At 63.0% G+C, this 223,333-nt stretch overlaps 6 protein-coding genes and 1 long non-coding RNA gene across 13 annotated transcripts in view; 6 read left to right on the top strand and 1 right to left on the bottom strand.

The window, feature by feature from the left end:
- Positions 1 to 8,108: 8,108 nt before the first annotated feature.
- SEC22B (SEC22 homolog B, vesicle trafficking protein) lies at positions 8,109 to 18,758 on the top strand. The gene is made up of 5 exons (XM_075916315.1): positions 8,109 to 8,280; positions 10,951 to 11,060; positions 15,311 to 15,471; positions 16,336 to 16,482; positions 17,037 to 18,758. The coding sequence occupies exons 1-5, from the start codon at positions 8,206 to 8,208 to the stop codon at positions 17,189 to 17,191; spliced, it is 648 nt and encodes a 215-aa protein (XP_075772430.1). The 5' UTR covers positions 8,109 to 8,205; the 3' UTR covers positions 17,192 to 18,758.
- Positions 18,759 to 38,970: 20,212 nt separating this feature from the next.
- On the top strand, positions 38,971 to 119,734 carry NOTCH2 (notch receptor 2). 5 transcript variants are annotated; one of them, XM_075916322.1, is made up of 33 exons: positions 38,973 to 39,127; positions 57,214 to 57,295; positions 67,273 to 67,532; positions 68,310 to 68,645; positions 71,636 to 71,758; positions 80,772 to 81,005; positions 81,653 to 81,808; positions 82,299 to 82,487; positions 83,869 to 83,982; positions 84,494 to 84,607; positions 87,125 to 87,358; positions 88,476 to 88,586; positions 89,623 to 89,815; positions 91,482 to 91,627; positions 93,435 to 93,554; positions 93,846 to 93,998; positions 94,735 to 94,963; positions 96,248 to 96,449; positions 97,429 to 97,582; positions 98,458 to 98,642; positions 100,122 to 100,254; positions 101,862 to 102,104; positions 103,963 to 104,075; positions 104,646 to 105,175; positions 106,283 to 106,648; positions 106,840 to 106,982; positions 107,814 to 108,024; positions 113,310 to 113,406; positions 113,706 to 113,874; positions 115,288 to 115,589; positions 115,807 to 115,954; positions 116,275 to 116,372; positions 116,582 to 119,734. In XM_075916322.1, the coding sequence occupies exons 1-33, from the start codon at positions 39,070 to 39,072 to the stop codon at positions 117,851 to 117,853; spliced, it is 7,218 nt and encodes a 2,405-aa protein (XP_075772437.1). In that variant the 5' UTR covers positions 38,973 to 39,069; the 3' UTR covers positions 117,854 to 119,734. The 5 variants fall into 5 exon arrangements, 3 of the variants coding, with proteins under 3 accessions (XP_075772438.1, XP_075772439.1, XP_075772437.1); XR_012899299.1 differs by lacking the exons at positions 81,653 to 81,808; positions 82,299 to 82,487; positions 83,869 to 83,982; ... (22 more) ...; positions 116,275 to 116,372; positions 116,582 to 119,734 and adding an exon at positions 77,272 to 77,364 and having other exon boundaries at positions 38,972 to 39,127; positions 80,772 to 80,908; XR_012899298.1 differs by lacking the exons at positions 80,772 to 81,005; positions 81,653 to 81,808; positions 82,299 to 82,487; ... (23 more) ...; positions 116,275 to 116,372; positions 116,582 to 119,734 and adding exons at positions 77,272 to 78,592; positions 78,637 to 80,765 and having other exon boundaries at positions 38,972 to 39,127.
- Positions 119,735 to 128,481: 8,747 nt separating this feature from the next.
- On the top strand, positions 128,482 to 137,062 carry HMGCS2 (3-hydroxy-3-methylglutaryl-CoA synthase 2). The gene is made up of 10 exons (XM_075916317.1): positions 128,482 to 128,642; positions 129,759 to 130,213; positions 131,235 to 131,360; positions 131,573 to 131,737; positions 132,185 to 132,353; positions 132,952 to 133,122; positions 134,205 to 134,311; positions 134,428 to 134,553; positions 135,052 to 135,173; positions 136,481 to 137,062. The coding sequence occupies exons 1-9, from the start codon at positions 128,539 to 128,541 to the stop codon at positions 135,156 to 135,158; spliced, it is 1,530 nt and encodes a 509-aa protein (XP_075772432.1). The 5' UTR covers positions 128,482 to 128,538; the 3' UTR covers positions 135,159 to 135,173; positions 136,481 to 137,062.
- Positions 137,063 to 139,795: 2,733 nt separating this feature from the next.
- PHGDH (phosphoglycerate dehydrogenase) lies at positions 139,796 to 151,576 on the bottom strand. Of its 2 annotated transcripts, XM_075916318.1 has the most exons (12): positions 151,323 to 151,572; positions 150,853 to 151,004; positions 148,772 to 148,837; positions 146,781 to 146,835; positions 146,603 to 146,701; positions 146,110 to 146,242; positions 144,813 to 144,961; positions 144,186 to 144,338; positions 143,968 to 144,100; positions 142,793 to 142,920; positions 142,213 to 142,438; positions 139,796 to 140,027 (listed from the first exon to the last, which is right to left on the bottom strand). In XM_075916318.1, exons 1-12 carry the CDS (start codon positions 151,458 to 151,460, stop codon positions 139,831 to 139,833), a joined length of 1,629 nt encoding a protein of 542 aa, XP_075772433.1. In that variant the 5' UTR covers positions 151,461 to 151,572; the 3' UTR covers positions 139,796 to 139,830. The 2 variants fall into 2 exon arrangements, with proteins under 2 accessions (XP_075772433.1, XP_075772434.1); XM_075916319.1 differs by lacking the exon at positions 144,186 to 144,338 and having other exon boundaries at positions 151,323 to 151,576.
- On the top strand, positions 142,853 to 143,193 carry LOC142824411 (uncharacterized). 2 transcript variants are annotated; one of them, XR_012899297.1, is made up of 2 exons: positions 142,853 to 142,982; positions 143,018 to 143,193. It is a non-coding gene; the product is annotated as an uncharacterized LOC142824411 (long non-coding RNA). The 2 variants fall into 2 exon arrangements; XR_012899296.1 differs by having other exon boundaries at positions 142,858 to 142,982; positions 143,055 to 143,193.
- LOC142824412 (uncharacterized) lies at positions 148,957 to 150,755 on the top strand. Its single transcript, XM_075916321.1, has 2 exons — positions 148,957 to 149,058; positions 149,476 to 150,755. The coding sequence occupies exons 1-2, from the start codon at positions 148,957 to 148,959 to the stop codon at positions 150,694 to 150,696; spliced, it is 1,323 nt and encodes a 440-aa protein (XP_075772436.1). The 3' UTR covers positions 150,697 to 150,755.
- Positions 151,577 to 175,109: 23,533 nt separating the features above from the next.
- The window catches only part of PDE4DIP (phosphodiesterase 4D interacting protein), a 74,822-nt gene continuing 26,598 nt past the window's right edge, over positions 175,110 to 223,333 (top strand). Inside the window, 31 exon segments of the mRNA XM_075916326.1 lie at positions 175,110 to 175,360; positions 178,237 to 178,313; positions 183,998 to 184,121; positions 184,643 to 184,815; positions 185,111 to 185,228; positions 193,973 to 194,077; positions 194,890 to 195,009; positions 195,183 to 195,275; positions 195,426 to 195,638; positions 197,058 to 197,216; positions 197,459 to 197,572; positions 197,795 to 197,932; positions 198,349 to 198,528; positions 198,936 to 199,130; positions 199,979 to 200,092; positions 200,788 to 200,869; positions 201,309 to 201,400; positions 201,671 to 201,787; positions 202,213 to 202,350; positions 202,592 to 202,704; positions 203,362 to 203,489; positions 209,547 to 209,611; positions 210,752 to 210,893; positions 216,521 to 216,637; positions 216,872 to 217,277; positions 217,988 to 218,223; positions 219,818 to 219,869; positions 220,568 to 220,785; positions 221,205 to 221,321; positions 222,615 to 222,675; positions 222,677 to 222,780. Of these exon segments, the coding sequence (XP_075772441.1) occupies positions 175,220 to 175,360; positions 178,237 to 178,313; positions 183,998 to 184,121; positions 184,643 to 184,815; positions 185,111 to 185,228; positions 193,973 to 194,077; positions 194,890 to 195,009; positions 195,183 to 195,275; positions 195,426 to 195,638; positions 197,058 to 197,216; positions 197,459 to 197,572; positions 197,795 to 197,932; positions 198,349 to 198,528; positions 198,936 to 199,130; positions 199,979 to 200,092; positions 200,788 to 200,869; positions 201,309 to 201,400; positions 201,671 to 201,787; positions 202,213 to 202,350; positions 202,592 to 202,704; positions 203,362 to 203,489; positions 209,547 to 209,611; positions 210,752 to 210,893; positions 216,521 to 216,637; positions 216,872 to 217,277; positions 217,988 to 218,223; positions 219,818 to 219,869; positions 220,568 to 220,785; positions 221,205 to 221,321; positions 222,615 to 222,675; positions 222,677 to 222,780 (4,252 nt within the window). The 5' untranslated portion in view covers positions 175,110 to 175,219.

Here is a 223,333-nt window from a genome sequence, read left to right as displayed (position 1 = left end):
GCGCAATGGTCCCGGGGCGCGCGTCGCAGCGCTAGCCCCCGAGCCCCCGCCCCCGCGCAATGGTCCCCGGGGCGCGCGTCCCAGCGCTAGCCCCCGAGCCCCCGTCCCCGCGCAATGGTCCCGGGGCGCGCGTCGCAGCGCTAGCCCCCGAGCCCCCGTCCCCGCGCAATGGTCCCGGGGCGCGCGTCGCAGCGCTAGCCCCCGAGCCCCCGTCCCCGCGCAATGGTCCCGGGGCGCGCGTCGCAGCGCTAGCCCCCGAGCCCCCGTCCCCGCGCAATGGTCCCGGGGCGCGCGTCCCAGCGCTAGCCCCCGAGCCCCCGCCCCCGCGCAATGGTCCCGGGGCGCGCGTCCCAGCGCTAGCCCCCGAGCCCCCGTCCCCGCGCAATGGTCCCGGGGCGCGCGTCCCAGCGCTAGCCCCCGAGCCCCCGCCCCCGCGCAATGGTCCCGGGGCGCGCGTCCCAGCGCTAGCCCCGAGCCCCCGCCCCCGCGCAATGGTCCCGGGGCGCGCGTCCCAGCGCTAGCCCCCGAGCCCCCGTCCCCGCGCAATGGTCCCGGGGCGCGCGTCGCAGCGCTAGCCCCCGAGCCCCCGCCCCCGCGCAATGGTCCCGGGGCGCGCGTCCCAGCGCTAGCCCCCGAGCCCCCGCCCCCGCGCAATGGTCCCGGGGCGCGCGTCCCAGCGCTAGCCCCCGAGCCCCCGTCCCCGCGCAATGGTCCCGGGGCGCGCGTCGCAGCGCTAGCCCCCGAGCCCCCGTCCCCGCGCAATGGTCCCGGGGCGCGCGTCCCAGCGCTAGCCCCCGAGCCCCCGCCCCCGCGCAATTGTCCCGGGGCGCGGCGTCCCAGCGCTAGCCCCGAGCCCCCGTCCCCGCGCAATGGTCCCGGGGCGCGCGTCGCAGCGCTAGCCCCCGAGCCCCCGCCCCCGCGCAATGGTCCCGGGGCGCGCGTCCCAGCGCTAGCCCCCGAGCCCCCGTCCCCGCGCAATGGTCCCGGGGCGCGCGTCGCAGCGCTAGCCCCCGAGCCCCCGTCCCCGCGCAATGGTCCCCGGGGCGCGCGTCGCAGCGCTAGCCCCCGAGCCCCCGTCCCCGCGCAATGGTCCCGGGGCGCGCGTCGCAGCGCTAGCCCCCGAGCCCCCGTCCCCGCGCAATGGTCCCGGGGCGCGCGTCCCAGCGCTAGCCCCCGAGCCCCCGCCCCCGCGCAATGGTCCCGGGGCGCGCGTCGCAGCGCTAGCCCCCCGAGCCCCCGCCCCCGCGCAATGGTCCCGGGTCGCGCGTCCCAGCGCTAGCCCCCGAGCCCCCGTCCCCCGCGCAATGGTCCCGGGGCGCGCGTCCCAGCGCTAGCCCCCCGAGCCCCCGTCCCCCGCGCAATGGTCCCGGGGCGCGCGTCGCAGCGCTAGCCCCCGAGCCCCCGTCCCCGCGCAATGGTCCCCGGGGCGCGCGTCCCAGCGCTAGCCCCCCGAGCCCCCGTCCCCCGCGCAATGGTCCCGGGGCGCGCGTCGCAGCGCTAGCCCCCGAGCCCCCGTCCCCGCGCAATGGTCCCGGGGCGCGCGTCGCAGCGCTAGCCCCCGAGCCCCCGCCCCCGCGCAATGGTCCCGGGGCGCGCGTCGCAGCGCTAGCCCCCGAGCCCCCGTCCCCGCGCAATGGTCCCGGGGCGCGCGTCGCAGCGCTAGCCCCCGAGCCCCCGTCCCCGCGCAATGGTCCCGGGGCGCGCGTCCCAGCGCTAGCCCCCGAGCCCCCGTCCCCGCGCAATGGTCCCGGGGCGCGCGTCCCAGCGCTAGCCCCCGAGCCCCCGTCCCCCGCGCAATGGTCCCGGGGCGCGCGTCCCAGCGCTAGCCCCCGAGCCCCCGCCCCCGCGCAATGGTCCCGGGGCGCGCGTCGCAGCGCTAGCCCCGAGCCCCCGCCCCCGCGCAATGGTCCCGGGGCGCGCGTCGCAGCGCTAGCCCCCGAGCCCCCGTCCCCCGCGCAATGGTCCCGGGGCGCGCGTCCCAGCGCTAGCCCCCGAGCCCCCGTCCCCGCGCAATGGTCCCGGGGCGCGCGTCCCAGCGCTAGCCCCCGAGCCCCCGTCCCCGCGCAATGGTCCCGGGGCGCGCGTCGCAGCGCTAGCCCCCGAGCCCCCGTCCCCGCGCAATGGTCCCGGGGCGCGCGTCCCAGCGCTAGCCCCCGAGCCCCCCGCCCCCCGCGCAATGGTCCCGGGGCGCGCGTCCCAGCGCTAGCCCCCGAGCCCCCGCCCCCGCGCAATGGTCCCGGGGCGCGCGTCGCAGCGCTAGCCCCCGAGCCCCCGCCCCCGCGCAATGGTCCCGGGGCGCGCGTCCCAGCGCTAGCCCCCGAGCCCCCGCCCCCGCGCAATGGTCCCGGGGCGCGCGTCGCAGCGCTAGCCCCCGAGCCCCCGTCCCCAGCGCAATGGTCCCGGGGCGCCGTCGCAGCGCTAGCCCCCGAGCCCCCGCCCCCGCGCAATGGTCCCCGGGGCGCGCGTCCCAGCGCTAGCCCCCGAGCCCCCGTCCCCCGCGCAATGGTCCCGGGGCGCGCGTCCCAGCGCTAGCCCCCGAGCCCCCGCCCCCGCGCAATGGTCCCGGGCGCGCGTCCCAGCGCTAGCCCCCGAGCCCCCCGTCCCCGCGCAATGGTCCCGGGGCGCGCGTCCCAGCGCTAGCCCCCGAGCCCCCGTCCCCGCGCAATGGTCCCGGGGCGCGCGTCCCAGCGCTAGCCCCCGAGCCCCCGTCCCCGCGCAATGGTCCCGGGGCGCGCGTCCCAGCGCTAGCCCCCGAGCCCCCGTCCCCCGCGCAATGGTCCCGGGGCGCGCGTCCCAGCGCTAGCCCCCGAGCCCCCGCCCCCGCGCAATGGTCCCGGGGCGCGCGTCCCAGCGCTAGCCCCCGAGCCCCCGTCCCCGCGCAATGGTCCCGGGGCGCGCGTCCCAGCGCTAGCCCCCGAGCCCCCGTCCCCGCGCAATGGTCCCGGGCGCGCGTCGCAGCGCTAGCCCCCGAGCCCCCGCCCCCGCGCAATGGTCCCCGGGGCGCGCGTCGCAGCGCTAGCCCCCGAGCCCCCGTCCCCGCGCAATGGTCCCGGGGCGCGCGTCGCAGCGCTAGCCCCCGAGCCCCCGTCCCCCGCGCAATGGTCCCGGGGCGCGCGTCCCAGCGCTAGCCCCCGAGCCCCCGCCCCCGCGCAATGGTCCCGGGGCGCGCGTCCCAGCGCTAGCCCCCGAGCCCCCCGCCCCCGCGCAATGGTCCCGGGGCGCGCGTCGCAGCGCTAGCCCCCGAGCCCCCGTCCCCGCGCAATGGTCCCGGGGCGCGCGTCGCAGCGCTAGCCCCCGAGCCCCCGTCCCCGCGCAATGGTCCCGGGGCGCGCGTCCCAGCGCTAGCCCCCGAGCCCCCGCCCCCGCGCAATGGTCCCGGGGCGCGCGTCGCAGCGCTAGCCCCCCGAGCCCCCCGTCCCCGCGCAATGGTCCCGGGGCGCGCGTCCCAGCGCTAGCCCCCGAGCCCCCGTCCCCGCGCAATGGTCCCGGGGCGCGCGTCCCAGCGCTAGCCCCCGAGCCCCCGCCCCGCGCAATGGTCCCGGGGCGCGCGTCCCAGCGCTAGCCCCCGAGCCCCCGTCCCCCGCGCAATGGTCCCGGGGCGCGCGTCGCAGCGCTAGCCCCCGAGCCCCCGTCCCCGCGCAATGGTCCCGGGGCGCGCGTCGCAGCGCTAGCCCCCGAGCCCCCGCCCCCGCGCAATGGTCCCGGGGCGCGCGTCGCAGCGCTAGCCCCCGAGCCCCCGCCCCCGCGCAATGGTCCCGGGGCGCGCGTCGCAGCGCTAGCCCCCGAGCCCCCGCCCCCGCGCAATGGTCCCGGGGCGCGCGTCCCAGCGCTAGCCCCCGAGCCCCCGCCCCGCGCAATGGTCCCGGGGCGCGCGTCCCAGCGCTAGCCCCCGAGCCCCCGTCCCCCGCGCAATGGTCCCGGGGCGCGCGTCCCAGCGCTAGCCCCCGAGCCCCCGCCCCCGCGCAATGGTCCCGGGGCGCGCGTCCCAGCGCTAGCCCCCGAGCCCCCGTCCCCCGCGCAATGGTCCCGGGGCGCGCGTCGCAGCGCTAGCCCCCGAGCCCCCGCCCCCGCGCAATGGTCCCGGGGCGCGCGTCCCAGCGCTAGCCCCCGAGCCCCCGCCCCCGCGCAATGGTCCCGGGGCGCGCGTCGCAGCGCTAGCCCCCGAGCCCCCGTCCCCCGCGCAATGGTCCCGGGGCGCGCGTCCCAGCGCTAGCCCCCGAGCCCCCGTCCCCGCGCAATGGTCCCGGGGCGCGCGTCCCAGCGCTAGCCCCCGAGCCCCCGCCCCCGCGCAATGGTCCCGGGGCGCGCGTCGCAGCGCTAGCCCCCGAGCCCCCGTCCCCGCGCAATGGTCCCGGGGCGCGCGTCCCAGCGCTAGCCCCCGAGCCCCCGCCCCCGCGCAATGGTCCCGGGGCGCGCGTCGCAGCGCTAGCCCCCGAGCCCCCGTCCCCGCGCAATGGTCCCGGGGCGCGCGTCCCAGCGCTAGCCCCCGAGCCCCCGTCCCCCGCGCAATGGTCCCGGGGCGCGCGTCCCAGCGCTAGCCCCCGAGCCCCCGCCCCCGCGCAATGGTCCCGGGGCGCGCGTCGCAGCGCTAGCCCCCGAGCCCCCCGTCCCCGCGCAATGGTCCCGGGGCGCGCGTCGCAGCGCTAGCCCCCGAGCCCCCGTCCCCGCGCAATGGTCCCGGGGCGCGCGTCCAGCGCTAGCCCCCGAGCCCCCGCCCCCCGCGCAATGGTCCCGGGGCGCGCGTCGCAGCGCTAGCCCCCGAGCCCCCCGCCCCCCGCGCAATGGTCCCGGGGCGCGCGTCCCAGCGCTAGCCCCCGAGCCCCCGTCCCGCGCAATGGTCCCGGGGCGCGCGTCCCAGCGCTAGCCCCCGAGCCCCCGCCCCCGCGCAATGGTCCCGGGGCGCGCGTCGCAGCGCTAGCCCCCGAGCCCCCGCCCCCGCGCAATGGTCCCGGGGCGCGCGTCCCAGCGCTAGCCCCCGAGCCCCCGTCCCCGCGCAATGGTCCCGGGGCGCGCGTCGCAGCGCTAGCCCCCGAGCCCCCGTCCCCGCGCAATGGTCCCGGGGCGCGCGTCGCAGCGCTAGCCCCCGAGCCCCCGCCCCCGCGCAATGGTCCCGGGGCGCGCGTCCCAGCGCTAGCCCCCGAGCCCCCGCCCCCGCGCAATGGTCCCGGGGCGCGCGTCCCAGCGCAAGCCCCCGAGCCCCCGTCCCCGCGCAATGGTCCCGGGGCGCGCGTCCCAGCGCTAGCCCCCGAGCCCCCGTCCCCGCGCAATGGTCCCGGGGCGCGCGTCGCAGCGCTAACCCCCGAGCCCCCGTCCCCGCGCAATGGTCCCGGGGCGCGCGTCCCAGCGCTAGCCCCCGAGCCCCCGTCCCCGCGCAATGGTCCCGGGGCGCGCGTCCCAGCGCTAGCCCCCGAGCCCCCGTCCCCGCGCAATGGTCCCGGGGCGCGCGTCCCAGCGCTAGCCCCCGAGCCCCCGTCCCCGCGCAATGGTCCCGGGGCGCGCGTCCCAGCGCTAGCCCCCGAGCCCCCGCCCCCGCGCAATGGTCCCGGGGCGCGCGTCCCAGCGCTAGCCCCCGAGCCCCCGCCCCCGCGCAATGGTCCCGGGGCGCGCGTCGCAGCGCTAGCCCCCGAGCCCCCGTCCCCGCGCAATGGTCCCGGGGCGCGCGTCCCAGCGCTAGCCCCCGAGCCCCCGCCCCCGCGCAATGGTCCCGGGGCGCGCGTCCCAGCGCTAGCCCCCGAGCCCCCGCCCCCGCGCAATGGTCCCGGGGCGCGCGTCCCAGCGCTAGCCCCCGAGCCCCCGTCCCCGCGCAATGGTCCCGGGGCGCGCGTCCCAGCGCTAGCCCCCGAGCCCCCGTCCCCGCGCAATGGTCCCGGGGCGCGCGTCCCAGCGCTAGCCCCCGAGCCCCCGTCCCCGCGCAATGGTCCCGGGGCGCGCGTCCCAGCGCTAGCCCCCGAGCCCCCGCCCCCGCGCAATGGTCCCGGGGCGCGCGTCGCAGCGCTAGCCCCCGAGCCCCCGCCCCCGCGCAATGGTCCCGGGGCGCGCGTCGCAGCGCTAGCCCCCGAGCCCCCGTCCCCGCGCAATGGTCCCGGGGCGCGCGTCCCAGCGCTAGCCCCCGAGCCCCCGCCCCCGCGCAATGGTCCCGGGGCGCGCGTCCCAGCGCTAGCCCCCGAGCCCCCGTCCCCGCGCAATGGTCCCGGGGCGCGCGTCCCAGCGCTAGCCCCCGAGCCCCCGTCCCCGCGCAATGGTCCCGGGGCGCGCGTCCCAGCGCTAGCCCCCGAGCCCCCGTCCCCGGCCAATGGTCCCGGGGCGCACGTCGCAGCGCTAGCCCCCGAGCCCCCGCCCCCGCGCAATGGTCCCGGGGCGCGCGTCCCAGCGCTAGCCCCCGAGCCCCCGCCCCCGCGCAATGGTCCCGGGGCGCGCGTCCCAGCGCTAGCCCCCGAGCCCCCGCCCCCGCGCAATGGTCCCGGGGCGCGCGTCCCAGCGCTAGCCCCCGAGCCCCCGCCCCCGCGCAATGGTCCCGGGGCGCGCGTCCCAGCGCTAGCCCCCGAGCCCCCGCCCCCGCGCAATGGTCCCGGGGCGCGCGTCCCAGCGCTAGCCCCCGAGCCCCCGTCCCCGCGCAATGGTCCCGGGGCGCGCGTCCCAGCGCTAGCCCCCGAGCCCCCGTCCCCGCGCAATGGTCCCGGGGCGCGCGTCCCAGCGCTAGCCCCCGAGCCCCCGCCCCCGCGCAATGGTCCCGGGGCGCGCGTCGCAGCGCTAGCCCCCGAGCCCCCGCCCCCGCGCAATGGTCCCGGGGCGCGCGTCGCAGCGCTAGCCCCCGAGCCCCCGTCCCCGCGCAATGGTCCCGGGGCGCGCGTCCCAGCGCTAGCCCCCGAGCCCCCGCCCCCGCGCAATGGTCCCGGGGCGCGCGTCCCAGCGCTAGCCCCCGAGCCCCCGCCCCCGCGCAATGGTCCCGGGGCGCGCGTCCCAGCGCTAGCCCCCGAGCCCCCGTCCCCGCGCAATGGTCCCGGGGCGCGCGTCCCAGCGCTAGCCCCCGAGCCCCCGTCCCCGCGCAATGGTCCCGGGGCGCGCGTCCCAGCGCTAGCCCCCGAGCCCCCGTCCCCGCGCAATGGTCCCGGGGCGCGCGTCCCAGCGCTAGCCCCCGAGCCCCCGTCCCCGCGCAATGGTCCCGGGGCGCGCGTCCCAGCGCTAGCCCCCGAGCCCCCGTCCCCGCGCAATGGTCCCGGGGCGCGCGTCCCAGCGCTAGCCCCCGAGCCCCCGCCCCCGCGCAATGGTCCCGGGGCGCGCGTCCCAGCGCTAGCCCCCGAGCCCCCGTCCCCGCGCAATGGTCCCGGGGCGCGCGTCCCAGCGCTAGCCCCCGAGCCCCCGCCCCCGCGCAATGGTCCCGGGGCGCGCGTCCCAGCGCTAGCCCCCGAGCCCCCGCCCCCGCGCAATGGTCCCGGGGCGCGCGTCCCAGCGCTAGCCCCCGAGCCCCCGTCCCCGCGCAATGGTCCCGGGGCGCGCGTCCCAGCGCTAGCCCCCGAGCCCCCGCCCCCGCGCAATGGTCCCGGGGCGCGCGTCGCAGCGCTAGCCCCCGAGCCCCCGCCCCCGCGCAATGGTCCCGGGGCGCGCGTCCCAGCGCTAGCCCCCGAGCCCCCGTCCCCGGCCAATGGTCCCGGGGCGCACGTCGCAGCGCTAGCCCCCGAGCCCCCGCCCCCGCGCAATGGTCCCGGGGCGCGCGTCGCAGCGCTAGCCCCCGAGCCCCCGTCCCCGCGCAATGGTCCCGGGGCGCGCGTCGCAGCGCTAGCCCCCGAGCCCCCGCCCCCGCGCAATGGTCCCGGGGCGCACGTCGCAGCGCTAGCCCCCGAGCCCCCGCCCCCGCGCAATGGTCCCGGGTCGGGCTGGACTCCAGGGCCCCTCCTCTGAGCCTCGCGCGCCGCCCTGGGGTCTGCTCGCGGACGCTGCGATCCTGCCACTGGCAGCTCGGCACGAGGGCCCGGCTGCCGGCCGATTGCAGAGCCCCCTTCGCCCCTGGGCAGCCCTACCCCCCGGGCCGCTCCGGCCGGAAGCGAGCGGCGCCGGCCGGGCTGCGTTTGGGGGGGACCGGAAGTAGCCCGGTACTTCCGGCGAGGGCGCCCGGATGCTGAGTTGGCTGTTTCCGGCCACCTCAGTAGTCGAGGCCAGGCTGAGGGTGGCGGGGCCGGGCGGCGCCCGGGGCGGAGCGGCGCGGACATGGTGCTGCTGACAATGATCGCGCGGGTGGCGGACGGGCTCCCTCTGGCCGCCTCCATGCAGGAGGATGAGCAGGTGAGAGCGGGGCCCTCCTCCCGCGCGGCCCGGAGCCCCCCGCCTGCCCAGGGCCCCCCTTCCCGTGCCCCCCCGCCTGCCCAGGGCCCCCCCCGCCTGCCTAGGGCCCCCCTTCCCGGCCCCCCCCGCCTGCCCAGGGCCCCCCTTCCCGTGCCCCCCCGCCTGCCCAGGGCCCCCCCCGCCTGCCCAGGGCCCCCCTTCCCGGCCCCCCCCGCCTGCCCAGGGCCCCCCTTCCCGTGCCCCCCCGCCTGCCCAGGGCCCCCCCCGCCTGCCCAGGGCCCCCCCCCGCCTGCCCAGGGCCCCCCTTCCCGTGCCCCCCCGCCTGCCCAGGGCCCCCCCCGCCTGCCCAGGGCCCCCCTTCCCGGCCCCCCCGCCTGTCCAGGGCCTGCCCAGGGCCCCCCCCCGCCTGCCCAGGGCCCCCCTTCCCGTGCCCCCCCCCGCCTGCCCAGGGCCCCCCTTCCCGGGCACCACCCCGCCGCCCCCCTTCCCGGGCGCCCCCCCGCCTGCCCAGGGCCCCCCTTCCCGTGCCCCCCCGCCTGCCCAGGGCCCCCCTTCCCGTGCCCCCCGCCTGCCCAGGGCCCCCCCCGCCTGCCCAGGGCCCCCCCCGCCTGCCCAGGGCCCCCCCCCGCCTGCCCAGGGCCCCCCCGCCTGCCCAGGGCTCCCCTCCCGTGCCCCCCCCGCCTGCCCAGGGCCCCCCCTGCCATCCCCCACCCGCCCAGGGCCCCCCTGCCACCCCCCGCCTGCCCAGGGACCCCCTTCCTGGGCCCCCTCTGCCACCACCCTGCCTTCCCAGGGCTCCCCTCTTCCTGGGCCTTCTTTGCCGTCCCACGGGCCTTCTCCCTTCCCAGACCCATGTCCCCCATCCCAGGCTCAAGTCTCCTGATGCTCACTGTCTGCTTTCCAGCCCAGAATGCCCCCCTCCAGACCCTCCCTTTCTGGCCCAGAGCGCCCCTCAGATTGAAATCAATCCCTCGGGGAACAGAGGCTGTAAAAGGGTGGTTTGGGTTTGTGCCTTCTCAGAAGATTGAGGTACTGCTTGAGTTTGCTGGCAGGTGTGAGTTTTAGGCAGCTGATGACCTCTGCCACTGTGCTTCTCACCCTGTGACTCCTTGAAGATGAAACTCACCCACCTCCTGGCACTCAAGAGACATAAAATAACATGTTAAGGGGTGATTAGGGCACTGACCACCGAGTCAAGTACAGCCTTATCATTCTGGAATCTAACGGTACCATTTTAATGGTAGTTGGAGCTTTTTTGCAGTTCAGCAAGGCTACTTGTGTTATGAGCCACTATAATATTCATTAATATTAAATCTACCCACCCATAACCAGATTTGTAATTTTGCCACTTTTTTGACTAGTTACATTATATATTATTTAAATTAATACTTGCACCAATGTTCTTTTCAGACTATTAATATAAACATTTTGATGACACATTTTAAAAATGCTTATTAAAAGCCCTGCTAAAACTAGTTATAACCAAAATGGAGCCACAATATAATTTTGGATCATGTCTTTAGTACTGTCAAGGGGCTGGGGGTTGGTTTTTTTTAGCCTTTTTTTTAACACTAACAACTTTAATTTTCTGTATTTCTCCACACTTAAATACAAATTAGGCTTTGGTTAAAGTTAGCTTAACGTATTTTATAGGCTGCAGTGGTCTCACCCTCCATTGCTGAAAGGGTCTTTTGTGTTGTGTAGAACTGCCATCTCTCCAAACTATGCTATTCTTCCATCAACAGCTCACAGCCTTCCCCCCTTCCCGGAATCATGCCCTCCAATTTCTGGAGGGTCTGCTGACACTCACTGTCCATTTTCCAGCCCAGAAAGCCCCCTCTTCAGACCCTCCTTCCTAGCCCAGAGTCCCCCTCAGACTGAGATCAGGGGGACAGAGGCTGCAGTTGCATCGGCAGTGGGGGTTAGTTTAGTACAACATGGCTGTTAGTGAGGTGAGTGGCTTTTTCACTCCATGCCTGATGCAGCTATTTTGATTGAACTTTAAGTGTATCCCAAGCACCCTGGGGAGAGGTGGAAACTAGATTTGGCATCAAGATATAGGCATTCCCTTGTCCCACAGTGTTTGGACTTAGAGAGAGAGAGATTGTGTCCCCCCTAGTAACAATGAAGTTCCCAAAGACTCTTTTTCCACAGAGATCCCAAAGTAGATCAGAACTATATAAGAAGCCAAGACTCACCCCTCAGTGCCACTGAGATTCTCATCCTTGCATACATACATGCATGCTTTTGAGGAAGCAAGCTAATTCTCCTGGCCAGAGAGAGATTGTCATTCCTGCATTGTAAACCCAGGGTTAGTAGAACTCAAGTTCTACTGACACATGTTCTCTGGGCCAAGACCCTCTGCAAGAAATGCTTAAAAAAATCCCCAAACCCCAAAAGCCACAACTTCATAGGGACTTCCAAAAATGGGGACTGATGTATTCATCAGAGGTAGATTCCTGAGATCTACCAGCATGTACTACTTAGTTTGATTGTGCCCATCAACTTCAGATCCAGTTCTGGTAAAACTCTTTGCAGTTAGCTGTGGACATTGTATTAGTGTCCTTCTGGGAAAAGGGCCTGCCTGTGCCTTAAAAGACTGTTGTATTGTTTGCAGTTCACTGTGCCATGTGGTAGAACCTGGCCTAATAGACTTTTTCTGCTTCTCAGTCAGGTCGGGACCTGCAGCAGTACCAGAGCCAAGCTAAACAGCTTTTCCGGAAATTGAATGAACAGTCACCTACCAGATGCACCCTAGAAGCAGGATCAATGGCTTTCCAGTAAGTATAAAGTGCTGTAGAGGTGGAAAGTGTCAGCATCCCAACTTACGTTTTTAGAAAACCAAAAGGTACTTCCAGAAGACATTAGAGGTTCAGTAGAATTTGGGCCATGAGAGATGAGTAAGAGTCAGTAATGTATCCTACCAGCCCATGGGAAACCTGTGCTCAAAGGAGAGTGTGTTATCTCCTTTTATATATTTTTTTTAATTTCTGTTCTTCTCTAGCATTATTAAACTTCACACGTTCCTGTCAAATTCTTGCATTCCCCCATTATTTGTTCTGTAGACTACATGTTTTCGCTTTCCCTTAAGTTTTCTCTACAGGTTGTATCTGCTATTCATTCTGGCACCTAATGTTCTGTAGATTCTCTGAGGCTAAAGTGAGAAGTTGCACCTATACTCTAGGGGTGTGTCTAGACTACGGGTTTTGTCGACAAAAGTGGATTTTTGTCGACAAAACTAAACCTGCGTCTACACTACCACTGAGTTCTGTCGACATAACGTCGACAGAACTCAGCAGTTTTGTCGACGCTGGTAAACCTCATTTTACGAGGAATAACGCCTTTTGTCGACAGAAGGCATTATTGCATCTAAACTGTCCTTTGCGTCTACACTGCCATGTCGACAAAGCAGCTTGCTTTGTCGACAGAACTGAATGTAGTCTAGACGCTCTTTGTCAACAGTATCTGTCGACAAAAGCCTGTAGTCTAGACGTACCCTAGGTTAGCATTACCACACCTGGTTCAGCCTATATAAGACTCTCTTCGCTCTACTAGAGCATTTCCTTTCATGTACCAGCCCTCTACTGCAAACTCATTGAATTGTTGTCTGTTATTTCCCTGAAACTTTTCAGCATTTCTGCTCTCCAGTAGGGTTGTAAAGTCTGGTTTAATCAGTTAACCGGTTAAACATGTCTGCCCAGCCAGAGCAGTCCCTGTCTACCTCAGGCCAAGACAAGCATGCTGCAGGTAGCTGCACTCCAAAGTGGGTGGGCTGAAGCACACCCTCCCCCGCTCCGCCTGCCCCCATTTAAGTGGTTAACCAGTTAAACATAACCAATTAACTATTTACATCCCTACTCTCCAGCAAGCATCGTCCATATTTTTATATCGTCTAGTATTAATATTCCAAAGTATCTTAGTTGTGTTCAGCTCATCTCTTTTGAGTTTGCTGTCTTACTAAAATCTTCTATAATGTTTGCCCTTTGCTTCCCTCGTAGACCCTTCTAAGATAGGACCAACTGTAAAGCTTACTGATGTCTTAGCAGACTTGCTCAGAATAAGCAGCAAGATAGCAAACTCTGCTGGTGGGATATCACATACATTAGGAAAGACCTGAGAGGACTGATGCAGTTTAGAGAGTCCTGACCAAGCTAAGCAGCACAGTGGCAGATGACATGAAATTGTTGACATGTCCAAAGCTATGTGGATTGAAAGGAATAATTTTAACTCCTGCACCACGCAGGTTGTAAACTAAAGATTCAAAACATTATAAGAGGGGACGTGAAATTGATGCAAAGTATAAAGACATGGCTAGTTACTTTCTCGCCTAACACTAAACCAAGGGGATAATTAAATAAAAGGTGCCAAAGTCAAAATTGCTAAAGGAAATTGTTTTCAATGCGGTTAATTTCCATATGATCTCATTGAGGGCAAGATAGTAGCAAGACTAAATCATAGTACAGCTGAAACTATTGAAAACTACTATATGAATAGCCTAAACGAACACTGAAAACTACTATATGAATAATCTGAAAACGTTTGAAAAAATGTGGCTGTTGCTGAGTCTGAAAACCCAGGTTTGAAGAAATTTCTTCAGTCATTTTAAATGTCGATTACAGTGAGCCTTATGAGCAACTCAGTTTGAGCATGTGAGTATGCATGCTGATACATACACAGGCAATAAGTGCCTTCGTAGCCTGCTGTGAAATTAGTCATGAGCTGACCTTTGGCTGATTAGGGTCTTAAATCTTTATGTGCACAGATTACTAGCTTCCTTGAGAACCAACCCTTGGCCTTTGCCAGATGGTGCCTGTTAAAGAAGTGATTTTTTTCTTCTTTCTTAAAGTAAATATAAGGATTTGAATTCCGAAAGCGTGCACATTAACACTGCATAGATAAACGATCAGAAATCTAGAATTCAAAAGGTTGAAGGTAGCCAGCTGTGTCTTTGACCCTTTACATATACTAATAGCAAAGAGACCTAGTTGCATGATTTCTACTGTGTTAAATGTCATGCCAAAAAGTGTTAATGTGTGTTAAAAGATGAAAAAAACAAGTAATTATATAAAAAAATCCTATTCAAGTTAATCTGGGGTTGGCAGTTCTAAATCCATGTGCTGTCTCTGCTGAGATAGAAGACTAGGAATCTAAAACAGCTACTATAAAGGGAGTAAGAACAGATCTGGGAAGAATGGGGACCAAGGCGGGAGAGCTCAGATCAAAACTACATAATGGTGTATCTGTGCACATGGTCGGAGATCGTGCTAAGAGAAGATACTGTGCTCTTCTTATACTTGCCTTTAACTTGCTGTTATGTGTCTCACGTGAGATTTTTCCCTATCTTAAAAAGGTTTGTGTTGAAAGAGGTTTTCTTCTTTTACTCTTTGAACCCTGAAATGTTATAGATTGCCCAAGCGCTTGCTAATGATTGGTGGTATGCTGGAAGGGATCCAGTACATGTATTGGATTACTAGTCAGACCAGAACACTGAAGACAGGGATCAGAAATGATGGTTTGCCTCATACTGTTTGGAACATACTGTAGAAACAGAGTCCTGGGCTGTGAGGTATATGGTAGGGAATTCCTTAGGGAAATCAAGAAGCAAATCTGTGAGTATTTTCTGTTCCTTGGTGGACAGTGGTGACTACACTCTTATTCGAGGTGATGTCCATTGTTGTTGGAGGCTTTTTTCAAAAGCTAGTAAGTGCCAGGTGGAGATTGCATCACAAATGGATAATCCTTGCCTTTGTGTCCAATAACTAATTATTGAATATGGCAAATTTGAACAATTTACACGTCTGGGGCTCTAGAGGCTAAGAGGAGAAAAATGAGATCTGTCTGCTTGGAGCTGCCGTGAGGATGTACATGTGGCTACCACTTTTACTAGGCTATTGTATGATTTCAAACTTTGATTCCACACAGTGGCCTAGTGTTTGAAAAAAGAATTGGTCAGTTATGACAGTGTGCACATTAATGGTGTCCTAAATCTCTACACACAGGTGTTGATAGGAAAAGAAGGGTAATTTACAGGTTACATTTACCATTATATTTATGGTAGTGCAGATGCGTGATGGAAGTTTTGAACCCATAGGAAACCGCGATCTAGGAGAGGTTCTTTCAAAAAGAAAAGCTTTTTTGAAACATCCTGTAAACCTAATTTTTTGAGAGGTACAGGATCTTTCGAAAAAGACTTTTCTTTTCTTAAAAAACCGTGTCTAGACCACGGTTTAACTTTTGAAATAGCGTTTTTTGAAAAAAAACCGCCGTGACGCAATTATGCAAATGAAGCGTGGGAAATTCAAATCCTGACTTCATTTGCAATTTCGATATATCTAATTAGCATCCCTCTTTCGAAAGAAGGATGTAGTCTAGACATAGCTGAAAGAGAAACTAAGGCATTCAGAAGGGTTTGAAATGAAGCCTAATGTTTAGACGTGGAAGTGCAGTCATGAGACTTGCAGTAGCGTAACTGTGTCCTCACATGTGCGCTGAGAACCTGACCCTTACACTCCAGCATCCATCCCAAGCAAACTGTCCCCTTAGCAAGGAATGCTAAATGTAGTCTGTACCCACAAACTGAGGTGAGTTGGACTCGTCACAGAACCAAAGGAAAAAGCTTTACGATGTCCTGGTGAGACGAGCTTGCAGAAAGGAGTCATTCGCCACTCCTCACTGAGGACCCCAATCTGCCAGGCATGGGGCGCTCTCGTCACCTTGCAGGGTTGTGCCCTGGGAGGCTGTTGTACAGCCAGTCATCAAGCAGGTTGTCGCATGTAAAGTCCTCCTAGTTGGGTGGGTAGAATGAGATTATGGGACTTGCACAGGAAGGGAAATGGTTAGTAGAGTGACAACATATCCCAATATTGGAGACGTGTCTGAAACCATCTGTGCTGTGTGATGCCTGATACACTTTTGTGTGGGCTGTAGTAATAAACTGAAAGACGGAGGCACTCCGCCACAGAGAAGGGAAGAGGGAAAAGTGGTGTCCTGCGGGGCAAGGTTAACATGTGTCCTGTTTGATCTCTTCTAGCTACGTTATTGAGAAAGGGGTATGTTACCTGGTGTTGTGCGAAGCCAACTTCCCCAAGAAGCTGGCCTTTGCCTACCTGGAGGATTTGTATTCTGAGTTCGACGAACAGCATGGAAAGAAGGTGCCGACGGTCTCCAGGCCCTATTCCTTCATTGAGTTCGGTGAGGTCCTTCCCCTTGAGACTAATTAATAAGCATCCTGTTTGTTTGGCCACATTAGCCTCTCCCAGCTCAGACCTTGGAACTTACCACTGGCAGTGGAGAAATCTGGTGTTCTCTGTGAGCCAGGACTGCCAGGTATGTGAATGGAGCAATGGCAGGGAAAACGGCAAATTTCCTATAATCCAACTTTCTGCTTTTGAGTGTTGGCTTTTTTCTTGTTAGCATTCGTGTGCTCTTGCTCTCTCTTCCTGCAGTGCTCTGCCACTGAGGTGGCCCGCACACCGGTAGTCGTGCTCTGTGGGCAGCCCTATGATTCCTCTAGGCAGCGGTTCTCCCTTGATTGCATTTTAAAGGGGAGAAGCAAAGCAGCAAACTTCCTCTCACTTGAGGGTCACGCAAAGCATGGCAGAGCTTCCAAACCAGCTCTCTGCTGTACTGTTACAGCAGCATTGGAGAGATGTGGGATGCGAATGTGAAGCCACTCGGGAAGCATCGGGGAAACCTCTGGGCTAATTGGCTTCGGATGTACATGTCGTCTTCTGGGTGGCTTGTTCTTCTAAGCCCAAAGGGCTCCAGTCCTGTCTGCTGCTTTGTCCCTGGTGAAGGCATGCAGGATGCGACCTGCTCTAAAACGTGTCGTCCTTGTGTCCGTCTGGGGAGGACGGGGCTGTCCTGCTCCCCCTGGGATATGCAGTCTGGAGGTTTGGGTGGTTGGGATCTCATCAGAGTAGGGCAGTGAGTGTTGTGGTGAGTGCAGTTGTGGAGGGAAAGTGGGGAAGGCTGACTCAGGGATGTTCTCTGCATGGCCAGCAGGAAGTGCTGGGAGGAAAAGATTTTCATGTTAACAACCACCTTTTGTTCCAGACACTTACATCCAGAAGACCAAAAAGCTCTACATTGACAGCCGGGCAAGAAGGAACCTGGGCTCCATCAATACAGAGTTACAGGATGTGCAGCGAATCATGGTGGCCAACATTGAAGAAGTCTTACAACGCGGAGAGGCGCTCTCAGGTACAGGGAGTTGAGCCTTTGAAATGCCTTCCCCGCGCTGAGGCTGGTGGGCAGGAGGCGCTGAGGGATGGACTCTGAGGCATCGTGGCAAAGGGGGCTTCCTGAGTATTGCTTTGTAGCGTATGTGTCCAGCTGAGTGTGCATTTTAATTTCTGATCTACATCATAAACCACCTGGCCATTTCTAATCTTCCCTGGAGGAGCCAGGGCCCCCCATGGGCGCGGGGCTGTTCTCGCCCCACAGAGATAAATGGTAGCGATGTGACTCCCGGACAGGAGTGAGGTGTTGAGTTGACATGGTGCTGGGGAGCCTCCCGCTGCTGCAGCTACTGTTGTTCCCTTCTGTGTAACGCCCCAGACATAGTCAATGCAGTTAAACCTAGTGAGCTTACCAAAGGAATCCTTTGGAATAGTAGGAGTTTGGGGCTCGGGGGGCGCAGTAAATCAGATACAGCTCCAAGACAGCAGCTGCGGTTATCTACCAACACAACACTGTGGGAGTGTCTTGGTGGTATTAATCATGCAACTAATCTGCTTCCACTTTCTCTTCAACAGCTTTGGACTCCAAGGCCAACAACTTGTCCAGTCTGTCCAAGAAGTACCGTCAGGATGCAAAGTACCTTAACATGCGTTCCACCTATGCCAAACTGGCAGCTGTGGCTGTTTTTTTTATCATGTTAATAGTCTATGTGAGATTCTGGTGGCTGTGAGGTGCTGGCAGTCACCGGAGAGGGAGCACTTGTAGCATGGCAGGGGTATGCGTGTAGCACACTTTGTTCCCAGGGATGTGCATTAGAATCCACCCAGGGCTGTCCCCCGTAAGGGTGTGTCCTGAAAATGACCCTAAGTACCACACCCCTTAGCAAATCTGAATTGTAGGCATAGAGTTTGGGTGGGCACGAGGCTCCTCCTCTAGGCACTGGACTCAGCTCCCACAGTACTAAGCTCATAACGGTGCTGTTGGGTGTCTCCTGGAGCAGTTGATCTGACATTTATCCTAACCAGGGGCTGCTGGCAGCAGTCACCTCTTCCTCCCTTTCAGAGAGTAGCGCTAGTGAGAAATGGAATCTAATGGACATTCCTTGTGTCAGCAATGTTTGCTTTCTCCAATCTGAGTCTGCTTTTGCTTTTTAAAACAAGACTCCCTTGTTTGAAGGCTGATTCTGCCCTGTATATATTGTAATGGCTTTCACCCTTGTCGAACTAGCTGTTGTTGGGTTTACGTTGTCTGACATCTTTGCTTGTTAAATTTTCAGTTGCTTTAGGAATAAATGGATATTAAATTATGCCTTAAAATTACATTATCTTGAGTCTTAGACAGTGAAAGACTACTGTCACGGACTCCTACAAAATTAAACGCCTAGTTTGTAAATCTCACTTTCCTGCCAGTTGTGTGTAAGAGTTTGTTTTAACATGTCTCAGAACAGTCTTTTGGTGTAATTAAAAAGGTATTGGCCCAGGCGTAATGCAAGTAGTTTAATCTGTTTTCCTGACACCAGTCTATTTCCAGAATCGTTGCATTATTTCTTTCCCCTCTGTATTCCTCAAACAAGTGTATCCCTACCACTCGCGTTCCAGCACTTGCTAACTATCCTACAAGAACAGTCCAGCATGTGTGATGGTGCAGAAAATAGAACATTTCTTCAAGAAAACGTTTGTTTCATGTTTCTGTGAAGTTGGTGATAAAGAATAGTATTGAGTTTTAAAAACCAAGCTCTTGTGTCAATGTCGTGTTCTACCTAGTGTCACTGCTCTCCACTTCTTGTGGCAAAGTCAAACTGTAGCTGAAGCGAGATTCATATTGTGGGGCTATAGCGTTTAATTTCCAGTTTCTCACTGGCCAATAGAAACAGCTCCATTGTGATGCAACTTTTGCAGTTGAATTTTTGGTCCAAGTGCTAGAAACTTTCTTTCCTGTTCGGGATCAGTTTTGTAAATCAGATCTCTGTAAAGGCGCCCCCTGCACCTCTCCACAGTAAGGTGTCTGTTTCTGTCCTTACCTAGGAAGTGAACTCTCAGAGAACAGACATAACAGAAGGACAGATTCAAATTCCTCTGCATCTCCAGAGAACACTTAGTCTGCTGCGCCTCTGACAGTGTGAGATGTGGTCACAGAGTGTCTCCGGCAGTAAGGTAGGGGGGCTGGAGTGACAAGCAGCCCGAGCGACTCCCCTCTCTTCCTGTGGGCAGGCAAGTAGGCAGCTACAGTTTGTCTGCTGGTCTACTTGAAACCAGCCCCGGGTCACCGTGAAATAAACACTTGCAAATGGTCATGTCCTTTAGTGTGGAGTTTTCTGTCTGCATGCACGTTATTTTCAGAAGAGACCCTCTCCCGCCTTCTCACAGTCCAGTTTGTCCTGGGGTGGAACTGCGCAGAGGCACCTTCACGAATGCTGTTAAGGAAGTAGGCTTGTGGCTGGGATAGAGCATGCCCTTTATCTAGGGCTGGGCCCCATTTTTCACCTGCAGGAAGGATAGAGTTTGCCAAATGCCATTGTCTTTTTTCTAGCCCCTAGCAGGTGTGTTTCTAATGTTACAGGTGGGCCCCCGAGGCTTGCCTGTGTGATCAGAAACCCACGCGGAGTGTAGCACCCTCAGCGGTTCATGTAGCAGTTTTCAGCTTAGCCAGGTCTCAGCCCAGAAATGTTGTCTTAATTAACACAGCAAGCTGAATCAGTGCCCTGCGCTTTCCATGGCTTTGAATGTGCTGGAGAATGCAGCCTTTGCGATGGAACTGAACTAGGAATTTTTTGTTTTAAAAATATTGTTCTTCGCCCTTTGCAAGGTGCAGAAGACCTTAAAAACAGGATGCAACCAGAGTACCCTTGTGGTGTGACAGTGCCTCGGGCCTGTGTCCTGTCTAGGTGTCATCAGTGCCAGATGTTGAGGAGGAAGTTACAGGAAACCCTAAAGTTGACAGTTGTAGAATAATCTGCAGCCACACTGCGGAGGGTTTCACCTTCCCCCAGCAGTTGTCAGTAAGTTTATGTTGTAAAGCCTCAGTAATTTTGTCCTGTCTAACTTTGTGATCCTGGTTAACTGAACTCTGTTCTCATTAAACATTCCCAGTTTTTTTTAATGCTAAGCTTTTAGACCTCACTATCCAGAGCTATACATTTCAAATTCTAATTGTGCATTGCTTTAAATTGGCTGCCTTTGACTTGATTATATGTCTTGTAAAATGGACTCCAGGTCCAACACTGCCCTGCCTGCAGTCGAAAACAGAGGCATTCTGGGAGTTGTAAGCCTCGCATCAAGGACAATGGGAGGATGAACAGTATGGAAGCAGGTCCCTTATCTCAGGGCAGGAGACAGCAAGGCGGTGGCAAAATCTGAGTCTCTAAGGAGGAAACTAGAAGGCCAGGAGCTTTGGCTCGCTCCAGTCAAAGGCTGGGAAGAGGCCTACACAGCAACCAGTCAGAGAGGGTCACTTGGCATCATTACAGAACCTTCAAGTAACCAGAACCTGGTATCAGGTTTTCCTGACATACCCTGAGGAGAGGGTGTAATCAGGGTACAGATCCAGAGATGGATACATCTCAGGCCTGGTTTGCACTTAAAATTTACTTTAATTTAGCTACAGTGCTCAGGAATCTGAAAATGTTGTGCCCGTTGTGATGTTAGGTCAACCTAACTGCCACTATAGATGCAGCTAAGTTGATGGTAGAATTCTCCCATTGATGTACCTACCCACCCACCCCCACCTCTGGTCAAAGTGGGTGGATTTATTACAGCAATAGACAAGAACAAGTTCTGTTGCTTTAGTATCTGTACTACAGCAGCATAGGTATTCTCATGGATGAAAGGAAAGTTATAGCCTGAGCAGAACAAAGCATGGCCAGATCAGATGCCTGTTTCATTAGCTTGGGCCAAAAGTGGAAGCTTGAGAACCCAGGGAGGGGAGAGAACCTGGAGAATGCTGGCAAGCTTAATCCAGCTTAGCAGTGAGGGAAATAGAAACAACAACCATTGTTCCCCAGGTAAGACATTTGTGTTCTGTGTTATGAGGGTGACTAGAAGACCTTCCCTCACTTTTCTATACCTGTATCCTAGCTCCTCCTCTTAGCTTATTCTCTTAGCTATCTAGCTGTGGTCTTTTTCTGGCATGGTCTGTGTCTCCAGGTATGTCTGCTCTGCAGTTAGACACCCACGGCTGGCCTGACTTCCGTTTGCACAGCTTGGACTAAGGGGCTATTTAATTGCACAGTAAACGGATCCACCCAAGGAATTTGCTCCTTTGGAAATACAGAATTGATAAGTTTTGTTTCGGCCGTATTCTGACCCTTTCTCTCTCCTCAGAGCTGGAGGATGTTCTGCTGTTTAGTGTAAGGAGGGAGGCCATCCTGCTTTGTGGATTTGATAAGAGACTCTAGCTCTTGAATTCCATCACCTCCCATGGACTGCAGTGTCAGCCAGAAGAGGAGACTTTAGCATCTCTCAGTGCAGAAAATACCATCGGTAGCAGGTCACACTTCCCTTGGTCAGTCTTAATGTCCGAAGATGATGTGTCAGTTGGCCACCATGTGTCATGGAGATGTTCTGGCCTGCCAGCTTCCTGTGACCCAAGCACAGTTAATTCAGAACATCAACAGCAGTAGGCTTATCCATTTACTAAAGGCCTGACCATGGTGAAGCCAGATAAAACGAATGAGTCCTTAGGGGAACCTATGACCCACTTCCTGGGACACGCAGAACATTTTGACACGTACATTAGTATCTGGCAAGTCACAGTGCCTCTCTTTACATGTGGCAAGTTTCAGATGCAGTCTTCCAGCCCAAACTGCTTCACTCCTGTCTGCACAGCCGAGCCCAGCTTTCTCTGGCAATGGGCGAGCCAGGTTGGAATTTTCTTTTCTAAACAGTGTTGTCTGATTTGGCTAGCTCAAGGATTGCACAAGGCCCTGCTGTAGCAAAGCCAGAGCGTGAGAGGCACATTTCTCAACGTGGAAGCTGCTGTGCAAGCTAAAGAAGGCCAGAATGAGTTCCTCACATCTCATTGAAAATCCTTTGTTCACCTCTTGCCTGAGGACTGTGCTGTTACAGCTTATTTAATGCCTGTTTTGCGCTGTCTGTTTGCATGATGCACAAAGCTGGGGGGTGGGAGAAATGTCCTGGCTGGATTCCAAGGCCGGAAGGGACCCTTGTGATCATCTCTTGTGTAACACAGGACACAAGACCTCCCCTAAACCTAGAGCGGATCTTTTGGAAAGCATCCAGTCTTGATTTTAAATTTGCCACTGATGGAGAATCCACTGAGACTCTTGGTAGGGATGTTAGCGAGTAGTCGACTACCGGATAAGCATAAGCTCATCAGGTAGCTGACAGGAGTATGGACTCTGCTCCCCTACGCCCCGCTGCCTCTGAGAGACAGCAAGCCAGGGGACAGGAGCTGGTGCTGGCGGGAGCCAGCTTAAAAGCTGGTTCCCCCCAGCACCATCTCCTTGGTGCTTCCCTGCCACCTCTGCTGCCTCTGTCCGAGGCAAGAGGGGGAGGGATTGGGGAGGCTGCTGTGAAACAGCCCCTGTTTGCGGTGGCCCGGGCTGTCCACTACAAACAGGAGCTCCTGGACTCGCCTGGCTAACACTCATCCAGGATGCTGCGCCTCTGCATCTTACAGGTAGTAAGAGCAGTCTTTATTGACTGATCGTGTTCAAATTGTATCGACTACACGAGTAGCCAGATAACCGCAATTTAACATCCTTAACTCTTGGCAAATGTTGAGTTATCCTCACTTGTGAAAAAGGTCTGCTGCATTTCCAGTAGAGGGCAGTGTTGTCACAGCACAGGACACGGACTGCTTTCACTTCACAGAATGGGAAGTCTTCTCCCATTCCTCTCTCTTGAGAAGAAAGTTACTCCTGGCCCGCTGTGTAGGTTGGAGGGGGCACAGTGAAGTAGCTGGTCATGCTTAATAAGGAACTCCTCTACTAGCTGAGAGGCGTCCATCCTTCATTCCATTTGGAAGTTTCATTTACCAGCATCCCGAGCTGTAGTTTCTTCTCCCCGTGTGGGTACTTAGACCATGATCAAATGGCCTCTTGTCTTTGATCTGCTTCTAAGAGGTGGCCGCAGATCTGAGTCTAGAGAGCCTAATGGTCTCACCACTGCCGGATGCAGAAGTGATATTGTGATGTTGCCCTGTTTGTACATCCCAGGATTTATATAACCCTTCTTGCCACAGCATTACCCTGAGGCCCCGATGACCTGTGTGCCCATTGTAACCCCTATATTCTTTTCCAAGTTGCTGCTTTCCAGGATGCAGTCCCTCGCCTCGGATGTGGCTGCTGTGCTCTTTGTTCGTGTGGGTTGGGAGGAGCTTACATGTGGGTGTTAAGATGCTGGTTATTTGACTGTGCCCAGTGTACCAGGTGATCAGCTACTTTCCCCCCTTATTTAGCACTCTACCAGTCTGTCAACACACAGGCTTTATCCACAGGACTCGGTTTTCTTCCAGATCATTGAAAAAAATTAAATATTGGACTAAACTAATTCTGACAGGTCCTCACTAGACGACATCCATATGTTTTCAGATCCGTTGATACGGAGCCTATATTCTTAGGGTCCCCCCCCCCAACACCTTGCAGTTACAGGAAACCCCTAAAATAGAGCTTGGCAGAAAAATAGTCCCTTTAGTGAGTCTCTTCCTGTGTTATCTCAGCATCACCTTTCCTGTCATGTGTTTTTCAGTCTGGTGCTTTTCTAATAGCAATACTGTAGCTATGCAGTGTGTTTGACGTGCATGAGCCTCATTTGCGGCTCCTTTCTCATTCATCAGCAAAAGGTGTTGCTCCCCAGCCATTTTACCAGTCTGGAGAGGGTGGTGTTCCCACTGGATTCTTCCTTGTCCGTTACTGAGATTCTGAACACCGTCTGAGCAGCATCAGTTTTTCTTTGTGCCAAGCCCAGTCAAGCCCCTCTGCCAGTGCCATTCTGTAGATGTGCCAGGCCATCTTGGCTGTGTTGACATTCCAGGAGTCCTGTATGACAGCATGCTCCACGACAGCGGCAGCAGCATTCTCCTGTGAATCCGTTCGCCCTCCTCTGCTGCTCCTAGTGTCCCCAGCCATGGCAGAAGCACCCTATCAGTGATAGCCCCTGCCCATCGCTTCCACTACCACCTCAAGAATCATAGAACCCTAGGGCTGGAAGAGACCTCAGGAGTCATCCAGTCCTGCCTAAAGCAGGACCAACCCTGACTCAATCATCCCAGCCAGGGCTTTGTCAAGCCAGGACTGAAAAACGTCTGGGGATGGAGACTCCACCAACTCCCTAGGGAGCCCATCCCAGCACTTCCCCACCCTCTCAGGGAAATAGTTTTTCCTAATATCCAACCTAGACCTTCCCCACTGCGACATGAGCCCATTGCTCCTTGTTCTGCATCCGTCTCCACTGAGACCGGCCTCTCGCCAGCCTCTTTGGAACCCTCCTTCAGGGAGTTGAAGGCTGCTCTCAAATCCCCCCTCGCTCTGCTCTTCTGCAGACTGAATAAGCCCCCATAAGTTCTGGGACTCCTTAGTCCAGGCCTCCGTTCTTCTCTCAGCCTTTGCCAGCATCCACGTTTTCCTTTCCACTTCCCCACTTGTAAGTTTGGGTCACACTAGCTCCCGCCACAGGCCTTCCATCAAGTTGCCCTCTTGGCTTGAAGCAGAGCCTGGCCTGCACCTTGTCTGCAGCGCTTGACGGGCTGAGCTTTCATTCAGACAGCTGCTCACACTGAAACAGGAAGGAACTGAACCGAAAGCAAGGATGAGGAAGCAGAAGCTCGTGCCAACCGCAGAAGTCACTGCATGCCCTCGCAGCTCTGGGTTGTGTCCCTTTTAGAAGGGGCGATGACAAGCCGTGGTTTAACACCCCAGCCCTCCCGGAGCCGTGTCCTGCAGTTGTAGAGGCCGTGCCTCGCGGGGTTTGCAAACCTCGTCGGCCGCTCAGTTTCCGAGTAAGGAGCATGTCTCCTGGTGCCAGAACGGCCCCTGGACCAGCTGCTGTTCTGGAGCCACAGATCCCCACCTGCTCTTTGCTGGGTGCCAGCTGCCCCCAGCTTCTCCTTCCCCTGCTCCCCAGGCAGCTGTGCATTTCAGAGCCCGCAGTGCGCGCTGGATGCCCAAAGGGGTGGGGGGTAGGGGAAGTCCATTTTGTATCCAGCAGGCAGGGGTTGTGGGGCAGACTCTTCTCAAAAGAGCCCCCATTTGGGAATGGACTTGAAGCTGCTTCTGAGTTTGCATCCAGATTCCCCCCTCCCCAGGTCACCGGGCCTTGTGTCTAAGTGGCAGTGTAGCTGAAGGGTTCTGTGCACTGCTGTGCCTCTGGGCTCTGTCCGAAGGAGGCAATTTGGGAAGTGCTCAGCAGTCACCTCTGGGCACGAGAGAAGAGGTCAGAGCTTTGGGCCAGCAGATCATTTTGTATGACCTGCATCACACGGGCCTGAATTCCACCAGCTACCCCTACCCTGAGCCCAACAACCTCAGCTACAGCAAAGTATTTCAGTCCACAGACTGCACTGCCAAAGACCAGGAGCAGCCAAGGCCTTCCAGTGCCTTCGAGCCACGTATAGCAGGGAGCGGATCAGGTGCACTGCCCAGAGCCTAGCAGCTGAGCCCTGCTGCAGGGGATCCTGCAGAAGATCCGCAACGTGCCTTTCTGACCCCCAGTCTGTCGGCAGAGCAGGGATAATGGCGAAGGTGGCAAATTGTAGAGGGGAAGGGGGATTTAATTTCTAAACTCCCTGGTTTGCAGTCAGGAAAGGCCGGAGCGTCTCCTGGAAGTGCGTGCTGTGTGTTTTTAAGCTGGGTGCAGTAGGCCTGGAGTGGATGGCAGGTATCCTTTCCCAGTGCCCAGCAAGGTTGGCTCATACAGTGGCTGGGGCATCCCAAGGGAAGGATGGCGGTGTTCCTTCTTGTTGCTGGCAGAGTCCCCCAGACGGCAGAAATCAAGCCAGAGCTTGCTGCCCAACTTCCGTCTCTGGCTGCTACCCGGCCAGGGCATGGGGCTAGGGGAGTTTTTCTGGTGGAGGGGGAAGCTTCTGGCAGGAGAGAAGGGTGGGCAGAGGGTAGCGAAGGGCAGAGGCAAGCAGGAGCTGCCTGGTGCTGATCTTTGAAAGCAAAGAGGTGCAGCCGCAGCAGCTTGTGGGCTGCTCACCCCCAGCAGACCAGAGTTAGGCTGGGGCCATTAGGGAGCAGAGAAGAATAGTGGCCAGTCTGGGGCTCAGCTGCTTGATGGCAGCAGGAGATTGTGAGAGTTTGGCCTGGGGTGCTTCGGCAAACTGGGAGCGCCTCCTGCCCTGAGCAGTGTCGGGGCTGGACGTGGCGCTGTGCAGATGTGGGTAGCTGTGGCGGGGGTGAGAGGGCGGGGTGCTGAAGGCAAGACGCAGCTGTGAAGAGAGTGCACAGAACTGCCAGTGAGGTAAGTCCCCGTCTGCATACTTCCCTTCAGAAGTACCATAGTCCTTCCCAAAGGGGCAGTAAGCGCCACCCAGCTCCATCCTCATTCTCTGCGAGCGAGCAAGACGCAGCGGTGGGGCATCTCCAGCAGGGCTTGGTGCACTTCACAGCTTTGTTTGCTTCATCTTGACTTGTCCGAGTGTCCAGCTGTAGGAAAGCTCTGATCTGCATTGTACCAACAGCTAGGCTGTGTCTAGACTGCATCCCTTTTCCGTAAAAGGGATGCAAATTAGACCTATCGCAATTGCAAATGAAGCAGGATTTAATTCCCCCCCGCTTCATTAGCATAAAAATAGCTGCTGCTTTTTTCCGGCTCGGAGCTTTGCTGGAAAAAAGCGCCAGTCTAGACGCGGATCTGTCGGAAAATAAAGCTTTTTCCGAAAGATCCCTTATCCCTCATTTTAAGAGGGATAAGGGATCTTTCGGAAAAAGCTTTATTTTATCCCTCATTTTAAGAGGGATAAGGGATCTTTCGGAAAAGGCTTTATTTTATCCCTCATTTTAAGAGGGATAAGGGATCTTTCGGAAAAGGCTTTATTTTCCGAAAGATCCGTGTCTAGACTGGTGCTTTTTTCCAGCAAAGCTCCGAGCCGGAAAAAAGCGGCAGCCATTTTGATGCTAATGAAGCGGGGGGGAATTAAATCCCTGCTTCATTTGCAATTGCGATAGGTCTAATTTGCATCCCTTTTACGGAAAAGGGATGCAGTCTAGACACAGCCCTAGTGAATTGGCATGTCTACGTGTGTTCGTCTGTTCACCTGCAGAGTGGATGTAAGGACACAGGTCTGCCTGTACCCATGTTTGTCTTGACTTGAATGGGAGCTGGGTCAGGCCCTTACTTTGTCATGCAGGATGTGCCTGCTTGGCCTGAGTTTTTACTTGTTACTTTGTTAAATCAAAACCAGTTTGCTCCAGGCCCAGGTGAGGATGATGACTTCTGTGCCCTCTCGGTGCTTGCAGACTTCAGCCATTTTGCTGTTGCTGTGGGGTTCGAATCACAAAGATTGTCTTCACAACGTAGGCTGCATATATTGCTCCCCATTCAAAAATGGCTGCTCAAACGCTCTAAAAATCCTCCTCCGCTATAAGGAGGGTTTTGCATGGACACTTTCCATCCCAGACTCCCAGCATGCTTTGCAAATATTGAACAAGTAGGGTTTAAAATTGTGGTTCCTGAAGCGTTCTTATTGGAGCTTTGCTTTTGCCCGTTTAGTAAATTAGATTATCAGAGCAACGATGAGCATCAAGGCTGAACCCCTCTAGTCCGGCACCCTCGGGATCTGACCGGTGCAACCAGAGAATTTGCTGGACCACGGGAGGTCAGTATTGTCGAACAGCACTGCCTCTGTTTACTGGGCATGCTCCTTGGTCAATGCAGGAATGAAATTGCTGGGGCGTTCGTCAGTTACTACTTTTCTCAGAAGCCACAGCATATTTCTGAAAACTCAACTTCCCTATTTGGTTGGCTAGCTGGTGCACGTTGCAGCTGCATCTAGCTTGTGGGGTGAGGTGTTGGGATGACTTGCCCTTTACTTCTTCCCCCTGCAGGGCGCAGGGAAGCTGAGCAATGCTGAAATTTGAGCTTGTTTGGAGGGACTTGTTTTGATGTTGAAAGTTTTTTTTTTCCCTTTGGGGCTTTTCACTGTTTACTGTGAACGTTTTTGTTTGAGCACTTGCGTGACCTTTCGGAAATGAGGATGTCTATTTTCTGCAGCCTGAAATACAGACTCTTCAAATGATAGGGCGTTTGATTTCTGTGGCTAGAAGCTGGCAGCAGACAATAGGTAGCTGAATTCAGAAAAACAAAGTCATTACTGCCTTAGCGCTGCTGAAATCCAGCCTCTTGCGCAGCAACACAACAGAGCTGGTGCAGCAGAAATGAAAGCCTGTCCCGAGCAAGCCCCCGGAGGAGTTGTGTTGTGCAGAAGGATGGGAGCCACCCTACGCACTGTATTGTTTTGGAGCTCTGCCAGAATGGAAGAAGGCTCAACATTCATCTCTGCCTTTAGCCCCCTACACTCACTTCTGATGGTCATGCCGGGGGAGGCTCCGGTTCATCGGTGCGCCCTTGAAGTGACGCCTCATGGTACAAGACTCCACGGTCTGTGCCCCTTCGATAGAGAATCCTGAGCAGAGTCGGCTCCTGCTATGCTGCTTTCGTGGCCAGACCTGCTGGGGGGAGGAAGGTTGGTGGTTCTGCTTGCTAAGCAGTTTAACTAGAGACAGACTGCAGGTGATAGTATTTGTAGTTGCATGTGCAGAGAGTGAAGCTAGGTCAGGACATCCCTGCTGTTGCTGAGCCAACCTCTTTCTTTCACCCAGTTCTCCTCCTCATGTCCCCACCAGTCTAGGGCCGCTGTGGGCCAACAGGTGTGATAGCAAAGGCTTGAGAGAAATACTTATCCTGGCAGGCACGCGGCATGAGATTCAGTGATGCAAAGTGCATCCCTAGAGGCAGGGGCGCTTAGGAGTGTCCAGGCTCGCTACATCAGTTTTAAAGCAGCAACTCCTGCTCCCGTTAGCTTCTAGCCCCCTGGTACCCCATGGCTAGAGCTAGCACTCTGAATGACTGCTGGCAGGCACCCAACAAGTTAACACTGGAGGTCTCAGAACACCTGGAAGCAGTGTCACATCTGTGGGGTCACCAGTGAAACACGCTGGGTGTAACCACATGTATCTGTGCTCACTACTGCTCCCTGGCCACTGCCCCTCATTCAAAGGAGGGTTCTTGTTTGCTGGTCCGTAGTCCAGGGCTGGAGGCACTAGACCCAAGCAAGCTCAGTCTCTGATGCAACTGGATTCCACAATTAATCAACAGGTTCCTGTAGGCAGAATTTCTGCTTTCTCAAGGGGGCGCTTCCCATGGAATAGCTTCACAATGTTCTCCAGACACGGCTTCCGAGGCTCTCGATGTAGTCATCATGCTTCGCTGGGAGACTGGAAACCAGAATGGAATCCATGCATGCTCGAGGTAGATGAGTGTGCAGAATCCCAGCCATGTGCTCCAAAGGTTTTGATAGCTTCAGGTGGCATGTAGCTCTTCCTCAGTGGGGAATGGGTACTGGGAGGAAAGATAAAAGCCACAATGTAATTTCTTTTCGCAGAACAAGCTTTCCGCATAGCCAGCTGATGCCAGCCCTTGATCTCTCTCATCCAACAAAGGGGATCAGAAAAAACTTTAAAAACGAGTGGTCCTGCAGCACCTTAGAGACTAACAAAAAATGTCGATGGCATCATGAGCTTTTGTGGGCACAACCCACTTCTTCAGCAGACACTTGGAGAAAGCGACAGGGTCTGTGCTCTATAGGTTCATTTGTACATTCGTTACCAATTAGTACTGTTCTGTCTGAACGTTAGTACTGCGATGGAGGGGACAAATCCCGCAGGAGTCGAGCCACGAAACTAACGTGTGCCAAGGGTGTTGGCGGATACAGCCTTTGACTCAGAGTTGTTCTGAGCTCTCTTTGATGCCAGGCTCTTCGTGCTGGAGAGGACTTACACTCCAGGGCCTGCTGGGAAATGAGGCAACCTCATTTCTGCACTCTGGCCTCAAGTGGGAGGGTTAGAGAAAGGAGAGCTGAGGTGGCTCTGGAAAGGGAGGGACTGAGAGCCAACAAACACAGGAAGCAACACAGACACAGATCAGGGAGCCCAAGATGCAACTGGCTGGTCAGGTCCTTGCTGCAGATGGATTTGAGGGGGGCACTGGTGGGTCAGGGGCAATGGTGGGGGGTTCAGGTTCAAGGCTGGCCTGGGTCCCGTTGGGAAAGTCTGTCAGAACCAGTTCAGCAGGATGACATTCTCCTGCAGGCCTGGCAGGCAGAGACACGTAGCCATTCTCCAAAGTCATCCTGCCCCTGAAGCAAATTCTCACCAGCAACTCTACATCGCACCACAGTAACTAACTCAGGAACCAGTCCCCGCAACAACCCTCAGTGCCAGCTCTGCCCACATATCTACACCAGCGACACCATCACAGGACCTAACCACATCAGCCACATATCACTGGCTCATTCACCTGCACAGCTACCAATGTAATATACGCCGTCATGAGCCAGCAATGCCCCTCGGCCATGTACATTGGCCAAACCGGACAGTCCCTACGTAAGAACATGAGATTATGGCCATGCTGGGTCAGACCTAAGGTCCATCTATCCCAGTGCCCTGTCTGCCCACAGTGGCCAGTGCCAGGTGTCCCAGAGGGAGTGAATCAAACAGGTAGTGATCAAGCCATCTCTCTCCTGCCATCCATCTCCACCCTCTGACAAACAGAGGCTAGGCACACCATTCCTTGCCCATACTGGCTAATAGCCATTGATGGACTTAACCTCCATGAATGTCTCTAGTTCTCTTTTAAACCCTGTTATAGTCCTAGCCTTCACATGCTCCTCAGGCAAGGAGTTCCACAGGTTGACTAAGTGCTGTGTGAAGAAGAGCTTCCTCTTATTTGTTTTAAACCTGCTGCCCATTAATTTCATTTGGTGGCCCCTACTTCTTTTATTATGGGAACAAGTAAATAACTTTTCCTTATTCACTTTCTCCATGATTTTATAGACCTCTGTTATAGCCCCCCCCTTAGTCTCCTCTTTTCTAAACTGAAAAGTCCCAGTCGCTTTAACCTCTCCTCATATGGGACCCGTTCCAAACCCCTAATCATTTTAGTTGCCCTTTTCTGAACCCTTTCCAAGGCCAAAATATCTTTTTAAGATGAGGAGAACACATCTGTACGCAGTATTCAAGATGTGAACCTACCATGGATTTATATAAGGGAAATAAGATATTCTCCGTCTTATTTTCTATCCCTTTTTTAATGATTCCTAACATCCTGTTCGCTTTTTTGACCTCCGCTGCACACTGCGTGGACGTCTTTAGAGAACTATCCACAGTGACTCCAAGATATCTTTCCTGATTAGTTGTAGCTAAATTAGCCTCCATCATATTATATGTATAGTTGGGGTTATTTTTCCCAATGTGCATTACTTTACATTTATCCCCATTAAATTTCATTTGCCATTTTGTTGCCCAGTCACTTAGTTTGGTGAGATCTTTTTGAAGTTCTTCACAGTCTGCTTTGGTCTTAACTACCTTGAGCGGTTTGGTATCATCTACAAACTTTGCCACCTCCCTGTTTCCCTCTTTTTCCAGATCATTTATGAATAAGTTGAATAGGATTGGTTCTAGGACTGATCCTGGGGGAACACCACTAGTTACCCCTCTCCATTCCGAAAATTTACCATTTATTCCTACCCTTTGTTTCCTGTCTTTTAACCAGTTCTCAGTCCATGAAAGGATCTTCCTTCTTATTCCATGACAACTTAATTTATGTAAGAGCCTTTGGTGAGGGACCTTGTCAAAGGCTTTCTGGAAATCTAAGTACACTATATCTACTGGATCCCCCTTATCCACATGGTTGTTGACCCCTTTAAATAACTCTAATAGATTAGTAAGACAGGATTTCCTTTTACAGAAACCATGTTGACTTTTGCCCAACAAATTATGTTCTTATGTGTCTGACAATTTTATTCTTTACTATTGTTTCAACTAATTTGCCCGATACTGACGTTAGACTTACTGGTCTGTAATTGCCGGGATCACCTTTAGAGGCCTTTTTAAATATTGGCATTACATTAGCTATCTTCCAGTCGCTGGGTACCTAAAGGATAGGTTACGAACCAGAGTTAATAGTTCTGCAATTTCCCATTTGAGTTCTTTCAGAACTCTTGGGTGAATGCCATCTGGTCCAGGTGACTTGTTACTTTTAAGTTTATCAATTAATTCCAAAACCTCCTCTAATGACACTTCAATGTGAGACAAGTCCTCAGACTTGTCACCTACAAAGGATGGGTCAGGTTTGGGAATCTCCCTAACATCCTCAGCCGTGAAGACTGAAGCAAAGAATTATTTTAGTTTCTCCGCAATTACTTTATCATCTTTAAGTGCTCCTTTTGTATCTCGTCCACTGGTTGCTTAGCTGCTTCTGAAGTACTTAAAAAAACATTTTATTATCTTTGGAGTGTTTGGCTATTTGTTCTTCAAACTCCTTTTTAGCTTTTCTTATCACATTTTTACACTTAATTTGGCAGTGTTTATGGTCCTTTCTATTTACCTCACTAGGATTTGACTTCCACTTTTTAAAAGATGTCTTTTTATCTCTCACTGCTTCTTTTACATGGTGGTTAAGCCATGGTGGCTCTTTTTTAGTTCTTTTATGTTTTTTAATTTGGGGCGTACATTTAAGTTGGGCCTCTATTATGATGTCTTTGAAAAGTGTCCATGCAGCTTGCAGGGATTTTACTTTAGTCCCTGTACCTTTTAATTTCTGTTTAACTAACCTCATTTTTGCACAGTTCCCCTTTTTGAAATTAAATGGCACAGTGTTGGCCTGCCGAGGTGTTCTTCCCACCACAGGAATGTTAAATGTTATTATACTATGGTCACTATTTCCAAGTGGTCCTGTTATAGTTACCTCTTGGACCAGATCCTGCGCGCCACTCAGGACTAAATTGAGAATTGCCTCTCCCCTTGTGGGTTCCTGTTCCAGCTGTGCCAAGAAGCAGTCGTTTAAGGTATCAAGAAATTTTGTGTCTGCATCTTGTCCTGAGGTGATGTGTTCTCAGTCAATATGGGGATAATTGAAATCCCCCACTATTATTGAGTTCTTTATTTTGATAGCCTCTCTAATTTCCCTTAGCATTTCATAGTTACTATGACTGTCCTGGTCAGGTGGTCGATAATAGATCCCTACTGCTATATTCTTGTTAGAGCAGGGAATTACTATCCATAGCGATTCTACGGAACATGTTGATTCATTTAAGATTTTTACTTCATTTGGTTCTAAATATTCTTTCACATATAGTGCCACTCCCCCATCCGCATGACCAGTTCTGTCCTTCTGATATATTTCCGATATATTTTGTACCCTGGAATGATTGTGTCCCATTGATTGTCCTCACTCCACCTGGTTTCTGTGATCCCTATTGTGTCAATCTCCTCCTTTAACACGAGGCACTCTAGTTCACCCATCTTATTTTTTAGACTTCTAGCATTTGTATACTTTGTGAGCTCCTTATGTGAAAGAAAAATGGACACATCAGATATCAGGAATGGTAATATACAAAAACCTGTAGGAGAACACTTCAATCTCCCTGGACACATAGTAGCAGATTTAAAAGTAGCCATCCTGCAAAAAAAAAAAATTCAAAAAAAGACTTCAAAGAGAAACTGCAGAGCTATAGTTCATTTTCAAATTTGACACTATCAGTTTAGGATTAAACGAAGACTGTGAATGTCTAGTCAACTACAAAAGCAGTTTGTCCTCTCTTGGTGTTCACACCTCCACATCAGCTGCTAGAAGTGGGCCTCATCCTGAATTGACCTTGTTATCTATGGCCTTTCTCTTGATTGGTACTCCTTTATTTTCATGTGCCTGTATATTTATACCTGCCTCTGGAATTTCCACTACATGCACCTGAGGAAGTAGGTCTTTGCCCACGAAAGTTTATGCTCCAATAAATCTGTTAGTCTATAAGGTGCCACCAGACTTCTCGTTGTTCCTGCTCCTGAAGTGGCATTGCCCATCAGTGCTGAGCAAGGACAGTGCGTCTCCTCCCAGCGGACGTGCTGGGAGGGGAAGAAGGTAAGAGGAGCAGGATGCAGAGCATGCTTGCCGGAGTTCCTCTCTCAGGCTATGGCTACACTACGAACTTTTTCTGAATGAGGAAATACAAATGGAGCGCTCATTTGCATATGCTAGTCCGATCCTTCTTGTGGGAGAGGTTTTTGCTCAAAAAATCTGAAAATTCTTTTTTGCGCAAAAACCTCTTCTGCAAAAAGGATCAGAAGAGAATATGCAAATGAGTGCAAGATATGCAAATGAGCACTCCATTTGCATTTCCTCTTCTGGAAAAAGTTTGTAGTGTAGCTGTAGCCTCCGGGAACAGGATTCTCCAGCACAAACTGTCGACTTTGTCTTGAATCAGATCCACTGTGCCAGTCTGCTTTGCCTGCTGTGAGAGGAGGTTCATGGCTCAGATGATGGGCCCTACTTTGAAGCTTCAGAGCCTGGGAGGGAGACTCTGGGAGGTGCTGGCTGGTCCTTTTATTCCTTTCCCCGGGAAGCTTCTCCGCGCAGTGCCTTGCAGGAAGACTTTTTACTGGTGTCTCAATTTTTTTTTTTGGCAAATCTTTTGAAATTCTTACATCTCAGTGCCCTATACTATGCACATTCTCAGCTCTGAAGTAGTGTTCTCTGCCAGTGCTAGTAGTTATGCCAGATCTGCCCAGCGAACTAGGTCAGCAGCATCCTGACCTATGAATCTTGACCTGTTATTTCAAGAAACTAGCTTTGATTGTGAACGGGACAGAGGATATTTGTGGGGCCAAGAGAACTCTGCTTCCCAAGTGTGAACTTAGCAGAGAAAGTGAAGAGCATCTAATTTAATTCATACTAGGGGGGAAAACAGAATGCTAGGCTACACCAATGCAAAGATGTGGGTTGCCTGCAATAAGGGAGGGTGGCAATTGGAACTCAAGCAAAGGTGTGCAGGATGAGAGGTGTGGCATGGTAAATGGATGGGCAGTGATCATTTCTTCTGAATTGTATCCCAAAGCATGTGTTGCCAAGAAATAGAAAAAAGCCATACTGATGAGCGTACAACTGGGAGAGACATGGCAATTTCATGCCTTGGATGGCCATGTTGAGTGGAGTGTAGGTTTCTGTGGAGTGCGTTATTTTAAATGCCCAGTTCACGTACTAGCGGGATTGGGATTCTAAGTAACCTTCCTAGAGGGGGCTGTGAGGCCTGGGCATTCCAAGAACTCTACTGAAATTGTGCCAAGCAAGAATGGACTTTAGGGAGAAATATGTGTCGAGGACTTCCTGGGAAATACCCAAGAAGGTGATCATGCAAATTGCCAGCTGGGATGGGGCGCTGACACATGCACACTCACCAGAATGCATGGGGAAAGGTGGCAGGAGAGGCCAATTGCCTTTAAAGTCGCACATGCTCACAAGCTCAGGGTCAATCAATCAGACTGAGACTGAAGCACAGCTGGGCAGGAACAACTGGGGCTTGTGTAAAACCAAGATGCTGGCTGCAGAGGCAGGGAGGTGGCCTGCAGCTGCACACCCTGGTATGAGAGAGAGCAGGAGCCTGAGGAAAGCAGGGTAGGAAGCTATGGAGGGAAAGAATAGTGATGTCTGGGAGCTAGACCCGAGCCACTAGTCTGAGGATCCCTGGATTGGAACCCAGTGTAGAGGGGGGCTCAGATTCCCTTTCCAGGGGCACACTCAGCACAGAGGAGAGAGACTGCCTGAGACTGAGGCAGGGGAGACTGATAATACTCCAGAGGGGAGGACAAAGGTGACTTGCCTGGAGGACTAAGCCAGCGAAGAGTGGCCAGCAGAAGAGCCTGGTGGCACTACACCTAGGCACAAGTGGGTACTCTAGAGTTGTGTGTGTACCCTGCTACATAATGGTTCCAGAAGTGGGATTGTGCACACTCCTCTCTGAGGAAGCAGGGGAAGAGCCCATCTGCCTTAATGGTGAGGGGTAGGCAGCCAGACTGTGGCTAGCATCTCAACAGGAGCAGACACGTTCTCTTTTGTTACCTCTACTGCAAGAGCAGAGAGATTTCCTGCAGTGCCTAGAAAAATGCAGAAGTGGATTGGGCAAGTTTGTGGGAAATAAAGACTTTGTGTGAGGAGAGGAAAGAAACTGTCCTGACCATAGACCCTGATTGGCTGCCCCAAATGTGACCTGTAAAAGGTCTGAAAGCTTCATGAGAACATTGCAAAGGAGGCCCTGCAAATACATATCCAAGATGGAGAATTCTGGAAAGAACGTCATGAAGATGATGAAAGGTCAGGGAGCAGCTTGGGCTCTGGAAGCCTGGAGTGAGGAAGTCCCAGAGTCTGGACAGCTGCACTCTTGACCCAAGCCTTCTGAGCCTGAATCAGCTGAGGTGAGTCAGCCATGAGTGTGTTATGCAATGCAGATGTATCTGGTGCAGACCCAGACTCAGGGTTGGGTAACAGTATATAATGGGGGCAGCACACTGCTGGGCCAGTGTAGGGTCCTGCAAAGGAAGTCCAGATATTTGGGCATTTGCAGGTAGAAGACGACTTCAGTAGCCTGACAGCAGCATTACTCAGATTTAGATTTGTTCGAGATACCCCGGGAAGGGTTTGAACTAAGGATGTTAAGGACTAGTCGACTAGTTGGCTACGTCTAGACTGGCATGATTTTCCACAAATGCTTTTAACGGAAAAGTTTTTCCATTAAAAGCATTTGCAGAAAAGAGCGTCTAGATTACCACGGATGCTTTTCCACAAAAGCACTTTTTGCGGAAAAGCGTCCGTGCCAATCTAGACGTGGTTTTCCGCAAGAAAGCCCCGATCGCCATTTTTGCCATCGGGGCTTTTTTGCGCAAAACAGTTTTTAGCTGTCTAAACTGGCCCTCTTGCGCAAAAACATTTCCGGAAAAGGGCTTTTGCCCGAACGGGAACGTCAAAGTATTTGCGCAAGAAGCACTGATTTCGGACAGTAGAACATCAGTGCTTTTGCACAAAATCAAGTGGCCAGTGTAGACAGCTGGCAAGTTTTTGTGCAAAAGCAGCCACTTTTGTGGAAAAACTTGCCAGTCTAGATGCAGCCGTTGATTCCCCCTCCTTGCTGCCTCTCTCAGAGGCAGCAAATGGGGGGGAAAGAGGGGGCTCTTCAAAGCGGCAGTGCCGCACAGCTGAGCCTGGGATCAGCTGTGTGGCACTGTTGCATGTGGAGCCTGGGGTTAGCTGGGGACTCCCTAGCTGATCCTGGGCTCTATGTAGTATTTCAGTGGAACCCAGCGTCAGCTGGGGAGCCCCTAGCTCCACGTGGCATTTCAAATCTGCAGTTCCTTGCTAACCCCGGGCTCCATGCTGCGCTGCCACTTTGAAATGCACAAGAGCCCCTGCTGGGACTCATACTTTTCAAAGCTGGTCCCTGCATGCAGCCCAGAGTCAATGGGACTTCCCGCGGGCCCTGGGCTGCACAGGGAGTTCTGCATTCCTCCTTTGAAATGTACAAAAGCCTCAGCAGGGGCTCTTGTACATTTCAAAGGAGGAATGTGGAAGTGGGTATGAACTAGTTGAGTAGTCCATGCAAATTCCATTGACTAGTCAATTAACTGTTACTTAACATCCATAGTTTGAACTTTGTGAGTTGACTGAAGGTTTGAGCCACAAGAGCTGGAGCCAAAAGCAGTTGCCCAGTAGATGCTGGAGCTGAGGATCTTTGGTGACATTGCAGCTGGACAAAAGCGTGAATGTGCCCCTCCACAGTCAGATACGCGGATGTGCCAGAGTGGGGAACAGCCTTGACAATGTACTTCCACAACAGGTGGTATGTGAGGTCTCTACCAAGAGCCAATAGCCCATTCAACAGCATAATCGCTGCAAAATGGATGGATGGATAGTATTTTAGGAGCTGTGTCTAAACAGAAAATGATGTTCTCAGGGAAGTTTAACCAGCAGGTGACATCTCTGCCAGGTCCCTTTAAAGCAAACATTCCTCTCTCTGCCTGGTCAGGTGCTACTGGGCATTGTTTGTTTCTCAGTGTAGGCCTGTTTGCATGATTAAGAACCAGAATGCTAATCGAGGGATTGTGCAATCTTCCAGTGGAAACTTACCAGAAGAAACAAAACAGCAGGAGGGGATCCTGCCTGGGAGTGAAGACAATGGAGTGCTGGGAATTAATCCCAGCTAGGCATGCAGAGGAGGAAAGCAGTCAGTGTGACTAGCCTGGTGGAAAAGGGACAGGGGTGAAAGGATGTCAGGTGAGCATTGCAGGAATGCAGTTAAGTCTGGGGCTCTAGAACATGTTATAAATGGAGCCACGTGTTTCCAGTACCGCTACTGGCTGTCACTTGAATCTGTCTTCATGGTTAAATAAACTTGCTCTTACTCTCACTGTAAACATGTCTAAGTGTGTGTGGTGCAAAGCTGAGGTGGGCTGGGTAAGCTGCAGATACAGGTCTATGGGGAGCGGGGCCTGGCGGAGGCAGGGCCTGGAGCATGCTGGCTGCTCACCTGTAGTGAGGGAGCTGGGATGCTGAGACCTAGAGAGCAGGGCTCCTTGCCATTGGAGATGGTGGGGTGCCTCCGAGCCCAGGCATCGCGCTGCACCCTGCCCTGGTGGAGTTCCCCCTGTAGGACTCCCGAACCCTGGGGAAGGGCCCTTTGGTTCCCCCAGCTCCCTGGGGTAGAGGACTGTCTAACTCCCTTACGCTCTGACCCACTTCACCCCCTCACTGGTCTGCCTACCATGGAGTGTCTGGCTTCCCCTGCTCCCCAAGCTTCCCAGACTGGAAGGGAAGAGAGGCTGTGCCTGCCCCCCGCCCCCGGGCTCCCTGGCTGGACTGGGGAGCTATATCTGGCTCCCCCCTAGGACCCTGTGACGGGGGGGCTGTATCAGCCCCCCCCAGGGATTCCCTGGCTAGCAGGGCAGTATCTGGGCTCCCTGGCGGGGGGGCTGTGGTTGGGGGGTCTGTCTGGGTTCCCTGGCGGGGGGGGGGCGCTGTGTGGCGGGGGGGGGCTGTGTCTGGGTTCCCTGGCGGGGGGGGGGCGCTGTGTGGCGGGGGGGGGCTGTGTCTGGGTTCCCCGGCGGGGGGGGCGCTGTGTGGCGGGGGGGCTGTGTCTGGGTTCCCCGGCGGGGGGGGGGGGCGCTGTGTGGCGGGGGGGGGCTGTGTCTGGGTTCCCCGGCGGGGGGGGGGGGGCGCTGTGTGGCGGGGGGGGGCTGTGTCTGGGTTCCCCGGCGGGGGGGGCGCTGTGTGGCGGGGGGGGGCTGTGTCTGGGTTCCCTGGCGGGGGGGGGCGCTGTGTGGCGGGGGGGCTGTCTGGGTTCCCGGGGGGGGGGGCTGGGGCTGGAGCTGGGTTCCCGGCGAGGGGACGGGGGGGGGGCTGTCGGGTTCCCGGGGGGGGTGCAGCGGCCCCCCCCGGTGCCGGGCTCGCGGCGGGCGCCCCCTACCGGCCGCTGCGGGCGGCGCGCAGGAAGCGGGGGCGGGGCGGGGCGGGGCGGGGCGGGCGGCGCGAGCCCGGATCCCTCCGCTCCCGGCCGCGGCCCCCGATCGCTCCGCGCGGCCCGAGCCGCCGCCTGCTGCCTCCGCTCGGGGCGATGCGGGGGGGCCCGGCGCTCGGGGCGCTGCTGCTGCTGCTGGTCCGCGGGGCGCCGGGTGAGTGCGGGGGGGAGACTGCCCCCCCCCCCGAGAGACCCCCCCCCCGGCTCCTGCCCCCTCCGGCTCCTGCCCCCCCCGAGAGACTGCCCCCTTCCGGCTCCTGCCCCCCCCCGAGAGACCCCCCCCCCGGCTCCTGCCCCCCCGAGAGACCCCCCCCCGGCTCCTGCCCCCCCGAGAGACCCCCCGGCTCCTGCCCCCCCCCCGAGAGACCCCCCCCTCCGGCTCCTGCCCCCCCCGAGAGACCCCCCCTCCGGCTCCTGCCCCCCCCCGGGAGACTGCCCCCCCGAGATACTACCCCCCCCCGGGAGACTGCCCCCCCCGGGAGACTGCCCCCCCCCCGGCTCCTGCCCCCCCCCGAGAGACCCCCCCTCCGGCTCCTGCCCCCCCCGAGAGACCCCCCCCTCCGGCTCCTGCCCCCCCCGAGAGACCCCCCCCTCCGGCTCCTGCCCCCCCCGGCTCCTGCCCCCCCGAGAGACTGCCCCCTTCCGGCTCCTGCCCCCCCGAGAGACTGCCCCCTTCCGGCTCCTGCCCCCCCCGAGAGACTGCCCCCTTCCGGCTCCTGCACCCCCCCCGAGAGACTACCCTCCCTCCGGCTCCTGCCCCCCCCCCGAGAGACCCCTCCCTCCGGCTCCTGCCCCCCCCCCGGAGAGACCCCCCCTCCGGCTCCTGCCCCCCCCGAGAGACTGCCCCCCCCCCGGAGTGACTACCCCCCTCCGGCTCCTGCCCCCCCCGGAGAGACTGCCCCCCCTCCGGCTCCTGCCCCCCCGGAGAGACTACCCCCCCTGCTCCTGCCACCCCCTGGGGAGACTGCCCCCCCGAAGAGACTACCCCCTCTCCGGCTCCTGCCCCCCCCGGAGAGACTGCCCCTGCCCGGCTCCTGCCCCCCTCCCAGGGAGACTGCCTCTGCCCCCCCTGGAGAGACTGCCCCTGCCCCGGTCCTGGCCCCCCCCCCGGGAGACTGCCCCTGCCCGGCTCCTGCCTCCCCCCCGGGGAGACTGCCCCTGCCCCCCCCGGGGAGACTGCCCCTGCCCCCCCTGGGGAGACTGCCCCTGCCCCGCTCCTGCCCCCCCCTCCCGGGGAGATTGCCCCTGCCCCGGTCCTGGGCCCCCCCCGGGGAGACTGCCCCTGCCCTGGCTCCTGGGCCCCCTCGGTGGGGCCCCTTGGTGCGACTGTCCCTGCCCCTGTCCTGGGGCCCCTCCGCACAGGGGACCTTGCCCTGCCCCGTCTCCTTTGGGTCCCGTTGGTGTGGCGGTCTCTAGGGTGTGTGGTCTCCCTGCCATGCAGTACTATTTAGGGGCCTGCTCTGGCCCCGTTGCCCAGGGGGTCTCGTTGGTTTGGGGGTCTCTGGGGAGCTCACTCTTCTCCCATCATCCCAGCTCCCCTTCTTTGTGTCCCTTGGAATCTGACCTCTGCGCCTCCCTGCCTCAGGGCCTGCAACGAGTGTGGTGGGGTGACACCCCCGTAACCTCCCACGCCTGGCCCCACAAGTGTGGGGATGCGCATGGGAAGAGGAGCGTGTCCACTGCCTCTGCCAGCCCCCCAGACAGGGAGATGGAGGGAGACTGCCAGCCTGCCTCAGTACAAATTCAGACGTGTTAATGAAACTCTACAAATCAATAATGGCAACTTGGGGTTGGGGTGCTCTGTTGGGTTCCCTGTTGTGTTTACAAGTTGCTTGTGGCAGTGCATGGGAGCCGGGCAGGATATCGGACTAGAAACCGATGTGGAAAAACATGGGTCTCTTGTTTTGGCTAGGGAAGCACAGAGTGCATAGACAAGCACCCTGCGATATGAAATGTAATTCATTGCTAATGTAAAGTGTTATAGGTAACAATACAGGGAATTAAAGTACTTGTGCTGACTTTACTGTGCCTCTTGGAGCAGAGCAGAGTACCGCTTGAGGGCCCAGATCACCAGTTCTGGAGTTTTCACTGACTTCTGCGTGTTTAGCATGTTGCACTTGTGACACTATTTGGGGGTGAGAGAGGTATCCAGGGCAGATCTCTGTCACCTGCCCGCAGCATGAGACAGCCTCGTCTGTGCCCAAAGGGGAAGATTCCCTCAAATTTGCCAGCCACTGGGAGGACAAGCGCTCTGCTGCAGGGTCCATGGGCCTCACCTTCTGCTTGTACAGGCTGCCCCCCCTTTGATACACTCAGGTGCCGGGTCCCTTCTCTTCCATGTACCCACACAACGTTCACTCTTCTACTGCCTCCCTGGAGCAGTGCCCCAGCTTCACCTCAGTGCCACACTCTCTTTAGTGCATGGCAAGTCCTGTCTATAGTAAACCCAGATAGGAGTTTTTTTAGCAAAGCAAAGATAAAGATCTAAAACAGACACAAGTGAAAAGGCTGGAAACATGAGGTTACAGAGAAAAGAAAAACATTACATGCAAATCTAGTGCCTCTACTTTTTTAAAGAAGTTCTGTACCCATCTAGTAAGATACTTCTTACCCAGTGATCAGTTCTTACAGCATTTGTCCAATCTAGAGAAGTGGTAGCGACTGTTCCTGAAACACTCACGCAGGTGTCACCTTGGTAATGGATAACATCTTTCTTCTTGTCTGAGACAGCACCAGACTTTTGTTCCTTCAGAATCTGGGTGTTTCATTAACTTCAGCTCATCTCTGGGTCTCTTAAGTATTTTCTACACCAGTGGTGTTCACAGTTACTTGGCTTGTGAACCACATGCTCAAGCCGGCATTTGATCCAGCCTGTAAGCACAGGGCTGGGTTAGATCAGGTTGAAAGATGTTGACTGCACTCATTCTTGATTGAATTAGCTGAGACACACACCTCTCCTCAGGTGACATGCCTCACTGCATACAGTTTTCGAACAGAAGTCTGTACATTTTATATCTCTCCAAAATTTCCCCTGCAATTTGCAGTAACTTTAACCATCATCTAGTTCTTAGTTTTTGGCAGAGACCATGTACAACCTCCTACGATGAATTATTGAGAAGATGGTTAGACACAGGTGTAATATACCATCCTGGGCATGTCTCTGTCACAGTAAGGTTGAAACCAAAGTATTTTAGAGTGTTGCTTGGTGTACAATACTGGGAACGTTGAACTGGTCGAAGGAAACTCCGGTGTAATAAGACTAGTAATTTCACTTCAGTAAATGTCTTATACACATAATGAATGAATAATCTGGAAGCCCCTGCTTTTTGACCATAGATTGTTAATGGAGTGACTGAGCATTTGAGCTTTACTTTGGAAGCATTCAAAAATCATTTTAACAAGGTTACATTATTCTCTAAAAATAAGAACCTGACGAGTCAGCAAAATAAAACCAAAACAACTGGCAAGTGCTGTAAATTCCATTGCTTTCTAAAGGAAAAAACCTAGAACGGAAAGATCTATGATTCTATGAGAGCCTAGAATTAGATCTGGAAGGAATCCAAGAGGTCATCAAGTCTGATCCCCTGCACTGATGGAGATTCCACAACCCCTCTTGGCAATTTATTCCAGTTTTTAACCTTCCTGACAGGTAGGAACTTTTTCCTAATGTCCAACCTCAACCTTCCTTGCTGCAGTTTAAGCCCATTGCTTCTTGTTCTATCCTCAGAGGCCAAGGAGAAAATTTTTTCTCCCTCCTCCTTGTAGGTACTTGCCTCCTTGTAACACCCCTATAGGTAGCTGAGAAGCACAGTGCTATATTAAATTAAAGACCTCTACTGAGACAGTAGCTCTGGCTACTCGAAGGAGCCACGCTGTAACACACTCTTTTTAAAATTGCCTTGAATCTTTTAAACTAGGTGTTTGATTACTGGCGGCATAAATATTTACTCGTGAACAGGTCTGCAGAGCTGGAGATCACACTCATTCTCATCATTGTGCCACTACTTGCTTGATACTGTTAGCGGAGGCCAAGTTACGCCTGTGTTCTGGTCAAGGCGGAGAATATAGTTCACATTGTCTCACAAGTGATAGACGCTGTTGGATTTCGTACCTCCTGGGAGAAAGTCTTTTTGGTAGATGGATTTGTGGATGGCTTGCAGCACGCTCAACAGTCTTTTGTTCTTTCCTGTCCGTACAATGACGTCTACATTTCTCATTGGTTTATGCTATCCTCACAGGCCATTTTAGAATCACAGGGCTGGAAGGGTCCTCCAGAGGTCATTCAGTCCAGTCCCCTGCACTCTAAGTATTATCTAAACCAGTGGTATTCACAGCTATGTGCCTTGGGAGCCACATTTGTAACCACCATTAACCAAAGGAGCCACATGCATGCCCTGCACCCGACCCCACCCCACCCCACCAAACATATACATACAATCCTACTAAATGGATCATTAGAGATATAACCTAATATTCTAAAGTTGTCAGTACCAGGAATATAGCTAATTTATTTGTTGCATACATTGAATTGCCTGGCTGTCAGTTTGATGTACGGCTGGCTCTTCCTCAGAGAGACACACTCAGTGAAGTTGGGTTCCCTGCTTGAGTCGGCAATTTGAAGGGACTTGTGTGTGTGTGCTGGCGCGTAAGAAAATTTCTCCTGTTGCGTTGCAGTTGGGGAGAAGGATGCTTCACATTGGTGAGAGGAGGGGGACATTGCAACGTTTTTTTCTAATTTTCCCCAAACACTCTCCTTTCCTTCAGGTCTTCTCCTACTCCCAGACACTCCAATGGGAATCTGTCCTTTTTGCCTTGTCCCCCCCTTTCCCGTCCAGAACAATCTCAACTCTTTTTCTTCTTCCCAAGGGACATCTCTCTTCCCTTTCTTCACATGCCAACAACTCCAGCCCTGTCTCAATTGAAGCCAATGCCAGCTGCCTTTTCTCACAGTCCTCAGGATCAGGCCATGATGCAATAATAACTAGCCCCATTCCTCCAGTCTGCAGATTTGTGGGGCTTAGGGAAGAGCAGGCACTCTTCCTCTCAAGGTGCTGCAAGTCAGCTGTTAGCAGGCTCCAGGAGGGAGCCGTGAAGAGCCGCACACTGCACCTGACGATCCATGTGCGGCTCGTGAGCTACCCACTGGGTATCCCTGGTCTAGACCTTTCCCGACAGGTGTCTGCCTAACCTGCTCTTGACAGTTTCCAATGATGGCAATTGCACAGCCTCTGCAGGCAGTTTAGTCCAGTGCTTAGCCACTCAGACAGTTCAGAAGTTTTTCCTCATGTCCAACCTAACCCTCTCCTGCTGCAATTGAAGCCCATTGCTCTTGCCAAGTGAGCCAGGGCACAGGGTATCAGTGCCAAGTTCCTCTGTTCCCTGGGGGTGCTCTGCTCCAGGCCCTGCTCCACTCCACCATTCCCCTGAGCTCCCACCCCTAGCCTCCCTCTGCCTGTACCGGTCCTGTTCAGTCCCCACCCCTGTTCCTCCCCTTTCCTCCCAGGGCCTCAGTAGCTGAAGGCAGCGGGTGGGAGGGAGAAGGGCTGCTCCATGGGGTGCTCGGTGAGTGCTGAGCATTCCCTGGTTTTCTCCATGGATGTGCCAGCTGTGGCCTCAGTGCCTGTGCTGCAGGGATCAGTTCTGGATCCAGTTCGGCTCAGTATCTGCGTCACAGACCATAGAGAGCACTAGAGGTGTCCGTGGTTAACGTGACATTTAACCGGTTAACTGATTAAAGGGGATTTTACATCCCTGGAGAGTTCGCTTAGGAAGTTAGAGGACAGTACCAAGCTGGGAGGGGTTACACATGCTCTGGAGGATAGGATTAAAATTCAGACTGGTCTGGACAAGGTGGAGAAATGGTCTGATGAAATTCAAGGAGGATAAATGGACAGTGCTCCACTTGGGCAGGTACACTCAGTTTCACACATGCACAGTGGGAAATGGCTGCCGTGGAAGGAGTACTGCAGAAAAGGATTGCAGGCTACATATGAGTCAGCAGTGTGACACTGTTGTGATGAAAGCCGACATCCTTCTGGGATGCATTAGCAGGAGTGTTGCAAGCAGGGCCTTGTTATACTGATGATGTGACAAAAGAAGTGGGTGGAAGAAATTAAGGCTTGGAGGTGGAAACTGTGCTTAGTGTTTGACCATGTATGGCAGGGGGTGTGAGAACTCCAGCAGTGTTAGGCCATGGGTTTGGGAAGCATGAAGGTTTGCATCTTCAAAGCCTTTTGGCCCTGCGTCTTCTGATTAACGTAAACTGTCTTCCCCCAGAAATAGTCAACACTGGCCTGCTAGGAGAAATGTTCCATTTACTTTGGGGGTAGGATTAGTCCATCTTAGGCCTGGATTATCTTCCTCTATGGTGGTAGAGCTGTATTCTGAGGCAAAATTATTTCTAAGTATGTTTTGCCCAGTTTTGCCCAGTAGTGATTTGGAGAGGTCAGATTAGCCTTGAAAGGACCAGTGTTCTTGGTTATGAACATGTGGTGGATTCGTTACTTGCAGAAATGGTTTATGCTTCCTTGTGGGGTTGCAAGATGCTGGCTTTGTTCAACTAATGATTCTTCCACCTTAGTTCAAGAAGTTGTCTCTTGACAGTAAACTTCTCCAACTGCTGTTGTCTCTAGACCTCATTCTCTGGAAAAGGTTTGAAGAAGGCTGACTTTCTAGTTCTCCTAATCAGTTTTAGATCTAGATGTGATATGGAGACCATGTGTGTATTATTGGTCCAAGTTCTTCTGAGCAGTAGATGAAGGTTAGTTGGTGATGCTAATTTTTCAGTGATACCATTGGTCATTAGGTGATATTGACCAGTGTTAAGTAAAAAATAGTTTTCCCAGTGAAGAATTTCTAGGTTAAAAATGTTCCTTACTCAGGCTGAAAAGTCGAAGTTTAAAAAATGTTCACAAACTGAATATTTAAAAAAAGGCTGAGTTCAGGTGGTTTTGATGTCAACAGTTTTCTGTGTTTTATTTTTAATACAATTCATTTAAACTTCAAAATGGAAAGCTATTTTGACCTGAAAAAAAAAAAGAGAATTGCTTTGAAAATGTCAAAGCAAAATGTCTTGAAACATTCAAAATGTATCTTTTTTTAAATTGAGTAAAAAAATTTGTCAGAACTGACACTGACCCTTTCCTGCAAAATGTTTTGATTTTGACAAATCATCTTTTTTGTCAAATTCCCAACCAGCTCGAATGTTGACCGCCAGTGGTCCTTGGGAGTGAAGCTGTGACTGGAATTGTCATGAGGAAAGAATGGAGCTACTCAAGAGTATTTTTAGATGTGTATTTAACTACCCTGAGAGTTCTTGCGCAAGGATCCACAGGGTTCTGATGTCAGACCTCTTGCTTCACGCAGAATGAAATTGATGTTATGCTACAGATGACTCAGCTCTGTCTGCATGCCATGCAGGCGGTGTAGTGACTTGCTTTTTCTGCTTGAATGAGGCTTGGCTGAGCTGAAGTGCGGTCTGTAAGACTGAAGGGATGGTAGGTTCTGGAGATGGAGGTGATGTTGGGTCCATCCGCCCTTGCTAGGGAGAGAACTGATGATCCCAGTCTGGGGCCTCTGATCAACAGCACCACAGAATAGGCAATCACTGGCATTTTCACTTTTCCTGTGTGGGAGATTGTCTCCCCAGCTCTTGGTTGCAGACCCTGCACTGTTCTCAGCATCGTAGTTACTGCTAGATGGAACTGCCGCAGTGCGCTCGCCACAGGGCTGCTCTGAAAACACTTGGGAATTGGCGCTGTTGCGGAAGTTAGTGGCCCACTTCCTTAGGAGCGAGGGGCCTACGTAGCAGCCTTGCACTTTTAGACTCCCTTAGCTGCTGTCAGCTGGGATGCTCTTGCTAACAACCCCAAGACTTGGACTCTTGAGATGCGTTTGGAGGGGGTGTGGGAAGGCCAGAGAGGCAGGCTGTGCTTGTATTCAGGAGATCATCTTTGCCTTTTGAGTCACTTCAGTTGGACAGGGAAGTTCTAGCCAGCGTAATCAGTGTTGTTGTTTGCTCTCTTTAAATCACTGACACTGTAAGTCAACGGGCACTCTTCTGTCCTACACATTGCGTAGGACTGGAATACCCGATTTCCAGAGCCAAGGTTCATGTTGTGAAAGGGAGCAGCACAGTTGTGGTTTGGGAATGGTCTGGCTGAATGTGCTTGTTTAAAAGATGTTGTGCTGTAATCCACGTTGTCATGGTGATATTGATCTTGAGAGAGCTGGAATTTGGATGAACCTTGTTTATCAGGTTCTGAGCAGTGAAAGGACAGCAGTAGAGTTTGGAACACTTGTTTCTTTTGGAGGAGGAAACTTTATCTGCAATAGCCAGTAGACCCCACTTTCAGCTGCATGTAACTTCAATCCCTTGTGTTTCAAGTTTGCCTTGTTGGCGAGGATCCATGGATCTAAGGCAGAGGTGGGAAACCTGTTTGGGGTTAATGCCTCTGACCCATGGAAAAATCAGTCAGGAGCCACATACAAGTGAGAAACAAACCAACCAACCCACTTCAGGAACATGGCCCTCAACTGATAAGCAGTAATAAATAAATAGCGGGAACTCCTCACTCATGCAGCTCGGAGTACCAGTGTTCCCCTTGCACTTCAGCCTCATGGAGGTGCCAAGGCTCAGAGTTTCCCCTCTTCTGGGGGGTCTGGGGCTAGTACATTGTGTGGACCCCCTAAGCTGGGGGGGGAATGAAGGGTTCAGTGTGTTGGAGGGGGCTGCCATGGAGCAGGCTGGAGGTGGGGGTGCTGGGTCTGTGTGGGAGTGGGGTGGGGGCGCGGAGTCTGGGCACAAGGGAGGGTGCAGGAGCAGGCTGGGGGTTCAGGGTCTGGGCACGATGCAGGTGTGGGGGAAATCTGGGTGGAAGGGGTATGGAAGAGGGGGCAGGGAATGGGGATGCCTGGAGTAGCTCCGGGGGGGCTCAGCACTGCTTGGGCTGGCTGGGAGCAATGGGGGTGGAGCCTGCAATCCAGTGTTGGGGACAGAGCTTCCCTGTGCTGCCATTCAGTGCAGAGCCACTTCTTCCCTGCAGCCAGGCTGAGCGTGGCTTGCCGTGATCAGCCCGTGGGGTCTGGGCTCCCCCCGCCGTGGAGAACTGGTGCTCCAGGCACATGGCGTGGGGGGCACTGAACCTTGGCACCTCCTCACATGGCTGAAGCGCCAGCACCTGCTTGCCCTGCTGCAGGGCCGTGGGGGGTGGCAGGCCGGATCAAGACAAGCTGCAGATGGTGGGTTCCCCACCCCGATCTAAGGAATGTGTGGAGTGATGACCATTGACTTTGAGACATTGCATGCTTCGCCTCAGGGCATGTCACTCTGGCTGGAAAACTGGTGCCTACGTTTCCAAGCCTCGATGCTAAAAAGCCCTTTGTAGTGCATAGTCCTCGTTTCTATGAGCTCATGCTGAGGTCTTCTTGCCAACAAAAGTCAAGTCAACATGAGGGCAGCATCTTGTGAAAGCCTCTCTGGAAGGAACAATGGCTGTGTCATGTTTAACATACAGTCCTCCCAGAACTCCAGAAAAAATTAACAGTCAAGCTGGAAAATATTCTGTTTCTAGAGCATACGCCCGCTGAAAGCACACGGATGAAAACGGGACTTTGGATCTCAATAGCACATGGGCTTCTGCTGCTCGGTCCCTGTGGGGCATCGTAGTCCTATTTTAGCAGTATCACTGGTAGTTGCTATGGAAATAATGCTGATGACAAGCAGTGGATTTATGTTTTCTGGAGGGGTAAAAACTTTTATAAATTTGTTTTAACATTAGCATTAAAGAATGACAGAAAACATTATAGAGAACATAACCACATCTATTTCTTCATCAAATGTTTTTCAAAATACAGAGACGTCAGTTTCTTTCTCAATCTTTAATTGTATTAACTCAAATTAGGGTTACTAAAGCGTTTCTGTTTTTACAAATGCATTGTGTTGTAACAAGTATTTATGTAGTGTTTTGGCTTTGGATTGGGTGAACACTTTCAGTCTGAAAAATATGGGAATGCAGGAGGTAAAAGGCGTAAGACTGATACAGCAATAGGTTAGAATCAGTGGATAAAGAAATCATAGTCAATTAACTCAGTTCAGCTTTACCTCCCACCGCTTCCGTGGCTCTACTGTGTGTGATATTGTTCATTGAGCTAGTGGGAGTATGTCTCCGACGAGTATGCTCAGATTGGGTGGGCCTTGGTGCTAATTCCAGCCCACCATGGCTGTGCCCCTGCCTTACTGATCAGTCTCATGGAACGCTGGCGTGGGTGGGGGCGCAGTATTGCCCCCTATAAGGACCCTCCCGATTAATTCTCTGAAGCTTGGTAGCGATCAAGAGGATGAACAGTGCCACGCTGAGATACTGCTCCTGATGTCCTGGGGCAGGGGTTTCGACCTATCCGACAGCACTTAGCTTCGGGGCGTTTTCTTGCTCGCGCCTTGGCAGTGTGGTGCCCGGCAAGCTTTTCTCAGTGCGAGACTCTCACCATCGTTGTTTTCTGTGGAGATGAGGGTGTAGTGCAGGGCTACTCAACACACGGGCCGCATGCGGCCCACAGCCCATTTGTTTGCGGCCCGCGGGTTTACGCGGGGCACAACACACGGCCCGCGGGTAGGATCCTTCGAACATGGCCTCCACTGGGAACACGCTCCATAGCGGTGAGGCATGTCCCTAGCGGGGTGAGCACTGAAAGACGCAAGCGGACGGGCTGGCTGGAACAGACCAGGTACAGGGTATCAGCGTTTCTAGCCTCCAGGGGGAGGTGCTGGGAGCGCCGGGGCATTATGGAAAGTGCTTTGAATTCATGCCTGTCAGTGTCAAAGAAGCTATTTGCATATATTTGCATGCATATGCAACCACACTTAAGTTGCAGCCCTCGGCATGAGCTGTGATTATCTTTGTGGCCCCCGGGGCTTCCAGAGTTGAGTAGCCCCGGTGCAGTGCCTTGCTGCGGAGTTTCAATTTGCCCTTGTATTCAAACCACCGCTAGTGCAGAAAGTTGTTGGGCTTTGATTCCTGGTGTCCTCTTGGCCTGTCTTAGCTAGATATTCAACTTTGGAAGTTGTTGAAGTTTAACACCGTTAAAACCTTACACCGCCCTTGGCATCCTAAGAAGCCAGGAAGGTCAACCCAGTGTCCTATGATCAACAGAGTCCTATTCTGCTAGGTTAAGGGAGATCAAAAGATTTGAAAACTTGTGCTCTTTATTGCTTAGCATATAAAAATACCTGGGATGGCTTTTTAATAAACGTTCTGCTTGTTTTCCCATAGAACTGTCAGGAATGTAAAGTTTGCTGTGCCTGGTTTTGTTGGTGCATTAGTGGGAGGTCTAGGGGGTGTTGTGAGCTTTTACTATCTTCTTTGAAGATGTGGAATTTAACGTTTTGAGTGAATGAATGCATTGTTAGCCACTGACGTTAGATAGATCTCTACAGAAACAAACCAAAGTTTAGCCTGTTTGATTAAAAAAGCCTTTCCCTCTTAATATTGACAGTAAAAAGTTTTTCAAGATACTTGTATGAAAAGTTCATGTATTAACACACCGTATTCATAACCAGTATCTGCTACCTTAAAAGACCTATTTACATTTTGATAGCTCCTTCTCTGTCTTTCTCTTATTTAGAGTCCCAAAATGGTAGCAAGTAGTTATAAAATCCCCTTCATCCTAATACAAGGCTATTCTTTTTTCAATGAAAGGATAATCTGTAATTTATTTCTCCATGCCACTGCAGTTGGAGGGCCTGTCCTTTTCCACAAGTGAGCTATCTCACCCAGGCCCATCCATTGTCAGAGTTGTACCCTTCTTTGTACTGTAATCTGATAGACTTACTAGGGGTTTTGTGGGCTCCCTAACTAGCTAGCTTAAACTCTATTTCTGGCTTTTCTTCTCAATGATGGGCATTCCCACTCTTTATGCACAGTAGGGAGGCGAATGCTTAACCGATTAACCGGTAAGCCTCACCCTTAACAAGTGAGGCTTTCCTGTTCCAAGTGTCAGAGAGGTAGCCGGGTTAGTCTGAATCTGCAAGAACAACGAGGAGTCCTGTGGCACCTTATGGAATAACAGATGTATTGGAGCATGAGCTGTCGTGGGCAAAGGCCCACTTCCTCAGATGCATGGAGTGGAGATTCCAGAGGCAGGTATAAATAGACAGGCCTAAGAAGAGAGTTCCAGTCAAGAGTAAGGCTGGAGCTAACGAGGTCAGTTCAGTCAGGGAGGATGAGGCCCACTTCTAGCAGCGGATGTGGAGGTGTGACCCCCACGAGAGGGGAAACTGCTTTGGTAGTTAACTAGCCAGTCACAGTCTTTGTTTAGTATCAAATCAAAACTAGTAACCTGTTCCAGTTAACCAGTGGAGACTGGAGCGGCTCCCCCCCGCCACACGCAGGGGGCTGCTGCAGCCAGCCACAGTATCCCCAGCCCCACAGCCTGGCGGAGGGAGTGGGGGGACTGCTCCAGCCCAGACCCCTTTAATCGAGTAACCAGTTAAATGGGGTTTTACATCCCTATGCAAATGTCCCAGCACTTGACTCCTTCGGTATATATTTTTTCTTAGCTTAAATGTATTCTGCCTTCAGTACAAAAGGAGGACAGCCTCGTCTGGTTTCTCTTTGTAGGTGGGGTTGTTGGGAGTGCACCCTGTTAACGTCTGGCCTAGTATAGAGGGAGTTATATTTATCCATGTCTTCATATTGCTCTCGACGCTCATCCCTGATAGCAGTGTTTCTAGGAAAGGCAACTCTACTTCCTCAAAGGCCGCCTCAGCATCTAAGGATAACAGCAGGCCTGTGTTTGGATTTGTTCTGCTCTGCCTATCTTGACTGACGCTTAGGACTTGTCTGCTTCACTGAGTTGTATGTTATGGATGAAACCAGTTTGACAAGTGTGTATTAATTGGGGCAGGACCGTTTCTATTCTTCTGGTCGTAGTCTTTGAAAATACTTCCTACTTTAAGAATTAAAAGTGGTTGAAATAAGTTACGTGCAGGACTTTGTGTTTGCGGGTTTGATGTTGTTATGCCATCTTTCATTACAGGGGGAGTCTTCTTACTCTAAGAAATCATTAATATGCTTGGCTTACCATCAGTGATATGTCATCTTCTAAAACTCCTCTGGAAAGCCCTCGTGTGATTTTAATAGCTTCTGGGACCGCCTTCCTTCATTGTTCTTTTTAAGTCTCTCAGCTAGTCCTGTGTTAAGCTTGGCATGATAACCTCAGCGTATGCCAGAATTTCCCCCCAAGGCGCCTTCTAGTTGGAAGGCACAAAGATTTGTGATTTCCTGCGTTCAGCAGTCTGACGGTTTTACATGTTGCTACTCTTTTACATGTGATGTTTGTATTTGACGTGTGCCTTTTACATCTGTACTCAGCCCGTGGCGCTCTTTGCCACAGGACATCGGGAAGGCCAAGACTGTAGCAGGGTTCACAAAAGAACTAGTTGTATTCAGGGAGGATAGGTCCATTGGTGTTCTTAGCCAGGGATGCAGAAACGTGCTCTGGTGTCCCTAGCCTCTGTTTGCCAGAAACTGGGGATGGGTGAGAGGGGATGGGCACGGATCGCTTCGTGATTGCCAGCTCTGGTCAGTCCCTTTGAAGCATCTGGCATTAGCTGCTGTCGGAAGGTACTGGGCTAGGTGGACCATTGGTCTGACCCAGTATGGCTGTTCTTATGAGTTTATTAACCTTATTCCCCTCTCATGAGACCCCTGTTTCAGCCAGCTATGAGGGCCTTCTCAGCTGTCTCCTAACCTTTCTCTTACCGGCTGTCTCTAACACTCTTAGTTCTTGGAACAAAAGTCACTGGTTCCTCAGACTTTCAAGCCTAGAGAGGGCCTCCATGTCTAAGGTTAAAAAAAGCAGAAGCATAAATAAATCACAGCTTTCTGGCTGCTTTTTACATCCTAAAGAATCAAGAAGCAGCGTGAGTTCATTCTGTAAATGTATTTTATTCGTTAAGAGGATCCTTTGCCAATAAAGTTAAATCTGGGATAAGTTATCACATTTGCATTAACACCTTTCTGGCTAGACACTTAAGGTGCTGCAGAGTCAGAGCATCTCCTCCGGTTCCTTGGGAATGTCCGTCAGTGCATTTGATGCCGCCCTGTCTGTGGCTGCCAGCTCTAATATCCCTGGAGAGACTGTCGGATGTACAGACCCACTGGTGGAGGGTTGGCTCTAGTCAGTGTATGTCATCACTGCAGAATCAATGTAGCCTTTTTTGGGGTGCTGCCCGCGGACACGCCTCTCACATGAGTGGTGTTTTCAGCCTGGGCTACTTGGCCCTACTAGGGATAGAGGTTAGAGCCTGAGTGTTGTTCTCTCTGCCTGGTAACCCACCCGTTTGGCAATGAGGACACAGGCTAAGCCACTTGAGTACTGCTAACCCTCCAGTGCCTTCCCACAATTTTCCCCATGTGCCTAGGGCAGACAAGCTGTGCCATAATCCACAGGGAAAGAACCATGGAGCAGCTCATGGGATCACCGGCTGTCCTAGCGACGTATTCGGGTGAACGCAGCACCAGTGAAGACACAGGCATAGCTTTGCACTGTGGCTGCTCACACCTGGCCTAGGCTGGCCAATTGCCAGTCACCTGTGTGGACACTGCAGTGAAGATGAACTCTCAGAAATCCAATTTTCTGACAAAACAGGAGATGAAGTCAGAGGAAACTGCTTGGATTTGTTGCCAGCTCTTTCAGGCTGAATAGGCCAATCAGTTATATGCCGACCTAATGGTTAACGAAGGCAGGAGGGAGTTTGTGAGGCAAGGGGTGTGATTTAAAAACCTTGCTTGATCCACTCGGTCCACGTGCAGCTTTAGAAGAACAGTCTGGCCCGTCTATTTTGTCTCTCCAGATAAAACCCTCTTCCTTCGCATTAAGGAAATTTTCAGTGAACTCAGTGTTAAGCATAATCTTCATAAACTGTTTATTGTGGGTGTGTTAATGATAGTCAAAGCTTTACTTTTATTTTCTGATTCTTGCGCATGGCTTGGTAATGTAGTCTAGGCGTGGTTTTGGATGTACACAAAGTACTGCACATGACTCATTTAAATCAATGTTAATTCTTAATGTAGAAAATATTTTCAAAGACTATGACCAAAGAAGTTACTTCTTTGTGTTCATTATTAAATTGTCTTCCTGCATTTCACGGTAATTGTAACAATGCTGCTTGCACAGAAAAGCAACTAATTTTGCTATGGGAGCTGTAAACTCTAACTTGCTTTGTGCATTTAAAAGGATGATACCAAGTTAAATTATTTTTAGCTTTTTAATGTAGCACCTCTCTCAATAATTTGATATATATTTGTAATGCAATTGGAACAATTTAAATCTTACTTACATTTGATTGCTTTTGTGTAGTCTATTTTAATTATTCAGGCTGAAGGAAGTACACAAAGTAGTTGGTTTCACTTCTGTTTAGTCAGTTTTAGACGATCATGCACAAGGTACAGTTAAATGCTTGAGTTGTACTGTCCAATTTGTACAGCGATTGAAATTGACAACATAACCCTCCTTGGTTTAATGATCTGCTAGGCAACAGTTCAAGGCGACACTGTTTTGTTGGAAACACAGGGAATTAATCATTGCTCTTCTGTGCTAGTATTTGGGCTGATAAACTGGGACAAAGGCTGCAGGCACTTCCTTCTACTGTACGAATCGACTCTTCTTTGCCTGTTCTGCTCTACTGTGCTTTGACTCAGCTGCAGGTTCTGTATTGAAAAGCTGAACGCAGTCACCCTCTTATTTCCTTATTCTTGGCCATGCCAAGATGCTATTGAAAGTGGAGTCTACAGTGGTGGTCACGTGCTAGTTACTCCTCAGGGCAGCTTACAAAAAGTCAAGTCCATTTTCACAGGCATCTGTTTGCAAGTACTAGTGAAGAGGAAATAAACCAGATCATCTGGTTGTCACCCTGTTGGCCATATCAGTGTGGCATTGAACATTCAAGCCCTCTTTGGTAGTGACGTGTGAATACACACCCCTGTCCCCCTGGACCAGTCCATTCAAACTTACTACTGGTCACTTGATTTCTTGTGCTACTTTGAGTATCATGAGGATCCTAGAGAGTGAAGTTGCTAAATCTTAATCTTCCCGTTTGGGTTTGTGACAGACATTTTGTAAGCAGAAGCCATGCTGGCCCCAAAGTAACCTGAGCTACGGGGCCAGGCTGGGTGCTGCACCCGTGGTGTTGGTGATCCAGTTGTGTAGTTACTGTGGGTTCTGTGGCTGTTTGCTATCTAGGCGCTGCAGATGTTGCTGGTAAGTGAAGAGTTGGTCACAGGAGCAAGGTTCAATCAGACTGCACGTTTTTGGCAGCTGCAGGGAAATAATTGTTCTAAAGCTGTGTGGACGCTCTTGTTGCCTAGTAACCCTGACCTAAGAGGTTATGGTAGGGGGCTCGGAGAGGAATTTTGTCCGTTTCCTGACTATGGAGCAGGGGCTGTACTGTCTAAGTGCTCCGTTTTCTGAAATCAAGTTAATAAGGAACAGACTTCCACATTTTTTGAAGAACAGAATTGCTGTAGCTTTGGATATTGGGCTGCAAGTTACAGTGTCGCTAGACATCTCAAGGGGCATATCAGTTACTTACGTGCTCAAGGGTTGTTGAGAAATTACTTTTCAAGCCTCGTTGGAAAAATTCATGGCCAGAATGTAGAGCTTAAACGTTCTGGTTTGACAAGGACTTGCTGCCCTCTACCTCCAATTGCTCCTGGATCTAGGTGTCTGCTGCACTCAAATACACGCAATCGAAATACAGAGACAGAAGTTAAATGCTCAGGGTTTGATACCAATCCACGACAGCAAAGCTGAAATAAGGGGCCGTCTGTCCTGCAGCATGCAGGCACGTGGGTCCGTAGATCAGTAGAGCAACAGTGCAAGTAGTGGCAGGAAGGTACTGAGATCAGTGGTGTTCAGTGTGTTACTAGCACACAGTCCCCTGGAGCTGGCAGTTGAAGCAGACAAGGCAGACGAATTCTCCACTTACAGGTGTGTCTATTCTGTTAGTGACTTATCTGGGGTTGCCAGGTGACCTGTGTTTAACCAGAATGCACAGTGAAAAAGTCACCACCGCGGACTGGGCTCCTAAAGTCCTCTTGGCAGGGGCTGGCAGGCTCCCTGCCTGGGTCCACATGGAGATGTGCCCCTCAGCTCCTAGGTGGAGGGACAGCCAGGGCTCTGTCTGCTGCCCGCACCCCATGCACCAGCTCTGCAGCTCCTATTGGCCGGGAATCTCAGCCAATGGGAGTTGTGGAGACTGCACCTGCAGGTAGAGGCACAGCCTCCTGACATGATGCTGCTTCCAGGAGGCCCCTCAAGGTAAGTCCCACTGGGGCTAACTCCCTGCACCCCGATTCTCTGCCCTAAGTCTGAGCTCCCGCTTGCACACAGACTCCATCCTGGTGTCTGACCTCCTCCCATACCTCTGCCGCACCCCTGGAATCTGCACTCCTAGCCCAGAGCTTGTACACCCTCCCCAGGGCCGTCCCTAGAGGGGTGCAGGGCCCAGGGCACCCCTGTAACCCTCATTGCCCTGCCTTTTCCTGCCCGTGCTCCATCCCGCCCCCCACCCCATCTCTTCTCCCAAGCTCCATCCCTGGTCCACCCTCCCTGCCTTTTCTTACCTTTGCTCCGCCCTCTCCCATCCCAATTGCACCTCATCCCGGATAGGAGATTACCCGGGGGCCTGGTGCGGGGCAGCAGCAGTGGTTGGGCCATCCCATTCCCTGAGCGATGGGGCCCAGCAGCTATCTCCCAGCCGGGCCACAGCAGTGGGCAGTGACACACCTCGCCTGGTCCAGCCGCTCGGCTCCGCTCCCCCGAGCCGCCACCCAGCTGGGAGAAGGGGCGGGACAGGGACAGGGTGCGGGTGGAGAAGGAGCTGGGCAAGGGCTTTTTGGTTCTGTGTGAGGAGAAAGTTGGCAGCCCAGCCATATCCACCAGCCCGTGCCTGGGGCTGTGCTTGAGTCGCTGAGTTCAGCCTGCTACCGGCCTTTCCTCAGGGTTTGGATTCTGGGATGCAAATCTTCTTCTTCTGAGGTTCTGGGGTTTGTTCGGAAAGCCTGCCTGCTGCGAGAAACAGTGCCCGTGTGGCTTTGCTACGCAAACATTGGGGATTTGAGGGTTCCTTTTGCAATCCCTTTGACTGCCTTTGGCACTTGAAATATTACACACCGCAGTGTTTGAGCTGCCATGATGTGTGATGGCTCCTGGCTTAACTCTCCATTGCTCTTCTTCCAGCTCTGCAGTGCCTGGACTCTCTGCGGCCTTGTGTCAACGAGGGAAAATGCGTCTCCTATCGCAACGGCACAGGACACTGCAAGTAAGTCAGCTGGACTGGCATCTGCTTCTCAGTCCAGGCCTCAAGGCAAAGAGCCCAGCGGCTGCGCTCAGGTCAGGCTCCGTGTGAATTCTTGACTGACAGTAAGAGCTTTAAGCCATGGCTTTCTCTGGACTGTAGGCTGCACACTCGTGAGAGAACAGAAAATAGAGATTAGAGGTGGAACGATCTATAATCAAGCTCTTAAAAATGGTTCCCCACATGACTCGGCTTCTCTTTGAGCACGGTGTGAATTAAGGATGTTAAGAACTAGTTAACTATCCGATAAGCATTTGCATATTGGATAGTTGAGTCGACTAGTCGCTCCCCTCCCCCCCCTTTGCTGCTTCTATCAGATAGTGACAGCAAAGGGGAGGGAGGTAGAGGGGATATTTCAAAGTGGCAGCACCGCATGGAGCCCCATGCGGCGCTGCCGCTTTGAAACACCATTGTGGCGTTTCAGAGGGGCAGCGCCACAGGGCTGATCCTGGGCTCTGTGCGGTGCTGCCCCTTTGAAATGCCACAGCAGCATTTCAAAGCAGCAGCGCTGTGTGGAGCCCAGGGTCAGCTGGGGGCTCCCTAGCTGACCCCAGGCTCCATGCGGCCTTTCAGGACTCCAGGCTGGGGAGTCCTGAGCTGACCCTGGTTCCGCATGGCATTTCAAAACAGCAGCGCTGCATGGAGCCTGGGGTCGGTGAGGGATTCTGAGTCCCCTGTTGACCCCAGGCTCCATGTGGGCACTTCCGCTTTGAAATGCACAAGAGCCCCTGCTGGAGACTCTTGCACATTTCAAAGCTGGCACCCGCCTGCAACCCGGAGTCAGCAGGAAGTCCTGCTGACTCCGGGCTCCACGGGGCACTTCCGTTTTGAAATGCACAAGAGCCCTCGGGCTCAGGCTGCACGCGGATTCCAAACGTTGAAATGGCTGGGCCCCCGCTGCAGCTCTTGTGCACTTCAGAGGAGGAACGCGGAAGTGCCTCTTGGCTACTCAGCTGGTCAGTTAACCAATATTTACCGTCCTTAGTCCGAATGCGTCCTCATACGGGATGATGCTTATCTTTAAAGCCACGGTGTGCAAACTTTTCCTGTAGCACCCCCCATTATGGAGTCTGGCCGTGCCCCTCCCCCATTACTGCAGAATGGCTCAGCAGAGGAGGTTGTGCTGGAGGTCGAACTAGAGAGGGGGCAGGAGCTGGGGAGAGGCAGCGTGGGCCTGAGGGCAGAGATGGCCTGGGGGTTGAGCAAGGGGCAGAGAGGAGCTGCAGCTGGGGGCGGAGTTGAGCTGTGACTGGGGGCGGAGCCGGGCTGCTGGCAGTCCCTCCATGCCCCCTGTGCGGGCTAGCCAGGCCCCGCTGTACACCTTCATGAATGTTTTTCCAGTTTGGGGACCTCTGCTCTACTGCACAACGTGGGCCTTCCTGGCTAGCAACTTACCAGGAAATGGGCAGCACTGTCCTGTCCTTGTGAAGCATCAAAGCAGCACAGCCCTACCCGCTGTTTGTTCCTTTCTGAGGGCCACAGGGAGGGAGCAGCAATACTGGCGCTTCTGCCATTTCCCTCCTGTTGGTCTCATTTCGAGAAGTTTCATGCTGCTTTTCTTCTAGGCGGAGCTTTTGTAATTTAACCTGTTCGTTTTGGGGCAGGTACGTCGGTCAGGCCGTCAGTTTGACGTCTGTACAGTGGGATAGGAATAGGGGCTGGGAAAGTGATGACCCTAATGGGCGGGTTTCCCCATCCTGCTCCCAAGCGTCTATACCTTGTAGCAGGTCAGCACTCGCTCTTCTTCCAGAGGCTTGGCTTTATTACCAAGGGATCTCGAATCTCCTCACCGGGGCCAGGTGTAGCTATTTGCAGGGTTCTTCTGACGGCTCCTGCCCCTCCGCAGGTTCTGTCCCTTCTTGGCAGTGTGGGAGGGAAGAAGCCCCGTCAGCCCTGTGCCACCAGACCCATCTAGCCATCTCGTAGAAATAACGTTGCTTTTTGCTGCTGCATGGAAAATCTCTGCCCCACAGCGGGTGCCCTGGGGCAGTCTGTGGTTTCTGGAAAAGGGCATTGTGCGTGTTGGAACACAGCTCTCTTCGGTAGTTACCTTGGCGAGTGCCAGGGCCAGGCACTTCGCGCAAGCTTCAGCTCTGCACAACTTGATGGTGTTGGTCACTCCTGGGAGCCAGCTTCCCGCTTGCCACTGGTGAATGGATTTGTCAGGCCTTCTTGGCATCGTTAGTGCCAGTGGTACCATTTCATAGCCCACTGAAACCCTCGCTGCTCAGTGCCTGCATTCTTGAAATGTTTGTAGATTACATCCCACCTACTTCGGCTGGCTGTTCCTAATTAGCTCTTTTCAGCATTTCCTTCGTGAATCAGCCTCCCTGCCCCTGAATGTTTGTTTCCCTTTCTCTAAAGGTCCCTTCAACTTGTCAGTCAGTATTGTCCTGCTAACAGGGTGCCCCAAATTCGTACGTTGTGACACCTGAGACATGGAGAGGGATGCCTTTCGGTTACAAATCCAGGGTGTTTTTGAAGCCATGGTGCACTGCAAGATGACACTTGCCATTCTGTCACCCTTTGCACCTTCATTGCTTCCCAGGTTGCTCTGTTCCATGCTTTAGATGATTTCCCCCAGATGTACGAGTGGCGCCTTCTCCTCTTTTCTGTTAAATCACTTTCTGTTTCTGTCTTGCGACTGGGGTTACAATTGCTCCCCAGTTGCACCGCTGGTAAACTTATTAACTGGTGTCCAGGTAGGTGTGCAGATCATAATAAAGGGGATCAATGAAATGGATTCCAATACTGGTGCCAGCTGTACTTCATTACAGACTTCTCCATCTTGATAGGGTCCTGTTAATTGTGTGCTTGACTAAATGCGATCTCTTTCAGTTCTCAATACATCTCTTTTAAGATTTGGACACTTTGGTTGTTCAACTAAATCCAGCTATTGATCACTAACTGTGAAGTGCTCTCAAGCATGTCGGTCTCATGGGATGGCCAGGTAATTGAAAGCCATGGTTGCTGGCAATACATGCGCTTGGTGGTGGCATTAACCATTTATTTGACAAAAATGTCTGATTTAGAGGCATTTGTAACTCTGGCTGTTGCCTTCCTCCTTCCTGGTAAAAGTCTACTGCAGGCCCTGATCTTCCCCTACTCCATGTCTCGCCCTCTGCCCTCCTGCAGCGCAAGCTCTGCCTGCCACCTGCCTGACCTGCCACCACATTTCCAGTTCTGGTTTAATGGTTTCTCTTTTGTAGAGAGGAAGGAAATGGAGCAGAAAACTCAAACTTGGTCCTTCAAGGTGGAATTTCCACGTTGGCGGTTGGCATCCTGTTTTCCTGTGCCATGACTGTGGGGAAGTGCCCACCAGCTGGGACCACCTAGCTCCCCTCTGAAATATTTGTGTAGCTGCAGGAGGAGACCCATTGTGCTCAGGAAGCTGTTTTCAGAGAAGGGCAAGTTCCCCAGTTAGCTAAATCCCTGCCCCGCCCACTTGGTTGAGTTAGCTGCAGTACTTCCTCTGTTTGGCAAGAAGGTAATCAGACCTGGGCTCTCTTCCTCTTTCTTCTCTCCGCGGGGTTGCTTGTTCCCGGTGCTGTCAGACTAACTTGGTGAGGCTGGGGGTAGGGGGAGATTTAGGGCCTGCAGTAGAGGTTTCCCAGAAAGGATAAAGTCAGTAGTAAAAGTTATATAGAGCTTTAAATCATACTTTGTTTTTCTTCAAATAAAGCCATCACCTGCCAGACGCACTGCTAACAACTCCAGCTGTAAATCACTGGCCATGAGGAACAAGTAGGCAGATGAAGTAGAAGCCCGGGGCATCACAGGCAGATATACGCTAAATAAGAATTGGGTTAGACAAGAATGTTAATAAGCAAAATAGCTAGTCTGAATGCTTGGCAAAGCAGCAAACACAGAACAGCTTAGTCCCGAAATCACTGTCATCAGAGTGGTACTTCTGTGCTGCTTTAAAAGAGACCTGGATCTAGGCTAGAAAAAGCCAACTTCTGGCTGTTCATTCTTCCCGGATGGGGATGGAGATCTTGAGCCTGCTGATACGCCGTGGTGGATTCTCTATATTCCATTAAAGCACACTGTTCTGGGACTGCTTTCTGTAGCTTTGCGTAGCCTCATCCCCGCGGTGCCGGTTGTCTTGTGGCACTGCTTGACAGCGCTTCTCTCCTCTCCTCTATCCTTCATTTGTAGGTAGGCAAATTCCTCGCTGGTTCTGTCTGTCCTGCGGTCAGAATTAATTTTCTTTCCGAGGTGTCTCCGAGTCTCTTCGGACAGTAGCTACCAAACCACTTTTCTTAATGGATTGTATCGATGCCATTAGAACTCAAAGAGGCTGTAAAAAGTAGTAATGTGCTTGCCTAGACAGCAAAGAGCTCCACTAAACAAGCCTGCAACTTAAACGTGAACAGTATTGTTCACTTTGGCACTGCCCTGCGTCTTCCAAACGGAAGGGTTAGGGTCAGTTAGAAGTGCTGTGGCAGGGGTAGGGTGTATCCTGCTAACTTTGTACAAGGCCTGGTGCATCCTTGCATACTTTGTATGCGCTCAGGATGGAATTTGTAACTCCTTAGGGGAAGGCAGAGTGTTGAGGTGTATATGTTCTGCACTGGAGGATGGACCAAAACCACCTTTTAAAGGCCTTTAGCCAATCTGCCAATTCTGACTTTTGCAAACCCAAGAGATCAAAAATGCAACCAAAGCCCCAGACTTGCCATCACTCTGCGCACCACAGTAACCTCCCCGGCGGCCCCAGACGCCAAGTACCCACTGCCCAGCTGCCAAGGTTTGTGCAGAGCCATGTCCTACTCCTGCCTCCTCTCGGGCTGGATGGCACGCTGACCAGAAGCAGAATTCCATGGCTATCTGCAGATCAAAAACTTGGCTGGAAGCTGCACTGGCTTCTGCCTTCAAGCCTGATGGAAGCCTCCTGGTCCTGTGGAGCCACAGGCTGGTGGTTGGGGGTTCCAGGCCCATCTTCTTCTCCAGGACTTTGGCCAGCTCTTTTTTCCAACAGGCCCTGCTTAACTGGCTCTTCACAGTCACATTCCAGCTGCAGGGATCTCCCAGGTTGAGTGCTAATGCCCCACTCCGCCTGCAGGAGCTGGGAGCGAGATCTCCACAGGACCTGCTGGACCGGGGTTAATCCCAGATCAAGCAGTGGAAAACATCTGCTTGAAACCTACATTCTGAACCAGTGGAGGCTAATGTTCCCTAATGTTCTAACGCTTCCATCCGCGTGTGGAATACATTTTGTTCTGCGCACTGAAGCATGTGCAGATGTGCACCACCAGTAGATATGCCAGCTGCTGGCTGGGGGCGCTCTGCTAATCAGCTGGGTGGCATTTGAATCTCTCTGGGTGGCCGCCCAAGCACTCAGCTTAGAGGGAACGCCGGTGGGGGCCATTCCCTCTCAGGATGAGACTTGTTGATCCGCCCCCATCCCCTCCCCTGTAGGTATTGGAAAGAAATCATATAGGCTGAAGCAGAAGGAAAGGGAGACAGCTGCTCACTCACTCCAGCCAGAATCCATGGGGAGCAGCTGGCACTATATTCCCCCTGGTCCCAACATTCTCTGTGGAAGTTGTGCTGTGGGGACAGAGGTGACCTGGCCTGTGGGGGCAAGAAACGCAAAGTTGAGTCTCTCCCTAGAGATTTCTGGTCCTTTGTTGTTGTTTATTATCACTGTAGTTTGTTGGCATTACCATAGCACCTCGGAGTCCGAGGCAGGCACCAGTCACCGTGCTAGATGAGAGAGACGGTCTCTGCCCCAAAGTGCTTACAAGATGAACATGAGGAGAAATGCAAAAGCTAGACCGAGAATCCTGCTCTTCTTCCTGCGGTCTGCTTTTGGGAGTCCGAAGGAAAAGGCTGATTAAAATCTGACCCGGAGTATTTGCAGACTGTCTCAGCTTCGTCATGGGGCCTGCGCTTTCCCACCAGTGATCCTCCAATCAAAACGAAAGGGGTGTTGAGTGGGTGCAAGCATTCTAGGAAATTCCTCCCTTCACATACCAAACGAGAACGATATGCTTCCTCCGGTCCAGTCCCAGATGATATCCCTGAGCCTGAATTGGAAACTCCCATGAAACCAAACATCTGGAAAGACTGGCTAACGTAATCTGCAGGCAGATACATTTAGTGGGCGAAAGTACGCAAAGTGGATGCTGTTGTGTCTGGGGGAGAACAGCCTTTCCAATGCCCTGGGCTTTTCTCTCCAGGACCCCACAGAAAGGGGGTAAACGCAACACCTTTGGCAGCACAACTGTGCCAGCAGCGTGTGCTCCCTGTTGTGTTTCTTCGGCATTGCTAGTGGCAGCGTTGTGTGCATTCAGCGCTCGGGATGTCCAGCTAGTTTTTTATTTGACTAACTATCTTCAGTGTGCATAGTGAGGGGAACATCCATTGTGAAACTTTGGGAGAGCCTGCACTAAGGCGCTGCGGGCTGCAGCTGTGAGCCGCGAAGGAAAAGAGTGGGTTGGACTAAGTTCTGACTAAAGTATTTGTGCTGGAAAGTAGCCCAGAGGCAGTAAAGGAGAAGCTTTAATTAGAAACAGCTGCAGGGCTGATGCAGCATATAGGACATTTTTCCACTTCAAATTCTTTCTAGTTTTCAAAAATCATCATTGGAAATAGCCTGAGTGTGAAACTTGCCCTTACAGACCTGATTATATTCTTGCTGAAGTAGGCAAGGAAACCTCACGTGCTTCTAGAAAGTGCCAGGACGAGCGTTGGGCTCCATTACTGTTCCTGTGGCAGACTGAGGCGCACAGTGGCTTTTGTTTGGAAAGGGTATTATTTCCTGTGCTGAGCCTGTCGTTTTGGAGCTGACACAAGCGGCTACAATTTTAAGCTGCTCTCCAGACAAGTGGCTTTTTATGTAAAGAACTTGAAAGAGCAAATCTTTCTGTGCCTCATTACTAGGGAAACCGATCCACGCTTATAGCAGTGGTTGGTGGATTAGAAGCATTCAAATCCAGCTTTACTGCGGTCCTCAAAGCTGCCAGGCATACGCTGAACCATGTTTCTAGTGACCTGGTGGGAGTGTGTGCAGGGTCCTGTCTCATCAAGCTTCTGCAGTAAATCAGCGTTGTCTCTGCCTTCCTTACTGTCACACTTATTTACCCCTCCTCTGTTTGCAATCCTGCGTGGAGATACGCGCTGCGTGGCGCTAGCTCAGTGGTGTGAGGACCACGCTAGCACACTCATTGCTGGCTATGGGATGCTGGCTACTGGTGGGCCAGGACGTAGCCCCGCAGGGAGTGCATTCTCACCCATTCTGGTTTTCAGTTCGCTTTTGTGGTCATTCATAGAATCGTAGAACACTAGGACTGGCAGGGACCTCGCGAGGCATCGAGTCCAGCCCCCTACCCTCGCGGCAGGTCCCAGCACCGTCTATATCACCCCTGACAGGTGTCTGTCCATCCTGCTCTTAAATGTCTCCAGGGATGAAGATTCCACAACCTCTCCAGGCAACTTATTCCAGGGTTTCACCCCCTTACAGGAAGTTTATCCCGATAGCCAACCTAAACCTCCCTTGCTGCAGTTTAAGCCCCTTGCTTCTTGTCCTGTCCTCAGAGGCCAAGATGAACACGTTTTCTCCTTCCTCCTTGTAACACTCTTTTAGATACTTGAAAACCGCTCTCATGTCCCCTCTGTCTTCTCTTTTCTAAACTAAACAAGCCCTATTTTTTGAGTCTTCCCTAACAGCTCATGTTCTCTGGACCTTTCCTCATTCTTGCTGCTCTTCTCTGGACCTTCTCGAGTTTCCCCACATCTTTCTTGAAATGGGCCCAGAACTGTACACAATCCTCCAATTGAGGCCTAATCAATGCAGAGTAGAGCGGAAGAAGGACTCGGGTGTTAAATGTCATCTGTGAAATGTACCTGAACGGTTGGGCACGGGATACCGGAGACTGTCTCGTGAATGAGGAGTGGAGTTCTGAAACAGCCTTCCAAGGTCATCATCAGGGCAAAAAGCCAAACTGATTGCAAAGCGGAGTTTATGGAGGGGCATGGGAGTATAATGAGGTTGCCTACAATGGCATATAGCCCATCTGCAGCTATTATTAGCAAACCGCTCCAACAGCTGGTGGGAGTTATTAGAAAGATTTTTTTCCCCAGGTGTCTGGCTGGTGGGTCTCACCCACGAGGTCTGGGTCTAACCAATCGCCATCTTTGGGGTCGAGAATGCATTTTCCACCTTGTCAGGTTGGCAGAGCGTAGACCCTGTGCAGCATGGGGCACAGGTCACTTGCTGCTTTGAACTAGAGTAAACGGTGGATTCCTTGTAACTTGAAGTCTTTACATCAAGATTTGAGGCCGTCGGTGACTTTGCCCGAGGCTATGGCCCTGTTACAGGAGTGTGTGTATGGGGGGGGGGCAGTCTGTGGCCTGCAGTGACTAGATGATCGTGATAGTCCATTCAGACCTTAACGTCTAGGCGTCTGCAGCAGTTGGGTCAGCTGAGTCTCAAGGGTGCACAGTGTTTTCAGAGATTTCAGAATTAGCTTCCCCAGACTTGTTAACCTTGGGTCACTCTGCACATCTCCGTGTGCTCCCAGCCTGTTTCTGGGGTGGATGGGTAGGAGTAGATGAAAAAGGGCTAGGGGCGCATTCTAGTTTTGGGGCGTGGATGAGAGGGCGTTCATCTTACGACATTGTTGCATATTTACAGGCTATGGAATAGTTACTCTTTGTCCATGTATCCAAAGCTTTTTCACAGCTCAGACAAGAAGACGCCGTTGTGGCAATCAAGTCTGACTTCCTGTATAACACAGGATGACCCTGAGTTAATTTCTGTTTGAACTGGACCAGAACTTTTGAAAAATCTGAATTTTAAAAATGTGGCTAATGTAGAATCCACCGCGACACCCCAGAATTGTTCCAGTGGCTCGTTACTCTCATTTTTAAAACTTGTCCTTATTTCTAGTGTAAATTTGTCTAGCGTCCATGTTCAGCCCCTGGGATCTGTGTGGGACCACCCTAGAAACATTCCTGCTCAAAGACGTCTCCCTGGTTACAGTTGCGTTTTGAGAGCAGGCAGTTTTGAATCCATCCGATGAGTGCATTGTAAACAACTCGGTAAACAGCTGAATTCATTTCTGTTGCCACTAGATATATTGCCTTGGACTTCACTAGAGAACTAACCACTCCTCTTGGAGTCAGAATCGCCCTCCTCTGCCCTGGGCTTGATTGGGAATTACTCATATCCTGGAGTTGTGCGCAAAGCATCAGGAGTTCGTCCCTAAAATATCTGTAGAGCGGCTCATGCTGGATGCGCCTCGCTGTCTCCTAGACAAGACGTGTAGAGTTTGATGCTCATCAGAGTACTTAGCCCAGGGACTGGCAAATACAGGTCCACAGGGCAGATCCAGTCGGCCAGGCTTAGCCCCTGGTGGCCCCCTGCTATGTTTGCCTGCACCTCCGCAGGTACAGGGGCTCGCCGCTCCTGGCCAGTGAGAGCTGCCGTCCCCATGCCGGCGGAGGCCCAGGTAAACACAGTGTCAGTGGCCCACAGGGACTAACCCCGGGGAACCGTTGCTGTTTCGTTGCCCACCCCTGATTGAGAGTGTAGAAAAACCTGCGGCCGGAGAGTCGAATTTTCTTTGCATTTTTTATATTTTTGTCTTACTGATGTCCATTTTGCAGGGTTTGAAGGGATGGGGAGACAGAGTCTGTCTGTCTGCCAGGCAAGTGGCCAAAGAGGAAGGAGGGACAGCAGGAAGTTTTTGCCCTTCCTTAACTATACTAGGAAAGTGATTGAGTATGGAGATGAATTAATGTTATGACGTCAAAGCTGCGTACTGCGGCCAGCCATGAATAGCAGGAGGACTTTCCTGGATCTGGCCTGTGCATTAGGGTCTGCAGTGTAGCAGGACACAGTCTGGGGGTTGGGGTGTCAGTGCTGTCCCAGTAGCACTTGCACTGTGAGGGTGAGTGAACACGCTGCTAACCTGACTGTCATTCTCTTGCAGGTGTCCAGAGGGTTTTCTTGGAGACTACTGTCAGTACCGGAACCCTTGTGAGAGCTATACCTGTCAGAATGGAGGGACCTGCGAGAGCTCCTCGGTGATAGGCAAAGCCAGGTGTAGATGTGCAGTAGGGTTCGCGGGCGAGGACTGCAGATTCTCCGAATCACACATCTGCCTGGTGTCTCGCCCCTGCTTAAATGGAGGGACCTGCCAGCTGCTTCTCCAGGACACATACGAGTGTGTCTGTCCACCAGGCTACACAGGTGGGACTTTGTAATCGTGTCCTTAGCCTCCTCCCCCATTTCAAGTACTTTTAGGAGGGATGTACCGTCCTAAAATGCATTAGTGTTAGAGCATCGTAGACGATTAGGGCTGGAAGAGACCTCGGGGGAGGTTGCTCTAATCTGCTATTGAACTAATAGCTTCAGCTTTTTTGAATAAAGCCCTTCACGCTGTATCTCCTCTAGAGCACGAGAATTTATTTTTTTTAAAAAGCCACATTTTTGGCCCCTCATCCTCCAGGAAACACTTAAATCCCAAATGTATTTATTCTCGTAGGCCTTGTCTAGTGGGACCCCGACCCCAGCCATACTGGAGGAGAGCGTCTGCGCTGGGGGTGACGCAGAACAGCTGCTGCACTTGACAGTTCTGCTCCGTCTTAATGCAGAGTCACTGCCCCGTGCGGGCAAGCCCTAGAACATCTCCCGGGGCAGCTCTGGCCAGCAGCCGCGTCCGTAGGGCAGCTTAATGCTGTGTCAAGCAGAAATCCAGAACCCGCTTTTCGGCGGGAAGGGAGTGGGAGAGCGGCCGTATCTGAGCGGTGCAGCAGCAGGTGGCCAGCTCCGGGCTTGTCTCTCGTAACTCACAGACTCGCTCTGTCTTGCAGTCCCACCCACCCAGATTAGACCTGAGTCCGATGGGGGGTTGCCGTGGGCAGGGTTGGTGTGTCAGGTCCCTTGGCGTGTACAGCAGGGAGTCTCGGCTGCGGGAGGGGAGGGCTGGATGCAAACAGTGTCTGACTGAGGTGCCGTGTTCCCCAGGAAAGGACTGCCAGTGGCTCGATGCCTGTGTGTCGCAGCCGTGTGCCAACGGGAGCACATGCGTGACGTCTGCAAGTGGGTTCTCCTGCACCTGCCCAGCAGGCTACACTGGCCCCAAGTGCGAGAGTGACGTGAATGAATGTGCCACCCCAGGACAATGCCAGCACGGTGGAACCTGCCACAATTTGCCCGGGTCCTACCAGTGCCAGTGCAAGCCAGGCTTCACGGGACCCCGCTGTGAGAGCACGTACGTGCCGTGTTCACCTTCGCCGTGTCTGAACGGAGGGACGTGCCATCAAACCAGTGACTTCACCTACGAGTGCAACTGTCTGCCAGGTGAGGCTTGAGTGCTTTCCCCGGTCTGCTGGCATGCAGTGGGAGATCGGCCAGGTGGGGTTGGCTGATGTACGGCCCCCACAGTACTGGAGCGGTGCAGGCCCAGGCGAAGAAGAGCAAAAGTGTGGGCTAGAAGGGAGATGGAGGCTTAGCTGTGGTGGGCGTGTGAAAGGGGAGCAGTGTCCTAGCGACAGGGAGAGAGAAGGGGTTAGGGATGCCAGGAGAGGAAGGGTGGGTTCCGGGCCCAGGGAAAAGGCTAACTAGATGGGTAAACACATGGCTCAAATTCACCCACTTCTCAGATCTCTTGATTTCCCGGTCTCACGTGAACTTGCTGCCTTGAATTCCCCTCTTTTGTAAAAGGGAGACGTGGGTTATGGCTCGCAGGCTCTGCTGCCTCCTTAGCGGCGCTTGAGTTCCTTGGCCTGGAGCTTTGACCCCCGAGGTGCCAGAGGGTTTGTCATGCCTGGAGTGCTGGAGCGGGGGAAGGAGAACAGCAACTTCAGAGCCAGGGAGACAGCTCCCATGCGTGACGTGACCTTTCCTGCGGGATGCAAGAGGGGCCGGGGGCACCATGCACCTTTCCTTGCAGGCTGTGTGTCGGAGCTCCCCGCACTAGGGCGCCCTGCTCCGCCATATCCGGCATTGCTGGGCCACGGAGCTCAGGGAGAGGGAGGTCTGGCAGTGTGGGCGGGGGACAGCAACTCGTCAGGAGCCCCCTGGCCGTAGGGAGGGCTGGGAGGCCAATGACAGGGGACCTCCCGCAGATCCCCTCCCTCAGGACCAGTCGGGCCCTGAGGATGCCAGAGCAGAGCCATCTGGATCTTAAATGAAGCCAGAGCTCCCACAGCATCGCTCCCATCTGCCGTGACTGGGACTCGTTGCGCAAGCGGCCTTGAGACTCTCTCTTGGTGGGCCTGAGCCAGTCCCGGCGCGGTGGCCGGGCTGCTGCAAAGGGCTTCCCAAGCTTCCCGGTTCAAAACCAGAACCAAGGGAAAGAAGGTTGGTGGGTAGGAGCACTGCCCAGGAGAAGGCTCCTCTGACTGCCCAGTGTCGCTGGCAGGGATACTTGCAGCTTTCCAGCTCGTTCGTGTGTGTTTGTCATCCAGATGTTGCACTAAGCTCAGTCACATCGCAGAAATGAGGGGAAATTCCACAGTTCTAGAGGCAAAGTTCCCCAAAGCTATGCCAGCGCCAGCCTCCTTCTGCGGGCACCATTCCATCCGCGCTGGCGCTTGGGCCGGATGCACTCCCTTTCTCCAGGTTTAGGCAAATGGGTACAGGCCCTGTGTGGGCAGGCCCTGACGCCAAACAGATGGGAAGTTTCTCAGCTCAATCAGCTTTAGAAAATGACACTTACGAGGGAGATGTTTAACTTGCAGCATTTTAAACTCCCTTTGAAATGTGGTGAGAATGAGTTGTACAGCTGTAAATATCTGACAAATAAGGAGTTGACTTGGCAACCGAATGTTAAACAAGTCAATAAAGGAAGTTGGTGGCTGGGAAAGTGATTAGTCATTGTTATCCATCACAATAATTGCCCGTTTACTTAGATAAGAACCCGAGGGAATTCTGAGAGCTTGTCCAGGAAGAATCTGTCAGACCGGAGCAGAGTGTGTGAGAACTGGAATACCTTGTGGAAAGAGGAAACAACGTCACGTGTCCACTAGCTTTTAGTGTCATATCATACAACTGTGGCCCAAACTGCTACATCCTCGCAACGCAGAGCCGGTCCCTGGGGCCCCCACTGACATGAATGGGGGCAGGTCGCCCCCTGGTCATCTCAGGCAGGCATCCCTGTGCTGCTTTACACAGTGAGATCTAACGCAGAAAGCTGAGCGGCTCTAGGACAGCCTGCAGCAAGAGGTGAACTCCACTGTCAATCCCGCCACAGTGCTGCAGACTGTACGCGACCTGCAATAGGCATAACTATCACGCCCCAAAGTTTCAACTGTATTTTAGAAGGACAGGAATAAAGCAAATTGGATTAGGGCATTTGGGAGATCAGAAGTGACCAGAAAACATAACTACTTGCATTTGTGAAACTGTAACTCCAAAATGGTGTGGCCCTTGATGCTTCAAATCCCCCCTTGGTAAGATGCATGAGACTTTTGACTGAGCTTGCTGGTCGAGCTGCTCGCTTCTCTTCTACGCCATTTCCATGTACGTTTGGAGTATATCCTTGCTCAAGGCAGCCCTTGTAGAGACGCGCCCTTTCGGGGTGTTTCAGTGCAGCATACGGCTTGTAAAGCCTGTTTCAAGTGAGCACAAGCGTATAAAGTGCACACAGGACTTCTGCTTCCTGCAGAGCTGTTGCATTGATCTAACTGACACACCACTTCCCTAAAGGCTGTGGCCCAGCGTCGGTGGCATTGGCAGATGGATGAAGGGCAGGAAACAATAATGGGTAAATTGTTCTCTTTCCTCTTCCACTGCCTGGCCTTCGTGGTGTTCTGCCAGTGTCGCTTACTTAGACCTCACAAGCCCTCTGCAAGGCAGGCCAATGCGGAGATCGGCATTTTCCTATGGGGAAACTGAAGCCCAGAAGTCTCTTGCAGCATTGCCTTTGGCAGTCCGAACGAGGGGTGCTACTTGTTGCGGTGGTGCCTAGGGATCAGCCAAGGAGCTCTGTTTTACTAGATGCTGTACAGACAGCAGGAGGACACAGTCTGCTCAGAGGACCTACAGTGCATAGGCCAGGTAAAGGGCAACGTACAAGCATAGTGATCAGTGGGAGTGGAGTTGTGCTTGTGCGAGAAGCACTCCCAGCTGGTCCCTCGGGACACCGGGGAGACTCTGGAGAGACCAGAGCAAGATGACTGGGATGTGTTCTGGTTGCTTGGTCTGGCCCTTTCAGGGCAGGACATGGTTACTGACAAGTCTTTGCTGTGCAACTGGACAAGCAGGTTGAGTCTCTCCCCACGGCCCAGCAACCCTCTTTGCTGGACCCCGAACGTCATTTCAGGCTTGTGTCTCTCTCCCTTGGCCAGGCTTTGCAGGAAACACCTGTGAGCAGAATATCGACGACTGCCCCCGACACAGTTGCCAGAATGGCGGGGTGTGCGTGGACGGCGTCAACACCTACAACTGCCACTGCCTCCCACAGTGGACAGGTAGGTCCTGGGGACGCTGTCGCTGCAGGTCTCAGGGCTCACAGGGCTCCCCCGTTTCAGGCTGGCGCCGGGGGCCTGGCATTAGCCGTGCAGTAGCTGTGAGGGCGAGTGTTGGCGACACTCTTAGTGGACGGGGAGCACATCCAAGCCCTCACTGCCACGGAGGAGAAATTCCCACGTAACCTCTGGTGGTGGTCCCCACAGGGCGTGGGGGGAGGGGACTAGATGAAGAGGCGGCCTGTGGCCCCTTACAGACGAACAGAAGTGTTGGGCACAGGGCTTTGTGCTTCCAACCGCTTCAGCAGAAGGCTGATGCCTCAGCACAGCTCTGGGTGCCGCAGGCGACTCGCTGCTTGTGCAGACACCGCCGAACGCAGCTCCGCCGCAGGGCCAGAGTAGGAATCGCACACTGCTCCTGCCGTGCTTTTCCCTCCGGGCCTCGCAGCCAGGCAGACTCTCCCAAGCATTACGTACGTTAAAACATGCCGTCCTCCCGCGGACTGTGCCGTGAGACTCCTGCACAGGCTGCTCCCTTACAGCTGTGGCACGCATCGCGCAGCTGCGTAACTGCCACGGAGCCCAGGGAAATAACGTACGCCACGGAGGGGACACGCCGCGGGGGCACGCTCTTGTTGAACCGCGAGATGGCGCCGGCCCTCCCCCAGAGCAGAACCAAGTAAGCGCGCCAGCATGATTGCGGCATGGCACAGCCACGCCCTCGCTTCGTTTGCAGCTGAACGTCGTTTTGCACCTGCTTCAGAATCCACAAGCAAAGAAACTAGCCACAAAGCTAGTAGATGCCACCGGGAGCCAGTGCAGAATCTGTCCTGCAAATGGCAAGTGCAGTGGGCAAACGGCGCGTGAATGAGCTGGCCTGGCCTGTGCTGAGACGGGGCGCTAGTGGAGGCCATCGTGGCTCCGCAGCTCAGACGGGCGTCGGGTAGGGAATTTGGCTGCTGAAGACTGAAGGTTCCATAGCATCTTTCCAGCCTTTTTCCTGGTAGAGTTAATCAGCCTCATTGCAGACACGCCATAGAGGAAGCGTGTCGGGAAAGTCACTTCCCCCAGGATTGAACTGGGTCAGGCAGTTAGTTTTGAAGGGAAAACACACCAGCAAACAGGGTGTCTGACCGCTTGGCGTGGGCCTTTCTCTGTGTCCGAGCTCGGGGAAGGGGCGAGGGAAAGAGCGGCTGCTTCTCCCCGCCCCCAGCTCTGCTTGCATGCACGCCGGAGCTGTGGAAAGGACCTGCAGGGCGTGGCGCTGGAGGGAGCAGGTGCCTCCACGGCGCGAAGGAGGCACCGGGTGTGAGAACCCCAGGGAACCTGTGGAGCTGTCTTGGGTACTCCACGCTGTGGAGCCTTAGGTTACTGGGTACCCTTTGGACCCCTCTCGTGACCCCGAGGAGGCCACTCTGCCTTATTGGAGCATCACGCGCCTAGCTACGCATACGGGTCGTTGGCAGGGGCTGCCGAGTAGCCCGTCCACGGGGAGGGGGTGGGGAGGGCCATGAGCCCGCTGGGGCTGTGGTTAAATTCTCAAGGCTTCCAAAGGCAAAGCGGGACTTGCCCTCCTGGGCTGCGTGTGGCAAGGCTCCGGAGCTTTTCACAGGCCTTCAAAGGGCAGAAGCATTTCCCAGGGGGAGCCGCCTCCTGTGCCCACCCTGAGGTCCGCAGGAGGGTCCTGCATGTGCAGCGACAAGGCTCCCCTGCAAGAGCCAGGGGAAAGGGAGACTTGCCACTTCCCTGCCCCCGGGCTCTAGAGCCAGGCTACGCGGCTCCCGGAGCTCCCTCCGTCTGCAGGGAAGGCGAAGGCGGCGGGCGCGTCCGCTCCTGCAGGAGCCTGGCTTTTAGGCGCCGCGAGCGCTCAGGGTTGAAGTGGCTCAGGCTGCTTGCTGGGTAACAAGCAGTTTCACTTTCACCTCCCCTCAGCACTTCCACTGCTGCCGCTCTCGGCTGGCGGCTCAGTTCTCTAGGTGGGCCCGGGGCATATGCCGATGAGTTCTCGGCCTCGCAGGACGGCTGCAGCCATGTGCCCCGCTGGTGGACCGGCAGCACTCCCGCTGCGGGCTGGTCCCGGAGCAGCATGTGTACAGGACTCCCCAGCCTAGCGTGCGCCGGCACAGGCTGAGCATGCTTGCGGTGCACTGTGGCAGGCTGGCCCACAGGCGGGTTACAGCTGTGAGTGGCTTTACCATTGAATGTCCACTCCTTCAGCTGTCTGGATTTCTTTCAGGCTAGCCTTGACTCTGAACTGCTGCGTGTCTAGTGTTCATTCGCAGCCATGTGCGCTAGTTCACTGACACGTCCCTGCCTCCTTAACTTCACTTTCACAAAAGCTTGTGTTTGGGAACATGTCTTTACCTGGCATCTCCCTGACTGTGGGAAACCACACGTCAAGTAACAGGAACCTTTACTCTTTATATCCACGTCATTCTCCCATGCCCAGTTAAATGAGCTCGGTGTTGTGCGTTATGTCCAACATGCACTGGGCACTGCAGACAAAAGACATTGTTGCTGCTTTTAGAGATTTGTCTAAGTGATCTAGCACAATTTTCTCACCGGGCTGTATCTTGCTGTCTTGAATCTTTGCGTGGTCATGTGACATGTTGCCAATATTCTGGGGTCATCTTTTATTTCACGTGGCTGCTGCAGCAGCAAATCCAGTGGAGCTATCGCATACACAGCTAGAGGGGAGGCGACTGTTGCTAGTCCCCTGAGGCATCCTGGGCGTTACGTTCTTCCTCAGATCTCGGTGACAGTGTTGGGTAAGTGCAAGGCACCGTGTTGCCATCAGCCCTGCAGGGTTTCTGTGGTTGGGTGGAGCTGCGGAATCTGATCTTTTCGTGCCTTGCGTGAGCGTTTTGGAGAGGCACGGAGCCTCTCTTGTGCCACCGCTTTGGCAGCTGCTTATGGCTGGTCCGGGCTTTGCTCCGGGCTAGCAAGCAAGCACTGTTTCTTGGAGCATCTTTGAAAAGTGGCAGCTCAGACCGCTGGTCGTCTCTGAGCCTGTCAAGCCAGGCCCGGCTTTGGGTGATCTTGAACCGATGCCGTGCTGCTCCACTTACAGCTTTTTGTTTTGGACCAAAGTGGGGTCACCATTTATGCCTGGGCACACAAGCCCGCTCCTCCGCGTGGCCTCTCAGGTGTTACATGAGCTGCTTGGAGGACCTAAGGGCGAAGCCTTCGCCGTGGCCTTCTCCCGCCCCCCCCGGCAGAGCGGTTCTCACACAGCGTCCAGCTGATCCCACTTTCCAGGCTCTCGGTCTGTCCGTGCCGCGTGGTGCTGCCCCTGCCGAGAGCAGCGCGGTGAACGTCCAGCACCGGCTTGCCAAGGGGCTGTCCGCAGGCTCCACGCTCTGCCCTGGCCTGCTTCACGTGGCAGGCATTTCGGAGAGGCTGTCTGGGGCTTTCAGCCGAGTCTTCCCGCCCTGCAGGAAAGCTGTCGCAGGAGACCTCTCACTTGGCTGGTGAAGGCGCCTGGTTGTCCCTCTCCCCCTGGACTCGGTCCTGCTTCCCTTGTGCAGTGTGGGCAGAGACGCTTGCTGTCAGGAGGGATCCGCTGCTCTCACTTCCCAGCAGCTCAGCTCTGGCCTCCCTGGCGCTGCAGGCAGCCCCCGATGCATCTGTCGTTGGCAGCCCTGCCCGGGCGGCCCGTGGTGACGCTCCCCAAGCCATCGCTAGGTCTCTAGCCCGGCGGCCTGGCCTCCCTCAGAGGCAGACCCAGAGGGAGCCGCAAGCCGCCTGCTGGGCAGATCAGGAGGCTCATGCCCCGCGTGGAAGTATAAACGTCCTGCCCAGCAGCTCGCTTGGAAGAGCTGCCAAAGGAGAGAGACTCCTTCCTGATGCCGGAGGGGGATGCCAGGGAGAACTGCTGCTGCCCCCGGGACCAGCACATCTCCTTGGGGGTAGGGAGCCCGGGGGGAAGGTCGGATAACGATCCCGTTTCTCTCTTCTATCCCCTGCCCACACTGGCACAGCGCCCCCCGCAGCGAGTCCTGGAGCCTGCCATTTGCATCCAGCTCCACCCCCTGTGCCAGGGCAGATTCCCGTTGGAGGGTTTAGGCTCCTGCGCTAGCTGCGATTGCACTGAGATGGTTATGAAATGTCGGCCAGACCCTCCGTTTCACTCGGCACTGCTTGCTCATTGCCAGTAACGAGCCTGGAGTGGGAGGTGGGCTTCTGGGAAGCAGCACTGTGCGGGGGGTCAGACTAGATGATCATAACGGTCCCTTCTGACCTTAAAGTCTGAGAGTCTGAGCACAGCTTGGATGTGTTCAGGGGTCTCTGGTCGAAGGACACCTGCCGGTCCAGCACTCCTGCTTCTTGTCCCCCGTGTGCGAGACCTTCCGGCTTTGGGCGCGCCAACAGTCTCGAGGGGCTTGAGTGGCGCTGAAAGACATTTGCATGAGCCTGTCTGCAGCAGAAAGGGGGCTGGGCTGCCTGATGCTGAGCCTGGGCCGTTAACAGCTAGCACCGTTGCTCTAACTCCTGCTGACCTCATCTTGGGCCGCTGTCTCCTGCCGAGGCCTGGTCCACACTGCTAGGTTTGGCTGGCATAGCCGTGTTGATCCAGGGTGTGACTCCTCATTCTCCTCCCCTCCCCCTCGGATGTCGCTGTGCAGAAACTCTGCATGGGCTGTTACGTTTGCAGAAATGCTTCGTTGGTATAATAGGGGCCCTACAAATTCACAGCCATGCAAAACGCATCCTGGACTGTGGAATGTGAAGCCTGGCCCTGTGTGTGCTGGCCAGATTTCATGGGGAGACCAGACTTTCTCCAGTTGGGGGTCCTGGCCCAGAAGGGGGTTGCAGGAGATCCCAAGGTTATTTTAGGAGGGTTCCGTAGGGCTGCACTGCCTTCGGAGCCGGGCAGCTGGAGAGCAGTGGCTGGAATGTTGGCCAGGTGCCCAGCTCCGAAGGCAGCGCCCTGCTGGCAGCAATGCAGATGTAAGGGTGGCACGACCATGCCCATGTCACCCTTGCTCAGTGCTGCTGCTGTCAGAGTGTGGCAGCTGTGACCAGTGTCCAGGCAGTGCAGAAACAAGGGTTGCAACACCAGGCCAGGTCATCCTCCCTTCTGTGCTGCTGCTGGGGCGCTGCCTTCAGAGCTGGGCTCCCCACCAGCAGCCACCGCTCCCAGCTGTGGGCCGCAGTGCCCCTACAGTAACCTCGTGACCCTCACACCGGACCAGACCCTTACAGGTACAGCACAGCCACACGGCAGATTTCAGTCGCTGAAACCCTAAATGTATCGTTTTTACAATTCTATGACCATGACGTTGACCCAAATGGACCATGAATTTGGGAGGCCCCTAAGTATAATGCCGTCTGTTCGGGGAACTGGTCCGGGGCTGCTTGCTGAGAAGCGATACCAGCGTATCCCTTCAAGCTAAGAGCAGACCCTGGAGGGAGGAGAGTCGTGACTGTAGCTGCTAATGGCGTTGCTGTATTGGCAGGAGAACGCGGCGCACTTCTGTGGCTCTGAGCGGTAACTGTTCTATTTTGTCTTCCAGATTTCTCCACTTGCTAGGTCTTTCCCCAAAGTACTGTGTTTTCTAGAGGAGGTGAAGAGAGGGGATGGCCAAGATGAAGAGTGGTTTAATGTGGTGAAGTATCTCCTTTCCACCACTTCTCATCACCATCCCATCCCACCACACCTGTCAGCTCACCCCTTCATCCCATGCCACCAGTGACTCCCCTCACTCATGTGTCTCATCTCTACTGGTGCCCCACCCCCGTGGGGTCTGTGTGCGCGATGTCTCACTCGTGGGACTGGCTTGGGGCAGTAGTTGGCGGGTGGGTGTGACTGACTCACTGGAGCCCAACAGTTTGTCAGAAGGCTTCAGATCCCCTCTGACCGTCCCTTGGGGCCAGTGTCTGCCTCCGGGAGCAGTCATGGAATTGCCTTGTCCACCAGGGCTTAGCGACCCAAGTGAAATCTGATCTCCTCGTAAGTCCGGCTCCGGTTTTACATTGGGCAGTAGATACAGGCTGTCTTGGGTTGCCTCCTGCTTTACCCAGCTGGCAGATCCTCCATAAACATTGTGCTTAGGAGCCTTTCTAAGTCACTGTGAGGGGGAGGATTCTGTCTAGATCCTCGGGCTCAGCAGCTAGTGACCAGCAGCTCCATGTCCAGTTGGTAGCTGGTAACAAGCAGGGTGCCCGGGGTCAGTCCTGGGGCTAGGTTTCTTCAGCATCTTGATTGCTGACCTGGAGGCGGGGATGGATTCACCCGCTGCAGGTTTGCGGATGACGCTAAATTGTGGGGAGAGGTAGATTCAGTGGAGGGCAGGGAGAGGGTCCAGAGGGACCTGGACACATTGAGGGATTGGGCCACAAGAAATCTGATGAGGTTCAACAAGGACAAGTGCAGAGTCCTGCCCGTGGGACGGAAGAATCCCCAAGCATTGTTACAGGCTGGGGACCCACTGGCTAAGCAGCAGTTCTGCAGAAAAGGCCCTGGGGGTTCCAGTGGATGCAAAGCTGGAGTGAACAGGGCGCCCTTGTAGCCAAGAAGGCCAATGGCATATTAGGGGCATTAGGAGGAGCATGGCCAGCAGATCCAGAGAAGTGATTATTCCCCTTTATTCGGCACTAGTCAGTCCACATCTGGAGTATTGTGTCCAGTTCTGGGCCCCCACTACACAAAGGCTGTGGACGCACTGGAGAGGGTCCAGCGGAGGGTAATCACAATGATTCGGGGGCTGGAGCTGAGGGATTTGGGTCTGTTCAGTCTGCAGAAGAGCAGAGTGAGGGGGGATTTGAGAGCAGCCTGCAACTTCCTGGAGGGAGGTTCCAAAGAGGCTGGCAAGAGGCTGTTCGCAGTGGGGGCAGGTGGCAGAGCGAGGAGCAGTGGGCTCCAGTTGCAGTGGGGGCAGGGGGCAGAGCGAGGAGCAGTGGGCTCCAGTTGCAGTGGGGGAGGTCTACGCTGGATATCAGGAAGAGTGATTTCCCGAGGAGGGCGGGGAAGCCCTGGGCTGGGTCCCTGGAAGGCGTGGGGTCTCCGTCCTTGGAGGTGTTTAAGGCCCTGGCTGGGGTGAGTTAGTTGGGTGCTTACTGCCCTTGTCCACATGCCGGTTGTCGGTGGGTTGGACGCGATGGCCTCCAGAGGCCTCTTGCAGCCCTACTTCTCTGTAATTCTAAGTGGGTGCAGGAGGGAAAGGGAATTGGCGGGGGGGGGGGGAGGGGAATGTGTTACATAGGAGGGCAAGAAACACGGGTTTATACTCTAGAGCAGGGATTCTCAAATTTCATTGCACCAGGAGCCCGTTCTGAGAACAAACCCACTGCCCGACCCCCAAGGGGGAGGCCCGAAGCCTGAGCACACCCGAGCCCCTCCACCCCAGGCAAGGGGCCAAAGTCCAAGGACTTCAGAACCAGGCAGAAGACCTTTAATCTGAGCCCTGCCACCCAACAGTGTGGTGGGCCCAGGCTGGCCTGGACGCCCCCACCCGCCCTCATTCGCCTGGTTAACGGATTACATGGGACTTTACATCCCTAGAAGAGACCTCAGGAGCTGCTGCTTCAGCCCCGTGCGGTGGGGTCGGGCGTTAGCCCAGCCCAGCCGACCCCCTTACGATGGAGTCACGCCCCCTTGGGGTCCTGGCCCACCCTTTGAGAACCGCTGCTGGGGCCGTGCATGTGTCTGGTGCCGCAGAGCAGCTGTGCACAGCCTACTGGCAGGTGCCTCGTGGTGCTCCGAATCGGGGTGAGGCGGCCCGCGTCAGAGCAGAAAGCCACGGCGTGCTAGCGCTCTGCCCTGCGGCGCAGCAGCATGGACGGGTGGCAGTGGGGAAGCAGACAGCAGTATCCTGTCCGCACGCTGGTGGGCTGCAGTTGCCCCAGGGAGCACTACGGCAGCCAGGTTAAATGCGAGTCCGGCCTGGTAGTCTGGAAATGCCCAGTCCGTCCCCGGGCTGCCTTCGCTTGGCGGTGGAGCGTGCGTGCTCTCCGCACAGGCTTTCCTGCTGGGTTTAATCTCGCTCCGGAGCAGAGTCAGCAACGTACCTTTGTTCTGACGGTTGTGCCCCGCACGGTGTCACTACAGGCGTGACACACCTGCACCGATGCTAGACCCATCGGATTAAAAATCCATCCGCCCTTTTGGTGCTTTCGCTGCAGTTTCGGAAACATTCCCAAAGACATTTAACCAGGGGCCATGTCCTTGGGAGTTTGCTGAGGGAGGCTGTGGAAGCTCCATCACTGGGGGCATTTAGAGCAGGTTAGACCCCTGGCAGGGATGGTCTAGACAGTGCTGGGTCCTGCCGTGAGGGCCCGGGACTGGACTCGGTCTCTCGAGGTCCCTGCCAGTTCTAGGGTTCTGGGAGTCTGTTCTTTGTCAGTCCAGTGGACTTGAAGGAGAAAATCGTCAGTGGATCTTTGAGCAGGTGTGAGCGAGTCCTCGGGAGGCAGGAGAACTGCAGCGTCTTTAGTCCCAGGAGCATCCGGTTTGGACTTTAGAAAAGCTGGTCCCAATGTTTCCTGTGCAGAGATACTTTGAGTCTGCTCAGGGTTTTAGCAACATCTGCTTTCTACTCTGGGCCTGTGACGCGAATACTGCAAGGATAGGGACCTGCAAAGCGTCCTCCTCTCCCATGCTGTGTTCCTCCACGGCAGGGCGCCTCCCCCAGGGCTGGGGCCCGGGGGAATTCAGCGTCACCGGGGGCCTTTCTACTGGGGCAGCAAACACGGACGCCCGTGGTGTTCCTGGCCGCGGAGGGCTGGCCTGCGACCTGGCTGCTCAGACGGGGCACCGCTGTCGGCTAGCCTGGCGCGTTGGTTGCAGGCAAGGCTGCCGCCTGCCGATGCGCGGGTCGTCTCCATGCAGAGATGAAAACCAAGGGGTCCCTTCAGCCAGTTGGTTTTCCTTAGTCCTCTTCCATTCCGCAATCGACGCAGCCTGGCTCCTGCGACGCGCCCGCGGGCTCGGGGCTGCTGGCTCCCCTCCGTTAGCGGGAAGGCGTCCGGGTCCAGGCGTCCCTCCGCCTCTGACGTGTCCCTCTTGGCTCGCCAGGCCAGTTCTGTACCGAGGACGTGGATGAGTGCCAGCTCCAGCCCAACGCTTGCCTGAACGGCGGGACCTGCACCAACCACAACGGGGGCCACAGCTGCGTCTGTGTCAACGGCTGGAGCGGGGAGGACTGCAGCAAGAACATCGACGACTGCTCCAACACGCCCTGCACTGCCGGGTCGACCTGCATCGACCGCGTGGCCTCCTTCACCTGCGTCTGCCCGGAAGGGAAGGCCGGTAAGGGCGGGGAATGCGCCGCGCTGGGGGGGCGCCATTTCTACAGGACGCCAGCATCTGCCTTTGTCCAGTCCCAGCGGGCGCTGCCAAGCTCCGAGCAGTCCTGTGGCCCCCGAGGGACTGAGCCGGAGAGGGTGCCACGGGAAAAGTGTCCCCGTCCCGTGGGAGGTGCCGCATGCCCCTGGGTGGGAGGCCTGTGTGGCTGAGGCAGTGCAGCCCAAGAGCCAGGGAGAGGGCGCCTGGAATTGCTGGGCCTCGGGGGTAGCACACCCCTGCAGCTCAAGTGGGAGCCTGGGGCATGGCTGCTTTCAGGCCGCCTTGCCTGGCAGGGTGGGGGGTGAGGGAGCGAGAGCGTGGGTGCTCCCAGGGGCCCAGCTAAGGGAGACACGCCATGCTAGGGGCGCGCCAGCGAGGGTGAGTTGCTCCGAGCTGGCGCTTTCAACGAGGAGCGCTGACAGATGCTCTGCAGCCGCAACAGTGCGACTTCCCGGTGTGTTGTGTCGCACGGTGGTGTCAGCGTCCCGTGGCGAATGTTCGCAGGAGACCTCTGCTGCCATGGGAGCCAGGCCTGGCGTCCCAGCACAGGAGGCCAACGCTACATGTGTGGTGCCACCGACAGAACAGCTTTTATTCTCCTGCCTCTGTAGGTCTCCTGTGCCACTTGGACGATGCGTGTGTGAGCAACCCGTGCCTGAAGGGAGCGCTGTGTGATACCAACCCCCTGAATGGACACTACATCTGCACCTGCCCCCAGGGCTACAAGGGAGCAGACTGCATGGGCGATGTGGATGAATGTGCCATGGGTGAGGCCCGTCGGTAACCGAGGTCTCTGGGGACACAACGGAGCAGCTGCCTGGAGGCAGGGCTGCCACAGCTCAAGGCTGGGCTCCTCCGCTGCACGGCACCAGAGCCGTCCCAGCACTCCTGAGCTAGTCATGTGACTGGCGAACGTTTCCTCTGAGCCGTTGTGTAGATGCCACCTTCGCGCGTCAGCGAGTGACCTTGGTTTGTGTCACGAGTCGGGGCTGAATCCCAGTGCACCGTCTCCGTGTCGTGGGTAGAGGTGTGTGGCCATTCTGTAGCCTTTCCTCCCAGGCCACGGTTCCTTCCTTCGCACACGGAATTCTTGTCCATGTGAGACCCCTCCAGTCCTTTCCGAAGTAGGGTCAGTAATCCGGCCTGGTGCTCCGGGGGGCGGCCCTTGAGTTCTGTACTGGTCTCATTTCCCAGAAGGGGGCAGACTGCCATGCCCAGAAGAGCAGCTTGAGACCCATAACTGTCTGTCTGTTGCAGCAAGCAGCAACCCGTGTGAGCACGATGGGAAATGTGTGAACACAGAAGGCTCCTTCCACTGCGAATGTCTGAAGGGCTACACGGGGCCGCGCTGCGAGCTGGACATCAACGAGTGTCTCTCCGAGCCCTGTCAGAATGACGCCACTTGCCTGGATAAGATCGGAGGGTTCACGTGCCTGTGCATGCCAGGTAGGGTGCCTGCCCAGCGGGACGGGCTGCCGGCAGAGACGGAGAGGCTCAGAAGTGGGAGGGAGGGTGTGTCCGCTGGGCTGAATGAGCTCAGTGGACGTGGCTTGCTGGCGTGGGAGGGGAGGAGGAAGGAAAGCGAATCTGCACTTTGCTAGTGAGCAAGGCCTCGCTTGGCCATGAAATACAAGCGCACAAGGTGGTTGCTGCGCTAGCCGCCTTTGCAGCTCAACATCTGGGTTTGGGTAATTCCCAGAGCTTGGCCAAGGCGAGGGTTTGCAGATGCTGCTGTTCCCTGGAGCCTGAAGCTGTTCTGTCGATCCAGAGATCTCATCACTGAAACATGGTTTAATGTTTGAAATCTCTTCTCTGTAGCGTTTGACACCAAAGACCCCAGTGGCCTGGCTAGCCTAGCACTGACCAATACCCAGCGCTGCAGGGAAAGGGGGTCCTCGTGCTCTCGGCCGACTGGGCCGTGTTCTACAAGTGCAGGGGAGGAATTCCTTCCTGGCTCCAGCAGACCCCGAGCTGGCACCCTGAGGCGCACAGTGAATTTACCCCAGGCTTAGTGAGTCTAACAACAAAAGAAGGCCTTGCTCCACCCGTTCCAAAATCCACATGCAGTATTGTGTCTGCCCTCGTGGGAGTGCGTTTGAGGGACTGCCTGCTGAGCTCCCTTTTCTTTTGTTCGTGAGGGTCTGGCTGCACGTGCACCCTCTTTCCAGAGAGGGATGCAAATGAAGACATTCGAAATGGCAGATGAAGCCGGGATTTAAATATCCCGCACTTCATTTGCATATTCGCGTTATGGTGCTATTTCGAAATAACAGACGCTGTTAAGACGCGGTTATTTCGAGAGAAAACCCTTCTTTCAAAATAAACCTTATTCGTGCCATAATGCGAATATGCAAATGAAGCACAGGATATTCGAATGTCTCCATTTGCATCCCTCTCTTGAAAGAGGGTGCAAGCGCAGACATACCCTACGTGACTGGCTTTTAATGCCAGTGACTCTCCTTACGTTCTTAGATTGGGGCCTGTGGTCCATGTGGTTAAGCATCTCCCAGATCATTAAAAACATTGTTGTCACTCTCTTTTCAGCATGTGGAAGAAAAGGGTGCACCTCAATTCCGATCTCTGGTTCTAGTGTGATTCTGGGGGCTCATGCATGCAGGTCTGAAAATGTAACGTTACAGTTGAGAGCTCCACTGGAACACTTGTAATTTTGCCTTTAAAATATGGTCTCTGGACATCAAAAGTTGTCAGTGCAACCTGGAATCTCTACTTCTGTGAAATCTGGCTTTGATTTTCCATCCCGGACTAAGGGGCCGCCAACGCCCTGGGCACTTTCCTAAGCCTTTCTGCTGTCCCTTGTCCTTTCCAGGGTTTAAAGGTGTGCACTGTGAGCTGGAGATTAACGAGTGCCAGAGTAATCCCTGTGTGAACAACGGGGAATGTCTGGATAAAGTCAATCGCTTCCAGTGTGTCTGCCCACCTGGTAAGTGTTCCTGCTTCTGCCCGCAGACGGCCCAAGAGACGGGTGGAAGGGAGCGTGTGCAAACCTATTTGGGACGTGCCGTCCCTGCAGAGAGCTCAGGCCCCACTTAGAATCCCTTTAAAGGAGAGCAGGCGTGATTAGCTGGAACACTCGCTCAATACCTTGCAGGAGCAGCTGCACCAATGCAGCGTTAACACTGCATTTAACTGGACGCGCATTGGCGAGACTTAGCACGCTGGCTTGCGCAGTGGCTGGCTTGCTAAGGATGAATTCCAGAGCAATGTCTGTAGAGATTGCGTTCAGACTCTGTTCTAACTCCAGCCAGCTTTCCTCCTCCACATTATGTTTTGGCTTTCTCGAGGTGGTTTTCAGCGGGGGTCTCTTCTCCCAGCGTGGTCCAGTGGCTAGCTCCGTGTCTGTGCTGGCTGGAGAGCTGGGCCTGCTTGAGGGGCGGGGATGGCTCCTACTCTGAGAACAGCTGGCGGGGGCTCACGTTGCGCTTGCCTTTCAGGGTTCACTGGAGCCGTGTGCCAGATCGACATTGACGACTGCTCCAGCACCCCGTGTCTAAATGGAGCCAAGTGCATTGATTACCCAAATGGCTACGAGTGCCAGTGTGCCACAGGTTAGCCTTCCACGCCGTGTCTCGGGCAATGGCTAGAGCCCCTGGGAGAGAAACGAGGGTAGTGGGCAGAGGAGGGCAGCAGGGCTCTGCTGGCTCCAGGAATCTTTGCTGCCTACCTCCCTGCAGCACTGCGAATCCCCCCAGCAGACCTTTTAATCCAGCCCTCCAGTTCCCGCTAGGGCGTGGGGTCAGGAGCCTGCCCCGCTCTGGCGGTCCGGCCGGCCTGCCTGGCTCCGTGTGCGCCATGGCTCCTGGGAGCAGCAGCACGGCCCCCCTTGGTCCCTACCCGTGGGGTCAGCTAGGAAGCGCCGGTCACATGCTGCCACGCCCCAGGCGCCAGCTAGATCTGTGCTTCATCAGCAATAAGCCTGGCTGGGTGCCTCGATCCCGGACCAAATCTTGTGCCATTGGGCAGGTCGCTGGAGGTCTTGCATGTCAGCTGTCTGCACCGGGCTGGGTGGCACAGAGCGAGAACACACACACGGTGCCTCACAGGCTGAACACCCAGCATCAGCAGTGAAAGCCGCTGCTCTGTGGTGGTCGGGGAGAGGCGGGTTCGCCCGTGCCCCAAGCACACGCTCAGGCTGGTCGATTCGGGTGAGGTTTGGCTTCCTGTCAGCAAATCTCTTCAGAGACTCCCATTCTCTTAAAGAAGTGGCCACAGGAAGTTGTGGCCCAGCAGCCCCACCCTCTGCTCTGCCCGGAGTTCACGGGGACGGTCCTGCCCTAAAGGCACCGGAGACCTGAGCCCCTCACTCCAGATCAGACTTAGAGAAACATTCCCTCCGCTGTGTGGCCTGGCTGCATGACGGGCAAGTCCCCTTCCCCAAGGAAGGAAGGGACGTGGCAGAGGGTGCCTGGAGCAGTTCAAGAAAGCCGCTGGGGAGAGTAGCCGCTAAGCTGTTGGGGCAGGAGCCAGGCCCTCCATTGGGTGTTAGCCCCCTCGTGCTGTTAGCGCCACTAGAAACAGCAGAATTCTCCAAAATGGCGTTCACAGCAGCTGCGGCAGAGGAAGATTGTGCAGGAGACATCGCAATAGTCCTCAGAATTACCAAGAGTCGTGGTTCATTTTCCATCATGGGGAGTCCTGTTGAGACTAGCTGCTGTTCTAGAACACGTGCTCTCGTCTGGCCACAAGTTATCGGGCTTGGTGCAGGCATTGCTGGGTGAGATTGCATAGGAATTCATAGCGACTCTTGGCTTGGGAGCTAGGAATCCACCACAAGCCAATGACTGGCTAGGAAGCATCTCTCTTTATTCCCTAGGGCTGTGTCTACACTGCAGGGGCGGTTGGAAAAAGATACACAAATTGCAGTTTGTAATTTGCATATCTTTTTCCATTTGTTTGTTTTTTCAGAAGAGGCTTTTCTGACATTTGGCTCTTCTACATGTGGTCAAATGTCGGATAAACCTCCTCTTTCAGAATGTCCCTTATTCCGCATAAAATGAAGAACATGGGCATGCCGAAAGAACGCATCTGCTTTTTCGGAAGCTGTTCTGAAAAAACGGAAATGTTCTTTGGACGCAGCAGAGCTTTTCCGAGATACCTGCGGTATCCCAGCAAAGCTCGGCAGTGTAGGCATAGCCTAGGAGACACGGTTGTGCAACGTATTCTGGGACAAGTTGTCATCCTGCAGACCATGTCATAATCGTACTCCAAAGCTTGTTCAGACACCGGAATCCCAAAAGAAGACACAGTTGTGTAGAACAGCCGCTAGAATGGGAGGTCCGGAGCTCCTGCTGCCTGGTAGGGAGAAGGAATCCGTTCTGTCTCTCTGAGGAGTTGGAAAGAATCCGCAGGAGGCGTGTCTTCGCTCCCATGCCTGGGAAATGAACCAGGCACACCCACCTGTATCGGGCTCCCAACCACAGGCTGAATCTCTTAGTCCATCTCCTGACTGCGCTAAGCAGTTCTGTGGAAACGCTGGGAGTGGCGTTTATTTTGCGGGTAACCCTCGGCGAGACACTAGTCAGCACATCCTGAGTGGATATGGTAGCAGCTTGTGAAATGCCTGTCTCCGCCATGGCATGCCGTGTGACAGCGTGCAGTTGCGCTTAACGCCAATCCCAGGGGATGCTGGGAGATTCAGGAGCGCAGGTTTCAGAAAGGTTGGACTGGAAGGCTCTCGTCCAGAGGAGGAGCCATTACCACCAAGATTCTCCTTTGACTGCTGATTGTGACCAAATAAATGACCCTAGGGAAAGGCGAAACTCAACCCCTTTTTGGACTTGGAAGCAGCTGTGGAAAGTCTGCGCCTGACGCAAGCCAGGCCGTGCTCCAGCAGATTTCATTCAGTGGGTGGGGAGCCTTCATTATTAATCTTTAGCAGAGCCTGCTGGGAGAGAGGGATTTGCAGCCATATGTAATCCCGGGTCGCCGACCCGCCTCTCCGGAGAGGTGGCAGGAGGAGGGACAGTAGGTACAGAAAAGCCAAACTTGAGTTAAGGCCCCGCGCAAGGCCAGGTAAATGTGCGATCCCTCAGCCTCCGAGTCGCGCCTGCTCCTTTTGCCCGCAGGGTTCTCCGGCACGTTGTGTGAAGAGAACATCGACAACTGTGACCCGGACCCCTGCCACCACGGGCAGTGCCAGGACGGAATTGACTCGTACACCTGCGTCTGCAACCCAGGCTACACGGGGGCCATATGCAGCGAGCAGGTGGACGAATGTCAGAGCAGCCCCTGCCTCAATGAAGGACGCTGCATCGACTTGGTGAACGGCTATCACTGCAACTGCCTGCCGGGCACCTCAGGTACTGCACATCCAGTGGCAGGGCAGTTCGGCTTTGTCTGCATGGAGCTAGCCGGGGGCTCGGCTCCTTTTCCAGCCCCTCACTTCTGAGGGGGCCTTCTGTGCCCTACTTGGGTGATTGCGGGCAGGAAGGGCCGGTGTGAAATAGGAAAGGTCACACCCGAAGTGCAAGGCCAGGGCTCGGGGCGCACAAGCGCAACACGGATAAACAATAGCCCGGGCTGCGTGTTCAGCCAGCACCGCCTGCTGATGGGCGATCTCTCCAAGCCAAGGCAGCTATGAGCCTTGCCCTGCTGCTCTTGAGTGGGCTTGCCCACGCGGGACTGGGGCTGCAGCAGTTCTGAGAAGTTCCCTCCTGGGACTCTGTGGGATTAGGAGCCCAGCCATAATCCACGTTTGAAAAGTGTGACCAGTGTGGAAAAGTTCATCAGCTTTCTTAGCGCACAAAGGGCTAAACTCTTAACGCTGTTTCCAAGTGGCAGCCTTTATGCCACTAAAGCTTTTAATTTCAAAACAAAGGAAGCAAGTTAGTAATATTGTCCTGTTGGCTTTATTAATATCACTGCCTACGTGTCTGCAGGGTCCCTGCCCCAATTCTCAATCTTCTTTTTTCCCAACCAGGATACTCTGCCTAGTGCTTAAATTAAAATATTCATAATTTAGTTGATTAAATTCATATTAATTTTTCATCTCAAGTGGCAACAACAGAACTCTCAAATTAGCTTCACAAAGCGTCGACGTGACTAGAGTGATTTCAATCACTCTGTTTTAAAAGCTGGCTGCAATCACCTCGATATTCTGTTGCTCTCTCTTGGAAAAGGTTCCCCCTAAGAGCCATGCATCAGAGCACTCTGCTGGGAAGGACAAATTATTTATCAGAGCCATTTGGGTTGTGCCAAATAACACTGGCTTCTTTTTCAAATGAATATTGAAGTTAACAGCTCCTCAGACTGGCAGAGGAGAGCGAGGCGCCCCAAGTGCTCGTACGAATCCCTTTGGCACACCAAAGCAGTGTCAGCACTGCAGTTTGAATAGGGCTGTTTTCAGGAGGCTTCTAGCTTCGTTTGTATGTGCGGGTAGGTCGGGGATCTCTTGAATTTCATCCCATTTGGTTGCAGGCGTGAACTGTGAGAACAACGTGGATGACTGTGCGAGTAACCCCTGCATTAACGGCGTCTGCGTCGATGGCATTAATCGCTACGAGTGCGTCTGCAGGCCGGGAGTTACAGGTAAGAGCTACTGTCAGTAATTCGGGCTTGTGCTCAGCTTTGCCTGGCAGCTAATCGTCTGCGCCCTGGGCTGGGCTCTCCTTCGTGTATTGGCAGCACAGGGCCTAGCCAGTGTCTGGATTTCTCCTTTCCCAAGGCTGCTCTGCGTGTGCTAAGGAGCAGCCCTCGCCTGGTGCCACAGGGCGTGGTTCCGTTCGGCTTAGTTAGTCCATTTCACATGACTCAGCCTCATAGGAAATAGCGAGGGAAAGCCCGGCGGGTTAACTCGCAGGAGAGGGAAGTGGAAGCTCCCAGCAAGAGGTCTCACTCGGAACGGCACCTGGGGAATGGCCCAGCTTGCCCCTTCCTTCTGCAAACGCAAAGCCCCCGCGCGAGTGTTACTGCGGGCGCACGGCTCCTAGCACCGGCACCAGCGTCTCCGCCAGCCGCGCTGCTGCTCCTTGGACGGAGTTCACCCCGTGGTGTCAGTTGTCCTGTTGGCACTGCCATCGCAGGGGCTGCGTCTTGCAAACGTGCTAATTGGCCTGCAGGCGAGGCCAGGTGCAATGCGTTCCAGAATGATTCCAATGAGAACTGAGCCAAAATCTCGCCTCCCGTAGCCCTGCCGAGACCTCACTTGGTGCTTTTCTCTTGTCAGATCTTGTTAAGCTTCCACCGTCTGCGCCAGGTACTTTGCAGGCTCCCCGGCAGAACGGCGGCTTGAGCAGAGAGGCATACGGGCAGTGGCTGGGGACAACAAGAAGCCGTGTGCTCTTCCCTGTGTACACATCAGATCTGGATGTGTTCTGGCAGGAAGGAGGGGTTGGGTGCCGAGCCGATAGTCCAGGAAGGCTGCATCAGGCACAGAGCAGTTACCTAGTTGTCAGCCCTTGGAGAGTGTGTAATTGTGTAGTGGCTCTGTCTCGGGCCCAGGCCTGTGAGACATGGCTGCAGACCAGTGGCTTTCTGGGACTTTGTGTTGGGGATGAGTGGTGGAAGCTCGCCCGGTGTCCCTGCGGGCGTGGGAATGCGGGTTAACCAGGCGTGTTCCGTTCAGGTCCGAGGTGCAATGTGGACATTGACGAATGCCTCTCCAGTCCCTGCCGGAATGGTGGAACGTGTGAAAATGAAATGAATGGGTTTCGGTGCCTGTGTCCAGACGGCTTCCATCAACCCGTCTGTCAGTCGCACGCTGACGAGTGTCTAAGGAACCCCTGTGTGCATGGCAACTGCACGCAGGATGGCAGTGGGTGAGTGCCAGCGGCGTGCTCAGTGCCTTGGGACCCTGGGTACCAGTGCTGCATACGTGGGAAGCAGTCAGGAGGCCTGGCCTTTTTGCCAATGAACTCTGTGTTTAGATCCCCAGCGTTTGTATGGAAGAGTCAGATCTGGCCTGGCCGCTGGCGAGTGGTAAGAGCAGGAGGGCCACTGACACATGGGGAGGGTCACTGGGTTAGAGGGGCTTTCTTCCCGGCGCCTGGAGTGCCTTGTGCCACGTGTCATCTGCAGCGGAGAGAGTGGAGCGTTTTGTTCCTGCTTCTCTCTGTGTCCGGCTGCCCGCCGGGCTTATTGCTGGCGAGCAGGCCGAGCCGTTCCAGCTGCCCAGACCCCTTGGAAGGAGTGTCTTTCAGTAAATGCCCTCTGCGGCAAAGATCCCGGCTGGCCCAGGTGACGTCTGCTAAACATGTCGTAGCTTAACCTGGCCACTGGGTGAAGTGGGGGAGTCTCCGTGGGCTAGTTGGAGCGATCTGCGGGCCCCTGCCTGCTTGGACAGCCCTGTGTCTGCGGGGCTATGGTCTCCTGCCATGCGTAGCCTCGGAGTGTCTGAGCACCTCCTACTAGCACCGCATGCGCCAGGCCTCTCCTCTCGCCCAGGAGAGGGGCATGTGTAGTGGGGAGCTTGGCTGTGGTAGGGTCTGTAAAGTCGGCTTGGCCGTGAGTTTCGATTGGAGAAGGCGGGTGGAGTGCTTGGGGGGGGCTTAGTTCCTGGGGGGTGGCTTTCCAGACTCGTGGGCTGGCCCTGGGAACACCCTGCCGGGCGCTCGGGCGAGCTCCGATTCCCACCCTCGGAAGGAGCGTTGCTGTGCCAAGGAGCAGGGCTGCTGAGTCCCGGGTTCCTCCTGGGCCGTTTGGCCATCCCTTCAGCATGCTGGCCTGGCGCATTGTGCCTGGGGAGACAAGGCCAAGAACTGGCCGGTGGGCGTGAGGGGCAGACATCGCATGCGGTGGGGAAAGCATGTAGGACGGGCCAGGTCGTTGTCTCCGAGCTAGCCAGATGCCGACACAGAGCCGGAAGGAGCCCAGGCTCTGGGGAGGGGAAGGACAGACCAAAGGGCTGTGGCTGAGCTCTCCTCGGCGCACCAGCCTCGGCTGCACCCGGCCGGGTGCCTGCCTCGAGCGGGTCTGGTCCAGGCGCGGGGCCATGCGGGAGGCAGCGGCACGTGGAGAAGTATAGCTGGGTTGTCTGCTTATGGCAGGCGCAGGAAACTGTGTCCTCTTGCCTGCCCGGGGGCATGTGGAGAGCAGCTTGCTCTTTGGGACTCTGTAGACGCAGCCATGCACTTTCCTATCACTGCCCCTTGAGTGTGCCCCTCCCGGACAGGCGTCAGCCACCGCAGTGTGCTCCCCTGGGCCCATCCCCTCTCGCTGTGGAGCCCATCCAGCCGTGCTACTGAAAGGCTCCAGGCTGTGCCCGGGCTGGACTACTAGCTTAAGTTAGACGGGCAGGAGTGGGCCTGGGTTGGTTGTATATGAAGGAGATGGTGTAGCTGGTGTGACCATGGTAAACATGATTCATGAACCTTGCTAAGGGCAAATCCTCCCCGTTCCCCTCCCGTGTCAGGCTGTCGACTTGCCTAGTCGCGTGGGTAGCACAGCTGCCCCGGGATCGTGCAGAACCCTGCTATTTTCTTTCAGGTACACGTGTCTCTGCGACCCAGGCTGGGGGGGAGCCGACTGCGAAGTGGAACAGAACGCCTGCCTGTCAGACCCGTGCCAGAACGGCGGCATTTGTGACAGTCTAGCAGCTGGCTACAGATGCAAATGCAGGAAAGGATTCAAAGGTGAACTCGAGGGACGAGCCTTTGTCCTCTTTTGTTTTCCATTGTACTGCCCCGTAGTGCAGCAGACTTCTTGGACCGTCTCAGTGCCGCCCTGCGAGGTACAACGCCAGCATGAGTGAACTGATCACAGCTGGGGGCGCAGCCTGTCCCGGGCTTCCCAGGAGAGTTTGAGAGCATGACGAAGAGCAGGCAGTTTCTCCGCCACTCTCACTATTGTGCACTCCCTCGGAAGGGAAAGTCCGTTCCCCCGCAGAGGTAACAGGTCTGGCCTATGGCCGCCTCAGGCACACAGCGAGCTCTTGAGCAGTGGGGCTCCTAAGAGTGTTCACCACACAACCCCTATGAACGGTCTCTACCTGGGAAAGTCTGGACGAGGCCTAGTGCGCGGGGCTGCTTCTCGCAGCAGAGCACAGGCCGGGGGCGCTAGCAGCATGGAAACGGCCCGTCAGGCCTTGGCTGTGGAAGGTGACCAAAGGCAAACGCTTTAGGCCGATGCACTAGAAACAGTCTGGGCATGCGCAGACGTGTACGGCAGACTCACGCCGTACGCAGGTGGCTCGGTCTCTGCTCTCGGCAGTTTCACTGTGGTTTTCGGGAGCAGCCCAAGGAGGAGAACGATGCAAAACGCAGCCTTGAAGTGACAAGCCATGAGGGGCTTGCGGAGCTGGCAATATTGGGTACAGCCGAGGGCACAGGAAAGCACTTCTGGGCAGCTAGGGTGGCCAGACGCCCCAGTAGTACCAGGAACATCCTGATCTCAGGGCTTGGGCTTGTCTGGGCAGCTGGCACCCCGCCCCTGAAAAGAAAGTGTCCAGCTTTTTCACACTTGCTCTCTGGTCCGCCTGTGACCATGGCTGCTGCCAGGGAGCTGCGGTAGAATCCATCCGGAGTCAGAAGCAACCTCAGTGCAGGAGCTAAAATCGCCGAAGCGAACAGCTCTGCGGTGTCTGGCGAGCGCTAGTCGTCCTTTGCCACCGCGCTCAGGTTTCCCTACCGGCGCTCTGCTGAGCTAACAATACTGCGCTGCCAGAACCGCCTGCTCCTTGCCCAGTCACCCTGGGGCAAATCCCTAGCTCAGGCTGGTGAAACCGGTTAGGATGGACGGCTGCTGGGGAATACAGCATGAATACAGCATGTCAGCTCGGCTCTTCCGAGGTTCACTCCCCTGGATTCCTGCCATCTGGCGGGGTTCAAAAGCAAAGAGGAAGCAGGTGCTTTGGTGGAAGTTGGTGTCCTCTCCCCTCCCAGCTGGCTGCAGGCTGGAGAGGCTTGGGGCCAGGGGGCTTAGCCTGTAGCCACAAGGTTGTCGTAACCAAGCTGGTCTCCCTAGTATTGGCAGGCTGTGCAGATTGCACCGTGGCAGCGCTGTGATGGGACGCAGGGGAGCCTGCTCTCAGTGCTGGGTGCAATCAGCGTGCACCTCGCTTCCCGGGCCCTGGCTGTACGTGGGTGTCCCGTTAGTGGCACCGGTCGGAAAAAACTACCCAGCCAAAAGCCAGCGGGCTCTGGCAACAGCAAACAGAATGTCTCGCAGGCCACATGCTGCCCACCTGCTCCAGACCCGTCCCCTGCGTGACTGGCTGCCGTAGCCATCAGTCCTCTCCTTGGCACCCCCCCAGAGAGTTTGGGTCACAGCGACTTGCCCCCCTCTTCTGCCCAGTACCCGTGTAGGCCTTCCCCTCCCCCAGCGTGGGGTGCGGAGGAGTGGAGTGCCGTCTGCTTCCTTTGGAGAACCCTTTGTGGTCTTTTCATCCGTCATCGGGGCACCCAGCCCACAACAATTTGCCCCTCTGGTGTCCTCTTGTAGGTGTGAACTGCCAGCTCGCGCTGTCTCCCTGTTCCTCTGAGCCATGTGCGAACTCTGGCGTCTGCCGCCCAGCGCCCAACTCGGAGGGCTACGCCTGCCAGTGTGCTGCTGGCTGGGAAGGTAATGGGGGGGACGGGCACTCCGCCGTTCGTGGCTGCGATGGGGGGGGCGGGGCGCTCCGCCGTTCATGGGGGGGACGGGGCGCTCTGCCGTTCGTGGCTGCGATGGGGGGGACGGGGCGCTCCGCCGTTCGTGGGGGGGACGGGGCGCTCCGCCGTTCGTGGCTGCGACGGGGGGGAACAGGGCGCTCTGCCGTTCGTGGCGTGCGACGGGGGGGACGGGGCGCTCCGCCGTTCGTGGCTGCGGTTACCTCCGTGGAGACTTAACCCCTTGGCCTCCTTCTGGTTTCAGGCCAGAGGTGCACCGTGGATGTAGACGAGTGTGTGTCAAAGCCCTGCAAGAATCAGGCGCTGTGCCGTAACACTCAGGGCAGTTACGTGTGCGAATGCCGTCCGGGCTTCACTGGACGAGGCTGCGAGAGCAACGTTGACGACTGCCTCCCAAGTGAGTGCACGGCTATTCTCCGAAAGACGCCGTTTCCTGTTTGCTCGAGGAACAGCTTCCCGATGCCGCTAATGCTGCTCTTGGCGCTGCAGGGACCGCTTCCTGCTGTAGCCCTTTGCTTCAAACATATCAGCTTTGGGAAACTTCATCTTTGGGGCTGGAATGGCCTTTGCTGGCTGTCAGGGGAGCTGGCTGCAGCACGTAAAACAGGAGGAGTCAGGCTCAGGGTTTGAGTTTCAAAGTGTAGAAACGTTAACCCACATTCACCAGGGGCACCCTCAAATTGAGAGTCTGCTCTGCCCTGCTGAAGCAAAAGTACCATCTTAGATTGTCCCGTCACAGTGCTCCCTTCCTGAACCCATCCTTTCTAACCGTCCGAGGGCCAGGAAAACGGGCTGTCTTCCAGGAGGATTGGCGTGCCAAAGTTAGGGTTCTGCAGCGCCGGATCATAAGCTGAATTTTCATAAATTAGTGAATTTGAAAAAAAACCGGACAGTTTCCCTGTAGGAAAGTTGCAACTTTTTGCAGGAGTAGCTCCGACAAGTATCCAAGAGCAAGTCCAAATTTAGACGGTTCAGCTAGATTCTGGGGGGAGCAACTTACTTGTATCACATTGCAGATGTGGCCGTAACAGCCAGCCAGGGTAGCTCGCAGTTGCTCAGATGCTGCTGCAGAGGCAGATGGAGGCCCTGGCAGCCGTATGCCCTTCCTCACGTGGGCCGTGTTGCTGTTGTAGATCCCTGCCAGAATGGAGCTGTGTGTGTGGACGGGGTGAACTCCTTCTCGTGCACCTGCCTGCCTGGCTTCCAGGGGGATAAGTGCCAGGCAGATATCAACGAGTGCCTGAGTGAGCCCTGCAGGAACGGTGGCACCTGCACGGACTACGTCAACAGCTACACCTGCAAGTGCCGGGCAGGATTTGAGGGGACCCACTGCGAGAACAACATTGACGAGTGCACCGAGAGGTGAGTGCCCTTCCACAGGGATGGAACGCTGCAGGCAGCTGTGCACCGGAGCACCGCTGGGCACCCGTCTTCCTGCCTGGCGGCCTTGGGACGCGCTCATCCCTAACCGAGGGGGTCTGCCTCGCTTGTGGCTTGGGAGAATCTTGTGCTGTCCAAGGTACCACGTGTGGCTCTGTGCTCAGGGGGCAAGTCCAGGTGGCAGCTCCCTTAGTTCTGGCCCCCTGTGGTCCATAGGACGTGTGAATTGCCCTCTCCCCTTTTGTGATCACTTTCGCCCTGATGGTGTTCACCAAAAGGGCGCCTGTTGGTCACCCCGTCCCACAGGGACACACGTCTCCGGTGCTGTTGCACTTGCTGATTTGGTCTCTTGTGGTCAGCCAGGCAGCATGCATCCTGCCTGGTGCATCGTGGGAATCGGCTCTGACTTGTTGAGCCACCCAGTCCCGGGGGCTGATGGGAAGGTGCCAGCAATATGGAAAGCAGATGAATTGCCTTTCCGGATGGAGGCTGATGAGGAAGCTTGTCAAACGCGATGGTGGGGGGTGGAGTTACTAAGTCAGTGGGTCGAAGGAATGTCATGGATGTAAAATAAATGGCTTGCCACTGGGTCAGTGTCCCTTGAAAAATTAACTCCGCCTCTCTGGGATAGAAACGCTGCGTATAATCAGAGAGGTGCCAAGGGGACCCTACGGTGGTCTACTGGGACATCCTTTCCAAGCCTTTCGCTTCTTGGCGAATCAGAGACAGCAGAGCCACAACCAGCCGCCATGCTTGATTCGTCGTCTCTCCGGTGTCCCTGAAACGATTCCTGTATATTTGGTGCCCTGTGCCGCCGAACGACCTCCGGAGCTTTGCACAAGGGAAAGCCGGAGCCAGGTGCTGGGAGCAGATGCCAGAGCTAGTCAGACTGAAAATAGGATGCACCTTGTAAAGTAGGGCATGGCCAGGGATGATTGGGAGTCTCCAGCGCTGGGTCTCTCCGTGGGGCCTGGGAGTCTCTGAAGAAATGCCTCTGGCTCGGCCGCAGGCTGCGGGCTCACTTGGTCAGAGGGGCAGAGTGTGGCCCAAAGAGACCAGCACAGACATCCAGGGGGCCTGCTGCGCCCCCAGCCGTGACCCGCGCCCAGGAGCCTGGCTCTCCCAGCGGGCAGTCTGCAGGCCGGCGCACAGAGAGCGGCCTGGCAGCGCCTGCCGCGGGAAGAGCAGATACCCGCAGGGCTCTTCAGCTCTCCCACAGTGACGTGTCCTTGGCGCCGCTGAGTTTTTTTCGTGCTTGTTTTCCAGTTCCTGTTTCAATGGAGCCACTTGTGTGGATGGGATCAACTCCTTCTCCTGCCAGTGCCCGGCGGGCTTCACCGGGGCCTTCTGCCTGATGGAGATCAACGAATGCGATTCCCACCCTTGTCTGAACAAAGGGACTTGTGTGGACAGCCTGGGGGCCTACCGGTGCCTCTGCCCCCTGGGTTACACCGGGAAGGACTGCCAGGTGAGCGGCGCTGAGTGCAGGCTCTACAGCCGTCATCTTGACACGCAGCGTTTTCATTTGGACTGTTCCACAGCAGAAGTGGCGTACAGCCGGTGTAGACATGGCTTGTGGTGTCCAGTCCTTTCTGTAACAGCCTCTGACCCTGCTAAAAACCTTGTTCTTACGGGGCCTCTCATGCTTCCAGCATTGGGTATTCTACACTTGGATCTGTCCACTCTAGCAGCCACACTGTGTTCAACCACAGGGAGTGGGAAGCAGAAAACCACATCTGCCAGCCATGTGGTGCATTCTTGTAGGGAAGACAGCATCAAGACTTTTCTGGGGTCAGGTCTTTACTCCAGGGAAGATCAATGCTATTGCGATCAATCTTTCAGAGTTTGATTTAGCAGGTCTGGTTAAGACCCACTAAATTGAACTCAGAGGGCACTCCCATTAGCAGCTGGTGCTCTTGCTCCTGTGGGAATACAGCCGCGCTGCTGGGAGGAGCTGCCGGCACGGGGCGCTGGCTGCTGGGTTTGGCAGAACCATGCTCCTCTCCATTGGCTGCAGTGTCTCCTGGAGTAGAGCCCTGCAGATCCCAGTGTCTGTCCGCGGGTAGGCATTTGTATCCCTGCTGGGCCCTAGAAATCCATATTCTGCGGTGCCTCTGCCAGGAGTGGGACATGCTGGCACATTGCCGCTAGCCTGCAGGAGAGCAGGCACGCTTGGGACGGGGATGAATTGGCAGGGCGGGCTAAGGAGGCCAGTCATGGCAGCAAGGAGCATTCCACTTCCCGCCCTCTGCGAAGGAGGCCATTGGGAGGGAGATGAGAAAAATGCAGATGTGGAGTTGGTGAGTTCCTGAGACTTGGCGTGTCCAGCTGTGCGCCTGGGAAAGGGCAGGCCAGTCGGAGTGAGCAAACCGGCCGGGGAGCTGCCTTTGCAGTCCCTTTGCCAGCCTGCCGCCTTCCTCCAGCTCAGTGGGCGTCTGGTTTTTCAGACACTGCTGGACCTGTGCGCCAAGGTTCCCTGTAAGAACAAAGGCACGTGCGTCCAGAGGGGAGCCCAGGTTCACTGCATCTGTCCGCCTGGCTGGACCGGCGCCTACTGTGACGTGCCCAACGTCTCCTGTCAGGTTGCTGCTTCGCAGAGGGGTAAGGCGTGCTCTGCAGGGCTCGCAGCGTCACGGACCCTCCTGCAGAGTGTCGGGGTCCAGGAGATGGTGGCCCTGGAGCCAGTGAGGCGCAGTCGGGGAGTTTCACAAGGAGGAGCAGCCTCCAGACATTCAGCTCAAGCTCCCTCGGATTCCTGCCCTTGGCTCACAGAATGCTTTTCTCCCCCGCGATGGACCCGCCCCAAAGCTCACGCTCCCCTGAGTCCACGTTCAGGGTTTGTCATCTGCTCCGCACGGGCTGCCGTTTGGGCTCCTCTGCCTTTTGTGCCCTCGCGGTGACTCGCCGCAGGACCAGGCTGAGACCCTGCCCTCCCAGGGGGTGCAGGAGGGTCTGGTACTGTGGGTCAGGGATACTGGTCCGTAGATGCTTCGTGGCCTACAACTTTAGGGCTCGTGCTCAGTTGCTGAATTCAAATGACGCTGATGGAAAACTCCTGATGCTGCAGGAGAGGGCACCAAAGTCTCCCCGGGTGGTTCCCAGAATGTGGGGGCAGGCCCTGCCCTCTCCGGGAGGTGCTGCGGGCGGGCGGAAGCCAGCCTTTGCACACTGACCTGCACGCTGCAGGTCGTCACCGAGCAGAGGCACAGTGTCTAGTGATCTGCGGGAAGAATCCAAGCAGGCACTGCTGGCCCTCATCTGCCTCCGGCTGCGACCACGTCCCGGCCAAAGGCAGCGCCACTGGTGGGGGAGCAGACTTGTTTCGAAGAGCAGCCCCTGGGATAGAAGGTGTGTCGGTCGGGTTGAGCCGTGCCTGTTCCCAGGGGAGCGCACGCTTGGGAGGGCCCTCGGGAGCTTTTCTCCGAAGTGTTGCCTTGAGGCGGCTGCTGACTTGGCTTAATCAATTCTTGTTCTAGGGGTCCCTGTAGACCAGTTGTGTCAGCATGACGGCATCTGCTTGGATGTGGGCAGCAGCCACCGCTGCCAGTGCCGTCTGGGCTATGCTGGAAGCTACTGTGCAGAGCAGCTGGACGAATGCGCCTCCAACCCGTGCCGGAACGGTGCCACCTGCCGCGACTACCTGGGGGGGTATCAGTGCGAGGTAAAGCTGGGCAGTGCAGAAGAGACACCCGGCAGACGCTTCGCTCTTACTGGCCTGCGTTCTCGTTGCACAGCTCTTCCCTCGCCTTTCGTGTGCTCTGTTCCCTTTAATAGTTCCCAGGCCCTTTGCTAGCCTGTCTGGTCATTTTCCAAACAGCCCTGAGATTTACTCAAGTTGTCGTGGGTCTGCACGTACCCAAGACAGTAACCTGGGCGTAAGCCAAGAGTGACAAGGCAAGAGCAGCCTGGCCCCCAGAAAGGGGAGGGGAAGATGTCGGGTTCTTTCTCCTTCCAGAAGAGAGTCCCTCCACATTAGTGACACTTGCTGGTTATATCGAACAGGAAGAGCTCTGGGTAACAGCTGGTCACAGTACAGAGCTCTAAAGCTCTTAGCAACTTGGGCAAACAGTCAAACAAGATTTGAAGTGGGAAAAACCACAGCTAATATAGCTGAGAATAAGGCCACGTCTTCACTTTCTGAAAGATCGACACTGTGGTGATCGATCTTCCAGAGCTCGATTTAGCGGGTCTAGCAAAGACATGCTAAATCGAACACTGAGAGTGCCTCTGCTGACACTGGTACTCGTCAGATCAGGAGTAGTAAGGGAAGCTGAGGACAGCATTTGCTCCCATTGCCCTCCCGCTGTGGCAATGCTGCCGAAGTTTGAACTGAGGTACGTGGACTCCAGCAAGGCAATTAACAGAGCTAGGGTTGTGTATCTTCACCTGAACTTCCGCGCAAGGCTAGACCTGGCCCGAGTTGAAACTCGGCTACTGGCAGGGAGGGAAGCAGCATTCCTGAAGGGCCTGACAGCTGCGGGTGGACAGTGTTCAGGGTCAGGAGATATGGCAGCTTGTTACTAATATGTTAGAACCCCGCGGGGTGGATTTCGTCACCTCCCCCACCCCTAACTTCTGTGACGACGTGAAAGTAAACGAGAGCATATGGAAAAAATTGCCAGTGCTCATCTTGTGGGGAAGTGGGGCCCAGTGGCTCCCCAGGCTGGAAGGGGCCCCTCTGGCTGCTATACAGGCGTGCTGCTGTTCCAGCTCTCGCTCCCAGGCCGGATTGGGGAGGCACGTTTCAGAGGGGGTTGACTTTACGTGCCACTTAAAATACAGGCCAGCTTCTACAGCAGGGGCGTGCTCAGAGTTCCCTGGGGCCAGCGTGAGGGTCCGTGGACTTGTAACTGTTGGTCCCAGGACGCTAGCGGCGAGGCGGGGGGCGATCTCTGAGGGCCTGCAAGAGCTCTGCTTAGCTCGACAGCCTGTGCACCTCCACCGATTCCCCGGCTCTGTCCGCAGGGCAGGCTCACCCCCTCCAGACACTGTGGGAGCTCCGGCTGCGCTTGGCTGCCTGCGCCGTCCCGCAGAGAGCCCGATGGTGCACAGCCCCGTAGTGTGTCCCAGCTTCCCTGCGGGTGTGCCGCTCCCGGCCGGGGGCAGCTTCTTTACGCTTGTCTGCTTCTCATACCACTAGTGTGTGCCCGGGTACCAAGGCGTCAACTGTGAGTACGAAGTGGATGAGTGCCAGCTCCAGCCCTGCCAGAACGGAGGAACCTGCATTGACCGCGTCAATCATTTCATGTGCTCCTGCCCGCCAGGAACTCGGGGTAGGGAACTCGTAGTGACGCCAGCTGTGCTGGTGAACTGACCGTAATGCCATCCAGGCCCCAGGCCTGAGCCTCCTGCCGTGGGAGAGGGGCTGTCCGGCCAGACGTGCCGAGAGCTGGGAGACACGTCCTCCCTGAGCCCTTTGCAGCAGGAACTGGTGCAGTGTAAGGCCTGGAATGATGTGAGCCAGGATGGGATCAGCTGGGTAGCAGGTGCCTTGGTGCCCTTTGTTCTTAGGGGCTAAGATTTCAGCCTCCACTTAACCTCAGACCCAGGATCCCTTTGCGGGAAGGAAGTCTGAATGAATCTGGTCAAACCTGCTCTGCTGCAGGATTTTCATTACCCCCCAGTCCTCCACCAGCTGGCAGCCTCGTCTGTTCAGTGATGAGGATTCTGGCCCCTCCCAGGCCGTCTTGTTTGAATAAAACCTGGGCTCAGACCTAGCCGCCATTTTCCTTAAGCTGTTGGTTTTGCTGTAGCAGATTTAAAGAAAGGGAGGGTCAAATATTGGCACCAGTCAGCAAATATTTCTCTCCCGTGTCCTTTTCCAAACCAAACAAGCCCAGTTCACTCGGCTTTTCTGCAAGATTTTGTTTCCTGAGCCACTTACAAACATGTTGATCTTTCTCTGAACCCTCCTGTTCTATTTCTGAAACGTGACACCCCTGCTGGAGCACCAGTCCCAGCGAGGGCCAAATCTGTGCCCGGCACAGCTGAACAGGCCGTTTGAAGTGGCTTATACAGCCGCATCCGCCCCTTGCTGTGTGCGGTTAACCTCCTCCTGCTCTCCGATCACACGCTCGTGGGTGTGCCCAGCCAGGGTCCCCAGTCTAGATAATCCCTGTGGGAACCACCTTCTGTTTTATCACATTTCCTGTACCGTTTTCGACCCATTCCTCCAGGTCAAAGAGTGCAGCCGTGGGACCTGCCTCGTAGTTAGCGGTGTAAAATGGTGCGTGTAGGAAGGAAAAGCCAAATTCCCAAAGGGCAGCGGGGATGCGGGCAGGCCTGTGGGCGTTCATAGATGACACGCGAGTCAGCAGCATCAGGGTGTTACAGAACAGCAAGTGTTGTGGGGAGTTACATAAATCGGAGGTGAGGGAAATACGGTAATTCCAGCGACTACTTGACTAGTCAGTTACCGTTACTTAACAACCGTAGTTCCCTGCCCTCTACAAGCTTGTGTTCTACCCGCAGACTCTTCTGTCGGCTTGTCTCATTGGCGATAGTGTGAACCGTCGACCCAGACTCTTGTCGTTAGGCTTCAGGGTTACTCTCGGCAGCCTGTAGCCTTGTGCATCGCAAGGCAGAGCTGTGGGGCGGTGCTCAGCAAACAGTCGCTCCACCCTAGGACAGAATCGAGGGCTCTGAAAGTAGCTGCCTGCCTGCCTGCAGCAAACATTGGAGCCGCTTCAGAAGCGCTGGGCTGACGTGCCTCCATCTACCCCACCTGCTCATGGGGTGGTCTGAGCTGACGGACGTGCATCGGGCAGGGGTCCCGTTAAAGCGGGAGCAGAGCCCGGGGGCTGGGATTTAGTGGAGGGGAGATGTGGAAAGTTGGTGACTGATGAGACCTGAGGCCCTGGCTTCTCGTCTGTTTTCACAGGCCCTCGGTGTGAGGAGAACATTGACGACTGTGCGGCTGGGGGAGAGCCCCACTGCTTTCATGGCGGGCAGTGCGTTGACCAGATTGGGGGCTACAGCTGCCGCTGCCTGCCTGGCTTCGCCGGCGAGCGCTGCGAGGGGGATGTGAACGAGTGCCTCTCCAACCCTTGCAGCCCCCAGGGCAGCCTCGACTGCATCCAGCTGGTGAACGACTTCACGTGTGTCTGTCGCCAGGCCTTCACCGGTGAGCATCTGGGGACGCCACCGGTTCCCCCGCAGCCCTCCAACCTTCCCCTGCCTACCCTGCCCTAGGGCTGCTGGCTTCCCCGGTCCCCGTCCCTCCCCGCCTCGCCTGCCTCCTGCGCGACGGGCGGCACCGGCGACCAGTCCCCTTCCCTCCCGCCTCGCCTGCCTCCTGCGCGACGGGCGGCACCGGCGACCAGTCCCCTTCCCTCCCCGCCCCTCCTGCCTCCTGCGTGACGGGCGGCACCGGCGACCAGTCCCCTTCCCTCCCGCCTCGCCTGCCTCCTGCGCGACGGGCGGCACCGACGACCAGTCCCCTTCCCTCCCCGCCCCGCCTGCGCAACGGGCGGCACCGGCGACCAGTCCCCTTCCCTCCCGCCCCTCCTGCCTCCTGCGCGACGGGCGGCACCGGCGACCAGTCCCCTTCCCTCCCCGCCCCTCCTGCCTTCTGCGCGACGGGCGGCACCGGCGACCAGTCCCCTTCCCTCCCGCCCCTCCTGCGTGACGGGCGGCACCGATGACCAGTCCCCTTCCCTCCCGCCCCTCCTGCGTGACGGGCGGCACCGGCGACCAGTCCCCTTCCCTCCCGCCCCTCCTGCACGACGGGCGGCACCGACGACCAGTCCCCTTCCCTCCCGCCCCTCCTGCCTCCTGCCTCCTGCGTGATGAGCGGCACCGGCGACCAGTCCCCTTCCCTCCCGCCCCTCCTGCCTCCTGCGTGACGGGCGGCACCGGCGACCAGTCCCCTTCCCTCCCGCCCCTCCTGCACGACGGGCGGCACCGACGACCAGTCCCCTTCCCTCCCGCCCCTCCTGCCTCCTGCCTCCTGCCTCCTGCGTGATGAGCGGCACCGGCGACCAGTCCCCTTCCCTCCCGCCCCTCCTGCCTCCTGCGTGACGGGCGGCACCGGCGACCAGTCCCCTTCCCTCCCCGCCCCTCCTGCCTCCTGCGCGACGGGCGGCACCGGCGACCAGTCCCCTTCCCTCCCGCCCCTCCTGCCTCCTGCGCGACGGGCGGCACCGACGACCAGTCCCCTTCCCTCCCGCCTCGCCTGCCTCCTGCGCGACGGGCGGCACCGGCGACCAGTCCCCTTCCCTCCCGCCCCTCCTGCCTCCTGCGTGACGGGCGGCACCGGCGACCAGTCCCCTTCCCTCCCGCCCCTCCTGCCTCCTGCGTGACGGGCGGCACCGACGACCAGTCCCCTTCCCTCCCGCCCCTCCTGCGTGACGGGCGGCACCGACGACCAGTCCCCTTCCCTCCCGCCTCACCTGCCTCCTGCGCGACGGGCGGCACCGACGACCAGTCCCTGTGCCTCCCGCCCCTCCTGCGTGACGGGCGGCACCGACCGTCAATCTGTGCTCACTGGTGCTCCCAGAACCATGCTTCAAGGTGCTCTTCTCCCTGGGGTTCGGCTCCGAGGGGCCTGCTCCCCTTTTCTGGGGACCCTGGCTTGCGGTGCACTCCGTGTTTGCCGGCTCCCCTCCTGTCTGAGCAAGGTGCCGTCTGCGCGGTGCAGCCCCTCTCTCCAGACTGACCTGCCGCCGCATCTTTGCTCCTCCGGGGGCTGGCTGCCGAGGGGCAGTCGGCTTTCCCCCGCCAGACGCGGTGTTGTCAGTGGGCTCGACTCTGCTGCTGCTCTGACTGCAGGGGTGATGCAGCAGCCCCCGACGTAGCTGTAGTCCAGGCGATACCGGGGCCCTACTGTCCGAGGGGCTTTCTGCGGCTCCCTGCCCTCGCCAGGTGCAGGGACACTGGGGACAGAGCGAATGAGGCTCACAGCTGGGGGGGAGCTGTTGTCATGTCGTCTTGGAAAATAGCCTCTTGATGTGAACTTTGTGTGCTCCCCTCCCCCTCCTCAGGGCGTCGCTGTGAGACCGTCATGGACGTGTGCGCCCAGCAGCCTTGTCGCAATGGCGGGGCGTGTGCACTTGCCAGTCATGTCCCTGAGGGGTTCGCCTGCCAGTGCCCTCCAGTAAGTGCCGTGGCCTTGCACTGCACGTGCTCACCCGGCCCTCCCCCCATCTGGCCCCAATGGCCCGAAGCCCTGGCAGCAGGTAGCAAGGCCAGGTCCTCGCAGCCACCGTCAAACGGCTTGGCCTGAGTCCTGGCTGCAGGGCAAGTGTGCGCCCCGGGCTCTGTGCACAGCTGTCGGCTGGGCTGCCCTCCTCTCCCCGTGCTCCAGCCTCCCTTTGGAGCGCCGGGGGGAAGCTTTCTCCATGCCAGCCCTCGCAGTGCCCGTGGGAGAGCTTAGCCTCTCGCCAGGCCTGGCACTGGCTTGAAAATCGTCAGGGCTTTGGCCACTCCACGGAGCGCTCTCCTGCAGTGACCACGCGAGGGGGGCGATTCCTGACAGCTGTCGCCGTGGGAGGAAGCGGGACGAGCACGTTGACTTCCCCGGGCCAGGCCGGGCAGACGCGCGGCGAGGTGCAGGGGCCAGCTCCCTGGTGGGCGTTCTGGTGCCCCCGGCTGTGGGGAACTGACAGACTCGTGCCAGGCCGACCTCTCTTCTCTAATGGCTCTGCCCTGCCCGCTTCTCTCCTAGGGCTACGCTGGGTTCCAGTGCGAGCTGGGCAGCCCCAGCGCCTGCGGGCTGGTGACGTGCAGGCAAGGGGAGCAGTGCGTCCAGTTCCCCTCGGGGCCCCGGTGCTACTGCCCAGCGCTGCCGGCGGGCGAGGCCTGCCAGACGAACACGGGCTGTGCCAGCGCCCCGTGCCAGAACGGCGGCACCTGCCACCCCAGGGCGCAGCCCCCTCACTACTATTGCCGGTGTCCCGGGGGCGCGGAGGGCAGCCAGTGTGAACGCCTCGCGCGCCCCAGCCAGCCGCTGGAGGGATGCCAGAGCCAGCACTGCGCGGAGAGAGCCGGGGACACCTACTGCGACGCCGACTGCAACACGCACGCCTGCCAGTGGGACGGGGGCGACTGCTCCCTGAGCGTGGCCGACCCCTGGGCCAAGTGCCCCGCCTCGCTGCAGTGCTGGCAGCGGCTCAACGGGCAGTGCGACGAGCCCTGCAACACGCCCCAGTGCCTCTTCGACAACTTCGAGTGCCAGCCGCGCGGCCGGCTCTGCAGGTAAGGCCCCCCCGACCCTCCTCCGGCTAGCAGCCCCCACCCCACGCGGCCGGCTCTGCAGGTAAGGCCCCCCCGACCCTCCTCCGGCTAGCAGCCCCCACCCCACGCGGCCGGCTCTGCAGGTAAGGCCTGGGCCGGGCCCCCCTCACCTCCCCCGCTAGCAGCCCCCGCCCCGCGCGGCCGGCTCTGCAGGTAAGGCCTGCGCCGGGCCCCCGTCACCTCCCCCGGCTAGCAGCCCCCGCCCCGCGCGGCCGGCTCTGCAGGTAAGGCCTGGGCCGGGCCCCCCCGACCCTCCTCCGGCTAGCAGCCCCCGCCCCACGCGGCCGGCTCTGCAAGTAAGGCCTGGGCCGGGCCCCCCTGATCCCCCTCCGGCTAGCAGCCCCCGCCCCGCGCGGCCGGCTCTGCAGGTAAGGCCCAGGCCGGGCCCCCCTCACGTCCCCCGGCTAGCAGCCCCCGCCCTGCGCGGCCGGCTCTGCAGGTAAGGCCTGGGCCGGGGACCCCCCCTCTGGCTAGCAGCCCCCACCCCGCGCGGCCGGCTCTGCAAGTAAGGCCTGGGCCGGGCCCCCCTGATCCCCCTCCGGCTAGCAGCCCCCGCCCCGCGCGGCCGGCTCTGCAGGTAAGGCCTGCACCGGGCTGGGCCCCCCTCTCCCCCCAGCTAGCGGGCCCCTCCCGGCTAGCGCCTCCCACGGCTTGAGTGCGTGGCCACGGCCCCCCCGCCCCGCAGCGCCCATGCAGCGTGGCGCGCTCCCTCGCACTGCCCGTCCACAGGCTTTGGAGATGGCTGTGGGACGGGCGCGGCTGGGGGCAGAGCTCAGCGGCACCGCATGCGAGCTGCTTCCAGAACCCACAGCAAAGTCGGCTCCTCTCCTGCTTCCCCGGAAAGCCAAGCCCCCCCCAGCCGGTGCTTCCTGAGGCCCTGGGGAAAGGGCGTGTCTAGGTGTCGCTAGCCCCCCAACCTGCCACCTCCCTGCCCGGCTGTCAGGCTGAGGTCTGCGGCAGAGCCCTTCATCCCTAGCAGTGCCGTGGGGACCAGCCCGGAGCCAGGCGGCCTGCGGGTATTCGTGCCCCAGCCCCCGGCGGGAAGGCCTCAGCTGCTGTAACCCCCAGGTACGACGGGTACTGTGCGGATCACTACGGGGACGGGCACTGCGACCAGGGCTGCAACAGCGAGGAGTGCGGCTGGGACGGGCTGGACTGCGCCGGCGACAAAGCCGAGAAGCTGGCTCAAGGGACCCTGGTCGTGGTGGTGCTGATGGCCCCCGAGGAGCTGCTGCGCGACGCCCGCAGCTTCCTGCGCTCCTTGGGGGCCGTGCTGCACACCAACCTGAGGATCAAGCTGGACTCGCAGGGAGAGCCCATGGTGTTCCCATACTACTGGGAGAGGCCAGCAGCCCGGAGTCGCCGGTCGCTCCCAGTCCAGCGCCGGCCCAGGGAGCTGGAGCTGGAGCAGGAGCAGGAGCAGGAGGTCATTGGGTGAGTGAACTTCTTGGTGCCTCCCCAGACGGGCGCTGGGGCCCAACTTCCCTTCTGCCCAGGGAGGCTCCCGCTCCGCGGCTCGCTCGGGCCAATGCTCGGCTGCAGGACTAGCCTGGGAGAGGGCGTGGTCGGCAGGACGGATCCGCTGTGGCCCTGCTCACGCCTCTGCCCTGTGGCTGTTCCCGCAGCACGAGGGTGTTCCTGGAAATCGACAACCGGCAGTGTGTGGAAGATTCAGACCAGTGCTTGACGAGCACGGAGGACGCTGCCGCTCTGTTGGCAGCTCAGGCTATCAAGGGTCTGCTGCGCTACCCCTTCGTGTCCGTGCGGAGTAAGTAACGCTGGGGCGGGGTCTGGCGCAGTGCTTGGTGCAGCGCACGGAGTGGCGGGTTTAACGCTCCATCGGCCTCGGTCCCCGTCCAACACCGACCCTGTAGCCATGCGCCCGCTGGCATTGCAGGTGTGGGTGGTGCCGTGGGCGTGTGCGGCACGCGTGGCCTAGCGAAGGTGTCACAGTTGGTGGCGTGGAGCGTAACGCGGCTTCTAAAACCCGCACGTGGCAGCCTGTGTTGCAGGGCCATGCGGGAAATTGAACTCCCCTTTACCTGTCCAGCAGGACGCGCCCCGACCTCTACATGTTTAACAGGCGCCTTTAAAAAACCCAGCCAGCCCGAGTTCCCGCCTGTCTGCTGCAAAATGCCCCGCGATTGTGCCCGAACCTGAGCCCTGGCTACGAGATTCGGCCGCGGGCCAGGAACCGCACCTGGCTGTGCCGGGGCTAATTTGGGAAGGAGGTCTTGAGCAAAGAGCGGGGTCTGCGCCAGAGCTGCTGCGCACGTGGCTGAGTACCGTGTGCACGGAGTGTGTGCCACTTGTTCAGGGTCTCGCAGGGGGGTCGTGCCAACAGCTGGGCACTGCTTCCACCCTGGCGGTTGCTGCCCGGCGCCCCTGTGGCCCCTGGACGAGGGGTGGAGGTGTGTGTCCAGTCCCAGGCCCGCTGGCTCACCGGGCATAGCCCGAGCCTGCGCCCCCGCGCCCCAGGAGCCCCTCGTTCCAGCCCCTCAGGCCCTGCCATCCTGAGGAGGAGGCGCCCAGAGCGAAGGAGGCTGGAGGAGCTGTCGGAAGAGCACTGACCTTGCTGTGTTCCCCTTGGGCTTTGTAGGTGAGCCATGGCTGCCCCAGGAGCCCCAGCTGCTGTATCTCCTTGCGGTGGTAGCTGTGATCGTCCTGTTCATCCTGCTGCTGGGGGTGCTGCTGGCAAAGAGGAAGCGCAAGCACGGCTCCCTCTGGCTGCCCGAGGGCTTCGTTCTGCGCCGGGACCCCAGCAACAGCAAGCGCAGAGAGCCCGTTGGGGAAGACGCAGTGGGGCTGAAGTAAGTGTGTGCTGGTCGCGCGGTGCCTTTGTGCTGGCGCGGGCAGGTGTTCGCGAGCCCCCCGGCAGTGCAGCAATCCGACGGGTGTGTGCTGGTCGCGCGGTGCCTTTGTGCTGCGCGGGGAGGTGTTCGCGAGCCCCCCGGCAGTGCAGCAATCCGACGGGTGTGTGCTGGTCGCGCGGTGCCTTTGTGCTGGCGCGGGCAGGTGTTCGCGAGCCCCCCGGCAGTGCAGCAATCCGACGGGTGTGTGCTGGTCGCGCGGTGCCTTTGTGCTGCGCGGGGAGGTGTTCGCGAGCCCCCCGGCAGTGCAGCAATCCGACGGGTGTGTGCTGGTCGCGCGGTGCCTTTGTGCTGCGCGGGGAGGTGTTCGCGAGCCCCCCGGCAGTGCAGCAATCCGACGGGTGTGTGCTGGTCGCGCGGTGCCTTTGTGCTGGCGCGGGCAGGTGTTCGCGAGCCCCCCGGCAGTGCAGCAATCCGACGGGTGTGTGCTGGTCGCGCGGTGCCTTTGTGCTGGCGCGGGGAGGTGTTCGCGAGCCCCCCGGCAGTGCAGCAATCCGACGGGTGTGTGCTGGTCGCGCGGTGCCTTTGTGCTGGCGCGGGGAGGTGTTGGCGAGCCCCCCGGCAGTGCAGCAATCCGATGGGTGTGTGCTGGTCGCGCGGTGCCTTTGTGCTGGCGCGGGGAGGTGTTGGCGAGCCCCCCGGCAGTGCAGCAATCCGACGGGTGTGTGCTGGTCGCGCGGTGCCTTTGTGCTGCGCGGGGAGGTGTTGGCGAGCCCCCCGGCAGTGCAGCAATCCGACGGGTGTGTGCTGGTCGCGCGGTGCCTTTGTGCTGGCGCGGGGAGGTGTTGGCGAGCCCCCCGGCAGTGCAGCAATCCGACGGGTGTGTGCTGGTCGCGCGGTGCCTTTGTGCTGCGCGGGGAGGTGTTGGCGAGCCCCCCGGCAGTGCAGCAATCCGACGGGTGTGTGCTGGTCGCGCGGTGCCTTTGTGCTGCGCGGGAGGTGTTCGCGAGCCCCCCGGCAGTGCAGCAATCCGACGGGTGTGTGCTGGTCGCGCGGTGCCTTTGTGCTGCGCGGGGAGGTGTTCGCGAGCCCCCCGGCAGTGCAGCAATCCGACGGGTGTGTGCTGCTCGCGCGGTGCCTTCGTGCTGGCGCGGGGAGGTGTTCGCGAGCCCCCCGGCAGTGCAGCAATCCGACGGGTGTGTGCTGGTCGCGCGGTGCCTTCGTGCTGGCGCGGGGAGGTGTTCGCGAGCCCCCCGGCAGTGCAGCAATCCGACGGGTGTGTGCTGCTCGCGCGGTGCCTTTGTGCTGGCGCGGGCAGTTGTTCGCGAGCCCCCCGGCAGTACAGCAATCCGACGGGTGTGTGCTGGTCGCGCGGTGCCTTTGTGCTGCGCGGGGAGGTGTTGGCGAGCCCCCCGGCAGTGCAGCAATCCGATGGGTGTGTGCTGGTCGCGCGGTGCCTTTGTGCTGCGCGGGGAGGTGTTCGCGAGCCCCCCGGCAGTGCAGCAATCCGACGGGTGTGTGCTGGTCGCGCGGTGCCTTTGTGCTGCGCGGGGAGGTGTTCGCGAGCCCCCCGGCAGTGCAGCAATCCGACGGGTGTGTGCTGCTCGCGCGGTGCCTTCGTGCTGGCGCGGGGAGGTGTTCGCGAGCCCCCCGGCAGTGCAGCAATCCGACGGGTGTGTGCTGGTCGCGCGGTGCCTTTGTGCTGCGCGGGGAGGTGTTCGCGAGCCCCCCGGCAGTGCAGCAATCCGACGGGTGTGTGCTGGTCGCGCGGTGCCTTTGTGCTGCGCGGGGAGGTGTTCGCGAGCCCCCCGGCAGTGCAGCAGTCCGACGGGTGTGTGCTGGTCGCGCGGTGCCTTCGTGCTGGCGCGGGGAGGTGTTCGCGAGCCCCCCGGCAGTGCAGCAATCCGACGGGTGTGTGCTGCTCGCGCGGTGCCTTCGTGCTGGCGCGGGGAGGTGTTCGCGAGCCCCCCGGCAGTGCAGCAATCCGACGGGTGTGTGCTGGTCGCGCGGTGCCTTTGTGCTGGCGCGGGCAGGTGTTCGCGAGCCCCCCGGCAGTGCAGCAATCCGACGGGTGTGTGCTGGTCGGGCGGTGCCTTTGTGCTGCGCGGGGAGGTGTTCGCGAGCCCCCCGGCAGTGCAGCAATCCGACGGGTGTGTGCTGGTTGCGCGGTGCCTTTGTGCTGCGCGGGGAGGTGTTCGCGAGCCCCCCGGCAGTGCAGCAATCCGACGGGTGTGTGCTGGTCGCGCGGTGCCTTCGTGCTGGCGCGGGGAGGTGTTCGCGAGCCCCCCGGCAGTGCAGCAATCCGACGGGTGTGTGCTGGTCGCGTGGTGCCTTCGTGCTGGCGCGGGGAGGTGTTCGCGAGCCCCCCGGCAGTGCAGCAATCCGACGGGTGTGTGCTGGTCGCGCGGTGCCTTCGTGCTGGCGCGGGGAGGTGTTCGCGAGCCCCCCGGCAGTGCAGCAATCCGATGGGTGTGTGCTGGTCGCGCGGTGCCTTCGTGCTGGCGCGGGGAGGTGTTCGCGAGCCCCCCGGCAGTGCAGCAATCCGATGGGTGTGTGCTGGTCGCGTGGTGCCTTCGTGCTGGCGCGGGGAGGTGTTCGCGAGCCCCCCGGCAGTGCAGCAATCCGACGGGTGTGTGCTGGTCGCGTGGTGCCTTCGTGCTGGCGCGGGGAGGTGTTCGCGAGCCCCCCGGCAGTGCAGCAATCCGACGGGTGTGTGCTGGTTGCGCGGTGCCTTTGTGCTGCGCGGGCAGGTGTTCGCGAGCCCCCCGGCAGTGCAGCAATCCGACGGGTGTGTGCTGGTCGCGTGGTGCCTTCGTGCTGGCGCGGGGAGGTGTTCGCGAGCCCCCCGGCAGTGCAGCAATCCGACGGGTGTGTGCTGGTCGCGCGGTGCCTTCGTGCTGGCGCGGGGAGGTGTTCGCGAGCCCCCCGGCAGTGCAGCAATCCGACGGGTGTGTGCTGGTCGCGCGGTGCCTTCGTGCTGGCGCGGGGAGGTGTTCGCGAGCCCCCCGGCAGTGCAGCAATCCGACGGGTGTGTGCTGGTCGCGTGGTGCCTTCGTGCTGGCGCGGGGAGGTGTTCGCGAGCCCCCCGGCAGTGCAGCAATCCGACGGGTGTGTGCTGCTCGCGCGGTGCCTTCGTGCTGCGCGGGGAGGTGTTCGCGAGCCCCCCGGCAGTGCAGCAATCCGACGGGTGTGTGCTGGTCGCGCGGTGCCTTCGTGCTGCGCGGGGAGGTGTTCGCGAGCCCCCCGGCAGTGCAGCAATCCGACGGGTGTGTGCTGGTCGCGCGGTGCCTTTGTGCTGCGCGGGGAGGTGTTCGCGAGCCCCCCGGCAGTGCAGCAGTCCGACGGGTGTGTGCTGGTCGCGCGGTGCCTTCGTGCTGCGCGGGGAGGTGTTCGCGAGCCCCCCGGCAGTGCAGCAATCCGACGGGTGTGTGCTGGTCGCGCGGTGCCTTTGTGCTGCGCGGGGAGGTGTTCGCGAGCCCCCCGGCAGTGCAGCAGTCCGACGGGTGTGTGCTGGTCGCGCGGTGCCTTCGTGCTGCGCGGGGAGGTGTTCGCGAGCCCCCCGGCAGTGCAGCAATCCGACGGGTGTGTGCTGGTCGCGCGGTGCCTTTGTGCTGGCGCGGGCAGGTGTTGGCGAGCCCCCCGGCAGTGCAGCAATCCGACGGGTGTGTGCTGGTCGCGTGGTGCCTTTGTGCTGGCGCGGGGAGGTGTTCGCGAGCCCCCCGGCAGTGCAGCAATCCGACGGGTGTGTGCTGGTCGCGCGGTGCCTTTGTGCTGCGCGGGGAGGTGTTCGCGAGCCCCCCGGCAGTGCAGCAGTCCGACGGGTGTGTGCTGGTCGCGCGGTGCCTTCGTGCTGGCGCGGGGAGGTGTTCGCGAGCCCCCCGGCAGTGCAGCAATCCGACGGGAGAGGAACGTTCACTGCAGGCTGAGCCGCGCGCTTTCTCTGGCCAGACGGCCACTCGGGATGGTCTGTCACGGGACGAACTCCTAGAGGGCTAAAGATGGAAGCCCCTGCCCAAGGGTTCATTTCAAACTGCAGGTGGAACCTCTCTAGCCCAGCACCCCGGGGACCTGGCCGGCGCCAAGCCCCAGGAGGTCGGGACTTCTGCTGCCTGCAGGGCTCCGAGAAGACAAGCAGGGTCGATCAGAGTTAGCAGCACTGGCCACCGAGAGCCAGGGCTGGGGGCTGTAAGCAAACTCGCCGGGCCCACGGGAAGCGTGGCCACACCCGGGCGAAGTGGGCATCCAGCTAGCTCCTATCGCGCCGGATGTTGCTGGACTAGAGGGCTTTGCACGAGCACCGGGAACCCCGCTGTCAGTAACAGTCTTGCACTGGCCCTAGGGCCAGGCGGGGTGAGCGACCAGCATGGGGGGTGGAAATAGGAACGTGTCTGAGCATGGCCTGCCCTTCGGCTCGTCCCTTGACTTGCCACTGAGCTAACCAAGCGCAGAGCTCTGTGCCGCTGGCTTGTGGCAATGAGGGACTAATGGAGCGCAGACTCCCCTCGGCTGCTCGCTTTGGGAACTCGCCCCTGTGCGCGGCGCGGGGTCTCGCCGCTCTGCCGCCCCCTGCACGGCAGTGTCCTCGTCCGGGCACGGCCGGAGCCTGGCACGCCGTTCTCCCCCGTCTGCACCTGCCTCCGTGGCCAGCTGCAGCTTCTGCCTAGAGGGTCTGGCGCTGACCTTTCGCCAGGGCTAGTCTGGGCCCTGCCGGTTCCCTGGGGACGCTGCCTCTTCAGGTGCCCAGGCTCCCCACAGACCCAACCTGTCTGGGGCCCCCCATCACCCTCACCGAGGCCCTGTCCCGCCCTCCTCCGTTGGGCAGGGTCCCTGTGCTCGTAAGGTGCCCCTGTGCCCACGGGCAGAGCAGCCCCGAATGCCTGGCTCACGGTAGGGCCGGGGTGCCCGCCTGGACAGCAGCAGGGACTAGTGAGCCAAGCTACAAGCCTCATCTTTTCCCTCTCCACCCTCAGCACCTCCGTCTCGGTCCAGGTGCTGCCCGCCAGTCCGCTCTCTCCCGCTTGGGTCGGGGGCACTGCATGCCCACGTTCTCCACCACAGTGCCACCGCCTAGGATTCGCTGCGGTGGCGACTCCTGCTGGCCGGTCTGGGAGGTAGCTCAGTTCGGCAGCAGGGCGCCTCTTCTGCCCGTGTCTCGTCCGTTGTTCACTCTCCTGCTGCCACCACCGGGCTCTGGGCCATGTCGCTCCCGGGGACCGCGGCACACGCAGGGCACGTTCCAGGCAGCGCGCTGCCGGCTGAGGACACGTCTTCTCCCGTTGATTTAGGGATCTGTCCGGTCAAGCCGCAGAGGGCAGTTTGGCTGATTGCAGCCCCACCGAGCCCTGGACAGGGAACGGAGGCCCAGCGCCTAAGAGAGCAAAGGTAACTGGTGCTAGGCATTGACCGCTCCCTTCTCACCCCCTGCTGCCGCCTGTGCTCGTGTGACGTGCCCCTGTACCGCACCTCACAGACCCTCCAACGGGGTCCCAGCGTCCGGTCACTGCCACGGTTCGGAGCAGCGCGCTCCGGGCCAGAGCCCTCCCTGGACAGCGCTCATGCCCTGCCGGGGGAGGAGGCGTTTGCAAGCCCTGCTCAGCTATTGCCCAGTGGGAGCTGCAACACCGAGTCATTGCTTCAGCACTGGCTGCTCTGGGACTTTACACGCTCCGTTTCCCTGCCAGGCTGAAGCGCAGGCTCTGCTGTCGGAAGGCGAGGAGCAGGTAGATCAGCGCCAGTGGACACAGCAACACCTGGAGGCAGCTGACATCTGCGGGACTCCGTCCCTGGCCCTTACACCCCCGCAGGAGGCCCTGGAGACGGAGGGGCTGGACGTCAATGTGCGAGGGCCAGGTCAGTCTGCCCTGTGTCTGAGAGAAGCTGTAGCCCTACGGACAGCTCCCAAGGATAGAACAGCCGCACCTAACCTAGTGTGTGCGCTTGTAGCCCTAGGGACAGCTCCTAGGATAGAACAGCCGCACCTAACCTAGTGTGCGCTTGTAGGCCTACGGACAGCTCCTAGGATTAGAACAGCCGCGTCTAACCCAGTATGCGCTTGTAGGCCTAGGGACAGCTCCCAAGGATAGAACAGCTGCACCTAACCCAGTGTGTGCGCTTGTAGGCCTACGGACAGCTCCTAGGATTAGAACAGCCACGCCTAACCCAGTGTGCGCTTGTAGGCCTACAGACAGCTCCTAGAGTTAGAACAGCTGCATCCAACCCAGTGTGTGTGCTTGTAGGCCTACAGACAGCTCCTAGAGTTAGAACAGCTGCATCCAACCCAGTGTGTGCGCTTGTAGGCCTACGGACAGCTCCTAGAGTTAGAACAGCTGCACCTAACCCAGTGTCTGACCAAAAGCTCCAGGGAGACAGAGACACTCCTACTGTGCAGACTAGAATGTCTGTGGAGACAGACCCATGGTCGGTGCTGCTTGGAGTGTAGCGTGAAAGAATTCCCAGGCTCACACAAGGGGGGACTGGGCGCACTGACTAAGGGCCGTCTCGGAGGCCCCTGAAGGCAATAAAACTCCCAAAGGCAGCGGCCTCGGCACGCTTGAGCGGAGGTGAGGGCTGAGTTCCTATGCTGGAAATGACCAATCGCGTCTCTCGACTAGGGGTGGTATTGCTGCACTGGTGTGTGGCCTGCGCGGAGGCGGGAGCGGGAGCTGATCCCGTTGACCACAGGAAGGGAAGCCAGCTACGTAACACGCAGGCGTGGTCGGCTGTGCGCACAAGCGTGGGCTGTGTCCTGGGGCGGAGTGGCAGCAGACAGGGCCGCAGCCCTATGGCCTCGCTTCACGTACCGTGCTCCCTTTGGCCGCCCCTGCGACCTGCCTCTCCTCCGCTGCGGGCGTCCCCGGGGCTCTGCCGGCCGAAGTGCCTAGGTGCATGGTCCTGTGCGGCCGCGCTGAGCCAGGCCGGCTGCCTTTCTCCGGCCAGTGCGGCAGCAAGGGGTGCGCTGGAACGTCTGGGCGTGTCCTGGGGTGCTCTTACTCCGGCCTGGCCCGTGTGACCACTGGGCTCTCTTGCTACTTCCCCTTCTGGCCCTAGTGCGGCTGCTGACTGAGCCAGCTGTGAGCAGGGCCTGGCCACTCAGCTTCTGCAGGCTGGAAGCTCTCAGGTGACCTGTGCTCCTGGCCCGGTGGCTGGCAGGCAGCTCCCCAGTGGGGCCGGCGTCGTGTGGCGCGGCGAGGGAAAAGGCGCTGCTGCGTCGCTGGCCCCCTTCGGGGCACAAACAAGGCCGTTCCGGTTTCTCCTCTGCTGCAGATGGCTGCACCCCCCTCATGTTGGCCTCTCGCTGGGTGGGCAGCTCCGAGGTCAGTGATGAAGACGAAGACACAGAAGATTCTTCAGCAAATATCATCACAGACTTGATTTATCAGGGCGCCAGCGTGCAGGCGCAAACAGACCGCACCGGGGAGATGGCGCTGCACTTGGCAGCCCGCTATTCGAGAGCGGACGCGGCGAAGCGCTTGCTAGACGCGGGTGCCGATGCAAATGCCCGAGACAACATGGGGAGGTCTCCCCTGCATGCGGCCGTGGCAGCTGATGCGCAGGGGGTCTTCCAGGTAAGCCATGGAGGGATTCCCTTGCAGGCCCACCCCGAAGGCTGGAGCTGGGCATGTGCCGCGTAGGGGCTCTCCCGCGCCGGACTGAGCCGTGCCTTGGCCCGAGTGGAAGGGCGAAGGTTCTTTGTGGGTCTGGATTGCGGGGGCGTGCTGCGCGGGGGCGATCGGTCCGTGGCCTCGTCGCACGGAATGGTAAAACTCCCCTTGCCCGCCCCAGATCCTGATCCGGAATCGAGTGACGGACCTGGACGCGCGGATGAACGACGGCACCACCCCGCTGATCCTGGCTGCCCGCCTGGCGGTGGAAGGGATGGTGACCGAGCTGATCAACTGCCAGGCCGACGTCAACGCCGTGGATGACCATGGTACTGCGGGGCCTGGGAAGGAGCAGCTGGCTCTAGGCTGCAGCGTTTCACCGGCACGGCGCTGGCAGGCTCCAGGGCAGCTGGGCTGCGTGGTGCTGAATGTCTGGCCAGGCCCGCGCGGGCTGCCTGGAGAGGCCTGGAAGTGTGGGGGGGCAGGGGGCTGTGCCCTGGGTGCCAGGGAGGGGCCTGCCGAGGCGGCGGCGGCAGGGCTGGCCATGCTGGGAGGAGCTGGAGGTCGCCCGGCTCAGCTGGTCCCCAGGGAGGGTGGGGGAGACGCCGCCCCCTTGGTGCATTGCTGAAGGGCCTGGATTTCCCCACAGGCAAATCGGCTCTGCACTGGGCTGCCGCTGTGAACAACGTGGAGGCAACGCTGGTGCTGCTGAAAAACGGAGCCAACCGAGACATGCAGGACAACAAGGTAGAGCGGGTGTGCTCGGCGCTGCCTCCCGGCGCTCTGCCCCGGGACGGCCAGGCTCCCTTCAGCCTTCCAAAGGGCTGGAGCCAGCAGCTCCCCTTGGCCCCACCCCGCCTCGGTTCCTTCCCCCGCGGGGCGTAAGGGCTCCCCTCGGCGGCGAGCCAGGCCGGCTCCGTGGGGGGGCCCGGCTGCTGAGAGGTCTCTGCTTTCAGGAGGAGACTCCGCTGTTCCTGGCAGCGCGGGAAGGGAGTTTTGAAGCAGCCAAAGTCCTGCTGGACCATTTTGCCAACCGAGACATCACAGACCACATGGATCGCCTGCCGCGGGACGTGGCCCAGGACCGGATGCACCACGACATCGTGCACCTGCTGAGCGAGTACAACCTGAGCCCGAGCCCCGCCGGCCACCCGGGCGCCATGCTCAGCTCCCTCTCGCCGGTGATCTGCGGCCCCCACGGCCCCTTCCTCAGGCTGAAGCAGGCTTCCGGAGGCAAGAAGCCACGAAAGCCCAGTGCCAAGGGCCTGGCCCCCCAGCTCAGCAAGGAGGCGAAGAGGAAGGGCAAGAAGCCGGGGAGTGGCAGCAAGGGCCAGTTCGCGGAGAGCTCCGTGACCCTCTCGCCAGTCGATTCCCTGGAGTCTCCCCACGCGTTCGTGTCCGACCCGACGTCGTCTCCCGTCATGCCCTCCCCGGGGGCTTTCCCCACGTCCCCGCACGCCCGGCTCGCGGCCACCTCGGCACAGGCCATGTCCTTCCCCGGCCTGCACGAGCTGCCGCCCCTGGGCGGGGGCAGCGGCACGGTGCTCCCCTCCGTCAGCCAGCTGCTGGCGCCGCACAGGCTCACCCCTCCGAACTGCGGGCTCCGGCCGGCGCCCGCCTCTGCCGACTGGCTGGGTCGGCTGGAGCTGAGCGAGCCCCCGTACAGCGAGCTCTTCAGCATGGCCCCCCCCTGCCTGCCTCAACCCAACGGGAAGCCCGGGGCAGCCTCCCGGGTCTCCCTGCCGCCCATTATGACTTTCCAGCTGGTTCCCAAAGGCAGCCTGTCCCAGCAGGTGCCAGCCAACTGCGCGCAGAATCTAGCCGGCCCCCTGAGCTCCATGTACCAGGTGCCAGATGTGGCTCCTGGGCCGGGCGCCTCCTTCCCTGCGGCAGTGCTCCCCCCGCAGGACGGCCACGTGGCACAGAGCAACCTGCCAGCCTATCGCCCGTGTCCGAGCTCGGTGGGCAAGTACCCCACCCCGCCCTCGCAGCACAGCTGCGCCTCCGCCGCCACAGAACGGACTCCCAGCCGCCCCCGGCACCTGCCCGGGGAGCACCCCTACCTGACGCCCTCCCCCGAGTCACCTGATCAGTGGTCGAGCTCCTCCCCGCACTCAGCCTCCGACTGGTCGGACGTGGCCACCAGCCCCAGCCTGGGCAGCGGCCAGCGAGGGCCTGCAGCTCCCATGGCCGAGCCGCAGCGCAGCAACATGCAGGTCTACGCCTGACGGTCCTACCGGCGGTCGCCCGGCGCGGCAGTGAAGAGCCACGTCGGAGACGCTGGGGCTGTCGGGCCGCCCCAGCCGCTTCCCCAGGGACGGCGAGATCGCTCCCTACGTACGAGTCTCTGGGCCTCCTCTGCTCCGCTAGTGCTGCTTCCTGGTGCTCAGTCAGAGCACACCGTCCCGTTATCCCCTCGCTCTGCTGCAAGCCCGCCCTAGCGACCCCCGTCCAGTAACCAGCACGCCCCGTGGCAGCACCTCCTCCCCCAGCGCCTCCTGAACTCTCGCCTGCCTCGAGTCTTCCAGCTGCCAGCCCCCCAATCGTCCTGAGCCAAGTCTCCACGGCCTCCCCCCGCCCCACCCCACTTCTACCTCAGGCAGCCGGCCCCTCCTGCACACTACGCGGCGGAGCCCTGGGCTCGGAGCCAGCCGCCAGGCACCGTGTGTCCAAGAGCAGGCTGCTGGAAGTGGAGCAGGGGCACAGGCCAACCCTCCGCTTCAGGAGGCGTCCTTGCCCTGCCCGGGGGCTCCGGGGCCGCTGCAGTCTCCCAGCTGAGCCGAGCGTTGGGCTGCGGCGCCCTGGCCCTGTGGGGTCAGTGCTCTGTCGGCGCAGGTTGGAATCCTGCGCCTGCACCACTCGCCTGTGCTCCTGCGCCCCTCCGCCCTCAGGTGGGGGTGCTGCCCTGCGGAGGCGCTGGAGCAGCCTCCCGCCACACTGTGCGCCCCCAAGGTGGGCTGGCTCGCGCCGCCAGACTGCTCCAGACAGCTGCCCCTCCCCGAGAGCTCAGACGTCCTCGAGGCAGCCAAGCAGACGCGGCCCTTGGCTCTGCAGTCCGCTCCAGCGCAGCTCCGGCCTGCGCGGCTGTGGGGCCGTTGGAGCCCATGGGACCCATGGGAGTTCTGCAGCACGCTGCGCTGCTGGGCTGGGAACCGTTTCTGGGTCAGGGGCTGCTGCCCCACAGGAAAACGTCAGGGGCCACACACGTGAGAAGCCAAAACCCCTCACGGACGCGGCCCCCGACTGACCCTCCCTGCATTCCCCTCGCACGCTCCAGGCCCCTGCCCCCCACTGCAGCGCGGGGGCTGGGTCCAGGCGATCCGGGGCCTTAGGTCCCCACCCCCAGCTCTACGTTACAGAGCCTTCCTTGAGCCGTAACTGGACGGGTGCGCTGCTCCTCCTCCTCCTCGCGGCCGCCCAGCCAGCTCCCTTCCCCGGGCTCTGCACAAGCCGAGGGGAGAAGTTGGTTCCTAGATGTTGCCTTAATTCTACCTCTCCCAGAGACCCCTGCCCGGGCCATTCCACGGAGCTGTGCGCACTCTGCCCTGCCCCCGGGGCCCAGCTGCAGTATTGCGAGCGGCACCCGCGCCGCGGCGGGAGGAGCAGGATGCATTTCCCGATTCGTGACTCAAAGGTACATGAAGGCAGGACCTTGGCGGGATCGTTCGTAGGCCCCGTTCTGGGCGGGCGCTGTCGCCCCTTTGGTGCAATGCTGCTGACGCACACGCACGAGGCGCAGAGAGAGGCAGCTGACTCTGCCTCCGTCCCGGCGGCCTTGGGGCTGAGAGAAGCAAGAGTTGCTTCGTAAGTGCCAAAGGAGGGGCTTCTGCCGTGAGCCCTGCAGCTCCCCGGTGCCTTTCCGGCGTTGGGCCATTGCAAAGCCAGCGTGCGCTCTGGTGCGCCCCAGTGCCGCCCGGCCCGGGGGCGTGGCTGAGATCTGCTGGGGGCAGTATATCCTGGCAGCGGGAGCCGCTCACGGCAGCGTTTGCCTAGGACGTAGCAGGAACATACGTGCTTATTTTTACACTTTTTTAAAAAAAGTCTATTATGAAAATAGTTGCTAAAAATTGTATCAGCATTTTTATCCCCAATAAAGTTCTCACTCGCTGCCTCCGCTTCACGGGGCCTTGCTCGGCCAGTCTGCTGCTCCTCCCTCTTGGGCCAGGGCACGGCGAGCTGTGTTCAGTATCCACACCCCTTCCCCGCCCTGCAGGAAATCACCAAGGGGCCCGTCACTTCCCAGCCTGCTGTGGCAGCGCGTCGTGTTCCCCCCGATCCTGCACCCCCGTAGCAGCAAGAAGAGACTCCACCAGCCGGTAGAACGGGGGTTAGTGCTGCTCCCCGACAGCGCAGCACAGACGGGACGTGGCTCCAGGAGTCAGGGCCAGGCAGCCTCAGGCCCCTGACCCCTCAGCACTCAGCTTAGTCTCTTCTCTTCCCGTTTTCCCAGCCAAGACTGCCCCTTCCCCAAGCCCCACACGTCCTGTGTCCCCGCCCTTCCCTGCACAGGTGAGAACCGGCTGGGCCATGGATTGTGTGACCTGAGGGTGCTCAGGGCCCCCCCCCCCCCCCCCCCCGCTGGGCAGTGCTTACGGACGCAGGCCAGTAGGGGTCACTCAAGCCTAGTGCCCAGAGACTGGCCGAATGGACAGCACCCCCCACTACCTCACACCTGCCCCAGCACTGCTGCAGAATGGGCGGTGGGGCTGGTACCCAAATCCCATAGCCCCCCGGCCATTGGCAGACTAGGCCGGTCCAGTCCCTGCCGCCCTGTCCTCAAGGGGATGTCCTGAGACACTTCTCGAGGGCACCTGGCCCTGGCACAAGGCGTCTTGTCTGCCGGCTGTGGGTCCGCTCCCTGGGCTGCAGCCTGTGGTGCCCCGCTCCAGCCGCAGCCCGTCCTTCCAGCAGCGCCGGTAGCAGGGGGTTGGTCCATGGGCCCAGCAACGCCCGCGTTGGGCTGCCTGGGCACCCCGTGCTGGGTGTTCCTGGGTGCTGACATCGCTCGCCCGGGCTCTGGGCCAAAGCAGCAGCCTTGTGAAACAGCCAGTCCCGTGGCTGTTTCCCTGCCGGTTTCGGCGTACTGTGGGGGGCGGGCGGGGGTCCGGTGTCCCCGATTGCTTCTCAGGTGAATGCAGTCCTGCCGCAGAGCAGGCCTTCCCTTGCCAGCCACGGGCTGACGGCTTGCCAAGGCGGGGCATCGCCCCCAGAGCCTGCCCCATGGCCCACTGTACCCCAGGGGGACGGAAATACGTCTGGTCCCACCTGCTCCCCGGCCGGCGTCTCTTCCCAAGGGCGGTTACCGCCCGACACGCAGGCCCGCGTCCTGCCAAGGGGCAGTGCTGTTCGCTCCCAGCCGGTAACGCTGCTCTCCAGCGGCAGGCGCTCGCCGTGCACACGCGGCTCCTCGTCCCTTTAAACCCGTGTTCCGATCTCCCCAGGACCTGCCTGTCCTCTTCGCACTGCGCCCGTTGGCCTCCCGCGCCTCGTCTGCCTGGGCTGTGCTCTGAGCGCTGTGGGACGCGCCGGCTTGTGCTCCAGACTCGGCCCGTACCCGTGGCGACATGGGGGCTCTGCCGTCGCCTCCTTGCTCAGCCACACGCAGTGTCGGGACAGCTCAGCCGTGCACAAGCCCCAGCGGCTTCGCGGTTGAAGCTGGGGGCCAGCCAGGTTGCGCTGGTTCGAGTTGGGGGTGCAGCCTGCGTGGGCCTGGGCGCGGGTCGTGCACACGGCTTAGCTTACCGCCGTGGCTGCTCGATGTCTCGCTGGAGAGTGGAGACGCCACCGCTCGCGTCCCTGTGACACCGGAGAAGTGCAGCACTTCTGTCCTGCGCCCCCCTTTGTGTACAGGGTGCTGCTCGCCCCAGGCCCCGGGAGAAGGCCAGGTGGCCCCCAGCAGGCTCTGGGCTCCCGCCTCTTCTCAGCTTTGTACGCCCCCGTTTCAGGGCTGGCTGGGGGCCAGGCCGCCACTTCCTACTGGCCAAGTGCCTCTCGTCTCTCAGCTGCTTCCGCCACTGCCCAGCATATGGCCCCCGCGGGTAACACGCGTCTCCCCGGCGCCCTCTTGCCAGGCAAAGTTCTCCCCCGTCTGGTCTGTGCACTTCCCGGGCGCATGAGCCATCTCCGAGGAGACCAGCCCCCCCCGGTCTTCAAAACCCAGTGGCCAAGGCGATGGCTGCCCCGCACGCCCCCCCGAGCAGGCGAGGCCGGAGCTGTGCCCCGCGCGGCGGGGGAAGGGGCTGTACGCAGAGGAGGCAGGGTAGTCCTGGGAGAGGGTAAGGCTGGGGGGAGGGGAGGGGCTGCCTGCAGCCAGAGGGTGGGTTTGGGGATGGGGCAGGGCTGGTCCCTGGCTGGTAAAGACCAGGGCACAGTGCCCCTCCCACTGCCCTGCAGCCGGCAGGAGTACAAGCGGCCCAGGCCACAGCCGTGGCAAGGGACCATGGCTCAGGGCGGGAGTCCTTCCCTTAGCCCCTATTCCATCGGAGGGCAGGATTTGGCCGCCAGTTCCCCTGCATGGCAAAGCTCTGAGTAAGGAACAGAAACATTATTTAAGGTAACATAAGAACTAGGGGTCATCAAAGAGAATGAACAGGCAGTAGGTTTAAAACAAACCAGAGGGAGTATTGCTTCATGCAACACACAGTCTACCTGTGGAACTCCTTGCCGGGGGATGTTGTGCAGACCAGGACTTTTACCGGGATTCAGAAAAGAGCTAGATAGATTCATGGAGGGCAGGTCCGTCACTGGCTGCTAGCCAGGCTGGGCAGGGAGGGTGCCCCTGGCCTCTGTGTGTCAGGGGCTGGGAATGGGCGACGGGAGGGATCGCTTGATGGTTCCCGGTTCTGTTCCCTCCCTCTGGGCGCCTGGCAGTGCCCACTGTGGGCAGACAGGACCCTGGGCTGGCTGGACCGTTGGTCTGACCCCGTCTGGCTGCTCTTCTGAATGGAGGGAGGAAGCGCTCTCTTTGGGGCTCCCTGGAACCCCCCAGACCCAGCTCTTGTCCGTCGCGACACGCTGGCCAGGGCCCCCCCCACAGTGCTCCTCGAGGGGGAGCTGGCAGAGTGACAAGGCCCAGAGTTCCTAGTAAAATCCATGGGGCTCGGCTCCTGCGCTGCCAGTCAGCGAGCGCCCGAGTTCTCGCACAGCCCCTCGCTCCTGGGAAAGGAATCCCGCAGGAGCCGCTGGGTGGCAGAACAGGAGCCGCCTTCCCCCGGGCTAGCGCACGTTCCCGGGGGCCGGGGCTAGCGTGTCCCAGCCGCACGGGACACAAAGCACCAGAGCGCGGCCGTGGGGCACGTTCCCATCCCCACGGCGACGGCCTTTGGACAGAGCTCGGCCCTTGGAGATCAAGGCCCAGTGCTGGGGCCTCCCCTGGGCCTGCCAGGAGCAGTAAACCGGCTGCCTTGTGCGGCCAGGCCCAGGGGCGACCCATGCAGTCAGTTACCATCCCACGCTCCCTAGGCCAGAAGAGCGTCTGAGGAGGGGTCTGGCCTGGGGCCCCAGAACTGGCCCTTTCCCTGTGTGAGATGGGCCCAGGCGTCTGGCTCCCAACACCCGCGGGGCGGGGCTCGTTCTGGGCAGAGCTTGTGCAAAGGCCTGGCACAGCACCTGCCCTCTAAGTCCCTTCAGGCCTCTGCCTCATGCCCACTTTCGGGAGGGCTGGCGCCCGCGGGCGCGAGTCCCCCTGGGGCAGCGCTCTGAGCAGAGCCGTGCAGGCCCTGGACTTGGCCGGGGTGGGTCTGGCTTCGCCGCCGGCTCGTGCGTAGCTCCTGTCCCTAGAGCTCTCCGGCCCATTGTGCCGAGGCCCGGGGGGTGTTGTGGGCCTGGCTCAGGAAGCAGCAGGGCTAATCGCTCCCCCAGCTTTCAGAACGCAAAGCCAGGGCTCCAGACGTGGCTGTTGAACGTCCAGGCTCAGATTCCAGGGCTGGAAGGGGCCACGGGGCGACCTCGGTCTGCCTCCTGCAGGACACCGTGGCCACGGACGATCCCCGGCCACGCCGTGCCACGGGCAGACGCAGGGTGTGACCTCCCCTGCCCCCCCCATCTTGTCCTAGAAGCCACATCCCCTGAAATCTGGCAGGTGGCCACAAGGGGGCAGCAGCTTCCCTTCCACACATGGGCGGGGGCCTGGGCCCAGCAGGGCGGGGGCCTGAGAGTTGGAGCGAACCTGGGCGCGCGGTGCTAGGGCCAGCCCTGCGTGTGCGGCGTCTGGGCGGGATGGGCCTGGACCTGCTGCCGAGGAGACCGGGGGGGTTTCTGGGGTGGGCGGGGAGGGGCTGGCCGGGAGGCAGACTGCTTTGGGACGGGGGGGGGGGCAAAGCGCTTGGGCCCTGCAGCGCTACTCCTGGCGTCCCCGGGGCAGAGGGAGGGGCCTGACAACTCCTGCAGGAGCTACGGGCAGCTTGTGAAAGTCCCATCAGTCCAGCGTGTGGGCGGGGCGCTGGGTGGAAATGGCGCCAGGCTACCATTTCTTATGATTCTAGGTTGTATCAACAGGTGTGTTGTAAGCAAAACTCGTGAAGTCATTCTGCCGCTCTACTCTGCACTAGTTAGGCCTCAGCTGGAGTACTGTGTCCAGTTCTGGGCGCCACATTTCAAGAAAGATGTGGAGAAATTGGAAAGGGTCCAGAGAAGAGCGACAAGAATGATTAAAGGTTTAGAGAACATGACCTATGAAGCCAGGCTTCGTGAACTGGGCTTGTTTAGTTTGGAAAAAAGAAGATTAAGGGGGGACATGATAGCGGTTTTCAAATATCTAAAAGGGTGTCACAAGGAGGAAGGAGAAAATTTGTTCCTCTTGGTTTCTGAGGACAGGACAAGGAGTAATGGGCTTAAAGTGCAGCAGGGGAGGTTTAGATTGGACATGAGGAAAAAATTCCTAACTGTCAGGGTGGTCAAATATTGGAATAAATTGCCAAGGGAGGTGGTGGAATCTCCCTCTCTGGAGATATTTAAGAACAGGTTAGATAGACATCTGTCAGGGATGGTGTAGACGGAGCTTGGTCCTGCCTTGAGGGCGGGGGGCTGGACTTGATGACCTCTTGAGGTCCCTTCCAGTCCTATTATTCTATGATTCTACGTGTCCGTACAGACCTGGCTGACCAGCTGTCTCCAGGGCCGGCCCACAACATTTCAGCACCGGAGGCGGGGAGCTCAAATGACGCCCCCCTGCCCCTCGCTTGGGCCAAAACTTTGGAAGGTCTCAATTCTGCCTCCGTCCTGTTCTACTCTCACAGCACGCCACCATCTCTGTGCCTGAGTTTGCCTCATGGTAGGGCCAGCCCTGGCTGTCCCAACGAGTTACTTCTTCATAGCTTGAGTTCCTGCTTTGTCTCCTCCTGTTTACCAGGAACCGTGGCCTGCTTGAAACTCTACAGTACATAGAGCTTGAGCAGTTGAATAGCCCATGGCTTGTGAGTAGCCATCGACAACCTCGCAGCTGCTAATCCGGCGCTGCAATAAACTGCTGCTGCGATTGGTTGGTGGGGAGCAGTGTGGGAAGCCCCGTGTCCCCAGCTCGGTTCGCCGGAGCGTAACGAGGCGAGGGCATATTTACAGGCAAGCAGCCCGCTCCACACCTCGACGAAATCCCCGAGAACGGAGAGCGTTCTGGGGACGGGCTAAGCCGAAAGGCGAGTACGGGCTTCGGCTACGGGCCGGCCCTCAGGCTGCCCTGGGAATGGCGCATTCAGCGGCAAGGATGGGCAAGTGCTGGGCGTGTAGCGACGCGTCTCGGCTGTGGTGTGTAGGCAGCCGCCCCGAGAACTAGCAACAGCATGTAACAAACGGGCCGGCAAACCCTCCAGCCATGCAACAAGCCTCCATGCTCCGAGCCAAACCCCAACTCCTGCCCCTCCTCCCAGCGGGGGCAGCACCGGGCTCTGCCTACTGGAGCTGGGTGCGGTTCTGTAACACCGCGTCTGCCCAGCCTGCCCGCCTCCCACATCCCCCCCAGCTCCGTCCCAAGCCTGCCAGCCTTGCCCTTTGGCCCACGTCTGTGGCCTCCCCCTGCCACTTGCCCCGGGCTCCTCCTCCCCCTTGCGGCTCGTCACCGCCGGGGAGAAGGCTCTTGACTTCCTCTGGCATCGCAGCCCCCCTCTCGGCCAGCACACCAGGGACTAGACTGGGGGTCTCCAAGCTGGCAGCATCAGCTGCTGTAGCCCGAGCGCCGGAGCCACGGTCCCTAGGTGGGGGCCAGCAATAGACTCGGACCCGCTGCAACCGCGGCTGCCTGTGTCCACGGGGGGCTGCAGCCGCGGCTCCTTTGTGCAGAGGCGGAGGGGGATGCGGATCCTGCAGCCCTGTGTCTGCATGGAGTGTGCCCCTGCCATGCCGGGGAGCCTGGGTCAGGGCCGATGCCCGAGAGCGTCGCCCCAGGTGGAAACGGGGCTGGAGGGCTCACGAGTGGCACTAGCCACCCGGCTTAACCTGAAGAGCTCAGCTGCCTGCAGAAGCCAGACCCAGAGCAGCAGGTGGCGCCAGCGAGCAGGAGCGGACCAGAGGCCAAGGAAGCCAAGTGTGGCTGCTGCACGCCCGGGACAGAGCTGACCTGGGGAGCTGGGCGCATGCAGAAGGCAGCTGACCAGGCCGTTGGGCCGGGCACTTTGGAAAACCTCGTTACCCAGCATTGTCCCAGCACAGCCAGGGAGCTTGAGACTGGCTCCTCCCAGCAGGCCCGAGCCCTGAGGCCCTTCCTCCTAGCACTCGCCACCCCATCATTAGGGGCCAGGGTTAACGTCGCTGAGCTGTGCAAACAGGGCCCCGGCGGGGCTGGGATTGCTGGATAGGTAGGGCTCGAAATGAGCTGAGCCAGCAGCCGCAGGAAGCAAAAGCCCCTTTCCTCACTTCTGGGCAGAGCGGGGGAGGGTGTGTGTGTGTGTGTGTGTGTGCGGGAGCTCAGCAGTGCTCCAGACAAAGGTTCGGGGCCGTGCCAGCCCGGCCTTGGGAGAGAGCCCAGCTGGGTCTCTATGGTGACTTGCTGGCAGGAGAGTGAGTCTTTGTTTCCCAGGCAAGCCTGCAGCTCCCTGGGCAAGCGACCGGCCAGGTGCTGGGCAGCTCAGCCGGAGCAGGAGGGAGGCAGCGGGTGGGTGCCTGGCATGGCAGTGGGTCGGAAGCAGGGACTCCTGCTGGGTCCCCGGTGCACGGGGCAGCCCCCAGGGGCGATGTCAGGGCGGGGAGCTGATTAGCAGGGCGCCCCAGCCAGCAGCAGCTGTTTTGCCAAAGAGAGTGGCACCCGGCCTGGCTCTTGGGGGCGCCTGAGCCCCACCCAAGGGCGCCCGCGAGGCGGGAGGGCTCCACCTGCCCTGCTTTCGCTCAGCCCTGGGGGCAGCCTCTGCTCCCGCCAGCCGTGGGGCTCAGGGAGGGCCTGGGCCTGGGCGCGTCCCGCGGGAGCAGGCTTGCAGGGCTGCCGGTGCCAGTCTGGGAGCGGGGGGAGGGGTGCGCTGCGATGCCGGCGTGTCGGAGCCGCCCCGGGGCCGGGCGGGGGAGCACTCGGTGCACAGGAATGTGGGGCTGCCTGGCGGCTGGGCCTTGCTGCGGCACGAATCAGCCCCGAGCCGAGGGCTGGGAAAAGCTGAACTGCTGCAGCCTCCTGGGCGCCACGCGGACCGGCCCGGGGTCGGCCCGATGGAGCCAGCCGGGAGGTAGCTGCCTGGCCAGCCCCCCGGCCCTGTGCTCTGGGGGGGGCTCTGTCTGCCGGTGGGAGCTGAGAGCCCCTCGTCCCCCTGCCCCCCAGCACTGAGCCCCAGCCGGCGGTTGCATGGGCAGAGCAGGGTTCTGCTGGGCCCAGCGCTCCCCCTCCCGGCGCCCCAGCTGCAAGGCCAGGGAAGGCAGCAGGGAATGAGGGAGCAGCTGGGCAGGGGCCAGGGGCAGGATGCAGGAGCGGGGGGGGGTACAATGGGGAGCCCTGCGAGGGGGTCCTGAGCCGGGCGGGCGACTCGGCCTCAGCCACCGAGGGGCGGTGACCAGCGGGCGCTGCCCAGGGGGAGCGTCGACCCGGGACCATGCGACAGCAGCAGGGGACCTTTGGCCTGAATTCTGCTGTCGACAGCCCCTGGCAGCAAACTGCCCCTGCCCCGCGCTGGCCAGGCTGCAGGGGGGGCTTGCAGGCCTCCCCTGGCCACCCTGCCCTGCCCCCCGTGTGGCCCCTCCTGCATGCCAACCCCCACCGGGGGTGAAGGCGCACGGCCAGGGGCTGGGTTCAGTTCTGCTGGGGACATAGGCCCCGACCCGGGTTCCTCACTCCATGGGACTGAGCCGCAAACAGGAGGCTGAATCCTTCCGTGGGGCGTCCACAGCCAGGCAGCCACGTACGGCCCGGAGGGGGCCAGGCTGCAGCCGTGGCTCGGCGGTGGGGGCCTGGAGCCTGTTTCCGTCAGGCCCCTGCAGGCTGAGGGGACGCGAGAGGCTGGTTCTCAGGGCCGGGGCGGAGAAGTCTGAGCCGCTCTCCCCCCTGGGAACGCGTCCAGCCTTGTCCTTCTCCGCTGCCGGTTCCCCAGCGGCGTCTGAGGTGGGCGCCCCGGGGCAGCAGCTTTCGCGGGTGCGTCCTGCCCTCTGAAGTGCCTGAGCCTCCGCCGGGCGCTGTGGGGAGGTAACGGGCAGGCTGGGGTCTTCAGCAGCCCCCCACTCCTGGGTGTGACAAGGGGGCAGGGGTGAGCTGGAGCAGGCAGCGAGCCGGCAGGGGCCGTGGGGCAGGGAGGGAGGCAGGGCCGGGGCGTGGGGAAAGGGTGCTCCTGCTTTGCCGCGTTGGCCGGTGTGCAGTGACCTTTGGCTGAGCGGCGCGGGAGAAACACAGTTTGTCCCCTGATAAGTGCGGGGAGGGACTTGGCCTGGCCCCGCAGCGGGGGCCCTATATAGGCGCTGGCCAGGCTGGCGAGGGGATCTCGCTGCTGCCGCTTGCCCACCAGCCGGGGAAATGTTCCGCCTCTTCGCTCGCGGCCGGCAGGCGAAGCGCGTGCTGCAGCCCCAGGCGCGGCCCCTGCAGCCAGCGCCCCGCATGGCTGCCCGGCAGCGGGCCAGGTGAGGGGCCGAGCCTCCTCCGCCCTGGCTGCGGGTGTGAGCGGCTCCCCGCCGGCGTGCGGGGGCCTGGCGCGGCGCGGGGCTCCGGGCGGGGGCGGCGGCAGGGCCAGGACAGGGCCTGGGGCACAGGGCCCGCCAGCGCGGAGGAGCACCCCAAAGACAGCTCGCGACACCCCCTTAGCAATCTGATGGGGCTGCCTGGGCAAGGGGAGAGCGCAGCTCCGTCTGAGGGGGCCAGCGGGCGCCTGTCCCGGGCAGCGGGGGAGCAGCGGGGGGGGGCGGCAGGGGAGCAGTGGAGGGGATGGGGCGGCTGGGGAGCAGCGGGGGAGGGGAGTTGGGGAGCAGTGGGGGAGGGACGGCTGGGGAGCAGTGGGGGGGGGCGGCAGGGGAGCAGTGGAGGGGATGGGGCGGCTGGGGAGCAGCGGGGGAGGGGAGTTGGGGAGCAGTGTGGGGGGGCGGCTGGGGAGCAGCGGGGGAGGGGAGTTGGGGAGCAGCGGGGGAGGGGAGTTGGGGAGCACTGGGGAGCAGCGGGGGAGGGGAGTTGGGGAGCAGTGTGGGGGGGGCGGCAGGCTGAGGGGGGAGCCGGCGCAGAGCAGGTCGTGCAGCCTGGCTCCGGGGCACATGGTTTGACAGCAGCACGCAGCCCCCACTGCACCGCGCCCTGTGGGCCTGAGCAGCCCAGCAGCCGGGTGCAGACAGCAGGGCAGGGACGCGGCTGAAGGCAGCTCCAGGAACTCCTGCCTGAGCTCTGGGCCCCGGGGAGCAGAGGGGAGCCCGCCCGGAGAGCCACCTTCACATGCCTGGAAAGGGGACCGTCCCGGGGGCAGCTGCAAAAGCCACCTCTGTGGCACGCGGAGCCCCGGGGGCCGGCCCTGTGGCCCGTGAGCCCTGCCGCGGTTCCCCCAGCCGTGGAGCCGTCTCCGGGCTGGGCAGTGGAGGGAACACGCCGCTGCTGGGCCCGCCCTGAGCCGTGGGCCTGTGCCGGGGGCGGTGGCACCCGGACGTCCCTGCCCACGGGGGTCCTGGCGCCCGGTGCGGCCTCCTGGCTGTGCCCTGGAGCCAGCGATCTCTCGCCCCGCCCCGAGCCGGGGGCTCAGCGCTCTCCCTGCCCTCCAGCTCCTCGGCCGCCTCGGTGGAGCAGCTGTCCCAGCCGGAGCCGTGGCCCAGGGACGTGGGCATCCTGGCGCTGGAGGTCTACTTCCCCTCGCGGTACGTGGAGCAGGCGGAGCTGGAGCGCTACGACGGCGTGGAGGCCGGCAAGTACACGCTGGGCCTGGGCCAGAAGCAGATGGGTTTCTGCGCGGCCCACGAGGACATCAACTCGCTGTGCCTGACCGTGGCGCAGCGCCTGGTGGAGCGCAGCCGCCTGTCCTGGGACGCCATCGGCCGGCTGGAGGTCGGCACCGAGACCATCATCGACAAGTCCAAGGCCGTCAAGACGGTGCTCATGCAGCTCTTCCAGGCCTCGGGGAACACGGATGTCGAGGGCATCGACACCACCAACGCCTGCTACGGTGGCACGGCCTCCCTCTTCAACTCCGCCGCCTGGGTGGAGTCCAGCGCCTGGGACGGTGGGCGAGGGGCCGAGGGGCCGGCTCTCGGGGGGGCCTTGTCGTCGGGGGCCCCGGCGGGGCTGGCTGGGTTCTGCTGGGGGGCAGCTCCTATCACAAGGCCCCTCCCCAGCGCCGGTCGCCCTAATGCAGAGCAGCCGCCATGGCAGGGAGGGGCCGGGCGCCGCTGGGGCTGCTTGGCCGCGCCAGGCGTGATCAGCCCGCGGCCCTCGGCCGTCCCAGAGCTCCCAGCTCTGCCGTCGGTGCGGGGCCGGTGACGCTGGGTCGGTCGGGCAGGCGAGATCGGGAAGCCGGAGGCCAGGCGGCCTGGCCAGGCTCCCGTCCACCACCGTGGGTGCCCGCGTGGCGGATTGAGATGCTAGAGGTGACGTCCAACCCCCCGACTGCCCGCGGGCCCTGCCCTTGGTCTGGTGGGTCCCAGGGTCCGTGCGAGGGCTGGAGTCCTGGTGCCGTCGCACGGGAACGCTGGCCCTCTCAGCAAAGGCTTCCCCCCGCAGCGGGGCTGGCTGGGGCAGCAGACGCTCACAGCCGGCGGGTTTTAGCCTCGGGGCCCAGGCGTGGCTCCCGGGGTTCTAGCCGCACAAGCGCCCTGGCACCCGGGTCCCGAGGAGGAGACAGGCCTGTGAGAATAGCAGCCGCTGGCTCCGGCCCTCGGCGTGCCCGCCCGGCAGCGCGGGGGTGAGTGGGGCCTTTCCCGCCCGGCAGCGCGGGGAGTGAACGGGGCCTTTCCCGCCCGGCAGCGCGGGGGGTGAACGGGGCCTTTCCCGCCCGGCAGCGCGGGGGGTGAACGGGGCCTTTCCCGCCCGGCAGCGCGGGGGGTGAACGGGGCCTTTCCCGCCCGGCAGCGCGGGGGGTGAACGGGGCCTTTCCTGCCCGGCAGCGCGGGGGGTGAACGGGGCCTTTCCCGCCCGGCAGCGCAGGGGTGAGCGGGGCCTTTCCCGCCCGGCAGCGCGGGGGTGAGCGGGGCCTTTCCCGCCCGCCGGCGGGCGCCTCACAGGGTCCGTGCTCTCGTCCCGCGCAGGGCGCTACGCCATGGTGGTCTGTGGCGACATAGCAGTCTATGCCACCGGCAACGCCCGGCCCACGGGAGGGGCAGGCGCGGTCGCCATGCTGGTTGGACCCAACGCCCCCCTGGCACTAGAGAGAGGTTGGTACCACGGAGACGGACCCTGCCTGGGGCGGGGCGGGGCTGGCCTGGCTCTAGCACCAGGCCCGGCCACGCGGGACAAGGGGAAGCGGAAAAGTGGCTCGTGATCTGTAATTTTGGGCTTTTTCCCGGGGGACGTTTCCTTGCCAGGGGCTTGCGGGGCTTGGGAGGGGCTGAGGTTCCCGCCCTGGACACTCTGCTTTCTCCCCGAGGTGTTCGGGGAACCCACATGGAGCACGCCTACGACTTCTACAAGCCGGACCTGGCCTCGGAGTACCCCGTGGTGGACGGGAAGCTCTCCATCCAGTGCTACCTCCGCGCCCTGGACCAGTGCTACGCCGTCTACCGCCGGAAGATCCAGCGCCAGTGGCAGAACGGTGCGGAGCCGGGGATCGGCGCGTGCCAGGCCTGGGCCAACCCGCAGGCAGGGGCTGGCCGAGCCGCGCTCTCCGGGGGCCCTCCAGCGGGACCCTCCTGTGCCCGGGGGGCTGGCTGGTGGCTGTGCGGGCCTGTGCCCAGTGGCCACGGTGCCCGGCCCTGCCCCAGGCTGAGCCCCTCTCTCTGCAGCAGGGCTTGCAGGCTGGGGGGAGCCCTCCCGGTGCCTGCCCCCCGGCGGGGGGGGTGCCAGAGCACGAGGGTCTCTCCTGCCCCGGGCCCTTGCGGGTGACGAGGGCGGCCGGGGGCTGCTGTGCCTCCTGCTGCAGTGTGGGAAGCCGCGGGCTCTTCCCCAGCTCCCTGCCCTGCTGCCCCCCGGTGCGGGGCAGGCGTGTGGGGCTGTGCCCATGGCCAGGCTGACGGGGGCTCCTGTCTCCGGCTCGCCGCAGTGGGGGTGGACAAGCCTTTCACGCTGGACGACTTCCAGTTCCTGGTCTTCCACACGCCCTTCTGCAAACTGGTGCAGAAATCCGTGGGGCGCGTCCTGCTGAACGACTTCCTGGCGGCGCCCAGCCCCGACACGCAGCACGGCCTCTACCAGGGGCTACAGGCCTTCAGGTGGGTGCGCCCCGAGGGGCTGGGCTGCTGTCCCGCCTGCCCACGCGTCCCCGGGATTGCACAGGCTGGCTCAGTGCCTGCCGACAGCCGTGCCCAGCTCTTCATCGGCGGCAGCAGCACTGTGCCCATTTCACAGGTGGGGAAACTGATGTGCAGCATGGGGACGCGCAGGCCAGGGGCAGGGCCAGGAATAGAACCTGGGCCCCTGGTTCCAGGACTGGGCTCCCACCCCCAGGTGACTTAGGAGCGTCCGAGCAGGGGCTGTTTTCCCCTGGGGGCTGCGGGAGAGTGGGGGAGGCAGAGGATCCTGGGCGTCGGGGTACAGGCAGCGGCACCGAGAGAGCCCCGGGGACAGAGCGGGAGCCCAGCGGGCCGGGCACGGTGCTGCCCCAAAGAGCAGCCGGGCAGCGCGGTGGGCAGGGGGCTCGCTCCCCAGTGGCGGCCTGGCTCCTTGGCTTCCCGGCTGGGCCGTGAGCAGGCGAGAGCCGTGGGAAGGGCTTTTCCATTGGCCGGGCTGCTCTAGGAGAGCGCAGGGCGGCTGGTGCCGGGGCTGGCTGGGAGGGCGCTTCAGCCCCCTGACCCCCCTCCCTCCTACCAGGGGGCTGAAGCTGGAAGACACCTACTCGGACAAGGAGGTGGAGAAGGCCTTCCAGAAAGCCAGCCTGGAAATGTTCAACCAGAAAACCAAGCCCTCGCTCCTCCTCGCCGCTCGCAACGGCAACATGTACACCCCCTCCGTGTATGGCTGCCTCGCCTCCCTCCTGGCACAGTGAGTGGGCTCCAGCACCCCCCCCCCTGTGTACGGCTGCCTCGCCTCCCTCCTGGCACAGTGAGTGGGCTCCAGCGCCCCCCCCCCCTGTGTACGGCTGCCTCACCTCCCTCCTGGCACAGTGAGTGCGGCTCCAGCGCCCCCCCCCCCGTGTACGGCTGCCTCGCCTCCCTCCTGGGCACAGTGAGTGCAGCTCCAGCGCCCCCCCCTCCTGGCACAGTGAGTGCGGCTCCAGCGCCCCCCCCCCCCGTGTACGGCTGCCTCGCCTCCCTCCTGGCACAGTGAGTGGGCTCCAGCGCCCCCCCCCCCGTGTACGGCTGCCTCGCCTCCCTCCTGGCACAGTGAGTGGGCTCCAGCGCGCCCCCCCCCCCCCGTGTACGGCTGCCTCACCTCCCTCCTGGCACAGTGAGTGGGCTCCAGCGCCCCCCCCCCCGTGTACGGCTGCCTCGCCTCCCTCCTGGCACAGTGAGTGGGCTCCAGCGCCCCCCCCCCCGTGTACGGCTGCCTCGCCTCCCTCCTGGCACAGTGAGTGGGCTCCAGCGCCCCCCCCCCCGTGTATGGCTGCCTCGCCTCCCTCCTGGCACAGTGAGTGGGCTCCAGCGCCCCCCCCCTCCGTGTACGGCTGCCTCGCCTCCCTCCTGGCACAGTGAGTGGGCTCCAGCACCCCCCCCCCGTGTACGGCTGCCTCGCCTCCCTCCTGGCACAGTGAGTGGGCTCCAGCGCCCCCCCCCCCCGTGTACGGCTGCCTCGCCTCCCTCCTGGCACAGTGAGTGGGCTCCAGCGCCCCTTTCTGCCCCCATGGCCCAGGCCTCAGCCTCCCCAGCAGCGAAAGAGCCCGGGGGCTCTCTGCGGGGCGAAGTGCTTTGCCCTGGTGCTGGGCACACGAGCTCCCGCAGCCGCTGCCCGTCTACCCGCCGGCCGCCCCTGGGCCATGTCTCTGCTTCCCCGCTGGCCCCGGTTCAGAGCAGCCCGCCCCCAGCCCACGCCTTGCCCAGCGGGCGCGGGGGCAGCTCCCAGGACTCGGGGCACCTGGCCCTGAGCGCGCCCACGGGCCGCCGACAGCTCGGCTTGTCTTGCCACAGGCATTCTGCCCAGCAGCTGGCCGGCTCCAGGATCGGGGCCTTCTCCTACGGCTCGGGATTGGCTGCCAGCCTGTTCTCCCTGCGTGTCTCCCAGGACGCCGCCCCCGGTGAGTTGCCTGCTGCTTGCCGGGCTGGCTCTGGGCTGCGCTTGGCCCCTGGCCCTCGCCCGGCGCACTGCTGGGGCAGCGTCCCCCGGCCCCCGTTCACCGGCGCTCTCTGCCAGGCTCCCCCCTGGACACACTGGTCTCCAGCCTCTCCGACCTGCAGACGCGCCTGGACGCCCGGAAGCGGGTCCCCCCGGAGGAGTTTGCCGGGATCATGAAGCAGAGAGAAGAAAGTCACCACCTGGGTGAGGCGGCAGTGGCCAGCGCTCCGGGTCCCCTCCACGTGTGGGCCCCTCTGGCCTGGCCCGATTGCTCCGGCGCCCTGAGCGCCCCGGCTCCTCTCAGAGGTGGGGGAGGCAGGGGTGCAGGATCGGGCCCAGGGCGCTGCCCGTGGCCACGGTGGCTGGGAAGGCGCGAGGGGGGTGACCGAATGGCGTCTGCGTGGAACTGTCCCTGCCGGTCAGCGAGCCGGGCGTCCCTGGCAGACAGCCACGCGTGGCCCCCTGCATGCCTGGCCAGTCGGGCGGGTCCGTGTCCCTGGCACCCCGAAGAACCCTCCCCCGATGCCCTAACGCTGAAGGAGACACTGGCCCCCCAACGGCTGGTACCAGCTGGACCTGATCCCCTCGCTCACTGCCCCCTCCCGGGCCCGCCCTCCCTTCTGCGCCAATCCGCTCCCGTCTGCCCCGGTCCCCTCCGGCCCTGCGGCCCCTCCTGCAGCCCCCCTGCTCCTCTCTCCGCAGTGAACCACACGCCCGCGGGCTCCCGGGAGGACCTGTTCCCCGGCACCTGGTACCTGGAGCAGGTGGACGACAAACACCGGCGGCAGTACGCCCGCAGGCCGCTCTAGGGCCGGCCAGCAAAGGCAGGTGGGGCGGAGGCAGGCGGGACGGGCAGGACTCTGACACGGGAAGGACGGGACCCCGGGGCCCTTCCACGAGGGAGGGCTGGAGCCACCCGGCAGCTGGGCGCTCACGGGGACGCCAGAGCCCGGTGCAGCCCAACGCCTGCCTCGGTGGCTTGGGGGGCCGGGGTACGAACCGCACAGTCACAGGCGCGGGGTGTCCCGGCCTCACTGGGCCTCCAGCAGCTGGAGACTGGCCTCCGCCCCAGGGCAGCAATTGGGTCGTTGCTGCTGCTGTCTGGGCACCCCAGGGTGGGGCGAGGTCCAGGCCCTCTCGGAGCCCTGTGGACACTTGGCGAGACGCACGAAGGGATGGGCCCTGCTGGCGGTTCTTGTGCGTCGCACGTGTGCGTGTGGACACGTCCGTGCGTTCACCTGCACCTGTGCTGCCAGGGCAGCTCCACCGTGCGCCCGACTCGCTGCTCGGGGCCTGCAGCGCTGCTGGCCTAGAGCCCAGTTCCCCACTCCTCGGCCGCCTCGTGCGACGCAGGGACGCCGGCCCGGCCCGGCTCCCGTAAGGCCACGTCCCTGATCTGCACCTTCAGGCGGAGTGCGCTGCCGGCAAGGCCCCAGCCAGGGCGCTCAGAGAGGAGGGGGGCAGATGGGTGGGGTTGGCAGCCCCAGGGGGAGGGGCTTAGCAGATGGGTGGGGTTGGCGGCTTCAGGGGGAGGGGCTTAGCAGATGGGTGGGGTTGGCAGCCCCAGAGGGAGGGGCTTAGCAGATGGGTGGAGTTGATGGCCCCAGGGGGAGGGACTTAGCAGATGGGCGGGGTTGGTGGCCCCAGAGGGAGGGGCTTAGCAGATGGGTGGGGTTAATGGCCCCAGAGGGAGGGGCTTAGCAGATGGGTGGGGTTGGTGGCCCCAGAGGGAGGGGCTTAGCAGATGGGTGGGGTTGATGGCCCCAGAGGGAGGGGCTTAGCAGATGGGTGGGGTTGATGGCCCCAGGGGGAGGGGCTTAGCAGATGGGTGGGGTTGATGGCCCCAGGGGGAGGGGCTTAGCAGATGGGTGGGGTTGGCGGCCCCAGGGGGAGGGGCTTAGTTGGTACTTGGGAGCAGCAAGACTCCAGTTCTCTGGGATCTCCCCCTCCCCCATGGTGCCTGGGAGCGGGGGTGGGGGATCCCAGCTGCAGAGGTCGCTGGAGCCGTTCCTGGTGGGGCCGTAGCGGGAGGGGCAGTGGGGGGCATCCTGGCAAGTGTCCAGACAGGCCCTGTGGAGGGGGCTACCCCCAGGCTGGAGTCTTGACCCCTCCCATTGCTGTGTCCCTGCAGCCCTGCCCAGCCTGTCCGGGCCCATCCCGTGGCACCCGCCAACGCAGACGATGCTCCCGCCGCGCCAGCTGCGAACGGCCTGGGCCCGCTAGCGCCCGCGCAGCCTGACGGACCCATGGGGACAACGCTGAGCCGCCCCCACCGGCCGGGGCGCTGCCAGGCTCCTTCCCCCTCGGCGCCCCTTGGGGCAGCCATCCCCAGGCGGGTGAGAAGGGGCCGTGCATGGCCGGCCCGAGGGGCTCGCTGGGGGTCAGCCCACCTGGGGGCGGCAGAAGAGACATGCCAGCGGGCACCAGGCGGCTGAACTGAGAGCCTGGCGGTAGGGGTGTGAAATCCTCCGCCAGGGGGTGTGAAATTCACTGGCTCCGTTGTCCTCTTCCTGCCTTCGGGGCTTCCCCCCACGGCCCCTCGGGCCCCGCTCCACGGCAGGGCTAGCTGCCCGGCCCAACCTGGCCTCTGGCGACGCGGCCCCGTGCCCATTGCTGGACGTTGTATCCCTCTCTCCTGGCTGGTACCCACAAATAAAGCCAGTGCACAGCCCCTGGCCCCCTGCGAAGGGGAACCCGGGGGCGCTGGTTCACAGCTCTGTTTGCTGCCTGGCTTGGGGCAGGGCGGCAGCGTGGGCTAGTGGTTAGAGGCAGCCTCTGAGGGCTGTTAGTGGGCACCCATCCGTAGGGGCGCTGCTGGCTCGGGCCGTGGCGCATGCAGAGGCAACAGGGCGGAGTGAAGGCTTCTGGGGGCTGCCATGCATGGGAGCTGGCTTTGCCCGGCTGGCAGAAGGGGGAGGAGGCGGCTCCCTGCCCCTCCTGGCTCACGCCCACTCAGCTCCACCCGGTGCAAGGGGCTGGGCCGGGCACACACCTCAGCCCCCCACTGGCACCGCTGGGGTTTCACCGCGGCCTTGCCGGGCCTGCCCAGCCCCTTCCCCCGCCAAAGGCTTTGGGGCCGGCACTGGGGCCTGTGCCGCTGGCTGGGTCCGAGGCGGGCGGCTCGCCAGGCCGGGGGCCCAGGAAAACGAAGCGCCAGTGTGGGGCAAGCGGGACTGAGCACGTGCAAGCGCAGCCCCTCTGCGCACGGGGCTAGCCCGGCCCCTGCCCCCCGCCCCAGGGCTGGCGATGCCCGGGCACGCTGGACCCTAGGCCCCACAGGAGCGGGGGCACCGTAACCCGGTGCTCAAGGGGCCGCCCCGCTCCTGCTCCAGCCCACATGCGGCCATGCCGGGGGAGGGATCTCGGGGGGCACTTCGATGCCGTTCCCGAGGCGGCCAAGGGGGGATGCAGGGCACATGCCAGGGCTGGCTCCCCCTGCTGCAGCGCTCTCTGCGGGGCGGGGGTCCGGGCAGGCCGCCTCTGCGTGTGCTCTGCCATGTGGCGGGCTGGCACTGAGCACGGTGTGGCCGTGGGGGCTGTGCCCAGCTGTGCGGGCTGGGTTGGTGGGCTCCCTGCGGGCAGAGAGGGGGTGCAAGGCCCTGTCACCAGCTTAGCCATGGGCGAGACTTTTTTCCAGTCCCACCGCCTTGAAGCTGACGGGCGCTGTGGGTACGTCTCCTCCCGCGCGCCTGGCCCCGTCTCCTCCCGCGCATCTGCCCCGAGCGCGAGTCCAGCCTGTGGCGGCCCCCAGCCACGCGCTCGGCCCACAGCGCCCTGTGCAAATGGGGTCCCCCCGGGGCCAGCGCTGCCAGGCACGTGCTCCGACCCAGCCCAGCTCGCCAGGCGGCACCGTGGGCCTGTTTCCTCAGGCTCCAGCCCCCGCGGCAGAGCTGGCGCCGCGCTCGGCCTGGAGGCGCCCGACAAGCCAGAGCGCGGTAACCACAGGGGCCAGGTGTGGACCGGCGGGAGCGAGGCCTTGGCAGAGGCCGAGGGGTCGCCTCCCGGGGGCCAGGGCCTGAGGACCTGCCGGAGCCAGCCGCAGAGGAAGCGGCACAGCAGGAGGCAGGCGAGGGACGCCGGGGAGGGGCTGCCGCAGGAGGGTGAGGAGGGGGAAGCGGGAGCCGCTCGCTGAGGGGCGAGGGGGAGTCGATGGACGGGGGAGGTGCTCAGGGCTCCCGGGGGTGCCTTGCCGAGGGTAAAGTCAGGCAGGGCTGCTCTAGGGAACCCCAGACCAGGAGGGGTCGCTTGGGCGGCTGCTGCCTGGGGCTGGAGGGTCCCTGGTACCTCTCCGGTGGCTGTGGGGCCAGGGCAGGGCTGTGGGGGTGCCCGGGACCCTGCCAGGGGAGCAGGAGCGAGCAAAGACCCCTCATGCGGCCACCTCCTGCTGTCCCAGCTCCCCTGGGTCCCCCACACCCGCCCCCGGCCACTGCGGCCAACCCCTGCTCCCTCCCAGCCCCCATGTCTCCCCCCCCCGGCGACTGCGTCTGACTCCTGCTCGGTCCCAGCCCCCATGTCTCCCCCCCCCCCCCCGGGCGACTGCGTCTGACCCCTGCTCCCTCCCAGCCCCCATGTCTCCCCCCCCCCCGGGCGACTGCATCTGACCCCTGCTCCCTCCCAGCCCCCATGTCTCCCCCCCCCCGGGCGACTGCGTCTGACTCCTGCTCGGTCCCAGCCCCCATGTCTCCCCCCCCCCCCCCCGGGCGACTGCGTCTGACTCCTGCTCGGTCCCAGCCCCCATGTCTCCCCCCCCCCCCCCCGGGCGACTGCGTCTGACCCCTGCTCCCTCCCAGCCCCCATGTCTCCCCCCCCCCCGGGCGACTGCATCTGACCCCTGCTCCCTCCCAGCCCCCATGTCTCCCCCCCCCCGGGCGACTGCGTCTGACTCCTGCTCGGTCCCAGCCCCCATGTCTCCCCCCCCCCCAGGCGACTGTGTCTGACTCCTGCTCCATCCCAGCCCCCCTGTGGCGTAGTGGGGGGGGGGGGTCTGCTCTGTGACCTGGTGTCCCACCTGGCTGCGCTGTGAGATCTCCACTGACCCCCCACGTGCATTGGCCCAGTCCCCCAGGCCCAGCCTGTGCAGGGAACAAGGCTCTTCCCGGGGGGAGACAAAGGGAGGGAGGGGGAGACGGCCCCTGGCTGGGGGCAGGGCTGGGAGCTGGGCAGTCGGGGGGGGAGCACGGAGGAAGTAGAGTAAAACCAGTGTAGGGGGTTCAGGGGCCTGGAACCCCTCCCGCCAGGGAACTAGGGCTGCCGGCCTGGCCTACGCCTGCATGGCGCCTGCACCGCGGAGCAGCAGTGACCCGTTTCCTCCACTGGCTGGTGGAGCCTCATCTTGCAGGGTCGGGGTCCCCGACGCGCCGTCACCCTCCCCCCGCCCTGGGCCACTGCGCCCACCTTCTGCCCCGCCAGCCCCCCGCGCCGCGGCGGGACACAACACAGGCCAGGCTCCCGCTCTGCACACAGTGTATTGACCTGCCGGGCTCAGCGCGGGAGAGCAGCCCCCCGGGAAGCGGCGGCGCAGGGCTCCAGCGAGAGCGCGAAGGCCTCGGTCACATGGTGCGCCGCTCCCGCCAGGGCCCCGGCCGGCTCCGAGAGCCCCAGGCAGCTCCACTCCTCTCCCCGCACCGCCCGGGAGCCGTGGTAGGACTGGAGCCGGACCTGCGCCGCGCCCAGCAGCCCTGCGGAGGCAAGAGAGCGCGGTGAGGCCCTGCCCTGCGCCGGAGCACCCGCCGAGCGCCCGCCCGCGGGCCTTCCCTCGCCTGCCGGGGCACCCGCCGAGCGCCCGCCCGCGGGCCTTCCCTCGCCTGCCGGGGCACCCGCCCAGCGCCCGCCCGCGGGCCTTCCCTCGCCTGCCGGGGCACCCGCCGAGCGCCCGCCCGCGGGCCTTCCCTCGCCTGCCGGGGCACCCGCCCAGCGTCCGCCCGCGGGCCTTCCCTCGCCTGCCGGGGCACCCGCCGAGCGCCCGCCCGCGGGCCTTCCCTCGCCTGCCGGGGCACCCGCCGAGCGCCCGCCCGCGGGCCTTCCCTCGCCTGCCGGGGCACCCGCCCAGCGTCCGCCCGCGGGCCTTCCCTCGCCTGCCGGGGCACCCGCCGAGCGCCCGCCCGCGGGCCTTCCCTCGCCTGCCGGGGCACCCGCCGAGCGCCCGCCCGCGGGCCTTCCCTCGCCTGCCGGGGCACCCGCCCAGCGTCCGCCCGCGGGCCTTCCCTCGCCTGCCGGGGCACCCGCCGAGCGCCCGCCCGCGGGCCTTCCCTCGCCTGCCGGGGCACCCGCCGAGCGCCCGCCCGCGGGCCTTCCCTCGCCTGCCGGGGCACCCGCCCAGCGTCCGCCCGCGGGCCTTCCCTCGCCTGCCGGGGCACCCGCCGAGCGCCCGCCCGCGGGCCTTCCCTCGCCTGCCGGGGCACCCGCCGAGCGCCCGCCCGCGGGCCTTCCCTCGCCTGCCGGGGCACCCGCCGAGCGCCCGCCCGCGGGCCTTCCCTCGCCTGCCGGGGCACCCGCCCAGCGTCCGCCCGCGGGCCTTCCCTCGCCTGCCGGGGCACCCGCCGAGCGCCCGCCCGCGGGCCTTCCCTCGCCTGCCGGGGCACCCGCCGAGCGCCCGCCCGCGGGCCTTCCCTCGCCTGCCGGGGCACCCGCCCAGCGTCCGCCCGCGGGCCTTCCCTCGCCTGCCGGGGCACCCGCCGAGCGCCCGCCCGCGGGCCTTCCCTCGCCTGCCAGGGCACCCGCCGAGCGCCCGCCCGCGGGCCTTCCCTCGCCTGCCGGGGCACCCGCCGAGCGCCCGCCCGCGGGCCTTCCCTCGCCTGCCAGGGCACCCGCCGAGCGCCCGCCCGCGGGCCTTCCCTCGCCTGCCGGGGCACCCGCCGAGCGCCCGCCCGCGGGCCTTCCCTCGCCTGCCGGGGCACCCGCCCAGCGTCCGCCCGCGGGCCTTCCCTCGCCTGCCGGGGCACCCGCCGAGCGCCCGCCCGCGGGCCTTCCCTCGCCTGCCGGGGCACCCGCCGAGCGCCCGCCCGCGGGCCTTCCCTCGCCTGCCGGGGCACCCGCCCAGCGCCCGCCCGCGGGCCTTCCCTCGCCTGCCGGGGCACCCGCCCAGCGCCCGCCCGCGGGCCTTCCCTCGCCTGCCGGGGCACCCGCCGAGCGCCCGCCCGCGGGCCTTCCCTCGCCTGCCAGGGCACCCGCCGAGCGCCCGCCCGCGGGCCTTCCCTCGCCTGCCGGGGCACCCGCCGAGCGCCCGCCCGCGGGCCTTCCCTCGCCTGCCAGGGCACCCGCCGAGCGCCCGCCCGCGGGCCTTCCCTCGCCTGCCGGGGCACCCGCCGAGCGCCCGCCCGCGGGCCTTCCCTCGCCTGCCGGGGCACCCGCCGAGCCTTCCCTCGCCTGCCGGGGCACCCGCCCAGCGCCCGCCCGCGGGCCTTCCCTCGCCTGCCGGGGCACCCGCCGAGCGCCCGCCCGCGGGCCTTCCCTCGCCTGCCGGGGCACCCGCCGAGCGCCCGCCCGCGGGCCTTCCCTCGCCTGCCGGGGCACCCGCCCAGCGCCCGCCCGCGGGCCTTCCCTCGCCTGCCGGGGCACCCGCCGAGCGCACCGCCCGCGGGCCTTCCCTCGCCTGCCGGGACACCCGCCCAGCGCCCGCCCGCGGGCCTTCCCTCGCCTGCCGGGGCACCCGCCGAGCGCCCGCCCGCGGGCCTTCCCTCGCCTGCCGGGACACCCGCCGAGCGCCCGCCCGCGGGCCTTCCCTCGCCTGCCGGGGCACCTGCCGAGCACCCACCCGACCCGGGCCCCCCTTCTCAGACTCCCGCTGGGCCGCCCCCCAGGACCTGCCACCTGGGCCCCCAGCCCCTCCGAGCAGCAGCCACAGCGGCCGGGCTTCCTCCTCACCGAGCACCGCGGGCAGGGGGCTGGCACCGGCGGGGGCTCTGTAGAGCAGCAGGTGGCCGGCGAGAGGGACCGGCTGTGGGAAGGCGGCTCCGTTGAGCTCCTGCAGGACGGGGGTGCTGCCCTGGAGCGAGCCCACCAGCTTGAAGGGGGTCCCTGGCAGGGCCAGCTGCAGGGCGCTGTCACCGCCGCCCGGCTCCGGCACCGCCTCGCCCTCCGTGGCCGTGACCTGCGGGGATACCACGGCTCAGCAGCCCCAGGTGCTGGCTACGGCAGTGCCCCCCCCACGTCCAGCTGGGACCCACACGCAGGGAAGCAAAGGGACATGCCCAAGGTCTCCCAGGGAGTCTGTGGCAGCCCCAAGCACTGGGCCATCCTCCCCCTCTGGCTAGTGCTAGCCAGTGGCTAGGGCTCCCCTAGGGCGAGGCCATCCAGCAGATGCCGGCTGCCCCACCTACGTGTGCGGGGCGGGGGCCCTGCTGGGTGGGGTCAGGGCTGGAGAGGCCCAGGGCAGCGTGCCCCTGGCCAGGCGGGCAGGGAGGCGCCTCGGGGTGCGTGACTGGGTCCCTGGCCAGCCGTCTACCTTCACTCCAGCCTCCTGGGCCAGCAGCAGCGCGTTCACCAGGTTCACATGCTTGTGCCCAGCTCCCTCAAGCAGGCCGGTGGCCACGGCTGGGCTCAGGTAGGTCCCAGCCTTCTGCAGGGGCGCGCCTGGGGCAGGGAGCCGGGGTTATACCGATCCAGCAGCGCACAGCCCCCCCCGCAGGCCAGAGGTCACGGACTCGGCCCCCCACCCCCCAGGCCAGAGGTCACGGACTCCGCCCCCCCCCCCCCGCAGGCCAGAGGTCACGGACTCCGCCCCCCACCCGCGGTCCAGCCCGGCTGCATCTCCCGCGGCACTCGGTGCTGGGCCGTGCGACGGGGCTTGAGCCATGCATGGGACGCACACACGGGGCTGCCAGAGGGTTTAACCAAAAATACTGACCCCCCCACCCCCCCCACCTCAAAAAAAAACACCGGGGAAAAATTCTGTTGAGGAAAAAAAAAGGGGAAGACCAAAGTTGTTAAGCAAAAGATGCACCGCGCCCTCCACTTTGGGACCACACCCTGACCCACAATGCACCCACCCCTCCCCCGAGCCAGTCCCCCCAGTCCCCCCATCCCAATGCACTCCCCCGCCTCACACCCAGTCCCCCCTAGTGCCCCCATCCCAATGCACCCACCCCTCCCCCTGAGCCAGGCCTCCCGCAGCATCCCCCATCCCAATGCACTCACCCCTGCCTCACACCATCTCCCCAATGCCCCCCCATCTCCAGCCCCCTCTGCACCATGGGACAGAGACACAGGCCGGCCCTGGCACGGCCCAGCCCCCTCTGCGCCGTGGGGCAGAGAACAGGCCGGCCCTGGCACGGCCCAGCCCCCTCTGCGCCGTGGGGCAGAGAACAGGCCGGCCCTGGCACGGCCCAGCCCCCTCTGCGCCGTGGGGCAGAGAACAGGCCGGCCCTGGCACGGCCCAGCCCCCTCTGCGCCGTGGGGCAGAGAACAGGCCGGCCCTGGCACGGCCCAGCCCCCTCTGCGCCGTGGGGCAGAGAACAGGCCGGCCCTGGCACGGCCCAGCCCCCTCTGCGCCGTGGGGCAGAGAACAGGCCGGCCCTGGCATGGCCCAGACCCCAGCTCCGGTGCGGGGGCAGATGGTTCACCTGGAGGGCACCGGCTGAGCCCGCCCCGGCCCTGCGCCGCCCGGCTCCGCGCACTCACCCAGCGTGCAGACCTGCAGGGCTCCCTGCACCGGGCCGGCCAGTGTCTGCAGCAGCAGCCCCAGGGCTCTCCCCAGGGCGATCCAGGGTCTGGTCTGCGGGTCCAAGGCGCAGCCGAGCGCCTGCCCGTTCACCTGGGGGAGGGAGGGAGAGGCCGGGGGCTAGAGGCACAGCAGGCAGACGGGGTGGGGGCAGCCCCCGCCCTGCCCCCCCACTCACCGCGCCGGCCAGCGCCGTCCCCAGGGCCAGGCCCACGAACTGCTGGGCGATCTCTTTGCCGCAGCGGCGCTGCGCTTCCCGCGTGCTGGCGCCCAGGTGGGGGCAGCAGATCACGTTGGGATGGTTCACCAGGGCGCGGTCCCGGGGCGGCTCCTGCAGACACAGCCTGGCCCGTCAGCCCGCGCCGCCCTCCAGGGGGCCGGTCTCACCTGGCAGGCACCAGCAGCGCCCCCTGCTGCCCCGGCCAGGCCCACGCTGCCCCCCCGCTGGCGGGGGCGGGGGAATCCCCCACCCGGGCGCGGGGCAGAGTTAAGGCTGCGCTGGGAACGTTCAGGACTTTCTGACGGTGCCATTTCCGAGGCCTCCCAGAGCCCAGTAGATGGGCGGGGGGCGCGGCGGCTGGGGGGCAGGGACGTGAGTCTCCCAGCGGGGGGGGGCAGCCGTCAGCCCAGGGTGCAGCCAAGGGGCCAGCTGGTCTCTCTGGGCGGGGCCTAGGCAGGGCTCCTCTGCACCCCCAGGCCCAGCCCCACGTCCTGCAGCTGGCCGGGCTCTGGGCCCCTCTAACAGAGCAGCTGCTCAAGGGGCAGGAACTGGGGGTCCCTCCCCGCCCGGGCCCCCTTCACTCACCTCAGTGAAGACGTCCAGGGCAGCCCCCCCACACTGGCCCGACTGCAGTGCCCGGAGCAGGGCCCCCTCGTCCACGATGCCCCCCCGGGCGCAGTTCACCACCTGCACCCCCCGCCGGCACTTGGCAAAGGTGCTGTCGTTCAGCAGCCCTGGGGGAGGGGCAGGGGTGTCTGCAAATGAGCCAGAGAGGCCCCCCCGGCACTGCCCCCCCCACATGGCTCTGCCCACTGCCCCCCCACTGCCCCCCCAGCACGGCTCTGCACACAGCCCTCCCCCCCACATGGCTCTGCCCACTGCCCCCCCAGCACGGCTCTGCCCACAGCCCTCCCCCCCACCATGGCTCTGCCCACTGCCCCCCCGGCACGGCTCTGCCCACAGCCCTCCCCCCCACATGGCTCTGCCCACTGCCCCCCCAGCACGGCTCTGCCCACAGCCCTCCCCCCCACATGGCTCTGCCCACTGCTCCCCCAGCATGGCTCTGCCCACAGCCCTCCCCCCCACATGGCTCTGCCCACTGCCCCCCCAGCACGGCTCTGCCCACAGCCCTCCCCCCCACATGGCTCTGCCCACTGCCCCCCCAGCACGGCTCTGCCCACTGCCCTCCCGGCACGGCTCTGCCCACAGCCCTCCCCCCCACATGGCTCTGCCCACTGCTCCCCCAGCATGGCTCTGCCCACAGCCCTCCCCCCCACATGGCTCTGCCCACTGCCCCCCCAGCACAGCTCTGCCCACAGCCCTCCCCCCCACATGGCTCTGCCCACTGCCCCCCCAGCACGGCTCTGCCCACTGCCCTCCCGGCACGGCTCTGCCCACAGCCCTCCCTCCCACATGGCTCTGCCCACTGCCCTCCCCCCCACATGGCTCTGCCCACTGCCCCCCCAGCACGGCTCTGCCCACAGCCCTCCCCCGCACATGGCTCTGCCCACAGCCCTCCCCCCCACATGGCTCTGCCCACAGCCCTCCCCCGCACATGGCTCTGCCCACAGCCCTCCCCCCCACATGGCTCTGCCCACTGCTCCCCCAGCACGGCTCTGCCCACAGCCCTCCCCCCCAGCATGGCTCTGCCCACTGCCCCCCCCCCACATGGCTCTGCCCACTGCCCCCCCCCCCCCCCACATGGCTCTGCCCACTGCCCCCCCGGCACGGCTCTGCCACCGCTCTCCCTACGGCTCTGCCAGCGCAGCACTCCTGCCTGCTCCGGCCCCAGCTGGTCTCACCCGGATCGGACTCTCCCTCCAGGCCTGGTTGGCCCCAGCCAGGACAGTCCCGGGGCCGCCGGGGAGGGGCAGGGCCCTACCTGTGGTGGAGGGCAGCAGCGGCGTGTGCACCGTGATGAAGTCGCACAGGGGCCAGATCCGCTCCAAGGGCAGCTGCTGCACGCCGAAGGCCGCCGAGTCCTCGGGCGTGATGACGGGGTCGTAGCCTATGGTCTAAGCAGAGCCACGGCCACTCACCCGCACCGGCCGGGCCCCCCTGCCCGGGGCAGCCGGGAACGGCCCCGACCCGGCTGGCTGGGCTCTGCCCCTGCGTGGGCTGCGTGGTAACTAACGCCCTTTGCCCCGCCAGGGCGCCCAGCCCCGGCAGCACCCACCAGGGGACTCTCGGCCCACGGCCCGGCCTGCTGGGGCATAGGAGGGAGGGGCAGAGTTAAGGGGAACCTGCCCGAGACAGCCATGTCACCAGGGCGGCTTCAGGCGAGGGCAAGAGGGCAGCCTTCCCGGGGCCCCTGGATTAACCCCTCCCCTTCCCTGGGCAGTTTAACCCTTTCCCTCCCCTGCGCCCGCCCTTACCTTCATCCCGAAGGCCTGCATCCTGGTGGCCACCTCTCTCCCGATGCGGCCCAGGCCCAAGATGCCCAGGCTTTTCCCGTGCAGCTCCGTGCCCATGAACTAGGCAGAGAGCAGGCGGGCTGTGACGCCGGCGGCCAGGCACCCCCAGCGCCGCCGGGCAGCAAGCCCCGCCTCTTACCTGCTTGCGCGCCCACTTCCCGTCCTTCATCGAGGCGGCTGCTTGGGGGATCTGCCTGGAACAGCAACGGCCCCGTGGTCAGCAGATGAGCCACCCAGGCAAGCCCTGCCCCAGCGGCTTCCGGCCCGTGGGGAGCGGCGCAGCCTGGCAGGGGCGTGCCATACGTTGTCTCGCAGCATGGGGCGTGCCCATGGGGGGGTCTGTGCCTGTGGTATGGGGCGTGCCCATGGGGAGGTCTGTGCCCATGGTATGGGGCATGCCCACGGGGGGTCTGTGCCCATGGTATGGGGCGTGCCCACGGGGGGGTCTGTGCCCATGGTATGGGGCGTGCCCACGGGGGGTCTGTGCCCATGGTATGGGGCGTGCCCACGGGAGGGTCTGTGCCCATGGTATGGGGCGTGCCCACGGGGGGTCTGTGCCCGTGGTATGGGGCGTGCCCATAGGGGGGGTCTATGCCCGTGGTATGGGGCGTGCCCACGGGGGGTCTGTGCCCGTGGTATGGGGCGTGCCCATGGGGGGGTCTGTGCCCGTGGTATGGGGCGTGCCCATGGGGGGGTCTGTGCCCGTGGTATGGGGTGTGCCCACGGGGGGTCTGTGCCCGTGGTATGGGGTGTGCCCACGGGGGGGAAGGGTCTATGCCCGTGGTATGGGGCGTGCCCACGGGGGGGTCTGTGCCCATGGTATGGGGCGTGCCCATGGGGGGGTCTGTGCCCGTGGTATGGGGCGTGCCCACGGGGGGTCTGTGCCCGTGGCATGGGGCGTGCCCATGGGGGGGTCTGTGCCCGTGGTATGGGGCGTGCCCATGGGGGGGTCTGTGCCCGTGGTATGGGGCGTGCCCACGGAGGGTCTGTGCCCGTGGTATGGGGCGTGCCCATGGGGGGGGTCTGTGCCCGTGGTATGGGGCATGCCCACGGAGGGTCTGTGCCCGTGGTATGGGGCGTGCCCATGGGGGGGGTCTGTGCCCGTGGTATGGGGCGTGCCCATGGGGGGGGTCTGTGCCCGTGGTATGGGGCGTGCCCACGGAGGGTCTGTGCCCGTGGTATGGGGCGTGCCCATGGGGGGGGGTCTGTGCCCGTGGTATGGGGCGTGCCCACGGAGGGTCTAGGCCCGTGGTATGGGGCGTGCCCATGGGGGGGGTCTGTGCGCATGGTATGGGCGTGCCCACGGGGGGGAAGGGTCTATGCCCGTGGTATGGGGCGTGCCCACCGGGGGGGTCTGTGCCTGTGGTATGGGGCGTGCCCACGGGGGGTCTGTGCCCGTGGTATGGGGCGTGCCCACGGGGGGGTCTGTGCCCGTGGTATGGGGTGTGCCCATGGGGGGGGTCTGTACCCGTGGTATGGGGCATGCCCACGGGGGGGGTCTGTGCCCGTGGTATGGGGCGTGCCCACGGGGGGGGTCTGTGCCCGTGGTATGGGGTGTGCCCACGGGGGCTCTGTGCCTGTGATATGGGGCGTGCCCACTGGGGACCTGTGTCCATGGTATGGGGTGTGCCTGCTGGGGGTCTGTGCCCGTGGTATGGGGCATGCCCACGGGGGGGGGGGGTCTGTTTGAGTGGGGGAGGGGCAAGGGCAGCAATGGGGTGCCCTGGGGGGGAGGACAGATGCGGCGCTGGGAGTGGGTGCTGGCAGCTGGCGGCCGTGTGACTGGAGAGGGCAGTGCAGCGGGACTCGAAGGGCAATGTCAGCTGTGGGGCGGGGCCGTGGGGCGGGACTCTCCGCTCCATGCTGGGTGAGCAGCTCGGAGCCAGATGGCTGGGGCAGGGCTGCCGGATGCCTGGAGCTCTGTGCCGGGGCGTGGGTGGGAGGCTGCAGGCTGGCAGGGCGAGCGGGTGTGGGGGGAGCCTGGGCTTGGCTTTATGCCTGGGGCAGGCCAGAGCTGGCGCCGGGCTCCGGGCAGTGGTGGGAGTTGGCTGCTGAGGGCAGGGGGATGGGGCAGCGGGCAGCCCAGCAGGGGAGGGGCTACTCAGCCCCCCGAGCAGCGCTGGGGGTCACCTGGCCAGGCAGAGGATCATCCCGCAGGTGAGCTCGGCGGCGCTCAGGCTGTTCCCGGTGGGCGTGCTGTGGGCAGAGCGCGGGGTTAGCACAGGCATGGGGGGCAGGGGAGCCCCGGGGCACTGGGCAGCCCCCCACTTGGGAACCGGCAGCTCGCCCGGCCCCAGCGACTCTCCTGTCACCCCATGGCGGAGCCTCGGGCCCAGCCGGGCACGGCGCTGGCACTGTCTGCTGCCATCACACCGCCTGCGCTGCCGGCGTACATCCCGCCCCCCGCCCCCCGCCGGGTAGATTCTCCCCCCATAGCCATCTGGCCCCCACCGCCCTGCAGCTCAGTGCCTGGGCTCTGCACCGGGGGTCACTGTCCCTGCCCCGAGCAGCCCCCAGCAAAGGGGGCTGGAGCGTGAGCTGAGTGGACAACGGGGCGGCCGGCTTGACGTGAACAACCCAGAAGGAGCCATTTGGTCTGACTCAAAAGCGAATTCCTCATTTCCATTTCCGGGGGGGGCTCGTTTTGCTTTTGAATCGGGTCTGGCCAAGTTCAGAAACCATGTGGAAGCAGAAAGTGACACGGCGCCACTGGAGAAACGTTTGCAAAGTGTCTCTCTGCTCGGAGCTGAAGCCACGTGGGGAATTTTACCCCAAGTTGCATTTTTTCAGCAAAAGCTGTAAGTACAGAAAAAGTTGTGTGGCTCTCGCTGGAGCATTCTGGAGCGCCATCAACTCCAGAGACGCTGGCTAAATCTGGCCCAGAGCCCCGCGCCCGCCACGAACTTCCCTCCGAACGTGGCCCAGAGCCCCGCGCCCGCCACGAACTTCCCTCCGAACGTGGCCCAGAGCCCCGCGCCCGCCACGAACTTCCCTCCGAACGTGGGCCAGAGCCCCGCGCCCGCCACGAACTTCCCTCCGAACGTGGGCCAGAGCCCCGCGCCCGCCACGAACTTCCCTCCGAACGTGGCCCAGAGCCCCGCGCCCGCCACGAACTTCCCTCCGAACGTGGCCCAGAGCCCCGCGCCCGCCACGAACTTCCCTCCGAACGTGGCCCAGAGCCCCGCGCCCGCCACGAACTTCCCTCCGAACGTGGGCCAGAGCCCCGCGCCCGCCACGAACTTCCCTCCGAACGTGGCCCAGAGCCCCGCGCCCGCCACGAACTTCCCTCCGAACGTGGCCCAGAGCCCCGCGCCCGCCACGAACTTCCCTCCGAACGTGGCCCAGAGCCCCGCGCCCGCCACGAACTTCCCTCCGAACGTGGCCCAGAGCGCCGCGCCCGCCACGAACTTCCCTCCGAACGTGGCCCAGAGCGCCGCGCCCGCCACGAACTTCCCTCCGAACGTGGCCCAGAGCCCCGCGCCCGCCACGAACTTCCCTCCGAACGTGGCCCAGAGCCCCGCGCCCGCCACGAACTTCCCTCCGAACGTGGCCCAGAGCGCCGCGCCCGCCACGAACTTCCCTCCGAACGTGGCCCAGAGCCCCGCGCCCGCCACGAACTTCCCTCCGAACGTGGGCCAGAGCCCCGCGCCCGCCACGAACTTCCCTCCGAACGTGGCCCAGAGCGCCGCGCCCGCCATGAACTTCCCTCCGAACGTGGCCCAGAGCGCCGCGCCCGCCACGAACTTCCCTCCGAACGTGGCCCAGAGCCCCGCGCCCGCCACGAACTTCCCTCCGAACGTGGGCCAGAGCCCCGCGCCCGCCACGAACTTCCCTCCGAACGTGGCCCAGAGCGCCGCGCCCGCCACGAACTTCCCTCCGAACGTGGCCCAGAGCGCCGCGCCCGCCACGAACTTCCCTCCGAACGTGGCCCAGAGCCCCGCGCCCGCCACGAACTTCCCTCCGAACGTGGGCCAGAGCCCCGCGCCCGCCACGAGCCTCCCTCCCACCCCGCATTGTCTGAATCCCTCTGGACCAGCTCCAAGGGTGTGGAATGAGGGCGGGGGGGTACCATGTGCCCATGGAGCTGCACGGGGCGCACCCCCTGCACACACGAGCTGACCTTGGCCCCGCGGGCGCCCGGAGCCCTGCCCGGCTCAGACACGGGCCGCCACGCGGGGAGAGGCGGCTCTGCCCTGGCGCCAGGCCCTTACTTCATCACCAGGATGCCCCTCCGCGTCGCCGCCTCCACGTCCACGTTGTCCACGCCGGTGCCGGCCCGCCCGATCACCTGCAGCTTCTTCCCGGCCTCGATCACCTCGGCCGTCACCTTGGTGGCTGAGCGGACGATGAGCCCATCGCAGTCCTGGGGGCGGGACCCGGTCAGAGCCAGCCTGTCCCCCCCCTTCCGGCCCAGAGCCGGGGGGCACCGAGACCCCAGCCCGGGCCAGCGGCTCCAGCTCCCCAGGGGGCTCTGCCCCCGCCCCCCGCCCTGCACAGACCCCCCCCCCCGCCACGACGTCACGGGAGCTGGGCCGGACCCCCCCGCCCGAGCCAGCGCCGCGCAAGCAGCCGCCCCTCTTGCATCAGGCGCGGCTGGCGGGTGCGGGGGGGCGCGGGCCGGGATTGGCGGGGGAGGGGCCCGGGCCGGTGCCCCCGCAGCAGCCCCCCCGCCCGGCCCCACCTGGATCTCGGCCAGCAGCTGCGGGGGGCTCAGGCCGGGCTGCTCCCGCGCCCGGATGCCGGCGGCCCGCAACAGCTGCGCGCAGCAGGGGTCCAGGGGGTCGCTCAGCAGCACCGAGCCCAGCGCGGCGCGGGCCATGGGGGCGGCGGGGTCTGCGGGGCCCGGGCGGCGCTTCCCTGCGCTTCCCTGCGCTGCGTTCCCCGCTCCGGCGGCTGCGGCTCCGGCTCCGGCTCCTGAGCCCGCCCCGTCTGCAACTCGCCCGCCCCTTCCCCCCCGCCCCCTGCCCCCCCAACTCGCCCGGCCCCCGCCCGCCCCGTCTGCAACTCGCCTGCCCCCTGCCCCCTGCCCCCCCAACTCGCCCGCCCCTTCCCCCCCGCCCCCTGCCCCCCCAACTCACCCGCCCCTGCCCCCCCGCCCCCTGCCCCCCCAACTCGCCCGCCCCTTCCCCCCCGCCCCCTGCCCCCCCAACTCGCCCGCCCCTTCCCCCCCGCCCCCTGCCCCCCCAACTCGCCCGGCCCCCGCCCGCCCCGTCTGCAACTCGCCTGCCCCCTGCCCCCTGCCCCCCCAACTCGCCCGCCCCTTCCCCCCCGCCCCCTGCCCCCCCAACTCACCCGCCCCTGCCCCCCCGCCCCCTGCCCCCCCAACTCGCCCGCCCCTTCCCCCCCGCCCCCTGCCCCCCCAACTCGCCCGCCCCTTCCCCCCCGCCCCCTGTCCCCCCAACTCGCCCGCCCCCCGCCCGCCCCGTCTGCAACTCGCCCGCCCCTTCCCCCCCACCCCCTGCCCCCCCAAGTCGCCCGCCCCCCGTCTGCAACTCGCCCGCCCCTTCCCCCCCCGGCTCCTGCCCCCCCAACTCGCCCGCCCCCCGCCCACCCATTGCCCCCCGTCCCATCTGCAACTCGTCCGCCCCCTGCCTGCCCCCTACCCCTGGTCTGCCCGAGAGGTGCCCTGCCCCTGGCGAGGCTGCATGGAAGGTGGCCCGGCTTCTGGGCCTGCTCCCAGCCTCAGTGTGCCCATCTGCAAAGCGGGGGGAAGCAGCAGGGAGCCAGGACTGGGCTGATGTAATCTCGCTGGGGGGGATCACACTAGCTACCCCCCCCCGCAGTGCAGCACCCCCTGGCCGCCCGGCCTTGCCCAGGGCGCAGGAAAACAGAACACGTCTGCCAATGGTGCCACGTCCTGTCCTAGAGACGCTGGAGTCGATCTGGAGTCGCCCCCCAGCGCCCCAGCGCCCCTCCAGCAGAGCAGGGGTAACTGAGATCAGGACTTGCCGCCCCCGGACACTGTGGCTAGTGGCACAGCTCCCAGGCTCAGTGGGGGCCGAAGCGGATCGTCCTGGCTCCCTTCTCCACTCTCCTGTCTCCAAGAGGGGTCGTTCCTGGCCCCGGCGCAGGACGAGGCCCAGAGCCGGGCACAGTGGGGCTGGTGAGGAGGAATCCCCAGAACAGACCAGTCCAAGGCAGCTCTTGGCTGGGGGAGCTGCACACAGAAAACCCGCTGCCTCCAGATAAGCTGGCCCGCCCCCGGAGCCATGTAAAACCAAGGCCAGTTCCAGCGTCCGCCTCCAGTGGGGCAGGGCAGGCGTGTGGGGCCCAGGGTCTGTGCAGGAGAAAACAAAGCCCCTTTGATAGACGGCCGGGCGCTTCCCTGGCTGGGCGGGGGGAGAGTTTTTAGGCCGGAGCTCAGACTCGTGCGCCCCAAAGGTCCCCTCGGGCTCTCCCGACAGCCAGACCGGAGCCTGGGACCAGCACGAAACGTGCGTCTGCTCCTTTACCCCACGTGCGCCTGGTTACACAGCGTGTTCACGTCAGGCCCAGGCCTGCCCCGCTGCCTGCTGCCGGCGCTCAGATCTGTGAGCTACAGCGCATCCCGCTGTGCCCGGCGCCGTGTCTCAGCCGCCGAGCCGCCTGCCCACGGGACGCCCCAGTCGGTGTCTCCGCCACGGGGTCCCGCGTGGGAATCTGGCTGCAGGGTTCCCAGCATGGCAGGGGCTCGTCTCAGAGCCGCGCCGTGGGGCTTGGCTGGGCTTTCCCCACGCGGCCGCAGGCCCTGCAGGGAGACGCCGGGAGCCGGGCCCAGAGGGCTCGCGTAGACAGAGCCCCAGGCTGACTTTCGGGTCTCGGGAGTTTCTGCCCCAGGCGGGATCCTTTTGAGCCTGGCACGTGGTGATTGAACGTTCGGGGCTGGCAACTCCGCTGCCCGTTTCTCGTCACCTGCTGCCCCCGGGACTGCGCCGCCAGGGAAATCTGGCCTTGTGCGCTTTTACCCAGCAGATCCCACAGAGCCCCGCCCCTCTCAAACCGGGTCTGACCCGCACGTTTGCAGCAGGGGGTCCCAAGGCTGTTTTAGGGGGTTGTGGCGTCGCCACCCTTCACTTCTGTGCTGCCTTAGGCCGGGTGGCCAGAGAGAGGCGACTGGTGGCCAGGTGCCAGCACCAAGGCCGCACGCCCCCAGCAGTGGCACAGCAGTAAGGGAGCCCCACCATGGCAGGCCGCCCTGTGCTGTGCCGCTGCTGGCTCGGTGCTGCCTTCAGAGCTGGGCTCCCCGCTCAGCAGCTGCTGCTCTGGCCGCCCAGCTCTGAAGGCAGCGCAGCAGTAAGGGGAGCAGCGCCGCACCCCCCTCCGATAACCCGGGACTCTCCCGCCGCTCCAGCACCGGCACGTCGGCTCGGAATCGCTGACGGCACCAGGAGTCCAGGCCCAAATGGCCTGTGAACTTGGTAGGGCCCTAGCGCCAGGAGTCCGGTTGTTCCCTCCCCGACCTTGGAGGCTGCCGGGCCCCCGGGCCGATCCTCAGGAGGAAGGAGCAGCCAAACTAAGCTACTTGTGTCGGGCAATGGCCAGAGCTGGGGGAGGGGTCCGTGGCCCAAGCCCCACCTGGTCTGCGTGGCAAGCGGGGTAAGGACGGGCGCCCATCAGGGCCTCTCACCTGCCGTGCCAGGGTGATGGGCGCCGGAATGAGCTCTTCTGCACAGGCAGGGACAGAGAGCCCCCACTGGCCCCCCACAGCCCCGCCATGGCCCGGGCTAGCCCTGAGTCCAGCCCCCGGCTCTCTGGGCTCGGAGTTTGTAAGGGGGATTACAAACGGGGCCGATTTCTGCTGGGGGGGGAGCTGCTCCGAGACGGTTCCCCGAGGAAAGGGAAACAGCCCATCCCCAGGGCCAGGCAGAGCGAGCCGCCTCGGGCCGGTGGCCGCGCTGACGTCTGAGCTGGGGGAAAGTCCAGGGTAGCTGGACCCGGACAGGAAACCAGGTCAAGGGCTCTGTCTTGAGCAACCCTGGACAACAGGTTCCACCTGGCAGCACCTCGCTCCCGTGGGGAGTGCCCTCTGGACTCCGGATCCCTCAGCCTCCTGCCGGCAGCCTGGCCCCGCGCCCACGCTGTCACACCAAGGGACCAGTGTTCCCGGGAGCTGGGCACTGGGGCAGCCACCCAGAGAGATTCAAATCCCACCCAGCTGATTCGCAGAGTGCCCACAGCCAGCAGCAGGTGAATGTATGGGTGGTGCACACCTGCACATGCCTGGGTGCACATAAAATTTATTCCACACACCAATGGAAACCATTGGAAGGGACCTTGACTACCCGCTGCTGCTCCAGGGGGGCCGGAGATCTGTGTGGCCCAGGCCACAATGCGGGGAAGGAGCCAGGCTGGGCCTTGCACGACTAAAATTGCCCTGCCCCCGGCAAGTGAAGTCCAGCAAAGCCCAGCAGAGGGCCGGGCAGGCTGTGAGGGGCAGGACGCCAGGCCCCCTGGACCAGCCCGCAAAGGCCCCTCCCCAGGGCAGCAGCTGCCAGGGAGGACTCCGCGGAGCCTGGGTGCAAAGGGCCCTGCGAGTGCCGGGGGCTGGGGGCTGCCCTCTGGGCCAGTCTGTAGGGCAAGGGGGCACCTCCTCCCGCCCCTCCGCCGGTAGTGCTGTGGCGATGCACTGCCTCGTCGAGCCACTAGAGGGGGCACAGAGTGTGGGTCACAGCTCAGGGCTCAGCCTGGCCAGCTGCCCTGCATCGCTCCCCCGCGCCGCGCTGGGGTGCAGAGGGGAAACCGAGGCACAGGCAGGCTGAGTGACTTGCCTGGGGTCACCCAGGCAGGACTGGACCGTGGCAGAGTGGCAGCGCAGCGTGCCAGGCTCCTGCCTGAGCCAGAGGCCGTGCTTCCCTCTGGCCTGGCCTGGGAAGGAATGTCTCCGCTGCCTGGGGCGCTGATGGGGCTGGGCGACCCCGTCGCTAGGTATCCCCGTCACCGGGCGACCCCATCGCTAGGTATCCCCGTCACCGGGCGACCCCGTCGCTAGGTATCCCCATTGCTGGGCGACCCAGTCGCTAGGTATCCCCGTCGCTGGGTATCCCCGTCACCGGGCGACCCCGTCGCTAGGTATCCCCGTCACCGGGCGACCCCGTCGCTAGGTATCCCCATTGCTGGGCGACCCCATCGCTAGGTATCCCCATCGCTGGGCGACCCAGTCGCTAGGTATCCCCGTCGCTGGGCAACCCCGTCGCTGGGCGACCCCCCTGCGCTGCCCAGGGCGCGTCTGGCACAGAAAGTCTCGCAGGTGGTGTGACGTAGTGGGGGTACCTTGCTGGTTGCTAGGATGGGGCTGTGGGTGACCCCCACTGGCTGCTGTCTGTAGCACGGCCCAGCAGGGCAGGGGTGAGTCACTATGCAAAGTGGGTCTCTCAACCTGTCCGACCAGCTACCCCCAGGGAGAGGGACAAAGGAAGGAGGATGCCGCCCGGGCTGGGGGCAGGGCTGGAAGAGGGTTAGTTTCGGTCTGGGAAGCAGGGGAGAAGGAGCTGGGGAGGGGGCTGGGATTGTAGGGCCCAGCCACCCCCCATCTCAAGGGGGGCTGAGGCCTCTTAGCCCCAGTGCCTGTGACCAGATTCCATCTGTGCTGGGCTGTGTCCTGCAGAGGCAATAAACCCCCCTGTGCTACTGGCTGGGGGAGTCTGTTCGTGCCATTCCGGGGGGCAGGAGACGGGGACCCCGACGCGCCGCCACAGCGGGAAGTGGGGTCAGTCGCTGCCTGGCTGCCGGTTGTGGCCATGACCCCGCGCTCCCGTCACAGGCTCCCGGGGAGTTCTTGTGTTGGCCCCGCACGGCTGCCGACTGCACTCGCTGCTGGCTTGTGGCCTCGCCATCTGTCTGTCTCTCCGTGTGTCCGCCAGGCCCTGCCCATGGCGCTGGAGCCCACCTAGCCTTGCCCAGCAGAAGGCCCGGACTCTCCTGCTCTGCCTGCCCAGCCCGTGGCAGGTCGCTCGGCTGCTCTGGGGCTTTGGTGTGTCTGTGGCAGCACGTGGGAGCGCAGGCTCAGAGCCGGCTGGTGGCTGCGTCCCGCCTTGTGGCCTCTTTCGTCTTGTGGCAGCGAGTTCCCCAGGTCACACCGGATCCTTAGACATCTCTGTGTCCCCCACTGGCCACCACAGTCATTCTCCTGGAAGCGGTGTGGGGGCAGATGCTGGGGGTAGGTGGGGAGGGAATGCAGGGGGGCGGAGGGATGCTGCAGGGGTGATGCAGAGGGAGAGGGGTGTTGCAGGGGGATGCAGGGGGCAGAAGGATGTTGTGCAGGAGGGATGGGGAGAGTGATGCTGGGATGTGGGGGGGGGAGATGCAGGGGGGACGGAAGGATGCCGGGGAGATGCTGTGGGGGAGAGATGCGGGAGCGGGGAGAAGCGGGGGGGGGGGGTGGAGGGATGCGGTGGCGGGGGGAGACGCTGCGGGGGGGACAGAGGGATGCGGAGGTGGGATGCTGGCGGGGAGGGGGGAGGGATGCGGGGGGGAAGATGCTGGCGGGGGGAGGCGGAGGGATGCGGGGGGAGACGCTTGGGGGGGCGGAGGGATGGGGGGATGCTGGCGGGGAGGGGGGAGGGATGCTGCGGGGGCGGGGAGAAGCGGGGGGGTGGAGGGATGCGGGGGCGGGGGGAGACGCTGCGGGGGGGGACGGAGGAATGCGGGGGGATGCTGGCGGGGAGGGGGGAGGGATGCTGCGGGGGCGGGGAGAAGCGGGGGGGGGTGGAGGGATGCGGGGGCGGGGGGAGACGCTGCGGGGGGGGACGGAGGAATGCGGGGGGATGCTGGCGGGGAGGGGGGAGGGATGCTGCGGGGGCGGAGAGAAGCCGGGGGGTGGAGGGATGCGGGGGCGGGGGGTAGACGCTGCGGGGGGGGACGGAGGGATGCGGGGGGATGCTGGCGGGGAGGGGGGAGGGATGCTGCGGGGGCGGGGAGAAGCGGGGGGGTGGAGGGATGCGGGGGCGGGGGGAGACGCTGCGGGGGGGGACGGAGGGATGGGGGATGCCGGCGGGGAGGGGGGAGGGATGCTGCGGGGGCGGGGAGAAGCGGGGGGTGGAGGGATGCGGGGGGGATGCCGGCGGGGAGGGGGGAGGGATGCTGCGGGGGCGGGGAGAAGCGGGGGGTGGAGGGATGCGGGGGGGATGCCGGCGGGGAGGGGGGAGGGATGCTGCGGGGGCGGGGAGAAGCGGGGGGTGGAGGGATGCGGGGAGGATGCTGCGGGGGCGGGGAGAAGCGGGGGGTGGAGGGATGCGGGGGGGTGCCGGCGGGGAGGGGGGAGGGATGCTGCGGGGGCGGGGAGAAGCGGGGGGTGGAGGGATGCGGGAGGGATGCTGCGGGGGCGGGGAGAAGCGGGGGGTGGAGGGATGCGGGAGGGATGCTGCGGGGGCGGGGAGAAGCGGGGGGTGGAGGGATGCGGGAGGGATGCTGCGGGGGCGGGGAGAAGCGGGGGGTGGAGGGATGCGGGGGCGGGGGGAGACGCTGCGGGGGGGGTAGGAGGGATGGGGGATGCTGGCGGGGAGGGGGGAGGGATGCTGCGGGGGCGGGGAGAAGCGGGGGGTGGAGGGATGCGGGAGGGATGCTGCGGGGGCGGGGAGAAGCGGGGGGGTGGAGGGATGCGGGGGCGGGGGGAGACGCTGCGGGGGGGGTCGGAGGGATGGGGGATGCCGGCGGGGAGGGGGGAGGGATGCTGCGGGGGCGGGGAGAAGCGGGGGGTGGAGGGATGCGGGAGGGATGCTGCGGGGGCGGGGAGAAGCGGGGGGGTGGAGGGATGCGGGGGCGGGGGGAGACGCTGCGGGGGGGGTCGGAGGGATGGGGGATGCTGGCGGGGAGGGGGGAGGGATGCTGCGGGGGCGGGGAGAAGCGGGGGGTGGAGGGATGCGAGGGGGATGCTGCGCGGGATGCGGCGCGGGGAGCGGGCCGCAGGACGGCGGCGGACGCGGGGCGGCCCGGGGGATGCGGGGCGCTGCGGATCTGCTTTCCCCGCCGCCGCTCGAGCGGAGCCCGGCTCCGGGAGCGGCCCATGAGAAGCCCCCTCGGCCCCGGCCCCGCCCGGTTTCCCGCCCCGCCCGGCCTCGGCCCCGGCTGCAGCTGCTCCCGGCCGGCGTCTGCGCTGGAGCCGGCGGAGACCCCGGGCTGGAGGTGAGCGTGGGAAGGGACAGAGAGACCTGTGGGGGTCGGTGTGAGAGCGGTGGGGGGCAGGGTGACCTGTGGGGGTCGGTGTGAGAGCGGTGGGGGGCAGGGTGACCTGTGGGGGGTCGGTGTGAGAGTGGAGGGGCGGAGGGGGGCAGGGTGACCTGTGGGGGGTCGGTGTGAGAGTGGAGGGGCGGTGGGGGGCAGGGTGACCTGTGGGGGTCGGTGTGAGAGCGGTGGGGGGCAGGGTGACCTGTGGGGGGTCGGTGTGAGAGTGGAGGGGCGGAGGGGGGCAGGGTGACCTGTGGGGGGTCGGTGTGAGAGTGGAGGGGCGGTGGGGGGCAGGGTGACCTGTGGGGGTCGGTGTGAGAGCGGTGGGGGGCAGGGTGACCTGTGGGGGGTCGGTGTGAGAGTGGAGGGGCGGAGGGGGGCAGGGTGACCTGTGGGGGGTCGGTGTGAGAGTGGAGGGGCGGTGGGGGGCAGGGTGACCTGTGGGGGTCGGTGTGAGAGCGGTGGGGGGCAGGGTGACCTGTGGGGGTCGGTGTGAGAGCGGTGGGGGGCAGGGTGACCTGTGGGGGGTCGGTGTGAGAGTGGAGGGGCGGAGGGGGGCAGGGTGACCTGTGGGGGGTCGGTGTGAGAGTGGAGGGGCGGTGGGGGGCAGGGTGACCTGTGGGGGGTCGGTGTGAGAGTGGAGGGGCGGAGGGGGGCAGGGTGACCTGTGGGGGTCGGTGTGAGAGCGGTGGGGGGCAGGGTGACCTGTGGGGGTCGGTGTGAGAGCGGAGGGGGCGGGGTGACCTGTGGGGGTCGGTGTGAGAGTGGAGGGGCGGTGGGGGGCGGGGTGACCTGTGGGGGGTCGGTGTGAGAGTGGAGGGGCGGAGGGGGGGCAGGGTGACCTGTGGGGGTCGGTGTGAGAGCGGTGGGGGCAGGGTGACCTGTGGGGGTCGGTGTGAGAGCGGAGGGGCGGAGGGGGGGCAGGGTGACCTGTGGGGGTCGGTGTGAGAGCGGTGGGGGGCGGGGTGACCTGTGGGGGTCGGTGTGAGAGTGGAGGGGCGGTGGGGGCAGGGTGACCTGTGGGGGTCGGTGTGAGAGCGGTGGGGGGCAGGGTGACCTGTGGGGGGTCGGTGTGAGAGCGGAGGGGGCGGGGTGACCTGTGGGGGTCGGTGTGAGAGCGGTGGGGGCAGGGTGACCTGTGGGGGGTCGGTGTGAGAGCGGTGGGGGGCAGGGTGACCTGTGGGGGGTCGGTGTGAGAGCGGAGGGGGCGGGGTGACCTGTGGGGGTCGGTGTGAGAGCGGTGGGGGCAGGGTGACCTGTGGGGGTCGGTGTGAGAGCGGAGGGGGCGGGGTGACCTGTGGGGGTCGGTGTGAGAGCGGAGGGGGCGGGGTGACCTGTGGGGGTCGGTGTGAGAGCGGTGGGGGGCAGGGTGACCTGTGGGGGTCGGTGTGAGAGCGGAGGGGCCGGGGTGACCTGTGGGGGTCGGTGTGAGAGCGGTGGGGGCAGGGTGACCTGTGGGGGTCGGTGTGAGAGCGGTGGGGGGCAGGGTGACCTGTGGGGGTCGGTGTGAGAGCGGTGGGGGGCAGGGTGACCTGTGGGGGGTCGGTGTGAGAGCGGAGGGGGCGGGGTGACCTGTGGGGGTCGGTGTGAGAGCGGAGGGGGCGGGGTGACCTGTGGGGGTCGGTGTGAGAGCGGTGGGGGGCAGGGTGACCTGTGGGGGTCGGTGTGAGAGCGGAGGGGGCGGGGTGACCTGTGGGGGGTCGGTGTGAGAGTGGAGGGGCGGTGGGGGCGGGGTGACCTGTGGGGGTCGGTGTGAGAGCGGTGGGGGGCAGGGTGACCTGTGGGGGGTCGGTGTGAGAGTGGAGGGGCGGTGGGGGCGGGGTGACCTGTGGGGGTCGGTGTGAGAGCGGTGGGGGGCAGGGTGACCTGTGGGGGGTCGGTGTGAGAGTGGAGGGGCGGTGGGGGCAGGGTGACCTGTGGGGGTCGGTGTGAGAGCGGTGGGGGGCAGGGTGACCTGTGGGGGGTCGGTGTGAGAGTGGAGGGGCGGTGGGGGCGGGGTGACCTGTGGGGGTCGGTGTGAGAGCGGTGGGGGCAGGGTGACCTGTGGGGGTCGGTGTGAGAGCGGTGGGGGGCAGGGTGACCTGTGGGGGTCGGTGTGAGAGCGGAGGGGCGGTGGGGGGCAGGGAGACCCGGCTGGGCCGAGGGGCATGCAGGGTGCACTCTCAGGACCAGCTCTAGTTTGCAGGCCTGTGCTCCCCGCACTCTGCTCCCTGGTTGCAGCGCCAGGCCGGGGCCCTGCTCTCAGGAGCCAGGGGGCTGGGGGTGCTCAGCAGGGCTGGAAGGGGCCCGGCAGGATAGGGCGAAGCCAGCAGGGTGACCAGATGGTTCAACAAAATCCTGGCTGAGAACGCGCCCCACACTCCTAGCGTCTGGTCTAGGGTCTCCAAGGCTGGACTGTCCTGTCCAAAACCGGACCCTGGCAGCCCCACTGATATTGCAGGTGGGGCAGGCTGGGAGGCGATGGCGATGGGGGCATTTCAGGAGGGCAAAGGAGACCAGCCAAGGAGCCTGGCAGTGATGGGGGCCCAGGTGCAGGTACCAGGCAGGGGCAGCGACGGCAGGCCTGTGTCTCCCGGTGGGGTGTGCCCCAGAGGGGCTGTAATGGGGGTTCCCGGGGGGGGGGTGTGCGCCAGAGGGGCTGTACTGGGGACTCCCTGGGGGGTGCGCCAGAGGGGCTGTACTGGGGACTCCCGGGGGGGGGGTGCGCCAGAGGGGCTGTAATGGGGACTCCCGGGGGGGGGGTACCAGAGGGGCTGTACTGGGGACTCCCGGGGGGGGGTGCGCCAGAGGGGCTGTACTGGGGACTCCCGGGGGGGGGTGCGCCAGAGGGGCTGTAATGGGGACTCCCGGGGTGGGTACCAGAGGGGCTGTACTGGGGACTCCCGGGGGGGGTGCGCCAAAGGGGCTGTACTGGGGACTCCCGGGGGGGGTACCAGAGGGGCTGTATTGCGGACTCCCGGGGGGGTACCAGAGGGGCTGTACTGAGGACTCCCGGGGGGAGGGTGCGCCAGAGGGGCTGTACTGGAGACTCCCGGGGGGGGGTACCAGAGGGGCTGTACTGGGGACTCCCAGGGGGGTGCGCCAGAGGGGCTGTACTGGGGACTCCCGGGGGGGGGTGCGCCAGAGGGGCTGTACTGGGGACTCCCGGGGGGGGTACCAGAGGGGCTGTAATGGGGACTCCGGGGGGGTACCAGAGGGGCTGTACTGGGGACTCCGGGGGGGTACCAGAGGGGCTGTACTGGGGACTCCCGGGGGGGGTACCAGAGGGGCTGTACTGGGGACTCCCGGGGGGGGTACCAGAGGGGCTGTAATAGGGGTTCCAGATGGGGTGTGCCCCAGAGGGGCTGTACTGGGGACTCCCGGGGGGGGGGTACCAGAGGGGCTATACTGGGGACTCCCGGGGGGGGGTATCAGAGGGGCTATACTGGGGACTCCCGGGGGGGGGTATCAGAGGGGCTATACTGGGGACTCCCGGGGGGGGGTATCAGAGGGGCTGTACTGGGGACTCCCGGGGGGGGGTATCAGAGGGGCTATACTGGGGACTCCCGGGGGGGGGTACCAGAGGGGCTGTACTGGGGACTCCCGGGGGGGGTACCAGAGGGGCTGTACTGGGGACTCCCGGGGGGGGGTATCAGAGGGGCTATACTGGGGACTCCCGGGGGGGGGTATCAGAGGGGCTATACTGGGGACTCCCGGGGGGGGGTATCAGAGGGGCTGTACTGGGGACTCCCGGGGGGGGGTATCAGAGGGGCTATACTGGGGACTCCCGGGGGGGGGTATCAGAGGGGCTGTACTGGGGACTCCCGGGGGGGGTACCAGAGGGGCTGTACTGGGGACTCCCGGGGGGGGGTATCAGAGGGGCTGTACTGGGGACTCCCGGGGGGGGGTACCAGAGGGGCTGTACTGGGGACTCCCGGGGGGGGGTATCAGAGGGGCTATACTGGGGACTCCCGGGGGGGGGTATCAGAGGGGCTATACTGGGGACTCCCGGGGGGGGGTATCAGAGGGGCTGTACTGGGGACTCCCGGGGGGGGTATCAGAGGGGCTATACTGGGGACTCCCGGGGGGGGGTACCAGAGGGGCTGTACTGGGGACTCCCGGGGGGGGGTACCAGAGGGGCTGTACTGGGGACTCCCGGGGGGGGGTATCAGAGGGGCTGTACTGGGGACTCCCGGGGGGGGGGTATCAGAGGGGCTATACTGGGGACTCCCGGGGGGGGGTACCAGAGGGGCTGTACTGGGGACTCCCGGGGGGGGTACCAGAGGGGCTGTACTGGGGACTCCCGGGGGGGGGTATCAGAGGGGCTGTACTGGGGACTCCCGGGGGGGGGTATCAGAGGGGCTATACTGGGGACTCCCGGGGGGGGGTACCAGAGGGGCTGTACTGGGGACTCCCGGGGGGGGTACCAGAGGGGCTGTACTGGGGACTCCCGGGGGGGGGTATCAGAGGGGCTGTACTGGGGACTCCCGGGGGGGGGTATCAGAGGGGCTATACTGGGGACTCCCGGGGGGGGGTACCAGAGGGGCTGTACTGGGGACTCCCGGGGGGGGGTACCAGAGGGGCTGTACTGGGGACTCCCGGGGGGGGGTATCAGAGGGGCTACCCAACCCCCTTGACTGCTGGCACCACCGGTTCTTTGTCCTCTCAGCCAGCCAGGGCCGGCCCCGCCTCCCTTGTTGCTGCCCCCCAGGAACGGGCAGCCCCAGGCCCCTGCTCCTGTCTCCCTCCTTGCGGCGAGGGCAGCGCGGGGCCGGGCCGCCCCCCGAAGGGTTTGGCTCAGGCCAGGCTTGGCCAAGGAGGCGCATTGACCACGCTGGCCAGGCGAGGGCGTCTGCCGCTCTCAGACACATTCTGCTAGTGACTGGCCCTGGGGCTGAGCTGTGCGCCCCGGGGCTGGCTGGGCGGGGGGGGTCTGAGCTGTGCGCCCCGGGGCTGGCTGGGCGGGGGGGGTCTGAGCTGTGCGCCCCGGGGCTGGCTGGGGGGGGGGGTCTGAGCTGTGCGCCCCGGCGCTGGCTGGGCGGGGGGGGGGGTCTGAGCTGTGCGCCCCGGGGCTGGCTGGGGGGGGGGTCTGAGCTGTGCTCCCCGGGGCTGGCTGGGCGGGGGGGGTCTGAGCTGTGCTCCCCGGGGCTGGCTGGGCGGGGGGGGGTCTGAGCTGTGCGCCCCGGGGCTGGCTGGGGGGGGGTCTGAGCTGTGCTCCCCGGGGCTGGCTGGGCGGGGGGGGTCTGAGCTGTGCGCCCCGGGGCTGGCTGGGGGGGGGGGTCTGAGCTGTGCGCCCCGGGGCTGGCTGGGGGGGGGGTCTGAGCTGTGCGCCCCGGGGCTGGCTGGGCGGGGGGGGGTGTGAGCTGTGCTCCCCGGGGCTGGCTGGGCGGGGGGGGGGTGTGAGCTGTGCTCCCCGGGGCTGGCTGGGCGGGGGGGGGTGTGAGCTGTGCTCCCCGGGGCTGGCTGGGCGGGGGGGGGGGTGTGAGCTGTGCTCCCCGGGGCTGGCTGGGCGGGGGGGGTGTGAGCTGTGCGCCCCGGGGCTGGCTGGGCGGGGGGGGGTGTGAGCTGTGCTCCCCGGGGCTGGCTGGGCGGGGGGGGGTGTGAGCTGTGCGCCCCGGGGCTGGCTGGGGGGGGGGGGTCTGAGCTGTGCGCCCCGGGGCTGGCTGGGGGGGTCTGAGCTGTGCGCCCCGGGGCTGGCTGGGGGGGTCTGAGCTGTGCTCCCCGGGGCTGGCTGGGGGGGGGGGGTCTGAGCTGTGCACCCCGGGGCTGGCTGGGCGGGGGGGGGGTCTGAGCTGTGCGCCCCGGGGCTGGCTGGGGGGGTCTGAGCTGTGCTCCCCGGGGCTGGCTGGGGGGGGGGGTCTGAGCTGTGCACCCCGGGGCTGGCTGGGCGGGGGGGGTCTGAGCTGTGCGCCCCGGGGCTGGCTGGGGGGGTCTGAGCTGTGCGCCCCGGGGCTGGCTGGGTGGGGGGGTCTGAGCTGTGCGCCCCGGGGCTGGCTGGGCGGGGGGGTCTGAGCTGTGCGCCCCGGGGCTGGCTGGGCGGGGGCTCCGCTGGAGGCTGGTGACCGTGCTGGGCACGCTGGCGTTGGGTTTGCTTCGGGGTGCCACGTGCCGCCGACCCATCCCGCTGGGTCCCAGCCACTGAGCCTGCCTTGCCCCTGGTGAGCGGCCCAGCCAGGCAACACCTTGCCCCTGCCACAGGCGCCCGTCGCACCGGCGTCTCCGGAGCTTGCAGGCGAACGGGGGTCCCCGCTGCGAGCGGCCTGTCTCGCCGGGGCTCTGCCAGCATCGGGTGGTGGCCGGGCAGGGCCGAGTGTCCCCCCCAGGAGTGGCGAGTGGGGGCTCCGGTTCCAGGGCGCGCCGAGTTCCGGCTGCAGGGGCTTCGTGCTCGGTGCCGGTCTCTCTGTTGTTCCACGCTCCCTGAGCACCCTCCTGCCCCGTTTCGCTCCCAGCCAGCGCCTGGCAGTTCCCTGCAGACTCCCAGCCCAGGGCCCCGCCGCCGGTTTGGAGCTGGGGGGGGCACAGAATGCAACTCCCTTGTCTGTTTCAAAAGGGTCTGGCCCCGCCTCGCTGGAAACAGCCCAAGTGGGACACAGAGGTGGGGGGAGCAAGTCAGCTTCCCCATGGGCTGGAGAGCCGGGGGCTGAGCCCCTCCGGGGAGCCGGGTTCCCGTGTGAATGCTGCTGGAAGGGCACGGGGGGGGGGGGGGAGCTCTGCCTAGAGCTGTGGCAGAGCCTGTGGGGAGGCAGGAAAGCTCTCCGGGCCCAGCGGGCAGGGAGGGGCCCTGGCCAAGCGGAGCAGAGGCTGCCGAAGCTCCAGATGGAAAGTCCTGGGCGGAGGAAGAGCAATGGGTTGTGTGGATCTGCGCATGGACTCGGTCTGGGTGTTCGCAGTTTGATTTGTGGTTTTTTGGGAACCCAAAAGCCCAGTTCCCAAGGAGGGGTATTTTCAGACCAGGAAAAAAACTTCCAGTGACGTTTATGTAAACAGTCCCAGAGGGGAAACTGAGGCAGGCTTCCTGTCGCCAGGCTAGGAGGGGCGTGCGGGACGCAGCTGGTGTGGTTAGTGTGAGCGTTATTTACGGAGCCTGCGGTGTCCGGCTTTCGTCGGCAGTGGGTGCGTGTTCCAGAGAGGTGTGTGCTGCCTGCCTGGCCGCGTGTCAGATTCTGACGCTCCTGCTTTCCGAACAACTGAGCCTGTGTCCCTCGCTCTGGACCAGTTTTGGGAAGGGCGCCCTGGCAGCGCGCCAAGCCCACACTGCAGAAAACAGCTTCAAGAGATTCAGGGATGGCGAAATCGACATGTTGCAATGGGGCGGGAGCAAGCAGATAAGAGGAGTCTGGGGGGCGAGACTGGGAGAACTAGGTCTAGTTTGGAAAAGAGAAGACTGAGGGGGGCAGGGGAGCAGCGTTCAGGTACCTAAAGGGGGGCTGCAAGGAGGAGGGAGACAGAGTATTCCCTTTAACCTCTGAGGACAGGACAAGGAGCAAGGGGCTTAAACTGCAGCAAGGGAGGTTTAGGTTGGACATTAGGAAAAAGTTCCGACCTGTCAGGGTGGTTAAACACTGGAATAAATTGCCCAGGGAGGTTGTGGAATCCCCATCGCTGGAGATATTGAAGAGCAGGTTAGAGAAATGTCTATCAGGGATGGTCTAGATGGTGCTTGGTCCTGCCGTGAGGGCAGGGTGTGACGGACGGGCCGGGTCTGGGCACAGCTGAGGGCGTCTGCTCAGGGCAAATTGCTCAAACTAGGGGCTCCTTACAGCCCCAGACTGGCGGCCCTTCCCAAATAGGCCACAAACCAGTCCCACGGAGCGCTTCAGCCGTCACCTGGCCAGCCAGAATCCTCATGAGCAAAACCCCTCTGGCACCCCGACTCTCTCCGTGCCCCGATCGGCCCCGGGCCTCGTACACAGGTGGGGGGGTTTTAGAACCCAATCTCACCTACCCTGAATGGGTTCTGTCCAGTTCCAAGAAACCAGCCACAGATCCCTGGTCAATTTACACTCTAGATCTTACCCACCAATCACGCTGAGCCAATCCTTTAGCATCTACCATCTAATGGTTTATTACCACAAGAAAGAAAAGCCTGAGAGTGAGGTTGTTAAAGTATCATACATTACATGCACCGAATCTCCCAGTTCTCAATGCAGGCTCTAGCAGAGATGTTACAGCTGCTGGCTTAAAAGTCTTTAGTGTACATCCTATGCCAGGATGGGTCCACAGTTTTCCCGGCTCGTGGTTCCTTGCAAAGTTGCCTCTAGGATCAAGAGCTGAGCTGAAGACCCAAATGGAGGATGCCACGTGGCATATTTATATCCCTCCCTGGCTTCTTCCAAGCTGGAGAGAGTCACATGGTCAATGGCCAGGCATCTAGATTCCTTCCCAGGTGGGTCTCTGGTACTTAAGAGATCTATTGTCCCTGGAGCCTTGCTAATTACAGTAGCATGCCCATAGGGTGAGCTTTCCTCATCCATTGCTCAACCACACACAGAGAAACTTCCAGTCTCCATACAGAGCACATATTCCTAACTCCACACCCAGACATTACACAGCTATATGAAGCGCATGTACAGAATCAGTAGAAGGCAAGCTTTTGTTTGACACCTCACGTGGCCCCCTTTGTACAGACTTTTGGTCGCGATCCCACGACCCCACAATAGCCCTGCGATGCCTTTTGGGTCAGGACCTCCCCGCCCCCGTTTGAGCTGCGCCGGCATCAGGGCTCTGCATGTTTGAATGCGTATTCGTGCTTTCTGGCGGCACCGTGCCAGGGCCGGCGTCGCTGCCCGAAGCTGTGCCATTCAAGGTGTTTACAGTACGATGACCGCAAAAGAGCACCAGGTGCCTTTGGCTGGGCCCGACTTACAAGCTGGAGGGGCTGCAAGTGCCCTGGAGAACAGGGGGGAAATGCAGAAGGAGAAATGGTGGAGACAAAGAGGGTGAAATTCAGCCAGGACAGATGCCAGGTGCTCCCCCCCGGCGCGCCCGAAGGAGGAAGTGGCTGCCCGGGAAGGAGCAGTGAGAACGGAATCGGAGGCTCATCGCGGATCACAAGGGAAGTGAGTCGAGCGTGTGACCCGGTGCCGAAAGGCGCAGCCCCCTCGGGTGGATTAGCAGGCGCGCTGTGAGCCAGGCGAGAGCCGTCCTGCCGCTCGGCTCGGGGGTGGGAGCAGCCGTCAGCTCAGCTGGGCTCCTGGTGGCGCTGTCCCCTTGCCCCGAGGTGCTCCGCTGGGGGTCTGAGTGTGTGGGCAGGGCCCTGAGGAAGCCGGCTGGCTCCCGCTCACCCACGTGGCAGCTCCAGAGCACCCAGCCTGCCAGCCCAGCTGTTTGATGACTGTCCCGGGCTCCACCCCCGCAGGGCTGACAGCTCAGCCTGGTCAGCTGGGAGTCAGTCAGCACGAGGCCCCTCTCCCGCCGGGGCAGCCTGTGCCGGGGCTGTGGCTCGGCCGCTGTGCCAAGCCAGGCAGGCAGGAAACCGGCTCCTCTGCGGGGGCCGTGCCCGGGTTCCGGGGCTGCAGGGGGTTGGGGCCGCTCCAAGGAAGGGGTAAGTGCCGGGCCTGGCTTCTCCCTCCTGCCTTCGCGCTGACGGGCTGTGCAAAGCCTGGCAGGGCCTTGCCGGAGCCTGGCCCCCCTGGGCACCGCCTGGGCGGGGAGGGGGGGGGGCCCAGTAACTGCACAGGCCTCCGCCGGCCCGGCTGCTTGGACCCCTGGTGTCGCCCGCCCCGCTCCGCCCCCCTAAGCAGCATGCCCCCCAGGCCAGGCCCCAGACGCGTCCGACCAGGTGGCGCACGGGGTCCTGTCTCCAGGCTTCATCTGGGAGATCTCCCAGCCCCCTGGGCTGCCCGCTGGCGGCCGGCGGAGGGAGGTGCTGGGAGCCCCCGGAGGCCCGGGGCTGGCCGGCTCTGGGGGCTGCATGTCAGGGGGGCTGGTGTGTAAGGGGACGAGCTGGTAAATAACCGAGTCCTCCGATTCCCTGCGTGTCTCCTCGGAGGGACGTGCGGGGCTCCCTGTGCGATGCTCTGGCCCGGCGGGTTCCCCCTCGGGCGTGCGGGGCCGCCTGTGTGATGCTCTGGCCCGGCGGGTTCGCCCTTGGGCGTGCGGGGCCGCCTGTGCGACGCCCTGGCCCGGCGGGTTCCCCTTCGGGCGTGCGGGGCCGCCTGTGCGACGCTCTGGCCCGGCGGGTTCTCCCTCGGGCGTGCGGGGCTCCCTGTGCGACGCCCTGGCCCGGCGGGTTCTCCCTCGGACGTGCGGGGCCGCCTGTGCGACACCCTGGCCTGGCGGGTTCTCCCTCGGGCGTGCGGGGCCGCCTGTGCGACGCTCTGGCCCGGCGGGTTCCCCCTCGGGCGTGCGGGGCCGCCTGTGCGACGCTCTGGCCCGGCGGGTTCTCCCTCGGGCGTGCGGGGCCCCCTGTGCGACGCTCTGGCCCGGCGAGTTCTCCCTCGGGCGTGCGGGGCCGCCTGTGCGACGCTCTGGCCCGGCGGGTTCTCCCTCGGGCGTGCGGGGCCGCCTGTGCGACGCTCTGGCCCGGCGGGTTCTCCCTCGGGCGTGCGGGGCTCCCTGTGCGACGCTCTGGCCCGGCGGGTTCCCCCTCGGGCGTGCGGGGCCGCCTGTGCGACGCTCTGGCCCGGCGGGTTCTCCCTCGGGCGTGCGGGGCTCCCTGTGCGACGCTCTGGCCCGGCGGGTTCTCCCTCGGGCGTGCGGGGCCGCCTGTGCGACGCTCTGGCCCGGCGGGTTCTCCCTCGGGCGTGCGGGGCCGCCTGTGCGACGCTCTGGCCCGGCGGGTTCTCCCTCGGGCGTGCGGGGCCGCCTGTGCGACGCTCTGGCCCGGCGGGTTCTCCCTCGGGCGTGCGGGGCCGCCTGTGCGACGCTCTGGCCCGGCGGGTTCTCCCTCGGCCTCGCGGGGCCGCCTGTGCGACGCTCTGGCCCGGCGGGTTCTCCCTCGGGCGTGCGGGGCCGCCTGTGCGACGCTCTGGCCCGGCGGGTTCCCCCTCGGGCGTGCGGGGCCGCCTGTGCGACGCTCTGGCCCGGCGGGTTCCCCCTCGGGCGTGCGGGGCCGCCTGTGCGACGCCCTGGCCCGGCGGGTTCCCCCTCGGGTGTGCGGGGCCGCCTGTGCGACGCTCTGGCCCGGCGGGTTCCCCCTCGGGTGTGCGGGGCTCCCTGTGCGACGCTCTGGCCCGGCGGGTTCTCCCTCGGGCGTGCGGGGCCGCCTGTGCGACGCTCTGGCCCGGCGGGTTCCCCCTCGGGCGTGCGGGGCCGCCTGTGCGACGCTCTGGCCCGGCGGGTTCCCCCTCGGGTGTGCGGGGCCGCCTGTGCGACGCTCTGGCCCGGCGGGTTCTCCCTCGGGCGTGCGGGGCCGCCTGTGCGACCCTCTGGCCCGGCGGGTTCCCCCTCGGGCGTGCGGGGCCGCCTGTGCGACGCTCTGGCCCGGCGGGTTCCCCCTCGGGCGTGCGGGGCCGCCTGTGCGACGCTCTGGCCCGGCGGGTTCCCCCTCGGGCGTGCGGGGCCGCCTGTGCGACGCTCTGGCCCGGCGGGTTCCCCCTCGTCGCTCGCGGTGAGCATGGACTGAGGCGGGTCCGGCTGCGCGTGCATCTGACGGCGAAGCTGGGTCCTGCGCGAGCTCCGGCCCTGGATCTCCTGGCTCCTGCAGAGGGAGGGGTGCCGGCAGCTCCCAGTCAGCGTTCCCTGTAGGCTGGGGGATGTAGTGGGGGCACTCACTGCCCGCTAGGCTTGGGATGGGGTGACCCCTACTGGCCTGCGTCTGTAAGCACTGCCCGGGCCCTCATGTCCCCTAGACCATGGCCCAAGCGGTTCTCACCTGAGCAGGGAGGGGGCAGTCGGAGCGTGGGGAAGCCTGGAGGGAGCAGACTTACTAGTGTCGGGGGCTCAGGGGCCTGTGACCCCTTCCCCCAAGGGAACGAGGGCTGTCGGCCCGTCCTCTCACGCCTGCATCGGTGCTATGGTGCGCTGTACCTCGGAGCAGCAATAACCCCTCTGTGTCCCACTGGCTGAGGACGGGGTGCAGGGTCGGGGGACCCCGATGCACCGTTACACTGTGTATGGGCGGCCGCCCAGGAGAGATTCAGTTGCCACCCGGCTGATTAGCAGAGCGCCGGCAGCCTGTGTTTCTATGGGTGGTGCTCAGCCACACGTGCCTCGGTGCACAGAACAACATTTATTCTGCAGCTGGATGGAAAACAGGAGTGGGACCGTTGTTCCCCATTGCCCTGCTGTGGCGTCGTGGGGGGGCTGGCCTGGATCCACCCTGGCTGGGCAGTCACTGGTTGCCGTGTTGTGCTGGGTGTGCAGCGACTCTGTGTCTGTGTGCAGGCCCAGGGGGATGGTCCCTGGGGGGACACGTAGGCACGGCCCAGCAGCCTGACCCCCGGGCTAGGCGGAGGAATGTGAACAAAGCCGGGGGTGGAGCCGCCTGGGGGCCCAGGGCCCAGGTGCCAGGAGGGGGTCGGTCTCGGCTGGGGAGGATGAGGAGAGCAGACAGAGCAGGAACGGGGGGTTCAGGGCCCGGGAGCCCCCTGCCCCTCAGAGGAATGGGGCTCCCATCGGCCCTGCGCTGTTGAGGGCCAGTAGCACCTTCCCCTCGGCTGGCCGGCTCAGAGCCCCCAATGGCTGGGGGTGCGGGGCCGTGCTGGCCTGCCTGCACCGTGCAGAGTCGCTCACGGCTGTGCAGAGGGACGCTGAGCCCGGCCGGAGCAGCCGCCTTGGCTCGGGCCCGGGGGAGAGGCTCTGGCGCCGTGGGGCAGTGAGCCCCCCACAGTTGCCTTTCTGCCCCTCGCGGAGGCTGGAGGGCTGCAAGGCCACGGCAGGCGGAGCCGGGGCGGGTGCGTGAAAGGGCTGCTTGTTTCTCACACGGAGCTGGCTCTTTCACAAGGGTCTGGTTCCCGAGGCGCTGCCCCGGCCAGCCGTGCGCACTGGGACCGCGTCCGCCCCACCCGCCCCTCCTGCCACGCGGGCTCTTGCCGCCAGGGCAGCCCCCCCCGCACCTCCGGTGCCCCCTCCCGCACCGCCGATCCGGCCACCGTGTGGCCCCTCGGGAGGGTCTGGCGGGGGCCGGGTCGGCGGTGCGGGGGGGGCACCTTGTGGCCCCTCAGGAGGGTCTGGCGGGGGCTGGATCGGCAGTGCGGGGGGGGCACCGTGTGGCCCCTCAGGAGGGTCTGGCGGGGGCCGGGTCGGCGGTGCGGGGGGGGCACCTTGTGGCCCCTCAGGAGGGTCTGGCGGGGGCTGGATCGGCAGTGCGGGGGGGGCACCGTGTGGCCCCTCGGGAGGGTCTGGCGGGGGCCGGGTCGGCGGTGCGGGGGGGGGGCACCGTGTGGCCCCGCGGGAGAGTCTGGCGGGGGCCGGGTCGGCGGTGCGGGGGGGGCACCGTGTGGCCCCTCAGGAGGGTCTGGCGGGGGCCAGATCGGCGGTGCGGGGGGGGGCACCGTGTGGCCCCTCGGGAGGGTCTGGCGGGGGCCGGGTCGGCGGTGCGGGGGGGGCACCGTGTGGCCCCTCAGGAGGGTCTGGCGGGGGCCGGGTTGGCGGTGCGGGGGGGGCACCGTGTGGCCCCTCGGGAGGGTCTGGCGGGGGCTGGGTTGGCGGTGCGGGGGGGGGCACCGTGTGGCCCCTCGGGAGGGTCTGGCGGGGGCCGGATCGGCGGTGCGGGGGGGGCACCGTGTGGCCCCTCGGGAGGGTCTGGCGGGGGCCGGGTCGGCGGTGCGGGGGGGGCACCGCGTGGCCCCTCGGGAGGGTCTGGCGGGGGCCGGATCGGCGGTGCGGGGGGGGGCACCGCGTGGCCCCTCGGGAGGGTCTGGCGGGGGCTGGGTCGGCGGTGCGGGGGGGGCACCGTGTGGCCCCTCGGGAGGGTCTGGCGGGGGCCGGATCGGCGGTGCGGGGGGGGGCACCGCGTGGCCCCTCGGGAGGGTCTGGCAGGGGCCGGGTCGGCGGTGCGGGGGGGGCACCGTGTGGCCCCTCGGGAGGGTCTGGCGGGGGCTGGGTTGGCGGTGCGGGGGGGGGCACCGTGTGGCCCCTCGGGAGGGTCTGGCGGGGGCCGGATCGGCGGTGCTCTCTGGGTCTGTGGTCTGGCTGGGTGGGGGAGGGGAGGGCCATGGGGCACTGTGTAAAAGGGGGGGGCTCTCCCCTGGCCTGGCCCCTTTGCCTGCCTAGTGACCTCACCCCCGTGTCCTTCTCTGCAGGGCTGACTGCCAGGCCCAGGGGATGGAGCCGGGCCCCGGAGCTGGTCCCCTGACAGGTACAGCGCACACAGGTGGCCCGGGTGCCTCGGATCCGTGCTCTTGCCCCCCCCCCCGGGCGCCCATGCCACCCCCGCCCAGCCCCACAGGCCCCCGGTCAGCTCTCCCCGGCGCCCTGGGGCTGGCTGGATCGGCCTGCCTTTGGGATCATGCGGCTGGCTCCCCCAGGCGGCCCCACCGGGTCCAGCCAATTCCCATTACTCCGGAGCCCTCGCACGCTGCGCCCCGCCCCCCCACAGGGCTGCCCCTGGCTATTTATAGAGCCTGGTGCATTCCTCGCGCCTCCCTCGCCCCCCCCCCGCTGCGTTCAGACCCCTCCTCATGTCTGCACCGGGGGGGGGGGGCTGCTGCTGGCACAGGGCTGGAGAGAGTGGGGCACAATTTTCTGCCCCCCCAGACTTCGGGCGTGACCTGGGGAGGGCTGACAGGGAGGTTCTGGTCTGGTCTCTCTCCGGCTAGGGAGGGAGCAGGCCCAGTGCCACCCCAGCAGCCCCCCGGGAGCGAGGCCAGCCTCTCGACAGCCACATCTGCCCCTTTCCAGCACCAGCGCACTCTGCCTGTAACCACTAGGCCTGCTGACGCGTTGTGGCCACCGATCCATGCGTGAAAGGCCAGGGGAGCTGCAGCCACGTCTGGCACGGCACCCTGCAGCCAGCCCACAGCCCTGAGAACTTCGCTGGGCCCCCCACAACAAGCGGGGGGGCCCCTTCAACCAGCTCTCATGTGGCCCCTCCCAGGCACCCGGTGCTTTGGGGCCTGCTGTCCGTGGCATCGCGCTGCGCAGCGGTGGGCAGGGGCTGCTGTGGCAGTTGAGCGCCGCTGGCCTGTGCGAAAGCCCCAGCCCGGAGCAGGTTCGGGAACAGCCGGCGACCCACGAGACCCTGTTCTGGGTCCGGCCATGGTGCTAGCCTCACCGCACGTGGCTGGAAGAGCGTGGCAGCGGCAGCCCGGGCTCAGGGAAAGCAGGCCTGGAAATGCCCCGGAGGCTGCGAGTGGGGGATCTGCGCGGGGCGCCGGACGGACACGGCGCCCAGGAACCCGGCTCCCCGAGCCCTTCGCCGAGGGGCCAGGGAGCCGGGGCCTTACTGCTGCGTTTCCATAGTTTGCCGTGGCAGCCTCGCGCTGTGGTTGGGCCGTGGCTCTGAGCGTCCCGTGGCCGTGGCGGGGAATGGCGGCAGCCCGCTCAGCAGCGCGCCCCTCCGGCAATGGCCAGTTCGCTGACCCGGCGGCAGGGGCTCCATGGGGATCCGGCGTTGCTGGCCGTGGGCATGCGTGGCTCTGCCGCGCCCCTGAGCCACGTTTCCTCTGCGCTCCCTTTCCAGCTCTCTGCCATGCCCCGCAGCAGGGGGCTGGAGGCGCCTCCCGGGAGGACCCCCGGAGGCAGACGCCGACGCGGGGAGACTTGGAGATGGGCCACCCCCTGGCGCCAGCTGAGAGCCTGCGGGGCCTCGAGCACAGCCCCCCCCTGCCGGCCCTGGAGACGGGCCCTGGGGCGCAGCCCCAAACCCTGCGCGACTTCGAGAGGGTAAGTGCGCCCGGGCCAAGTGCGGCGGGATGTTCGGGGCTGGGCGGGAGAGGGGCCGTCCCGCCCCCCCTGGCCCTAGCGCCGCAGAGGGGTACGTCCCCCCCCCCGGCCCTAGCGCCGCAGAGGGGTACGTCCCCCCCCGGCCCTAGCGCCGCAGAGGGGTACGTCCCCCCCCCCGGCCCTAGCGCCGCAGAGGGGTACGTCCCCCCCCGGCCCTAGCGCCGCAGAGGGGTACGTCCCCCCCCGGCCCTAGCGCTGCAGAGGGGTACGTCTCCCCCCCCCCGGCCCTAGCGCTGCAGAGGGGTACGTCCCCCCCCCCCGGCCCTAGCGCTGCAGAGGGGTACGTCCCCCCCCGGCCCTAGCGATGGGGAGACCCCGGGAGGTCCCGCTGGCGGGTGCTGGCCGGGGGCGGGGAGGAGGGACCCGTGGGGAGCCCTCCCTCCCCTGTTCCCCCTGCCCTCCCCCTCCGGGCGCTGCGTTGGCCAGGCCCAGCCCCCGGCGGCTCGGGTTTCACCACTTGTGTCTGTCCTGCAGGACGGGCCCACAGCTGTCGGGGAGGTAAAAAAGGAACAGGGTGCGGGGCCGGCCCCAGTGGAGCCGCCAGCCGCGCTGCAGCCCCGCCGTGGCTCCGGAGCCGCCAGGCCTGGCTCGCGCGCCCCGGCCCCGCGGGAGGGCGGCGATGCCCCCGCCATGGCTAACGGCTGCCGCACTCTGTCCCAGCACCTCAACGACCTGAAGAAGGAGAACTTCAGCCTCAAGCTGCGCATCTACTTCCTGGAGGAGCGGGTGCAGCAGAAGCACGCGGCCAGCCGGGAGGACGTCCACGCGCGGGTGAGCCGCGGCCGGGGCGTGTCTCGGGGGGCCCAGGCGCCCCCTCCAGGGTCTCTGTCCAGGGCTCTCACCCCACTGATCCTGTCGCCGGCGCTCCCAGGGGCTGGGAAGGGGGCTGCCGCCGGGCTTTGGGGCGCTAAGCGAGCTCCCTGTGGGTCCCAGCCCTCCGGAGCCGGGGCGAGGCCCTCGGGCGCCGCGGCCTGGGCAGGGCTCGGAGGGGCGGCTGTGTCGTCTGTCCCTTTGAACCCACCGGGGCAGGGGCAGAGCCGCCCCCGGGGACGCCACGGGGACCCTCCCGTCGGGGTGCAGTAGCCTGGGGCCGCCTCCCCGCCTCTCCCACAGCCCCGGAGCCGGCGTCCGCTGCAGGACGGGCTCCCTGCGGCGTGGGCAAGGCACCGTTTCCTGCTGGCCGTGGGGGAGCCACTCGGCTTCCCTGGCCCTGGCCTTGCCCCAGGGCTGGCAAACCTCAGCCCAGGGACGGGGGAGTCCCGGGGAGAGGGGAGAGAGCCCAGAGGCTCCCGCGCGGCCAGCACGCTCCGCACTGTGCCCGGCTGCAGTCACTCCGATTTCACACACACGTGCGAGGAGCCGTACACACGTGTGCCTCTCGTGCGGGTGCGTTCGAGTGCGTGCAAAGGCCTACGTGCATTCAGACACACACAGCTGCCTTCGCTCATGCATCCGCACACTCCTGCCTGTTTGCACGCCTGTGCACACAAACCCTGCCTTGCGTCTTTGCACACTTCACTGCCCTCACACCCTTGCACACTTGTTTTCACATGCGTCCCCGCACACGAGCCCAGACGCACTGCGGTGCGAGAGACCCCAGCAAGGTGCTGACAGCTCTGGCTCCCACGTGGGAACGGGCCAGGCGCTGGCAGCCAATGGCCAGGGGCCTCCTGCTGTCCCCCAGTGCTGCTGTTATAAATAGATCAGGGCAGGCGCAGAACTGGGCGGCTGGCGCGGTGCCCAGGGCCGGGCGTGGTGGGAGCTGGGCTGTGCTGTGGGCCCAGGGCCGTCTGGTGTTCGGAGGCCCCCCGGCACCTGGCCAAGCCCAGCGTGCAGGCTCCGGGGCCAGGGGGCCCTTGTGCCGGGGAGTCCTGCCGGGGGGCCCCGGGAGTCGTGGCCGTGCGACACAGTGTTCTGCCGTGCAATACGCGTGGCAATGTGGGGCTTTTCACGCCGCACGGCTCCCCCCCGCGGTGCCTGCCTGTGCCGAGGTGGCCGTGGCCGGGCCCCGCTTGCCTACCTGCGGGAAAGCGGCCATTTGCCAAACCTGACCGGACCGCCGCCCCACGGCCCAGGGCCCCGAGCAGAGACCTGAGGGCAGCTCGCCGCGGCGGCAGGGACTCGGCCGGCCTGGCTTTGCGGCAGGAGGCGCTCGGGGGCCGCTGGACTGTCGGGCGTGGAGCACGGTTCGGTGGGGGCCGGGTAGGCCGGTCGGAGGGAGCCCACACATACTCTGCTAGTGCCCCTTGGGGGGGAAGGGCCCAGGAGTGGGGGCACAAGGGGGTCAGTGGGGAGAGTCTGGACCCCCTGATGCTCCCGTAGCACCCCCATGCCCCTGTGCAGGGCAGCCTGGCCCTGGCACTGCCTGAAGCCGGAGGGCGCGTGTGGGGAGGCTGGGCTGGGTCAGCCCCCCCATTCCTCGCTGGCCCCATGCGCCCCGGGCCAAGTGCAGCAGGGAGGCGTCGGGGGAGGGGGTCAGCGAGTGGCCGGGGGTGAGACTCGGGGGCCGCTGGGGGCGCTTTACACCCTCCCTGGCCCCGCGACTGGGGGGCTGCGGGGCGCTGGCTGGGGATGGTTTGTGCGCGAGTTCGTCTCGCGCTGCCTGGGGCGCCGCCGGGAGTCGCTGGGCTGAGCAGCGCCACTAAATTTAGACCCTGCTGTCAGGGAGCGGCCGGGGGGGGGCCCTCCGCTAAGCCGGCCAATAGCGGCCCAGACGTAGGCCCGCGGCACTGCCAGTGCTGGGGGGCCGGGCTGGGGGCAGGCGCCGCGCTGCTCTGGCTCAGCAGCCACCTACGGGCACGGGGCCGCGCCCTGGCTGACAGCAGCCACGCCCCCCGACAGGCCCCCCGGCCCCCCCGAGCTCCCAACGTGCAGCCAGGCGGCCTGAGCCCTCCGGATCGTCAGCGCCCCTAGCACACGCCCTCCCCCCCATGCCCCGGCACACACCCACCCCTCTGCACCCCATGGCACGTGACACCCCCCCGGCACACACCCACCCCTCTGCCTTGGAGAGTGAGCCAGACCGTTAGGAAAGTCAGCGTTTGGGGATTGCTGCATTTGAACAACCCCCAAAGCAGCCTACATGGGAGCAGCCAGGAAGAGAAGGGTGCTTTGTAACAGGCGCCCAGCGGCTGTGCCGGGCGTTACATGCGCCTAGCGGCTGTGCCGGGCGTTACAGGCGCCTAGCGGCTGTGCCGGGCGTTACAGGCGCCTAGCGGCTGTGCCGGGCGTTACATGCGCCTAGCGGCTGTGCCGGGCGTTACAGGCGCCTAGCGGCTGTGCCGGGCGTTACAGGCGCCTAGCGGCTGTGCCGGGCGTTACAGGCACCCAGCGGCTGTGTCGGGCATTACAGGCACCCAGCAGCTGTGTCGGGCATTACAGGCGCCCAGCGGCTGTGTCGGGCGTTACAGGCGCCCAGTGGCTGTGTCGGGCCGCCGAGAGACTCGCCTCCAGGCACCTGGCTTCTGTGAGCTGGTCACAAAGGCTGAGACACTTCAGAGCCCTGTGCACTGCTGGCGACCCGGCTGTGCGGGGCCGGGGGGTGGAACCATGTGAAGGGCTCAGCCGGCAGGGCTGGGTGCTGGGGCTCGGGGCAGGCCCAAGGGCACCGGGGCGTGGGGGTGACTCCCGTCTGTTCCTCCTGCCAGAACATCGAGCTGAAGGTGACAGTGGAGAGTCTGAAGCGGGAGCTCCAGGAGAAGCAGCAGGCCCTAGATCAGGCGTGGTAAGTGGCGCTGTCCGTGGGCAGCTGGCGCGTCCTTGTGGCCCTGCCGCGAGCCCGTCCACCAGCCGACTCTCCGCCCCGCTTGGCAGCAGCCGGCCCCCCGGCCTGTCCCCAGGCGCCCCCCAGCCTGTCCCCAGGCGCCCCCCAGCCTGTCCCCAGGTGCCCACCGGCCTGGCGAGGACACGGGGTGTGTCTGGGGGGTCGCCCTGCCCTGGGAGGCGGGGCAGTGCCGGGGCCTGGCGGTTGGGAAACCCAGCTACGGCCGTGGTGCAGCCCCCAGCTGTGGGGCAGGGCCTCGTGCTCCCCTCGGCTCGCTCAGCCACCACTGGGCTTGGCCCTGGCCCCCAGGCCCTTCACTGCTGGAGGAGAGGGCCCAGCGGAAGGGATCCGGGTGCCGCTGCTCAGAGCCCTCCCCGTTGTCCTGGGCTTGGCGCTGGCCGAGGGGGCCGGAAGGGCTGTTCCAGGGTGCGAGCCAGTGGGGCCGGCCTCCTGCCGCTCAGAGGGGGTCCCCCTCCGCCCCAGCAGGGAGAGGCGCGGCTGTGGGGCCGGCACACGCACACTCCACTAGCCCGGACCCCCAGGCTCTGTTGTGGGAGGGGGACTTGGGGAGGGGCTTTGCTTGCCGCTCGTGTGCGGCCCCCGGCCGGTTTCCCGTGGGTCGGGGCCCCCCGCCCTACACGCACTAGCTGCCCTGCGGCAGCCAATCTGCCCCCATCGCCAGCTGGTGTTTCTAGCCTCTGCGCTGTCCTTGTCAGTGCCATCTGGCGCCCCCCAGCTCAAAGCAGGTGTCAAATGGCTGATCCCTGGGGCGCCTCCCTAAACACCCCCCCCCCCGCCGCCTCTTTTCACCTTAACCCCTTGTTCGCCACGTGTGGGCCGGCTCTCAGGCTGTGACCCGGAGCAGGGGCTGCTAGCCCACTAGCCCAGGCTGGTAGCAGGTGAAGCTCCCGGCTGCCCTACCCTGGCCGGGGGTGGGCTCTTCCCTTCGCTCCTCGCCCTGGGGGAGAGGGAGGCGGGAGGCCAGCGAGTGACAGACGGGGGGGGAGAAGCTGACGTCCGCGGTGCTTTTCGTCTCCCCCGGCAAGGCCTAAAGCCAGCGCTGGGTCCTGCAGCACGGGGAGAGGCACAGCCCCGCCGGGGTGGCAGGAGCTCTCGTGGGTACGTCTGCAAGGCCGCCTGCTCCCCGCGGGCTGTAGGACTCCGTGCGCTCTGCCGTGCGTCCAGTCGCAGGCGAACCCGGCTCCTGCTGGGCCGCCAGCCGAGGCAAGTCCCAGCCTGCTGCACGAGCGGTCCGGGATGCGGGAGGGGGCAGCCCTCGGCACACAGAGAACAGGTTACGGGCTAGCAAGAAAAGCTGGACAGGCGCCCGTCCCATGCACCCGAGGGTGCGGCGGAGGTGGCTGGGGGGTTCGCAGAGCCGTCGGAGAGCTCGCGGTGCCCGCGGGGGTCCCGGGCGACGGGGAAACGCAGACGTGGTGCCCGGCGTTAGCGGGAGGGGAGAATCCGGGGAACGACAGACCAGTCAGCCTCGCCTCAGCCACGGCGAAATCCTGGCACAGGTGTTCAAGGCCCTGTGTGCTATGCCAGGAGGAGGGGAAGGTGATCGGGAACAGTCAACGTGGCAGGGCAGGCCTGGCCAATCTGACGCCTTCTCTGGCGCGGGGCGTGGCTCTGTGGACGTGGCAAGGCAGGGCAGGCCTGACCAATCTGATGCCTTCTCTGGTGCGGGGCGTGGCTCTGTGGACGTGGCAAGGCAGGGCAGGGCAGGCCTGACCAATCTGACGCCTTCTCTGGTGTGGGGCGTGGCTCTGTGGACGTGGCAAGGCAGGGCAGGCCTGGCCAATCTGACGCCTTCTCTGGTGTGGGCCGTGGCTCTGTGGACGTGGCAAGGCAGGGCAGGCCTGACCAATCTGATGCCTTCTCTGGCGCGGGGCGTGGCTCTGTGGACGTGCCAAGGCAGGGCAGGCCTGACCAATCGGATGCCTTCTCTGGCGCGGGGCATGGCTCTGTGGACGTGGCAAGGCAGGGCAGGCCTGGCCAATCTGACGCCTTCTCTGGCACGGGGCGTGGCTCTGTGGACATGGCAAGGCAGGGCAGGCCTGGCCAATCTGACGCCTTCTCTGGCGCGGGGCGTGGCTCTGTGGACGTGGCAAGGCAGGGCAGGCCTGACCAATCTGATGCCTTCTCTGGCGCGGGGCGTGGCTCTGTGGACATGGCAAGGCAGGGCAGGCCTGACCAATCTGACGCCTTCTCTGGCGCGGGGCGTGGCTCTGTGGACATGGCAAGGCAGGGCAGGTGATCTTGGACTTTAGCAAGGCTTTCGCTCCGGGCTCCCCAGGCATCTGCCACAAGCTACGGGAGGCTGGGCTGGAGAAATGGACTGGGAGGCGGATGGGAAGCTGGCGGGACGGTCGGCCCAGCCGTGATCCACGGCTCCATGTCAGGCTGGCGGACGGTGTCTTGCGGGCTGCCCCCAGGCTCGGTTCTGGGGCCAGTTCTGTTCAACCCTCTGCACCCAGACTCCCTCCCAGAGCCTCACCTCACACCCCCGCCTCAGCCCAGAGCCCCCACCCACACCCTGAACCCCTCCTTTCTCCCCCCACTGGAGCCCGCAACCCAGCCAGAGCCTCTCCCGCATCTCACCCCGCCTGAGCCGAGTAAAAGGGAGCGGGGGGGCGAGCAGTGGGGGCCTCAGGGCAGGGATGGCAAAGGGGCTGGGGCAGGGTTAGGGTTGGAGCTAGTAGCCCCCAGCCCTACTGCAGGAGCTGGGGCTCCGAGCCCCCCGGACTCGCTCCCGAGCCCCCGCGCTGCCAGTGGCGGGCAGGCGGGCGTGTGCCGTGCGGCTCAGGGAGGCGCTGGCCTGGGGGCTGAGCGTGTTTGACACCCGAGCCGCAGGGCCAGAAGCGCAGCTGTTTGTGAACTAAAAATAACCGGGCCCGCCTGCCCGCAGAGGGCAGGGAGAGGCCTCGCCCGCCGCCCAGGGGCCAGAGCAGCGTCTGTTTGCAAACAGGCCGGGATCCCGCGCGTCTCAGCACGTGCCCCCCCGACGCCACCGGCCTTGGCGTTTCCAAGGGAAAGCCAGCGGCACAGAAGCCCTGGAAGCAGGACTAGGGGCGAGGGGCTGCTCGCAGGACCCCTCCACGACCCGCCCCGCCCCGCGCTGCGGCCCCGGAGTCTGTCCGGCTGCCGGCCGGCGGGGGGGGCGGTCAGGGGACAACCAGCCTGTGAGTCCCGAGCCAGGCTGAGAGCGGGACCCCTCGTGTCCCCGCTGAATTCGTATTGCAGCCCCGGCCGCGCACGGTGCTGCACGTACAGACACCGGCCAGCCCCGGAAGAAAGGGGTCTGGGCGGAGCAGGGGAAAGGGGAGGCCGCTGGCTAGTGCGATGGAGGGGGCACCTAGGCTTGGGCTGCCCCCTCCTGGCCCAGCAGGGGGGCCAGACGCTGCCCTGACTGGGGGGAGGGACGGAGCCCGCCAGAGAGACGCGGAGTCCACCAGGCCAAGCGTCTGGGCCCTGGGCCCCCTGGGGTCCTCCCCACTCGCCACAGCCGGGCCTCTCGGCTTCTCTCTCATAGCCCGCTCCTGCTGCCGCTGCGTCTCTCGCTCCCGGCGCCCCTCTGGTTCCTTTAGCCGCAGCTCTGCCGGGCTGGACCCGCCCTGGATGGACCGCGGCTGCCGGGGCTTGGCCTGGTGGCACCGCGTCTCTCTGGGGGCTCCAGCCCCCCTCCGGTCTGAGAGCCTGAGACGCTCCCGGGGGTGTCTGGCTGCTCCCCGCTGGGGCAGGAGCCAGGCCCCCGGATGGGTCACTCGCTTTCCCCACGGGCAGGCCCCTCTCTCTGCACAGCCCCACCAGCTCTGCCCTCGGGAGTCGGGCGCAGGCATCTCCCCGCCGGTCCCCTCGGTGCAGACTCACCGGTCTAGTGCTGCAGCGGCCACGGTTCCCAGGAACCGCTTCGCTCTGCCTCCCGCACGCCTGGCTCTAAGCCCCTTGCTTCCACTGCGCCTCGGCACTCGCTGCTGGCCGCTCCGCCCACGGGGTGCAGGGCATCCCACTCCTGACACCAGTGTGACGGCGCGTCGGGGACCCCGACCCTGCACCCCGGAGCAGCCAGAACAGTCTCCACCCGCCAGCAGAGCAGAGGGGTTTCTTGCGTTTCCAGAACAGCCCAGACAGACGTGCTGTGGCCACAGGAGGGGGCCAGGACGCCCCAGGCCCCGTAAGGCGGGTGCCTGAGCCCCTAGTCTCCAGCCCCCTCCCAAGGCGTCTCCATCATGTTTCCAGCCCCAGACCAACTCTTCCTCCCCCCACGTCCTTCCTTTGTCCCAACCTCCCTCCCCCCAGTCAGGGCAGCGTCTGGCCCCCCTGCTGGGCCGCGCTCACAGACAGGGCCAGGAGGGGGCAGCCCAGGCCTGGCGCCCAGCCAGATGCCCCCCTGCATGGCACTAGCTGCACCGTTTGTGCCCAGGCCGGGCCAGGGCGCTGGCTGGAAGCCCAGGAGCACCCCGAGAGCTCGTGCGGGGCCAGCCAGGATGGCGGGTGGTCCCCGCGCCAGAGGGCTTGCGCGGATTCCCTGGCAGCTGGCCATGCCCCTGGCCGGGGCGGGGAGGCCTCAGCGCTGCACTGGGAAGGGGACCCTCGCTGGAAGGCAGGGAGAGTTGGAGAGCCCGGCAGCCACAGCACCTGGGGGGCTGCCCCCCGACCAGAACCGCCTCTCCCAGGCGCAGCAGCAGCAGAGCCCTGGGGAACGTGCCCCTCCGGTGCGCAGGAGCCTTGGGTCCTGCCCCTGCTCTTCACCCGACAGCTTGCTGGTGCCTCGCTGCCGGGGAGGGTGGCACAGCAGAGCGCTGGTATGCTGCCCGGGGTCTGCCCTGGCTGCCCAGAGCCAGGCCCTAGCTCCCGGCCGCGGGGGGGTGAGATCCAGGCTCTGTCTCTCGCTGTGTGCTGGGGACCGGCCCTAGTGCAGCCTGGGCCACGCTCGCTCTTCCCACATGACTAGCGCTGCCGGGGTTGCTTGGAGCCGTGCGGGGGGAGCTTGAGCCCTTTTTCGGGTCCTGCCCGGCAGCTCTGGGGAGAGCCTGGCCCCCGCCCAACCCCCGCGGCCGTGCAGGGCTGCCCCAGTGCTGACAGGCGGGGGCCGTGTCTGGAGGTGGGTGCAGGGAGAGCCTGGCCCCCGCGGCCGTGCAGGGCTGCCCCGGTGCTGACAGGCGGGGGCCGTGTCTGGAGGTGGGTGCAGGGAGAGCCTGGCCCCCGCGGCCGTGCAGGGCTGCCCCGGTGCTGACAGGCGGGGGCCGTGTCTGGAGGTGGGTGCAGGGAGAGCCTGGCCCCCGCGGCCGTGCATGGCTGCCCCAGTGCTGACAGGCGGGGGCCGTGTCTGGAGGTGGGTGCAGGGAGAGCCTGGCCCCCGCGGCCGTGCAGGGCTGCCCCGGTGCTGACAGGCGGGGGCCGTGTCTGGAGGTGGGTGCAGGGAGAGCCTGGCCCCCGCGGCCGTGCAGGGCTGCTCCGGTGCTGACAGGCGGGGGCCGTGTCTGGAGGTGGGTGCAGGGAGAGCCTGGCCCCCGCGGCCGTGCAGGGCTGCCCTGGTGCTGACAGGCGGGGGCCGTGTCTGGAGGTGGGTGCAGGGAGAGCCTGGCCCCCGCGGCCGTGCAGGGCTCCCCGGTGCTGACAGGCGGCGCCGTGTCCGGCAGGGCGGCGGCCGAGAGCCTGAGCAGCTGCAATGAGGCGGAGCTGCGGCGCCGGATGGAGGAGCGGCAGCAGGAGACGGAGCACGTGGCCGAGCTGCTGGAGAACAAGATCCAGCGCCTGCAGGAGGTGACGGGGCCGGGCTGTGCGTCTCGCCCAGGGTGGGGCCTGGCCCACGCTCTGCCCTACCCACCGCACTCTGGAGTGCTGGTTCCTCCCCCAGACCCAGGGGCTCAGCCATGGGGGTGGCCCCGAGCCCCACGCTGGGAGGGGAGGTTGCATCGACAGGCTCTGTCCTGCCGGAGGGCGGAGCTGCCCTTCTCCTGGGGCTTGGGGACCACGGAGCCCAGGGCCCCACGGAGAGCCCCCCGGAGGCCAGGCTCCCTCACCCATGCGCTGTGGGCTGGAAGGCCCGGAGCTCTGGCTGGGGTAGGTGCGGGGGAGGGTTTCCTCTGGGCTCAGGGGAGTCCGGGGGCCCCAGGGCGCTGTTCCCCACATGCACAGACACGCCCGGTGCAGTGTCCTGGGGGGCCTTGCTGCAGCTCGGGTCGGTAGCCCCAGTCCTGCCTCCTGCACCCAAAGCCTGCAGGCCACGGGGGCACCGGCACTCTGCTTCTCCTGGCCCGGCTCACGGCGCGTCCCGTCCCCAGGAGGCCAGGCTGGCGAAGCGCGAGGCCGAGCAGGCGGCCGCCCTGGCGGAGGCGGAGAGGGGGCGCTGCCGGGAGCTCTCCGAGAAGCTGCAGGGGCTCCCTGGGAGAGAGGAGAAGGGAGGCGCCCAGGCTGCGTGTGGGGATCCGGGCGCTGCGCTGGCCCACAAGGACAAGTGAGTAGCCGGGGCACTCCAGGGACGGCTCAGCTGCTTCCTGGCTGCTGGCCCCTTGCCCAGGGAGCAGCCCAGCTGGGAGGTCAGAGACCCAGCACGGCGCTTGCAGGATGGGGGGTTGGCCTCCCTCAGTCGGGCCGTGGGGGGCAGTGGTCGCAGGTCTCTGGCAGGGGGCAGCCATGTGCGGGGGTGCTGAGTGGACAGCGCGGTGAGTGTGCGCCCCAGCCCGGGGCACAGAGCCCCGAGCAGAGTCTCCTCTTCGTCCCGAGGCAACCGAGCCTCCTTCTCCCTGCAGACGGATTGAAGAGCTGAGCCGGGAGCTGAGCGCCAGAGGGCAGCTCATTGCGCTGCTGGCCGCGGACAAGCAGAACCTGCTGCAGCGGCTGGAGGGGCCCGGGGAAATGGAGGTGCAGGTAAGAGGGGAGCTGGGCAGGGGGCAGTCGGAGGCCCCCCTGCGTGTCCCTGGTCCACGTGGGGCTGGGCCAGTCCCTGGGTTCCAGTGCCAGCACTGGAGCAGCTCTAGGGTGTGTGGGGCAGGGGAGGAGCCAGGGTCTGGGGGTCTTTCTCCCAGGCCCATGCTGATGTTAGCCCTGCCGGGCGAGTGCTGAGAACCAGCTCCGGCTGAGCTGGGCCGTGTCCCTCTGGGAGCTCAGGGGAGCAGCAGCCGCCGGGTTTGCCTGCTCCGGGCGGGCCAGGCAGCGGGGTAGAATTGTTTTCTTGCCCTGGTTTGCCTGCGGGGACGTCATGCCTGGCGCTCACCCGCCTCTTTAGATCTCCAAGCACCTTAGCCAAAGTCTCATGTGCTGTGCAGAGAGCGGGCGATGGGGTCCAGGAAGTGCAGAAAGGCTGGGGGGGGGAAGTCCCCAACCTGCCCTGTTTGCCTGGGGCACCGCCCCTTCCAGTAGAGTGCAGCGCCTGCCCCTCCCCCCTTCTCAGGGACCCAGCCTTTCTGTCCTCAGCTGCGCGTCTTGCTGAAGGGCATGCAGGGAAACCAAGGCAGCAAACTGAACCTACGTGAGGATACGCTGTCTTACAGACTGCACTGTTAACCTGTGCAACTCACTGCCACAGGATCTCTCTGTGACCCAGAGCTGAGTGTGATTAAATACCGGCCACTGGAGCGGTTCCTTTCAGCCTCCAGACCTCTCTTGAAATGCGCTGGGCAAAGGATACAAGCTCTCCTGCTTCAGAACATAACGGCGAGAAACTTCCTGTGCCGAACGAGGCCATCGTGGCCTGCCCGTGGGTCTTTGTACCGTCCGCTGAGGTGGCTGGGCTGGTTACTGGCAGAGCCTCCACTAGACGGAGCCCTGGCTGGCAGTTCCTGCCTCACATTGTGACGGACAAACCCTCAGAGCTGTAACTCTGGGGCCCGGTGGTAGCGAAGGGCACATCCGTGACTCCCGTAGCTGCGCTGCGGCCAGGCCTGGTGCGCGTTCTGAGATGTCCTAGGGGGAAGGCTGGCCCGCTCCAAAAGCCCCTGTGTTCTGGAGGGGGAACCGTTGGCAGGCGTGGTCAGGCAGCAAAGGACTCACCCACCCACACACCCGCCCTGTGGGAACGGACGAGTGGAGGGGAAGACAAGGCAATGCGGCAGATCTGTGTCACCCAGGAAACCCTGGAGTGAAGTGCACGCCCCAGTCTGCCGCTTTAGATCCCCCCAGCTTGGCGTGGATCGGGTCTCACCCCCCGAAGACAGGGCCCGGCACTGCCTCTGCCGCTGGTACCCAAGTCTGACTGCTCCAGGGTAACTGAGGGCAGAATCCAGTCCTGGCAGTGGCGAGTGAGCTGGCCACGGCTGTGCCTTGCCCTGCTCTGCGCGCACGTGTGGCTGGCTGCACTGCAGGGTTGTGCAAGGCCAAGGCAAAAAGAGAACAAGGCCATGGCATGCCGGGAAGTGCAAGGCGGTGCCCGGGCCAGTGCCACTGCAGCTTGCAACAGGGGGGCACTGCAGCCCTGCAGCTAGCGGCACTGCGGCACTCGGGCAGTGCGGTACCGGGGCACTGCGGCCCTGCAGCCAGCGGCACTGCGGCACTCGGGCAGTGCGGTACCGGGGCATTGCGGCCCTGCAGCCAGCGGCACTGGGGCACTCGGGCAGTGCGGTACCGGGGCACTGCGGCCCTGCAGCCAGCGGCACTGGGGCACTCGGGCAGTGCGGTACCGGGGCATTGCGGCCCTGCAGCCAGCGGCACTGCGGCACTCGGGCAGTGCGGTACCGGGACACTGCAGCCCTGCAGCCAGCGGCACTGCGGCACTCGGGCAGTGCGGTACCGGGGCACTGCAGCCCTGCAGCCAGCGGCACTGCGGCACTCGGGCAGTGCGGTACCGGGGCACGGCAGCCCTGCAGCCAGCGGCACTGCGGCACTCGGGCAGTGCGGTACCGGGGCACGGCAGCCCTGCAGCCAGCGGCACTCGGGCAGTGCGGTACCGGGGCACTGCGGCCCTGCAGCCAGCGGCACTGCGGCACTCGGGCAGTGCGGTACCGGGGCACGGCAGCCCTGCAGCCAGCGGCACTCGGGCAGTGCGGTACCGGGGCACTGCAGCCCTGCAGCCAGCGGCACTCGGGCAGTGCGGTACCGGGGCACTGCAGCCCTGCAGCCAGCGGCACTGCGGCACTCGGGCACTGCGGTACCGGGGCACTGCGGCCCTGCAGCCAGCGGCACTGCGGCACTCGGGCACTGCGGTACCGGGGCACTGCGGCCCTGCAGCCAGCGGCACTGCGGCACTCGGGCAGTGCGGTACCGGGGCACTGCAGCCCTGCAGCCAGCGGCACTGCGGCACTCGGGCACTGCGGTACCGGGGCACTGCGGCCCTGCAGCCAGCGGCACTGCGGCACTCGGGCACTGCGGTACCGGGGCACTGCGGCCCTGCAGCCAGCGGCACTGCGGCACTCGGGCAGTGCGGTACTGGGGCACTGCAGCCCTGCAGCCAGCGGCACTGCGGCACTCGGGCAGTGCGGTACCGGGGCACTGCAGCCCTGCAGCCAGCGGCACTGCGGCACTCGGGCACTGCGGTACCGGGGCACTGCGGCCCTGCAGCCAGCGGCACTGCGGCACTCGGGCACTGCGGTACCGGGGCACTGCGGCCCTGCAGCCAGCGGCACTGCGGCACTCGGGCAGTGCGGTACCGGGGCACTGCGGCCCTGCAGCCAGCGGCACTGCGGCACTCGGGCACTGCGGTACCGGGGCACTGCGGCCCTGCAGCCAGCGGCACTGCGGCACTCGGGCACTGCGGTACCGGGGCACTGCGGCCCTGCAGCCAGCGGCACTGCGGCACTCGGGCAGTGCGGTACTGGGGCACTGCAGCCCTGCAGCCAGCGGCACTGCGGCACTCGGGCAGTGCGGTACTGGGGCACTGCGGCCCTGCAGCCAGCGGCACTGCGGCACTCGGGCAGTGCGGTACCGGGACACTGCGGCCCTGCAGCCAGCGGCACTGCGGCACTCGGGCAGTGCGGTACCGGGGCACTGCGGCCCTGCAGCCAGTGGCACTGCGGCACTCGGGCAGTGCGGTACCGGGGCACTGCAGCCCTGCAGCCAGCGGCACTGCGGCACTCGGGCAGTGCGGTACCGGGGCACTGCAGCCCTGCAGCACTCGGGCAGTGCGGCACCGGGGCACTGCAGCCAGCCCAGGCTATTGCCTGGGTCTTGGGCTGAGCCTTCCGTGACAGCTGCAGATGGGTGGAGGGGATGGCTCTGGCCGAGTGCGCATGCGCTGCCAGGCGGTGGCTGGAAACTACCACTCCCAGAATGCTCGGCCGGGCGCGCATGCGCGGCGGAGCCATCTTGCACCCAGCCGTAATCAGAGCGCCTCAGTGTCAGGCGGCGCCTCGCGGGCGGCGGGACGAGTCGTGGCGGGTCCCTGCCTCGCGCGCCTGCCCAGCCCGACGGGGGGGCTGGGGGGGGGTCCCCTAGTGCGGGGGGGCAGCCTGTGGGGCTGGGGGGGTTCCTTAGGGCGGGGGGGCAGCCTGTGGGGCTAGGGGGGCCCCTAGGGCGGAGGGGCAGCCTGTGGGGCTGGGGGGGTCCCCTAGAGCGGGGGGGCAGCCTGTGGGGCTGGGGGGGCCCTTAGGGCGGGGGGGCAGCCTGTGGGGCTAGGGGGGCCCCTAGGGCGGGGGGGCAGCCTGTGGGGCTGGGGGGGTCCCCTAGAGCGGGGGGGCAGCCTGTGGGGCTGGGGGGGCCCTTAGGGCGGGGGGGCAGCCTGTGGGGCTAGGGGGGTCCCCTAGAGCGGGGGGGCAGCCTGTGGGGCTGGGGGGGTCCCCCAGGGCGTGGGGCAGCCTGTGGAGTCAGGGGCTCCCTCGCGGTTGCATGGGTCGGGGTTCCCAGGGAACACCCCCAGGAGATTACTGAGTGAGCGTGAGGAACGTCTCCAAGGACTGCCCCAGCAGACCCAGTGTGGGTCTGGGCGCTGGAGAGGAAGATGAGGGAGATCTGCCGGATTTGTGCCCGGGAGCTCTACGGCAACCAGAGACGCTGGATTTTCCACACGGCCACCAAGCTCAACTTGCAGGTGCTGCTCTCCCACGTCCTGGGCAAGGAGCTCTGCCGAGATGGCAAACCCGAGTTTGCCTGCAGCAAGTGTGCGTTCATGCTGGACCGCATCTACCGCTTCGACACGGTCATCGCGCGCATCGAAGCCCTCTCCATCGAGCGCTTGCAGAAACTGCTGCAGGAGAAAGATCGCCTCAAGTTCTGCATTGCCAGCATGTATCGGAGGAATAATGAGGACTCTGGCCCTGAGGACAGAGTTGGTGGGGATGCCACCGTGGACATATCTGGCCTGCCTGATCTCAGATACACGGCCCTCCTTCAGGAGGACTTTGCCTATTCTGGATTGGAATGCTGGACAGAACATGAGGAGCAGTCCCCCGAACCGCCCAGCTGGCACGCTTCGGAGGGTGCGGGGAGCCGCCCACGGCGGTGCCACGGCTGTGCTGTGCTGCGTGTTGCAGATGCCGACTATGAAGCAATTTGCAAAGTCCCACGAAAGGTGGCCAGGAGTATCTCCTGTGGGCCCTCCACCAGGTGGTCAGCTAGCATATGCAATGAGGACTCCTCCGTCTGTGAACCTGGAGCTGCTGACTTGGCTAGTGCCCAGGTGCCTGTGGAAGAAGAAAGCATGGAGGAGGGGACTCCTGGGTCCTCAGTTGAGTCCTTGGACACGACAGTGGAGGTCAGCCCTCCGCGACAGAAGGATGAGGAAGCCGACCAAGGCGTGAAAGGGGGTGGGAAGTGGGATGTTTGCTCAGATGGCGGCACCACTCCAAACTCCTCCTTGAGTGGGAATAGGCTGGAGCTAGCCCTCCGCCTGATCAAAGCTTTTGACTACAAGCCTGTTCAGAGTCCCAGAGGGAGCAGATTACCTATTCTGGTCAAGTCCATCCTGCCATGCTCCACGCCTAGCCATCACCTGCGGGACGGGAGTGCTCTTCCTGGCTCCGTGAATGTTGGGTCTGGCTTCCTCAGTGCAGCCCCAAAGCCCTTCCCCTTGGAGCTGTCTGACCTGCAGGAGCTGTGGGACGATCTCTGTGAAGATTATTTGCCACTTCGGGTACAGGTTGAGGTCAGTGTGCAACAGTAACAACATACTGGCTCTGAGACCACTGTGGCTTCAGAATATGGGTAGCTTCTGTGTAGAAATAGGTAGCTGTGTCCTCCTTGCAGTCCATTCCTTTCCCATCACCAGGTATCGTCCTCATACTCTGAAAAAGCGAACCCTCTGCAGTTTTGTGCCCCTGTTTCTCTCTCTCCTCCTCCGTCTCTGGGCTCTATACTAGCGTGGGTCTGAGATTTGGTTTGCCTCTTTTCCTACCAAGCAAATACCATTTCTTTATTTTCTCTTGCTGTTGTCTAAGTTGATTTAAATTGAAGAGTTCTACTAAACAGGATCTTCTAAGCTGCCAGCGACCTCTTCTACTATAAGTGCTGTTTGGGCCTTTGTAACTGCTCTGTTCTGCTGTATCAGGGTTTTCCCTCCTCAGAGAGAGTCCTAATCTTCACTCGGGATCAGTCATCAACTGTACGCAGCCCACAGAGGTACCCTGGTATGTTACCTACAGAGATCACAGCTGGAAGATTCTCTGCATCTTGGGGCCTTCAAAGTATTTGAAGGCTTCAATATCTGAGACATAGGTGAGAGGATTATTCTAGGAGGGGTGGGTGAGATTCTGTGGCCTGCACTGTGCAGGGGGTCAGACTAGATGATCAGAATGGTTCCTTCTGACCTTAAAGTCTATGAGATGATGATGGTCCTGTGAGTTGTGGCTTTCAGGGGAATTCCAGGAGTCTTGCCCACTGTGTAGATTTCAGTTCACATATAGCTGTGGATTTTCTCTGCTTTGCCAGGCTTCAAAATCCTGGTTAGTATGTGGCCAGAAGATGACACCTGTGATTACTTTACCTCTTTTGTTAATGAGCAGAAAGCCTCAGTCAACCTCAATTCAGGACTATCCATGTCAGTCTAATTGCATTCGCATTAGCAGTCTTAGTGCTGTCTAATGTGCCAGCTAGCCTCCGGGACTGGAAAGATGCTTGTTTGTTCCTATGGCAACAGTAGCCATTGGATATGTTTCTTATTCCATGAGTACTGCTGAATCTCTTTGTCATCTGGCATTTTCCAGGGGTGTGTACTCTTTCTGGATCTGCTCTGACACGGCTTCATTGATAGGCTAGAAATTATGCTCTGGAGCAATATAAACTGGAAAAAAAGCAACACATTCAGAGCTGAGCCTGCCAATCCACTTGCAGCTTGTTTTTGAAGATTTGCTGGCACCGAGTGATGGTGGGGGGGGGGGGGGGGGGAGCAATGAAAAACTTTCTACTGCTCTGGTCTAGTTTCTGCTCATTTTTCGTTATTGGGGACATTTGTATAGGATCTTTTTCTTTGATGCACATCTTCTAGAGTGGAGCCAACATTAATTTTTAGGCGGATTTAAACCTTTTGATTTTTCTCTCGGGTCTTACCATCTTCTCCAAGTTCCTTAAGGCTTTTTCTAAACTCCGGTCTGTCACATGTCTGCTTCTGCAGTGAATTGAGTTCAGTTTGCAGCCTCCCATTTCTTACCATGGCAACAAAATGTTATCACCGGCACATAGTGATTTCACTGCTGGGTCTGGCAGAAGGGGGAAGCTGTTACTCGCACTCTAAGTCACTTTAATGCTAAAAATGGAAAGCCAGACAGTTGCCAGCAAAGTAAATTGTTTTGTTTACAAATGGTTTTCCCCTTTTTGCCCCAGTATGAAAACAGCTCTTCAGCTGCCAGATACCGTGCATTGTAGCATGGAAATCTGCTGGCCAAGGGTGCTGTGTTGCCGTAAGAGGCTGATTTGCTTCTTGGCTTTAGTTTTTGCCTGGAACCTCAGTTTTTTTAGGTTTGTTCATGACAGTTATGATGCTTCGGAGCATGATGCTCTGAGAGAGAAGACTCCTTAGGCCTGGTTGGTTACTGCCATTTTCTGGAAAACATGAAAACTGTGCAGGTCCAGAGATGACGCCCACGACAGCAGTAGGAATATTAGCACCAGTGACTTCTCCAGTGTTCTGTGTGAACCTGCTCTCCGCAAGATTAGACGACATGGTGGTTATGAAAGGCAGGTGGCCAGTCCACACTTCTGCTGCAGCTGCACTTGGGGTGGGTGGGGGGAGGACTTAAAGTACCAATGTAGAAAAAATTCTGGGAAGCAAACATCCTATTTTTGCTGCTATTGTTGAGGAGGAAAGCGAGTTTATGCTTTTCCTCGTGCCTTGCCAGCTCCCTAACTCTAAAGAGCTACAGTCTGCCTCCTGTAAGGTATGCTTGCAGCTGCCTCTGTCTCTGCTCAAGGCCCTGTGGTCAGGTCAGCTAGAACAGTGCCCAGATAGCATAATGCAAAGAGCTTTATTAAAACCTTTCCAGCTGTCCATGGCACTTGTTCAGAAGTGATTGCTCTCAGCCAAGCAAAGGCCCTTGTCCCTGCTGAGAACTACACCTGGACCAAGTTCCAAAGCTCAGCGCAAACGATCGGTGTTAAACCTTTTACGTTTCTTATGTGGGACAGGATGTTACGCTCTTAAAAACTACGAATGCAGAGGGACTGAAGAACCAGCGCTTATTGGTTTTTCTAACCACTAACTGTGCCTGTGATGCAGCAGCTAGCTGGTATCATCTGGTTGAGATGGGGGTGGTCGATGATTTGGGCCACCTTTGGTCCTTGTTGCTCAGATGCACAGAGCTCCTTGCATTGCTTCCTAGCAGCCTGGCTCTTGCTAACAGCCTCCTCATAGAAGATGGGTCATCTCTGGCTGTCAGAGTTGCCTTAAGAATCCTTCCCCCCTTTCTCTGCTCTTCAGCCCACAGCTCTTGCTGTTCCATCCTTCAGAGGTCGAGCACGCTCATCAGTGGTTCTTGGCTTCTCTCTGCACTTCCCCGGGGAGCCAGGACAGAATGCAGTGCTGCCTCTGCAGCGCTTGCTCTGTGGTTGATTTGCATTGCGTGTATCCGGGTCAGTGCCCCACCCTGCTGCTGGCATACAAGCACACAGGGCCCAGCCTCCCAGCGCTGAGAGGCTGGGCTGAAATTGAACACACTTCAGGAGTTGGGGCGGGAAGGCATACCGCCTCCAGGCAAAGTGCTGGCTGTAGGCTTGTTGGTTCCGTTTCTGTTCCCTGTTAGCTTATTTTAGAGGAATGGAGGGAGAGCAAATGAGAGGAGGGGGTGAGACAGGAGCAGAGAAGTGGCGGAGGAGGATGAAAGGAAGGTCGTTGAGGGGTGGGGGAGTAGGCATCAAGGAAGAGGAGGAGTATTGGATGGGGCTGGGGGTGAGATGGGGGGGGAAAGCAGGAGGAGGCTGGCCACTGGCTCTTGTTTACTCTCTGCTGATTGGTTTTTGGTTCCAAAGGATGAAGAGCAGTGGGCTGCCCCAGGCATTCAGGGCTATTACTGGGGCGTGCCTGCCGCATTGAGGGACCCATTTCCTATGGTCATGGGAGACAGGCCGAGTCAAAGCGAGCTGCCGTTGTCTCCTTGCTCTGGCTCCGGTAGCGAAGTTGGGCAGTGGCTGTGTTTCCTGGATAACCGTTGTCGAGTATTGCTGCTGATCCGCTGGGTATGAAGCCAGCCCTAAAGAGCTTCGGGGCTAGTTAGACACTTCTCAGGCCACCCCTCTCCTCTCTCTCCTCTCTCCAGAATCTGCTTGAAGACCATGAGCAGCCGACTCAGAGTGACCCTGTGGCGAGTGGGCGAGTGTCTGAGCTGCAGGGCAGCATCCAGCAGTACGAGGCCACCACCAAGGTATCTGTTCACTAGCAGTGTGCTCAGCTCCTGGCGGAGGCTCGGTCACGTTAATTAGCAGTGATTGTGCAGTGTCGCTGCAGGTGCCTGGAAGCTGCCCAGACTGCTGTTGGCCTTCAGCCAGGTTAGGAAGAGCTTCCCTACCCGTAGCTATGCTGGGCCGCCTCCTTCCTCTGCCCGCGCTAAAGCCGTGTTGGGCAGGTCTTCCTCTACGTCGGGGGCTCTGTAAGGTCACTGGTGGAGCTGGGCCATGCAGGCTCTTTCCTCCCACTGCCTGCCCTCCCCCTCCGGCTTCTTGGCTTCTCCTAATCCTAGGAGATGATGGGTTGGGAGAGAGCTCAGGGGTAGGGATGTGAAATCCCGCTTAGCTGGTAAACAAGCTACGTGTAAGGTTTAAGTGGCTAACCAGTTAAAGAGGGAGTGGGCCGGCTGGAGCGCGCTCTCCCTGCTGCAGGCGCGGGGGTTCTCCAGCTGGGCTGGAGTGTCCCTGCCCTCTGCAGGCCCTGTGGGGCTGGAACAGTCAGCAGGGCTCTTCTGGGGGAAGCAGAGTGTGGGGATGCCTGGGGTTGAGGCCAGGGTTCCAGCCCCTCGACTTGCTGGATCACTGCGGGTGCTGCCTTGGCCCCGATGTGGGAAGGGAAGGCCTTGCATTGACCTGTAGCTACGCTCAGGAGCCGCAGCGCCAGACTTCGGAGGGCGTCAGTGGGCCTGGTCTGGGGAAGTGCAGAGGAACCTCCAGGCTCAGAGATTCTCCGGGGCAGGTGGCTGAAGTACTGGGCTGGTAAGCTAACCGCGCTGCTCTCTGTGCTCAGTTGCTGCAGGAGAAGCTGGATGAGCTGAATTTTGAATTAAACTCTGTCCAGAAAGCATCGCAGAGACAAGAGCGTACGATCCAGAGCCTGAGCGAGGCCCTGCGGAGCAGAGAGCGTGAGGTCGGTAGCGCTGCGGGGGAGGGCTGTGCCCGGGGATAGAAATGCGGGGCAGGGAAGCATGCTATTCAAGGCGGCAGAATCCCTCGGCCTTCCACCAGCCCTGTGGGCTTTGCTGCTTTCTGCCGTGCCGGGCTTCTGGCAGGGGGCTTGCTGACGGTTGGGTGTCCTTGCAGACAGAGGAGCTGTACCAGGTGATTGACAGGCAGAATGAGGCCATGGCCAAACTACAGGACACGTTACAGAGAAGCCAGCTGGGGCACTTGCAGGTACGTCCCTTTGGGCCCCTCCGTCCTGTGGGAGCGAGGGACCTTTGCCTTGAAAAGAAAACGGGAGAGCCTGGGGTTCCTGCACCCTTCTGAACAGCTCTAGCGAGCTCAGGCTTAGACACTCTCCCATTGCTGCCATTCTCTCATCAGGCCTCGGAGGGTCCACCCCCTTCCCAGCAGCAGCTGGCACTGCTAGATCTGCAGAACACGCTCTTCTGCACCCAGCTGGAGGTGCAGAAGCTGCAGAGGGCTCAGCGGCAGAAGGAACACCAACTGGCTGAAGCCAGGAGAGCTACCCAGCTCCTGGAGGCTGATGTGCAGGAGGAACAGCAGCTGAAAGAGGTGTCCTGGAAACACAACCAGGTACGGCCTGAGGCCACGTGTATATGACAGTGAAAGGTGTGTTTTGCAACGGCTTTCCTCGGTCAGGCTTCTGTTAGCTGAGTATGCCGTGCCGTCTCTGTTTCATGGGTAGTACCTTCCCACGGCCAGCGCAGAGACGGACCACAGGGCATCAGTGTCGTGGTGTCCCTCCCTGGTGTGTTCGAACTGCTGCAGGTGTCCTGTTGCCTTTTGTAACGCCCTGGTGCTGTGTCCGCAGTGCATTAGCAGGGGCAGCCTCGAAACCTTCCCCTCTGGCGAGAATAGGGGCTTTTACAAAGGGTTCCAACATGCACACACAGGACAAAGTGGATCGGTTTTCAAGTTGTGTGGAAACTCAGCTGATTGTCACTGTGTGGAAGTGCAGCTCCCTAATTCCAGCTGCTCATCAGTTTCACTGCCAAGCTTTTGTGATGGACCCGCTCTGATAGTGACTTTCTGGAGTAGCGCTGCTCTTGAGCTGGACTCCACATAGTGCATCGGACTCAGGAAAGAGGCATGTGGCTGGTGTTCAGTGAGAAGTGGGCGCTCTGAGATGGGCCGATTTTGAGTGTAAACATCCCTGTAATTGTCATTGCAATTCCAAAGGTGTAGTACAGGTTGAAACTCTTAACCGAACCACAGTTGTTCCAGGACCAGAGTCCCAGTGGAGGGCTAGCGCCTGGGAGCCTGCAGGCTGGCTGGGGAGCGGTAGCCCCACACGCGGCAGCAGGAGCTCAGTGCGCAGAGGGCAGCAGGGGCTGACAGGGCAGCGGGACTACCAAGAGGGCAGAGCCAGCTGGGAGAGCAGTGGTCAAGCCAGGGCTGGAGGGGGCTAGCGGCAGGGGGTCCAGAAATGACCACCTCTGATCCAGCAAAATCCCTCATCCGGGACAAGGTCAGGGTCAGGTCCCAAGGGTGCCGGACCAGGGATGTCCAACCTGTACTGCGTTTGAACGTTTGCTCTGGTGGCGGTGCATGTTGGGGGGTAACCACATGTGTCTGTGTAGGGCTGTATTCAGCCCCGAAACGATGGCGGGATGGAATAGGGACGTCCCACCTGAGACTGACTCAGCCACCTGTCCACACCAGCCTCGCCGGAGCTCTGTCCATGAGCAGTGGAGCCCTTTCTCCATCCGTCTGCGTGCTGCATGTGCGCTGAGCCTGGCTCCCGTAAGCCGAGCACATGGGCGTGTGCTCTGTGTGCTTGCCAAGGGTTAGCCCACCAACCAGGTCTGGCTCTGGTTTCTGATCGGAATGTCAGCCCGGCCTGCCCGTAACGTGAGCGTCCGGCGGACAGCAGCAGCTTGCAAGGGCGTGTCTGTGTCTGGTGTGCGGGGCTGATGGCCTCCTGTTAGCCTTTTGCCTTCTCAGGGGCAGCGAGGGCCGTCGGGCAAAGAAGTGAGACGTGTTTCCTTGCAGGAGCTGCGCAAGTCTGTGCAGCAGGCACAAGCAGAGCTGCAGGGCCAGGCTCAGCAGCTGCAGGCTCTGGAGGGGGAGAGGTGCCGTGAGATCCGGGCCCAGGAGCAGCGCGTTCAGCATTTGAGCCAGAGGCTGGCTCACAAGGAGCAGCTTCTGCAGGTGAGGAGACACACGATGCCTCTCACCTTGGTATTTGGGTGCCAGCAACCACATGGCCTGCCCGCTGAGAGACTGGAGTCCAAGAGCGAGCCGCAGGCTGCAGCCCCTGGCAGCGATGCCACTACGGCTCAGGCCGAGGCAGCGCCTGGTGAGCCGAGCACAGAGGCTTTCTGGCCTCTGTGCTGCCTGCTGGCTCCGTGAGGCAGGTGCCTGTGCTGACGTGTGCTTCTGGGGCCCTGCAGGAATCCAGGGAACTGCTGCAGCACTGGCAGAGCGCAGAGAAGAGCCCCGCGGGGACCGGTGCGATGCTGGAGAAGCTGCAGCAGCGCATCAGAGACCGAGATGCTGCTCTGGAGGTAAGCGCGGGACATTCCGGCACCGCCTCCCCGTCCTTTCCCCAGGCTCCTTTGAGGTTGGGTCAGCACAGCATCCCTTGTGCTTTGCGCTCCCTTTCCCTTCCCGCCATCCCCGTGGGGGGAGCGGCGGTGCCCCCCAGTGCGCGGGAGGCTGCGTGGCGAGAGGACAGGGTGCTGTCCCTGCGTGAGGTGACCCCTCCGTCACCTCTTCTCTCCCTGGAGCGAGGAATCGATGAGCGGTTCTGTGCCCTGGAGGAGAAGGAGCGAGAGCTGCAGAAGCTGCATCTCTGCGTGAGAGAGCGGGAGCACGACCTGCAGAGGCTGCGCGACGTCCTGTCCAGCAATGAGGCCACCATGCAGGTACGGGCGAGCCTCCCCTGGGCGGTGCACCTGTGGCGAGGGGAGCGCCCGGCTCGCCGTGGGGCAGCAGCGCTGGGCCCAGCCCCACAGGAGTGCCTCAGCTGCCTCCGCAGCCCCCCAGCCAGAGGGCCCACGGCGATCGCCTGGCCTGAGCTCCCGGGCAGCTTTAGACAAGCTCTCGATTGGAAGGGGTCAGGGAAGGCAAATCCACCAGAGCCCTGGGCAGCCGTGCCAGCGGTTAACTGCTAAAGCTCTGCCCCTGTTCCCGTCGGCTGATGGCCTCCTGCCTGGCGGGGAAGGGGTAACTCCATGTGGCCGCTGTGGTGACGCTTTCCTTAAGCGATGGTACTTGAACCCTGGGGACTCTGCAGAACCGCGTGGGGCCTGAGCATGTCCCTGGCTTCCTGTGGCCCTAGAGCATGGAGAGCCTGCTGAAAGCCAAGGCGCTGGAGCTGGAGCAGGCCTCAGCAGCCTGCCAGACCCTCCAGTGGCTGAAAGAGGAGGTGGAGGCGAAGTCCAGCTGCTGGCAGAAGGAGCAGGAGGGGATAATGCAGCAGCTGCAGACCTCGCTGCACGACAGGAACAAGGACGTGGAGGTAAGGCCTGGGCTGGGATCCCCGGGAGCTACTGCCAGGCTTCTGGGCCCCCGTGCCATCCTGCTCCCCTGGGGGCCTCCGACCCATCGCCCTGCAACTCAGCCCTGCTCCCCGGCGTGCCCAGGCTGGGGCACAGCAGAGGCGCTACAGATCGCTCGAGCGGCTGAGCCCTGACTTGGGACGTGCTGCCAGCCGCGGGGAGGCCCAGACTCTCCATGCACCGTGGAAGCACAGAGGCGCCTCGGCCCCTTCCGGAAGCGCTGCAGGACAAGGAGTGAGCCAGGAACGCTGCTCCCCGTGGCAGCGCTGCGTGCGCAGAAGTGTGTGATCAGACGGGTGCTCCCAGGCTGCACCCAAAGGCCAGGGGAGTGGAACATCACAGCCCCGGTCTCCCTCCTTTCCCCCAGGAGCTCACAGCGACCTTGCTCCGCAAGCTGGGCCCCGGGCAGCGGGAGGTTGTGGAGGAGCTGTGCGTGCGCCTGCAGCGGAAGGAGAGGCTGCTGCAGGATCTCCTGAGTGACAGGAGCAGGCAGGCCGGGGAGCATGAGGCTGAACTTGGGGAGCTGTTCCGAGCCATGAGCGCCCAGGAGCAGCGAAGCCGGGTGAGTTGTGGCTGGGCTGGCTTTGTGGAGGCCGGTCTCCAGTGGCTATTGCCATGGGAAGAGCTGCAGGAAGGGTCTCGGCGGGAACACTTGTTAATGCCCAGTCAGTTACAATAGCAGCTCGCCCTGGTGGGCCTGTTGGCCTGTCCGCCTGCCCTGTGGAACCTGGGGGCACTTGCCTGCGTGTTATGGGACCGGGGAGAGGAAGGTGTGCGGCTCTCGGCTGTGCGTGCTCGCTGTGTATTGTCACCATGGGAGGGGGAACCCTGGAGCCCTTCCCCAGCGCAGTGACACCAGGCAGGCAGAGGGAAGTCTGAGCCGGGTGGAGCTGTCTCCCTGCATGGTCAGGAGGGTGGTGGTAGCTGTGTCGTGGTATGGAACAGTCGGACTAGTGCCGAGGACTGTTGCCACAGTCATCTTACCTTCAGCCTGGCCTGTGTTTTGTGTGTTGAAATCCACCCGTTGGGCATTGCATTTCCCATTGGCACAGGGCTGAAAAGCCAAGCTCGCAGCATTCGCCTCCAGGCCCCATCCCCTGTGCTCATCCCCTCTCGTCCCGGCCCTCTGCCCCAGGGCTGTGCGCTGCGGCCGCGTGTCCCCATCCCGGTCGGGTCGGGTGCGCTGCGGAAGGGGCCGAGGTAGCAGAGGGCTGGGTGGCAGTGCTGGCATTGGCTGGCGTGTGTACCGTCGCAGAGGCCCTGCTGTGTGTTGGAAGGAGACCGAGTCTCCTCTCGCAGCGAGTGAGCGGTACAGTTGTCCTTTCCCGGCCAGGCCCTGTGCCAGTAGCCAGTGGCCACCTGGCTCTTTACCGCTGCTTCTGTCCTCTCCCCGGCTTTCCCGCTGCACAGGTGGCTGCTGGGAAGCTGGTGCAGGCTCTGGCAGAGAAGAGCGACGAGGTACAATTCCTGCGCCGGCAGCTGGCAGGGAAGAGCCCCGCGGCTGAGGACAAGCAGCCCTTCCAAGTAGGAGCCGTGCACCGGCTTGTGCTGCCTCCGGCCTGGGGAGAGGCGTGTTTGCGAGCAGCAGGCGGGGAGCGGTGTGGGACGAGAGCAGGCCTGCTGCGGGGGGGAGTGACGGAGCGCTGGGCGTGCCGCGGGGAGGCCCGTGGCTGCTCCTTTACCGCTGTAGTGCCGCGGGGCCCTGTTGTGCTCGCGCAAAGACCCTCCCTGCTAGGGATCAGAACGTGCTCGTCTGAACCCGACAGCCTTGTCTCGCTCCTGGAGCAGCCGAGAGCAGGCCCTGCTTGTGTGGGGGCCCCGGAAAGGACGCTGGGGGGGCGGCGCACCAGCAAGAGTGACCCCTCCCAGGGCTGGCCCTGCCCGCGCGATGAGCCCTGCTCCAGGGGACCCAAGCACCAATCTGAATTCTTAGCAGCGCCAGCCGCGTGCTCTCACGTTTCATCCTCCGCGTGAAGGGGCAGCGCAAGTGCCAGGCCACGCCCCTGCTTCCCGCTCCGGCTCCTCTTCGGGGTCCCTCTCCTGGCGAGCCACGTGTGTGTCACTCGGCCCATCTGGGCTTGTCTCCCTCAGACGAGCAGCCCTGTAACCGCCCCACCGGCAGCGGGCCTGCGCTGGGCTGAGCCCTGGAGGTGGGCAGGCGGTCGGGGCTGTGCAGGGTGGTTTCCAAGGGAAGACCAAAGATGGCTGTGTGTTCTCAGGAACGACTGCCCGGAGGTGGTGGGGACGCCACCGCTACCAGGATCCCCATGGGAGAGGACAGCAAGGACAGGGCGGAGAAAGGTCGGTGCGCTTGCGCTTCTCTCCAGTGTGAGGAGCCCCGGCTTTTGCCTGGGGAGAACGGTCTGTGACAAACGGAGCCCTGCCGACCGGAGTCCTTCCCCCGTGGCTGAGGCTGGGGAGAGGGGCATGGGAAGGCTGCCTGTGCTGGGGGATTGCTGGCTGGCCCGGGAGGAGGAGGCGCTGTGGGCCGGGGTGCCGGTGTTCGCTGGTCACGGGGCCGTGGCGGGGGAGCGTGGTTAAGGGGGTGAAGCTGAGGGGTGACATTTGGGAAGGGGGGTGTGAGGAAAGGGCCTGACAAACCCACTGCAGTGATAGGGCTCAGGCGCCATCGGCTCGAGCAGGTTCGCGCTTTCATTCGGCAAGAGCCTGGCTCCGAGGCCCGCGAAGGCGAAGGAACCTGCCCTGCCTCACTGCGGTTCTTGGCTCCGTCCCTCTCCAGGCCTGGGGGACGTGGCTGCCGAGCTGGAGAAGGAGCTGGCTAGCGCCCGCGAGGACCTGGCGCTAATGGCAAGAAAGGAGAGGGAAAGCAGGGTGAGTCTGGGGAGAGACCCAGAGGCTTGTTTCACTCCAGACCAAATCCAGCCAGACCTGCCTGCGCCCGGCCCGGCCCGGCCGTGATTCCACTTCCGGCAGTTACGGTTGGCCCCCCTGTGGCCGCCTGTGCTCTTGGCTGTCTGTGCCCGAGCCGTTGGCCTCGCGCAGGCATCGTGCGGGGGCTGGGGCTGGGGCTGGGGCCGGTGCGGAGGGCTTGTGGCCCGTCTGTGTGGGGCCTGGCACTGACCTCGTGTGTCTGTGCGGCAGGTGGAGGTCTCTGCCCTTCGCTCTGCGGTGAGCGCGCAGGAGAAGGAGCTGCAGGTGCAGGCCTCGGACATCGAGTCCCTGACCCGGAGCGTCCAGAGCAAAGAGGACCTCATCAAGGTGGGCTCACGGCAGTCCCCCCGACGTACTCTGCCCAGGGAGGCCAGTGCAGGCCCCTCCCCCAGCCAGCGCGCGGCGGTCAGAGCCAGGAAGCCGAGTTTCCATGGTGCCCAGCAGTGGGGTGGGTGCCTGCGGAGCCCCAGAGCTGTAGTCGTGGTCTCACGCATGGCTCTTGTGTCCCCTTGGGGCTGGCTCCCAGGCCTCGTGCCGTGGCACCGTGAAACACGAGGAGCTGGCAACCCAGGGCTCCGTCTGGCATCTGCCCGGAGGCTCCTTTCGGGGGCGGGGGCGGCGCTCCCCTCGCTACAGGCCTGGGCGCTGGCGTCTCCCAGGATCTTTGGGATTCCAGCCCCGCTCCAGGGTGTGGCGTTCAGGGGTCTCCGGCTGCTGAGCTCCAGCCAGCCCTGCCCTCCTTGTCATCTCAGGACCTGCAGATGCAGCTGGTTGACCCCGAAGAAGTCCCTGCCATGGAGCGGCTCACCCAGGAAGTGCTGGTGCTGCGGGAGAAAGTAGCCACGGCAGAGGCCCAGGGGCAGGAGGCTGTGGGGAGCAGAAGGCAGCAGGTAGCGCCCGCCGGGGGATCTTGCACGGGGCGCAGGCTCAGGCCTGGCTCCAGTGCCTGCTCTTCCAGCCCTCGTGCCAGGGCAGCACTGCAGTGCTGCTGCCGGGAGGGAGCTGGGGGATGTGCAGGTGCGAGGATGGCGCACAGAGGTGGTTTGGCCCCTCGGGGCTGGACTCTGCCCCTCGGGCGTTTCTAGCTGGGGGTGGCCTGGCACCGCTTGCTTTGTGCCTTGCTCTCCCCAGCTGATGCTGATGCTGGAGGGGCTGGTGGCGGAGCGGAGCCGTCTGAACGAAGCTCTGCAAGCAGAGAGGCAGCTGTACAGCAGTCTGGTGAAGTCCCACGCGCCCCCGGACAGGTAGGGCTCTGGGGGGCTGTGCTGCCGCCGGAGGAGCTGCACTCGCCCGCGACTTGCTTGGCGGGCAGGGCGTGTCCGGAGCCCCTGTGCCGCGGCAGGGCCGGGGCGGGGGGCAGTTTAAAGGCAGCATCCCTTCTCGTGACAGGTCACGTGAGGCCGGCAGGGCAGCAGGGGTTAATCTCAGCCCAGAGCTGACGCTCCTGAGTCTCTCCCCGGCTTTCTCCCTGCCCCTCGGCCTCCTGACATCTCCCGGGCTGCACATCCCGGGCTTGACCTTGCTCCTGAGACTGGGTGGGTGGGTGTCTTGGCCAGTCATTCCCCTCCGTCCCCGCGTCACTGTGGCTGTTCCTCCGCCCTGTGAACCCTGGGCCCCGAGCAGGGCAGCGGTAATAGCAAGCTGGCCAGGGAGCCGCGGTTCCTGCCCAACGCCCCAGGGCTGAGCCTGGCGCTGCTCCCCGGGGGAACGAGGCTCTGACCAACCCACGTGGGGCGGTGCTGGCCTGGTGCCTGCAGCTGGCGAAGGTCAGGGAAGCAGAGGGGGCGAGTGGCTCTGCCTGTGCAGCACCGATGAGCAGTGCTCAGCCCTGAGCTGACCGGGGGGGTTACCAGTGTGGGCCTTCCACGCAGCCTGTCTAACCCTGTTCCCTCTCTGAGCAGCCCTGAGCAAGGCCAGAGTCTGCGGGTGGAGCTGGAGAGGGCCCAGGCGCTCAGCGCACGGCTGGAAGAGGCTCTTGGCAGGAGCGAGGAGCGTTTGCACAGGCTGGAGACCCTGGGCGCCTTTGGAGGTGGGGAGCAGGAGAGTGTGCGAGTCCTACCCCGGCATGCCTTCTGAGCTGGCCTTCAGCCTGCCCCTGCCCATGGAAACGGCCTCTAACCCTCAGGCCTGGCTGCTCTGCTGGCCGGGAGACTTGTTACTAATGGTGCGTGTAGAGCGGCTGTGGAGCCCCGTGCCTGTCTCTGAGCCTGCCGTGTGGGGCACAAAGTGTCTGCACATTTGAGTCATTCCGCTCCCTGCTCTCCTCTCCCGCCGGCCCAATAAAGACTCCCTCCCCGCCCCTCCCTCGCAAAGCGCTGGTAAAGGTTCTGTGCCATCTCACGTGCATGGGTGTGGATTTTTTTGTCCCCAAATCCTCCCCGGCGGCAGCCCTGTGCCTCACACAATGGCCGCCTCTGCCACCGCATGCCAGAGGGGTCCCCCTTGTGGGCAGGGAGAGGGGGCGCTCTGTGCCCGGCTACCTGGCCAGCCAGGGCCTGGGTTAGGTAGTTTCTTAGGGTCCCACCCGAGGAATGACCCGTTTCGGGCTGCAGCTGCATCCGGCGCCTGCGGACCCTACCCTGAAATCTCCTTGTCTGCGGGGCCAGCGTGGGGTGCACTTGGCGGCAGGCTCCTCTGTGCAGCAAAAGGAGAGCCCAGCCTGTCGAGACAGGCAGAGCAGGGTGGGGTGACCAGTCCAGTCCGACCTGGCGGGGTGTGTTCGTGGCGGGTTGGCTCGGGCCCCGAGTGTTCCCCGCATGCGCATGTCCCGCCAGTCCTTGTAGGGTTGCCAGGTGTCCGGTTTGGAACCGCACCCTCCGCTATTGGAGGATTCTGTTCGGGGAAAAAATTAAGAAAATACCGGACCCAAAATGTCTGTCTTCTCACTAGGTGCGTTTTCTTAGTAGTGGGGTATCAGTGCCCAGGTGAGAGCTGCCTGGCTGGTCGACAGGCTCACGCTGCGTGAGTGCGCCAGGCAGTTCGCAGCTACGCGGGGGGGGGGAACCCCATGGCCGGACTCGCTCGCCAGGACCGTGGGCGGGACGGGCAGCACCCCAGGATCTGCTTGTGCCAGGGTCAGTCCCACTCCCCGCCAGCCAGTTCTCCCCCCTGCCCTCCTCCCGGCCAGTCCCCCGATCTCCCCCAGCCAGCCCCGCTTCCCGCTGATTGGTTCTCCCCTCTCCCCTCCTCCTCCCAATCTACCCCTCCCGGCCAGACCTGCTTCCTGCTGCCCCTGACCCCCCCTCCTCAGCCCTGCTTCCCACCAGCTGGTTCTCCCCCCCACGTCCTCCCGGCCAGCCCCTCTTCCCTCCTGGCTGGTGGGGCCCCCTCCCCATCTGAGATCAAGCGTGTCCAGTGTTTTTTTGGCGCCACCTGGTACCCCTAAGTCCTTGAGGGTAGCCCCTGGTTTCCAGGGCTGCTTTGCACGCGTGAGCCAGGCTGGGCAGCATAGGTGGGTGCACAGGGTTCCTTTCCAAAGGGATTTCCTAGTGCCAGTCATGCTGCCAGCCAGCCTAGCGGGACTTCCTGCAGCAGCGTCTCAGTGGCGCCTACGCTTCTCTGGAGCCAGGGCTTGCTTAGGCCCCGCTCTGGCTCTGGCCCATCCTCGCCAGAGGGCAGAGTGGGGTGGCAGAGCAGCCCGGGCAGCCGAGCTGCGGTTCACTTCAGTGTCCCTGTGCACTGCTTCCTTCCTGGCGAAGGGTGAAGGGTGAGCTGCTCTAACCGGCTGTGGGGACAGACCAAACCGTGCGGGGCCTTAACTCCCCTGCGTGCGGTTCTGGGCAGGGCTGGGCCGGCTCCGGGCACTGCAGGACCGCGGTCCTGGGCCTGGTGGCCATGGCGTGCCAGCCCTTCCATTGCTCCGCTGGGGGCTGCTTCCGCAGCCGCCTCCTTTTGCTCCAGGACGTGTCTCTTGCTGGTTAGTCCAGGTTTTCCCTTCCTCGCTCCTAGTCCTCTCTGCTGCTTGCACCCTGCGAACGTCAGCCTGCGTTCCCTCTTTCTGCTGCTAAGTCACCCCTCCCTGCTAACCTGCCCAGACCGCGCACAGCCCTGCATGGGATTGTGTTGCGCTGCAGCCTTGGGTTTGCTTTGTGGCTTTTGGCACCCTGGCCGCCCATGCACCAGGAGCTGGAGTTTGGCCGGTTTCCCCCGGCTGAGTTCCCTGGGGCCTTCCCAGGTGCTGGGGAAAGCATTTGCATGGCCCTCTTAGCGCAGGGTCGGGGCTCCCCTCTGCGGGGCGGTGAGCCCCGTGCCACAGCTGGGCAAGTGCCAGAGGGGGGTCGGGCAGGAAGCCTGTTGGAAGGGTGGGGACTGGACAAGGGTTTCCTTCCTGTCAGGCTAGTCCCCTGACCCAGCCGCTGAGCCTGGTGCTTCTGCCTGGCCTGTCTGTGCCCACAGGTAGCCCTGGGCCATTAGGCGGCCACGTGCCAGGACTGGCCACAGGTGCCGGGTGAGGGAGCATCACGTCCCTGCAGCCACCCGGCCAGTGAGAAGACGGCTTTGTGCGCCAGCCCTCGCTGCTGCTTCCTGCCCCTCCCCTTTCTGGCTGTGAGGTGCAGGGCGGCTTCCCGGCTCCCTGTCCTACAGGCGGGTCATGCGCCGCGGGGGCAGGCCTCCAGCTCCGTCTAGGGCAGGTGTTATCCCGGGAGCCCTGGCAGAGGCTGGTTCTTTGCTGGCGGAGCTGCGAGGACATGGCCGGTCCCCTGACTAGCTGGCCCCAGCCTGCGGAAGGCCGGCTCCTGGTTACAGGCGCTGGAGGCTGCTTGCATTGCCCGCTCTGTGGCTGCCCGGCCAAAGGGCAGTTGTGCTCCCCTCGAACGGCAGCGTTGGGCTAATGCTGCACCGGTGTAAGGGGGGGGACGCTGGCCCGCAGATGCAGAGCTCCCAAGGCCAGCCGGGACCTGCCTGGCAGAGTGTCTAACCCAGCCCCTGCCTGGGTGCCCGGCTGCGTTCCTCGCCTCCGCTCTCCCCTGCTTGCCTGCTAACCACGCACTGCGTTGTCGGGCCCCAGGCAGGAGAGCCAGCGCGCAGCACCCTGCAAGCCAGGGCCCTGGCAGGAGCCCTCACCTCCCTGCGCTGAGCCTGGCCCCCGCGCAGCACCGCGCAAGGCGCCCGACGGGCCCACCCCTCTGCAAAGGGCTGCTGCAGGAGCTGGGCCGTGTCCAGGGCTTGCAGGGGGCCGAGCCGCCCCAGACAAGCCAGAGCGGGCACTGCTAACAGCGGGGTGCCCTGCAGTCTCCCTCTGCACTTGTTTGCCCCGCGGGTAGTAAAGGGCCTGCTGGCTAGCGAGCGCTGCAGCCGGGGCACCCCAGCGAGGCCGGCCCCCCTGCATGCACGACTAGGGGGGCTGAATGTGTTGATATGGCAAACTGACTAACCCCGGGGGAAGCCGCTGTGGCCCCAGTCTCCAAACCAGGGCCAGGGACGTAGCTCTGCCCAGGCCAGCAGGTAAGTTCAGCGTCTGTCCGAGCAAAGCGTCAGGAGAGGGAAGATCTGTCGGCACGGGAGGGGAATGGGAAGCAGGAGCAGTAAGCACCAGGGCTGGGAAGACCTTCCCCCCACACCGGCTGGCCAGAGCGTTCTCCTTGCTCCCAGAAACCGCTGCCCAGGCCGGCTGGCAGAGCCACCCCCGAGCTGCAAGAGCTGGCGTGAGCCACGAGGCCGTGGCAAGGGGCCGCAGCTGGGGCTGGGAGGTGGTTTCCTGCGGGGTGCTACTGGGAGCAGCGTGAGGGCGGGCTCTGCAGGAGCAGGAACCAGCTGGAGCGTTGCAGTGGGCCTGGACGAGCAGGCCGGGCGCAGAGCGGCCGCGTGGCCCTTTGCAACAGAAGCGCCTGGTGAGCATCTTGGGCACGAGCCGGAGTCCAGCCCTGCGGGGAGTGAGCCCCAGAGGAGCAGGGCCTGGTCGTGCAGCCAGTGGGGACTGAACCCCAAAAGGCTGGAGGGCGCCAGTGAGCACAGGCCTGCTTCCTGGAGAGGAGAGGGTCCCTCGGGGCCGGCTCCACCCTGGGCCAGGCTTGGCCTGCTGGAGCCCCTGTGCCACTCCAGCGGGACAAAGCCGGTGGAACGTCCCCAGGAGCCCAGCAGGCAGGGCGGTGTCTGGGCCTTCGCTGTCCCCTCACCCCGCTTAGGGCAGCGGGAGGAGCAAGGGGGGCCGGGGACCTCAGGCAGGCGGCTGGGAGGCCGGGGACGTTGGAGCAGGCCAGCGCCAGGGGAACGGCTTAAGCTGCCCGACCTCCGTCTGGGCACCCATCCCACATCATGGTGCAGGCGGGGTGCTTGGCGCAGCAGGCGCGTCGCACGAGTTCACGTGGGAGGGGACAGGGAGGCCGAGGGCTCTCGAACGCCCTCTCCTGCTCTAGAGCCAGGCTCGCTGGGAAAGCTTTGGCCAAGCCAGAGTACAGGGCAAGTGCAGCCTCAGCAGGCCAGTGCTCGGCGCTGGCCCCTGGCCCTCCCAACTTCCCCAGACTAATCCCTAGCCCCTGCCTGCCCCAACCCGGCCTGGCCTGTGGGGACGGGCCCTCAGGAGCCCCATCGCGGCGAGGCAGGAGCCGGAGAGGGGCGAGCGATTGCTCTGAGCCCCTCTGGCCAGCGCCCTGTTGCCGAGGCGTCCGAAGCCTTTGCTTACACCGGGTGGGCGGGAACGTGCGCTGGGGCCGTGCCCACATCGGAGCCGGGGAGCGGCCGGGTGCCCTCGCAGTCGGGTTAGGGGCCGGCGGCGCCAGGAGGGAGCCTCGCTGCGGGGCGGCGCTGGGCTGGGGAAGCCAGGGCGCTGCGTGGGCACTGGCAGCCTGCGGGAGCACGGCGAGGCCGGAGGGTGGCACAAGGGCAGAAGGGAAGAGCCGCAGTCTCGGCTCATGGACGCTCGGGCCAGTGCTGGCGAAGCGGGGTGGCTCCAGGGAACGCCTGGCCAGCCTGCAGGACGGGGGAGCCCCTCGCAAGGGGCGCGGCGGTGCCGGGGAGGGTCCCCCGCGTGCGTGCTGCAACGTGCAAGCCCAGGAACGCTCTGGTCGCGCGCTGGTGCCCTCCCGGCCTGGGGGCGAAACTAACGGCAGCCCCAGCGCATGCTCCGCGGCCAGGCCGCTTCAGGCCACGTGTGGCTTGGCACAGGGAGCTGGGGCCCAGCACCGGCCTGGCCTTTCACCGAGTGCCGCTATCGCTGAAATGGGGTCCAGCCGTGGGGGGCCAGCTCAGTCCGTGGAGGTGGGAGGGGCTGGCGTGGGCGTGGCACGCCGTGGGCTGCGGGGGAGGGGGGGCTAGGGCACCATGGGGGAGGGACACAGTCCTCTCCAGTCACTGCCCTGCACCCCAAAGCTGGGACCCAGTGGCTGGCAGCGAGCCCTGGGGAGGGGGCGCCCCACCTCGGAACCTGAGCAGGTCGGGGCCTTGGGCGGCCGGGAGCTTGCCCCTGGCCAGAGGCTGCCTGGCTGGGGCTGGGCCGGCTCCGTGGTCTGCACCCGGCTCTGCCAGCCCGGAGGGAGGCGATGCCCCCCCGGCACGGTGCCCTGCGGGGGCTGGGGCTCGGCGCTGGGGGGCAGAGCGGCGCCGGAGGCCAAGAGAAGCCCTGGCCAGGCCGCGAGGGCGCCACGCCGCAGAGCGCTTGGGACTGACCGGCTAGGCGGGCGTCGTGGCCGGCAGCTGATCCCGTGGTCTGCGGGTTGGGGTCTGGGGGCGGTGTCCCCTCTTCATCCCTCACTGGCTCCCTGTCCGGCCAGCCCCGCCGTGCTGCTCTGTGCCCCTGGCTCCGCGGCCCCGCAACTTGGCTGCACTGGAGAGGGGGGCGCTGCCCGGCGTGGGACGCTGCTCTGTCCGGGAAGGGCCGGAATGCGCTGGGGTGGGGCCTGGCTCGCTGGCAGGTCAGAGGGCTCGGTGCGGGTGGCAGGGCTGGTGCAGGCTCGCTGGGCCCGGAGCCCTGGGGAAGGGCAGCCTGCGGCCCCGCCGGGAGGGCTGACCCACGGGGGGCATGTCCCATGGCAGGAGCAGCCGGCCTGGCTCTGTCTAGGCGCCAGCCGCTGGGGGGTCCAGCGGGTCCCCTGGGTGCCGCGGCGGGGCAGGGCACTCAGAGAGCCTCATAGCCTGGTGTCTCCGCTAGGTCGTGGGCGCGAGGACGCCGGCAGCACGGAGTGGGGGGCACTGCCCAGAGCCGGGAGCCAGCAGGTGAGTCCAGGAGCCACGCGGGCGGCGGGGGGCCGGGAGCTGCGCCTTGCGCTCTGAGAGCCGGGGCCGGTGGAGAGCGCCAGGCACAGCCAAAGGCCCCCGGTCGCTCCTTCGAAGGAGCATGCGGCTCCCACTGGCCTGGCCAGCCCTGCCGCCACCTGGGCAGAGATGGGGGCGACGCCCGGCCCGGCAGGGGCAGCTCCAGGACCCAGCAAAGAGACCACACCCGGAGCTGGGCCCACCCCACGCCCCGGGGCACGGGCCAGGGCTCAGCCATCACCAGGCGCCCGCCCTGGCCAGCAGGGGGCAGCCTCCTCTGCCTGTCTGTGGGCGTCCCACGCGGGGCGGACGGAGCCCTGAGCAAGGGGGCGACAGCCCGGCCTCAGCCACAGAGGAGAGCTGCCTTCCTCCCGCGACAGCCCCCTGTGCCCGCCGTGCCCCGCCTGTGTGTCCCTCTGCCGTCCGCCTGCCCCCGCCCCCGGCTGTTCCCCCCCCGCCCCCGGCTGTCCCTCGCCTGCCCCCGCCCCTGGCCGTCCCCCCGAATACCCCCGCCCCTGGCCGTCCCCCCGAATACCCCCGCCCCCGGCCGTCCCCCGCCTGCCCCCGCCCCCGGCTGTTCCCCCCCCGCCCCCGGCTGTCCCCCGCCTGCCCCCGCCCCCGGCCGCCCCCCCGCCTGCCCCCGCCCCTGGCCGTCCCCCCGAATACCCCCGCCCGTCCCCCCGAATACCCCCGCCCCCGGCCGTCCCCCGCCTGCCCCTGCCCCCGGCCGCCCCCGGCCTGCCCCCGCCCCCGGCCATCCCCCCGCCTACCCCTGCCCCCAGCCATCCCCCGCCTGCCCCTGCCCCTGGCCGCCCCCGGCCTGCCCCCGCCCCCGGCCATCCCCCCGCCTACCCCCGCCCCCGGCCGCCCCCCGGCCTGCCCCCGCCCCCGGCCTGCCCCCGCCCCCGGCCATCCCCCCGCCCCCGGCCGCCCCCCGCCTGCCCCCGCCCCTGGCCGTCCCCCCGCCTACCCCCGCCCCCAGCCGTCCCCCGCCTGCCCCCGCCTGTGTGTCCCAGGGGCAGCCTGAGGGGCGGGCCGGGGTGACTCACGGGCCGGGGGGCTGGCCAGCGGCTGTGTCACTGCTTCCTTCCTGCCCCGCAGGCGGAGGGCAGCCGGCAGCGCGCGCTGGAGCCCGAGGCAGCGCCGGGACAGCTGGGTCCCGCCCAGCAGCACGGCCAGGAGCAGCGGGGCCGGCTGGCGGGGGCGCAGGCCAAGCGTCTGGAGCAGTACCGGGCCCTGCTCTGTGAGTCGCCCACGGGGGGAAGGGGCCGGGAGGGGCAGAACGGAGCTGTCCCGGGCAGGGCTGGGGCTAAGGGAGACCCGGTAGGGCCCTGGCTCTGTGGGAATCCACCACAGCCAGCGGGGGCCCTGTAGTGCCCGACGGGGGGGGGGGTCCAGGCTGGGAGCCCGGGGCCGGGGCTGTGATGGACCGGGCCGTGTCTGGGCACAGCTGAGGGCGTCCGCTCAGGGCGAATTGCTCAAATCCGGGGCTCCTTACAGCCCCAGACTGGTGACCTCTCCACACAGGCCACAAACCAGTCCCACAGAGCGTCAGCTGCCTGCCTGAAGCCTCCCGAGCAAAACCCCTCTGACACCCCAGCAATATCCGTGCCCCAGATGGCCCCGGGCCTCATACACAGGTGGGGGGTCCTAGCACCCAATCCCACCTACCCCGAACAAGTCCTGTCCGGTTCCAGGAAACCAGCCACAGATCCCTGGTCAATTTACCCTCTGGACCTTACCCACAAATCACGCTGGGCCAATCCTTTAGCATCTAACAACTAAAGGTTTATTAACACAAGAAAGAAAAGCCTGAGAGTAAGGTTATTAAAGTACAGTACGTTACATGCACCGAATCTCCCAGTCCTCGATGCAGGCTCTAGCAGAGATGTTGCAGCTGCTGGTTTAAAAGTCCTTGTGTGACGGCGCGTTGGGGGTTCCCCGTCTCCTGCACCCCGAAATGGCACAAACAGACTGCACCAGCCAGTGGAATTGAGGGTGGTTTATTGCTCCTCCAGCACAGTGCAGCACAGATGTAGTCTGGTCACAGGAACTGGGCTAGGATGCCTCAGGCCCCCTTGAGATGGGGGAGACTGGGCCCCTAAACTCCAGCCCCTTCTCCTAGGCTCTCCTCCATGCCCTCCGACAGCCAGCAACCAACTCACTAACTTCCAGCCCTGCCCCCCAGCCAAGGCAGCATTCCACCTTCCTTTGTTCCTCTCCATGGGGGGTGTCTGGCCACTGGTTTGCATAGTGACTCATCCTGTTTTGCTGGGTCGTGGTACCCACGGCAGCCAGTGGGGGTTCCCCCAGAGCCAGCAGCATAGAAACCAGCCAGGTACCCCCACTACGTCACAGTTCTCCCCCCTCCGAGAGCGAACTGAGCAGGGTCACTCCGCTCGTGACCTAGGGAAGTTCGGGTCCTCTGCGTGGGAACCCGCCCTGAGGACATGGGTGCTCCCCTTGACTCGGGCCGGCCGTGGCGAGGCCCCACATGAATTGGCTTCCCTCTGTCCACTCGCCGCCCCGCTCCAGGGCGACTGGCACAGGCCTGTCCTCGGGGGTCACACCCACCCTTCCACTGGCCTTGATCTCTGGCCAGGGTCTCTCGGGCCGGGGCCATGAGCCCAGCGAGCCTTCTCTGGACAGCCAGGGCGGCTTCCACCCCCGATGCTCCATCCAGGGAGGTCTTCCCCTCCCATAACTCTCTCAGCAAGCCCAGAGGGTCCTCTATCTGGGGTAGAGACCCCCAAGCCGCTTTCCTCCTGTCTTGGGCCTTCCCGCCCCTCTGGCAGGAGTCACAGGACCGGCAGTACCGCTGCACGGCTGTAAAGATTCCCGGCCAATAGAAGTGCTGGAGCAGCCTCAGCCGGGTGCTCCGGATCCCCCGGTGGCCCCCAACGGGGGAATTGTGGGCCAAATACAGCAGCTTGAGGCGATACTTTCGGGGGACGACCAGCTGCCGCTCTACCCTCCATGCCCTCGCCTTCCTGGGGGGGAGCCACTCACGGAACAGGAGCCCACGCTCCCGCAGGAATCTCTCCTGGCCACCTCTCCCCCGGGGCTGAGCTGCATGGAGGCCAGCCTGGTCCCTCAGCCTCTGCAAGGAGGGGTCTGCCTGCACCTCAGCCTGGAATTCAGCTGCTGAGGCAGGGATCGGGACCTGTCCCCCACCCTTGCCTAGGTCCGGAGTCCCAGCCTGGCTGGACCCCGTGTCCACTGGGATGGGACCCTGAGGCTGCTGCCAGGAGTCCTTCCCTGGACCCACGTTGTCAGCCCCCCGCTGGCTCTGGGTGGTGACTAGAGCCCGCTGGGATTCATGGGGCCACTCCTCTAGGTCATTCCCCATCAGCACCTCGGTGGGCAAGTGCGGGTGCACCCCCACTTCCTTGAGGCCTTCCTTCGCCCCCCATTTCAGATGCACCCGGGCTACAGGCACCTTAAACGGGGACCCGTCTATGCCCTTCAGGGTCAGCTGCGCGTGGGGTAGTATCCGCTCCGGGGCCACTATGTCGGATCGGGCCAGAGTCACCTCCGCTCCTGTGTCCCAGAAGCCCGTCACCTTCCTACCATCCACCTCCAGGGGTATGAGGCACTCGCTCCGCAGGGGCCGTCCTGCCCCCACCCGGTACACGGAGAAATCCGCCTCCTGAGAATCAGACCTCCCAGGGGAGGTGCACTGAGCATCCTTCCCCTCTCTCTGAGCTGAGGTTTGCCTGCCAGCCCCTGCCTCTGGGGCAGCCTGCCCTTCCTCCCGCCCCAGCCAGTTAACCCTGGAAAGTCCCCGGTCCTGGGACCTGGTGCACTGAGCCCTCTTGTGGCCTTTTTGCCCACAGCGCTGGCAAGTTCGGCTTTGGGCTGTCTCTGTCCAGGGCCTGGCTGGTTCTCTGGGGCGCAGACGACCTGTTCCTTGGTCTCGCCCTGTAGTTGACTCCCTCCGTCGCTCAGCCGAGATCCGGTCTCTGCGCGGTTCCCTTTCTCTCCGGGACTCCCGTTCACACCCGGACCGGCTCTCTGTGAACTCATCCGCCAGTCTCCCGGCCTCCTGGGGGTTCTCTGGTCTCCGGTCCTTGAGCCACAGCCTCAGTTTGGGTGGGCACACTTCATAGAACTGCTCCATCATGACCAGCTTGAGCAGCTCCTCTGCGGTCTGGGCTCCGACTCCAGACACCCACTTGCGGCAGTATTGCGCCAGGCGGGAGGCCAGATCCACATAGGTCTCCCGTGGCCCTTTCTGTACCCCCCGGAACTTCTTCCTGTACATCTCGGGGGTCAGCCCGAACTTGTGCAGCAGGGCCTCCTTGACTCGGTTGTAATCCCCTGGCTGTAGGTCCTCCAGCTGGCTGAGCACTCCGGCCGCCTCCTGGTTCAGTGCGGGGATGAGCTCCTGCAGCCAGTCAGCTGGGGGGACCCGTTGCAGTCCACAGGCCCTCTCAAAGGAGCTGAGGAACCCGTCTATGTCACCCATGTCCTTCAATTGGGCCACCACGAGCCTCTCCAAGCGTCTGGCAGTCCTGGGACCCTGGGGCCCATCCGCACTTGGCGCAGCCGGGGCCCCGCCGGTTCTCCGCTCTGCCATGGCCAGCTCATGCTGCCGCTGCCTCTCTCGATCTTGGCGCTCCCTCTCTCGGTCCTGGCGGTCCTTCTCTCGGTCCTCTACTTCCAATTCCTTCATCCGCAGCTGGATCTCCAGCCGCCGCAGCTCCGCTGGGCTGGCCCCTGCCCTAGATGGGCTATTACTTGCAGGCCTCCCGGGAGATGCTGTCTCATCTCTCCGGTGGGTTCCAGCGCTCCTCCCCCGCTCTGAGCCTGACACACTCTCAGGGGGGGTCTGGCTGCTTCCCCTGGGGGCAAGATCCTGGCCCTGTGGCTGGTCATTATCTTCCAGCTGGGTAATCAGCTGGGCCTTGGTTGCTTTCTGCACAGGCAAGCCCCTCTCTCTGCACAGCCCCACCAGCTCTGCCTTCAAGAGTCGGGCGTAGGCCATCTGCCCGCTGGGCCCCTCGGTGCAGACTCACCAGTCTAGTGCTGCAGCGCCCCACGATTCCCAGGAACCGCTTCGCTCTGTCTCCAGCACGCCTGGCTCCAGGGCTCTTGCTTCTACTGCGCCTTGTCGCTTGCCGCTGGAAGCTCCATCCACGGGGTGCAGTGCATCCCACTCCTGACACCAGTGTGACGGCGCGTTGGGGGTTCCCCGTCTCCTGCACCCCGAAATGGCACAAACAGACTGCACCAGCCAGTGGAATTGAGGGTGGTTTATTGCTCCTCCAGCACAGCGCAGCACAGATGTAGTCTGGTCACAGGAACTGGGCTAGGATGCCTCAGGCCCCCTTGAGATGGGGGAGACTGGGCCCCTAAACTCCAGCCCCTTCTCCTAGGCTCCCCTCCATGCCCTCCGACAGCCAGCAACCAACTCACTAACTTCCAGCCCTGCCCCCCAGCCAAGGCAGCATTCCACCTTCCTTTGTTCCTCTCCATGGGGGGTGTCTGGCCACTGGTTTGCATAGTGACTCATCCTGTTTTGCTGGGTCGTGGTACCCACGGCAGCCAGTGGGGGTTCCCCCAGAGCCAGCAGCATAGAAACCAGCCAGGTACCCCCACTACGTCACACCTTGTTGCGCATCCTAGGATCAGGATGGGTCCACAGGTCTTCCGGGCTCTTCAATCCCTGCAGTGCTGCCTCTGGGATGAAGTGCTGAGCTGAGAACCAAATGGCATCAACCGCATGGCCTCTTTATACCCTTCCTGGCCTCTTCTGGTCTCAGCCGGTCACCTGGTCCTCAGCCTCTCTCTGCTGGCAGCTCTTAGGTCTCCGCCCTCCTGCTTTAGGTGTGTCCTTGGGCCATCAAGGGCCATTGTTCCACAGGGCCTGGCTACTCAGCCTGTCCATAGCAATGCTCAACCACATTCACAGAAATATTCAGCTTCCACACAGATTAGAGATTCCTACCCACACACACAGACATTATACACTCACATAAACAGTGTACACAGGATCAGCAAACAACAAGCTCCCATTCAATACCCCACATGGCCCCCTTCTATATCATTGGTGGGGCCAGCACCCCCACCTAGGGGTGCAGCAGCGATCTGGCTGCTTCCCTCCAATTCGGTAATGTGACAGGGGCCCTGCGGTGCCCGATGGGGGGGGGTCAGGCTGGGAGCCCGGGGCCGTGGCCCTGCGGTGCCTGACGGGGGGGGGGTCAGGCTGGGAGCCCGGGGCCGGGGCCCTGCGGTGCCCGAAGGGGGGGGGTCAGGCTGGGAGCCCGGGGCCGTGGCCCTGCGGTGCCCGATGGGGGGGGGGGGTCAGGCTGGGAGCCCGGGGCCGTGGCCCTGCGGTGCCCGAAGGGGGGGGGGGGTCAGGCTGGGAGCCCGGGGCCGTGGCCCTGCGGTGCCCGAAGGGGGGGGTCAGGCTGGGAGCCCGGGGCCAGGGCCCTGCGGTGCCTTACGGGGGGGGGGGGGCAGGCTGGGAGCCCGGGGCCGTGGCCCTGCGGTGCCCGAAGGGGGGGGGGGTCAGGCTGGGAGCCCGGGGCCGTGGCCCTGCGGTGCCCGAAGGGGGGGGGTCAGGCTGGGAGCCCGGGGCCAGGGCCCTGCGGTGCCTTACGGGGGGGGGGGGCAGGCTGGGAGCCCGGGGCCGGGGCCCTGCGGTGCCTTACGGGGGGGGGGGGCAGGCTGGGAGCCCGGGGCCGGGGCCCTGCGGTGCCTGACCGGGGGGGGTTCAGGCTGGGAGCCCGGGGCCGTGGCCCTGCGGTGCCCGAAGGGGGGGGGTCAGGCTGGAGGCCCCTGCTGCCCGTGGGAGGCGGGCTGTTCCCTCGGGGGTCAGGCCTGCGTGCTGGAGGCCAGGGCTCCAGGCTGGCTCTGTGCCCCCAGGCGAGCCCATGGTGCAGCAGAGCGGCAGGCCGGCGCCGGGGGCTCTGCAGGACTTGGGCTACGAGACGTGCGGGAGGAGTGAAAATGAAGCCGACCGGGAGGAGACCCCCAGCCCCGGTAAGGAGCCAGCGGGGTGGGGCCGGGCGGGGTCAGCTGGTGCTGGGCCAGGCCCAGGCCCCTCCCCACGCCGGAGCCAGGCGGCTCCCTGCGGCTCTGCCGGGACTCTGCCCAGGCTCCCCGGTGCCAGGCCGCCCTGCCAGTGGCTGGCGAGCGCCTCCCCTGGGCCCCCCCGTGGGGCTCAGCCCCCCGCGGCAGAGCAGGCGCCGGACCCAGGCTCCCTTCTCTCCCCAGAGTGCGAGGAGCCCGACATGTTCGGCAAGGCCGGCCTGATGGAGGAGCTGGGGCTGCGGGGGGACCCGGGCTGGGGCCGGCCAGGCGAGGTCACCGCTCTGCAGCAGCACGTGCGGGAGCTCCAGGCGCAGCTGCAGAACTCGAACCAGGCGCTCCAGCGGCTCCAGCGCCGCACCCCCTCCTGCTCCAGCACCAGCGACTACGCCTCGGGCGCCGAGCGGCTGCACAAGCCGGCGCCCGGCGCCACCGACGAGGACGAGGGCTGGCAGTCCGACGGCCGCGGGGCCTCCTGCCCCCCCGCGCTCCAGGCCAGCCGCGACCTCCAGCGCCTCGTGCGCCGCGTCGCCCTGCTGGAGGCCCAGCTGCCGGGGCTGCCCCAGGGGCTGCGGGCGGCTGGCTGGCCGGGGTAGGGAACGGCTGCAGGGAGCTGGCCGGAGCCTCCTTGGCCACACGCCCAGGGTGGGGGCCACTTAATGCTGGAGGCACAGCTAGAGCCAGGGGCAGTGCCAGCCTCTCCGGCCATTGGCTCCGGTCTCCACAGCCTGGGCCCCTGTGCCACGCACGCCCCTGTGCAAGGCACGCCCCATGCCATGCACACCCCCCGTGTAATGCATGCCCCATGCCACGTGAACCTGTTCCATGCATGCCCTCGTGCAGTGCGCACTCCCATGCCACTCACCCTGTGCAAGACACGCCCCCGCCACGTGCACCCCTTTGCCATGTTCACTCCCGTGCAAGGCACGCACCCTGTCACGCCCACCCCTGTGCCACACCCCCCGTGGAATGCATGCCCCATGCCACGTGCACCGCACGCCCCATGCCACACGCACCCTTTTGCCATGCATGCCCCCGTGCAAGGTGCGCCACACACGCCCCTGTGCCACCCCCCCGTGCAATGCATGCCCCATGTCACGCACGCCCCCATGCCTGGAGCGAGCGCCCCCTGGCAGCTGGGGAGGGGTCGCTGGGGCCTGGCCCTTGGCCAGCGGAAGGCCGGGGCTCTGGGTGTGCTCTGGCGGTGAGGCTGCCCCCGCCTGGCAGCTCCTTTGCCTCTGGGGAGGGATGCTCTGGGAGCAGCTGGGCTGGCTGACCCCCCCCCCGTCTCCGGCCCGGCAGGAAATACGACTCGCTGATCCAGGCCCAGGCGCGGGAGCTCTCTCACCTGCGCCAGCAGATGCGGACGGGGCGCGGCGCCTGCCACCTGCTCGCCCAGCACCTCCGGGACAGCGTCAGATCCTTCGAGGAGCTTCTCCGGGGCCCGGACCTCGACTTCCACGTGGGCCAGAGCTTCCGGGAGCGCCTGGCCCGGGGCAGCCAGCTGGCCGAGCAGCTGCGCGGGATGCTGAGCAGCCGTGCGTGGCCGCGCCGGGGGCAGGCTTGAGATGTGGGGGGAAGCCCGGGGGTGGCCCTGATCCCCTGGTGACAGGCCTGTGGTCTCCGAGGGGGCCGCGGTCTCTCGGCGTCGGGCGGGGGGGGGCCGCGGTCTCTCGGCGTCGGGCGGGGGGGGCCCGCGGTCTCTCGGCGACGGGCGGGGGGGCCCGTGGTCTCTTGGCGTCGGACGGGGGGGCCGCGGTCTCTCGGCGTCGGACGGGGGGGGCCGCGGTCTCTCGGCGACGGGCGGGGGGCCCGCGGTCTCTCGGCGACGGGCGGGGGGGCCGCGGTCTCTCGGCGTCGGGCGGGGGGCCCGCGGTCTCCCGGCGTCGGGCGGGGGGGGCCGCGGTCTCTCGGCGACGGGCGGGGGGGCCCGCGGTCTCTCGGTGTCGGGCGGGGGGGCCGCGGTCTCTCGGCGACGGGCGGGGGGGCCCGCGGTCTCTCGGCGTCGGACGGGGGGGGCCGCGGTCTCTCGGCGACGGGCGGGGGGGCCCGCGGTCTCTCGGCGTCGGGCGGGGGGGGGCCGCGGTCTCTCGGCGTCGGGCGGGGGGGGCCGCGGTCTCTCGGCGACGGGCGGGGGGCCCGCGGTCTCTCGGCGACGGGCGGGGGGGGCCCGCGGTCTCTCGGCGACGGGCGGGGGGCCCGCGGTCTCTCGGCGACGGGCGGGGGGCCCGCGGTCTCTCGGCGACGGGCGGGGGGGCCCGCGGTCTCTCGGCGACGGGCGGGGGGGCCCGCGGTCTCTCGGCGACGGGCGGGGGGGCCCGCGGTCTCTCGGCGACGGGCGGGGGGCCCGCGGTCTCTCGGTGTCGGGCGGGGGGGCCGCGGTCTCTCGGCGACGGGCGGGGGGGCCCGCGGTCTCTCGGCGTCGGACGGGGGGGGGCCGCGGTCTCTCGGCGACGGGCGGGGGGGCCCGCGGTCTCTCGGCGTCGGGCGGGGGGGGGCCGCGGTCTCTCGGCGTCGGGCGGGGGGGCCGCGGTCTCTCGGCGACGGGCGGGGGGCCCGCGGTCTCTCGGCGACGGGCGGGGGGGCCCGCGGTCTCTCGGCGACGGGCGGGGGGCCCGCGGTCTCTCGGCGACGGGCGGGGGGGCCCGCGGTCTCTCGGCGACGGGCGGGGGGCCCGCGGTCTCTCGGCGACGGGCGGGGGGGCCCGCGGTCTCTCGGCGACGGGCGGGGGGCCCGCGGTCTCTCGGCGACGGGCGGGGGGGCCCGCGGTCTCTCGGCGACGGGCGGGGGGGCCCGCGGTCTGTCGGCGACGGGCGGGGGGGCCGCGGTCTCTCGGCGACGGGCGGGGGGGCCGCGGTCTCTCGGCGACGGGCGGGGGGCCCGCGGTCTCTCGGCGACGGGCGGGGGGGCCGCGGTCTCTCGGCGACGGGCGGGGGGGCCGCGGTCTCTCGGCGTCGGGCGGGGGGCCCGCGGTCTCTCGGCGTCGGGCGGGGGGGCCACAGTGTGTCAGCGACAGGCAGGGGGCCGCAGTGTTTCGGTGTGGCAGAGGGAGGACTGCGCGCTAGCCCTGGGGCAAAGGGAGCTGGTTCCGTGCCACCGTGCGCCCTGCCTGACCCCCCTCTCTGCTTGCAGGGGAGCGCCCCGACGTGGAGGAGGAAAGTGGACACGAATCGGTGGCTCTCAGGTACCTGCAGGGTGATTCCGGGGCACCTCGGGACGTCTGCCCTGGCTCCTTGCTGAACGGCTGCGGCAGGGGACCCGCGGCTGCCTCTCCGGCACTAGCCATCGGCACGTAGGCGGGTCCCTTTGGCCAGGCCCCAGCCATGCCCGGGGGTCTGGGACGGGCACTGATGCCATTGGCCTGGCGGGGGGAGGGCGCAGGTGGGTGGCTGGTCTGGTCGTGACACTGCGTGGGAAGCTGACTGAGCTGAGGGCCAGGCCTCCAGGCTCTGCAAGGAGGGGGGACCATGCGAGGGCGCCCCACCTACGGGATACATGCGCTGTGCGTGCAGGGGATCACAGGCTCCGTGCCCCGTGTGAGAGCGCCCCATCTATGGGACACGTGCGCTGTGTGTGCAAGGGATCACTAGGCTCTGTGCCCCCGTGCGAGGGCGCCCCTCCCACGGGACATGTGCGCTGTGCGTGCAAGGGATCACCAGGCTCTGTGCCCCCGTGCGAGGGCGCCCCTCCCACAGGACACGTGCGCTGTGTGTGCAAGGGATCACCAGGCTCTGTGCCCCGTGCGAGGGCGCCCCTCCCATGGGAGACGTGTGCTGTGTGTGCAAGGGATCACCAGGCTCTGTGCCCCGTGCGAGGGCGCCCCTCCCACGGGAGACGTGCGCTGTGCGTGCAGCAGAGGGGCTGACCCGGGCTCTCTCCCAGGCTGAGCAGGGAGCTGGCGGAGAAGGATCGGCTGATCGAGACTCTCCGGGCCAAGCTCCAGGAGCACTGCCAGACCCCCTGCAGCAGCCGCACGCTCTCCGAGTCCCCGCGCTCGGCCAGCAGCGCCTCCTTCCTGTCCGACGGCTCGGGGGCCTGCTCCGACGGGGACCTGGCCAGCGAGTCCAGCCAGCCCCAGGGGCCACCCGGCCGCCTCGCAGGTACCACCGGGCGCTTCCCTCCCCAGTGGGCGCCGGGCAGGGCGGGGTGGCCCCGGGGTCCCAGACGGGTCACTGGGCTCGGGGCCGCCCAGGCAGCTGCTGTCACGGAGTCCCAGCCCCCGGCAGGCGGGGCCGACCGGGGACCCTGGAGCTCTACGGACGGTTTCCTCTAGGCCCTGGGGCCAGGGCAGCAGGAGCCACCCTGGGGTGGGGCCGGGTCTGCGGCAGGCTCTGGCCGTGCGCGGGCGTCTCCTGGGGGCTGGAGGATCCCCGCCCGCCCGTTTGGGTTGGGGTCAGCAAGAGGCTGCGGGCGCGAGAGGCCGAGGCGCTGGCCGGCTCTGGGTGCCCCTCTGGGCAGGGAGCCAGGGCCGTCGTGTCCTGCGCCCGCGGTGACTGAGCCTGGCTCTCCCCGGCTCCAGATGTGGCCACCCGCCCTGCGGCTCTGGCACCCGGCCCCTCGCCTGCCACGGGCCCCCACCAGGCTCCGGCAGAGTCCAGCAGAGGCAACCTCCCAGCCAGCGGCCAGATGCACACAGGTACCCCGCCCCCCCGGCCGACAGCCAGATGCACACAGGTACCCCCCCCCAATGGCCAGATTCACACAGGTACCCCCCCTGGCCGACAGCCAGATTCACACAGGTACCCCCCCGGCCGACAGCCAGATGCACACAGGTACCCCCCCCAATGGCCAGATTCACACAGGTACCCCCCCGGCCGACAGCCAGATGCACACAGGTACCCCCCCGGCCGACAGCCAGATGCACACAGGTACCCCCCTCCCCCGGCCGACAGCCAGATTCACACAGGTACCCCCCCCATGGCCAGATTCACACAGGTACCCCCACCTGGCCGACAGCCAGATTCACACAGGTACCCCCCCAATGGCCAGATTCACACAGGTACCCCCCCCCCGGCCGACAGCCAGATTCACACAGGTACCCCCCCGGCCGACAGCCAGATTCACACAGGTACCCCCCCCCGGCCGACAGCCAGATGCGCACAGGTACCCCCCCCCGGCCGACAGCCAGATTCACACAGGTACCCCCCCCCCGGCCGACAGCCAGATGCACACAGGTACCCCCCCCAGGCGACGGCCAGATGCACACAGGTACCCCCCCAGGTGATGGCCAGATACACACAGGTACCCCCCCCAGGAGACGGCCAGATGCACACAGGTACCCCCCCAGGTGATGGCCAGATACACACAGGTACCCCCCCAGGAGACGGCCAGATGCGCACAGGTACCCCCCCAGGTGATGGCCAGATACACACAGGTACCCCCCCAGGAGACGGCCAGATTCACACAGGTACCCCCCCCCCGGCCGACAGCCAGATGCGCACAGGTACCCCCCCCCTCCGCCGGCCAGCCATCATACACACATGCTGGGCCAAGGCTGGGTGGGGAGTTCTTGCCCAGGTGGGGATCTGGGAGGGCCACGGGCGCCTGGCGTGACCTGCTCGGTGCCGGCTGGCTGCAAGAAGCATGGTTGGTCTCGCCTCAGTTGTGGGGGAGCTGGGGGTGCAGTGCAGCTGTGGGGGGCGTGGCGTCGGCTCAGCTGGGGGTGCAGTGCAGCTGTGGGGGGCGTGGCGTCGGCTCAGCTGTGGGGGAGCTGGGGGTGCAGTGCAGCTGTGGGGGGCGTGGCGTCGGCTCAGCTGTGGGGGTGGCAGCTGTGGTCCCAGTGTGGCAGGTGGGTCGGGAACGGCCCTGGGGAGCCTGGTGCGGCCGTGGGGTGGTGGGTTTGGCCGTGGGAGCCTGGGGGCCCAGTGTAGCTCGCCCAGGCAGCAGGATGCCCGGGGCCCGGGGCCGGCTAACCTCCCTCCTCCTCCAGGGCTGCACTCGGACTCCTTGTCCCAGGCGCTGAGCGTCCCCCTGGCGCCGGCCCCCGGACAGGCCTTCCTGCCCCCCCGCGCCCCTGGGCTGCTGCGGGGGGCCCGGCTTCTCCCTGGCCCAGGCGCAGCAGGAGCTGCACTTGCTGCAGAAGCAGCTGGGAGAAAGTGAGTGCCTGGCTCGGCCCCCCCCCCCCCGCCCAGCACGGCCCCCCCCTGCCCAGCACGGCCCCCCCCCGCCCAGCTCGGCCCCCCCCCCAGCACGGCCCCCCCCCTGCCCAGCACGGCCCCCCCCCGCCCGACACAGCCCTGCATGGCTTCCGCAGCCCCCGCCCGGAGACAGGCCCCGGCAGCGGGGAGACGGGAGAACACGGAGACCTGCCCAGCTGCTGGGCCTGGCCAGGGGGAGCCGGCGGGGGACTGGAGGGGGTCCCTCCTGTGCAGTGTGGCCATTGGAGGGAGCCCCCGACAGAGCCAGAGTGCAGAGGTGGGGGACGGGCGCTGAGCGAGGGACCCCAGGCCCAGAGTGCGGGGGCACCATGGAGCAGGGAGGCTGGTCTCGCACGATTGCTGGGCTAGGCGAGAGCGAGAGGTGAGAGAGCCTCAGGGAGGTGCCAGAGCCAAAGGACGCTCGTGCGTGTGTGTGTGTCTGTGCCCTGGGGTGCTCGTGCGTCTGTGTGTGTGTGCATGTGTGTGTGCCTGTGCCCTGGGGTGCTCGTGT

This window comes from Pelodiscus sinensis, unplaced genomic scaffold, assembly GCF_049634645.1.
Source record: "Pelodiscus sinensis isolate JC-2024 unplaced genomic scaffold, ASM4963464v1 ctg121, whole genome shotgun sequence".
Lineage (NCBI taxonomy): Eukaryota > Metazoa > Chordata > Testudines > Trionychidae > Pelodiscus > Pelodiscus sinensis.
This window is presented reverse-complemented; position numbering and strand designations above follow the sequence as displayed.

Coding starts and splice junctions, on each gene's coding strand:
- LOC142824412 (XM_075916321.1), top strand. CDS start 148,957: ATGGCGGAGCCTCGGGCCCAGCCGGGCACGGCGCTGGCACTGTCTGCT. Junction 149,059..149,475: donor CGCCCCCCGCCCCCCGCCGG/GTAGATTCTCCC, acceptor CTCTCGCTGGAG/CATTCTGGAGCGCCATCAAC.
- SEC22B (XM_075916315.1), top strand. CDS start 8,206: ATGGTGCTGCTGACAATGATCGCGCGGGTGGCGGACGGGCTCCCTCTG. Junction 8,281..10,950: donor CCATGCAGGAGGATGAGCAG/GTGAGAGCGGGG, acceptor TCTGCTTCTCAG/TCAGGTCGGGACCTGCAGCA. Junction 15,472..16,335: donor CTATTCCTTCATTGAGTTCG/GTGAGGTCCTTC, acceptor CTTTTGTTCCAG/ACACTTACATCCAGAAGACC.
- HMGCS2 (XM_075916317.1), top strand. CDS start 128,539: ATGTTCCGCCTCTTCGCTCGCGGCCGGCAGGCGAAGCGCGTGCTGCAG. Junction 128,643..129,758: donor GCTGCCCGGCAGCGGGCCAG/GTGAGGGGCCGA, acceptor CCTGCCCTCCAG/CTCCTCGGCCGCCTCGGTGG. Junction 130,214..131,234: donor GGAGTCCAGCGCCTGGGACG/GTGGGCGAGGGG, acceptor CGTCCCGCGCAG/GGCGCTACGCCATGGTGGTC.
- PHGDH (XM_075916318.1), bottom strand. CDS start 151,460: ATGGCCCGCGCCGCGCTGGGCTCGGTGCTGCTGAGCGACCCCCTGGAC. Junction 144,962..146,109: donor GCTGCTGCCCTCCACCACAG/GTAGGGCCCTGC, acceptor CCCCTCCCCCAG/GGCTGCTGAACGACAGCACC. Junction 144,101..144,185: donor GGACGGCGCTGGCCGGCGCG/GTGAGTGGGGGG, acceptor TCCCTCCCCCAG/GTGAACGGGCAGGCGCTCGG.
- NOTCH2 (XM_075916322.1), top strand. CDS start 39,070: ATGCGGGGGGGCCCGGCGCTCGGGGCGCTGCTGCTGCTGCTGGTCCGC. Junction 97,583..98,457: donor GGTTGCTGCTTCGCAGAGGG/GTAAGGCGTGCT, acceptor TTCTTGTTCTAG/GGGTCCCTGTAGACCAGTTG. Junction 113,875..115,287: donor CGTCAATGTGCGAGGGCCAG/GTCAGTCTGCCC, acceptor CCTCTGCTGCAG/ATGGCTGCACCCCCCTCATG.